The sequence below is a fragment of the Phocoena phocoena genome, chromosome 4 (genome assembly GCF_963924675.1).
Source record: "Phocoena phocoena chromosome 4, mPhoPho1.1, whole genome shotgun sequence".
In the NCBI taxonomy this organism is placed as follows: Eukaryota; Metazoa; Chordata; class Mammalia; order Artiodactyla; family Phocoenidae; genus Phocoena; species Phocoena phocoena.
This window is the reverse complement of record NC_089222.1, coordinates 100,325,575-100,575,315: the sequence shown is the minus strand read 5'-3', so window position 1 is coordinate 100,575,315 and position 249,741 is coordinate 100,325,575. Positions and strand designations below refer to the sequence as shown.

The following is a 249,741-nucleotide window of genomic DNA, read 5'->3' as shown; positions in this document are numbered from 1 at the left end:
AAATTTTGGCTCAAAGAGTGGGAAGGGAGTCTCCTAATGACCAGCAAATATTAAGAAAATACTCCATTCTCTTTTTCTATGTTTTCTTGCACACCAGCTCTCAAACAACCTGAGGGTGTCAGCAGCAACAACAGTGGCAGTGGCAAACCCACAGACACCTAAAATTCTGAGGAAAGGGAACCTTCGTGTACAATCAGAGGAGCTGTGGTCCCAGGAGGATTTGGTAAATCCCATTGCTTTTGTTCTCTCTGTCTTCCCACTGCTTGGCCCCAGACGGGCATATTCATAGAAAGTGTGTGGTAGAGCAGGGCACATAAAGCCTCAGCTTTCTAGCTGGGAGGTTAAAAAAAAAAAAAAAAAAAAAAGTAGAGGGAGCCCCTGAAACTAAAGTACAGAGGAGATTGGGAGAGGGAAGAGATCAGCAAAGTAACCCCATAAAGTTGCTTATGAAATCTCAGTCTTGCCCTCAGTGTGGGTCTGAGTCCAAACAGCATACACAGACTTGGAGAAGTAAACTATGACCCAAATCCAAGATTAGCCACTGGGTGGCTCACACATGGCCTAGATATGAATAAAACTCTGGAGGTTTTTGAAAACAGAAATAACATTGAAATATGACTCCCACAAGGCTGGTTGGAACTTTTGACCTGAATCTAACCAGAATGAAGGCCTGCTAAAGAAAAATTATCAATAATCTCCATAGAATTTAAAAAAGAGGGACTTCCCTGGTGGTGCAGTGGTTAAGAATCCCCCTGCCAATGCAGGGGACACTGGTTCGATCCCTCGTCTGGGAAGATCCCACATGCGGCAGAACAACTAAGCCCATGCGCAAGAACTACTGAGCCTGTACTCTAGAGCCCACAAGCCACAACTACTGAAGCCCACGAGCCACAACTACTGAGGCCTCTGTGCCTAGACCCCATGCTCCACAACAAGAGAAGCCACCGCAATGAGAAGCCCACGCACCACAACGAAGAGTAGCCCCCGCTCGCCACAACTAGAGAAAGCCCGCGTGCAGCAACAGACCCAATGTAGCCAAAAATAAATAAATTTATTAAAAAACTAAAACTAAAAATAAGTAAATAATTAAGACTTAGACTCTCACTACATAATACTCAAAATGCCCAGGACAATCCGAAATTACTAAGCTTACAAAACCCAGGGAAAATTCACATGGGAAAAGAAAAAGCTGATGCCAGTACCAGCATGACACAGATATTTGAGCTATCTAACAAAAACCTTAAAACAGCTACTGTAAAAATGCTCAAAGTAAGTTTGAACACAAATTTGGTGAAGGGCAGAGTGTACATATTTCAGAAGCTCAGCTTGAAAGCAGCCAGAGAAAATGACATATTACTTATAGGGAAACAGCAATTTAAATGACTACTGATTTCTCATCAGAAATCATTGAGGCCATAAGGAAGTGGCACACCATTTTCAAATTGCTTAAAAAAAGAGAAGGAAGGGAAGGAGGGAGGGAGAAAGAAAGGAAGGGAGGGAAGGACTCTCAACCTAGAATATCTAGCAAAAATATCTTTTAAGGATGAAGGTGAAATAAAAACACTCAGAATAAGAAAAGCAAGAGCATTTATTGCCATCAAAACTGCTCTAAAAGAAATGCTAAAGGAAGTTCTTCAAACAGATGGGAAATCTTACCAGAAGGAAACTTAAACAACATCTTATGTTCTTTAAAACATGTTTGACAGTTGAAAACATTGTGTTATGTTTCAATGTATATAGTTGTAACATATACTACAACCACAAAATAAAGGAAAATAAAGGGTCAAATGTGGTGCTTTTCTACTCTTGAAGCACAAAAATATTTTTCTAAGTAGACTGTGAAAAATATGTTTATTGTAATACCTAAAGAAGCCACAAAAAACTATACAAAAAAATTAAAATCATAAGTAAGTTAAAGTGAAATACTGAAATATATTCACATGATCCAAAAGAAGGCACAAAAGGGGAAGCAGAGAAACAAAATATGGAGGGAACAAACAAAACATAATTGTAGACCTAAATCTAAAAATATTAAAAGTAAGTGGCCTAAGCATACCAATTAAAAGAAAGAAATTGAATGGATAAAAGCATTACAGAACTATATTTATTTGCTTACTAACTTACTGTCTATAACCTCTCCCTCAATTAAAATGCAAGCTACAAGAGAGCACAAATTTTGTTTTATTCACTGCTGTGTGTGTAGTGCCTATAAAAGTATCTAGCATGTGGCAGTTACTCAATAAATGAATGCACAGAGAGATGAATGAATGAACTGCAAGTAATTCAATTCAAATATAATGATATAGGAAAGTAAAAAGGTAAGAAAAGGTTTACTATGCAAACACTAATCAAAAGAAAGCTGGAGTGCCTATATTAATATCAGACGAAGTAGATTTCAGAGCAAAGAAATTTATCAAGAATTAAGATGGGCGTTACATACTGATAAAAGGGTCAAGTTACCAGGAAGACAATATTGTTTTGTTTGAATTTTATTTTATTTATTTTTTTATAAAGCAGGTTCTTATTAGTCATCCATTTTATACACATCAGTGTACACATGACAATCCCTATCTCCCAATTCATCACACCACCACCACCAGCCCCCGCCGCTTTCCCCCCTTGGTGTCCATACGTTTGTTCTCTACATCTGTGTCTCAGTTTCTGCCCTGCAAACCAGTTCATCTGTACCATTTTTCTAGGTTCCACATATATGCATTAATATGCGATATTTGTTTTTCTCTTTCTGACTTACTTCACTCTGTATCAGTCTCTAGATTCATCCATATCTCTACAAACGACCCAATTTCTTTCCTTTTTATGGCTGAGTAATACCCCATTGTATATATGTACGACATCTTCTTTATCCATTTGTCTGTCGATGGGCATTTAGGTTGCTTCCATGTCCTGGCTATTGTAAGTAGTGCTGCGATGAATATTGGGGTGCATGTGTCTTTTTGAATTACGGTCTTCTCTGGGTATATGCCCAATAGTGGGATTGCTGGGTCATATGGTAATACTATTTTTAGTTTTTTAAGCAACCTCCATACTGTTCTCCGTAGTGGCTGTATCAATTTACATTCCCACCAAAAGTGCAAGAGGGTTCCCTTTTCTTCACACCCTCTCCAGCATTTGTTGTTTGTAGATTTTCTGATGATACCCATTCTAACTGGTGTGAGATGATACCTCATTGTAGTTTTGATTTGCATTCCTCTAATAATTAGTGATGTTGAGCAGCTTTTCATGTGCTTCTTGGCCATCTGTATGTCCTCTTTGGAGAAATGTCTATTTAGGTCTTCTGCCCTTTTTTGGATTGGGTTGTTTGTTTTTTTAATATTGAGCTGTTTATATATTTTGGAGATTAATCCTTTGCTGATTCGTTTGCAAATATTTTCTCCCATTCTGAGGGTTGTCTTTTCGTCTTGTTTCTACTTTCCTTTGCTTTGCAAAAGTTTTAAGTTTCATTAGGTCCCATTTGTTTATTTTTGTTTTTATTTCCATTACTCTAGGAGGTGGCTCAAAAAAGAGCTTGCTGTGATTTGTGTCAAAGAGTGTTCTTCCTATGTTTTCCTCTAAGAGTTTTATACTGTCCGGTCTTACATTTAGGTCTCTAATCCATTTTGAGTTTATATTTGTCTGTGGTGGTAGGGAGTGTTCTAATTTCATACTTTTACGTGTAGCTGTCCAGTTTTTCCAGCACCACTTATTGAAGAGACTGTCTTTTCTCCATTGTATATCCTTGTCTCCTTTGTTATAGATTAGTTGACCATAGGTGCATGGGTTTATCTCTGGGCTTTCTATCCTGTTCCATTGATCTATATTTCTGTTTTTGTGCCAGTACCATATTGTCTTGATTACTGTAGCTTTGTAGTATAGTCTGAAGTCAGGGAGTCTGATTCCTCCAGGTCGGTTTTTTTCCCTCAGGACTGCTTTGGCTATTCAGGGTGTTTTGTGTCTCCATACAAATTTTAAGATTTTTTTGTTCTAGTTCCAAAAAAACTGCCATTGGTAATTTGATAGGGATTACATTGAATCTGTAGTTTGCTTTGGGTACTATAGTCATTTTCACAATATTGATTCTTCCAATCCAAGAACATGGTATATCTCTCCATCTGTTGGTATCATCTTTAATTTCTTTCATCAGTGTCTTATAGTTATCTGCATACAGGTCTTTTGTCTCCTTAGGTAGGTTTATTCCTAGGTATTTTATTCTTTTTGTTGCAATGGTAAATGGGAGTGTTTCCTTAATTTCTCTTTCAGATTTTTCATCCTTAGTGTATAGGAATGCAAGAGATTTCTATGCATTAATTTTGTATCCTGCTACTTTACCAAATTCACTAATTAGCTCTAGTAGTTTTCTGGTGGCATCTTTAGGATTCTGTATGTATAGTATCATGTCATCTGCAAACAGTGACAGTTTTACTTCTTCTTTTCCGATTTGGATTCCTTTTATTTCTTTCTATTCTCTGATTGCCGTGGCTAGGACTTCCAAAACTATGTTGAATTATAGTGGCAAGAGTGAACATCCTTGTCTTGTTCCTGATCTTAGAGGAAATGCTTTCAGGTTTTCACCATTGAGAATGATGTTTGCTGTGGGTTTGTCGTATATGGCCTTTATTATTTTGAGATAGTTTCCCTCTATGTCCACTTTCTGGACAGTTTTTATCATAAATGGGTGTTGAAGTTTGTCAAAAGCTTTTTCTGCATCTATTGAGATGATCATATGGTTTTTATTCTTCAATTTGTTCATATGGTGTATCACATTGATTTGCATAGATTGAAGAATCCTTGCATCCCTGAGATAAAGCCCACTTGATCATGGTGTATGATCCTTTTAATGTGTTGTTGGATTCTGTTTGCTAGTATTTTGTTGGGGATTTTGTTGTTGTTGTTGTTGTTGTTGTTTGAGGTATGCAGGCCTCTGACTGCTGTGGCCCCTCCTGCTGCGGAGCACAGGCTCTGGACATGCAGGCCCAGCGGCCATGGCTCACGGGCCCAGCCGCTCCGTGGCACGTGGGATCCTCCTGGACCGGGGCACAAACCCGCGTCCCCTGCATCGGCAGGCGGACTCTCAACCACTGCGCCACCAGGGAAGCCCTGTTGGGGATTTTTGCATCTATATTCATCAGTGATATTGGTCTGTAATTTTCTTACAATTGGTCTGTCCATTGGTGAGGTGTTAAAGTCCCCCACTATTATTGTGTTACTGTCGATTTCCTCTTTTATGGCTGTTAGCACCTGCCTTATATATTGAGGTGCTCCTGTGTTGGGTGCATATATATTTATAATTGTCATATCTTCTTCTTGGATTGATCCCTTGATCATTATGTAGTGTCCTTCGTTGTCTCTTGTAACATTCTTTATTTAAAAGTCTATTTTATATGATATGGGTATTGCTACTCCAGCTTTCTTTTGATTTCCATTTGCATGGAATATCTTCTTCCATCCCCTCACTTTCAGTCTGAATGTGTCCCTAGGTCTGAAGTGGGTCTCCTGTAGACAGCATATATATGGGTCTTGTTTTTGTATCCATTCAGCAAGGCTGTGTCTTTTGGTTGGAGCATTTAATCCATTCACGTTTGAGGTAATTATCGACATGTATGTTCCTATTACCATTTTCTTAATTGTTTTGGGTTTGTCTTTGTAGGTCATTTTCTTCTCTTGTGTTTCCCCCTTAGAGAAGTTCCTTTAGCATTTGTTTTATAGCTGGTTTGGTGGTGCTGAATTCTCTTACATTTTGCTTGTCTGTAAAGCTTTTGATTTCTCCATCAAATCTGAATGAGATCCTTGCCGGGTAGAGTAATGTTGATTGTAGGTTCTTCCCTTTCATCATTTTAAGCATATCATGCCACTCCCTTCTGGCTTGTAGAGTTTCTGCTGAGAAATCAGCTCTTAACCTTATGGGAGTTCGCTTGTATGTTATTTGTCGATTTTCCCTTGCTGCTTTCAATAACTTTTCTTTGTCTTTAAGTTTTGCCAGTTTTATTACTATGTTTCTCGGCGTGTTTCTTCTTGGGTTTATCCTGTATGGGAATCTCTGCACTTCCTGGACTTGGGTGGCTATTTCCTTTCCCATGTTAGGGAAGTTTTCAACTATAATCTTTTCAAATATTTTCTCGGGTCCTTTCTCTCTCTCTTCTCCTTCTGGGACCCCTATAATGCAAATATTTTTGCGTTTATTGTTGTCCCACAGGTCTCTTAGGCTGTCTTCATTTCTTTTCATTCTTTTTTCTTTATTCTGTTCCACAGCAGTGAATTCCACCATTCTGTCTTAGAGGTCACTTATCCGTTCTTCTGCCTCAGTTATTCTGCTATTGATTCCTTCTAGTGTATTTTTCATTTCAGTTATTGTGCTGTTCATCTCTGTTTGTTTGTTCTTTAATTCTTCTACATTTTTGTTAAATATTTCTTACATCTTCTCGATCTTTGCCTCCATTCTTTTTCCGAGGTCCTGGATCATCTTCAGTATCATTATTCTGAATTCTTTTTCTGGAAGGTTGCCTATCTCCACTTCAGTTAGTTGTTTTTCTGGGGTTTTATCTTGTTCCTTCATTTGGGACATAGCCCTCTGCCTTTTCATCTTGTCTATCTTTCTGTGAATGTGGTTTTTGTTCCACAGGCTGCAGGACTGTAGTTCTTCTTGCTTCTGCTGTCTGCCCTCTCGTGGATGAGGCTATCTAAGAGGCTTGTGCAAGTTTCCTGATGGGAGGGACTGGTGGTGGGTAGAGCTGGCTGTTGCTTTGGTGGGCAGAGCTCAGTAAAACTTTAATCCACTTGTCTGCTGATGAGTGGGGCTTGGTTCCCTCCCTGTTGCTTGTTTGGCCTGAGGCGACCCAACACTGGAGCCTACCCGGGCTCTTTGGTGGGGCTAATGGGCAGACTCTGGGAGGATTCACGCCAAGGAGTACTTCCCAGAACTTCTGCTGCCAGTGCCCTTGTCCTCATGGTGAGACACAGCCACCCCCGGCCTCTGCAGGAGAGCCTCCAACACTAGCAGGTAGGTCTGGTTCAGTCTCCTATGGGGTCACTGCTCCTTCCCCTGGGTCCCAATGTGAACACTACTTTGTGTGTGCCCTCCAAGAGTGGAGTCTGTGTTTCCCCCAGTCCTGTCGAAGTCCTGCAGTCAAATCCCGCTAGCCTTCAAAGTCTTGATTCTCTAGGAATTCCTCCTCCCATTACTGGACCCCCAGATTGGGAAGCCTGACATGGGGCTCAGAACCTTCACTCCAGGGGCTGGACTTCTGTGGTATAAGTGCTCTCCAGTTTGTGAGTCACCCACGCAGCAGTTATGGGATTTGATTTTATTGTGTTTGCATCCCTCCTACCATCTCACTGTGGCTTCTCCTTTGTCTTTGGGTGTGGGGTATCTTTGTTGGTGAGTTCCAGTGTCTTCCTGTCGTTGATTCTTCAGCAGTTAGTTGTGATTCTGGTGTTCTTGCAAGAGGGAGTGAGAGCATGTCCTTCTACACCGCCATCTTGAAACAATCCTCTTTTTGTACTCATTCTTCAATCCAGCTCAAGTTCTCAAATCAATAATGAGTCCTACAAAATTTGAGACATCCCTTTTTCATTTTCCTATGAGTCATACTTCTTTCTTCCTGGCAGTTTGTTGGGCTTGGGGGTACGAGGAGGAACTCTCCAAAATCCAGAGCTCCACACCAAGAAGACAACAATTTTAAATGTGCATTCACCTAGAAAACATCTTCAAAATACTTGAAGGAAAATTGACAGAGCTGAAAGAAATAGATCCACGATAATAGTTGGTACTTCAACACATCTCTGTTAATAAGTGATAGAACCTGTAAACAGATGATCAGCAAGGTTATAAGTGTCGTCAAACTGCTATATTGAAATGACATTTATAGAACAACACTCAATCCAACAGCATCAGAATAGTACTTTTTTTGAGTGTATAGGGAATGAATCATCAAGATAGACCATATCCTAGGTCATAAAACAAACGTTAATAGACTTAAGACAATTGAAACCATGCAAAGTATGTTCTCTGACCATGAAGGAATTAAATTATAAATCAATGACACATTTAAAAATCTCTAAACACTTAGGAATTAAACAACACATTTCTCAACAATCCATAGTTCAAAGAGGATAATTCAAGGGAAATCAGAAAATGTTTGTAACCAAACAAAATGAAAATGCACCATATCAAAATTTCTGGGATGCAACTAACAGCACTCGAAGGGAAATATATAGCATTAAATATATAGCATTAAATTAGAAAGAAATTATTTCAAGTCAATAATCTATGCTTCTATGTTAAGAAAATTGAAAAAGACAAGAAAATTAAACCTAAAGCAAACAGATCAAAAGACATAATAAAGATTAGAGCAGAAATCAATGATATTGAAAAACAATAGAGAAAAATCAATGAAACCAAAAGCTAGTTCTTTGGAAGAAATAAACTACCATAGCTTTGAAAGGGGTTCTAGGCCTTGGATGGACCTTGCTTTGATTCACATATTCTCTTGTTTTCTGATCCTGATTTAGTTATTAGGTAAATCTCACTACTAGAAATAGAAAACACTTTATATGATAAAATCAGATTTTTGATGCAACCATGGGAGATTGAGGGATATTTTTCAAGGCCTTGACCAGCCATGTAAATCGAACTGTTCAGAAGATTGACTTAAGAACTGGAGACAGATAGTAAACAGCAGCATTGAACTATTTCTTATTCTGTGTTTTTGACAACTTGTTGTGTATAAATATCTATGTAAATACACATGTATGTATGTATGTTTTTTTTTGTTTTTTTTTTTTTTTTTTGTGTATGTATGTTTGAATCAGGACAGATTTAGGACTCTGAGAAGCTAGATAATTTTTCACAAAATTAATTTAAAAGAAGATTCTTTGTATTTCTACTTAGAAATTATAACTTATTAATACAAGTGATACCCTAAAGTTTCATAAAGCATTCATTCTCTGAAAAATACCAATACGTTTTAAGCTGTTAATGAGGTCTCCAAAATGTTTAAAATTTCATGCTTTTTGTTTCACATATGCACATTTTGGAAATCCTGGATGGTTATATTACAACAGTACTGATAATAAGTTTCATTTTCTGCTGTTAAATAAAGACCAAATGACATCATTTTGTACCCTATCCTAATATTTTACAGTAGGGTATGTAAAGAAAAGTGGGAGAATTGAGTAATCACAGTATTCACAATTATATAAACATGGCAAAATCAAAAGAACTTATCCATTCTAATCAATATTCCATTCACTTTGCAAATAAGTATAGTAAGAAGATCCTATCTTTCTATGTACCAACTTGCATGAGTTCATTTAGCCAATCAAAATAAGATATCAGGAATTAAAAATGGGTTCATTGATGGGACTTCCCTGGAGGTCTAGTGGTTAAGACTCTGTGCTCCCAATACAGGGGGCCCAGGTTCAATCCCTGGTCAGGGAACTAGATCCTGCATCCCACATGCCACAACTAAGAGCCCCCATGCTGCAACTAAAAGATCCCACGTGCTGCAACTAATACCCAACACAGCCAAATAAATAAATAATTTTTAAATGGGTTCATTGATAGCAAAGTAAAATAATGAAAATGATACTGAATGCAAATTATGATTCATTATGCCAATAATCAAATTGATAACAATTAAAATATGAAGAAGAGATATAATTTCTTCTCTCATGTCCCTCTTACAATCCATCAGCAAATCCTGTTTCAAAAACAAAATCCAGAATCTGACCTCACACCCCCTTCACTAGAATTTCTCTAGTCCATACCACCATAGCCTCCTGTCTGGACCTCTATATTCACTTCCTAGTCACTCCGCTTCCCTTCTACCTCAACAACAATGTTCTCCCTTTGCAGAAACCAGTGTCATTTTTCTTTTTAAAAAGTAAAACATATCACTCTCCTATTCTGAACCTTCCAGTAACTCCCCATCACATGTAAAATAAAATCCAAAACTTTACCAGGGCTTACAAGGGTCCCTACCTCATGTGTGCCAGCTACATCTTTAGTCTCCTTCCCAATAATTTGCTGCACTTCAGCTTATTAGTCCTCAAATGAGCCAAGCCCATTCTCTTCTCAAGACCTTTGCATTTGCTCTTCCCTCTACCCAGAATACCTTTCCCTGGATCTTTGCATGTCTCACTCCATTTCATTCAAATCACTTCCTCAGAGGTTTCATCTCTAACTATCATATTCAAGCCAGCAAATTCACCCTCCTCTATTCTCTTCTCCTGCTATATTTTCCTTAAAGCACTTTATCATGACCTGATATTATTATATATATTTATGTACTCATTGTTGGTCTTTTACACTAGAACATAAATTTCACAAGTGCAGGGAATTTATTCACACCTTACATTCCAAGTGCCTAGGACACTGCATGGTATATATTGTGCCCATATTTGTTAAATGAATGAATATGTAAGCCAATATTATATGTAATTTTTGCCTGGTCCACAGATTTTGGGGGCATATTAAATAAATTTGGAATGTTAGAGAAGGGTTTTTTTTTTAATTTTATTGAAGTAGTCTTTATTTTTTTGAAACAGAAAAGAATAAAGAATAAAACAAGCAAAAACACCAATTATCCCTGTACCCAGAGAGTGTTTGTTAACATAGAGAAAAATTATACATACATAAGATTTTCCAAAAATTAACAGTACAGGAATGTAAATATTAAACAATGTCTCTCTTACCCACCTCCATGGTTTCCCCCCACCATCTCTCTCCCAAGAGATGTACCTATCACATATTTCTTATGTCCTTACAAAGAAAAGAAATTAAATTTTATGGCATATATAGATCCTTTGAAAATGTATACACCATATTGTTACTCTTTATCTTCCTTTAAAAATAAAATTAATAGTTAACTAAACTTACTGGCATTTTCCATATCATCTTATTCTTTTTAATGGCTGCATAGTTCTTTGTTCATATGTACCATTATTTGTCTAATTTGTCCCCTTAAACATCTCCATTTTTTCTACCACTTTTTGTATCATAAGCACTGTGGCAATGAATTTTTTTTCTTTGCTTAGTACTTGTAGATTTTTTTAAGTTTATTTTTTATACAGCAGGTTCTTATTAGTTATCTATTTTATACATATTACTGTATACATGTCAATCCCAATCTCCCAATTCATCCCACCACCAACACCCCCACTTTTACCCCCTTGGTGTCCATACATTTGTTCTCTACATGTGTGTCTCTATTTCTGCCTTGCAAACCGGTTCATCTGTACCATTTTTCTAGATTCCACATATATGCGTTAATATACAATATTTGTTTTTCTCTTTCTGACTTACTTCACTCTGTATCACTGTCTCTAGTTCCATCCACATCTCTGCAAATGACCCAATTTCGGTCCTTTTTATGGCTGAGTAATACCCCATTGTATATATGTACTACATCTTTATCCATTCGTCTGTCGATGGGCGTTTAGGTTGCTTCCATGACCTGGCTATTGTAAATACTGCTGCAATGAACATTAGGGTGCATGTGTCTTTTTGAAATTATGGTTTTCTCTGGATATATGCCCAGTAGTGGGATTGCTGGGTCATGTGGTAATTCTATTTTTAGTTTTTTAAGCAACCTCCATACTGTTCTCCATAGTGGCTGTATCAGTTTACATGGAATGTTAGTGAAGGTTAATATTTGATTATGTTAGTCTAAATAAAATATTAAATTATTCAGTGATTAGCTATTTTTTTTTTTTTTTTTTGCAGTATGCGGGCCTCTCACTGTTGTGGCCTCTCCCGTTGCGGAGCACAGGCTCCGGACGCGCATGGCCCATGGGCCCAGCCACTCCGCGGCATGTGGGATCCTCGCAGACCGGGGCATGAACCTGTGTCCCCTGCATTGGCAGGCGGACTCTCAACCACTGCGCCACCAGGGAAGCCCAGGACATCATTTTGAAAACATACTTTCAAATGATTCAGGGAATAAAAAAGTTCTTTGTACTATTCTTGTAGTTTTTCAATAAGTATGAAATAATTTCAAAATAAAAATTATCTTTAGATAAAAATAATTTTATACAAAACAGTAATATAGAATAAGTGGCATTTTACATAAGAAGAACCAGAATAGAATATAGTAGATTTGAGTAATTAATTTTCAATAAAGAAAGTCTAAAATTGTATAACATAAAAATCAACGGCCTGAATATGTTGACAACTGCAAACAGTATGGGAAATGTGAATATATTTATTATATGAGTTACAGATCTCTTGAAATTTGTAGATATACTATTAGACAATACAGCACTGCTGCCAATTTTTAGAGGAAAAAACCCACTTTAACCACTAATCATAAACATGGACCAGGTGACTTCCTGGATTTCACAACAGAAATAATAACAACCTGACAAGTTAGAGTGAATTCAGTGTAATAGCTGTGAGAAAGGTAATTTATACAAGAATGCCAAACAAATGTCAAACTGTTTGGTTCTTGTGTACACTTGATTTTGGTCCTAAATTAGATATTTGGTTAGTAGTAAGACTTCTCCATCCTGATTTACTGGTCTAACCTGTCTCAGTCAGTAATTGGCAGATATAAACTCAGATTATGTAAATCGAGTTAGGATCAGTGCAGCAGTTTCTCTACTTGCATATTTCTCATTCTTTATTATTGTCGTCTACTTTTTAATTATGCAATTATTTTAAAGAATGAAGCAAGTAGTTCACTTAAAGGTAGTTTCATATTAACATACCAAAGCCCTTGAATATCCTTATGTTACACATAGTATTTGATGATCCACAATATAGTAGCACCCACTGACTGTAATGTCTCCTCACCAAATCAGATAGCAGATATTAATTATATGTCTATTGTTGGCCCAGTGTTGTATGCACTCCTGTTGGACTTTGATACTGCTTTCTGACAAGTATGACATTTATAATATAAATGTTTCAACAGGTGTTTTAACTGGTTGTGGTTGCAGGACTTTCTGATCCATGTTTCTGGAGCCTGATTTGTGAAATCTATCCCTGACCTCAAGTACAGCCTGCCCAAGTGATACAGTTAGACCCTTTCTTCTCCCCTTTTCCCATGTACGTATTTCTCACTTCTCAAATTTATCACACTGTCCTGTGGTTTGTAACTGTCACTTAGTTCTGTTCTCCTTTTTTGAGACAATGTCTTGAGGTGGATCACATTCGTATTCCAATCACCAAACGCAGGGCCTGGAACAGGTAGAATGTTTATTGAACAGGCAGAAGGCCATAAAATAACTTTGTAGATGGGATATTGTTTTTTGGTTTTTGGTTTTTCTTAATATATATTCCTCCCACCAACTTTCCTAATCGAGTTTGAGGCAGCTAACACTAGAAGAATGACTACTAGGTCAGTGATCTTGATTTAGACTCTATCTAGATCTTTATTTCAGAATTTTCCATTTTCTTATTTTTTGTTTTGTTTTGTCTTTCTGAAATGTAGACTGATTAATAAACTTTTCAGTAAATACTTAATTTTAAAAAATTTCTCTGTCTACCTTCCTTACCTACTAAGGAAGAGTTTTCCAGTAGCTACTTTTTAAATTTTATTAAAAGATGCTTTTTATTTCTAACCTAGATTGTGTTTTATTTAAACTGCAGAGACTACATATACCTACAGAATGTCTTTAAGTGGTAGGAAAAGCTAGAATGAAAGTGGCAGAATTTAAGATGAATAAGTTAATTTCCATTCCCCTCAGACTGCGTATGGTTTATAAAGTTGTGGTGTGGTCAGCTCTTTCATTTGATGATGTACATGACTGATCATTTGAAGTGGAGTTCCTGTTGAACCAGATAGAAATGGAATCATCATTTCTGGAGTTACTTAAATTAAGACCAACTGTGAAATTGATAAAAACAATTTGTTCATTTGATTGTCTTCCAGACTTGATAATTCAAAGTCATATGTCAATATATTCACCTGTAGGAGAAATAAACCAAATGACTTATGATGGAAACTGACTACCCAAAAGTACTTATTTGGAGAGTTGAAAGAAAGAAAAGTAAAGTAGAAGATAGGATGCAGAAATGAATGAAACTTAAGAATGGTTGTTAATATGAAATCAATTATAAGAATTACCTTTTTACTTTGATTCTGGAGTCAAAATATTCCTATTGTAACTTCTTCTGTTTTACCTTTTTCTCATAGGTAACTCCTTTTACTATTTACCGATGAAAAGTTGATTGGAAGAGGTGAGGAAGGAATTCAGTTGCTAACACAGACTGATGGAAATATTTGATGTAGGCTGCTTTTGTTCATTATTTGCAAAACCAATTAAGTTACAGTTTGATAAATTTTTAGAAATTTTTCATAATGAAAGTGGAGGCATTGAGAATGTACTTACTTCATTTCTAAAAAATCAAAATTGTATCCTCTACAGTAACACTTGATTTTATAAGCTCCATATGGATTTTTAACTACATTTAGCAATATTTCTAAGTGAAATTTCATGAAAATTTTTTAATGATATTATTATTTCATAACGGACTATGTAAGATTTCCATAGGTAAGTATCAGTACTTCATCACTCCAGATTATAAACAAAGTGAATAGACATCTAGTCCATTCTATACAAAGAAAATTCATGTAAAGGAAATAATGCTAATCTCAATTTTAGATTAGGTAAAGTCCCCATTTGAAAACTGTGGCTTATCTTATGTGACAGCATGTATCATTTCCAGCTGCTTTCTCTCTCTAATCAAAACATTTGCTCACAATAACAGCTGCCTCTATGCCTTGCTTTTAAACCATTTGCAGCAAATCAAACTGGGAACATGTCCATAGTAAGAAAACTCAGGATTCTGGGATATGTCTGTTCTCCAACTTCAAAATAAAAAAAACAAGAAAGCTAATTCACAAACCAATTATCTTTTTCCTCTGAAGCTTTGTTTCATGAGCCCTAATAAACAAAATTTACAATAAACACTAAAATAGTACAGTCCAGAAATTTATAAACAATTGTTCTTTTCAAAATAAATCCATTTAAAATTGTATATCAGATATGTACAATACAGTGCATAACTTCTGTACTCATCAGTTATTTTGGGAAAACAATATAGGAACTGAGTTTTGCAAATAATAGTAAATTATTATTCTGAGCCATTATCTGTGTCATCTGTATGAAGCTGCATTACTAAAAGTTAATAGTCTACATATGACTTTATATTATAGATAGCTTTTGACTCAAACAAAAGATAAATCAAACTGAATTGGTATGAATAACTATTTTGGAATAGATTTTATAATCTATGTTTGCCAAAGAATTCCTTCTTCTATTTATATACCCTTTAGAATACAATGGCTTGGTATTAGCAAATTTTGCACTGTTTTAGAAGAAAATATTTGATTGTTAATGTTATAATTTTTTAAAGCATTCATTTCTCTTCATAAGTATCATCATCAATTTCAAGGGAAGAAAAGAGTAAATGTAATTTAGGTCAGACTAACACATCCTAATTTAAGCATTAGAAGATGTGTGTTTGAAAGACGTCAATCTCCACATGTTCTGGAAATAAAAACCAGACAAACAATACAACAGAACTTCATGCATCCCATAGAAATCTGAATAACCAATTACTTAAAATTTTACCATCTGCTCTCATTGAAGCAGCAAGACTGAGGCATTTTCCCGTGTTACAAACCATGATAATCAGAATGTAACAGAATGAGAAATGCTAACATCATTTCCCCCCCTTCCTTATTTGCTGTTGTGTTTCTTAATGAAAACCTGGGCTATACAAAGGAAAGGGGAGGACGTTCCCCCGCCCCATCTCCTAACTGAGGGCTTATACCAAGTAATAGCTTTCTACTGCCCTGGGCAGCGTGACATTGCCTCATTTGGCCAGCTATTATTCTAGGAGGCAGCTAGTGAAGTGCCCCGATCCATCTGCTTGCTTTTCATGGGCTGGTGCTTTCCTTGATGTTGACAGCTGTCTTAGTATTCCTGGGCCACCTGCCACATAGTAAATACTGTGCTCCAACATATATACAGAAGCTTATCCCTCTGGTGGACTGTTTAGAACAAAAAGCTTAACATTTCTAAACTACACTTGCATCTTTGTTGAAATGCTTCAGAGTCAGCACTTTGTCTTTTCTCATACTTTTGAGGGACACAGTGCTTATGCATTGGGAATGGTAGTTCAGTTACAGTGTGATGAACTTCAGCTTTTCTCAAACACCAAATAAGTATTGAATTGCAGACCTTTTGTGGAAGTCATGGTGGTCACAGGAGGCAGAGGGGAAAAAAGTTATCTCCTCTAGTGAGCCCTCCTGGAACCTTGTAGACTAAGTTGGGGTCCATCCTATTTATACCCATAGAAAGATTTTCCCTGTCCTACCTGCTTTGCTCCTCCGTTTACCCCATCAAACTTGCTCCTTGAGGGAAAACACTGGTTTTTATTCATCACTGTATCTCTAAGAATGAGTGTGTATCTGACACATGGTTGGCACTCAAGGACAGATCAAGGTTTTAAGGTATGTGAAGATTTTTGCAATTTCTCTTTAAAGAGAAAGATTTAAAATTAAAAATAAAAATTAGATATAAAAGTGAAAGAGGCCGCAACTACTGAAGCCCACGTGCCTAGAGCCCGTGCTCCGCAACAAGAGACGCCACCGCAATGAGAAGCCCATGCACCGCAACAAAGAGTAGCCCATGCTCGCCACAACTAGAGAAAGCCCGTGAGCAGCAACGAAGACCCAATGCAGCCAAAAATAAATAAGTAAAAATGTTTTAAAGTGAATGAAAAAATAGATCATACAAATTACCAATTTTAAAAGGTTGACTAATACTACAAATATCACGAAGTCTAGAAAAACAGTATTTTTTCCAGTAACTGCCTGGTATACCTCTATAATATTTTTTTCTTATACTTTTGTTGGTATACTCTTTGATAGTATTTCATGTGACAATGATTTTCTAGTGTCATTTTCTGTACATATAATGGAAAGAGAATTCAGTCTTTCCTCAAATTTGATTGAGTGTATTTATTATTGATAGAAGGGCCAGGTAAACATACAACACTATACACTCACATACTCATTGTTTGTGGTATTGCTACAGGTTTTTGCCCTACAAACAAAAATTCTGAAAAATTCTATTTTACATGATTTTCATTAAAAAAAAGTTTGCTGAATTTACAATTATAAAAATTATATACACTCCATTATTGAACATATTACTGTTATGAGAGAAATTACATCAATTAGAAGTGATTCTTTCTGTTTTGGTTTTGTCTTCTGATGCCTGAAATAATTTTCTACAACTCACCTTTTGCTGTTGTACATTTTGAATCTTGTTTCACCTCCACCACCCACACATATTTTCAGTGTTAGGGGAATTAGGATGTGTTTATGTAGTGATAATGTATCCTGGGTGTAATGCTTGGTGAGTTGCACAATGGACAAATTGGAATTTAAGCAGTAACAACTATTCTTTGGAGAAGCTGACAACCAAAAAACTATATCCTACTAAATCCAAACTAAATGTATCCCCAGCGCAAATTTCCCAGCAGATCCCAAAGTGCCCCCAATAACTCCAATACCAGCTGACTCTAGGCATAAGGTGATGGAGGGAAAATCCAAGTGGAAAGAGATTGTGGTCTTAATTGCAGTTTAAATATTTGCTTTTGTAAATTTCATAAACCCACACGACCAAGTGATCACATTCCTGAGTTCACACTGGAAGAGACCGTACCAGTGGGATGCCCTGAAGCTTCAGCTTCATCAGCTTCACAGTAAATGTGCTTCTACTGCAGATACGCATTAAATGTCTTCAGAAAAACCGAATGAACAAATGAAGGCAACTGTGCTAAATTAGCATCTCTAAGATCCTTACAACTCTAAAATTCAACTTTTTTACAGACTTCCTAACGTAATCTTAGAACTTAGTATTCAGAAATTTGTTATCATGAGTTTAGAATATAAGAATGGAGGACATCTAGGAACTGATAAGTACTTGAAAAGTAAATAAATTAAAATTCAGGAATCATTAATTTATGGTTTTAAGCTAATTTTTCATAGACGAAGTTTGCCTTAATGGAGGCAGGACACCATGTATACTTACCTTACAATTCATTTAAATGCTTTGTTCTACCACAGGCTGGAGATTAGAATATCATTAGACATTGTTTCCTTCGTGAAGTAGTTGCTTTTGAGGAAAAAAAAATATATATAAATATTTATAAAATATAAATATAAATATTTATATATATATATCATGGGTCTGTATTGGACCAACTGTTCATTTTAGGGGCCTCTAATAACACTTATATTATCTTATACCTTTGCAAGCTGTTTATTAATAGAAGGGATTCTAGCTGGATGAACATTAGCATTATTTCTACTACATATACTATCACCACCAATACTATAAAAAGTTTCTATGTGAATGAAGGACTTTACCCATCATGATTCTCTGCCTTCTCATTTACCAAGGATAGTGGTTATTGAAAGAATATGACTATCACAGCATTTTCCTTGACAACTATTTTTTAGAGAAATTCCTTTCTTTAAAAAAAAGCATTATTAGATAAAACCATAACTCAGTAATAAATCTTACTGTGCCCAGTAAGTTTTTATCCCCAGAAAGACTTCCTGAAAATCTATCCTCTGGGTAGGTATTAGGGTGTAGGGCTTGCTTTGGTCAGTACAGTACAGTACAAGAGGTGGACACATCTGGTCGTTATTTAACATTCCTTTGGGGAGATTAATTCTCTAGCCCTTCTAGCTGGAGGGAATGGTTTGCTTCATACTCTCTTTGCTTTCATATTCTCTGGGCTTTCTGGTAAGCTGGCCTTTAATGGAGATTCTTCCCTAAAATAATAAGGCTCGAATTGGGAATTTTACTTGTCTTATTCTAGTGTATTAATCTAGCTTTTCCCTTTTTTCTCAGACTCACAGAGAGGGAAGAAAGATTTGCAAAAGAGAAGGTGCTGACTAGCACTTTTGATCCCAGACGATTCCAATCTTGAGGGACCGTCTGGGATGAACCCAGCAGAAGGAAACTAGACTGATTTGACTTTGGTAGGTTAAATTGAGCCAGAACAAATTAGGGTGAGTGGCTTTAGGCTCTGCTGCAGTTAGTAGGGGCTGGAGTGCTTCTGCGAGGCAGCTGTGGTGTGGCAGGGAGGCTCAACAGCCATCAGCTGGTGTTGAAATGACCTGGGGTGTATAGCCATCCAATCGGCTCATCAGCAACCTTCTCCTCCTCCAGGACTCCAAAGCAAGAGCGGGGGTGACCCCAGGGTACCTTCCTGCCCCTCCCCCAAGTCAAAACTGCCTTGGACATTTCATTTTTATCTCATTTACTTGTATAACATTTTCAGTGAACAGGTATAGGATGTTCACTTTTCTGATTTCTACACCCTCACAGGGGCAGCTTAGCTTTAAAACAAAACACCTGTGGTGTATGGGCCCCTTGATATTCTCTCTACTAGCCACTAGGGTATAAAAAACTAAAAAAAAATATCGTGCTACTATATTAGTGAAATAAGTCAGACATAGAAAGACAAATACTACACTATATGGATTCACTTATATTGATGCATCTAAAAACGTCAAATCCATAGAAGCAGAGAGTGGAAAGGAGGTTGCCGGGGGCTGGAGATGAGGAAACAGGGCGGTATTATTCCAAGGGTACAAAGTTGATGTTACGTAAGATGAGTAAGTCCTAGAGTTCTACTTACAGCACAGTGCCTATAGTTCACAATACTGCATTGTATGCTTAAAACTTTGCTAAGAGGGCAGATCTTACATCATAAGTGTTTATAATAATAATAAATAAGAGGGTGGGAGGGAACTTCTGGAGGTGATGGATGGTTTTATGGCATAGATTGCCATGATGGTTGCATGGTGTATATTTATTTTCAAACTCATCAAGTTGCATACATTAATTATTACAGCTTTTTGTATGTAACTTTAAAAAAAACTAAGAAAATCCAAACCAGTGTATTTAGACATATTTAAAAGCAAATCTTAAGGACCTTTTTTGGTCTCCAGATTTCAGTGACGTCTGTGTAATAACTACAAAATATTTGTTCCAGCATTTACAAGTTTGAATTACACACTTGTTTTTGATCAGTGACGTTTTGCAAGAGGGTTCGCCGGGGAGTAGTATGTAACACGGAGTGTGAGAAATACCAAAACACATCTGGGTTAGGGTAAGTTACTCCACACAGTAGTAAGCCAGCCGAACAAGAAACGAGTTGTTGACAGATCTAGACCAGGCACCTACGGAGCCCTCCACCTCTAAGACTCGGCCACGGGGTAACCTCATCTTCTGCAGCCCCGGGTAGCTGTTTTAGGAACAGCTGTTCGTTAGCTGAAAGGCAGCCCAGGCCATTCTGGTACCGCAGTTTACCAGGTGTGTTCACAAACTTTAGTTCATGAACTTCTTTCAAAAGTCTGAAAACTGTTCCGTCCATTGGCTGGAAGATAGAAAAACAAATCAGTAATAGGAAGGAAAATTTGAGCGAAAAGACAAACGGGCTGGAGCTCGTTTGGGCGGGAATCCCGGAGCCGGGCGTAGCGGGGTTCCCCGTCCCCACGGGTCTCAGGCCAGCGCCGGCAGCGAGGACCCAGCCGGCGGTGGCGGACGGCCGCGGGGCCCGGGCTCGGGGCGGTGCCGCGGCCTCTGGCTCCTCCCGGGGGCGGGCGGGCTGGGGGCAGGAGGAGGAGCCGCCGCACAGCGCAAGAAGTAGCCGCGCTGGGAGCGCATCGTGCCCGCGCTTCTCCTACCGGAGATGGACTGAGCCGCACCGCCCGCCTGCCCGCGCCGAGTCAGTCCTGCCCTCGCCGGGTCCCGCGGCGCCGGTCTCAGGGCGCAGGACACCGTCTCACGCGTTCCCCGGGGACGGCCGCGGACCGGCTGCCGCGCCGGGGAGATGTCCGGCGGCCGGAGGAGGGGCGGAGCCCCCTGGCACAGCTTCTCCCGGTTCTTCGCTCCCCGAAGCCCTTCCCGGGACAAGGAAGAGGAAGAGGAGGAGAGGCCAGGGACAAGCCAGCCGCCCGTGCCGGGCCGGGGCGCAGCCAGGTGGGAGCTGCGGGGGGGACGTCTGGGGGCCCTGCGCCGACTCGCGGGACGGGGGGCTCCTGGCCCCGGTGTCCGCAGCCAGCCGCTCTCGGCCAGGCTGCGCTCGCCACTTTCTGTTCCTCCATTGCTCAACTTTCGTCCTTCTCGCCCAGTTCTCGTGCCGCATCGCTTGGTTTGTTAAATCCGGGTGAAGTTCTTGACCCGAGGCCGCGCCAGCCCGCGGGGCGCTCTGCCTCCCCACCTCCCCTCCCCGGATGTGATTCGGTTCCCGTCCCACAGTCGCGTCTGCTCTCCAAGTTCTGCGGCAAAAGCGAGTTACCCGGCGTCCTGCCGACAGTAATGGGAAACAGTTGTGAGCCCAGCCATCCGCCCGGGCAAAGAGGGCGCGATCCGAAAACCACTTCTGTGGGAAAGGTGACGCTTTGGAGCGCCACCCCCTTGGCTGGGATTTTACCATTTTATTCATAGTTTCTCAAAATGATTTTTTTTTTAAAAAAGAATGGTGATGCTGATTTCCCAAGACTCCATCAAAATATAAAACCCTCGCTAGGCTTATTTAACATTGCCTGACATTTAGATGATGCCGTCCTTCTTCCTCATGTCTCTTCGGAAACATCTGCCTCAAGTTCCCAGGCAGATTCCAGAAACCAGGACTCGAGCTGTCTTGGTTTCAGTAATGAAAACTTGCCCCTTCTCTGCAGTCCTTTTTCCTTCTCCACCTGCTGCTGTAAAATCGAAATTAAAAAAAAAAAACTCATGTCTAATAAAACTACCTATTCCTGAGTCCTTTCATCTGAGTCCCGAGGGAGGAAGAGGGGTTAAGTGATATACAACTCGCTGTTTTAAACTTTTGATGGCAAGAGAGGGTTACTGCTCCGTCTTCCCCCAAATTGCACTAGAAGATCACTCATGTGATTGGAAGGACGCTCTCCAGAAAGCTGTGTTTACTTCAGATGTTAAAGCCTTCGTGGACGGCTTCAAAGAAAAATGGATAGGAAACAGAACTGTAACTGTGACTGAGCTGATTACATCAATATTCATTCAGGTCTTGTGATTTGATTCTAGTTGTTTATGTTCCTCAGTTTCCCTATTTGTGAAACATTTCCATTTTGACCATCTGTTAATAAAATGCCACATCTTTCCAAGAAAGCTCCTATATAATATTTGGAAAACTTCTCCTGGGAAACTTTAGCTATTATTGCCCTGTTAAGAGAAAATTTTAAATTCAGAGTTACACAGTAGTTAAAAATAGTTTTGAAGTCTGACAGGGCTCAACCAGAATGTCTGAATGCTGGTGTGGGCAGACAGCCTGTGGTGCCTGCCATCACTGTAACAGCACTAACAGTCTTGGATAATATGGAGGCACTGTTTAAAAGAAATCCCAAGTAGACTCAGCAAAAGTTGGAAACTTGTGTCAGTGTTAGCAGGGAATAGGCAGGCCAATTTCAGGTTTATATCAGAATTGTCCTGAAACCCTGCCTGCTGCCCTGCCCTCTTTGGGCTTTTTAGGCACTTCTCAAATCTCTTTTCTCTCTGAAGCTAACCGCTACAGCAACTTGTCTCTTGTCTTCTTACCACTCCTCCATTCTCATCTCCAGAGAGGCACACACTGTGGCTTTTTGACAATGAGAAATTTAATTGTGCTTATATGAACACTAATTGTGTCCTTATCTTTTTTAAAACTTGCCAGATGTTAAGGGGATAGCAGATAATCCTTTGTGTGGGTGTTTTACCTTTTAAATGAGTTTAAATCTTTCTTTTCAAGGATATAAACGGACACAAAGGTTTATTGAAAGTTTAATGAAACTAACGGAAACAATGTCCTAGTAACACAGCACCTGGTGTTAACAAGATTGGAAACAGAATTGCGATTTGTCACTGTGATCTTATTTCAAAATGAAGGGGGTTTTGGTTGTTTATTTTTAGAGGCAGTAAAAGCTTTTGGTTTTATTGGGAGCCTAGTTTACCTTTTGTACTGGTGATTTTAGATGCAGGGGAGTCCGTTCGGACACGAGGGGCTTGGTGTGGGAGGGGATGTAAAGATGACGGAGAAAAAGGTCCTTTCTCTCAAGGAACTGGGAGAAGGGAAGAAGACCACTTGAAAACAGTCATCCTACCATCTATGGTGTGTCTGGCCCATTACAATTGACAGAGTACTTTTAATAATATTACACTTTGAGGTTGGACAGATCTGTACGATCAGTATTTTCATTTTACTATAAGAAACAGTTAAACTTCCCCAAAGTCACACAGCTGCTTTTCAGTTAGTGAACAAGTATTAAGTCCTATGCAGTGCCTGCAACTCTGAGCTCCCTTAACATACATTAAGGATTAATCCCTGCATTCTGACTTTTCCATGTACTCAAAACAAAATGCATTCTCTCAAACTTGGGTTGTATAGTCTCTGTTTCTGCACTTCCAGTGTTGGCCTACGTGAATTTTGTGATGTAACTGTGTGTGTACAAACACAAATGGGACATAAATTCCTTAAGAATTCCTTAACAATTTCTTAAGAACAGAATTAAAAATTAAACACAAACGTAACCTCAAGACCAATAAAAGTAAAATTTACAGCATTATCCTAACAGCTGTTTTTTGGCTACTCACAAAATGCATATGGTACCAACTGGGACAAACACAAGTTTTTTGGGGGTTGCTAGGACTCTAGCACTGTGTACCATGCCATGACTCAGGTGGTCCAATATTTCCCTATTTGAACCATAGGAAAACTTTTGCTTTTATGGTGTGCTGTTAAGTTATGTGGGCATCATTTGCTGTGAACACATCCTTTATATATTGTGTTCACTGCTGTTCTCATTAACCTTCAGCAGTTAAAGAAGGCCTGTTTGCATCAACACTGTTGTATATGGGAATTCAGGTGTTGGCAATGGAATTACATTTCAGTACTTATGTCTTAGGTGGTTGACCAGATCCAGGAAGTGTTTATATTAATTTGTTTTAGGAGTTATAGAGATGAAAACTGCAACTGAATTCAATTCACTGCTATAATGTTTAGCCCAGTTTATAAGCATGCAGTGAATGGACTCATTAGAAGTGATAGGGGAGAGCAGGGAGGGCTTCATGGTGGAGGTGGTTTTACCTGGGCCTTCAAGGCACTGGTGTTTTCCACAGGTAGAGAATTTAGCCACGAAGAGAGAAATAGGGAGTGGGTCTTCTAGGCTGAGCAAAAGCCTTCAGAGGTTATGATCTCTTGGGGGCTGTATACATTAGTGGGGCAGAGTGAAAGAGGCGTTAAGAAAGCTAGATTTAGTGCTGGGTCATAAAGAGCGTTTGGCTCTCAATTTAAAGCTTAGAGAATTTTTGTGAAGGTCTTTCAAACAGATACTGCTAAACTGAAATTTGGAGGATACCTGCCTTCTAATTTTCCCCACTTTGAGCAGATGATTGCTCAGTTTTGTTTCTTTGCTATATCACACATGATGGACGTGTTTAAAATGAGCTCCGTACAGTGTTCGTAAACTCGGGAGGGGGATAGTAAGGCGAGAACAGCATTTATTCAAGGGCCCACTGTGCACTTCCTCCCGGGCTGGGTACTTTTACTTGCATTGTCTCATTTAAACGTCACCCTCAGCCTGGAAGGTTGGTATGCTTATCACTATTCTGACAGTTGAGCACACTGAAGATGATAGGGTTCTTAGGCGTGGACACTGTTGGCATCTTGGGTGGGACAATTCTTTGTTGAACTGGGCTGTCCTGTGCTTCGCAGGACATTTGGCATCTGTAGCCCCACCCGCTAATTGCCAGCTGCATCCTCCGGTCATTGGGAGAACTCGAAACACCTCCACCCGGGTGGGTGGTAGGGAGAGTGATAGCACTCCCAGTGGAAAACGATTTACTCCAAATCATGACAGGAGTAAGTTTCAGGGGTGAGATTTGAAATTGGGTCTCTCTGACTCAGAAGCTCTGATTCTTTTTCCACACCGTTCTGCCCGCCACCCTGCTGAACTGTGCTCCTTCAAAATACATCTGAGTATGTAAGTCAGTTGGACCTTTCCTTCCTTTATTCCGGAATGGGTAACGCTGTGGCCCATTTCACATACACTCTTTTTGGCTGTTCCTTTGAGCCTCCCCATATAGTGCTATTGATAGAAGGTAAGACAGGATCACTAGACCCAAGGCAGGGCTGTGTCCCATCTTGGTGTCCCCTTTACCTAGCTCAGGTGAGGGAGTGAATCTCTGTTGATTGAGCATTAAAGCACTTACTACTGGCTTTAAGCGAGGGTTAGTACACTCCTACCCTTAAAGTGGGCATTTTGAAACATGGGGGGACCATAAAGCTCTCTAGACAGAGTGTTTGGCTATTGATTTAAAGTTTAGAGAATATTTGCTTTTCACCATGGCTGAGTGTGATTGATAAATGGGTAGAGCCAGGATGCTAATGGGTTGTAGTGCAGGAGATAGTCTCATAAAAAATGTCAATAATGCCCCTGATACCAGCATGAGAACTGTTGGCCTTCAAGTTAAATGTGGACCACAGCATCAGTTATGTAAGGAAAAGGAGCTTTGTTCTCCGAATTTTTATAATGATTGCATTTTCATTGATTTGAAAGCACTATAGAGAATAATTGATAACTAGTTTAGTGGAATAAGAGATACCTATGTGGTGTTGAAGGACCACATCTGTAGTTCATGCCTGCAGCCATAAAGATGACTGGGGGCTTCCCTGGTGGCGCAGTGGTTGAGAGTCCACCTGCCGATGCAGAGGACATGGGTTCGTGCCCTGGTCCGGGAGGATCCCATATGCCGCGGAGCGGCTGGGCCCCTGAGCCATGGGTGCTGAGCCTGTGTGTCCGGAGCCTGTGCTCCGCAACGGGAGAGGCCACAACAGTGAGAGGCCCGCGTACCGCAAAAACAACAACAAAAAAGTCAGCATGCCAAGTAAGCGGAAATCCTTATACAAAATGGCTTGGTGTTGATAGAGAAATAAGTTGAAGTTTTGTGACCAGAAATAAATAATTCTTAATGTTTATTTGTCATTTGTGAAGGCCAAGTACTGGTACAACTCCAGCAGGATTACCTCTCAGTGTTTAACCGCTGGGGGTATGTAATTGGAAATATCCCAAAGCAGCGAAACAACTGTTTGCTTAGTCAAGTGTTTCTTTTTGCCTGACAGCTTAATGATGACAAAACTAAACTATCCTTAACCGGGAGATTGGGATTGAAACACATATACAGTAATATGTATGAAATAGATAACTAATAACCTGCTGTATAAAAAATAAATAAAATTCAAAAATTCAAAAAATACAAAAACCTAAACCATCCTTAATTGAGGCCCTAATAAGATCCAAGCCCTATGGTTGGGGCTTTAAACATATACATTCACTTAATCCTCAAAGCAACCTTATGAGAGAGGAGTCTTTACTCCATTTTACAGATAACATAATTTAAGGCTTGGAAAGGTCCAATAACTAATCAAAAGTGTCAACATCTTGTGGTAGAGTAAAGAGTCGAATTCTCCTTCCTGAATTCAAAGCCTACAGCATTATGTGACTACATCCCCTGCTTAACTTGGGAAGACCCAAACAGAAGGCAGGCCTTCGAAAATGGTACTGAATGGCAATAAAAGACAATGGCATGCAGCTGGATGTCTGTCCAGATGGCCTGGATCAGTGCTCTGTACAATGAAGAATTTATGGTCCTGGAAGTTGAGAGAGGAAAATATATACACTTATACAACTTATAAATTTATATTTGAACACGTAAAAAGAGTCAATCTCCTTCGGAAAAGATACAAATTAAGACTAGCAAGATACCATACTCCACCTGTTTGATAATCAAAACTTGAGTTTGTTGGGAGGAACTCTCATACACTACTAGCGGGAGTGTAAATTGATACGCCACTTTGGAGGGCAATTTGATAAGTTCTATCAGTATTACACATTCACATATTCTGATTTAACAGTTCCCTTCTAGGGATTCCATTGGCTGTATACAGTTTGCAAACAGGCCAAAAGTTGCCTCTACAAGTTTAGTCATTGCAGTGTTGTTTTAATTAGCAAGAGATGAAAACTAAAGTGTAATCCCATCAATAGTGGACTAATTGGTAAATCATGGTATATCCATGTAGTGGAATATTACACAGCTGTCAAAAAGAATGATATAGCTTTTTATATACTGATAAGAAAATGTCTCTTAGATACATTAAGTAAAAAATAAAAAAAGCAAGATACAAACCACTGTGTGTAGTATGCTCCTGTTTGCATATGAAAATGGGGGGGTATGAAAAAAGTCTGTTACTAGTGTTGTGTGGTTCTAACATTTTCTAACATCTCTGTGGTTCTGACATTTTCATCAGTTGATTTGAAAACCTCACCAATGTTTTAACAAGAATTCATTTGGTACCACTTGTGCCAGGCCCTGTACTAGCCTCTGGGAATCCAGTGCAACATGGTCTTTGGTTCAAAACACTCCTGCAGTTTTGTGGGGAAGGCAGACATAGCACAAATCTTTCTTTCCCTCTTAAAATAAGTACCAAGGTGTCTCACAGGGCTGTGGAGGATTTAACAGGTGTAGGCCCATTCTTGAGACTCTCTTCTTAGAGGAAACGGTTTTAGTCTCATTTAAGCTGTTTCTTCTGGCCTTTCTGTGCATGTGTCTATTTACTATTCTTTCTTGATTTGTAAACTTTAGACCGTTTATATTGATTTCTGATGATGGTAGATGAGGACTTAGCTATTTTACACCTCTTCCCACTTCCCTTTATTCATTCAGTCAAAATAAGTGTTATAATTTTGGAACTAAATCAGAAGTCAACCTTTCCATGTATATAAAATACAGTTTTGTTTAGAGTAGTACAACATGCTTTTGAAGGAGCACACCTTTTATATTTTCTTTATGACAAGTAGCGCAAATGGTAGTGACAGAAATGACATGAAAATAGTATTTGAATGCTCTCACAAATACTAATTTTGTGTGATTTCTACATGATGTGTTAGAAATTTCTCCTTTACTCTTTGTACTAAAATTTATACAAAACATGGATGCTACCTTAGTGGCAGATCATAATTTTTTATAACTGCCATGCTTCTTATGACAAGGAATGAAATACTTTGAATTTTAAAGTTTGATAACTGGGAACAGGTTGGGTGAGATGTAAACTCTCAGCTTTTTATTGTCTTTGTTGTCAAAGCACAAAGGATCATACCCTGGCTGGAGGGGTGGCATTGTGCTGTATTAGTCAAAGCTGAAAATATGTATGGTAATTTTTTTTTTTTTTTTTTTTTTGTGGTACGCAGGCCTCTCACTGTTGTGGCCTCTCCCGTTGCGGAGCATAGGCTCCAGACACGCAGGCTCAGCGGCCATGGCTCACGGGCCCAGCCATTCCGCGGCATGTGGGATCTTCCCGGACCGGGGCACGAACCTGTGTCCCCTGCAGCGGCAGGCGGACTCTCAACCACCGCGCCACCAGGGAAGCCCAAATATTTTTGATTGTTCCATTGTTCTAGGTAGGCAGATAAGGATATTATTTGGCAATGTTGTATTTATTATGATACAGAGAAATTGCCATTATGAAATATTTGTACTGTTAGTATTTAGTTATTTGTCTACTTTAAATTTGCTAGCATTTTTCACTAACTTGTTTTTGTGTTTTAAAATCAACTACAATACTTGTTTTTTCTTCCTTTTGATAGTAATATATGCTTTTCTAAAACAGCTATGAAATTATAAGAAAATGAAAAAGAAAAAAAGCACAGCTCATCCATAACCCTATCCACCCGGAGACGAGTACTGTTCTTCTAGATCATTTCCTATGTGCATGTCTACATGTATACATATTTTTAGAAAAAGTAGAAGTTCTCTTCAGGATTTTGAAACCTGAATTTTTTCTTCACTTAGCAGTGGTGCTTTGTCATTTTCTACAATAGTACATATACGTTTACAAATTATAAAGATAATTTTAACCCTTTAAAAAATCTTAGATGGGTCATTACTTTTCAGAATCTAGTTTGAGTATCTAAATGTGTCTCTGCTTACAGAGGATTTGTATTCCGATGGGAAAGTTATATAGATTTATATATAATGTTAGCTTTGAAGTAAAATAAAGCCGGGTGAGGGAAGAGGACGTGATGGAAGTAGTGGGTCTGTAATAAGGTACAGAGAGGATGGTCATGAAAGACCTCTCTATTGGGTACCATTTGACCCAAGACCTGCATGACATTTGGAAGTAAGGACATGAGCAAATCAGAGGAAAGGTCTTTCCAGGAAGAGCGAAGAGCCAGTTTCAAGGTCCTGGGGCAGGACCATGTTGGCACAGATGCCAGGATAGGCAGAGACTACAGAATGGAAGGGAGCCAGGGGCCAGTTGAGGTAGGTCTTGGTAAGGAGTTGAGATGATGAGATTACTTTTTTTAAAAAAAAGGAATCACTGGGGCATGGGTTTATATGTACTTGTATGTTTGTATATTCTCACACAGTTTATCAGCTTATTGGTATCCAGAAGACTTGACAGAGGAGGAAGAGTTTGAGTTGGAGGTAAGGTCAGCCTTGGTCGGCTCTGGGAAGGCCCAGTCTCACCTGTCCTTGGATCTCCAGTGCCCCTCCCTCAGGGCAGTTTGTTGAATGGTACACGAATGGGTGTCCCATTTTAGACAGCAGCTAGAATACTGCTTTGAGTTCGTGTCGCAGCAAAAATTCAGGGTATTGATTCTTTTTTTTTTGTAATTATTATTTATTTATTTGGTTGCACCCGGTCTTAGTTGCGGAGGGGTATTGATTCTTGTGATTTGGGTCACAAATGTTCAGAATCTGAAGGGTATGAGGAAGAAGACTTTGGGAAAATAGAGCAGTTGCTGATGTCATGTGTAGATGGACAGCTCAGGTCACGTCAAACAGACTGAGCTTCTCTATAGCCTGTGATTAAACTGTAAGTATGGGTCTTGTTTTGGGAGCATGTGATGGGAACAGGAAGTAAATAAGCTTCAAGGTGGATACATAAATTATAGGAGAGGGTTGACATTATGGGGAAAGGACTGTCAGAAGCTCTAAGACTGCAAAGCCATGAAGCTTCATAATCATGTCTATTACCTCTCCTCCTTGCTCCCAGTTTCTCTCCAAAGAGTTCTGAAATTTAGACGCCAGATGTTTGGGCTAAAATACATGCTGTTTGTCTTAAAAGTGCAGCATTTTGTTACCTTTTAATTTGAAACCCAGAAATAGCCATAACCACCTCTTTTATATTCTGTTAATAGTCATTAAAAAAAAATACAAGTACTCTACTGCTGGCAGTCACTGTTTATGAATGGGGTTGTTTGGAAATTGTCGGTGTGGAACTGTCTTTATTCCCATAGAAGCAGGGTTGGAGATGCTGGGTGGGATTCCAGGGCAGTGCACAAAAGTCAGTCTAATCCATAATGTACCTGCAGTATAGCAGTGAACAAAGAGAACTCTAGAGCTTATCATGTGACGATGTGTTTCTAAGATCCCCAAGGTAGTGTAGATGCCCCAAGGAATGAGCAGACCCTTTGGAAGGTGTGAGGGTGCTATATTTAAGGACCCAAGTGAGGGATGAGAGGCAACAGTCCAAGGGAATAGAGGACAGACCCTGGCTTGGCCTCAGTCACTTTGAAATAAGGGACAGTAGAAGTTTCTGCCTCCTTTGTGATGCCCTGATATCAGTTTTGACTGAGTTGGTTTCTTGGTCACAGTCTTTTTCTTCCTTTACCACAGAAGCCTCAAGGTTAGTCTCCCTGTTCCTGTTTCCCCTAACTCTGCTTACTGAAGGATCATATGGGATTTTAGACATGGCAGAGTGCTGAGCTGACACTTCCAATGTACATATTTGAAAAAATCAGATCCAGAAAGAAGCATTTTGACTGAAGTGCCTTTTGTCCCTAAGGTGCCATCCCTGAAACAGACCTATGTCCGTTTTGTTTTATTTTACGTCTGGCATAAAGTAAGTGGTTGCTTAATGACTGTAAGTTGGATTCCTGGTTTTCAGACATGGTCTAAATATGTTTGCTTCAAAAATGAGGAGCTTCTGTGTCACTTTGACCTTGATATTTATCTGGACCATTTTGAAAGAGTAATTTCCAGAGTTCTGTTAGCTAAGTAAGATGAAGCTATTAAAATTCAAGGGAGTCTTATTTGTGCCTACGTGTGATTATGATTACTGCCCCTCACCCCCTGCCGTGAGCAGAATGTGTGCTTTCTAAAAATACTGCTGTTGAAATAATTCCTGGGTCCCAAAGGGGGTTAAATTGTGAAAGAACAATAGGAAAGGCTTGTCAGCTTTCTTAACGTTTGAGATCATCTGAATTGGAAATGTTTCTCTTTCTCTTGTATTTTTGAGAGGCTGAGAGTACCACTCCAAGTCTTTCGAGACTTTTCTGTTAATGTTTCTTCTTCTTCGTCCTCCTCCTAAGTTGACATCTAAGTATGCAGTATTTTGAGTGTCTTTATAGATTCTTTAATTTTTTTGTGTTTTGTTTGTAAATCAATTGGAAATACCCTTGTTGCTATTGAGTAACTTTCTTCTCACAGCCCTACTCCCCTCTTTATACCTTTAGAGAAAGATGATGCAGGATGAGAGTGGATGGTACATGCTCTCAAGAGACTTATACTAGTATTTCATTAAGGAAAAAAGACTAATGTGTATTATTCCGTTGTTCCCAAATGGAATAGTGTTTTCTGATTAAGCACACATAACTGGAGACTGTTTAATATCAGTTATTTTAAAAATTCATTTAAGAAACAATATTTGAGTGCCTTCACACTGTCAGGCACGATGCTAGGCTCTGGGATACAGCCATGAATGATATCGTTCCTGAGTTAAATGAGTTCAAGTTCTAGTTCGACAAATGGACAACCAGCCAGTCATTACCAGCAGAAATGTATGAGGGGTATCAATGAGCGCAGTGGGAGCACAAAAAATACAGGTTAGTGGACTTCCCTCGTGGTGCAGTGGTTAAGAATCTGCCTGCCAATGCAGGGGACACGGGTTCGAGCCCTGATCACACCACAACTACTGAGCCTGCGCTCTAGAGCCCACGAGCCACAACTACTGAGCCTGCATGCCACAACTACTGAAGCCCGCGTGCCTAGAGCCTGTTCTCTGCAAGAGGAGAAGCTACCGCAGTGAGAAGTCCGTGCACCACAACGAAGAGTAGCCTCCACTCTCTGCAACTGGAGAAAGCCCGCGCCCAGCAACGAAGACCCAACACAGCCAAAAATAAATAAATAAATGAATAAATTTATTTAAAAAAATACAGGTTAAGCTAGAACTAAATTGTAAAGGATTAAGAGTTGGACAGGATGGGGAAGGATGTTGCAGGCAGGAGAAGAAAGTGGTTTGCTGGCATGTGAATTTGGTGCATTCTGAGAATGGGAATTAGTTCTATGTGGCAGGTGTGTCTGCGACCAGGAAGTGAATAACTTTCTATATCTATATTAAGGACTCTTCATTTTATTCATCAGCTGATGGAGATTTATTGAAGGAGTTTTTGAACAGAAGAGTGTCATGGTCAGATTGAAAATCACTTTGACCAGGAAGAATGGATTGAAGCAGAGTGATCCTGAAGATGTCTGAAGATGTCAGAGACAAATGAAGAAGGGACTCTAGTAATCTAGGAAGGAAGTGGGGAAGGCTTATCTGAAGCAGTGATTTTTATACTTAACCCCAAATTTTAAAATATTTGTTTTAAAATTCACATTTTAAAATTTTGATTTAGCAGTAAGATTAGTGAAACAAACATAGAATATAAGTTTCAGAAAGTTTTACGAGTGTCAAGTATTACTTCTTTTGGTGATTTCAGCTTTAAATTCTTCAGTTGTTTGCGCAATGCAAAATACTTATGTGCTGACTTAACAACTGTTTTTCTGGTATTTTGTGTGTGTTTATAGTGTGGAAATGATTATAGCTGCTTGAAAATACTGAGTTCTGCCTTAAATCCCATGGACGCCGAGCTGCATTTTCTGCAGAGTTTTTGTATTGGAAAAGACACTTTTACCATTTTCATTTACAATTTCACTAAGGCAGTAAGTTTATAGAATACCCTGTAAACACTCTAAATAAGTATACTTTCAGAAATCTTGAAGCAAGAACTAGGATACTAAAATGCCTGTTGTATGTTTAGATAGTTTTTAGGTCATTCAAAATAGATTGTAGTTAGAGAATACACTTATAAAATCACCATAATCAGTAGTATTCATGATTATACTCCAAATTTTTATATCATGCTCTTTTTATGTGTATTTTACCAGTCTCTTCCTTGATTTGAGCTTAAATAGACAAGTATTGACATTTAATTTAAAAAAACCTGAATTGTAAATAACCTTGTGGCAAAAGATAAACCTAGTAAAATAGGAAAAAAGAGGTAAGAATCCACTCACATTTAAAATATTAACCATCTGAAACATTCTTATTTTATAGATATGTACATGTATATAGGTTACAATTCTGTGTTGTACATTATTTTTTCTACTTTTGTTCCTGTTTTTTCCTATGGAATTTCCATGTGTTAAACACATAGCTCACAGATTTATCTTATTTACATGCTTGCTTTTTCCTATTGGCATTTAAAAGGCTTAAGACAATGGCTGTTTCTTGTTGGTCCTTGTATTCCTGCATAGAGTCTGAGACTAAATGAAATTTTAATCTATTATATTTTCCAGGTGTTCATGATCTCTTTATTTGTTCCTTTTGTTTTTTGGGTTTTTTATCATTATCATTTGTTGCCTGGATAGTCTGCTCAAGTGCACTGGATTGTATGGATAGAAAATCTAAGTAGCACAAATGTGGCCTCTTTGCATCCTGATGTGAGCTATCGACCCCTCCTCCTTTCTATTCCCTCCCCACCCTGCCAGTCACCACAGTTCCATATGTTTTCCCCCACCCAGTCATTCTCCTGCCTGAAGGCTTCCCGGTGCTTCTCACATTCTGTAACTGGTCCTCTGGTCTCATTTTCATCTTTAGCAGGATTACCTCTGCCTGTCACAAGATCCTGTGCTCCAGTCTTTTTTTTTTTTTTTTTTTTTTTATAATTATTTTTGGCCGCCTTGGGTCTTCGTTGCTGCGCGGGCTTTCTCTAATTGCGGCGAGCAGAGGCTACTTCGTTGTGGTGTGTGGGCTTCTCATTGCGGTGGCTTCTCTTGTTGTGGAGCATGGGCTCTAGGCGCGCGGACTTCAATAGTTGTGGCACACGGGCTTAGTTGCTCCGCGGCATGTGGGACTTCCCAGACCAGGGCTCGAACCCGTGTCCCCTGCATTGGCAGGCGGATTCTTAACCACTGCGCCACCAGGGAAGTCCCCTGTGCTCCAGTCTTATATTAAAAACAAACAAACAGAACACGGTTTCCCCAAAATGCTGCATTCTCTATCACCTCCTGCCTTTGTACCTCCTCTGTGGGCACTTGACTAAGCAGGCAGAATCACTGCCTCTTGTTTCCTCTGTGCTCCATGGCACTTCTTTTATTCAGCAGTTGTAACTTGTATCAAGTTGTATTATTTGTTTGTTTGTGTATCAGTCTCCCCTACTAGACTTTTTACAAAGACCCTGACCTACTCCTTAAATCCTCAAGGCCTAGCACAATCCCCAGCACATGGTAGAGTGTCATGATAACCTTTAGAGTGGAGCTACTCAATTTGTCTAGGATTATCAAAGTATGAAAAGAAAATAATATGTAAACATAGAGACATAAATACTTAGATCTAAAATGTATGTGTGCCTAATAGGCAAAATAGGTTATTGTGACATCTGTGAAGGTATTCCAGACAGGACAATTAGAAGTGACTATCTGGAAAATCAGAATTTTAAGGGGCCATCTGGGACACATTTGGGGTTAGATAAACCTGCATCTATTTTGAGTATCCCCAGAATTCGCTAGATGACCCTATACATTTATAAAAATTTGCTGAGTAGAAATATATTCCAAATAACACTCAGCATAGGCATTAAAAAAAGATTAGACTGTGGAGAACCTTAATATAGATAAAATCAAAGAATGGTAACACTTTCCAAGATTATGATAGTTGTACACGGGTGCTCCTTTGTTCAGGTGCGTCATTAACGTGATGCTGGTTGTCAGCATAAGAAAATATAGCGCAGAACGGACTCACAAAAATGTCCGGAGCCTGGGGCTTCCCTGGTGGCGCAGTGGTTGAGAGTCCTCCTGCCGATTCAGGGGACACGGGTTCGTGCCCCGGTCCGGGAAGATCCCACATGCTGCGGAGCGGCTGGGCCCGTGAGCCGTGGCCGCTGAGCCTGCGCGTCCGGAGCCTGTGCTCCGCAACGGGAGAGGCCACAACAGTGAGAGGCCCGCGTACTGCAAAAAAAACAAAACAAAACAAAATCTGGACCCTGGATGAGCATTTTCAAATGTGTATTTCAAGTGTAGAGACTCCTATCAACATCTTTTTAGTATAACACTTTGTATATGAATCTTGAGTATTGCAGATATAAAGGACCTTTCCGTTTTTTCATTAAACCCAGAAACTGTATGATTTTAGTAATTCTCTTTTAATTTCAAAAGAAACTGTGGTTTTTATTTTTCAGTGTTGAAAATGAGCCCATGAGCACAAGTCAGAAAAAGGAAAAGGTACTTTCGTCAGAAGCAGTAAAGGTATAGTTTTAAATTAATATTATTTTATATCAAGCAAATATGTTTCTTAGTTTCTGCTGTTTCTTATTCTTTTAGATTCTGTCATCTCATTTTACGTTTCAAAAAGAGCATAAAGTCTTATCACTTTATGTGGAACTCCAGCCCAGCTCTACTGGACATTTGCATCTTGGGGTGTGGGTAGCGGGAGAGGACTGAGGAGAGACTTGAGGCAGTGGTACTCTCACCCCAGCCTAGCCACTAACCAACTGTGAGGCCTTCAGCTGAGGCATTTAACTTCTTTGTGCCTTGGTTTTCTAATCTGTAAATTGTATCATCTGACCTCCACAGTCTCTTTTCTCTAGGAACTTCTTTGATTTATGTTGTGTTTTCTCAAATGCTTCTGACAACTAAGAGTGCTTTTGAGGGCGGAAACCACACTGAAAAGTGTGGTTAAAAATCCTGGAAAACCACTAAACCTTATAACATTTCTTTTTAGTCATAAGTGATTTTATAGAAATTGGATGTTTGTGTTGTTTGGGGAAGTGAGGCCAGGTATGTGATCAAGTTTTGGTAGCTGTCTCCCATTCATGGAGTTTGGTCCCAGTTACTTTCTTTTTAAACGATTTGTGACAGTCAAGGAGAAAGCTTGTGCTTTCCAGGGATTTCTGGGTACATTAGCTTGGTCAGTGGAAGGACCAGAAAGTCATCTTAATTCTTCCTTACTGATAGGGGGACTCTTAAACATTATATGAGATCCAAAGACCTTAAATATGGTAAAGATAAAGCTGTGTTCCTTCTTTATTCCCTCCTTCTCCATCATAGTTAGCAATATAAATATTTTTTTGAAAGAAAAAAAAAATCAGAATCTGATTTTTTGTTTGTTTTGTATTGTTTTTTTGCCATACGCGAGCCTCTCACTGCTGTGGCCTCTCCTGTTGCAGAGCACAGGCTCCGGATGCGCAGGCTCAGCGGCCATGGCTCACGGGCCCAGCCGCTCCGCAGCATGTGGGATCTTCCCGGACCAGGGCACGAACCCGTGTCCCCTGCATCGGCAGGTGGACTCTCAACCACTGCGCCACCAGGGAAGCCCTGATTTTTTTTTTTAACTTTATAGAAGGAAAAAAATCAGGATCACCTTGCTTCTCTTCCCTTTCTTCTTCCTTTGTGAATTTGGCTACTAAATCCTGCTCCCAGGTTTGATAACACCTCCTACCTATTCTGTTTCAGCTAGTCGTTAGCCAGCTTGCTGGTTCACCACTGCATGGGCTCTGTAGCTTTCTCCCTCTTGCTCAGTTTTCACATGTCCTGAGATGCCTTACTTCAAGATTTTTGCTTGAATTCTATAGGTGCAACCTTGCTCTTGAGTTGCTTCACAGGAAGTACGTATGTTACTTCTGAGATCTCAGACTTCACAGTTACTTTGGCTGCCAGCTCCTGTCATTCTCTCTCTTAATCCCTCATTGCCTCTGCACCCACCCTTGAGCTTCAGAGAACCTTCATGTTTTCCCTGCTCTCTTCTCCTCTTGGTCTCTACTTGTTTGTCTACTTAGCCTGGAACTGATATGTAACACTTCAGCTATTAATCTCACTGAAAGCAACAGTCTTCAAACTTGGCCCTCAGACTTTAATTTCCAGTAGTCCTGCTTTTTCACCTGCAGAGTTCTGCTCTAGAAAGTTACATCTTTGTGGCTTCAGTGTCTATGTGGTGGCAGATATAGTGGCTGGGCCTCCATGATTATGATCTTTTCTATCCATTCTTAGTATCTTGGTTTGAGTGCCCAGGATAATTTCAGTTTGGGATTTGGGCCCCCAAGTAAACAGGGCTCGTGTTGTGAAACTGTTTCTCTTATGGTTTAAACGAGACCTATAGGATTACTTATACATGGGCAGTTTTGTTAGCCCATGATAGAAAGGGCACCGTGGCACTCTCACTGGGGTAGTGTAAGCATTTTGGACCATGTAACTGTATTTTTTTTTTTTTTACTTTCTGGAAATTATTGGTAGGATTTCCTCAACCTCGCTACACAGACCCAGTTGTCCTGGGACTTGCTGCTGCCAGGCATCAAAAACACATTTTGCAGATTATATTCCATTATAAGTTATGACCAGCTATTGGGTATAATTCTCTGTGCTGTACAGTAAATCCCTGTTGCTTCAATTAAAAAAAGGAAAGAAAAAAGTACATATTTTGATCATATCAATAGTCAGATGCATACCTAGGGGGAAAGAAAGGTTAGCAACAATATCTATGATCTTATTATTTTAAATAGTCTCATTTGAAAATTTTTATTTAGCAATTGGTATAAAACACGCATTTGCTTTCTTTGTAACAAATGGTTTTCTGAAACATAGCACTCCACTGTAATGTGACATTTCTTGCCATGCTTCCATCTTCTTAACCTGAATTTTATGATAATGCCTTCCATGATAAGGAAAACTGTGTACCATTTTTCCTCTCTAGTGTAAAATGTAACAGATTTATGCATAATGAATGTTTTTAGTGCATTGCTTTTTGTATTTGACCTTGAGATACCAAATCAAGATATTGAAGATTGTTTTGTTATAAATTTAAGCTACAAAAAATTAAGTATATTTTTCAAACAGCTAGAGACTGTAGAAGCTTTATATTATCTTTGGACATAATTAGATTCTTAGTTCTTAAAATATCACTTATACGCTATACAAATTTTGCTGTTTTGATAACATTGGAATCTGTTTCTCACATGTGCATCTACCGTTCCACTGAAATATATATTTCTTCTATATTAATCAGTTTTTGTATCTAACTGGCAAAATTCCAGATATTTAGTCCATATTCTATGTTTATTTCTCTATAGGGAATGTAGATTCTTGTCTTGCAGCCTTAGATTCCTGCTGTGCTCATGTCTACTGTTATTTAAAAGAGAGGGAAGGCATATTATAATGCCCTGCTCCCTTCTGCCTGTTTCAGAGGACTATTCATCCCTTCCTGCCTTCCAAGGCTAAACTCCCTAAATCCCCCTGCTAGTGGTACTGGTCTCTAATTTCCCACCTTCTTTTGGACTTCGCCTTGCACTGCATCCATCTCTCCATCTTCACTGGCTTCCTCTATTTCTCTCTAAATATATAAAATTTTTAAAAATATACTTTTTTCCTTTCAGGGGTCTGGATTCCTTTCAGGCTATCATTTCATTTTACTTGCTGCCTTTAACTCAAAGATTTCTTATGAAAGTTTGTCATAATCACTGTTTAATTCTTAATGCTTTCTAATCTGACTCCAGTTTCCCTCCTGGTTCCCTTAGACATGGGAAAACCAGTACTGTGCCTGCCATACATTGTCATAGTTGTTAAATGAGTGAGAGTCATTCCATGAAACCCTGACCTCTTGCTAACCATCAGTGGCCTTTTCTTAGTTCTTATTTAACCAGTTGAGACACTTGATTTTCCAAGTCTTGTCTCCTTTCCAGAAAGTCTCTTTTGTATATTTGCACTTATGATATTGTACATTCTTGTTTCAGTTCCTGCCTCTGGCCATTCCCTTCTGTTTCCTTCACTGATTCTCTTCTGGCTAAATTACTTTTCATGTAGATGTTTCTCAAAGTCCTCAACCCTCCTCAACATCAGTCTTTCAAAGCAGTATCTTCCAATCTTATTACTTCATCTTTTTTCTCTCAGATCTCTACCCGACATCCCTCTTGAGCTCTAGACTTGATTGTCAGAGTTCCAGACATTTCTACATTTCCACAAATTCAATCTGCCCAAAAGTCTCAATATTTTCAGCGATGTTCTCTCTATATAAATTTGTTTGGGAGATAGAGGTGTTGGGAGGTAGGGAGGATCGTTTAACTGCTTGGGATGGAGGAAGAGCCCTGGGGGTCAAGTACTCCATTTGGAGATTTTCAATCAAACTCTACTCTTAATCCCATGTCTCATATTGCCCTAAGTAGTACCTAGTATCTTCAAATCCTGAGCTTTTCCAGGTGGTCTGCTGACAATCTGTCTGTAGATTGTTTCCCCCTTATGATCAAAGTTCCCTGTTGCAGTCACTTGGGTGGAAGCGTCTTCTGGTCAATTAACATGCCTTCATCTGCTTTTGCCTTCTAAACTTTTTCTGAAATCTCTTATCTGCTAATATCTACTCTCTTCCTCTCCTTGTATTTATAACTTAAAAAAAAAACGCCTTTACTGTCATTTTGGAGTGTTTTGTACAAGAGAAGAAATCAGTGTGTGTCGTTTATCCCCAGTGTTAATCAGAATTTTTATCTCTTTTTCTTTCTATAAATTTATTTATTCATTTATTTAATTTTTGGCTGCATTGGGTCTTTGCTGCTGCATGCGGGCTTTCTCTAGCTGCTGAGAGCTGGGGCTACTCTTTGTTGCGGTGCGTGGGCTTCTCATTGTGGTGGCTTCTCTTGTTGCAGAGCACAGGCTCTCGGCGCATGGGCTTCGGTAGTTGTGGCACACGGGCTTCAGTAGTTGTGGCTCGCGGGCTCTAGAGCACAGGCTCAGTAGTTGTGGCGCACGGGCTTAGTTGCTCCAAGACATGTGGGATCTTCCCGGACCAGGGCTCGAGGCTGAGTCCCCTGCATTGGCAGGCGGATTCTTAACCACTGTGCCACCAGGCAAGTCCAGGATATTTATCTCTTAATAGTTGAGGAAAATGAATCTCAGAGAGATTGTCACTTGACAAACTCATATTATTATTGAGAGGAGGCGGGAGAATTCAGATGCAGTTCTGTACCATAGTACTTCCCATTTGTGAACTTAATTTGTAAGGTATACTTATAAACTTAATTTACCAAAAAGAAATCCTATTAAAAATTAAAAGAGCTGTGGCAGTAAGTCTGTTTTCAGAATGAGTCATGAGCTAAGTAAAATGAATTAAATCTGAACCATAGGTTATAGATTTTCCAAACCAGGCCTAAATAACTTGATGATTATTAGGCCTGGTCTCAGTAGCTTGGCATCTGCTTTATGTAAAGTTTAACTCTTGCCCCATTTTAGAATTGTTGCTCGTAACTGATCATACAGCTTTGGTTAAGGTTCTGGTATCTTTTAAGAGATGTCTGGTTGCTATATGCCTATGATGTTTCTAGGGACAACCGAGGAATATCAATCTAGTGCCTATTACTGTTAGTTGTTAATAATTCATAACCCTTATTTTTAATATTATCATAAATAGTTTACTAAAAAGAACCACGCTTGTTTTTATTGTTGCCACTGTTCCCTGATATGTAAAAATGTAAGAATTGTAGCTCAAGAGTAGCTTGTAGCTACTGAATTGTAGCTCACTGAATAAAAATAGTCACAAATTGTTCTTTCTATCAACGCCTATATTGAGGGTATGGTACTGTTTAGTAAGATGAATATATTAAACTATGCATTTGTTTATATTTTGATTCATGTAACTCTTCTTTCCTTATTGGTCTTTTTCAACTCTTTTTTGGCCAGAGGTGAAATGGTAGTCAAATTTAAATATATTAAATGTTTGCATGGTTAGGAGAAATTGAATTACTGAACTAATTTTTAAAAATAAATTATAGCCTTAATGCATGCTTGCTGTCCTTTTTTTCTCAGTGATACAAGTAGCAATATGACATCAATTTAAAATCAAGGTTAAAAAATTTTTCTTTTTCAAACACGGGAACTCTCCTTTTAAAAATTTCAACTATAGTTGGACTTGGAACCCCATATATAAACAGATTCAAGCAATGCTCCCCTGTTGGTGATGGGAATGAGTAGCCTAGAGCCTCAGAGTCAGCCACTGTTCCCTTCCTCTGCCAGCTATGGCACCTCTTGGAACAGTTTTAAAATTACATGTGCAGTGATGGAAAGAACACAGTCTTTGGAATCAGACATATCTGGGCTTAAATCCCAGGTTTCCATGTGGTAGCTTTCTAACCTTGGAAAATTTACTCAACCTCTCTGAACTTTGGTTTGCTGCTCTGTAGTGGGAGGTGTCAAACCTTATTTTTTTTTTTGCGGTACGCGGGCCTCTCACTGTTGTGGCCTCTCCCGTGGCGGAGCACAGGCTCCGGACGCGCAGGCTCAGCAGCCATGGCTCACAGGCCCAGCTGCTCCGCGGCATGTGGGACCCTCCCGGACCGGGGCACGAACCCGTGTCCCCTGCATCGGCAGGCGGACTCTCAACCACTTGCGCCACCAGGGAAGCCCCAATCCTTATTTTATAGAAGTGTTTTAGAATTAACTGAGATAACGTGTGCTGCACTGCACGATACCCAACACAATTTAGGTACTGAGGAAAAGAGCTGTCTTCTTGCCATATGCAGTCTGACGACAACTTAGAATCTAACTCTTTGCTTAAGAATGGTGCTGACTTTTTCTGGGTGAATAGTATGGAAATCAGCTATTAGAAACATTGATTCTCTGTAACATTTGAAAAGAAGGCATGCATGAACGTATGTATGCACATTGAACTATAGCCAGAACTCAAAAATTCTCACCCTTGATTGCTTCTATAAAGACTGGGTGCTGTCAGGGTGCCTGAAGTGGAGATTGCACTGCATGTTACTGCACCATTCACATGACCAAAGGGGCTGCCAGGGCTTAAGCCTGTTGATATGGCTGGTGCTGCTCTGGGGCCTTGATATCTCAGAGTTCTTGGGTGTTGAATGTATTGCATGGTATCTGGTTTGATTTGCAGCAGCTCCAACCTCTCATAGACCTGGAATAGTCCTACTTTGTGGTGTGGTGGCGTACCTTATGAAAATGGAAACTGGGGCTGAAGGGTCATGTACGTACTCTAGATTTTTTGTGAGTAAATTTGCCTCCACAGGTGCCAGATACTGATTTGAGAGCTCCAAAAGGCTCTCACAGAATTAAAAACATTTATTATTCTTGCCCAGTGTTTTCGTTGGAGAAGTGTTTATACCATAACAAGAAGGAATGGCTTTCCCCCTACGCTATGTCATCTTGTTCTTTTCTCTTCTCACCTTACACACCTGCCCTGGTTGATTTGATTTTGCCTACATCTTAGCCAATGACAAAAATCACATCTGTCCCTCCAGCCCAATGTGTTCTCCTGAGCTTCAGGGTGACGGAGCCAATTCTTTGATGGACCTTTCCTGTGAAGGTCACTGAGTATGAGATTTGACTTACTCCAAGTCGAATTCAGTGTATTTTATCCTAACTTCCTTCTGTTCCTGTATTCCCCGTCCTGCCGAAAGGCACCACCAGTTACCCAATCTTGGTATCAGGGAATGATTCTGCCAAGTAATATGTTGTGGCCGGATATCTTAGGAGAAAACTAACTAGAATTGTCTAGTAAGCAGCTGGGTTTAGTTTATGAATGCCAGATTTTGGTAACTGTAAGTAATCTAGGTAATAGTCCTACTCATGAAGCAAGCATGAAGTTGTTTGCCCTAACCTTGTGGTGACAAGGAAAAATAGGATGTTAGAGTTGTTTATTGGAAGAACACACACACACGCATGCACGCATATGTGTAGGCAGTTTCCATTCTGAAAAATTTTTGAGTTGTAGGAATTTCCCAGGCAAAGAGGGCAAGGGATAAATGGTCTCAGCAGTGGTAATAGCTTTGTGCAAAGACATACCTGTAGTAAGAGAAAGAGGAAGCAATAGGGGAGGGGGGAGAAAATAGGCTCCCATGAATGCCTGAGACCGCATGTGGTGACATTAGGCACTGTGAGCATTGCGAGTGACAAGAGATCGAATCAAAGAGGGGCTGGATACACCAAGACCTTAAATGCCATGCTAGGGAGTTTGGATTTTATCCTGACAAGGGTGCACGGCCAATGGAGGCCTTTAAGGATGATTAGATTTGAAATCTAAAAGATTGCTGTGGCTTTTGTCTGGAGAGCAGACTGGGAAACTTTAGGAATGGAAGCAAGGAAACAAGTCATTCATTGCTGGCAGTGTTCTAGGAGAGAGGTCATGGTGTCCTGATGTTTCATCTGACTTTTTAACAAGTGGGAATGTTAAAGTTTACAGAAAATGGAAGAATGGAGACACAGCGTGGTTAAGTTCAGTTTTGGATGTATTGAGTTTGAGGTGCCAGTGAAGCATCCAGGTGGGTATGGATGTTGGGTTGATCGTTGGATATACAGTCTGAGTTGAGAATACAAATCTGGCAATCATCTGATTAATCTGTGAGAAATGAGACCTCGTAAGAAAATCATGAAGGTAAAGTAGCCCCGGGCTGGAAGTTGGAGAAACATGATATGTAGGGAATGGCTAGAAGTATGTGAACTTGAAGGAGATGGAGAGAGAGGAAGAAGGGAAACCTCAGGGTGATGTCATGGAAGCCAAGGAAGACTGGTTTTCAGGATCAGATTCAGTCTCACTTCCTGTAGACGCATCATATGAGACCAGGGCAGAAAGAAAGTACATTGAATTAGCAAGTAGGACAGTGTCTCTGAGAGATCGTGGTCAGAGCACAACTGGGGCAGAAGCCAAATTGCAGGGGCTCAAGGAGTCATTGGGAGGAAAGGGAAAGAAGATGGTGAGGGTTGGTGACTCCTTTTAAGGAGGTTGGTAGTGAAGGCAGAGGAGAAGTCTGTCCCTGGACTTAGACTTTTGAATGGTGGACTCGCAGAAGGGGCAGACGAGGAAGTGGGGTTCCTTAGGAGATATCAGGCATTCTGAAGTGGTGCCCTGGTGGATCCTTAGAGGAGGAGTCCTTCATCCCTTTATGCTGAGGGTGAGTGAAGGAAGTGGGACAGATGTGCTGTGAGGCAGGTAGAGGAGGGGTGGAGGCAGGACCATAGGAGAGCATCTCCATGAAGTAGAAGGTAGGTGTCTCTGCTGGGTGACGGATGGGATGGTGGAGGGGGTGTGGCAAAGGTTTGAAATAGCTGCTGTGGAAAACGGGGACTGTCGCAGACTGATTTCCAGCAGAGGCTGTAAATCGTGAATTATTGGCAGCCTACATCTGCATAGTTGTGCATATCCCTGTGGATTTTTAAAGCAAGATGCATTCACTTATGAGGAAAAGATAAAACTGGAATCTTTCCGGGTGGGGATGACCAGAGAACAAGCAAAAGAGCCTCTGAGGGTGTTAGCCATATTTGATGGCTGGATAGAAAAGATACGAAAATTTGCGGGAGCTGAAAGGGACAGAGTGAGAGAGGCCAGAAGCTGTGATGAGGCAGGAGGACATTGTGTGGTGGGTGCACCTGGGACAGTGGGCTAAGAGAACTGGAAAGATGACAGGGTGTGAACACTTGGGAATGCCTGAGATTGAGATTCACAGGCTGGGTGATTATGGGTAAAGACAAGGGTCAGGGGTTGCTGAGCAGTGAGGTCCAGCAGAAGTGGGAGGTCATCGGAGTTGAGGACGCTAACACAGGTCAGGGTGTTGTAAGGATTATCCCTGCTGTGTACAGTGAAGGCAGAGCCTGAGGTGGGCGGATGACCAAGCCAGGTGCTTGGGACACTAAAGGAAGGGCCATCTGGCTCTTCACTATTTCTCATCAACAGACTCTTCGTTTGGTGACACTCTCTACCCCTTGGCCTTCTTGACCTTGTTCCCTGTGCCAGTCACCATGTTGGGACAGCACCAGCCACCTGTTACAGGCTGATGAAGGAGCTGACAAACTAATGCCAATTAGACCTGAACGTAAGTTCTCACATCCCTAGAATGTAGGCTCTGTGAAAGCAGGGCTCTTGGTATATTCTTTTTCACTGTTGGATCAACGCACATAGAGTAGTATCTCGCTGTTCATCATTTATATAAGAATGAATACCTTAACATTTGCATTGACCCCGACTGTTCCTTGGAACACCTGGTCTCAGCCTATTGTTGCATTCCCCCAAATGCTCTTCCAAGTCTTCTCTATTTTGGGAGCTCAGATCCCAGCTCCACCTCTGTGTCCCTTCTTCAGCTGAGCATCTCTCCTCTCGCTTTACTGAGGTCAGAGCCACTCGTTGGACCTTGCTCATAGTCTTCTCCCCCTTACAGAATTGCTCAGGCTTTAGCCACTTCCTTATCACTGTAGCTGGAAGAGGAAGTGCCCCTACTCAGCTCCAAAGCTCGTGCTTCCCCTTTATTAGAAGTATTAGAGACTGTACTGGTCTCTTCATCGCATCACCTTCTGCTTTTCTTCTTCATATCCGTCATCCTTCTGTTGTACAGCAGTTACTCCCTTCCCCCCAGGTGTAGAGCTGAGCCACAAAACAGGAACAAAAAGTCATTTCTGCTGTCTTGGACCTTAAACTGTCACCTTTTTACCTTTAGTTAAAAAAAAAACCTCTCAAAAGTGTTGCCTTCTATTGAATTATTTACCGAGTGTTCCTATTTCTTTGCTCTGTGTTCACTGTTTAACACCTTGCGTTTGGGGCTGTACTCACAAATTCCTGAGCTGTTATGACTATTTCTCCTGCATTCCTAGGGCTTTTCTATGGTCTTCATTCCTTCGTTTATTAGTGCAACAGGATTTAAGCACCCCTTATTTTCAGGCACGTTTCAAGGTGCTGGAGACAACAGCAATGACTAAAACAGACAAAAAACCCTGCACTTGTGGCTTTTACTTTCTAGAGGAAGAAACATATTAAATAATATGTGTGTGTGTGAGATGTGTGTATTTGATACTAACAAGTACAAAGGAGAAAAGGCAGAGAAGGAATATAGGCCGTTTCAGAGTGGAGGAGTTTACTATTTTAGATAGAGTGACTGGGGAAACTTCAAATGGAGATGACAGTTAATAAAGATTCAAAGGTGGTGAGCGGGTATGAGTCATATAGCTCTGTGGGGGAAGAACATTCTAGGCAGAGAGAAGGGTGAATGCGCAATTCCCGAGGGATGAGTGGGCCTCATGTTTTTTTGGTTTTTTGGTTTTTGGTTTTTTTTTTTTTGCTGTACGCGGGCCTCTCACTGTTGTGGCCTCTCCCGTTGCAGAGCACAGGCTCTGGACGCGCAGGCTCAGCGGCCATGGCTCACGGGCCCAGCCGCTCCGCGACATGTGGGATCCTCCCGGACCGGGGCACAAACCCGTGTCCCCTGCATCGGCAGGCGGACTCTCAACCACTGCGCCACCAGGGAAGCCCGGGCCTCATGTTTTGGAAGAACAGTGAGGAGGAAAGTCCTCATCTTTCTTGACCTTACAGTGGCGTTTCGCATTTGCTCCCCTTTGCTTTCGGAAATATCCTTCGTCGTTTGCCTTTGGAGACGAGCATGCTGGTGGGATGACTCTTCTGGTTTTGGCCTTCCCCATCTCTTTCACTGATTTTTTTCTTCTTTGTGCCTGCCTTTTAATCTTTTTTCCCCAAGGCTCTTTTGTTGGTCCCCCTTTCCCCTGAACACACTGTGTATCGCCAAATTGTGTTCTTAACCGTGCTCTGACTGCTTCACCAGGGGACCACGGATTCTGCACGTTTGACATCTAGTTTGTTGCCTCACCTCCCCCAAACCCCACAAAGGCTCTAATCTCACCTTTCCTTCTATTTCCCATATCCATTTTTGTCTTAACTACTTAGTTTCCCAATTTAGAAAACTTAATCATCTGTGACTTTGTTATCTCTCACCCTCCACTTCTAATTGGTCATCTTATCGAATTCATTCTCTATCCTCTGTGCCCCAGTCTTCTTCACCCACAGCCCTGCCGTAATAAACGTACTTCACACTTCTGTGTGCTTGACCCAGGCGCTACCTTATGTGTTGAATGCTCTTCTCACCCTTCAGGAGCAAGCTCAAACATCACCTCTGTGTAGGGGATTCTCCCCATCCCCAGCTAAATTAATTTTGTCTTCCATTGTGTACATATCTCTCCCATGCCCCACACAGTGATATAATGATGAGTATCTTGCTAGACTGTAAGTTCCTTGAAGCCACAGCTGAGTCTTATTAATCATTGTACTTAATGCTTTCCTGTGTTTCCCTGTATTGGGCACATAGCAAAGAGAATAGTTAGATAGATGGATGAATTTGGACCTAAGGACACTACATTACAACATATTGAGTATGAAGGGAAAAAAATTAAATTCCCAAGATACATATGCCTTCGTTAGTAGCCTTTATATGTTATATTCGGAATACCAACATCTTTGAGGGCAACTGGAACCGATGTTTTGTTAACGTTTGCTTGAATCCTGAGTGCTTTCATTTTAGTACTCGTTGGAACAGTGGCAGACAGTACTATTGGCAGGTGACATTGGCCCTAGCTTGTGGCAGGCTGAACTTCATTGTTGTCTAGGCTGAGGGCAAAGAGCAGCTATTTTATATGAAATTTTAAGATGTAGTTATATAAATACTGGGTTTGTTGTGTTAACTTTGAATAGCAGTGCTCTTTCGTGCTAACTTTTGTCTCTAAATTTAAATAGTCTTTTGGTGGTGTTGTTGAAGGTATTTTAATTACTGATACAAATTTCTCACAAGATTAGTAGGCAAAACTTAAGCAACTAAGACATTAAAATGCTCTTAAGATACAGGGATTCTGGAATAGCAAAGAAGTGATAATTGCGGGGAAAGAGAAACAAGTGATTTTTTAAAAATTTTATATATATCACTCTCAAAACGTTAAATGGGAAGGCTTTCACTAGTTTAGCAAAATGTATTTTCCTTGTTGAGACAGCAGTCCGTTATATTTTGAAAGGAATCATCAAGTAAAAATAATTGAGGCAGTGAGAGAAATAGTATTTTTGACAAATTATTTGTCTTGAGATTTTATGGATGTCAAAAAATGTAATTTCCATGTTCTCTAAGTTTTCCTTTTTCAAAAACCATTGCTCCAATTTTATAGAACTCCTTTGTGACTCTCTAAAGCATTTCAGGAATATTTGTGTTATTTTAGTGAGCAGCCTGTAGTTCCCGTTCCTCGGGTAGCCTCCCAGGAGGAGTGATGATACTCGTTGCAGGAAACAAATCACTGTTCTCTTCGTGCTGCAGTCTTGGTTCATTTTGAAGCAGGAAGAAATATTGTGGGTGGCCATTACAACAAATTAAATGGAGTAGTTAAAGGCAAAAAATATATGTCTTTCATACACACGATCACTTTCAAAATGTCAACTAGCATATTTCCTGCTGCTGTACCGAGAGGCCATCTATGCTGTCAACGCGAGGAGAGGGCGCAGTTAATTTATAGGGCGGACCCCATAAAGAGCAGGAGGCTGGGTGGATGAAGTGGAGGCGCGTGGGATTGAGATGCCGTTGAAACCAGTAAAAGGCGAGACTTTGAGTGCCTCTGGAAGGCTGGTGCTACTCTAAACGTAGAGACTCACAAGTTATATTAAGGACATAACACACAGAAAAATGCTATGCTGTGTGTTTACTCAGAAATATCCCTGACTTCTAAGGTGGGAACAAACAAAAAATATTGTTCGCTTGAAAATAATTTCCTGGGCTAATGGGTTCTAATCATTTTCTCAACCCTCCATATGCCAAATATTATTAGTGGTTAGTGGAACACTCCTTTAAACTGTTTTGAATTTGGATTAAAACAGGGAAGGGAGGTGAACAAATGACATTATACTTATGATGTTCTTGGCTTCTTGAAGATCAGCTTCGTACAAAACGTTTTCCTGTGAACCTGCAGTGGCCTAGGGTGGTCTCACCTTGGTGTCCTGATATTTTTCTGACTCACACTTGAGCTTTCCTTTTATAAGGACTAGTGAGTGTGACATCTGACACATACTATCAGACCGCATTCCTTTCACAAGTAGGTGAGTGAGCGTGTTGGGAAGGCAGGCTGAGCTGGTCCCTTGGCCTGAAGCTAACGCAGCTTTAGGGAGGAGTGTGCCCTGGAATGCCAGCACGCGCTCGGATGGAGCAGCTCCGTCTCCTCACACAGAGTACGCGTGAATGGGAGCTTGCTTCACTAGTAGGTTAATTATGAGCAGGTAAGATGCACCCCTGAAAGTGTTTATCGTCTGCAAGAATCCCCGGTGCTGCCCACCGTTTGCATTAGTGCACATATCAGGGCTTTGTGTTTTACCTTGAAGAGTTTGTAGCGGGCTTTTCCTCTAAATTGATATACCACGTTGCTGTCTTTCCTCATCTTCCTGAGGAACAGTTTTCCACCCTGTGGCAGCTTCAGAGGTTAACACAGTGCTGAAATGATGAAGTCTATTTAGGTGTTGTCTGATGTACCGAGTGTGTGAAAATACTGTCCATTAGCTCTGTAATAATAAAAGCTAAATTAAAACACCTCTGAGGTCTGCCATGATCTGTCCTTCTACTTATCTCTCCATACTTAACTTTTTGCTCTTCTAATTTTACACTCTTACCTCCAGTCCTTTTAAACTCCTTAGAAGGTGACACCTCTCTAAATGCAGAGAGACGGGGAGAAGAAGCAGGGAGTGGAGAACAGAGAGTGAAGGAGATGCACAAGCATCACATAGGCACTTTTTAGGTCTCCTTCAGAGGGCACTTCCTTTAGGAAGCATCCCCTGAGTTACCTCCTCTGCTCTCTCCACAACCAAATCTGGACTAGTTACTCCTGGGTCCCCATGTGGGCTGTCCTTCCCCCTTTGTGATATTTACTATATAGCTTTGTTAAAGTTGCACTGACGGTGCCCTTCAGTAGCTTGTAAACTACTAGGGAACAGAAGCCATCTGTCTTATTCACAGATGTATCCCTGGCATCGGGCACAGAGTGTGTCATGTAATAGGTTATCAGTTAGCCTATGTCATTTTTTAAATGATGTTGCTTAATATTCTCTATTTCGTTTTCAAAGAGTCCCCAAAGTGAGGACAAAAGGAACCATGCTGAGAAGCTAATCACTCTTCCAACACAGGAAGATTCCAAAAAGCCAAATGACCTTTCCGGTTCCACTTCAGATGCCAAAATGGGAGAAAGCGATAAACAGCCGAAAGAAAGCTTTTTTCAGTTTCTTGGTAACTTATTCAACATCTCAGGAAAATCATCTCTTGGTGAAGCCAAGCAGTCTTCTTTCAAAGATGAACATGACAAAACTGAGAAAGACTTACGAAATCCCAGTGACCATCCTGATGAAGGGGTCCAAAGGGAGAGGGCTGTTGTCAGTGGCTCCCTGGGAACCCTGGCACTTCCAGCAGAAGCACAAGAATCCAACTCAGCTGAACTCTCAGATGCCTTTTCTTTGGATACAACACAAGACAGTGAACAGGAAACCAGTGATTTGCTAAGAAAGTAAGTTTAAAATCTACTTATCTAAAAAAACTGAGCCTTTGGACCTAGCTTTTGAGCCTTATTTCTACTACTGTTAATTAAGGGGATTAGAAAAAGTATTCTGTAATGTCCCTGCTACTAGGTGAAAAATTATATGATCCTGTGTACCATACACATACCTAGGGCCCTTTGAGCTATTTTAGGGGGTGGTACTAATACCTTTTAGGTGCTAACTTTGTCATAGTAAACGATTTATTTCTGATTTAAGACTTCCTTAAATGGGAGTGTTTTCTGTTGTCTGAATTCTTTTGTAGTAGGACAGGCAGTGTGTTCAGTATCTGCATTTTGGGAACAAAAATAATCCTACTGTTTGTGTTCACATTCCATCAATATCTTTTCTTTGTGGAATCCAATTAAAGGGGTTAAGAAAAGAAATTAAATTGACTTTATTTATGGAATTAGCCTTTTGAACCTTTTCCACAGCTCCAAGAAACAAATCTTGAAGAAATTTAAGGAGCACTTCACCACCCCTTTTTTCTTTCTTTGATTTACAAGTGGGCACTAACTTGTTTTTCTTTGACTCAAATGAGCTAGAAGGAACATTTTCTATCCAGAAAATGTTTGTAACAATGTTGAGTCCATTAGACATTTTGTGTAACATAAAAGTATTCATTCGTAACTGATAAGGATCTGTTGGGGTTTTTTTTAATTAATTAATTAATTTATTTTTGGCTGCGTTGGGTCTTTGTTGCTGTGTGGGCTTTCTCTAGTGGCGCACAGGGGCTACTCTTTGTTGCAGTGCTCAGGCTCTAGGCGCGTGGGCTTCAGCAGTTGTGGCACAGAGCTCAGTAGTTGTGGCGCATAGGCTTAGTTTCTCTGCGGTCTGTGGGATCTTCCTGGACCAGGGCTCGAACCCGTGTCCCCTGCATTGGCAAGCAGATTCTTAACTACTGTGCCACCAGGGAAGTCCATGGATCTGTTTTACTGATTTTAATTTAAACTCTACTTGAGAATTATTTTTGTTCTTTGAAGAGTTCATTAATACTATAGTCAGATATAGATGACAACTTAGGACTATGTGATTCTTTATAGTTTCAAAGAGTCCTCATGCGTGTGATTTCAGTGAATTCCTCATAGTAAGCTTTTGAAGTAGGGGTAGGCACAGACCCATCTTACAGTTGTGAGAACTGAGACCCCAGATGGATTTGGGTTTGCCCATCAAGAGTGGTGGGGTGGGGCTTGCCCTACCAGTTGTTAAAGTGTACTGATAAAGCTACGTAAATAGAAATGATGTAATACTGGTGTAATATTTGCTAGACATTTATATGGAACAGAATAGACGGTCTAGAAATAGACCCTCGTGTATTTTGTGACTTGAGCCCTTGAATGTGATGGCATTATGTATTCTTGTAAAAAGGAAGACTTGGGGAAATGGGATAATAATTTGGAGAAGAAAATAAAAGCTAGATACTCATCTCATTTTTACATTAAAATTAAAGTGGAATAAAAATGTTTAAGAAACATACAAAACTAAAAGCAGCTAAATGTGAATTCTTCTGGTGAGAAACAATTTTCTAAGCATGATAGCAATGGAAAGTATCAGGAAGGAGAAGATCAGTAGATAGGATTGCTTCCAGTTTTCCAACTCTCTATGATAAAAACTGTGAAAAATGATACATTAAATTGGCAAATCAGAAAATTATATACAAAATTTGTATGTAAATAGTATATACAATTATATGCAAATATAATCATATAAATATACAAGTCAAAATTTAGACAAGTTTTACCTATAATTTGAAGTGTTAGAAAAAAATCCTTATCAAAAAGCATTGTAAATGATTTCATCGTCACTTAATTAAAAATAATAAACAGCTTTGTAATTGTTTTTATGTACCGTTGAGTATGCAAATTTCATTTTTAATACCAATAAAGCCTTTAAGTAAACCTGTTGTGCTAACACTTTTTAGATTACTTTCCATACATTAACTCATGCTTCTCGTGTAATTTATGTAGGAAGCTACTTCACTGTTGGGTTGAAATTCTTTAAAAAGTTCTGTAATTCTTACATTTTCAGCAAATTCATATCCACCATGAGAAACTCTTCTGTCAAAACTTTATTGTGATTTTTAAGTAAATGTCTGGTTTTGCAGCTTTTCTTTACATAAAATAGTTAAAAGCCTTCCCTATTGTGAGAGAAGATATTCTTTTTAAAAAATTATTTTTATTTTATTTATTTTGTTTTGGCTGCATTGGGTCTGTGTTGCTGTGTGCGGGCTTTCTCTAGTTGCGACTAGCGGGGGCTACTCTTCGTTGCGGTGCGCGGGCTTCTCATTGTGGTGGCTTCTCTTGTTGCGGAGCATGGGCTCTAGGTGTGTGGGCGGAGTTGTGGCATGTGGGCTGTAGAGCACAGGCTCAGTAGTTGTGGCACACGGGCTTAGTTGCTCCGTGGTATATGGGATCTTCCCAGACCAGGGCTCGAACCCATGTTCCCTGCATTGGCAGGCGGATTCTTAAGCACTGCACCACCAGGGAGGTCCCAGAGAGAAGATATTCTTTTTTTAAAAAAAAATTTATTTATTTATTTTTATTTTGACTGTGTTGGGTCTTCATTGCTGTGCATGGACTTTCTCTAGTTGCAGCGAGCAGGGGCTTCTCATTGCGGTGGGTTTTTTTGTTGCAGAGCACAGGCTCTAGGCGCGCGGGCTTCAGTAGTTGTGGTTTACGGGCTCTAGAGCGCAGGCTCAGTGGTTGTGGTGCACGGGCTTAGTTGCTCCGTGGCATGTGGGATCCTCCTGGACCAGGGATCAAACCCATGTCCCCTGCATTAGCAGGTGGATTCTTAACCACTGTGCCACCAGGGAAGCCTGAAGATATTCTTCACTATGTAATTTGAAAGGAAATAAATCTTAACGCTAAAAATGTGGCTTAATCATACTTACTAAAAGTGAATTAGATATACTGAATACTTTTGCTCTAATGCTATTATTTTCAGGCTGCCTTTATAGAATTTTCTTTGAAGAATGACACATGTCTTTGGTTGACCTTTGTAGTATCAGATGCATTAAGTTTATCCAGGATAGAGTACAGCTATATGTAGTACTTGGAGGCTTAATAAACTTTCACATGATAGGTAGTTAGGTTTGGGCTGAAATGCATAAAAACCTTTCCAGATTTTCAATATGTATGTCTATTCCCTTAAATATTTGAAATTTCTAGATATTTTACTTTTTTCTTAGTGTTGTTTGGATCACATACCTCTACTCATATTGGATAAGCTACAGATCCCATGCACAATTACATAATACATGAAATGAGTATGTTCTTTATTCAGTTTGTGAAAATAAACCTTTTTAATTTTCCATCTTCAGTTTATTTGTAAAGTTATGTATTTCTGACATTTCCATCTTCTTTCTATTTTCTGTATTAGGGAAAATCTTAATTAAAGGACAGTTTTATGTTCTTAATACTATTCAGTTATGAAGACTCAACTACAACCTGTGAGAGAATGTTGTAGAAAATAGAATATCTTCACATGACTAACCCTTTACAAAGTGTGAGTGTAGCTCATCGGTACCTGAAAGGACTAATTATAATACATGAAGCTAAGCTTGAAACTTTGATGTTCAGTGCTTTAAACGTGATAGTATAGTTGTTTAGTATAAAGGGTACATATTTTAGTCACAAGCGTATAACATTTCCACCTAGGGTGCTGAGGGAGATTATTTCATTAGAAATTTATACTGGTTCATATAAATCAGTTTAATCATTCTAGTTGACAGTAACCAGAAAGCTCCCAAGATGGGAATGGAAAACAATTATCCGCGCCCCACCCCCCAAAAAGGACTCCAAAACTACCAAAAGGCATTCTTACAGTGAACTGAAATTTTTTCTGGAGTGGATTTTTCTCTGTGCTTTATTTTAATAGAAGTTCTTTTAGAGCAAAAGTCACATTATTGGATTGATGTAGAATAAAACGCCTTGACATCTCGTTAGGATGGAGTTGGTAGTAAGAGAACCTGAGTTTACTATACTTGAAGAATAAACTTCTGATCCTTATCTCTAGAGTCTTATTTCTTCGGACATCATGTACATTTTGGTGATCTTTTAGGGAAAAAAAAATTTGCAGCCTTGAAAGTAGGTTTTAAGTATAAAATTTAAAAGCTTTGAAAGAAAAATCAAACAATAAAACTTCTTGTCATCTGTTCATACTTCTGGATCTTCGTGTATTGTTCTGAAGGGCTCTTGTATTTTCTGAATAATTTATGCGTTTTGATATAGGATTTTACCAATAACATTAATTTACCTATATGTATTTTTTCTTCTTGTATGTTTTCTTAGATAGGTTCCCTTATCCAACTTTTAACTTTGTTTCATAACTGTCTTTGATCTAGCCTGAAATTTGTGTAGTAGCTAAAATCACTTCTCCAAGGCAAAGCTTTTCTCTATACATCTCCTGTAGCTGTTTTAAAATAGATAGTAAAATGAATGTAAGTAATACAAACTTTTACAATAGTGGTGTGGTAGGATTTTAGAGGCCAGCAATTATATAGATTGAAATAAATTATTTCAGCTAAAATTCAAGAACTACGTTAAGGGGCACAGTTAATTGAGATTTTACATGTCAGAGGTTTACTTTGTGTTTTATCATGTGGACAAACCTAGCATTCTTCATGGTGTTGCTTTAAAGTTGGGGAGAGGGCTTCCCTGGTGGAGCAGTGGTTAAGAATCAGCCTGCCAATGCAGGGGACACGGGTTCGAGCCCTGGTCCAGGAAGATCCCACATGCTGTGGAGCAACTAAGCCCGAGTGCTACAACTACTGAGCCTGTGCTCTAGAGCCCGCAAGCCACAACTACTGAAGCCCACGTGCCTAGAGCCCATGCTCCACAACAAGAGAAGCCACCGCAGTGAGAAGCCCACACACAGCAACAAAGAGTAGCCCCTGCTCTCCGCAACTAGAGAAAGCCCATGCACAGCAATGAAGACCCAACGCCAAAAAAAAAATAAATTTATTAAAAAAGTAAAAAAATAAAGTCGGGGAGAAAATACCTCATTTTTAGATACTGGAATACTGATAACTGGATTTCTTAGTTATTCATATGGGTTCTATAATGTTTTGTTAATTATATGTTTAACCTGAAAAAGTTAGAGCATACATCAAGTTTTTCTACCATACATTTTTGTAGCTGGGACCCTAAAATGTAACTAGAGAGCAGAATTGAAAACACTTTTGTATCATCTATAAGGATTAAGACAGAAACAAATTACTTAGCATTTAGTATCATTGCTTTACTTAGCCATTCATTAATTCACACAAAGTTATTAAACATACATCATTTGCCAAATCTTAAAAATATGAAAATGGGGCTTCACTGGTGGCGCAGTGGTTGAGAGTCTGCCTGCCAGTGCAGGGGACACGGGTTCATGCCCCGCTCCGGGAAGATCCCACATGCCACAGAGAGGCTGGGCCCGTGAGCCATGGCCGCTGAGCCTGTGCATCCGGAGCCCGTGCTCCACAACGGGAGAGGCCACAACAGTGAGAGGCCTGCATACCACAAAAAAAAAAAAAAAAAAAATGAAAATGATGAAGATGTAGTGCCTGCCTTCAAATAGGCACTAGGTTAGTGGGGAAATAAATCAGTGCATATATCTTTATAATCTAATATGGCAAGTGATATGCTCAGGGCCCTTTGTCCCCACAGATCAGAGGCTAACTGCCCGTTCTAGCAGTAACGGGGTCCTGGGGTAGGTTTGCACTGGGGTTAACTTGGGAACTGAGTCTTAGAGGACAGAAGCTTCTGTCTGGGGCTGGAACCGAAGGGGAGAGAAAGGTGTGTGTTAAGGGCTGTAAGGCAGCATAGCATAGCATAGCATCAGAGCTCCCAGGGGTAGATTCTCCAAAAGAAGTTAGATGCTGAGGACATCAGGAGCTTTATGCTAGGGTTGAGAAAAAGTAGGGAACTCGTGCTAGAAACCTTTTTTGATTTCTGCATTCACCCAGCCAGTTTAATACTTACTCTGCTAATTGAAGAACTTAACAGGAGAGAGGATTTTTAAGGGAATTCTGTCATTTATTGACTTAAGTATATATTGAGTGCTTACTGCAGGCTAGACGTCTTGCCAGGTGTTTTCTTTACAACTTCTCTAACTGTGCTAAAAGTTGCTGTTCCAAATTCACATCTAAATAAAGGAAGAGAAACTCGCTATGATGCTCTGATATGGTGGAGAAATCAGTGATTAGCCATGAGGTACCAGTATGAGACACAAAGGCAATGTGGTTCCTTCTAGTCAAAAACTCCTTGGAGATCAGAGCTAGAACTCAAGCCTCAGGCTTGTCAGCCCACGTTCGCTCCATTAACCACCGTGAGAGAGACAGACGTAATCAGGTGAGAGGGACAGTTCTGAGGAGCTCAGACATTCATGCTGGTTGACATTTATGTGCTGCTGGTCACGTCTGTATTATGCTTAATAAAGATAGGTTGAACTAAAATATTCTAGGATTTCCTTCCCAAGTTTGGACATATGAAGAATAGGAGTGTTTGAAAGATATACTTCACCATGATTTCTGGAATTACCGTTAAGTGTTACTAATTATATTTCCTGATACTCTCATGCTATTTCTTTTTGCAGACAAATGGATGGTAAACCAGAGAGGCCTGTAGTAACATATGCCACGTACCGAGGCCCCAGACAAATTAGGAAGTATTTGAAGCAGCAGACGGCGCTGGAAACCTTGAATCCCTTAGACAGAGAAAATGAAAGTTCCGACTCTAGTACGAGTACACATATTGGCCTTGGAAGTGAGATAGAGGCTGGGATGGTGTCATTGTCATCAGCTAGCACAGACGTTTCTGTGAAAGGACAAGTGCTTAAAGGCCGGATAGAAGACTCTGATTATAATAAAATAAATATCAACCCAGAAAGCCATTCAACAAACAACCGAGAACTGTCTAGCACTGCTTCTTCTAGGGAGGTTTTAAATAAAAATGATCCTGGGGGACCTGAGAGAAGTCGGTCATCCCGTTCTGAGACTAACTCTAGCTCCACTGATGGAGAATTTGACTCACAGCACCATTTAAGCTGTATACCAGTTTCTCAGACTGACAGAAATTTGGTATGTTCAGCATTGTTTACAGAAAGTAACAGTAGCAAAATTCCTTGCAGTCCAGACTTGCAGAGGACAGCAACACCAGAAACTACGGTAATAGAAAACAGCTCGATGATGAGTGATGGGACACTGGTGCAAAGAGAGGAGTGTGTTGAGCCTGAGAACCCTGCTGTTGCCGACTTCTCTGGTAGTAAATCTGATGGGAGTGACACTACCAAACATGGAAATACAGATTTGCCAAGTCCAAATAAATCAATTAGGCGTCAAGCTCTGCAGTGGCCAGAGAGTAAGTGTTCTGACAAGCACACCGAAGGTAACTCGTCAAAGCATGCTGCCAATCACACCAGCAACATTGCTCTCCAGAGACATGCTGTAACAGACACAGAACTTGTAAGTGAGGAAAACAGATTGTCTGCCCTGGACACACAGGAAAATTTGGCTCCTACAGAAATCAAGCAAGAAACAGAAAGCACCTCAGTCGGTGAACCCACAACTTCAAGTCATGTAAAAGCTCCAGAAGGTAGAATCCAGTCATTACCCAAAGGTACTGACAAGTTGTTGGTAACAGAAGCCAAGAAGCTTGTTAGGCCACATAGCAAAATGCCTCCCATTGTTAGAATGAATGAAAAGGATGCTGCCTCTGTAAAACACACCAGTGAATTAGCCGTTGTAGCATGCTTAGAAAATAAAATATCACCTGAACGGAATAGAAATCACATTTCAGGATCTATTCTTGACTCTGAGAGTCGTCAGCAAGCCAAAGCATCACCTGATGCCAGGACATCTCTTAACCTTGACCATAAAAAATCAGATTTCAATACTTCATCTCCTACCTTTGTTTCCCGAGCTGGCATGCTGAGCAGGTTGGATATTCCTGTCTTAAAGAATGAAGGTTCCTCTGTGCTCATTGAAACTGGGGATGTCAGCATCATTGGTATTTCCCATCAGCCTCGTAAGTGTCAAGAAGAAAATGTGGCAAATCATGCCGAGGCCACAGACAGGAAGAGTCTCCCTGCTTGCTTTCATCCTGAGCGTGCATCTGCAATTCCTGAGTCCAAGGAAGTTCTTCCTGATAGTGAAAAATGCCAGTTTCCACTAGGTCTTGAAGCCAGTGACACCCACTTAACTGCAGTGGACTTGAGCTTTGAGTCCGAAAGCCTCTCTAAGGACCACAGTTCCACTTCATCTCAAGACCATGATAAAGCAGAGTTCATGCTGTCAAATGCCAAAGCAAGTCAGGGCACTATAGGCAAGTCTGATTCTCTTTTCTCCTTGGAAACCAAAACTGATAACCTTGCAGAAATGTTGTCAACGTCTGAAGTTGACGGTCAGAACAGTGTTCCTATTGGGTCATATTCTGGAAGAGGAAAAACTCTAGGTCTCTCCAAGATATCTGTTCCCCAAACAGAGCCCAGAGACATTTCTCAGGATACAATCTCTTCTCCACTTGAAATTACAGATGTGCCAGCAAGTCCTCTTTTATCAGAATTGACTTCCCTAGAAGTTGAACAGCACAGAAGTTTTCAGTTAGTGCGTCATAAAGAGATTCAAGAGAAATATTCAGATGCCAGCCTTAAAGAGAATTGCCAAACTGAGGTTTCTCCTCCTGCCTCCAAATATCAAGGTACACAGGAAGCAGAGTTGGAAGCCTCAGGTAATTCTGCTCTTCTTCAAAGTAAAATACTTGGGACTTTACCTGCTGTTCATGATGGAAAAGTCACTAGGCAAATGGCACAGAACTGTGAAGCCAACACTTCTGTGATTCATCAACCTTCAGTTATCTGTGGGACCAAAAAGATTTCTGGTTTTTCAGAAATGGCACAACTCAGTTTAACTAATACTTCCCCCAAATTCCAAGAAACTGACAGCACAGCAGTAAATGCACCTTTTCCGGGCTCTGGTGTGAGTTTGGAAAAAAATGCGTTTGCATCTGAGGATTCAAATTTTCGTACTCATCCTTCTGTGCTGAGATCAGAAAAGAGAGCCTCATCTCACAGAAAGAAAGAGGGTGCTCATCTCCTAAGTGGTGGTATTGATGGCATGGCTTCTTCCTCCAGTAACTCTGAAGAAGTTAGCATGGTTACAAGTTCACAGAATCCCCCAAATGATTTTAGTTCTGTAAAAGTTACCATAGATGTCCCACATGAAGGTACCTCCTTGACTAACCTGCTGTACCCTGATAGCTCTTATTTGGAATTTGAAACATCTGTCCCAACAGGGGCAGAAGTCACCCCACTTCAGGACCATTTTGGGGATCATACTGGGATGGTATCAGTTGATTTCCCAACTGCTGCCCAATTTGACAGTCCTATGGAAGCAGAGACTGGAGCAGTTGCTGGGGCCCCAGCGTCAGTTAACAGCTCAAGCCAGCAGTGTTCCAAAGCATCTGCTGAGCACATAGAAGCAAGGAGGAGAGCACGTGAGCAACTTCTGGACCTCGAAAGTGGTTTATGTAAAAAGGCTGATACATTGATTGGTGAGATCTTTAATTCTGTCAGGGAAGAGCTAAAGTCCAGACGCACAGTTGGTACCTGCCAGGAGTATATAGCCGTAGGTGGCATAATGAATCCAGGTACCCTAAAAGAAGACATCCTTGAGAAAAACCCATCAGAAGTGACACTGACAGGGATCCAGCTGACAGAGCATTTGGAAGAGCAGGCCGTGGAAAATATGTCTGAAGTCCAAGGGGAAGAAAAGGCTTGTGCTTCACCTGTGGTTGGTGAGAAGAGTCTCCTTTTTGATTCTGATAGAATGAATGTATCTTGGTTGTTAGAAGATCAAGCTAGGGAATTAGTCAATGAGATTATTTATTCAGCCCAAGAAACATTAGCAAATGATGCTCAGGATACCCGGGATTCTGAACTTCAGGCTAATACTTCAAAAATTCTGAACAGTGAGAGTGTTAAGCCGCTTGATATGGTAAGGGAGTTCTTAGTGTCAGAACAGGCAGTAAATCAAAGCACATGTGAAATTAGTGAAAAAGTATTAGGTAGATTCTTTGCTGTAAGTAACTTAGTTAGTGACGCGGAGTCAATTAAAGGAAGAGAAATTGTTCTCTACCAAAAATCCCCTTTTTCAGGAAATAGAGGTGGACAGTCTGATAGTATAAATTTGCAGGAGTCAGATACTGTTTTACTAGCTGAAGACACGCCCCATACAGGGTTAGATGATAAGTCAAAAACACATTCGTTGCTCAACAAGGACTGTAAAGAAAAAATGGAAATAAAGTGTGTTGATAATCACAAAACTGAGACAGAGGAAAGAAGAACTCTGGTATTAAATTTCACATGGCCTCCATTTGTGAATGATGACATCCATGTACCTGGGACATCTAAAAGCGGTTTGTCTGATACTCTTTTATGTATATCTGAAAAAAGCTTGCCAGGACATAGTAATAAAAGCGTACCCCTTGCAGTGTCAGAAGTAGGGAAAGTACACAAGAAGGATACTGAGGTAAATATAGGAAGAATTGAGCTTATACCTTCCATGGTAGAAATGGGAAAGCCAAATAAGAAGGATGCTGAATTGAATATTATGAAATATGAGGCAGTCCCCCCTATGTCAGAAGTGGGAAGAGCACATAAAGAGGATGCTGAATTGCATACCTCAAAACCTGAGCCAGCAACTGAAATTCTTAAAATGAGAGAAGCATACCAAATGGATGCTGAGAGCTATATTGAAAAAACTGAGGGATTACCTGCCATTTTAGGAATGGAAAAAGCTTATGAAATGAGGGATACTGAAGGGGATATTGGCAAAACTGACATAACACCTGATATGTCAGAACTGAAAAATGTCTGCCAAAAAGATGCAGAGGGAATCACTGGAAAGACTGAAGTGTTACCTGCTATGTTAGAAATGGAAAATGTTTACCAAAAGGATGCTGAAGGGGATGTTGGTAAGACCGGGATGACTTTGGTTATGTCAGAAATGGACAATTTCTACCACAAAGATGTTGAGGGCACTGCCGAAAAGGTTGAAATGATACCTGCTACACTAGAAATGGAAGATATTTACCAAAAAGATGCTGAAGGAAAGATGGACAAAACTGAGGTGATGCCCATTACATTAGAAGTGGTAAATATCTACCAAAAAGATGGTGAGGAGATCACTGGAAAGATTGAAAGACCTATGATGGACGTGGAAAACACTTACCAAAAGGATGCCAAAGGGGTTATTAGGAAAACTGAAATAGTACCTCCTTTTGTGTTAGAAGTGAAAGAAGCACACAAGAAGGCAGTACCTGCTTCCTTAGAAATGGAAAAAGCATGTAAGACAGATGCAAAAGAGACAATTGGAACGATTGTGTCCATGCCCTTTAAGATAGACATGGAAAGAACATCCCCAGAAAATTCTGATGGGACTGTCAGGAAACATAAAGTGTTGTCCACAGTGGTAAACCTTGAGAAAACATACGGAACAGATCTGGAATTGCCTGTTACACAAGAAGAGGCCACGCCTCCCATATCTGAAGCTGAAAAAGCACCCCAAGAGGTTGCTGAAGGGAGTGGTGGAGAAATGGAGAAGGAGCCTACTGAAATGAAGGCATGCTTGACAGCGTTTGACACTAGACTCACCTCTTTCAGGGGTTATGAATCACCTATGCTAAGTAAGGATTATGAAGGCTACCCAGCCTTAGCAATGCCAGATTTTCAACCCGAGGCTACCATAGGAAAGCTAGACAGAAGAACGTCTGTTACTGCAGTACATAAGAAAATAAGAGATCTAGATTACGGAGATGAAAAGGAAGAGCCTAACCTAGCCTTCATTGCTCAGGATGAACAAGAAAGTTCTTCCTTTACTATATTATATGAAGAGCCTCTTCAAGATGAGGACAAGTATGCTACTGCAGAAGTAAGAAGAACACAGTCCCTCCTGATTCCTGACACATCTACCAACAGCATGCCTGTTTCCACGTGTGAAAGGTCTGAAAGTAGAACTGACCTCGTCCATCATTTTGAAAAGGAAACTAAATTAGGTGAGACATTCGATGATGATAGTTCAGAAATGTTCTTATCAGTAGAGGCCAAAAGGTACAAGATTTATCCCTTAGCTTTGTCTCCCATTTATGAGGATGACAGCTCTCAGGAGGACATTCTATCCAGCGAAATCTCACCTGGCCATCATGGCTCCACGAAATCAAGAGAGAGTGCAAACCAGTCCTCTTCTGTTTTATCGCTTCTCCAGTCAGTATCGGAGCGTTTAAAGATGAATTTGGATGAAGATGACAGATGGAGGGGAGGGGAAGAGGAGAAAGAGGAGGAAGAGCCATTGCACAAAGGAAGTCTGAGAGCTAGAAGGCGGGAAAATGTTATCTTCAAGCTGCCAGATTCTTCTATCGCATTTTGCCCTGATGATAACCAGGAAAGTACTGGCGTTTCTAAGAGTTCTAATCTGCAAATTGGTCTGTGGCCAGAAAAGGCCTCATTTCTACAAAAATCTGACCTTACTTCCAAACTACATTCTTCTTTAAAGAGTGCTTATCATCAGTATTTGCAGACTTCCAAAATCCGTTCCTCAGAAAAAGGAGCCAGATTTGGTGGAATTTTTCAGGAACCGGTGTCAAAATATTTCTGTGCTCGAGACACCTCAGGCCGATTAAGCTCGTTCACAGAGGTAAGTTATTTTGATTATTAACTAGTGAAATAGTGCTTTGGATCATGAAATGATCTAAAATTTTATTAAGAAAATCAGTGTTGGGCTTCCCTGGTGGCACAGTGGTTGAGAGTCCGCCTACCGATGCAGGGGACACGGGTTCGTGCCCCTGTCCGGGAGGATCCCACATGCCGCAGGGCGGCTGGGCCCATGAGCCATGGCCGCTGGACCTGTGCGTCCGGAGCCTGTGCTCCGCAATGGGAGAGGCCACAACAGTGAGAGGCCTGCATACCGCAAAAAAAAAAAAAAAAAAAAAATCAGTGTTTTGAGGTTGTGAAAGATTTAAAAACAAAATACCAGAGGTTACTTTGTTCTTTGAAGTGTATCATAACTCATGAATTTTAGCTGGACTGGTATATTTGAGAAAACAAAATTGCTTCATCAGAATTTAAAAGGCATAAGAGAGAAGCAAGTTATATCCCAGTTCTTTGCTAATTTTTAGTTTTCAAACTAAATTAAGTGACAGCATTCTGAGTTTCTCAAGGTACTGTATGTAGAAAAATTGTCACTTGCTGTTGAGCTTATGTGTCTCAAGAAAATATTTCACAATACTTAAAAATATTTTAACTACTTAAAATATTTTAAGTCTTTGCTTGACAACAGTCTCTCACTGTAGTTGGTCTTGTTCTTGTTCATACATAGCAGGGCAATGAACAGACTAATTCAGAGAAAAGGAGATGAAAACATTATAGCTGGAAAATGTCATGAAATTCAATTACACTTTTCTTCAACTTAGAAATATTTAAATGTTTACTATAGACTATTCATTGAATATGGGACATTCCTTTTATTTTTTTAATATATTTATTTATTTACTTTTGGCTGCTTTGGGTCTTCATTGCCGCGCGCAGGCTTTCTCTAGTTGCAGCGAGCGGGGGCTACTCTTCGTTTCGGTGCACGGGCTTCTCATTGCGGCGGCTTCTCGTTGCGGAGCACAGGCTCTAGGCACGTGGGCTTCAGTAGTTGTGGCACGTGGGCTCAGTAGTTGTGGCTCGTGGGCTGTAGAGCGCAGGCTCAGTAGTTGTGGTGCACAGGCTTAGTTTCTCCGCGGCATGTGGGATCTTCCCAGACCAGGGATCGAACCCATGTCCCCTGCATTGGCAGGCAGATTCTTAACCACCGCACCACCAGGGAAGTCTCAGGACATTCCTTTCTGACATTCCAAGATCATGGAACTTTCTCTAGGATTCCCAAGGACTGTATCTGTAGTTTGAATACCCTTAGTAGCAAGTACTAATACTTGAATACCAACCAATAGCTTGCAAGGCAAGGTCCTTTTAAAAGAAAGCTTGGTATTTGAAGAAATGTTTCTTTAATGGTTCCTGATTTCCTACTAAGTCAAGTGCAACCTCTTCACTCTATGACGAGGTCCCCAAGTCTTGTTTGCTTAACGTTCTCTCTTTGTGCGCTGGTTCTGTGCCCTGTAAGATGTCTGCACTTTTTCTCAAGATGGTCTCTTCCTGGAATTTTTTTCTTTACTACCTCCACACCAACCTGCCACATTTCTTCACTTTCTGAAGTCCTGTTTTTCAAGGTCTGCTCCATACCACTACTTCACACAAGCCTCTTGGGAACCACCTTCTGCCATCACCTCACCTCCATGCTGGTGCCATTTCTCTTGACTTCCATAACTTGGCATTTTGATTGTATTTTACCTGAGGGTTTAACTCAATCCCCCACCTAGAAGAGACATGGGAATGTGATCACCTGTTTCCCCTTTCTAAGCTGTAAGCTTCTTGAGGGCAGAGACAAAGCTTTATTTTCCTTTGTATTTACCTTTAGATCCCTTACAGTACCTAGAGGTGCACCTTGTAATGACGCCCACTAAATAAATATGCGATGAATTGGATCTGTGACCGCTAAGAAAGTGAACTGTATATCTTTCTGTTTATGTTTCTTAAGGCTTACTTCTTCCACTTTTATTATTTCAGAATGTTGACAAACAAACTCTGAAGTGTAACCCAAGACCTGGGAAGGTAAGCACAAGTTTCTTAGGTAGACTAAAATAAAAGAAGTAAGGTTACTTTTACGATTGGGAGTTTAAAGTAAGTACTTCTAACTGACTTAGAACATGATTGTTTTACTCAAGGATTTAGCATCTAAAGTAATATTTTTATATATTTAGGATGTTTTATTTTCTACATTCTAGGACATTTTGGAATTTTAAATGCATTCTTAAAATTATTGTGCCTACTTACTGTGTGTTGCAGCTGGTTATCTATGATCTCCATGGAAGTAAATATAAACAAGAGATCTACTGTAATATTCCCGATGCTACATCTTGGTCCTTTCCGAATGGGGTACTGATAAAAGTTGTAAGGGGCTGGTAAGAGATCTCTTAAAATTTATAGCATTTTCCCCCTAAATTAAGTGTTTTCTTGCTGTTTATGCTTTATGTTTTTTGTATCGAGGTCACATTCCTTTTCCTCTAGAATAACTGTTTGAAATGTTATTTGTATTTTTAACTTAATTGTTCTCTTTATTTACTGTGACAGAAAATGTAGGTTGTTTTTAGTACTTACAGCCTGCAGTAAGTAGTAAGTCCTAATATATACAGTATATATAATCAGTACCATTTTGTAACTGCATTATTAGCAGGACAGATTTGGCAAGTTTAGTTGAAGGCTTCAATTGAACGAAGCATAGCTTTGAAAATGAGTTCAAAATTTGTGGGACACTAAGGAATGTGAAGGCCACATGCTTAAAGTCATTTGTATCAGGCTTCCATGGTGGCACAGTGGTTAAGAATCCGCCTGCCAGTGCAGGGGACATGGGCTCGAGTCCTGATCCAAGAAGATCCCACATGCTGTGGAGCAACTAAGCCCGTGCACCGCAACTACTGAGCCTGCGCTCCAGAGACTGTGAGCCATAACTACTGAGCATGCGTGCCACAACAACTGAAGCCTGTGCGCCTAGAGCCCGTGCTCCACAACAAGAGAAGCCACCACAATGAGAAGACCGTGCATTGCAATGAAGAGTAGCCCTCACTCTCCGCAATAAGAGAAAGCCTACATACAGCAACAAAGACCCAATGCAGCCAAAAATAAATTTTTAAAAAGTCATTTGTATCACTGATCTGCTCAAGAAGTGAAAGATTCTTTGTATGGTGTAAAAATGATGGAAAACCTCATTTGTTATTATGGACCATGTCCCCTGGACATGTGGGGGCCAGAGTTCCTTTGTCCAGTGTTTGCGTTACCCACTGGTCAGTCACGTTAAAGCAGTGTTGTGTAGTATATCTTCATGTTATAAAATGAGACACACGTGCTCTATTGTCCAATGACAGGAAAATTAGGGTAGAAGTGGAATTTGGAATTGTTAAGCTGTTGTTTGTTTGTTTTTTGGGTTTTTTTTTTGCGGTACGCGGGCCTCTCACTGTTGTGGCCTCTCCCGTTGTGGAGCACAGGCTCCGGACGCGCAGGCTCAGCAGCCATGGCTCACGGGCCCAGCCGGTCTGCGGCGTGTGGGATCTTCCCAGACTGGGGCACGAACCCGTGTCCCCAGTATTGGCAGGCGGACTCTCAACCACTGTGCCACCAGGGAAGCCCCAGCTATTGTTTTTCATGTAAATGTGTATACAGCATCTGTAAAGTGTATGTATACATAAATACAGGCACAGGCATAGACTGTGGTGCTGTGTTCAGGAAGTATTACTTCCGAGTTCTGTGCACTTTTATTCTTCACTCTTTGCTTATCCTTACATTAGCATATTTATCATTGTTTCAAAATAGGATTATATGCTAGTAGTGGAAAATAGCCCAGATATTAAAATTTAAGTAGAGAAGATGGTCTGTGAATTATAAATATCATTTGTTTTATGCCTCGTTTCTTAGAAAATTAATTATAACTGATCATGCTTTCATATTTGTTCAGCTGGATTTTATATGAGAAACCACATTTCCAAGGTCAGAAATGTATACTAGAAGAAGGGGAAAAGGTGTTAAATCATGACTGGATCCTTCAGAACAGAAAGCATCCACAAAGAAACTTTGTATTGGGATCTATCAAACGTGTCTTAAAGGTAATGGAACAGTTGATTTTATCCCTATTTTTTATTTTGTTTGTCATGTAGTAAAGCTGTACTTTGTTCCAGCAATGCTAGGAAATGGTTGCTAATATTTGTGCTAATTTTATTAATCTTCATATCATATTGATAATTTTTTGACCAGATATGCATAAAGTGTTAAGTGAATGAAAATTTAAAATATTACATGTAATCTGGCACATAAAATGTTACATGTTATGTATATGTATTTTTAATAGTAGTAGGAGTATACCATCCAGACATCTTTAGGATAAGATATTTACAAATATATCTTTTTCTAGTGTAGATTTCTATTCCTCATTGTAGCTCTGTGTGTGTGTGTGTGTGTGTGTGTGTGGTATTTATGAGAAAGGGGGAGAGAGACGAGTGTTAGAAGAAATTAGAGAAGGAAGGATGGGGAGAGGAAGCGAAAAAGTGTTGCTTTTTTATTTTCTGTTTAGAAAATATTTAATACTAAGATGAGGAAGGTCTTGCCACATAATGAAACATTTTGTGGGAAGTGCCTTGGTGCTTTAGAGGAGGGGTGACTTAGTGATAATGACAGAATTCTCCCATGTATTCTTAAGAGTTCCTTCAGCAGTAATGTAGTACATGATTTAGCACAGTGACTCCTGTGACAGTCGTGGACATATATATTTTTCACATTATGGAGATTCCATTTATATGCTAAAAATGTCTAAATTGGAGTGGACCCTATCATGATGACTTGAATCAACATTATTTAACCTTGATAGTTGCAGATAGCATATAGAAAAATAAGAGGACATACAGGAAAACTCATATTATCATAAAGGAGTGTCTGCATGAATTAATACCTTCTGCAAAACTGTTAACAAACCTTTGTCTAACAAATGTTTGTGTCTTCTTTTGGACCCAATACTGTGATAGGCACTGGGAATAGAAATACAAGTGATGTACGGTCTTGTACTTCAGATTGCTCAAAGTCTAGGTAAGAGACAGCTGAATCACATGACCATATGATGTGAGAAGTACTCTGCAGGGCCCTACAGGTGCTCGAAGAAGAGGTACCTCACCCGGAGGAGGTGGTACCTGATTGGCATCTTGACTGAGTGAACAGGAGTTAGGCAGCACGGGAGATGTGAGGGAGTCCCTAACAGAGCCACATGTGTCAGATACTGAGGTGAATGTTGGTGGCTTGCTGGTACTTCAGGGAGGTTGATGGCTACAACATAGAGGGCAGTGTTCGTTTTCATTGAAAAATTTAATCGCAAGCAGTTCAGCTCAGCAAGCAGCATTTGAGCGCTCACATAATTAGCTAACTCACGAGAAATTCCTTGAAACAGATAATTAGTTTGTAGGTGGAATCTTCTAAGATTTAAATAATGTGTGGTTTTGTGCCTGCCTTGTGAATGTCAGGCACTGTGCCAGGCCTAGTGGGGGGAAAAAAAAAAAGATGAATAAAGTATTGTAAGCAGCAACCTCCACCCAGAATCAAGCAACAATAAAATCAAACAAAAATTCAATCTGTTGAGCCTGGGTATATAAATGGGTATTTGCACTTCCGCCATTTGCTTCGAATATATTATAAGAAAGAATAAGTCATACTTGCATTTTTTTCTTCTTCCACTGTTTGTTTGTGGAGTCATTTTTTAAATTGCAGTGTTAGTGCCCGCTTGTCTTGGACATGCTCACAACTATTAGTGAGGAAGGAAAATAAAACTATTGAGCATTGAATGGAAAAAGCATTAGCATTGTTCTAAATATTTTACAAAGCAAGAATCAGGCATCAAACTGCTTCCTTTCTCCCACCTTGTCAAAATTCTGCCTATCGATAGCTTCATTTTCCTGGCAGCCATTCCAGATTCACCTAGGCCTACGCCAGCTTTATCTTGTTTCAGCATCTTTTAGTGGCTCTAATCTGAGTAGTCAAACTTCTAATGTTCTTTAAAGAAAATACTTTCATGATGTCTTTGTTTTGCCGTGAATAGATAGAGCAAGTAACAGAAGATGCCATCAGTCATCAGCAGTTGTAGATTCTGCTCAAGGGTCATCTTTGCCCCCAGTGGAAATAACTGGAGGTGGGGTAGCAGTGCAGCGAGTCTTGAGTCAAGTGCTTTCTTTTCTCAAACAGAAAAAAGGAATATTGCGCATTACTCTGTTTATTACGCATTTAATATTTATTTTCAAAGAATGACATTTCCTTCTTTCAGAAGTTACTTAGGTTGTGCCCTCATTAATGAGCTGAGAAGAGAGAGATCTGTTGTTCGATCAGGGACTGGAGGTATTTCATGTAAGGTGGAGGCAAGTTTTTCTTACTGTTTTTGTAATTCATTCCCACCCTGTTTCTCTCCTATAGCTTTGTCTCCATTCCTACTAGTTGCTTTAATAGTCTAAGCTTGTAGATTTCACCAAGATATTATAAAGTATATCATGACTAGAAAAGTCTGGGAGGAAGCCATATAAATTCTACCAGGAGTAAACTGCTTCTTGTTGCTAGGTTACTATAAGGTGCCCTTCAGTTACTAGTGTTTACTGCCTTTGTCAAGAATTATGCAAATCTTGCAAAAGACATTACTTCCGTGAATAGCCACCATGGAGAAAATAGAACTCATCAGTGAAATCTTTTTCAGTCAACTAGAGAAAAAAATTTGTCCTCTAGTAAAGATAGTTGAGAGCATAAGCATTTTTATTTTCAATTTTTAGCCATCATTATGCTTTTTTCCATTATCTGTTTCCTTCTGTGTTGTGGTAGACTCACGCCTCTTAGCTTTTTCCCTTTTAAAATACACCACCCAAACATTGTTTGTATAACACAATGCAGAGGAAACTTATTTGTGTGAGACACTTGGTTATGTATTCTGTTACTGTACCTCAGATCCCTGGGGGAACATTAGTATGGCAGCATTTTAAATAATGTTACTAGAGCTCTATTTTTAATAGCAAACAAAAGAGTCTTGAAGATTGACAGGTGACTTCTGGAGATTTCTGGCTGTTTTTTAAATGAAACTTTAGAAGGAAATATACCTTTTATACTTTAAAGGATATTTTAGGTTATACCTTTTTACCATACTGCATTTTAGAACTAACTTTCTGAAAACAAGATGTATCAACTTGCTTGCTTTTACAGATTAATAAGAATGATTAAGAATGATTAATAAGAGAGCTCAGTTTGAAGAAAGATTAAAAAATCAGAAAATTGCAGTTTTAAAATTGCAAAGCAGATTATAATAAAAATATAATTGTTTAATAACTGTCACCTCTAATTGTTATTGCATTTACCTATTTTATTAAAGCACAATCCTTTGAATGTCACAATGTCTTGGATAAGAACTATGCTACTGAAACTTGAGTTGTGTAATTAAACATTCATGATTACTGAGATAGATTGTGTGTTCAGACAGAAGCACATCTGTAGTTTTAGAGAAGAGAAAAATAATTGTGGTTTTGATTCTTTAAGAAATGATAAGGTATTTTTTTAATTAATTTATTTTTGGGGGGTCTCTCCCATTATTCTTTTTTTTAATTATTTTTTAACATCTTTATTGGAGTATAATTGCTTTCCAATGGTGTGTTTCTGCTGTATAGCAAAGTGAATCAGCTATACATATACATACATCCCCATATCTCCTCCCTCTTGCGTCTCCCTCCCTCCCACCCTCCCTATCCCACTTAGAGGTGGTCACAAAGCACCTAGCTGATCTCCCTGTGCTCTGCAGCTCCTTCCCACTAGCTATCTATTTTACATTTCGTAGTATATATAAGTCCATGCCACTCTCTCACTTCATCCCAGCTCTTTTTTGAGTTAGAACTTGACTACTGAAAACAAACTTATGGTTTGCAAAGGGGAAACGTGGCTGGGAGGGATCAAGTAGGAGCTTGGGATTATCATACATACTACTGTATATAAAATAGATAACCAACAGGGACCTACTGTGTAGCACAAGGAACTCCACTCAGTGTTCTGTAATAACCTATATGGGAAAAGAATCTGAAAAAGAATGAATATATATATATATATATATATATATATATATATATATATATATATAAAACAATCACTATGCTGTATACCTTAAACTAACACAAGATTGTAAATCAACTATATTCCGATAAAATTTAAGAAAAGATTTTCGTAAGTAATAATACAGAAAATTTTGTCTTTAGTTACAATAAGGGAAACATTTACCAAGGTTAGAGAGGCCAGAAGCAGAGGTAGTATGGATACCAGTATGACTGAAGAGTTTTGGGGAGTTAGTATAGCTCACTGGGTTGTTGCCATATTATAGAAAGGAAAACAGAAATATAAATTTGAAATGCTTGGGTCTTGAGCCAAGGAGTATGATGAGGGAAGTGGTGTTCTCACAGGCCCAGCTCTATAAAGAGTAAGCTTACTCGACTGGTGGTCTAGGCCCATAATCAAAGTCTTGGCCTTGATGAAGAACCTTGACAGTGGAAATTTTAAAGGAAAGTTTGACAGGACATGGTGACTGTGGACATGTGACGGAGTATAGGTTCAAATTTCATAATGCCTTTCTTCTTCAAACCAACTTGTACTAAAGAAAATAAATACCACAAGTAGGAAAACATTTCCTTTGCCCTCACCTCTAATTCCTATTTCTTTTGTCAATGTAAATTGGATAACATGCTGAGGGAGCAGTGCCTCTCTGTTATTTATTTTTTATGTTCCCCATGAGATCAGCTTTTATTTAACTCCCTTCCTCCCTATGGCTTTGTTATGCTTCTAAGAAGGAAGGCTTACAGACTCTTGGCACTCAGATAGTTTGGTAAATCTGAACCTTGGTTAATGGAGCAAGACTTTTAAAAACAAAGCAGAGAGAATTGGAGTAATATTTTTTCAATCAATAATATTTATAATTTTCATGTTATCAACGTAACTCCTTAGAAAAATTTATTTTAACAGACTGGTAAGGAGAAACAGTACTTCCTTTAGGCTGTTTTTGGATAGAAATTCAACTGAACAATGAGAATAATTGTAACTGCATGTCCAGGGTGTTGAGAATACTGGAGTGTGTGTCTCTAGATATTTCAAAGCCAATTTTTTTTTCAGGATTGCAGCATTCCAGAGATAGAACTTTGCCCACAGTCTGACCCAGCATGTTGTCCTATCTACCTACAGCAAGCAGTCCCCAATTTGGAAGAGCTGAATATCCCCAAATCTGTGTCTTTTACTGTGAAGTCAGGAGTGTACGTATCCGTTTCTCTTTATTACAGTGATTGCTGGTTACCAAAGTTAACTTTTTGTTTAATGTTTCAATCGGTGACATACACATTTCTGAAGTTTTAGTTAATTTTACTGTTTATACTTCTGGATACCCAAGGAAGACTTTTGCAGGGATTAAAACAGATTCTGTCTTTTTTCGGATCCAATTAAGTCTTTGATATATGACTCACAGGAGCAGATACAGATTCTCAGACGTAGTTCTTGATAGATGCATCCATTGTCTTTTCATCCACCAGACTGTGGGACTGAGAAATAAATACATGTCCCTGGCCTAAAATTCTGGAGCCTGAGCTATTTGTAGAGTGTCTCAGTGCTGATAGTTATTGAGGGCCTCGTAGGACCAGGGACATGGCACCTTTTTATTACGCCTCTATTCCTGGAAGACAGGTAGAGCTGCTCTCATGTCATAAATGAGGAAATTAAGTGGCTTGTCCCAGGCTACCAGTTGGTAAGCATTAGATTTGATACTAGGCCTTTCTGATTCCAAAGGTATCTTCAGGACTGTGGATCTAAACTCAATCTTAATTCAGTCCCAGATTGGCTTAAATCATAAGTTTTGTGATGTCTGGTTCAACATGGATCCTTCTCTCTTTCAGCATTTTCATCTGCTCTGGAGATGGTTAGTGTCGAACTTGGGGGTCACTGTTGGACATCTTTCTTCATCTCCCCCAAGTGTAGATTAGAACTGTTGGGCAGACCCAGTAATTGACATGATCCTGAGAAATGTCTGTAATTATCAAGTTTAGCTGGTTGCTAAATGGGTTTTTTAGGAATCTTATTTCAAATGCTGTTCCTGAGGCAGCCCAAGAACTGATATTGATTCTAAAACTGTGGATCAAAGGTATAAAATGCTTAGTGGAATCCCTACCTCTTATTGTCCTAGTTTAAAAAAGAATGGAATATAGTGGAATGGTTTTTATTTTTCAGTTACGTCCTAATTGTAATTGTTTCACACTTTTTAAATATTGGAAAATTCTAAAGAAAGCAATGCCAGTGCTTGGAAAACGTATAATAAACTTAGGATAGTATCTGAATGTAAGTACTTAACAACTTGTTCACTCATTGTTATATGCTGTCTGGCAATGTCACTTTGAGTGTGTTTTACTAGTGTAATTCTGTGACAGAGGTTTCTTTTACTTTTTGTAGCTTTTTTTTTTTTTTTAACTTTCAACTCTTACAGAACCAGATTAAGGTATTCCTATTATACTTTAACCAACCATTCATTTCTTACTTAGTTGGCTTGCCTACCCGGATATTAATTTCAAGGGGCAAGCCACAGTTTTGGAGGAAGACCATGGACTCTCCGAGATTTCTGCAGCAGAAATGAAATCATTGTATCCACTTCAAATGGTAAGCATATTTAAAAAGAAGCATTTTCCCAAGTATCCATGAATTCAAAATTAAGATAGCTCTGATGATTGGTCATGCATCTCGGTCTTGAGAAATGTATACGTATACTACTGAATGGGCAAACTATTCATACACTGTTCTTCTGTTTCTTTCAGTGTGTGCGAAAATATTTTAATGTTTTCTAGAAGACAGATGTCTGAATTTACTTTGTGCTAAATTTATCACAGTACAAGCAGTTTCTTTATAGTAGTCTTCTGTGAAAATTTTGCAAAGTTCTGAATTTGTTTTTTTGATGCTTATTAGAAAATTGCTTGTTGGAAATTATACTCTTCCATTGCAGTAATGAATGATAAGTTCAGCATTAATAATGGGCAGTTCTGTCAATAGTTGCCTTCTTAAAAGTAATAAGTGCCTGCATTAATGATTTATTTTGTTGCAAACATTTTTACTTGAGGGGCAAACTTCAATTAAATGGTACTATGTGATAAACCATTATGGTTGTGCTGTGCCTTTAAAAAAAAACAACAGGAAAAACTGAGAAATTTTAAGGAATATCGCAGTGTGGAGTACCATTGGAAACAAGGAAATTATAAACTAGAGCTTTTGTGAGGAGTGGGTTACCTTTTATGCTCTACACCCATGTGGTCACAAAGATAGTAAGTGTGATACGAAGTGTTGATAGAACTTGGAAGAGGAAGTGCTCTCTCTAATGTAGAAAGCCCAAGCAATTGTAGAGAAGAAATTTAGAATTATGTGGTTTAGACATGTACTCTGCCAGATGAAAGTTTTAAATCTACTAACAGCTCCACTGTTTTGAGACACTCTGCCGTGGGGTTAAATCTTTAATTGGTCACATGTACTTAAGCACCAAAGTTTGGTTTCCTTCCTTGTAGTGGTTATACTCTAGAAAGTATCTTTTAAGATTTCTTACCCCATCTACACTGACGTAGAGTAGTCTGACTTGATTTTGACCACTGTAGAGTTCTCTACTTAAATTTCTAAATTTTAAAATACACAACTTAAATTTGACTAGTATGTAATCTTCACTAATCAGATTTTTATATAACCTACATACATCACTTAGTTACTTTTGAGTACTTTAAATATGTATATGTCTAATATTAAAATTTCTTGTCATCTTAAGGGTGGACTGAAAGTGGAAATGCCTATGAACTTAAAGGTGAGTCTTAAACACACTTTGGTAGCAGGCTAAAAAGTTTGAGTATTAATCTTTAAGTATTTTGGACTATTAAAATTAAAAAAATGATTACCTGAATGTATGCTAATAATAGCCAGCTAATGCATATTGGGGTGGTGGGAAGTGACTGCACACAGTGGTTGCTGAGAGCCCAGGCTTGAATGAGGAGAGGGCTCAGTATGCAAAGCTGGAGGTCTGTTCTGACAACCTAGTCAGACCCAATAAGAACCTCCTAACAGGGTGGAAAGATGATAGGTTTGATACTTGTTTTGTGGAGTGGTTGAGGTGACAGCTAGACATTCAAGTGGAAATACCTGGCAGGCATTTGGGCGTGATGCTGAGGATGGAGATCAAGGATGATGGAAGGAGGTGTAGGCAGCTCCTATTAGGTGATGTCAGTTTGAAAGTATGAGTATCTGAAGGGGACGGTAGAGGCAATGAAACCTGGGGTAGTAGTAATGCCAGGATTAAGTACGTTTTGGGAAAGGAAAAGAAATGGAATTATAAAATTATGGTAAAGAGAGATAGGAAGAAAACCTCTGTTTAATTAAGTTACAGCATTTCCAGAGACAGGCAGGGAGACAGGGATTCATCCTCCTCTCCTCCAAAACAAGGCACAACTCCTCCAGCTTTCCCATTCCTGGGCTTCCTAATTTGTGGAATTGACTACCGTTCTCTCAATCACATAGATGGAGTTTTTTAAAACTTAGTATCTGACTGTCTCTAATACACCTTGGCTGTATGTTGGAATCATACATATGTGAGTTTTAAAAACATACTTATGCCTGGGTTCCACTGGAAGAGATACTTTTTTTGGTCTGGGGTGTGGTTAAAATTTTTCAAAGCTTCTTAGGTGATTCTAACATACAACCAAGGTTTCGAACCAGTGACCTAATAGATTCAGAATTAGTTGTGACACTCCCTGAGTGATGTCTCAATCTCCTTGTCTGCTGAATGAGAATTTCAGGTGCGACAGGCTGGGAGTCTGACAAGTTGTAGAGGTGTGTGAAAGGAATGGATAGTCACAATTTTCACGTTGTTAGGTGTTGGCTTATGACTTACTCATCAAAAAATTATTGCTTCTTACTTAGTTTGAATGTGTTCAGCATATGTAGCATGTATTAAACCCAAATAATACTTCATCACTTCCAATAAACACTGAAAATTTAATACGTAGAAAACAGCAGGAACAGTACTACATATTTTTTTCAGTCTGTATAATGTTCTCAGTTTGTTTTTTGTTTTCTTAATAAAGAAGCTATAACTTGCTGGTTCAGTGTGTCTAAGCATGGGTCTTATTTGCCAATTGTACACAAATTATGTCATTAGCCGTAAATAGGACCAAGTGATAAGAGTGTGAATAGATGAGCGCTGTTATCACTCTTATCACATTCCTGTACTAAGGGCAGCTTGTGTTTGGGAAGTAAAGAGCATCAGAATGGTAGAAGAGAAGAACTTGTACCAATCCAAGTTTGAAGTAAATGAAATACTAGAAATCTGTTTCCTACTGCATTCCCTCCTCCCCCATTTGAACCAAATATCCAATAAAAATACCAAAATTCTTTCAATCATTTCAAACTTTTAGGAAGTTTTGTATTTAAATTCAGGAATTTGCATATCTAATTCTTCTCAGTGATTAGTAGTGACCATACAAGCAGTGCTACAAGAAACAGCATGTTTTCTCAAACCAGTAGATAATTTGTCATTATGCCCTGGAACCCCTAGAGAGTTTTTATTTCTTATAGAGGAAATTAAATAACTGTAAGGCAGGTCTGTATCAAATTTTGAACAGAGAGAAAAACATAGAAAGATAATTCAAGAACCAGTTATAAGACAGTTTACTCCATGAGATGGTCCTAGGATTTGGGTAACTAGAACAATGTAATCATACTTGAGTATAGTGATACGAGAGAAACCTATTATCAAGATGTTTTAGCTTTATGATGATAAAGACTCACATATTCCTTGTGAATGTCAGACAGTGTGCTATATTTTGAGTATGTATTAATGAAGAAAATGGACAGTGGCCCTTAATTCAGGTTGTGGCCTTTAGTGTCACTTAAGTAAATCAGTATGTATCTATTCTAAAATATGAGGCTGCTAAGTAATTTTCTTTCATATTTTTCAGGTTATTATTTATGAAAAACCTCACTTCCATGGACAGGCCAAAGAGTTTAGTGAACATGTAGACTCTGTCCCTAATTTTTTAAAAAATGATGTAGACTTTCATGGAATTGGATCAATTCGTGTCATCGGTGGAGTGTGAGTGTTATATTTTCAATATGTGATCCAGTTGTCGATTTTTGAAGATCGGCACGAAACATGCTAAGCAGAGCAAAAACAACCTACCTTAGTCTAAAACTATACATCCCTTCTGAAATGTGGGAAATAAAAAATATGAGTTATTGACAGCTTCCTGTGAACTCTTGTTAGTATTAGAGATTTTGAGATAGATTAAATGAAGAAAACAGTTTCTAAAACTTAAACACTTAGTATTTCTAAACACAATATAGAAGATAAGAATTGCAAGATAAAATTATTTTTTGACAGATCGTGCACATGAATGAGAGCCCCAATTTTTACCCCCTATTCTACCTTAGTTGACTTTCTGTGCTGAGGATCTTGGCAGTGAGTCCTCCCTCATTAAAGAAGTAGCCTGGATTGTGTGTTTACAAAGTCGAGGATTCTTGACACTAGTCATCCTCTGGCCCTGCATTGTTTTAAGAAAGCTCCCTAAGAACTTCTAAGTACAAACCCAAGTGTAACCATCATGCTGCCATCCCAGTCTCAATCGGCAGTTACTGGGGCAAGAACCCCAGAAAATCTATGACTGCACCTGTGATGTGCCTTTGTATCCTGGCAGGTAAAACCATAGAGAAGAAGCCTTCCTCATAGCTTATTTGCCATTGTCAACTCAGTGCTAGAATTCCTTCAGACACATTGTGTTAGTCTCTCTGTTGATAGGTTGGACTGTTTGGAATGATGGTTTATTTTAATTTAAACATCCATATCTCTTACTGTTTGCAGTAATAACATCATATAACTTGTTCATGCTATTCTAGCAAAAGATGCTGCTCAAATATTTTATTCATAGAAGTTAAATAACTTGTTTAAGATCAGTCAAGGGTCTACATTTAGAGACTTAACCTTTGCAATTTCTGACAATAAATCAAGCAATGGCCACACTAGCCAAAATGGAAATATAAGAGAGTATGCGATGCATTAGATATGTAGGTCATGTCCATAATTAGTCTTGTTACTTACCAGGGTTCTTGGCCTCTTTAATCAATAGGAGGCTGACAAGAAATTCAGGCAAGGCTTCATTGGGGCCCCTGCTGTAGCGGGGTGGGGGGAGAGAGAACAAACAACAAATTCCCTTTCTTACTCACTCCCTGAGCGGGTGGTGAGCTTGTTCCTTATATGGGGTGAGGGTAAGGGTGTGTCCAGGGGTTGAGCCCGAGGGGTAGCTTAGGTAGTTTGCCCACCCCTTAGGTGGTGTTGTGTGCAGGGGGCATGGGCAGTGCCCTGCCTTTTCTCCCCAGCCCCCTGCCTTTGCTCCAGGCACTTCAAAAGTGGCAGTTGTGTTTTCTGGTCTCTTTGTATCTTTTGTTCAGAATTTGCCCCAACTGCACATGTACTCAGTTATTTTTAGTCCCATATAGTTTCTTTGTATTTTGTTGCTCCAGGAGAGGTTTGTTCAGGTGCAAGCATTGCAGCACTGCAGCGAAGGGTCCCAGGTTCCAGCCTGTCTGAGTCTGACATATTAGTAATCAGCTAATTCCTTATCTTTGAATTTAAAAATTTTATTAGAGGCTTGAAAAACACAGCTCTTATAGATAAACAAATTTTTATTGTGTTGTATTTAGTTACAGTGTTCTCTGATCTGTGGACACACATGCTTCTTGTTAATCCTGATATAAAATATTTTTTGCCTTTTCTTTCCTTTAGGATCTGAATGGTTTTATCATTAACTATATAGTGATTTGCATTGTTATTTTCTAAGTGTATTTGCAGTTATTTTATAAAAATCTCAAAATATTATGGCTGGTAAAACAGTATACACACTTTCATTTTTTATATGACACCTGCAGGAGAAAAAATGTGATGTCCTAATTTAAAGATGAACAGCTGACTTCGTTATTTTTTCACAATTTCTACTATTTTTTTGTTTTGTTTTACTGCTTCTCTATTTCATTATTTTCACTTTTAACTTTTGAACTTTATCTGTAAGTAATAGGAACTCTTCCTCACCTCTGTCTTGTCTCGAGGGGTCTAGGGAAAGTGAGGTTGATGTGTCTTAATTTTTCTCAGGTAACATCTATTCTTAAATATCCCAGATATATAAATTGAATACTAATCAAAACTTTCTCTATTGAGAAAAGCTGGGCAGAAGATTTTTGAACTGTCATTATGTAATAATTGCTGATCTGTCCTTTAATATTAGATCTTCTATATCTTATATTATTTTTCCCATTCAGGTGTATTAAAAGCATGTTTCGAATAGCCACATTTATGTAAACTTAGAATTTGAAAGTTTTCGTGTGAAATTTATTTTCACATGTTTAAGAATAAAATAGTGTTAGTTTCTGTATATATTACAAATTAATGAAGATGTATAAAATGTTTTTTCCAACTCACGTGGACCCTTACCCTGCCATATGCACTAAGGAAATTGGAGACAGGTTCATGATTACTGAGTGGCTACTGTTGTTTTTGTACCCTATGAAAATGGTTCTTTGGAATATTTTTTGTATCTTCCCAAAATAATTGTAGTCAGCCCTACCTGGCTTCATTTTATCAAGCTCCAGAATTCAGAGGTCCCCAACCCAGGAGCCCAAAACAGTCACCCTTGAACTCTGCCCCATTGGAGGGGGGGTCCCACTCTAGTTACACAGTGCCAGCTGAAGGTAGATTTAATCAGGTCAACGTGTGTTTTGAACCATCTATGCCCACGTTGCGTTAGCTACTGTGGATTGCTCCAAATAAAGGTAAGTTTCCTGGAGGACTAATGACTAACGGTGTTTATCAGTGTTCTGTACTGATAATTTTAGAAGTCAAGAAACCTGTGTCCCTGGAAAGACTGCCACAGTGCTTCCAGTTTCCATCATCACCACTGATAAACTAGTGGGAGCAACATTTCCTACCCATACGTATTTACAGGAGTCTTTGTATATATTTAGGCCACGAGGGCTAATACCAGCCCAGTCGCATTTCCCAGTTCTTGCTTGCTAAACCCACCTGTAATGTGTTTCAGATCTGAAGCTGGTGACGGGTTCCTTTGATTTAAACCCTAAATAAATATTTAATATAGTAATCATTCTGGGGTTCCAGCAGGGCTTAATCAGAAAAATAAGACTGATTATCTTTGAATCTCAGTGTGGGCTTGCACTATTTCTCATTGGCTATTTGTGCTTTCCATTATTTTTTACTCGGCAAACTATTCTCCGACCACGTTGAGATGTAGTATCGGGTCATGCTGCAAACATTTAATGAGAGTTCCTCTGTTGCAGTTCTACAACAGTTAACCTTTTGTTGGGAAAAGCCTCCAAACTATAAAAACTGTTGATCCATGAGGCATACACCATTTGTTTGTCTCTGTAAATGGTAGCAAAATAAATGTGTTGCTTTTTAAAATATGGTGATGTGCAACTCGGTGCTTTATGATGATTTTCTCTCTCGCTTTCTTGCCTGCAGTTTTATTAATGACTCAGTTGGATGTCCTCTGTGTTTCTAGGTGGGTTGCCTATGAAAAAGAACATTTTAAAGGCCAGCAGTTCTTGCTTGAAGAAGGAGATTTTGAAGACAGTAGTACCTGTGGGGCGTTAAGTGGTTCCATCTTGTCTTTCCGGTACTTACAAGCTGTGAGTTAGCCTCCTTGTTCTTAATTTTCTATTTTTTTTTTTAGCTTTCCATGAAAACTGGATATGACCTCTGGTAGAACATAAGATTATAAAATGTTTCTAATACCTGAGAGCATTAAACTGAACGGCTTTTGTGACTTGCTTGCCTTTCTTAACTGCCATGATTAATATAGAATATTTATGTTTAGTTTTCATCCATTGATTCCATAATCATGGAAGGTAGATTTAATCAGGTCAACGTGTGTTTTGTTAGATGTATTGTGTCAGGTGCTGGAGATATGGTGGCCAGAGACTCAGTCCCTGCCTTCGCAGAGCAGGCAGTGATAGGGTAGATAGCACCTATATAAATGTTTGATATTGTTTGACTATGCCTGGATTAAGCACAAAGTACTCAGGATACCCAGAGAAAGGTCAAGGACTTCCCCTTGGAAGTAGAGAGGAAAAGAGGGCAGCTGAGTTGAAATTTCAAGTTGGAGAGTTAGCCAAGTGAAGAAATTTGGGGACAGGGTGAGGAGGAAAGACAGGTGTTTCAGCAAGAGGTTAGCATATAAAAAGGCAAGGATGTAAGCCAGTGGTTCTCAGCTGGGGGTGATCTTACCTAGGGGGCACTTGGCAGTGTCTGGAGACATTTTGGACTCTTATGACTTTGGGGCGGGGGGCGGGGGGTGGTATGGCATGCTACTGACATCTAGCGGGTAGAGGCCAGGGAGGCTGCTAAACCCCTGCGATTCACGGAACAGCCCCCCACCACGAAGAATCATCAGCCTAAAATGCTAATAGTGCTGCGGTTGAGAAACCCTCATGTCAGTGAAGCTGGTGTGTTTTGGAAATGCAGCAAAGTCGGGATATTAGGCAAAACTTTGGGAAGATGAGTCCAGAGCCAGGTAACAAAGGGCCTTATATGCCATGTTGAGGAGCCCACACTTTTCTTCCTGACCTTCTTGGCATGAGATGAAGAAGGTAAGTGAGCCTGGAGGCAGGAGGTCTAGAATGTTCCAGGACTCCAGGCGGAAGCTGATGTTAGAGAGTTCTGCAGGATATCAGGGCTTCTCAAATGTTGCTCATTTTTCTGACCAGCTCTGGAGACTTTTTTGGTGTGTTCAGAGGAGCATGTTTTCTCATAATTCAGGAGTTATACCACCGCAGTGTATTTCCAAAATAATCTTTACCCATATAGACTCTAAACTATCTGGCATAACCTCCAAAGCCTCCTTTAGAAGGAATTGATAATGAAGTGAAGGGTGATTATTGGGTCCACGTGGGCTTTGCATGAGCACAGGGGTTATGTGCTCTGTTCCTTAAGTTTCTGTCTGCCGGGGGCCACCAACACCACTGGTGCAAACCCTCACCTGTTCAGGCATGAGGAGCCCGAATGGGAGAGAAGAAGCACAGGGAACAGGAGAGCTTTTTTTTTTTCCCATGAGTGATCATTGTTGGTAAGAAAGTGAGTTGGAAACCGGTTCTACCAAAAAGAAATGTAGCACAGTCCACTGAAGATTGGGCACTGAGTTTGCATGAGCAATGGATAGATAGCTTTTGAGGTATTTAGTTCACAATTCTAATGTACAAGGGCCACGGGTTTTCTCTACATAGCTACTCCTTACTTGAGCACTAAAAGGCGAGCCAGACAAAACACGATACAGCCATTTGTTTCTTTTAGGTCATTGTGACCACACGCGTCGAGGAAGCTAAGGGTTGTGATTCAAAGCATCTTCCACCTAGTATTGAGTAATTTTTAAAATTTTCCCTCCTGATTTAAAAACAAGAGTTGGGTGGAAGTGTTGCTCCTAGAAATGTTCAGCAGTGAATATGATGGTATCTTCCAAAGATGACTATGACTAAAACAAGCAAAACACAAACCAAAACCCCAAGATTTCACTAGTTGAACTCTCCCAATAGTAGAAGATGTAAAAATTAAAAATACTGTATAACTATGTAGCTAAAATTTTAGGAGATATTTGATATAGACAGTCTATGATAAAATATGTTGGAAAAATGAGCAGAGATTGGCATGTCAATTACCTCTGCAAACAAAAGTTTTGGGTATTTACAAAAATGATGACACAGTTTTTGTACAAATAAGTAAGACTTTCCTTCAAAGAAAATCTTTTTAAATTAGATTTTTAAAAAATTAGGACTATGGAGCTTCCCTGGTGGCACAGTGGTTAAGAATCCGCCTGCCAATGCAGGGGACATGGGTTCAAGCCCTGGTCGGGGAAGATCCCACAGACCGCGGAGCAACTAAGCCCATGCGCCACAACTATTGAAGCCCGCGCCCCTAGAGCCCGTGCTCCTCAACAAGAGAAGCCACTGCAGTGAGAAGCCCATGCACCGCGACGAAGAGTAGCCCCCGCTCGCGGCAACTAGAGAAAGCCCACGCACAGCAATGAAGACCCAACACAGCCAAAAAAAAAAAACAATTAGGACTAGTTTACCTTGTAAAGATGTTAGCATAATCCTCATTATAATAATCCTAACATTTTCAGGTACTTATTAATGGCTTTACATGCATACTTGCACTTAATCTTCACAAAGATGAAGAGATAGAGACTCATGATTCCCATATTATAGATACAGAAGCTGAGGATCTAAGGTGTTCAGGACTGTGCCCGAGTGTAGAGCTGTGATCTGAGGGGCAGTCTGTCTTACTCTAGAGCCCATGTCATATTACCCATTTTTCTTTGTTACAGAATGATTAGAGTAAAAAATTTAAGCACTTCAAGAGTGGAAAGCTGGAATTTCATTCAGCCAAAGGATTATTAGCATTTCATTTGTAGCTATAAATGTATAGTTACTCTGCAGACTAATACACATGTATAATAAATATTTACATAATTTTCAGATTATTTATAATTTAAATGTATGTTCACGAAAATGTTTTCAGATGAAATATTTTATACTCTCCAGGTATAGCATATAATTGGGGAGGAGTTCTTTTTTTAAAACCACTTTATTGAGGTATGAGTGACATGTAAAAACCTGTACATATTTTTTTGTATACAACTGAGGAGTTTGGGAATAAGTATACACCCATGAAACCATCACCACCATCAAGGCCATAGACATATCCATCTCCTCTCAGAGTTTCCTCGTGCCCTGTTTATAATTATTATTAATGTTTTTGTGCTGTAAGACACAACATAAGATCTACCCTCTGAAAATTTTAAATATATGATACAGTATTGTTAGAAATAGGATTTAAAGCTCTTGGGGTTGTCACCTGTGTCAACCTATGTGATTAGCAGGCAGAGTTGATGTGAGACATCTTTTCCCCATGTAGACTCTCAGAGGTCTCTAACCTGGGAAGAGTGAAGCACTGCATTTAAGATCTAAGCTGAAATAATAGAAAATAGAGGACAGAAAATTTGCATAACACAATGCAATCTTCTAACATCCTGGCTGTAGTGCGTGGAACACTCTGGATCTGCGAAGGTCAGATCCTGGATATGTTCCTTAGGGATAACGTGATCTGTGTCATGGATTGCTTTGGAGAGGACAACCAGAAATGTGTTTCTAATTCCAAATGAGTCAGGCAGATATGTTGACTTGGAGTTGATTACTTTCTAAAGCGAAAAGGACCAGAAGGGATATAGCAGTATTTAGACTCCAGGGATTAAAGAAGGAATTTTTATTCCTTGGCTTCCTCTATAAAACTTTCTTGGGATGCTTGTTTTCCCTCAGTTTCTTACTAGCCTAACTTCTGGATTTGCTTTTGTTATGATTTTCAGACTTGGGGCCTCTTTTCAGATCTCTGAAACCAGGTGGTGTACAGCAGACACTGTTATGTCTCCTAAATTAACGGATACACCAGATCTCAGCTGGCGTCTCGTATTACGCTGCCCACCCCGGGGGGTTGTAGCGTAAGAGTTCCAGGGCCCAATGAACTGAGGGATTTTATGGAATTTAAGAATAATCAAGTTACTGATCCTTAAGACTTATTTTTGGTCCTGAAGCAATGGCTCATTAGCTTGCTCTAACAGTGGGGAGTACTGTACCTGAAACCATATTAGACTACCCAGATTTTTCATTGGATTTAAGTTCTTTAAAAATACAAAATGGAGTACAGATTTGAGGTTGTTACATCATTATTCATCCTTCTGGAGCAACAGAGGTCCACTTAAATCTGTGTGACTTTCAAAGTTATTTGATAAATTTAAGTATTATGTAATTGTGCTTATAGTCAGAATGATAATAACCTAGAATAACCTAGTAACCTCACAGGACTTGTGTCCTGTGGCAGTCACCTCCTGAGCAAGGCAGTTAGAAGTTTTGGTTTTTTGTTTTTGTGTTTTCTGGCATATTTTATCCCATACTTTATACATGTGACCCTTGAGATTTAGCCCCAGATGACTGGATCTGGCTTGGAGTTAAGAGCTCTGACCAGCAGGGACACCATATCGATGGCAACTAGTCAACTGGATCAGATACTGTATATTTGGTAGGTTTGAGTGAAAAATGCAGAGGGGGTCAAAGACCGAAGCCTGGCTCAGAAACATACTTAGAAAAAGATGGAAGGCAGAAGCTACAAGGCATGAATAAACAAAAGCAGGAGATTAAAAAAGAGAACGATGTCACTTAGGAGTCTCCTGTGGCCTTTGGCCACATCTCTGGGAATGGTAGCCAGAGTAGGAAGGACACAAACTCAAGCCACACGAGTAAATTTATTTGTGAACCCATGTGCTGCCAGCACTTGTACTCGGCACTGCGTCCTGTGGCAGTGGGTCCCTCCTCCTCTGCTCAGCTCCCGGCTGCATCATTGCCAAGTGGCCTGCACCTTCAGCCTGCTTCCCAGCTCACCCTCCTCACTGCCGCCACTCTCCCACGACCCACACAGTAGGCTTTGTGCAAATCAGTGCTCAAGTAGAGTCCATGACACCGTAACACAAGTGATTTCTCAATGAAAAGGCACAGTCCCAGCACATGTGCACATATCTGTGCTTGTCTTTGTCCCGTTTCACTCCAGCGTGACGCAGTGACCCATGGTTTATGTCAGCTTATCCCCACTCAATTCCTACAACCCTAACAGGGAGTAGAGAACAGTTGTAGGGGCAGAGGAGATAAAAGCAGAGATGGAGCGTTCCAGAATCACCAGAGTATGGGAGGAGGGGTCCACGTGTGAGAGCTGCTGAAGACCTGCCCATTGTCATGGGGCCTGACTTGGTCAGCGGCTGTTGATACCAGTTCCTGACCAGGACTCAGATGGGCGCCTTCAGTTGTCATTACCGCATTGTATTCTCACAGCCGCCTGGAGCTATTTACACACTTTCAGGTTGCAAGAAACGGAGGCATGTTTGTGTTCCTTGGATGATGGAAGTTTATGTTGTCAATATAACCAGGTTTGTTGATGTGGCGTCCAGGCTGTAAAATGTCATTGGGGAGGCTTGTCCTGGACACCTTAAGGAAAATCTCTTCTAGGATGTTGAAGCCTTGATTTAATATATGTATATTCTAGATTTGTATCTGGAAAATGGCAGATCTATATCTGTAACAAGATAGATATAGACATCTATGTGTACATGTGCACGTATATGTATACATATGTGTATATATACGCATATATATGTAAAATAAGGTTTTAAGGGAGCTCAAAAGAGATAACAAGTGCAAGTGTTTTGAAAAGTGTTCTATTAATAAAATGAGGGATGGTGGGAGTCATGAAGAATAAATCCACCCTGCTCCCGTTTTCTTAAGAACCATGAGAAAGTAATGAAGGTGACAGGTGTTCTCAGTTTGCACATGTTTACTCTCAAGGAGGAATTGAGAACACGAATATGGGTTAGAAATTATAATAAAAATTTCTGGTAAAAAGCCTTTATCTTTTAAAATTTCAAATGAAATTTGACCCAGCTGTGTTAGCAGTTTTTAAATCCTTCAAACTTGACAAGTTGTAAGTGCAAGAGAATTTTTTTTAAAATGTATTTTCTTTCTCTCCTCATAGATGCTTTGTTTTTATTGGACACTGTTTTGCTTGTTCATATAAAATGAATGGTTATACTAGAAATCTTAGATAATATTTATAATAATAATCATAATGAGAAATTTGATAGTGTTTGAGATGTATAGAAGCTGATAACTTTTTTCCATAGGTCTAAGACTTGAGTTACAAACAATGAAATATAGTAGGCAGAAAGGAAGAGTCTTTGTTTTTTGTTTTTTTTAAAAAAATATTTATTTATTTACTTGGCTGTGTCAGGTCTTTAGGTACAGCACGCGGGATCTTTAGCTGCAGCATGTGGGAATCTTTTAGTTGGGGCATGCAGGATCTAGTTCCCTGACCAGGGATTGAACCGCGGCCCCCTGCATTGGGAGTGCAGTTTTAGCCACTGGACCACCAAGGAAGTCCCTCTTGTTTTGTTTTTTTAATGCATTCTGTATTTTCCATTTAAAAATATACCTATTATAAGGTTTTGAAAAAAATACAGGGTAAAATTGTTCAACATCTGTACCCAAAGATAACCAGTCTTGGTATTTTCTTTTTTTTCTTCTAGTCTTTTTTTGATGAAAGTTGTGGTTTTTTTGAGAACTTGTAATCTTACCAAGTTTTTAAGTTTTAGTTTTTGTCCTACTGTTTCATCCTTACATTTACATCTGGCAGTGATTAAGAGTTTAGAGTAGACAAATAGACAGATTTGGACTCAAATTCAATCTCTGCCACTCAGTAGCTGTGTTATATCAGGCAAGTTACTCAATTTTGTTAGCTGTAAAATGGGAGTGACAGTAATATAATCACATTGGAAATAAGGCATGTAAAGCTCCTGGCCACTAGTAAGTGTATGATATAATTTTTAACTGTTAGCTTGTTAAAAACTCTGCTTAATTGTATTTATTCCATCAAGCAGTGGATGCATAAAGGTTTATGTTTGTAAATCTTTTGGGCACTTACACTTTTTACAGCTTTTCGCTATGATAAATAATTCATCTTTGCATATAAATTGGCTATCATTTAGTTTTAGGAAACTTAAGAAAAAAGGAATTTCAGACTCAAAGAATGTAAACCATTTCAGTCTTTGAAATATATATCTAAATTATTTTCTAAAGTAGCTGTAAAATTTATATTTCCACCAGGAACGTTCCCTGGTAAAACTGGGTTTTTAGACCTTTCTTAACTTAAAAAGTGAAATTGTATCTGTTTTAATTTGAATTTCTTCATTTTTATGAGTGAAATTGTACATCTGTTTGTTTTTAACATTAATCTTTTTGTGAATTATGTGTGCCTTTTGCTGATTGTCAAGTTGGGTCTTAGAATCTTTCTGTTATTTTTGTTGTAAATATGCCGTCTGACTATACGGAGATGTCCTCTGATTTTAATTTTTAAAGAACAATTATTTTGTCAGGCGGATTTTATTTTTTCTGTTACATTTAAGCTCATAAAATCCTCTCCCACAATGCCCACAGTACATCATGTGTTTACTTCTGGGTTCATATGGCTTTTGCTTTTTAAGCACAAGTGAGACTTTAGTTTCCTTTACAATTAGTGTTATATGTGACAGTCTGTAAGTCCTGGCAATTTACTAACTGTTGACTAATTTCCAATTTCATAAAAATGTGTTTTCCTGATTAAAGTAAATTCAGACTTATTTTTTTTCTTTAAAGTATATAGGAGTAATGACTATTAAAATTGTTTTCCGTGCCATTTAAAATTCTTCCTGGATTTATTTGTGTAAAAATTATCCCACAAGTATGTGAAAATTTGCTAAAATACAGCAATCTGTAAAACAAAATACCATTGTTCTCCTAAACTTTCCTCTTCTTCCTTTTAGAATTTCATAGAATCTTCTATCACACTGTTTGAATCTGATCTAGAAAGTGGGAAGTTTATTGACATTACAAATCAGGAAATTTCTGACTTAGAAGAAATGGGTTTTGGCAGTGAAACAAGATCCATTCACGTTAAAAGTGGCGTGTAAGTTGTCTCCTATTCTGAGAACCTAGAGCTTCTTTGGTGTTTAAAATTATTGGTTGCTCGATTCTGTGTCACCTCAGTTCTTTTTACTTTTTATCCTGCTAGATGGGTTGCCTACCAGCAGAAGTTCTTCTGTGGAGAACAATACATTTTAGAGAAAGGGAAATACAAATGCTTTTTTGACTGGGGAGGATCAAATAATATAATCATGTCAATACGACCTGTCCAACTGGTGAGTTAAATGTGAACATAACCAATGCCAGTGACATGTAATGGCATACAATTGAACACATGGAACAGGCTTTTATAAAGTGGAGCTGTTGGATTATTTTGTATGTATCTGTAGAGAAAATGAAACAGCATATGGATTTCTGCAGATTCCATAGAGAGCTAGTAGATGGCATTAGCACCTCGATGATTAGGTACTCTGTAATTTGATCAGTTCATTCAGTAGCATTTATTTAGTGCCTTTGCTGTGTCAGACAGGACTGATCACTGGAGATGAAAGATGAATAAGACTGCCCTGTCTCAGTCTCTTAGAGAAGACAGGCATATGCACAATTGCTTATGGTATGACTAGTGAGGAAGTGTGTAGGCAGTGCTGAGGGACCAGAGGAAGGGAGAATGGAGAGCCTGGGGAGCTGGGTACCATGCCTCTCCTCAAGAAGAGGATGCATTGAGTCATGTCTTAGAGGATGAAAGCAATTTTTCCAGGAAGGGAAGTGGGGCAGAAAAGGCAGTTCACCAAGAGGGAATCATCTCCTCATGTGCAAAATTACAAAGTTATGAAAGAGTGTGGCCAGTGTGGTTAATAAGAAACGCTGCAGAACAATAGGGTGCCCAGGAGATAGTGACGGGAAAGAGAATGTTGGCAAGTTCAGACTCTATCTTTCTAATGGACTATTGGGGCACATTTTTCTTCTAGCTATAATATTACTCAAAATGAATTAGTAATAAACATTAAAATTATTATAAGCTAATTTAGTAGGTTATTTGAGGGTCCTAACCAGTTCAAGGAATCTAGTAAATTGGTCAGACCATATATTTTTTCATTTTTCAAAGGAGATTTTCAGCACTTTCAAAGACAACTGTGATTATACAATTATAATTTTTTAAATGTTTTAATATATGTTTCAGGAACCACTTGGGATAAATGAGCCTCCACATTTGGTATGTGTAAAAATATTCTTAACTTATAATTGTTATATTGTGTACTAAAAATGTATGCCCTTTCTCTCAAGTCTTTCCCTTTCCCTCAGATAACTTTTATGGATCTGTATGGCAGGGCAGTTTCTGTTGTCCTAGGAACCTGTGAGCACAAGAGTGCCCATCTTTGTTACTGATCATATTGGCCTGGATTTGTCACGGTTCCTTTCTTTTTCTCCTACTAGAGCTTCAGCACTGACCACTTTGGGTTCGTCTTGAACCTCTGCCACTCCTTCCTTCCTGTTGCCCATCCCTTCTTCAGTGTCACATTCGTATTCAGCACAGTACGTTACGCTGACTGGAGGAGCAGACTTACCAGGGAGAAATGGCTTGCTTATTATGTAAATGCGATTCTAATACCTAAATCACGTATGCCTTAAAAGCACAGATAAAACTGCAGCCCCGCTCCTTTATTTCTAGTGTGTTAATGGTTTGAAGGATTGGGTAACACTCTGGAGCCTAAAGTTTGTTTATTATCCATTGAGGGCTAGAAATTGTGCTTATTTAATGCTTCTGATAACTCTGTAAGGTCAGGATTTGTTCCCATTTATTAATGAGAAAGCAAAGATTTAGAATTTAAGTAAGCGCAAAAAGAGGCATTGTTTTCAGTATCTAATTCCGAGATTTTACGTCAAAGAAAGACATACCATGATATGAGCGGTACAACCATAAAAGAAAGGGGATGAGTTACAGTGCTTCCTGTCTCATTTTAAATAACCAATTTAGAAACATTTCTTCAGAAAACCAAATACATGATTAATTTTTAATATTTGACGTTTGCTAGTTTTACATAAGGCTGAATCTGTTTCTCTGAGTGTGTATGTTTTTCGTGTTCATGTCAGTGTTTATATATTTCAAATCAGCGTAGTTTAACTGTGATTCTGTTCACAATGCTTCCAGGTTTTATTATTTTCCGATTAGCTCAGGCCTATTGGGAACATTTCCTGTCTGAATATAACTCAGTTGCTGTTCTGGAGACACTTCCTGCCAGATCTTTACTTTGAATCTTAGAAAACTCCCGACTGTGGACTTTCAAAGCACTTTTTCACATGCATCAACACAACCTGAGTAGATTAAGAGGTAAACCAGGATAATTCCAAACTGTACATTCTCTGAGTTTTAAGTGCAGATAAAAAAATCACATTCTTTTAAGCTCTGTTTCTCCCCCTCCTACATCCCTGTTCTTTCTTATGAACTTCCTTGTTTGGGGCAGATTGCTCAGAGGATTTACAGCCCAACTTGAAGAGAAAGTAAGCAGCAGCAAACACCCAGTGAAATTGGCCCTGTTTATTTTTCTCAGCATAGCTCAGCCATTGCCTTGTGAAATAAAGGTCTCTGACTAGTGTATGACAGCTGGATATTTGGTAACATGCAGACAAAGCCTCCTTAGTTTACCCAGTATCGAAGCCCTTGTTATTTCCATTGGACCAAATATTCAGAAAGTTTTGCTTGTTTTCATTTACCCAAATAAAAACAAACAGATCTTGGCTGATAGTCTGGTTCCATTCAGTAACTAGAAGGTATTTTCTCCTTCGCAAGTAGTTGTGATAGGTTGACAGTGCAGAAGCTGTGTTCATTTGGGGTAGTTAATTTCCCTATCTAAGGTATAAGGAGGAAGTTACATCTCAAGTTCAAGTCAGAGAGGGAATTCTTGTCTGCTGGTGATTTGAAAGGAAACCTCAAGCCACTTAAGGGAAAAGCCAGAAGATATATGTGTGTAGAAATTAATATATAGCATGAGAGTTATGCTAATAAAAATATTATTGCTGATGTGTAAGCATATTATGACGATATATGTCTTTTTTGGGACACAGAACACCACCTTTTACTGAGAAGATTATTTTTTCCCGTGGCTGAAGATCGATCACCAAGTCTGATTGCCAACTCACAATATTTGATACAATGACAGGACCATTATAGAGTTCTTCATAGCAGCTGGCATTTTATTTTTGTTTTTATTTTTTCCCAAACAAAACAAAAAACAAGCAGAATGTGGATTATGTTCAGAATGTCCTCATCTCTCTCTTTTAGCAAGTCCTGAGTATCCGAAATCTCACTAGATTAAATCTTCTAAAAGTGAGTTTCGTTTCCAGAGAGGCTGTAGTCAGGCATCCATTCTCTAGAAATTCTAACCAGTTCCCCACTTTGACCCAACCAAGGACCTTTCTTTCCTGGAATCTTTTAAAAGTCCATTTGCAAATATAATTAGAAGTTTGGATTTCTTTAAGTACTGAGCCCTCTGTTCCCGTTTATACATGATTCTAGCTGAGAAAAAGCAACTGAATATTTTCTTCTATTGGATAATTTGGCCAAATTGAATTTTAGAGCGATCACAGGATCTTTAACAGTGGTGGTTACTGTTATCATGTATGGAGGAGAAGTACACAATAGTTTTAGTCAAATATCGGTAAGATTCAAGAGCAGTAGAGGAAAACATTTTTTTGGTACTACGACCAGATCATTTTTATAGAATCCAGAGACCAGAAATACTCAGGAAGTAGTACTTATCTAAGTAAAGAAAGCCTTCTATGAGTAAACAGGGAAGTAAGATTATTACTGAATATGTAATGAATGTGAAAACTACATAGCACTGCATTATGAGACAATGTGATGTAATGGAAGAGTGGAAACAAAACTGTTCTTTGTTTAACAATCAGTACATTTATTTGAAGGAAGTCCAAACGGCTGCAGAAAGTCTTGTTTAGACAGGATAGATTGTTTCTCAGAGAAATTATTTTAGCATTGGAATAAATAAAATTACGTTCAAAAATTACGTTCTGATATTGTGGAATAAATTGAGAAAGCACAACTGTTGTTCAGTAATTAAGTTCTTGAGGTTTTAGTTTGTCATATTGAAGAACTATTACATCTATTTCTATATATCATAAATGAAAAGTACATAGTAAACAAAGGATCTCTACAAAATTTTCATCATAAAGAGGTGATAATATCTGCTTCAAAGGGTAGTTCTAAAGAAGATAAAAGATAGATATGTGAAAAGGCACCTTGGAAACCAGTGATACACTGTTGTTGTTTTTTTTTCTTCTTCCATACAGTTCCATTTGGTGCTGGTAGGGATTAAGCCATGCTCACATGGCACGGAGGAATGGGCATAGTTTGAAATAAGCTCATTTCTTGTTCAACTGACTATTCATCTGTGTTCTAAGCCACCTATCCAAGTTGTTAATTTATCCTCCATTAACCTGGAAAGGAAACCAAAGTAGTGAGTCATCCAGCTAGCTTTTCACAGGACTTATTCTCACCAAGGCACTGCCACTTAATTTCACCAAGGGTAGAAACCACAGATTAATTATTATAATTAGAAAGTGCAGAGTTGGTTTCAGGTGGTCCATCCTCAGAACATTATTATGAGAATTATTCTGTTCTGAGGCATTTATTTGTAAGGTACTCAGAATGAGGGGTTACTTTTCTGGGGTTGGACAAATCCTGAGTGAACTGTGTATCAATACCATATCTCATTTGGGGGGTAAAAATAAACTCAGGTCAGTATTAAGTCCTTTTTTTAAAATTTGGATAAAGAGTATTTTAAATCATCAAATCAAAACAGTACTTCATGGCAGAGTGAGTGTGTGTATGTGTGTGAATTTTAATGCTTCTGGGTGTGACAACTGAGACTAAAAAGTAGAGGTGGCTGTTACATACATCAACTGCAATGTGATTAGCTTGCATCGTCAGTTGTCCAGGATTTGACATTTCACGACTTCATGGTGAAATACTGAAGTGTAAATCTTAGGCTCAGCAATATGAATATGATTAATTCAACAAACTGGGAATACACGTAGTGAATCAGACAACCGTGATCTCTGTTCTCATGTGCCTTTTCTGATTCTTACTGTGAATAAAGATAATATTTGCCTGTAGGAGAAATTACTCCACATTTTTGGGAGTTAAATGTGATTTACTTTTTAGCCTCATGTTTTATAAACCTTTAAGTTAAAAAAAAACATAGTCAGAAAAACCACTAACTAAAATATATGCTCTTATCAAGGAATCCAGGGCAGTTTGCCTTGACATGTAGAATTGTTCTTATACAGGGAATCAGTCGTTCCAGAGGTTTGTATCGCTTTGGACTTGCGTTTTCTTTCTATCCCCTGTATCCACCAAAGGACCATGGTGCAGGAACTTGATGGATCACGCTTCCTTAAGGCAGGGATTCCCTTGGTGTTTTAATGCTCCGAATACAGCCTCGTTTCACATTAGGAAATCGTATTGTGCAAGCCCCGGTTGGTCGGGGGGGATGGGTTCTCTCGGCTTTCTGGTTTTGGCTTCGCTTTGATATCAGACCTAGCAAGGTCAGAGCAGAATGAGATAGCTAAGAAACAATTCCTCAGAACTCAGAGACCACCCGTCTCTAAGAGGACCCTTGGGACAATGAAGCTGAACATCAGCTGCTCAGAGAAGCCTTGTTCTCCACGACAGCCGAGGCAGGAGAGAGGGCGGTGCTGTAGATGGTCATGATGCACTCTTAGGTACGACGCAGGCCTCTTGGTGCCGGGTGGATCTGTGGGCCGTGTTATTTCAGGGCTCCACTGTATTATGAAATATTTGTAGGCCTCATTCATTTTTTCTTACTTATTGGAGATCCAAGGCCACTAGTGTTGCAGATGATTATATCTCTGGTCTAAAGGGAATTATAGTTGAGACTTCATGAATTTTCCTTGACAAAAAGGACTAAAGCAGAAATGTAGTTATATAAAGCTGTAAGCTGTGCATTTAAGGTACACTTCAGTAAACTGGAACCTGTAAGCTGAAATATATGGCACAGACATCTTTCTTCACCATAAATCTTCCACTAATCCCATCATTATTGTCTTCTCTGCCATCAGCTCCTATGGTCTCACAGTCACCCTCATGCTCTCTTATGGGCATGCGCTTGTGCTTTCTCCGTCTCCCTTTTATTAACTGTGGATCAAGAAGGCTTGGGGAGAGAAAAGGCATAGCCACCACACCTCATACCACTCCAAACCGCCTTCGTGTTTAGCACAAATTGCTTCTTATTTTACACATGTAGTCTCACCACAGGGGATAATAATTGCTTGATACAATGGGCAAGGACCACATTTTAGTAGAGGAGGGACTCTGATTTACTCTTATAGGTAGAATTATTTTCCAGGCCTCTGTGCCCAGCATCTGATGCAAGAGATGGATGGAATGATAAATAAATCTTGACACTTCTGGCAAATACGTAAGGGGAAAAAACTGAGTTTAAGGAGAACGTCATCCTTAACATGGATTCCTTGTTAATAAATAAAACACGAGTCTAGTATTTTGCTGAATTTTTATAAGTACATGAAATGAAAGGTTTTCATTTGCTTTGTGATGATGTCAAGCAACTGTTTTCTGTTTAATTGTTGTTGCTCTTATAGCTCAAAGCATTCAGTAAACCAGGGTTCCAAGGTGAATGTATAGATTTTACCAAAGAAATTTCGGATTTGACTTCACCATTCACGCCATGTTCTTTTAAAGTTCTTCGGGGTTGGTAAGTATGCTTATGGAATGATTTCTGCTGTTGTTTACATAACTAAATTTCTTTTAAATTTACAGAGATTTAGCTTTATTTTTTGCGTATACAGTGAAATAAACATATTTAATCATTAGTCAACTGCTAATTTGCCTATATGATCTCTGCCCAGCTTGTATTACAAGCTACTGTGAAATAGAATGCTGACTAGCCAACATTGGGAGCATTTTTGGTGGGTTTTTTTTTCTCATCGTTATCTTAGATTATTTCCTAAATGTTTTGAATGTTTATATTGTGTGTTTACTGTGTAGTATAATAGAATGCTATAAAAATTAGCATTTTTGTCCAGATAAGACATATTACTCCTAAATTTAAAAAAAAAAATTACAAACTTCTTGTTTGTTTAAAGTATTCATTGTCCCCATTTCACAGATGAGGATCCCTGATTCAGAGTTAGTTTCCCAAGGTCACACACCAAATGTCAGACCCAGGATTGTTGGGCCGTTTTTGTTTTTTTCTGTATTCTTCCAACTGTGGCAACGTACTGGACCTTTCTCACATGTATATGAGACTGTATGTGATTCTCAACTTATATTCTAACATATATTCCTTTTTTTTAACATCTTTATTGGAGTATAATTGCTTTACAATGGTGTGCTAGTTTCCGCTTTATAACAAAGTGAATCAGTTATACATATACACATGTTCCCGTATCTCCTCCCTCTTGCGTCTCCCTCCCTCCCACCCTCCCTATTCCACCCCTCTAGGACATATATTCTATGTATCATTTTTTATTGTGGTACAATATGTATAACATGAAATTTATCATTTTAGCCACTTTTAAGTGTATGTATCTTTACAGTGGCATCTCTGTATGTCAAGTATCTCTACCTAATAACTCATCAAAGTCTCTCTTCTCCCTTCAAAATATCTTGGATTCATCCGTTCTCCTCCGTTTCTCTTGAACTGGTAGAGGGGTCCTATCTTCCACTTGAGGGATTTCAGTCCCCTAATGAGCCACACTCCAATGTCATCTTTTTGTTTTTTAATTAATTAATTTTTTGGCTGCATTGGGTCTTCGTTGCTGTGTGCGGGCTTTCTCTAGTTGTGGCAAGCGGGGGCTACTCTTCGTTGTGGTGCGCGGGCTTCTCATTGGAGTGGCTTCTCCTGTTGCGGAGCACAGGCTCTAGGCACGCAGCCTTCAGTAGTTGTGGCACACGGACTTCAGTAGTTGTGCTCATGGGCTCTAGAGCACAGGCTCAGTAGCTGTGGCACACGGACTTAGTTGCTCCGCGGCACGTGGGATCTTCCTGGACCAGGGCTCGAACGCTTGTCCCCTGAATTGGCAGGCAGATTCTTAACCACTGCGCCTCCAGGGAAGTCCCCCAGTGTCATCTTATTTCCAGTGTTTACCACAAACCAATCATAGCCCAGTTATTTGTCCCAAAGTCCAGCTTAATATTTTACTACTCTTCTTTAAATCCCACTCATTCTCTAATACCAGTCAGATCAAGTTCAAACTGTTCCTTTTCCAGGATTTACCATCAATGAATCTCATTTTCTATATCCATACTCCATTTTACCCTTGTACTATCCTCCTTTCCTCCTGTCTTTGGGCATTTCCTCAGCTGTGTGTTTTCCTCCTTACCATCTGTACCAGGGGTCAGCAGACATTTTCTGCAAAGGGCCAGGTAGTAGATATTTTCAGTTTTGTGGGCCATACAGGCTTTGTCCCAGCTACTCAGCACTGCCACTGTAGCACCAAAGCAGCCGTAGGCAGTACATAAACGAATGAGCATCGCTGTGTTCCAGTGAAACTCTGTTCATGAATGTTGAGATTTGAATTGTATATAATATTTGCATATCACAAAATCTTCTTTTAATTTTTTAAAACCATTTAAAAATGCAAAAATCAGTCTTAGCTTGTGAGCTGTTGGAAAACTGGCTATGAGGTGGATTTGGCCTACATGCTGTAGTTTGCTAACCCCCGCTCCGTATCAAATGTGGTAGGTTTCAGGTAAATCTAGCAGATGTTACTTGGTTGGCCTACACACTGTGTAAAAAGTTTTTTGGGGGCTTCCCTGGTGGCGCAGTGGTTGACAGTCTGCCTGCCGATGCAGGGGACGCAGGTTCGTGACCCGGTCCGGGAAGATCCCACGTGCCGCGGAGCGGCGGGGCCCGTGAGCCATGGCCGCTGAGCCTGCACGTCTGGAGCCTGTGCTCCGCAACGGGAGAGGCCACAACAGTGAGAGGCCCGCGTACCGCAAAAAAAAAAAAAAAAAAAGAAGTTTTTTGTATCAATACTTAAGTTTAGAATATTTTTCAGAAGAACCTGTTTTTCACCTTCCCTTTAAAAATCAGAAGATTTGGAAACTCTGGGGAAACATTCACCTTTGGTGATAATTAGCTGGTGTTGAGTAGAGGCATATGTGCTCCCCAGTGTACCATAGGATATATTGCCAATTTTTTTTTTGCGGTACTCGGGCCTCTCACTGTCGTGGCCTCTCCCGTTACAGAGCACAGGCTCCCGATGCGCAGGCCCAGCGGCCACGGCCCACGGGCCCAGCTGCGGAGCGGCATGTGGGATCTTCCCGGACCGGGACACAAACCCGCGTCCCCCACATCGACAGGCGGACTCTCAACCACTGCGCCACCAGAGAAGCCCTGCCCATTTTTTTTCATCTGGTACACTACTCATTTATATTACGTGCCTGACCTCCTGCTGGTACGTAAGTTCGTGAACCCTGCTTAATACTAACCTGCATATATGTTTTTAAGATTCAGTCCGTCCTCATTCCCTCTGTTAACCTTCTTAATTAACCCTAAATAAAACAGTCTTTTCCTTTTCTGATTTCCTATAACTCTTACTACTTTGAACCTCTCTGTATCTGTTACTGTTCTTATACTTACTTCCAAGAAGGATATGAAAGTTTTACAATGTGAAAACACATAAAGTAGGACACGGTTAGTTAAATAGATCATCTGCAACTTAGTGAGAAATATGTATATCAAGGGCCTGAAATAGTCTTGTTCCTAGTATTTGAGTTTTCTTCTCTAAGAAAAAAGAAAGTATTTTGCAAGATATAGTTTAAATTTTCTGATAAAAGGAAGCACTGAAGTTTTTTTTGGAGGGGAATGTTTTTGTCCTAGACACTGAAGTCTAGGACAAATTAGTCATATGTGTTGCTTCATGTAGGAAATGTATATGTTATTTATTTATAAATAAATATATATATAATTTATACATATTTTTCAGTATAATGTGTGTGTGTATATATATATATATATATATATAATTTATATACACAGTTGTCCCTTGATATCTGTGAGGGATTGTTTCCAGGAGTCCCCACATATACCAAAATCCGTGGATGCTCAAGTCCCTTATATAAAGTGGCTGACGACAGTCGGGCCTCTGTATCTGCAGGTAGGAAACCTGTAGATACAGAGGGCCAAATACATACAAAATGTACATTTTATTTACATATTTTATTTAGATTTATGTGTAATTTATTAAGCTGTAGTTTTAATAAAAGAATACAGGAACCATGGTGATCGTTTAAGTACCAGGGATGCTTCAGAGATGAGGATTTGAGCCCAGTTCACCACTATGTAATCTCAAGCAAATTGGACCATCACTCTGAACCTCAGTTTCCTCCTGTGTAAATGTGGGCTAATAACAGTACTTACCTCAAAGGATTCTTATAAGGACTAAATAAATAATGCACATAAGAGCTTAGCTGCATGCCCACCACATTGAAAAACCTTTCGGAAATATTGGCTATAATATGCTTATTACGTAGGAGACATGGCAGTAAATTTTGTCACAGAGCATTTCTGTGGTTATCTAAAGTTAACCTCGTATAGCTAGAGCACGGTTCTGGTGATCTTAAAATATAGAGCTAGAACTTAAACACACCAAAGCTAAAGTAGTAACAGTCAATTAATTTCTCCCTTGTGCCCCTTCTTTCCAAAATGGCATGTCTTAGCCAAGCTTTTGATGAGTGCTATATTGAAGATAATTTGCTATGGAAGATTCTAAAGGGTTCATTTCTTTTTAAAAATCTCCGCTTGCTATCAGCTATGCAAGTGACAGGTTTTAAATACTGTTGTGTGATTTTTGGAGTCTAGCTTCTAACTCAACCTAGACTGAAAGCAAACTCATCATTAAGGATACAAATTTTTGTTTTTCTCAAAAAGAATTTCTAATCTATTAAAGTACTTAATAATTACTATAATTTGATCCCAGGTTTTTATACTTGAACGCACTGAATGAAGTTAATGTCTTTAGCTTACAGCAGATGCTTTATTTCAAATTTATTTAATAGTTGGGGGAATCTTGGGCAAATCACCTAACTTTTCTACCTCACTTGTTTCTACCTTATAAAATAATGAGTACATGGTGAAATAATGCATGCAGGGTACCTAGTCTGGCACATGGTAAGCTGTCAATAGGTGATAGTAGTAGCTTTTTTTTTTTTTCCCAAACCGACTCTGGGTATTCGCTGCTGACCAGCACCAGGAGTTTTATGTCCTACTCCTACCCTGGCTCCCACTGCCTGATGATGAGTCAAACTGCCAACTGATGCACTTTGACTGAATGTTTCACTGCTTGTTTGTTCAGCTGGCTCCTGTATTACCAAGAGGACATTTCTAATCATCAGTGTGTGTTAGAAGAAGGGCTGTATGCTGACCTTACTTCCTGTGGCTGCCCAACATCTAGAGTCAAATCCCTCAAGCCCATTGACTATGTAAGTACTTCACTGATGCATATTTATAAGACTTTTTCTTGTCCAGTTTAATTACTGTGAATGATAACATGAAGTTGGAAGAAATAATACAGGGAAAATATAAAAATTTAAGTAAAGCTTGTGGGATCTTAGTTCCCTGACCAGGGATTGAACCCTGGCCCTCGGCAGTGAAAGCATTGAGTCATAACCACTGGACCACCAGGGAATTCCCAAGATTGATATTTTTCTTCTTTCTTTGTTTTTTTATCAGAATGCAAAATTTAGGAAGTAGAGTAATATAGCCCTGAGCTTAAATGAATACTTTAACAACTTTGGGTGACATTGACTAAGTTACTTAGTTTCCTCATCTATAAAAGATAGTAGTACTTTGTAAGGCCACTGGGATATTAAATGCGATGGTGCTTGTAAAATGCCTAGCACGTGGTGAGCGCTCAATAAGTATTAGCTGTTAGTATCGTGACTGTAATTGGTAGAGCTGCTTAATAAAAATAATAACCTGATCATTTTATTATTCTGCTAGATAAGTCACATGACAGCTTGTCTGCTACTTAGGTCTGCAATGTTACTTTAAGTCACGGAACACCATTGGTATTGATTTCAAACCTTGTTTTGGGGGAACTAGGGCTTTCCTGCCTAGATTGTGCAGAGTTATCTGGGTCACCTTGGAGGCTTACATTTATAGAGTAAGTAATTTCTCCTTTCTATCATATTTACTCAGAATTTTAAGTGTGAGAAAAACAGGATAGCTATTCTGGGACATTCATTCCGGGTCCCTAGTTAGTAGTGTCTTTGCAGAGGAAGTAGTAAGGATCTGGAATATTTTTAAGATGTCTAGTTATAATGATTCCCTAGGAGCATTTGGTCAAAGCTGAGATTTACACAATGATGACTAGAAGCCCTACATGGTGACAGAGTGACTCAGTCAGATCTTTCAACCAGAGCTGACTCCAGGAGTGATGATCATACCTAGGATCTTCGATCCCAACCTCAGCAATGTAGTCTTTTTTTTTTTTTTTTAAGATTTATTATTTATTTATTTATTTTTAAATTTTTGGCTGCATCAGGTCTTAGTTGCGGCAGGCGGGCTCTTTGTTGCGGCACACGGGCTTCTTTCTAGTTGTGGCAAGCAGGCTCCAGAGCTCATGGGCTCTGTAGTTTGCGGCACATGGGCTCTCTAGTTGAGGTGCGTGAGCTCAGTAGTTGTGGCTCATGGGCTTAGTTGCCCCGCGGCATGTGGGATCTTAGTTCCCTGACTAGGGATCGAACCCGTGTCCCCTGCATTGTAAGGAGCATTCTTTACCACTGGACCACCAGCAAAGTCCCAGCATTGTAGTCTTATTTCAAGGCATTCCTGGAGAGAGTATTCTTGGTATCAGGGTAAAAATAGAGTCTTGGCTGAGGAACAAGAATAAAAATAGAGCCTCGGTCTCTCTTAGTGGCCTGTAGACACCAACTTGGAAAGACTAAGTGGCTACGATGCTTCCTGTCTATTGGAGGAAAACTGGATTTAAAAAAAAAAAAAAGAATGTGGTTTGGTCAGTCTCTCCAAGTATTGATAAGGCTGAAAAAGGCATGGGAAAGTAGTCTGCATTTACTGGGAAGGGAACTTTTTAGCAATTTTTAGGGGTCAAACTAGCAGACCGATACTTAGGTGCTCCAAATGAATGGTATTACTATTTTTGTTTGAGGAGTTACATTTCTTCCACATTCATGAAGTCAAAAATAAATAGTTAAAATTAGGAGAAAAAATACAGACAGAGAAAAGAAACATCTCTACATAAGTTGAACTATGTAGTTGCATGTCCCTGGTTTGGTCCTGTGGAATCCAGGCAGTGTAGATGAAGGTGCCTCTTGGAAAGGATTTGAGAGCTATAGCCTTTTCACTTCAAGAACTGATTAAAGAGTGTATTCAGTTTAGGTAAGGAGAGCACATAAGTTTTCTTAATGCCTTTACCAGGTATGTTTGAATCTCTGAGAGGTCTTTGTTGAAGCCATGTTTAGGCAGTAGGTTTGGTGGTGAAATGGAGGGAATATGAGGTGACGTTGGGCATCCCAGTAAAGATCTGCAAGCTGACCAGGAGGCAGCCTCAACAGGTAACATTTCCTTGGTGAAGTCAACCATGCTTCACCCTTGGTGGCCCTGAAACCCTGAGTTGATCAGACCTAGGAGATTGATAGGTGAACCAGAAGGCCAACCTGGTAATTTTGTAGGAGGTGGATTCTAGTAACTAGAATACTTGAGAATTCTGTCCTGGGCATTTTTCTGCCTCTCTGGAAGAACCCAGGAAATGGAATTAGTCATCAGACATTTTCCTATTTGGATAAAATTAGGTAGATGTCTTGAGTAGTTTACCTAGGCTAATATTCCCCACAAAAGAGACTCCACCACCCCACCTCCCCAGTTGTTTGCATTCTCCAAATTCTGTGTCTCCTTTCCTTGGAAAATTCTAGACACACTGTATCTATCCTGCTTCGCTGATTACTTTCACAGCCCCTGTCCCCCTACTGTGTTCCCACTTAGGAACTGATATGCCCTTTTCTATAGATTGGTTAATACTACCGCCTATGCCACAATCCAGTGTGATTCTGGATTCATTGTGGGAAATGTTACATCCATTGAGTTAACTTTACATATATATGAGCTAAATTTTTTTATTTTTACTTTTATTAGTTAAAACTGCAGAATTATGAGGGTGTTGCTTGTAGTTGGCATTCCCAGACATGCTGTGACTTTTAGTGCTAAAGTGTCATAATGGTATAATATTGAGGAGTCCTAACACTTCATCTTCATACAAGATCAGTATGTCTTGCAAATGACAGTTTGCTCCAGGCTGATTTCTATCTGTGCAGACATATGTTACATTCTAGAGGTCCATGGATGCATAATTTGCAGTCATTTTACAGTGAAAGGAGCTGCGAGCATAGTTTACAGTTCTGCTTTTTACTAGTGTGGCCTTGTACAAATCACCTAATTTATTTTGACCTCAGTTAACTCATCTGTAAAGAAACTGTTAGAACAGGTATTTTTACATCTTTGACAGCCTCCACTTCAGCAGAATAAGTATCCTGGGCCTGTTTCTAATTGGACATGAAAAGCAATGTGTCCAGTCTTAGGCCTCACATGGTCTGAGGGAATAAGATGGTATGTTAGCTTTCAATAAAGTTTTGCCAAATAACAGTCCCCAGAACAGTTGGTGAGGGGCTAGAGGTGAGTTGGGAACATTAAGTAAAATGTTTTTTAAGCATTGGTCTAGTAGTGTGTGGGGTAACCTGCTTTTGTTGTACTTCCATGGGAGCAGCAGTCTTCTCATTACTTCTTTAGTGTCTCCATGGTAGCTTGGCATGGAAGTTGGCCTCCTTTGAAGTATAATCCAATCCTGGTAGCTATAAGCAGGCAAAGCAAAAGAAACATTGTAACAAGAGATTGTAGAAAAAGTTCAAATGAAATTTATGACTGTGATGACATAAATGATCTTAAAAGGTAGAATAAGAATTGGCAAGACAATAATTCATTCTGTGCAAGAGTAATGAATAAGGGAGGGGTACAGCTATAAATAGATGACTGTAAATCCAGCCACAGATGAAAGGAAGCAATGACTTTATAAAGTGTAGGGGAGTTTGGTTACTTTTAAATTTTCAGATGAACTCATATATAGTTAATAGCAGTAACCACTGTGTACATTTTGAACATGAAGGCCAACAAAAACCTACAGTAAACATCATACTTCCAAGTGAGATATCTGAAGCATTTCCTTTCAAATTCAGGCAGAAGACAATGGTTTCTACTATCACCACTTCTATTCAACATTATTTTGGAGTCCTAGGCACTTTAATAAGATTAAAACCACAAAAGGTATAAAGGAAGAAACAAAATTGTCAAGAATATCCACAGACAAGTTATTAGGATTAATATGAAATCTTAAAAAGTTGCCGATTACAAGATAAATAGCAATTAAAATATAGGATACTTAGAAATAAATCTAACATAATGCAAGTAAGTTCTTTATGAGGAAAATTGTTAAAACTTTCCTGAAGGACATAAAAGATGGAGAGAGATTTTATAGATGAAAAGACTCAATATTGTAAATATTTTGGTCTTCCCCAAATTAATAAAATTTCAGGCAGAATGCTTACAGAATCTTTTGTCTTTTGCAGGGGTGGTGGTAAAACATGATGAGCTCCTTCTAAAATTAATTTGGCAAAGATAGGGATTCAGAATAGCCAAGATTATTTTTAAGAACAATAGGCAGGATCACTTGTCCTACCAAATACAGATATTGCATTATTCATCAGTAATAATTAAGGTAGTCAGTATTGGTGCAAGGAGAGACCAGTAGAAGAGTGGGATAGGAGAGCATAGAAACTGACCTTCATGAATAATGGAATTTGGAAGGTGACAGAAATAGCATTTCAGTGGGGCTATTATGAAAGACAGTTGGCCCTTTACATGGAAAAAGATACCATTTGAATCTTGCTTTATTCCAAACACCAAAAATAAACTCCAGATGGATTAATGGCAACCTAAATGTGAAAAACAAACCTGAATGAAATGTACGGTGCCGGGCATATAGTTAGTAATTACGTAATATCTTTGTAAGGTGACAGATGACAACTCGACTTCACGGTGATTGTTTCGAAATGTATAGAAATATTGAACCACTGTATTGTGCACCAGGAACTAACATGGTGTTGTAGGTCAATTATACTTCAAAAACAAACAGACAAACAAACTCATAGAAAAAGAGGTCAAAAAAAAAAGGTTAGATTTGTGGTTAACGGGGTGAGGGGTGGCAGAGGGGGAATTGGATGGCAGTCAAAAGATGCAGGCTTCTAGTTATAAGATAAATAAATACTAAAGATGTAATTTGTAATATGATACATAGAATTAACACTGCTATAGTTATATATGAAAGTTGTTAAGAAAGTAAATCCTAAGAGTTCTCATCATAAGGAAACACAATTTTTTCCAATTTCATTTTGTATCTATATGAGATGACGAGTGCTCACTAAACTTACTGTGGTCCTCATTTCACAATGTATGTAGGTCAAATCATTGTGCCGTACACCTTAAACCTGTACAGTGCTGTGTGTCAATTATGTGTCAATAAAACTGGAAGAAAAAAACAGAAGAAAATATGGAAAACTATGCTAATGATATTGGAGTAGGATGGATTTAAATGCAAAACATACAAGTCAGTAGTAAAAGGCAAGCGTATCAGTTTCCTGTTGCTGCTGTAACAAGTTTCTACAAATTTAGTGCTGAGGGGGCTTCCCTGGTGGCGCAGTGGTTGAGAGTCCGCCTGCCGATGCAGGGGACACGGGTTCGTGCCCCGGTCCGGGAGGATCCCACATGCTGCGGAGCGGCTGGGCCCGTGGGCCATGGCCACTGAGCCTGCACGTCCGGAGCCTGTGCTCCGCAACCGGAGAGGCCACAACAGTGAGAGGCCCGTGTACCGCAAAAAAAAAAAAAAAAATTAGTGCTGAAAACAACAGAAATGATCTTACATTTCTGGAGGTCAGAAGTCTAAAATAGGTCTTACTGGGGTAAAATTACGGGGTCGGCAAGACTGCATACCTTCTGGGAGACACTAGGGGCGAATCTGATTCTTTAACTTTTCCAGCTTCTAGAGGTGCCCAGCATTCCTTGGCTCATGGCCCTCTTCCATCTTCAAAGTTTATCACTTCAATTTCTGTTCTTTGTCCTCTGTCTCTGACCCTCTTATAAGGACCTAAGTGATTATATTAGGTCTATCTGGATAATCCAGACAAATATCCCCATCTCTAGATTCTTAACTCTTTTTTTTTTGCGATACGCGGGCCTGTCACCGCTGCGGCCTCTCCCGTTGCGGAGCACAGGCTCCGGGCGCACAGGCCCAGCGGCCATGGCTCACGGGCCCAGCTGCTCCGCGGCACGTGGGATCTTCCCAGACCGGGGCACGAACCTGTGTCACCTGCATCAGCAGGCGGACTCCCAACCACTGCGCCACCAGGGAAGCCCTAGATTCTTAACTCTTAATCACATTTGCAAAGTCCCTTCCACTATATCAACTAACATATTCATAGGTTCCAGGATTAGGATGTAGACCTCTTTTTGGATGGTGGTGGGGGAACATTAATTATTGAGCCTACCACAGCAAGCCACAGACTAGAGAATATATTTTCAGCCTTTATAAGCTACAAAGGTTTAATGTATAGAATATAAAAAGAACTCTTTCAAATCAATTGAAAAAAAAAAAAAGAAAAACCTATTTTAAAAATCAGCAGAGACTATGAATAGCCAGTTTATAAATGTGAGAAAATGGCTAAGAACATACAAAGGATGTTAAACCTCACTAGTGATCCAGTAAATGCAAATTATCAATAAAATAGTAATTAGGTAGCATTACCTTACTTTAGATACAAACATTGGAAGATCTGACAACACCAAAGTTTAGTTTAGTGGCAGAGAAGTGGGATTATTCGTACAAAGCTAGTGGAAGGAGTATCAGTTGCTATGAGGGAAAAATAAGGATGTTTGTTGCAGCATTGATGGATGAAACAAACTATAGTACAGCACAATCATAAAAGGACATATAATACATTAAGTGAGGTTCATGTGTTACTAAGGATGTTACAGTAAGATATATTTCTGTGAGATGTAAAAACAAAGGATGTATAAAGATTCACAACTTCAGCATAGTGGTTACTTCTAGGGAGGGGGGAAAATTAAAAATCATCTGTACATGTTATGATTTTACTTGTTTATACAATTTGATATAAATATAGTAAAATTCAAATGTATTACTTCTGGGTGCTGGATACATGATTGTCTAGATATTATTTATTCTTTTTTGAAATGTATTATAACTTTTTTTTTTAAAGGAAGAAGACCAGTTAGAAAGGTGGGCCTGTGATGAAACTGATTTTCTAAGCCAAGTGAAAGAGGCTTTTATGAGGGGCATTATAGTTCACTGGAGAAGAGTTTGGTTTGAGAGTCTGACAGACCATTGCTTGTTAGCTGAGTGACCCTGGGCATGTTTCTGACCACTCTGTGCCTCAACTTTCTCATCGAATAAAATGAGGATTATATGAGCTAGTGCATATGAAGCCTTTAGCACATGAAAACACTCAATAATATTATAATAGCTCATAGACAAGAATTCATCTTTGTTGTGCAACATCAAGATTTGATGAGACTGAAAGTATTTATGTGATTTTGTTTTAAATGGGCCAAATTTAGAAGATTCCAGATTAAAGTCTCATTAGAGATTTATGAGCCTTCTATTAAATTTTCATCACTGCAGATACGTTTTTGCCAGCACACTGTTTGGTATTTCTCTGGATTGGAATGGTATTTGAGGTGCACATTATGGTTACTTTCCTTGAATTCAGTCTAGTTGTTCTTAGTTTTTTAGCCATGGTTCACTTGGCAAAGATTATGGTGAAGTGAAATTGTTGGGCTGTACAGATATGGCTGTTCTTAGTGGCTGTTTGCTAGATATTTTTAAAATAAAATAACATGTTATATTTAGAATCTAACCAACTAACATAATCCTAAGGTAATATCAACACCTTTTCCATACAGGCAGTGATTTGAAACTCAAAGAACTATACAATGCTAATGTACAGGTCTGTATGGTTTTTTTTTTTTTTTTGTATGTAAATAAATGAACATGTTTATTGCCCAAAGGGAAAGAGCCAGGAAAAAGTGGAAGGTGGAAATGTCAGAGACAGATGATATGGGACAAAAGAATTCCCCTGGACTTGGCAACTGGAAATACCTGGAAGAGTGAAGATCTGGTTAAGGCAGATAAGGATGTAAAGTGCTGAAAAGCAGTAGAGATGATGGTAACTTTGTTACTCTGACAGATGAGGCTGCAAAGCCCTTTGGAGATCAGAACGTGAAGGGCTTTGTATACCATGAAAGGAAGTTTTGGACACTTCCTGTTAGAGGTCAGAGCTCAAGAGCTTCCTTCCATCTCAGCGTTTGAACTTGTTTAAGTATCCCAGGCACTTGGCAAATTACCTGACGTGCAAGAAAAATTCAGAAATGTTTGCTAAATTGAATAATTTCTTCTTTCTTCTAAGCAATGAGAAGTAAGGCAAAATTTTATCAGATGCTTTGTTTTTAGTATTAATAGTCAATAAACTTTCCAAGTAGTTTTCACCTCTGTTCTCACTTCCAGAATGGCCTCTTTTTCTCCAATAAATGTGGTCTTTGAACGGGATGTTCCCTTTCATTATGTTTTTGTCAGAGGTCTCTCTTCCACCCCCACCAACTCCCCCCTTTTAGTCTAACACAGACTCTAACTAGAGATATTCTGTGTGATTACACAAACCATGCTTCTAGGACCCCAACATATTTCCATTTCAAAAATCTTTTGACTATGTGCTTTCAAGTTATAGTTTATGTACTCCCTGGAGTGAAAGACTGAAGTCTTGGTCTCGTGTTGACACTGAACTAAGCAATATAAGTCAATATTTGCTTCGTCTTTAAAGTTAGGAAAAGACCATTTGACAGACTTCATTCCACCTCAAAGACTTGCTATATGGATAAAAAAATAATGAAAAAAATGTATAAAGTACATATATTCTCTTTACCATCTTGCAAACTCATGCAGTTGATGATTAGGGAAACCGATTCACCCCCATTGTTAAATACTATTCAAGCTCGTATTCAAGTCTGTATAGTTTTAAGAAATGTCAAAAATCAGTAGTTAGATTTAAACATTTTATCCAATATATATTGAAGATGTGTTGATATAAATGTAATCCTTCCAGCAGAGTACCTGTACCCAGGTCTCAGAGCTTCAAATTTAGGTGGGGGACACACTTGCTAAGTTGATGGGATGGGTAAGAATGGGGTCATAGATATTACCCAGATGAGCAACATGAAGTCAACTGCTTCAGATAATGTCACACATGCCAATCAAAAATATTCTACATGATGAAATTACTTAGAACATTTTAGAACTATAGTGGAGGGGTTAAGAGCACAGCCTCTGAGGCCATTCTGTCTAGTTTCAAATGCCAGCTCTTTTATTTACTGTATGTGACCTGTGCCTTCATTCGTCATCTGTAAAGTGGGGATAATAATGGTACCCATGTCAAAGGAAAGTTGCATGGATTAAAGGAGTGAACACAGTTCTACAATTCCTAACATGAATGTATTTTGGGATTTGGGATTTTTCATATTTAAAATTTTCATATTTTAAATTAATTTAATATGGTTCATAGATAGCATATAAGACAATAACCCCAGAAAGGTTCTGGGCAACACCCCATAATTAAACACATTTCTGTTGCTGTAGCAAAATATAATCATGGCTACACAAGTTGGATAAATTTTATAAATAGTTTTCTACTTATTCAGATCAGATTTTGTTGCCAAATGAATTAGGTTAAAAAAATTGGGTTATATGTATATGTATATATACACACATGTATATATACATATATATCTCCATCCATTCACAATCCCTTCTATATAGTTTGTGTGTATGTATATATGATGCCCAGCACATATTAAGTGTCATGTATGTTAGTTCTTACTATTACTGTCATTTAAAATATTATTTTAGTTGATGGAGTGGTAAGTTTTCTTTTCATTTATACAGTTTAAGTATTCTTTTCCTTTCTTAACCACGGCCTCCTTTTAGAGGCTGTATCTTCTTTGCATGGCTTAGACTTCACCCAGCAGGAATGTCCTGTTGCTGCGGACACCTAAGAGCCTGTGGCCCCAAATGGTTGGCTGTCTTCTAAGTTAGCATGGACTGAGGCCAAGAGATTTGTAGAGCTCAAATTGTAATTAAATTCTGGTGGTTTCTGTTGTCCTTGGAAAGTTCAGATTACTCTGTCATCTTCAGTTTTAAAGACTGTTAATAGTGTATATATATACTCTTCCTACTTTCATATTTGGAAAATGTATCAGAAAAATAAGATTTTAACATAGTTCTTCAGTGCTCTTTATTTCTGAATGATTGTCTTCCTGATCTTCCTAAGCTTTAGGTACATTTATAAATCGAGTACATTTATGAATTTAAGTACAGTTGACCATTGAACAACACAGGGGTTTAGGGGTGCTAAGCCCCCCGCCTCCACCCCCTGTAGGCAGTGGAAAATCTACGTACTGCTATTTCTGCCTCAAGACAAAGGAATTGATAAATGTCTCACCCAAGGGCAGGAAGGTGAAACAATTTGGATAGAATCAGGACTCGAACCCAGTTCTTTTGATTCCATATATTGTGATCTCTAATGAACACAAACTTTCCCCAACACTTAGTTAATTTAAAGAACTGTAAAATGAAAATACAGATACTAAATTTATTGGGAAAAAATCCACGTTCAGGTGGATCTGCACAGTTCAAACCCATGTTCAAGGATCAACTGTGTATTTATAAATTAAGACCATTTAAGTAAAAATAATTTAAATAGAGAAAAGTCAAGTTAAATATATATCTCAAACCTCTAAAGAGGGAATGACTTTAAGCTTAGAAACAATAGATGTTTGCAAATGAAAAGTTTGATAGATGGGACCACGTGAAGATATCTCGTTGTTGTTAATGGAAAGGAGGGAGGTTTGTCCATCCCTGTTAGTCATATTTCCTCCTTGGTTAATGCTGTTGGTTTGTGTTCTTTGCCCATTTAGGTACTGGGTCTCTTAGAGGATCCTTACTGATTAATGTAAACTCGTAAAAATATCTGCAGTCATTTCCTGCAATTTTTTTCTCAATCTTCCTGCATGATCATTTTTTAAAACAATTTTTGAGATCCCCTCCATCAGATTTTGCATTGTTATCGTAAGATAAATTTCTAGGTCCAGAATTGCTAGATTGTCTTTGAAACGGGGAGTGAATTTGATGCAATCTGAGTGATAATGGTAGTCTTTTAAAAAATGCCTTTGAAAAAAACAAAATAAAATAAAAAACACCTTTGTGGACATTCTACAAAAGGAAGGTGAAAAATGTACACGGGACTTATTTTCTTAGAATATCACTTAGCATTTAAGTTATATCCTCACATAAGATTTTAATTTTTCCCTGTGGAATATAAAAGAGTTACCTCATGTCAGTGCTAAATGCCTGTAATGTAAGTGCCACTCTTACCACAGCAAACTCTTTACTGGGGAGAGTGTTGCTGATGGTTGATCATGCCCAGTCCAGGCTCCTTGCCTGTCTGCCCTTCCTTACTAATTAGCAACTCAACAAGTAGAGGTAAGCTGAAATGCTTCTTCATTAGCTTAAGGGTGAGAATGTTGGGAAAAGTAAATAGCAATAAAGTCAGGGGCTTATCTGTGGATTTTGACTGTCCACTAATTTTCGGTCACCAGTTTTAGTGGGTAATTTAGAGCCTGCTGTTGGCTGCATTTCTAAACTACTGCTGTTCTCGACCCTCCTATAAGGACATTTCTTCTATAAATTGTTGGCATGCTTCCAGTTTTTATTTTGCAGATAGCAGAAGAGAAGCCTTATCTGGTCTGCAGTCACTCAGGAACTCAGTGACTTGAGATGAATTTCCATTCCTGACCCAGTTTATGTTGTTTACTGAAGGAAAATCAGTGCTCCCGGGCAGTCTTTTTATGCTTAGCTTACTGTCTCACTGCACGCAGTGACGCTTACCTGCTTTTCCAGCATCCTCTAACCCCTCAATCTGCACTATCTGATACCATAGCACTAGCCACATGTAGTTTTTTTAATTAAAATTAAATAAAACACATTCACTTTGGTCACACGAGCCACATTTCAAATGCTCCATGGCCATGTATGGCTAGCAGCTACCATACTGAAGATACGGATATACAATATTGCTGTCGCTGCAGAAAGTTCCGTTGGACAGTGCTTCACACCTTCCGTGATCCACAGGCAACCTTTGCTACATAACATAAAGAGAAAATTACAACACGTTTTACCTATTTTAGAAACCTGGAAATTTCTCGGTATCCTTTCTCTATCTTTCCTTGTATTTCAGAGGTAGCATATTTCATCCTTTTCAAAGCGATCCTTTTCCTCATGGACTGATTCCAGTCAGGGGTTCTGCACTGATGGGACAGTGGATTGGACCTCCGCCTTCTTCCCTAGAACCACCCCTCTTGCCTTGCATCATTCAGATTCTTCCTGTTATGCTGCCACCTTCCACCGTGCCTGCCACGTGGACCAGCCGCCGATTTCCCTCCTCTTTACCAAACTTCTCTAAAAAAACAGCCTGTATGCCCTGTCTACAATCTCTTCCCGCTTATTCCTCAGCCCTTTCAGCCTAGATTCTGCCCCTCATCTCCTGCATGTGGCTCAGTGAGCTCTCTCATTGGTTACCAGCTGCCCCCTGGTCGCCAAACCCAAGCAGCCTCGTCGCAGTCACCCTCTTCCTCGACATCGCAAAAGTATTTGATACTGTGGCCAACTCTTCCTTATAATTTTCTTTCTCCTTTACTTCTGTGATATGTCCTCTTTTGTCTCCTCTCTCCTAGTTCAGTCACCTCCACAGGCCTGCCTTTCATCACCACCCCCTTCGTTTGTCAGCGCAGTTCTGCCCTCCTGTCATTTCCGTTTTCTTACCCATAACTGGCTCCAGTTATTACCCAGATTCTGAGGGTTCCCAGATTATCATCCCTACATTCGATCTTCTCCCTGAACTCCAGATCAGAAGGTCCAGTGTTCATTGGACATTTCTGTTAGGATTATTCTGCCTCTATCTCAACCTTCAAACCTCCAGTTCTCAATATAAGTTCTCAGCTGCGGGGCATATTTCCTCTCCAGATTTTCTTATAATTAGTGTTGACTCTTGAACAACATGGGGGTTAGGGGTGCCGACCCTCCGCACAGTTGAAAATCAGCGTGTGCCTTTACTGGTGGCCCTCCATTTCCGTGGTTCCACATGCAAGGATTCAACCAACCTCAGACTGTGTAGTACGTATTTATTGAAAAAAATCCCTGTACAGTTGGATCCGTGCAGTTCAAACCCTTGTTCACGGGTCGACTGTGTACCACCGTGCCCCCAGCCCCACTCTCGCACATGTTTTTTCTCACTTTCTCATTCCATCTGTTTGTCTCACTTGGTCTCTCTCATCACTCCGATAGTTTTTCTGGCCATCCCTTATTCGCCAATCCTAACCTTCCAACGCCCCCCACCACCACCACCACCTCCTGTTTTAGGTCTGACTCTTCTTCTTTGGCCTGGAGGATTCTTCCCCTGTACTGATACTTGCATTCTTTCTTTTCTTCACTCATGTTGTTGCCAGATAAGTTTTCTGAAGTCCATTTAAAGAAAAATATGTGCAAACACATTTACATGCAAACACAGGCATAATAATTACCAATTTAAATTTTTGAATAAATATTTCCATGGTTCAGAAATCCAAAAGGAACCAAAAGGCATGCAGTGAAAAACTTCGCTCCCACTTGGGCCTTTTATCTTCTCAGATCCTAGTTTCCTGACACATTCGCCATGGAGTAGTTTTATATTGATTTTTTAAGGAAAATTTTAATGTGTATAAGGCACATGTTATATGTGTGTGTGTACATAAATTTTCCCTTCTCTACACAAATGGCAGCATAAGAAATATGCTCTTCTGCACTACTCTTTGTCTTTGCCACTAAAGAACATATCTTAGAGATCTTTCATAACAATCTCATTCTTTTGTACAGCTGTATAGAATTCCTCCACAATTTACTTAACCCATGCCCACTTGATGGACATTTAAGTCATTCTCCATCCTTTGCTATTCCAAACACTGCTGCCAGGTATAACACTTTGATAAGTCATTTTGCTCTTATGCAAGTGTATCTGCAGGTCACTTGTGAGAGCCGGTCATTGGACTGTTTATTTACTGTTCTCTGAACGTCCACAGTCCCTGTCCCCAGTGCTCTGCTTCTCATGTACCAACGTACATATAGTTCAGCCCCTTCCTACTCCTCTGCCCAAAAGCCTTCAGGGACTCCCTGTTGGCAATAAATCTGTCTCTGCCCTGCCAGTGTAAAGGAGAAGCAGGCAACTCAATACACAATAGCAAACAGTGGGAGCGCTTGGCACTGTTTCTTGTTGGACTCTGTGTTCCAGCTACATAGGTCTACCTGCTGTTTCCCTAACATGGCCCATGCCTTTCTGTCTCCCTTCTTTGCACAGAGTGCCTTCCCTTTATTCTCCATAGGCCTCTCCAGATCCGTGGCATCTTTTGAGACTGAGCTCCTACACCACCATGTCTGTGAAGCTTCCTTGATTCCTGCACCCTTCTGCTAAAAAGAGTCTGGGCGGGCTTCCCTGGTGGCGCAGTGGTTGAGAGTCCGCCTGCCGATGCAGGGGACACGGGTTCGTGCCCCGGTCTGGGAGGATCCCACGTGCCGCGGAGCGGCTGGGCCCGTGAGCCATGGCCGCTGAGCCTGCGCGTCCGGAGCCTGTCCTCCGCAACGGGAGAGGCCACAACAGTGAGAGGTCCGCGTAACGCATAAAAAAAAAAAAAAAAAAAAAAAAGAGTCTGGGCTTCCCCTGGGTACTTTCATAGGGCATATCCTTCTCTGCCCTGGATTACATTCCGATATCCGTGCAATTCTTCTAGTTTAGCTTCTAGTTAGTAAAGCCCCAGACATAAGGATGGTGACTTGTTTTGATTTCTCATCCCCCAGAAGTTGCCTAACATGGTGTCATACCAATGAATGAGAAAGAGCAAAGTTGATTCTATTCTTGTCTGACGTGAGGGTTGGGGGAATACTTAAGAGCCTAGAGCCAAGAAGTCTTGTATTCTCAGTGACTGCTCCTGTGACCTCCTTGGAAATGCGAGTTCTGTTCCATTCTATGTTTATTCTATGGCCAGCTAAAAGCATTGGCAGGACCAAAAATGCGGTCTGTATTACAGCACAACCAGACCTTAATATGTGATTGGAACCAGGTCTCCATTTTTATTATGACAGCGAGACTCCTTTTTTAAAGCTTCAATTATTTACAAAAAAATTGAATAAAAATTATTTATGGAATCTAGTCTTACCACTGCAGCTTTGACTATAAGGCCATTAAGGGTAGAGCAGTAAACTGCATATGAAACAGTGGATCCAGGGTACCCTGCGTTCTAACTGGGATGTCACTGAGGTGTGGACACTGTGTATGGTGATGTTTTCTCTCTTCTGTGCTGTTAGGTTTTTGAAGAACCCTCCATTAGCCTTTTTGCTCTGGAACATTGTGAGGGGAGAGAGTTACATCTAGAAGAGGCTGTGAACTCTGTTCTGAACAAGGACCTGCACTTCTACACCCAGTCTGTGTGGGTAAAAAGTGGACTGTAAGTATGGGACAAGGGCTTGGCCTGCTTCAGTCACTCTTGTAGAACAGAGTTGCGCGGTTGCTTTTTATTTCCCCACAGCTGCTGTTACTTGGTCTGATGGTACTCTTACTCCTTCTTTTCTCTCTCCATGTAATAATAGTAGTTTCTCTCAAATAAGAGAAGACGGTGGACTGTGTCCAGTATGAAGTAGCAGGCAGTGGTCTGGGAGAAGAGCCTGCTGGGAGAGAAGGGCTGCCACGTGTTCAGAACATGTGTCCTGGAGAAGGTGGACCAGATGACCGTAACAATTTGAGCCCACTTTCCTTTCAGAAGAAAACTAATTAAACCAGCAACTTTGACTGGTTGAGACCATTGCCTGCTTATGACAAGTGACTAAAACTAATAGGGTTTTTTTGTATTTTGATTTGACATCTTGTTTATTCTAGAGCTGTTTGCTCCAAGGCAGTTATTTTCAGGCTGGATGTCCTGGCTGACCCAGCCCACCTACCAGCGTTGCTGTTCATTCAGGATGTCAGTCAGGGTGGATCCAGGTCTCGCGGGGCCTGCACTTTTACAATCTAGGGAGATGACTCTAAGAAATGAAGAATGATGGGTATGAACTTCATTAGGTATGAACTTGCAAATTTATTCAGAACAGAAATGGTAAGTGGCCTGCAAGGGAGGGGCCCTGAAGTTGAAGCTCTAATGCTTCCTAGAAAATCTACATCTCAGGCCATTTCTGAGAGTGGCTGTCAGCCTGCCCCTCCTCCTGTACCTTTGGTGTTTAGGTACCAAAAGTCATCTGAAAGAACACACATTGCTCTCAATGATTAATATAAAGATGCCTATTTTTATGTCTTATGACTTTGAAATTGTGTGATAATCAACTCTCCTTGTTAAACTATCTTGGGGGTAATGAAAGACAAAGCTGAGACTATAAGTTGATTTGAAAACTGAGTTATAACTATTATAATAAGTGGTTTCTGTATCATTCACGTGTACAGCAGTTTAAACTTTCTTCTGCAAAACATTTCACGTGGTTTGATGTTTATTAAACATAAATTGCTTTGCTCTCTCTAAGCATAATAATCCCTATATTATATTCCAGTATATCATTTACCACCTAACTAACTATGAACTGAATTCTACATCCCTGTGAAAGTTAGGACTTTCACAGCATGTTTTTTAATAATAAATTTATTTATTTTTGGCTGCGTTGGGTCTTCATTGTTGCATGCGGGCTTTTTCTAGTTGTGGCGAGCGGGGGCCACTCTTCCTTGCGGTGCACGTGCTTCTCATTGCAGTAGCTTCTCTTGTTGCGGAGCATGGGCTCTCGGCGTGCAGGCTCAGTAGTTGTGGGATCTTCCTGGACCCAGGGATCGAACCCGTGTCCCCTGCATTGGCAGGTAGATTCTTAACCACTGGACCACCAGGGAAGTCCCTTACAGCTTTTTTATACATTTCTTTTCTTTACAAGTGGAACTGATAGTTACTGACTCACTTCTGGAAATTTCTCACGAGCTTATTTCACTCTTTTGTAGAAAACTGGTGCCATTTTACCTTAACATTCTTATTGCTCCTCTTTAGTTTATTATGTACCTCCTCTCACTGTTCTGGATTCTCTGAAAGAGAATTGGTACATGGAGTAAGGACTAGTGAAGGCTGTCTGAAGGTTTTCCTAGGCCACAGATGGCTCCCAGAATGCCACTTAATGCACAGCCAGCTGCCCTCAGTGACAAGTTTCGTTTTGTTCTGTTTAATCCCTGTATTATGCCACATCTCTGATCTGTGGTGGTAATGGGGGCCAAGTTAATGCTTTTTAACTGTGAAATTCATTAGATTAATATATAATGAGGTATAGTTTATTGAAACCTTGCCTAGGTTTTATAACTGAGACATCCCTGCCTGTCTAGAAAGAATCTGCAAAGCTGGAGAGGTAGCTCAGCCTCTCCGTGGTCATGCTGTCCTGACTCTGCACCAATCTGATGGTTTAGATTGTGTTGGCAAGAAGGGGTAGAGGGAAGGTCATATGCCTTGTTCATCCATTCATAATTTGGCCAAGCCTGATCTTGGCTGTGGAGAGCAGGAGGCTTCGTCTGAACCAAGCAAGGCAGCCACCTCGTCTAAATGCCTACTTTCTGAAAGCACCATATGCCATGACCTGGAGTCCTGCTGAGAATTTCAGATGCTCTTGGCAGTCCCAGCTTATTCTCCTTAGCTTGATAACCACCTCAAGCAGGGCTCAGCAAACCTTTTCAGTAGGGGCCAGGTGGTCTTTTCAGTTTGTTGGCTATCCTGCCTCTGTCACAAGCATTCAACCTGCCATTGTGGGTGCTGAAGCAGCCGAGGCCAATCCGGAAAGGAATGGGCGTGACTGTGTGCCACTGAATGAGTCTCCAGGCTCCAGACACTCACCTTGAGGCGCTGCACACTTTGACACACTGTAACTTGGCCCGATTTGAAGGCCCCTGGGGTCCTGAGAAGTATTTGCAAAGGAGCTAGACCTTGAAGTAAGAGTTCAGACCAGATTTCTGTGGATAATTTTAAGTAGCCCTTGCTGGGAGTTGTTGTGGAAGGAGGTGTGTCTGCAGAGGTCACTGGAGCTGTCCAGAGAGGCTGTGAAGGACGTGGGACAGTGAGCCTAAGAGTGGAGAGGAAACAGGTGGTTTTTAACTGGGTGATTAGGGAGGAATTACGGTCTATCTCTGAACGTTAAAATGTTAGGAAAAAAACTTGGTATCATCAAAGGAACAAAGAATCCTAAAGCTGGAGGGAACCTTGTTTTGGACGTAAGAAAACCAGATTCCTGATGAATCTAAATCTTCTAAGCCACAGTCCAGTGGGCTTTCTCCTAGTCCTCCCTGCTTTTTCCGTTAAAATATACAATTACACAATGTTTTTTCTTAAAAACAGTCTACAAACCTGGAGGTTTTAAAGAAGGAACCCTACATGGTATAGTAAGAGGTATTTTTGTTAAAAGATTGCTTTCTATTTTAAGCATCCCATTTTTTTTCTTTCCTCTTCTCGTATAGGTGGATAGCTTATGAAGGATCCAATTTCTTAGGAAGACAAATCCTACTCAAGCCTAATGAGATCCCGAATTGGACAGCATTCAGTGGATGGAAAACAATTGGTTCCCTCCGTCCTATGAAGCAGGTAAGGAGAAGAGAACCATACGATCCAAAATAGCTCCATTTCTTAGTAGAAATGTCAAAACCCACAGCATCTGAACTATGGACCGTTTAATTTAGTTTGCCATTTATGTTATAGGAGGATCTGATTAGGATGGGGATTTGATAGATTTTAACTAATTCATAAAATTGTACCTAAGGTCAGCACTGGGTTTTAGCTTTGAGTCCAGAGTCCTATTGACCTTGTTGCCTTTTCATGGGAAAATAAGTATCATAAGCTCTGTGGCAAGCAGTGGAAAGAAGAATGAACTCTGAGAGTGCACTAGTTTTACTTCCTAAGTACTTGGCTTTTTCCCCCACTTATGTAATACTCAGGATGGATCCTGGCAATTTAATTAACATAGTATTTATTGCACACCTACTGCCTGTCAGTCTTCTATTCAAAAGCTTCCCACTGCACTTCGGATATAGTCTAATCTCTTCAACGTGTCCTATGTGATCTGGCTCCCCCTGGCTTCTCCAGCCTCATCTCTCATCATCTCCCACTCACACACATGGCTGTCACATGCACCAGCGCACAGAGTGTTTTCCCACGCTTAACACAGGCTCTGCCCTCTGTCTAGAAGTTTCTCCCCCCATTCTTTGCCAGGCTAGTTCTTACCTCTCCTTCTAAGTTCATCTGTAGTTTCAGGTCCTCCAGGAAGCCTGTCTCACTCTCTCTCTAAAACCAAACTACATCCTTAAAGACCTGGTTCTTTTTCTACAAGACACTGCCTGCAGTTTGTCATGACATAGTTGTTGTTGGACTGGGTGCTTTCTCACTCTGCTAGAAGCCCTGTGAAGGCAGGGGCTGTGCATACTCTACCTTGTCACAATGTCTGGCACATTGTAGGAACTCAGGGACTATCTGTTTAATGAAGGAATGAATGTATAAATGGATAAGTGAATGTTTGACATTATGCAGAAAAATTATGGAAGATGTATAAGGGTAGACATGATTTTGGCCTTCTTGGAGCTTACCTTTTTGTTGGGTAAAAAACATGTCCAACTCAAAGCAGTAATATAAACTGCAAAATGGGGAGGGGCCAAGATGGCAGACTAGAAAGACCCTGAGCTCACCTCCTCTCACAAGCATACCAAAATCACAACGATCTGCAGAACAGCCATCGATGAAAAAGACTGGAACCTACCAGAAAAGACATTCTGTAACTGAAGACATATAGAAGGAACCACAACGAGTAGGAGGGACAGACTTGCAATATAATCAGATCACATACCCCTGAGTGGGTGACCCAAAACCTGGAGAATAATTATATAGCAGAAGTTCTCCCAAAGGAGTGAGGGTTCTGAGCCCTACATTGGGCTCACCAGCCTGGGGGTCCTGCACCAGGAAGACGATCCCCCAGAGCATTTGGCTTTGAAGGCCAGTGGGGCTTAATTTCGGGAGCCCCACAGGACAGGGGAAGATAGAGATGTCACTCTTAAACGGTGCAAACAAAACCTCATACACAATGCCCAGGGCAAAAGCAGTAATTTGATAAGAACCTGGGCCAGACCTACCTGCTGGTCTTGGAGAGCCTCTCAAGGAGGTAGGTGGCAAACGGATCAGTGAGCTGGAAGACAGAGTAGTGGAAATCACTGACGCTAAACAAAAGAAGAAAAGAGGAAAAAGAAAGAGGACAGCATAAGAGCCCTCTGGTACAACATCAAGCACACAAATATTTACATTGTAGGGGTCCCAGAAGGATAAGAGCAGGAGAAAGGGCCTGAGAAAATATCTGAGACATAATAGCTGAAAACTTCCCTAACCTGGAGAAAGAAACAGTCACTCTAGTCCAGGAAGCGCAGAGAGTCCAATACAGGATTAACCCAAAGAGAACATACCAAGACACATTGTAATTAAAATGACAAAAATTAAGGATATAGAGAGAATATTAAAAGCAGTGAGGGAAAAGCAGCATATAACATACAAGGGAACTCCCATAAAGCTATCAGCTGATTTTTCAGCAGAAACTGCAGGCCAGAAGGGAGTGGCATGATATATTTAAAGTGATGAAAGGGAAAAACCTACAAGCAAGAATACTCCACCCATCAAGGTTCCTGTTCACATTTGATGGAGAAATCAAAATCTCTACAGACAAGCAAAAGCTAAAAAGAGTTCAGCACAACCAAACCAGCTTTACAACAAATGTTAGAGGAACTTCTCTAGGCAAAAAAGAAAAGGCCACAACAAGAAACAAGAAAATTATGAAATGAAAAAGCTCACCGGTAAAGGCAAACAAGCAGTAAAGGTAGGAAATCATCCACACACAAAGCTAGTCGGGAGGTTACAAAGCAAAAGTAAAACCATCTCTATCCACAATAAGCAGTTAAGGGATACACAAAACAATTAGGTGTAAAACATGACATCAAAAACAGTAATCATAAGGGGAGGAGATTACAAATAGAGACTAGTTAAAATGCATTTGAGATTAAGAGATCAGCAACTTAAAGCAGTCATTTATATATATAGACTGCTGTATAAATACCTAACGGTAACCATAAACCAAAAATCTACAACAGATATACACACAGAAAGGAATGCAAACATAACACTAAAGATAGTCATCAAATCACATTAGAAGAGAACAAAAGAAGAAAAAAGGGGAGAAAAGGGCCTATAAAAACAAATCCAAAACAGTTAACAAAATGGCAGTAAGAACGTACATATTGATAATTACCTTAAATGTAAACGGACTAAATGCTCCAACCTAAAGACACAGAGTGGCTGAATGGATACAAAAACAAGACCTGTATATATGCTGTCTACAAGAGACTCACTTTAGATCTTGAGACACATACAGACCAAAAGTGAGGGTTTGAAAAAAGGTATTCCATGCAAGTGGAAATCAAAAGAAAGCCAGAGTAGCAATACTTAACATTAGACAAAATAAGACTTTAAAATACTGTTACAAGAGACAAGGACACTATATAATGATCAAGGGATCAGTCCAAGAAGGTGACATAACAATTGTAAATATATATGCACCCAACATAGGAGCACCTCAATATATGAGGTAAATATTAACAAACATAAAACAAGAAATTGACAGTAACACAATAATAGTAGGGGACTTTAATATACCCCATTCACATCAATGGACAGATCAGACAGAAAATCAATAAGGAAACACTGACCTTAAGTGACACATTAGACCAAATAGATTTAATTTATATAGAGAGAGCATTCCATCCAAAAGCAGCAAAATACACGTTCTTTTCAAAGTATACCTGGAACATTCTCCAGGATATATCACACGCTAGGCCACAAAACAAGCCTCGGTAAATTTAAGAAAATTGAAATCAAGTATCTTTTCCAACCACCATGCTATGAGACTAGAAATCAGCTGCAAGAAAAAAACTGCAAAAAACACAAGCCTGTGAAGGCTAAACAACTAAACAACCAATGGATCACTGAAGAAATCAAAGAGGAAATCAAAAAATACCTATGGACAAATGAAAATGAAAACACAACAATCCAAAACCTATGGGACACAGCAAAAGCAGTTCTAAGAGGGAAGTTTAGTGATACAGGCTCACCTCAGGAAACAAGAAAAATCTCAAACAACCTAAACCTTACGCCTAAAGCAACTAAAGAAAGAAGAAACAGAACCCAAAGTTAGTAGAAGGAAAGAAAGCATAAAGATCAGAGCAGAAATAAATGAAATAGAGACTAAAAGCACAATAGAAAAGATCAATGAAACTAAAAGCTGTTTCTTCGATAAACCTTTAGCCAGACTCATCAGGAAAGAAAAAAGGGGAGAGGGCCCAAATCAATAAAATCAGAAGTGAGAAAGAAGTTACAGCCGACACCACAGAAATACAGAGGCTCATAGGAGACTACTACAAGCAACCATCTGCCAATAAAATGGACAACCTGGAAGAAATGGACAAATTTTTAGAAAGGTATAATCTCCCAAGACTGAAGCAGGAAGAAATAGAAAATATGAACAGACCAATTACAGGAATGAAATTGAATCAGTAATTCGAAAACTCCCAACAAACAAAAGTCCAGGACTAGACGGCTTCACAGGTGAATTCTACCAAATATTTAGAGAAGAGTTAACCCCTATCCTTCTGAAACTGTTCCAAAAAATTGCAGAGGAAGGAACAGTTCCAAACTCATTCTCTGAAGCCAGCATCACCCCGATACCAAAACCAGACAAAGATATCACACAAAAAAAGAAAATTACAGGCCAGTATCACTAATGAACATACATGCAAAAAGCCTCAACAAAATACTATCAAACCAAATCCAACAATACATTAAAAGGGATCATACACCATGATCAAGTGGGATTTATCCCAGGGATGGAAGGATTTTTCAGTATCTTCAAATCAATCAATGTGATATACCACACCAACAAATTAAAGAATAAAAAAAACATGTTCATCTCAACAGATATAGAAAAAGCTTTTGACAAAATTCAACATCCATTTACAATAGAAACTCTCCAGAAGGTGGGCACAGAGGGAACATAACTCAACATAATAAAGGCCATATATGACAGACCCACAGCTAACATTATACTCAAGGATGAAAAGCTAAAGAAATCTCTAAGATCAGGAACAAGATAAGGATGTCCACTCTTGCCGCTTTTATTCAACACAGTATTGAGAGTCCTAGCCACAGCAATCAGACAAAAAAAAGAAAGAAAATGAATCCAAATTGGAAAGAAGTAAAATTGTCACTGTTTGTAGATGACGTGATACTATACAAAGAAGACCCTAAAGATGCCACCAGAATACTAGCGCTCATCAATGAATTCAGTAAAGTTGCAGGATCCAAAATTAATATGCTGGAATTTGTTGCATGTCTATACACTAACAATGAACTTTCAGAAAGAGAAAGTAAAGAAACAATCCCACTTACCATTGCATCAAAAAGAAAAAAACACCTAGGAATAAACTTACCTAAGGAGGCAAAAGACCTGTATTTGGAAAACCTTAAGACACTGATGAAAGAAATTGAAGACAACACAAACAGATGGAGAGATTTACCGTGTTGTTGGATTGGATGAATCAGTATTGTTAAAATGACCATACTTCCTAAGGCAATCAACATATTCAATGCAATCCCTATCAAAATACCAATGGCATTTTTCAAGGAGCTAGAACAAATAATTTTAAAATGTATAATGGGAACAAAAGACCCCCGAATAGCCAAAGCAATTTTGAGAAAGAACTGAGCTGGAGGCATCACACTCCCTGACGTCGGACTATACTATTGTACAAAGCTACAGTAATCAAAGCATTATGGTACTGGCACACAAACAGACACATACATCAGTGGAATAGGATAGAGACCCCGGAAGTAAACCCATGCACCTACAGTCATTCTATGACAAAGGAGGCAAGAATATGTAATGGAGAAAAGATAGTCTCTTCAATAAGTGGTGCTGGGAAAACTGGAGAGCTACCCATAAAAAAATCAAATTAGAACATTCTCTAACACCATATACAAAAATAAACGCAAAATGGATTAAAGACCTAAATATAATACTGGATAGTATAAAACCCCTAGAGGAAAACATAGGCAGAACACTCTGACATAAATCACAGCAATATATTTTTGGATCCATCTCCTAAAATAAAGGAAATAAGAGCAAAAATAAATGGACCTAATTAAACGTAAAAGCTTTTGCAAAACAAAAGAAATCATCAGCAAAACGAAAAGGCAATCTACTGAATGGAAGAAAATGTTTGCAAATGATATGACTGATAAGAGATTAATATACAACACATAAAAACAGCTTGAATAGCACAACACAAAAAACGTACAACCTGATTTAAAAATGGGCAGAAGAACTGAACAGACATTTTTACAAAGAGGAAGTGCAGATGGCCAACAGGCACCTGAAAAGATGTTCAACATCACTAACCATCAGAGAAATGCAAATTAAAACCACAATGGGATATCACATCACACCTGTCAGAATGGCTATTATCAAAAAGAAGACAAAAAAGAAATGTTGACGAGGATGTGGAGAAAAGGGAACCCTTGTGCACTGTTGGTGGGAATGTAAATTGGTGCAGCCACCGTGGAACACAGTGTGGAGGTTTTTCAAAAAACTAAAAAGAGAACTACCATATGACCCAGCAATTCCACTCCTGGGTATATGTCCCAAAGAACCAAAAACAGTGATTCAAAAAGGTACGTGCACCCCAATGTTCATAGCAGCATTATTTACAATTGCCAAGATACGGAAGCAACCTAAGTGTCCATCAACAGATGAATGGATAAAGAAGACGTGGTGTGTGTGTGTGTGTGTGTGTGTGTGTACACACACACACACACGATGAAATACTACTCAGCCATACAAAAAAATGAAATTTTGCCATTTGCAGCAACATGGTTAGACTTGGAGGGCATTATGCTTGGTGAAATAAGTCAGAGAAAGACAAATACTGTATGATATCACATGTGGAATCTAAAAAATACAACAAACTAGTGAATATAACAAAAAAGAAGCAGATGCACAGATATAGAGAACAAACTAGTGGTTACCAGTGGGGAGGCTGGGGAGGGGTAACATATAGGGGAGGGGGAGTAGGAAGTAGAGACTATTGGCTGTAAGATAGGCCCAAGGATGTATGGTACAACACGGGGAATACAGCCAATATTTCGTAATAACTGTAAATGGAAAGTAACCTTTAAAAGTTGTACTAAAACTTTTTTAAAAAATTAAAAGATAGGGGCTTCCCTGGTGGCGTGGTGGTTGGGAGTCCGCCTGCCGATGCAGGGGACACGGGTTCGTGCCCTGGTCCGGGAAGATCCCACATGCCGCACGTGAGCCATGGCCACTGAGCCTGCGCGTCTGGAGCCTGTGCTCCGCAAGGGGAGAGGCCGCAGCAGTGAGAGGCCTGCGTACTGCAAAAAAAAAAAAAATTAAAAGCTAAGAAAAGTGCAAAACAGTGTGTAATCATCTAAAAGCCACAGGCAATGCCTGATTCAGAGGAAGGAAGCAATGAACATGTGTGGGAGTGGTGGGAGGTTTCACGGAGGGTAGGAACCCATGCTAGGCTTTAGGGGTACTGTGGCCAGCAGATATGCCATTGGTACTTCTCTGAACCCTTTAGAAACACTTTCACACTTGATTCCAACAACAGTCTTTTAGGGTAGGAGTTATTACAGTTGACTCTTGAACATGGGTTTGAAATACGTAGGTCCACTTATACTCCAATTTTTCCAATAAATACTACAGCATTACAGTACTACAGTGATCCAAGGTTGGTTGAATCCACAGATGTGGAACCGAGGATGCAGAGGGCCGACTATAAGTTATGCTCAGATTTTCAACTGCGCAGAGGGTTGGTGCCCTTCACCCCTGCGTTGTCTAAAGGTCAACTGTATTCCTGTTTTCTAGAAGGAAAAATAAGGCTGAGAGAGAGAAAACAAATTGGCAAAAGTCATCCAAGTGTCAGAACCAGGATTTGAACCCATACCTATTATGCTCTAACATCTGTGTTCTTAAAACAACCACACCCTACTTTCCTCCAATATAAGAGAAGCATTTACAGTGTGGTCCCATATACTTCAGGCACTGAGCGAGTGCAGGTAGCACAGTGGGTATAAATGCTGAGGCTCTGATTTTCAGATCTGACATGTAAGCGGTAAATAAATGGTAGCCGATAAAGTTACCCTAATTATTGGTCTTGCTGCCCCCTTCTCTCTCTCGCTCTGTCACACACACACACCCCATGCTCATCCCTACCACTCTGGTTCTGTTGGTTCAAATCCTAGCTCTGCCACTCAGAAGCATTATGACTTGGGGTGAGTCACTTTATTTCTTGGCACCTCAGATTCCTCACTGATGAAACAGTGATCACACTGCTTACCTCTCAGTATCACTGTGGGGTTAAATAAGAGTCTGACACAACACGTGGCTCATATGGCTGTGGTAACACATTTATTTGGAAAGGTTCTTTATTCATGATGTCCTTTGAGAGAACCAGAGATGCCCTACTGAGGGATACTAAACATCAGTGCACTTTCTTGGCAGAGTGTGTGGTACAGGATTTCCTGACCCTCACATCTTGCTTATTCCTCAGTCCTGTCACATGAGATGATGGGTAACCGCCCTGAAAAGCCGTGGGGAAAAAGCACGGCTGAAGTGGGATTTCGGTTTAGCTTTTACCGACTATATGATAACGCTTAATCCCATGTTGTTAGAAACTTTAGAAGCCAGGTTGGATGCTGAGAACATTTTCCTCACTTTTGAAAGGGGTTTCCTTGCTGGGGAAGGATGTCCCTGCCTATTGTTCAGGGCCCTGAGATAAAGAATAGCTAGAACAGTGTCCTCTGATTTTACGTAGTTTTTTGACAATTAACATTATATATTATTCTCCTTGCATTGTGCTTTGGGAAATTATTCCTGGTTAAACGTTTAATTTCAAAATAATATTTTAATAGATTATTTTCCTTTGCTTATTTAGGCCACAGCTTTGAAACGCAGCAAAGGAATTCTAGGTTTCTGAAACAGTATCATGGGTCCTATTTCCTTTTTGGTAAAGCTCTTGGCACTGCTTTAGTTTATATTCTTGTTTAGAAATTCAGGAATCATTAAAATGTGATCCTCTTTGAGCTTGGGAATTAGGAAGTCACTAAGGTAATTATCTGCATATCGGTGTTTAAATGTATAATTACAGAGGAGTCAGACTACAAGTGTGTAATAAGGGTAATTAGTACCTTGCTTGAGTTAATGGATTAAAACTGTGATGTTTGGTCCTAACATAATTGGAACTCTGTCATCTGTGAAGGTCACACCTGTTTTCTTATATATATAATGTAAGGAAACTGTAGCAAAGAATGTACTGAAGTGTCCAGAATTAATTGCAGTGGGAGATTTATATGATTTATAGACTTTTGAATTATAGGAATTTAAGTACCTACTGTTGCACTATGAATGTGGAAGTAGTGGTTTGAAACACTTAAAACATTTTGCCTAGTAGAGGTCTTTTTCACCTGCTTTAAATTACCAGATTAAAAAAAAAAAAATGTCTTTCTACTTGCTCATTTAAGTGTTCCGAATGTTTATTTCCTTAGGAAGGCAAACTTTAACTGGTCTCATGTTGACCCATCTTAAGTTTCAAAATAGAATATTCATTGGTGGGTTTACCATGATACCTTGTTGAATTTACCTAGCACTTACATGTCTCAGAGTGAAAGTGCTCTTTTGTTAAATAACAGATCATGTGTTACTGTTATTCGACAGGGTTGTAATTGGGATGCCAACACCTGACCCAAGGTGGGGATGTTGGGTGTCCTGTGTTATATTACATTAAGACTGGAGGCCTAGGTCCTGGGGCTGAAAGAATAGTTTCTGTGGAGCTTCAGTCATGTGCTGTGTCCTCTTGTCATCTTATTTCACTGCCACTTTTGGAATCGGTCTCATTCCCTGTGTCTGAGAGTAACTAGTGCATTTCTCACACACGCCTTAGAGCATCAAGGGTGAAGAGGGAGTGTTTTGGTGCAGACAAACCTGGCTCCTCCTTGTCTGCGTCACCCTTATTTACAAAAATGCGGGTCATAATTGTACTTTCTTGAGGGGTTGTTCTGGTCATTAATTCTGACTGTGGCCCAGAAACCATTTAGGACTAAGTCTCAATAAATAATAACTGTTACCCATAGAGGCAAGTCCCAGATTTAATATTTTATTTGCAAACTTCTTGTATATATGCCAGGCCCAGGAGATGAAGTCCTCTGTTACCCAGTTTTTGAATACCTACATAGTGATCACCTACATGCATGGTCTCTTTCCTTGACATATTAAGGTCAACAAAGTATAAACAAAGAAATTACCAGTGCTACTAGGGCCCTCAGCTACCTGGGTTTTTCAAGACCTCCCATAGCATTCATTGGGCACTTAATCATAGCTCAAGCCAGTATGTCTGATGATCGTACTGTCGCTGCTAAGTTGTTGTTACATCCATGTAGGTAGTACCCTGCCCTTATTCCTACTCCTCTGCCTTCCTCAGGCCAGCTGGGACATAGTAGTTAGTGAGTGAACCTCATTAAGTGCCTAATTCTGCACTGCCCCTTGCCATAATGGAGTGCGAGTGAATGAAACTACTACCTTTCACCCTTCCAAAAGAGTGTATTTCAGAAAAAGTATAATAGAGACTGTACAATTTAAGCTGTGTGCTCTGTGGTGTAAGGATTTGTTAATAGAAAATATTAATTTACACACATCTGCTAAAGTGAAACAGCTATAAATAAGCTAAATTCTGTTACCTCTCACATCCCCCTCAAGCTCTCCTTTGGAAAGATTGATTTCCAGATTCAAAAGGTATTTTCAAAATGTCTCTGTTCCTCCCGTCACAGCCTGCAGTGTACATTAGAATAAAGAACCGAGCCCAGGATGAGTATCTGACGGTCACCGGAAATGTAGCTGACACAAGGGCAACATCTGTGTGCATTTCTCCCTACAGTGGGAAGAATACTCAGATCTGGCACTACTGTCGAGGACTCTTTAAATCCAAGGTAACCAACCCCACTGATAGTATACCCTGCTTTCCGGTCTTTGGTCTTTTTCGTTTGGAAACCAGAATCTTGCCAAATCAAATGGCATGATAAAATAATGCAATTTCCTATCAACAGTTTTTTGCATAATTATAAGAACATTGACATATATATTACTGAAGCATCTAGGTGAAATGGGCTTAGAAACTAGATTTTCTACATCAAAAAATTCTCTATTTTAAGTAAAAAGTAAGATTAACACATACTATGGATATTCCTAAATGGTTTTTTTAAACCAGTGATAAGTCACTGTACCCAAATGGACAGTGTGCTTTTGTGAGACGTTCCTTACACTCTGTGGCCCAGATTAATTTAGCTGTCTTTGTGATTCCAAACATGTTGAAGCCTCCTCATCTTCAAAATATACAATGAAGGTAGAAGAAAGCTGCTGTTTTTTGGAGGAAGCTTAGAAAATAAAATTTAGGTTTCTTTGTTTTTCTGCAACCCTTCCATTATGTTTGATGCTGTGGGGAATAAGACACCAGTTTTATTATATCACCAGTGGATTATCGACCATTTTCTCATGCTTCAACAAAAATGAAAAGCACTTAAAAGTAATTATTGTCTGGGTATCTTTCACATCACCCAATGTTTTTTTGGGTTTTGTTCAGTTTTTTTGCGGTGTGTGGGCCTCTCACTGTTGTGGCCTCTCCCGTTGCGGAGCACAGGCTCCGGACGCGCAGGCTCAGCGGCCATGGCTCACGGGCTCAGCCGCTCCGCGGCACGTGGGATCCTCCCGGACCGGGGCACGAACCCGTGTCCCCTGCATCAGCAGGCGGACTCTCAACCACTGTGCCACCGGGGAAGCCCACCCAATGTTTTTGTAGGAAAAACAGGCTCGACCTTACACATTTATTAAGCTAACAGGGATTCAACATTTGATTGTAATTCAACAAACCTTTGACCATCTGTTGTCAGATCCAGACCATCCTTTTAAAAACAAGTACCTCTAGTTCAGTACGTTTATTTCCATACCATCTCCTTCCTTCAGCCATAAGGAAGACTTAAAAAGTTGACTGAATTTATAATTATGCTAGTTTTCTTTTGAGATTAGACAGTCATGTCTCTGATCTGTTCACATGAAAGAAAAGGGGCCCAATCCAATTGATTTTAGTAAACACAGTACTACCAATTTATTTCTTGACCCTTTTAGGCCAGTGACACATGTCTCGATGTGATTGGTGGTCGAGACATACCTGGAGCTAAAGTTGCCCTATGGACTGAACATGGGCAGTTCAGGCAGAAGTGGAGACTGAACAAAAATGGGACCATCAGCTCCTACCTCAGTGACCAGCTTGTCCTTGATGTTAAAGGTAGGCCTGTGATGAAACCCAGTGTTCTGTGTCCTTGGATATTCCTTTTAAATTCCAAGCCTCCTCCTCCTTATGGGTAAAAGAAGTCCTTATGCATAAGGGAAATATTAAATCATTTTAAATTATGCTTGAAAAAGTCGAGATATGCCATTTTAACAAAACAATTAGCTATATACGGCTCAAGAAAAAGCCTGAGGACCAAGCCTACAAAGGTTTTTGTTTATCAGTACAGCTGTAAAATTTTCATCTTCTACATGATCTTTGAGAACATTTCTAAATTTGAAGCATCATCAACCATAAGATGTCATCCATTTCCTAAAGAAATATTTCTCACTTTCTGTTGTGCATTGCTGTGGTCCTTAAAATGTCTGATCCTTTACATTTATCATTTAAACTTGTTTTTGAGTCCAGCCAAGGTCAGGGCCAATATTATTCAGTGCTGTCGCTTTAATTGAGTTCGTCATAGCCACTCTTGGTGTAGAAACTAAAACCCAGTACCTGCCGCTGAGCTAGAGCACTCTCAGAGCACTGTGTTAAGAATCCCATTGTCAGGGCACACCGCTTATGCAAACATCTATTATACCACTTAGCTTTTCAATCAGTCATAATGTCTGATTTGAGGTGAAGAATAGCCACGCCCGTTCAACCTCAGTTTCCCATTTCAGACCGCTTTACAAATGACATATTAATCTACCCCAACAGTGAGTGGGCTGAGCAAAAGCCTGTGAAAACTGTGAAATTGCTAGGCACCTGTGTGAACAAACAATCTTTCCTTTCGGGATTTCTGTTTTAGGAGGAAATTATTATGACAAAACTCATGTAATTGTAAATGAGCCCCTGGAGGGAGAAGAAACACAGAAATGGGACATTGAAATATTGTGAGAGAATCTGCAGCATCCCTGAGAGACAGCAAAGGGAGAAGGACCCTCATGCCCCGTGAAAAGGAAGCTACCTGTCCTCATGCTTCTGGGATCACTGAGCAGAATGAACTTCTTCCCCAACCTTGACGACTATTGTTGTTAACCACGGAGAAGCTCAAATTATTCTTGCCAGTCATCCAGTGTTCCTATGAAGAATGCGTTAACGATTTCTGGGAAAGGTTCTACTCCTGCTTGATCTCCAGCTTCGGTGAGCAAGCTTCTTGAAGTCTCTTCTCTCTCCTTTCCACCAAACATGAATCCTATCCCTGATAGCCATTATAGGACACTGGTGATGCTGTCATCCTGTGTTAATTAATCTCCTAGTAGATGTGTGTGTGAATGCAAGGCACAGAGAAGCAGAGTCCTGTAGGTCAAGTCATACTTTTGAAAGGATGAATAATATTTTTAGCAATATCTGAAAACATATTTAATAAACCTTACTATTAAGCTGCTGTATTAGATAAACATTAAAGGTTCCCTATTGAAGCTTTTATAACTGAAGCATCGTAAGTATTCACACTTGTAACTGACCCCAGGGAGGGGACCTCAGCTTTGTAAGGAAAAGGCTCAAGTACAGGAGTGTTTTCTGTGGCTGTTCTTTGCTCGGTCCTTCAAACTAAAAAAGCACAAGTAGCCTGCGGCTGTCCTTGCACTCGTAAGTATTAACAGAGACACCCTTCTGGGTGACAAGACTGTAAGTAACCAGGGCTTCCCTATCCTGGTTCTGAGACCTCACCTGATCTACCCTCAAGAAGTGTTTATAAAGACTCTGTCACCTACGTGTAAGAATAGTCAAATTTTTCTTTGCCTGAGGTAAGGGGAAATTCCAGACGTTCAAATTAAGACCAAGTAGTATTTGATCCTTGACTATACCACTTTACTTTACAAAATGTGACAGAAAACTCAGTTTTTCACTCCCATTTTAAATAACTTTCATTCAAGCAAAATCAGGTAGGATAATGTCTTTGACTTAGTTTCAAGTAATCATTACCACCATCACTATACAATTCTCAAGCATTTTTCCCTCCTGAGTTGGTTTTAAACTTACATTGAGACAACTGTTCTCTTCAGCCCCAACTTCTGCCAGAAAGCAGAAAAGGGTCTGCTCTATTTTTATATACAGAAAGATTAAATTCTCCAATGATATTTTAAAAAATATCAACCTGTATGCACTTTAGAATGTTAACAGTGAACTGTTTAAACTCAAAGACCCACTATTTTGAGTATTTTTTTATAGAGACTTGGTCTTTCCATGTAAATATTATTGTGTTTTTTTTTCCTTCCCTTCAATCTCAGGCTCTTTTGTCATCTTTCAAGCAACATCTGTAAAACTATTTTATGCCCACAGATGTGAGTGCCTGTTAGTGTGGCAGTATTATTTAATGAAATTGATGTTATAGGGTAACTTTATTTTAATGGGAGGCCTTGTGTGTACACAAAGGTAGGTATGTATATTTTCACTGTAAAAAACCAAGTTAAAAAATTCTTCATGTTAATTGTTTAAAATTTTTCTAGAGCCAGTGAGGCTCTTTAAAGAAGTTGTTTCTTCCAAAGAACAAAGACAAAGCCAGGTAACGACATGTAAATTTAAATGATACATTTATTGAGCTGTGCCTTTTCTACCACACTGGATTAAATAAACTTGTCAAGAAGTACGGTTTTTGTCACCTTCTGGGACATTTAGTAATTTGCTGTTCTTTCTTCTGTGTACCTCTGTTAGTACACATGGCCAACTGGTCACCTGTAACAGGTAGGTCTCATGTTATGTTATTAGATACACAGGTGAGGAAAGTTACATTCATTATGTCCTTGGTTCAAAGCAACAGGGGCTCCCTAGCATGTAAATCTTTGCAGAATCAAGTGTCTACTATTTTATATATACATATTTAAAAAGCAAAGGCACTAGACTACTTGGATTAAACATTCTGTCCAGAGGGATAATACCAGGCTTTGCTTTTCCTCGTCTGTAGTAAGTTTCAGGTCCTTGACAGAAATAGCTGAACTGTTCCAAATTTGCTTCAGTGCATCGATATGTGATAAAGGAAAGCGAAGTCCATGAGACTGAAAAAAGATAAACTATTTAGTCACTTGGGTGGCATTTTCCGTAATTTCTCAATACATCATTATTGATATCCTTCACAAGTATGAAACTTGTTTCAGATAAGCTACGTACAAAAACTATCATTAGATAACGTACGAAAGTTGCTAATTCCCATATGAAAACTCAGACTTCATGAAAGGTATTCTATTTTAGAGAGTAAGAAATATTAATCCTTTGAGAAGAAATGCTTCACATTTGTTACACCTTTCCCACAAGGCCACAGGTCCTAGTACTTTTAAAGTGGGTACATATATATCACAGAAATGTCTGACTTAATCATCCCTGTGCAAGGGCTGTCAACTTGTGAAATGTGAAGTCCACACTGCAGTCATAAAAAAGGTCATTATCCATAAATCAAAGGTAACAGATTCTTCCCAGCCACCCAAATCGCAGGAAAGACATGCATTTTAGATTGGAACAAACCTCTGTTTCCTCATTTCCCATCATGTGTGTGTCTCTCCTATTCTTTAAGGAATGATAGATGTAAACCATCTTTTCTCGAGTTTCATCCTTAAAAAAAAAAAACACAGCAAGTCGTCAACACCGAAATATTGAGCACTTCAATACTAGGAGGGTTTTCCATCCAATAACAAAGGTCAACACCAAGAAAAATCTTAATGCCGCAGTGCTTAAGTGAAATTTATTGAACACTAAAGAATCCTTCTGGCAAAAAAATTATGAGATACAGATAAATATAGATATATACACACGCAATGTAGAATGAACGTATTTCATTATAGTGCTCACAGATTACTACTTGTATGCAGCAAATTTTAAAAAGATAACAGCATCTTCAGAAACGACCTAATGAAAAAGCAACCATTTATATATCAACTTACCAATGAAACATTCAAGTTTTTCGTTTCATCATACCTGCACTATCTTTTTGCATCAGAAAAATTTGACATTCCTAGGTATACATAAATGGACAATGTATGAACACCAGAGTAAATATTAATTCCTAAGAAATACCAGCTATGTGATCTATAAAAACTTCTATTCCACGTATAGTAAAGTAGGCTCCCGAATGGTCTCGACTTCCCTTCCCTCTCCACCCGCCTAACACACTGCAGTTTATTATCACTTCCAGAACCCTTAGAAATTCCTTGTCACCTCTCAGATAAGGACCAAAAGCCTTAGCCTGAAATAGACTGCCTCAAACTGACTGATTGGTTATCAGTCAGAACAACTAGGATTTTCTTTTTTTAAATGGGGATGTGGGAGTATGTACTTTTTAGGTTTTATATATATGTTCTAAACCAGTCTTCTCCAGGTCTGGCCATGATGGCTGGAAAAATACGGTTATGGAGACATCTAGGTGCCCCCCCCCCCCGACTCTCATCCCCTCCAGACATTCAGTGGACACCTCCCAAGAAAGCTGATTAGGAGGAACAGGGTGAAGCCACAGGGCATGGGAGAGTTCCCAAGGGCTTTAGGGTTGTGTGGGGTGCTTTCAAAATAAATGCAGAGGCTCCACACCAGACGAAGCCCAGGAACTTATAAGTTCTAAAAATTTTCCAGTTGACTGTAATCAGCCAGTTTGGGGAACCACTGGGCTAGGTGGCAAGGGTATGGAATGTAGATTTTCCTCTCCATCATCTACAGAATAGAGATTTTTTGAGAAGAACCATCAACAAAACCATACGTAAAGGCAGGTCTGCGCCGTATACAGGATGGGAGAGGGACTGAGACAGGGAGACGCATGAACAGGGTCTGCGGCCGTCTAAGCAAAGGCAACCTGGCCTGAATTAGGAGACAGAGAACAGACATTTAATTACTAATTAGAGAAAAGAAGGAGGGGGTCTGTGGGGCCGAAGACAAGCCCTCAAATGCCCAACAGGCAGGAAACCTTGGAACCATAACAGTGAGATCTGGGCATGATCTGATCTAAAGAGATGGCGTTAAGCTGTGAGGAGGTGGATGCCCAAAGGAGGAGGGCAGGGCCATTTGTCAGTCTGATAACCTGGGGCCTTCCCCTCTGGATACTCACGGATGGGTCCTGATCGGGTCCTACAGTGAGGACAACGTGGTCTCTAAACTGCAGCCTCACAGTGCTGTCCAAGCCCGGTAACTGTCCACCTGGAAAACCCAGAGACAGGGAAAGCCATCTTTCAGAGAGGAAAGCAGCAGGCTCAAACTTGCTTGCAGGAGCAACTATTTAGGAAGTACACTTAGTAACAATTTGCAGGTGAATCCAAATGTGGGGCGCCCTCTCCAGCTCAAGTATTCGCTCTCCCCGACATTTACGGTGATCTGCAAAGTGTAGCTTCCATCTTGATGGAGCTCACCCTTATACTGAAGACACACGTACAGACTTCTGTTGTTATTTATCTAACCGTAAGTTCATTTAAATAGTTGTCACCAGTACCCGGGGAGCACATACCATCACAGTACAGACAGGGCCCACCGTGCCTTCTGCACAGAATGCTCTCACGTCTCCAGTTTCTATCCCCTGCTTGCTCCACATGTGGACTCTGAAAGGACTTCCAGAGCTCAAAGTGCACCACCCCCTCCAATTACTAGTTCCATGACCATGGCAAATTATTCAGCCTGTGTAGGTCAAGTGCAGTGTCATAAAAAAGCCACCTAATAAAGTCCACAGAAAGAACTACTCTTTCCTAGATTGGATTTAACTTAGTGAAAAAGCAGCCACTACAATCAGACCAGCCTTACAGGGTCTTCTGGCTGGAGGAAGAGTTGAGGGATCATAACTTTATTGACTACAAGGACTAAGGCAAGGAAAACTCTGGATAACGTATCCTGGGCCACAAGCTGATACTCAGAACACTTCTGCTAAAGATTAAAATATGTGCTGGGAAAACATGTGCTATTTTGAGTAGATGCTATCAAAAACAGATTTTAACCCCCCCCCCCCGAGACTATAATAAAAATGTACATAGAATCAGTGTTAGAAGGGACCTTGTAGAGTGTGTATCTCAGTGGTTCTCCACTGGTGATAAGGCTTTTATGAAAGTTAGTGAAAATGAAACTCTCCCTGTACCTGACTAAGAGAGAAGGAGCCTGAGAGCCAGCCTGGCACTCACGGCTGTGTCTCCATGTTCTCCAGCTGAACACAGGCCATTACACAGAACCCCGATATTAAGCAAGGCCACGCTGTGACTGAGAGGGATCGAGACAAAACCAAGACCACTTCATCATCAGGTCAGAACTCAGGCCAAAGCAAGGACACTGTCCACACCACAGAAGTGACCAAACGTGCCCTATCCTGGCTGACCTGAGTGACTGCTGCTGCTGCCCTACCAACTGTCATCTTGGCTTCATTTCACTCCTCCTGCTACTGGCTAAGATTTACAGGAGACCCAATCCGAGAATCCCTCCTTTTTCCCGACAGCATTCAATCCCGAGCAAAGCCCTGCTTCCTTGAACCCTCCTGAAAATCACCTAACTCAAACCCAAATCCTATAAATCCTTGCCAACATCCTTTTACCGAGGTGCCTACAGCCCCCAGTGGCGTGCTCTCTTCCCTGTTACAAGTCAATAAACCCAGCTTTGTCCGACTACAGGAGTGTGGTGTGGTCTCTGCTCCAGAACACCGGTATCACCATCCACCCAGAAGTCTATCGATGTCATCTGTACCTGACACCTGTCACAAAATAGCCACCTGGGACTTGGGAGAAGGTCTGATAATCTTGGGCATTCTGGTAGTTCCCCTGCTGATGGCAACATTTTACCCATCCCTGGGTTAATTCCAACAAGATTATTTCAATGTTCAAGTTCTTAAAACTTCCTGAAGATGATGAATTCCAGAGGGGCCCTAACCACACATACTCCTCACCCCAAATCACAGGGCTCTCATTCCCCATCAGGCTGCATGTCCTGTCCAACCTCACACTAAGGATAGGCCCACATTAATCCTCAAATGCTTCATACATTCCATCAGCTCAAAGAGGTGCCCACCCAGAAACGCTCAAAATATCCCACATTAGCCCCTGACCACCTAGAAGAAAAGAGCAAAGCTCTACCTGGTGTTGAAAGCTCTGCTCCATCTCCCACATAGTACGGTGGGAGTCTGTTCATAGCAAAATCCTTCTTCATGTCTGCTGAAAGCAGTTCTCTGGTGCCCTCCAGCCGGTCTGCAAGCATCCTCAGAAAGCCACTTAATTTTCTTGTTGCAACGGCTGTGGTTTCCACCTGCTAGAAACACAGAAGTGAGTCCGGGCCCAGACTCCAGTGACCTTACTGCCCAGGTCCCAGTCTCTAGAGTAGTCCACTGACCACCATCACCCAGGGTAGACGCAGATCCATGTCACTCCCTTAAGAACAGTATCCCTTTATTTCCTCATAACCACTGTTCATCTTAAGCTGCCTACCGTTTGCAAAAAAAGATCTATTTTCAGGATTTTGCCTGAAAAGAGGGATCCCTGGGAATATGGCACAGTCTCGGCTTTGCCTTTTGAAAAGCAAATCACTGTCTAAGGTGTCTGCTTCAGACCGCAAAAGCACCCTTTGCTCAACTCAGCACTAATGCACTCAACTTCTCAAAACTAGCCAACAGGGCCGCTGTTTCAAAGGTAAAACCAGGACGGACAGGAAAGCCAGGGAGCACACCAACGCCAGGCTCTCCAGTGGGTCTGTCCTAACTAGTGATCTCACGTGTGCTCAGGCTACAGTTCCCAAGCCAGGTTAGTTATTCATTCAACCACTGATTCAGCCAGAGCTCCCAGCGCCTGCCACTGCCGCCATGAAGTACAGGAAGCGGGCCGTCTGCACAACACTGTTGGTCCTTTGGGCGGCATGCAATGTGCAGCACTCCATGCGTTCTGCAAACCACCGTGCCCGGGAGAAGACAAGCTTGGCTCACACGGGGAGGATTCTGGGGTCCCGAGGAGGGAGCCACAGCTTCAGCTGGCCTGGGCGGTGGTTACCCCTCCTTTCCCACCTGCCTTTACTCCTTACCAGGAGCAGCTGCCGGGGTATGCCGGCCCGTAGCTCTACGTCTGCCTTTGCGGTATCAAACACGAGCCCTGAAATGGTGTCCAAAAGGAAATCTCCCCATGAACTGGAACGTGTACCAAGAAAAAAAAAAAAAAAAAGAGTGAACACATAAGAAATGTGCATAGAACACTGATTACTAAAAGCCTAAAGCTACAAACTGTCACACCAATTCCCCTGCCCTGACGTCTTGAGTTCCACTAATTTCACATTACTCAGCATAAAGGCTTACGGCCTTCATCAGTCAGTCTTCCCTTACTTCCCATCCCAGACACTCGGGTGCAAAATTAAAGGTGGGAAGCTAGGCTTCCTTCATGATTTGTCTTAAATGTAAAGATACCAGAGAATTAATTACAGACTGTCATAAAGTAGGAAGTTTAAGGGACCAATTTTTTTTTTTTTTTAATGTTTTCAACTATATAACACAGAGACTTGAGGAGAGCTTTGCAGGAAACTTTAACCCTCAATCATTATAGGACCTAAAAAGATTTTTATGTGTAAAAAATCCAAAAGCAACACATTTAGGGTAACAGCAAGATCCCCGGACTGTGTAATCATCTGAACAGTTAAACACTACATTTTCCTTTGTTCCTTGTAAAAATTCCTCAGCAAAATATCCAACATCAACAATTTCAAAACAGTTGATTTTGCAACTTGTTAAACCCTGGCAGTGGTTTTACTGGGGTAGGAGATAGAAGCCAGAGGCCAAAAATACCATCTCGGGACGAGCATCAGTGTTCAATTGCCTCTGCTTTCTCTGGGGCATTTAGAATCGCTCGCTCCTCAATGTGTGCCAGTGTGAGAAGCACACGCTGTGGGGCTGCTCTCTTTAAACACTTCTGAGCCGTTTAAAATTTTCCTCTGTGTCACCAGCAGATTTCAAATTGCTGGCTGCGTGCAAGATGGAAATTCACAGTATGACTTTTGCTTCTCACTCAGTAACAAAATTAACACTTTTATGCTTCCCTCCTGGAAAAGTGGCAAAAGAGGACAAAAGCCACATGACAGACACTTCCCCCAAGATGTCCACTCCTCCGTGGTAGCCTCACCACTTGTGACATAATGCTACACCCAACCTCACACCTTTGATTGAACTTCGACCATAGAGACCTTTCAGCAGCCTGAAATAATATCGTCCTTTGAAGGGTCCCAGGTACAAGTCACGCAGCAGTAGCTCACAGAGGAGTTTAAGTGCAGTTAAATCGAGCTCTGTGTTCTTCTAGGAAAACGGATCTTGGGCCTTTCCAAAGTTTGGAAATAACACCTCTGGAGGGGTTCACTTTGGTAAAGCAGCCAAATCGACAGGCCACTGTCTCATACAGCTGGCCCTCAATGTTCCAACAATGCTACCCTTGAGAGGGGTTAGGAAAAGGCCCAAGTCCTCACTCTGCCACAGGCCTTAAGGAGCACCAGGACCAAAGCATAGGGACACCTCCGGAGAGCGATGGTCCTCGAGTTACATCTGTCCCGTTCTAGCACCGGCCCCACTGACAAAGGCCCAGGTCGGCATCCAGCTTAGATGCAAGGGTCACGGTGCCTACCCACAGCCCCCAGCAGGCATCCTCTGTAACTCAGACCTCTCTTCCCCAGCCCTGCTGCCTGCAGAGGGGGTGGGTGGGACCAGGGAAGGCTACCAGTTCATCCTGGGGACTGGAAAACAGCGAGACGGGCACTCAGTGGAAGCAAAAGCAAATCGGTTCAACGAGATCGAGGGAGGTCAGAGAAGTAACTGAGGATGGCTTGTGATGAGCCAATGTTGTGAGTAAACAGAAACCGAGGAAGGAAAACAAGGCAGCGAAAACTGATTACTAGGAAACCAAGAGAAATGAAAAAGAGGGAGCATTAGAGAAGGAGGGAGCAGCTGAGTAACCTCAACGGCGGGACACCAGAAGAGGGACATTCATGGGGCCAAACTATCAATAAGTGGCTGCCAGGGCCCAGAGCTGCTTTAGTCCAGAACGAACTTCTGGTTCAGCCTCCCTGCAGCCTGCCCTTCCCCAGTTCCTACGACCCACCCCCTCAGTCACCTCTGTTCTTCTTGAGCTGCCCTCAGAGACCGTTTCTCGCTATGCAAGGCACCTAACCAGTCACGGTGACAAGGGCATTTTACATAAAGGAAGCCCCGAACAAGCTTTAGCTTCTACTTGTGGGCAAAGAGAGCCTAACTTCAGGCCAGACTCCAGCTAGCTCCTCCTGTCTCTTAAACACAGGGGGTTCACTTCTCGCTGAAAAGCCAGATGAGGAGGCGGAAGAATGCTTACTCACTCGTTCTGCAAGATACGGCTTTGAAGTTAGGAGGCGACTGGCTGTCCGGCTGTCCCTCAGGCCGGGAATATCCTCTCCTACTCTGACCTCCTGACCCACCTCTACTTACTCATCCTGTAAATCTCCCTCAGCTTGGGTGTCAAGTCATTTCCAAAGCCTTCCCTGAGGCCCCGGCTTAGCTAAGTGCGTTCCTCTGTGCTCCCAGAGTCTCCTCTGCAAACCTGTGGTGGGATGTGTCACACTGTTTGGTAACTACATGCCTATCTCCCCTCCTTCCACCACTTCCAGAGAGTAAGTTCTCTCAAAGCGCCTTCAGTCCAATGCCTACAATCTCAGCAACTAGCACAAGGTGTAGTCCTGCATGATGGATAAATTAGTGACTGGCGTTTTTAACGGGACCTGGGCTACTGAGCTCGCTGCTACCAGGAAATGACTCACTGGGCACCGCTGCCCTGGCCCTGTCATGTGACGAGGCACTTGCTGAACGGGAACATGGTTTTAATTGGACTTGTTTTTAGCACGTGTGCTTTCAGGACTCACTGTTCCAGACTTCCTTTCTGACTTTAATTTCATGAACTGTAATAAAATGGAAGCCTTAAAATAGACCCAGAGGTTTCAATGGATAGAGTTTCTGTTTGGGGTGATGAAAATGTCTTGGGAACAGGTAGTGGTGATGGTTGCACACAGTGTGAATATAATTAATGTCAGTGAATTGGACACTTAATGGTTAAAATGGCACGTTCTATGTTATAAATATTTTACCACAATCAAAAACAAATTTGAAGGGGGCGGGGAGAGGGGGAGAGAGAGAGAGAGAGAGAGAGAGAGAGGGAGGGAGGGAGGGAGGGAGGAAGGGAGGGAGGGAGGGAGGGAGGGAGGGAGGGAGAGAGGCGGGGGATAGGGGTGTGGGAGAGAGACTACAAGCCCAGCCTGGCAACACGAACACACTGCCACACCCACAGCTATGCTTCTATCTTCCCCAACCATGGGAGCCTTTATTTGGGCAACTCCCAGCGTTCTGTGGAGTCAGGGTCATGACAGGCCAGGAGGAAGCCCAGACGAGTGAGTCAATGGCACAGGTAGGACGCTGAAGGAATAGGAAGTCAGCCGGAAACCCCGGGGCCGGGTAAGTAGGAGAGAAGCAGCTAACTCCCTCATGTCTCCTGAACACGCCCCTGTGGCCACAGCTCGGAGCTGTCGGGGACGCGAGGCTGCAGGTGAGTGCTCACCTGCTCTGGTAGGTGCTGATGGTCACGTGCGTGGAGTGGGCCAGCCCTGAGGGAGTGTCCGCCTGATGAACGGTTCCTCTGGGAAAGTACAGCAAGTCTCCCGGCTAAAGGAAAAAAAAAAGGGGGGGAAGGAGTTAGTAGGAAGGATATCTTCTCGTTCTTCTAGAAAGGCTGTGAGTTTCAGTTCTGCATTCTAGAAACCTCTATGTGGTGATTCGAGCAGTGGTCTGCATGCCGTTCTCTGTGGTATCCACCCGTCTAGCTCTGCTGTGTCTGTGAACCTGTCACCATGAACCCCAATCCTGGAGAGGCTTCCAGAGCCTGAAGTCACTTTCTTTATTCATAAGCTGAGACCAGATACACCTGAAGCCACCCTGGGATCAAGGTGACAGCCTGTGCCTGGGAAGCCTGCTCCTGCCCTCCACACCCGTCAAAGGGGGCAGTGAGGATAGGAGCTTTAGAGCCATACACAGGCTACACTCACTGGCTGTTAGCCCCAGCAAATTACTTCACCTCCCGAGGCCTCAGTTCCTTTATGTGTAAAATGGAAGCAATCGCCCCAAATCTCACAGAGTTATTTTGAGGATTAAAGGAAAAAAGTTCTTGGAGCTGCCTTCCCTGGCGGTCCAGTGGTTAAGACTCTGCACTTCCAATGCAGGGGCCGTGGGTTTGATCCCTGGTTGGGGAATTAAGATCCCACATGAGAATGTGAATTGGTTCAGCCACTATGGAGAACAGTATGGAGGTTCCTTAAAAAACTACAAATAGAATTACCATATGACCCAGCAATCCCACTACTGGGCATATACCCTGAGAAAACCAAAATTCAAAAAGAGTCATGTACCAAAATGTTCATTGCAGCTCTATTTACAATAGCCCGGAGATGGAAACAACCTAAGTGCCCATCATCGGATGAATGGATAAAGAAGATGTGGCACATACATACAATGGAATATTACTCGGCCTTAAAAAGAAACGAAACTGAGCTATTTGTAATGAGATGGATAGACCTAGAGTCTGTCATACAGAGTGAAGTAAGTCAGAAAGAAAAAGACAAATACCGTATGCTAACACATATATATGGAATTTAAGGGAAAAAAATGTCATGAAGAACCTAGGGGTAAGACAGGAATAAAGACGCAGACCTACTGGAGAACGGACTTGAGGATATGGGGAGGGGGAAGGGTGAGCTGTGACAGGGCGAGAGAGAGTCATGGACATATACACACTAACAAACGTAGTAAGGTAGATAGCTGGGGGGAAGCAGCCGCAAGGCACAGGGATATTAGCTCGGTGCTTTGTGACCGCCTGGAGGGGTGGGATAGGGAGGGTGGGAGGGAGGGAGACGCAAGAGGGAAGAGATATGGGAACATATGTAGATGTATAACTGATTCACTTTGTTATACAGCAGAAACTAACACACCATTGTGAAGCAATTATACCCCAATAAAGATGTTAAAAAAAAAAAAAATCCCACATGACGCACGCGCGGCACGGCCAAAAACAGAAAGCTCTTGGAGCAATGCTGGGCAGGTGGCTGTGGCTGTATCATAATTCTTATTGTACCTGCCAGTCCCTGAGAGTCTGTGAGCTCTTCCAAGCAGGGTCCATATCCATCTTGTATCCCCAGGGCCTAAACCACCTAAGCATCCAGCACACACCAGAGGCTCAAAAGATGTCTGGAAGAATGGATGAAAAACCCTGTGACCCTTCATTTGAACCTAAACACTATATGTAACTAAAGATCAGTCACTTCTCGAGCAGGCGAGCCTCCTCCACCCTGTCCTATTTCTTTCCCAAGCCACGGAACAGAAATATTTTCCCCAAATCACTACTGCCCTGGAGCTTCCTCCTCCCTAATCGCAACCAGAAAAAGAACATTCTGTATATAGCAGTTGCCCGAGCAGAGGAGAGGGAATCTTGGGAGTCGCTTATCTGCTCTCTGCAGCCCTGCGAAGCCTTCTGTCTCACTGGTTAAGAGCATGGGCCCTGGAGAAAGAGCTCAAGAAATATCAGATTAAAAAAACTTCTTTTTTTAATGTTAAGTACATACATAAGTAATTATATATGTACTCATAAGAGCTATCTTGCCCTGGATAACACCAATCTGACAGGGAAACTAGTACTTCAAGTAAACAAATGCATTACTCATAATTACAGGTATCATTTGTGAGAGTCTGTGGGCCAGCCCTGTGACTGAGGCCCTCACGTACATATTTCATCCATCCATTCATCTATCCATCCCACAAACACCTGATTAACCCTTCCCTGCCCACCACCCACGCCAGGGACCTGTGCTAGGCACCGGGGGAGAGAGCACTGAACAAAACAAAGACCTGCCCTGATGAAGCACATTCCAGAAGAGAAAAACATTTGAGAAGGGAGAAGGTACACTAGACAATGAAGACATTCTAATGGGGCAAGAAGGATAAAATAAAGCAGCAAATAAGTAATGTCAAGTGATGGCAAATGCAAAGAAGACAAAAAAAAGCAGGAGGAGGAGGAGGGGAATGATGTTGATGGAAGTGGGGGGTGGCGGGGGGTGTCTGGGATTAGAGGTGCTATTTGACCCAGGATGGTCCATTAAACCTCACTCTGCTAAGGTGACATTTCAGTAGAGACTTCAGGAAACGAGCAAGCCAGCCATGCAACGACCCGGGGAGAAAGGATTCCAGGCGGAGGGAAGAGCAAGTGCAAAGGCCCTGAGGTCAGAACGTGCCTGGCAGGTTGAGGGGCATCGGTTAGGCCAGTGTGTCAGGAAGGTAGTGAGTGAAGGTGGGAGTGATGGGAGGGGAGGTGAGCAGGCAGCAGAGGGGCCAGGTTACAGGGCCTTCTAGACCATTTTAAGGACTTCGGCTTTTTTATAATGATAAGACAATTAGCCATTTGACATACCACTGTCCTGTTTCTGTTTATTCTGAAAGAACTAGAAAAGCTACTTTTTTTAACCAAGGAAAAAAATATTTCCGGCTTCAATCCAAAGGCTACATAAACCAGCAGCATAAAGCCTTGAGAAAAGGAGAATTGGGTATAAATGAGTTCCATTTTCATTGCCTTTAATTATTCCATTGATATTAATGCCTTTGAAAATATACACAATGGTAATGAATATGGTGGTACACTAGGATGTTGAAAAAAATTTTAAAGAAATTTTATTATAATTTTCCATTAATTAGATCATTAAAACTTACTGTGCTATCAATTTTCCATTTAAGTAATAAAGCATTGATTATTTTTAAAAAAAGGACTTTGGCTTTTATTCTGGGTTTAACAGAAAGACAGTAGAGGTCTGGGCAAAGGGTTCACGGGATCACAAAAGGATCATCATGGTTGTTATGTCAGAAAAGTCTGCAAAGGGGACACTAGGTAGGAGGCTTTTGTATAAATCTATGTCCAAGGATTTTGCCCCAAACAAGTAGAAGAAGGGTGACACATTTGCAGGGAGAAGGAGGTTGGGGACAGGGTAGGACATGAGATTTTGGTTTGGGGAATATTAAATTTGCAGTATCTTTCACATTTCCAGGGAAGACATTAAGTGGGCAGCTGGATTATGAGTCTAGAGTTTAGAGACGTGGGCTAGAGATCTAAAACAGCGTTTAAAATACATCAGTGTAGAGGGTATTTGAAACCTTGGGAGGGGATGCTGATTGATCAAAGAAGTCCAGGAAATGAGCCCTGTACCCCAAATTAGAGAAGTAGGAAGACTGAGGACAAAACAGCAAAGGAGAATGAACAGGACAGTCAGGAAGGTGGAGAGAGAACCAAGAGGTTGCATCCCGGAAGCCAGTGGACAGGGTGGAAGTGACCCACTGTGTCAAATGCTGACGACAGGCAGAACTAAGAGGGGACTAGGTTGTCAAGTACAACCGCTGTACTTGACAATGTGGAGGTACCCTTGAGAATATTTCTAGAGGAACAATGGGGAAGAAACCCTGCTAGAAAGGGTGCCCAACAGTGGGAGAGTCGAGGAAATGAAGACAGGTCATTATGGCAGGGTCTCCAAAAATGTCTACATCCTAATACCTGGCATCTGTGAATACTTAGGTTACACGGACAAGGGGAATTAAGGCTGCTGACAGGGGGATTATTCTGGATTATCCAGGCAGGCCCAATGTAATCACAAGGATCCTTAAAAGTGGAAGAAGGTAGGGCTTCCCTGGTGGTGCAGTGGTTGAGAGTCCGCCTGCCGATGCAGGGGACACGGGTTTGTGCCCCAGTCCGGGAAGATCCCACATGCCGCGGAGCGGCTGGGCCCGTGAGCCATGGCCGCTGAGCCTGTGCGTCCGGAGCCTGTGCTCCGCAACGGGAGAGTCCGCAGCAGTGAGAGGCCCACGTACTGCCAACAAAAAAAAAAAAAGGGGAACAGGGTATCGGAAGAGAGAACCGGAGAGAGGGCAGCATGAGAAAGACCAAGCTCCATGTTGCTGGCTTTGATGTCGGAGGGAGGGGCCATGAGCCAAGGGATGTGAGCAGCCTCCAGAAGCTGGAAAAGGCAAGGACACAAATTTTCCCCTAGAGCCTCCGGAATGAACACAGTCCTGCTGACACCTTGATTTCAGCCAAGTGAAACCCCTTTTGGACCTCTGAACTGCAGAACTACAAGACAATAAATTTGTGTTGTTTCAAGCCACAGAGTTTGTACTAATTTGACAGGCAGCAATACATTGACATATAGCCATCACTTCCATGGAATTTCACTGTAAAGGCAGCATCAAAGTAATATTTTTAAATCTTTACAACCTACAAGATAAACATTATGATCTCCATTTTAATAAAGAAGAAACTGAGACAGAGATCAACAACTTGCCCAAGGACATGCAGCTCGTAAGTGACAGCAGCTGAATTCAAACCCAGGTTTGTCAGATCCCCAAGCCACAGAGATGTCTTTCCATTATAGGGGTGGTCTTCACCCCAAGACCTCAGGTTTGGCAGACGTACAAGTCAGGCTGCCACTTGGGTAGGAAGGAAGAAGGGTGAGGAGGGCTCCAGACCGCTCATCGTAGCCCCCAAGTCCACCCCCACCCAGAGCGACTCAGATCTTCGATTTCATACACTGGGCATTTATGCAAGATTTCACTTGAAGAATTCCACTGATTAAAAACTCAATAGACATACAACTTGAAAATCCCCACAGGACACAACGCTGTCTTTCTCCTTCCAGGAGACTCAGGGCTTCTCGTAGTGAGCTGGGACCAGGATGGGTATAAGCAGCGTGCAATGCCCCGTCTCCTGCAAGTCCCATGCCCTCTATGACCACCATGAAGCCCGACCTACTCGGGCAGGGCAAGTAGCCAGATGTCAGTCTGGGTAACTCAGCCCTGGCCTCAGAGACCATGGACAGCTTAGTCTTTGGCTTAAAAATAATCAGCCAAGAGCGGGGTTGGCAAACTCTCTCTGTAAAGGGCCGGACAGTAAATATCTGTGGTTTATGAGCCACATAAACTAACTGTGGCAACTAGCTGACTCTGCCCTAGACAGTACATAAGGAATGAGCGTGGCTGTGTTTCCATAAACTTTATATACGAAAATGGGCAACAGGCCAGATTTCTGGCCTATGGGCCATAGTTTGCTGATTGCTGACCAAGAGCATAAAAAAAAAAAAAAAGGAGAACGGTACCTTTATTGTTGTATTTATTCAAGTCCCCTATAACACAGGCACCCATCCTAAAAAGGGAGATTGTTTCTCCCAGTTATGGCAGGCAGGCAAAGATCTTAAAATCAAGAAAGAGCTATGAGGCCCTGAGTAGGAATTAGATACTAAGTATAACGTCAAGACACAAGAAATACAAAAGCGATAACCATATGCAAGTTTGGTTAGAATCTTCGGTATGGTTTAAATTACCTATTTTCTTATTACCACTGAAGGAAATTAAATTTTAAGTTTTGTAGGAAAAGGTATAAAATTGAATTATGCAGCTATTCTTATCCAAGATTTTTTCCTCAACAACCCCACCTGCTGAGGATTGGCTATGATCCCATCCAGCTAACTGCTCAAAGACACACTTTCTCAGCAGCAAGATGCCAGCGGCCCAGCACGTGCTCGAGCCACCTGGCTTCCTGGGGAAAGCCTCCGCAAGGGCTTTCGTGATGACTATTCTTCTGGGTACTATATGCAGGGGGAAGGGAGCGCAGAGAGTCTACTGCACAGTCAGGAGGAAAAGGGGTCAGACTGGAATTTTACCAACAAAAAAAACTACTGGGTCCCTGGCCGTGCTCTGCTCAAGCAGCCTACGACCCAGCGGTGACCACTGGCCATGCCTTCCACTTTTGCTCTAGAGAAGTCAGTGGTTACTGAATTCATAATTCATTCCTGTTGCACTTGGATTATATTTGGAGACAGGTGATTTGGAAAATGAACTTAACATTTCCTCAGCTCACTTCCGCAGCTAAAAACTACCAAATGTCCTTTAAGAAGCGCCCCCCACCCCCACCCCGTGCTGGCTAGCTGGAATGAGAGCCACTTGCCCCCAGCCTCTTGGGTACGTTTGCCGGGGACCATTACACAAACCTCAAACCAAACCTGTCTCAGGAAAGGCACCCACAAAAGCAGGCCCGTACCTTCAATGTGAACTCGTGTGCTGGCCTCCCAATCCTGTCCTCAGCCTCCAAGCTGTACTCCCGCGCTAGGGGCACCGTCGGGTGGTACAGGCGCCAGTGTTTCTCTCCCTCCAGCTGCAGGATGAAAACCTACAGGAAGCACAGGACCCCGGAGTGTCAGAGAGCCTCCAGACAACTCATGAGGCTAGAGTGTTAGCCCTCTCAGGGCTTAGATGAATCACAAATTTCAGATAAAAAAATAAAAATAAAAGATCACAGATACATTTCACTATACACTTAAAGTTGCCACTACTGGTATTCACTTTTAAAAACAGGTAATCGTGAAGTCTGACACTGGAGGGCTAGTCATTCTTTTCACTTTCATGAAAGCCTCGCTGAGTTCTTTATATCCCAATATCTATCCCACTATCTCATTCTTTTAAATCTTCCATCAGGCAGCTGAAAGCCCATAATCTCTGATGGAAAAGCCAAGCTTCAGATATTACTGAGTGTCTAAAATCCTGAATACAATCCTTGGCACATAGGAAAATGTCAAGTTCTTTTATTCTTCATTCAACCAAAGATATTTTAAAGTTCCGTTAGAAATATATATTTCTAAATTTATTTATTTTATTTATTTATTTTTGGCTGTGTTGGGTCTTCACTGCTGCACGCGAGCTTTCTCTAGTTGCAGCAAGCTGGGGCCACTCTTCGTTGTGGTGCGCAGGCTTATTGTGGTGGCTTCTCTTGTTGCGGAGCGCAGGCACTAGGTGTGTGGGGTTCAGTAGTTGCGGCACGTGGGCTCAGTAGTTGTGGCTCGCGGGCTTAGCTGCTCCGTGGCATGCGGGATCTTCCCAGACCAGGGCTCAAACCCTTGTCCCCTACATTGGCAGGTGGATTCTTAACCACTGTGCCACCGGGGAAGCCCTATTAGAAATATTTTAAAAAAAAATTTTTTTGGAAACTGTATTGATATCAAATTGCTCTCAAAGGAGGGGGGAAAAAAGAGGTTTTTTACTAATAATTCTGTGTTCACACACTGTCTTGGTACAAAAGTAAAACTATGAAATACCTAAGCCAAAGAGTTAACTCTTTTTGGCAGCCACATGAGAATGAAATCAACACTTGTCAAGGCGCCAGTGCTTAAGTGAAACCATGACCTTCATTCAAGCTGCCCCAAGATCTTCACAAATGGAAAAAATATATACTTTTGGTAGCTACAGAAAAAGGACAAAAGAAAGCAGATGTAAGAATTACTTAAGACCTCACCTTATTAAAGACCATACATTACAAAATTAAAGAAAAAGCCAATCACACTTTTCTGTAGAAAATTCAAAAAACACCTATTTCGGAGGAATGTGTGGCTCTTTATATTAGTAAATAAACAATCTCCCCTTTCTGAAGGAGCAGGAAACCAGTTTGATGGGATTAATTTTGGCCCAACATCCCAGTGACTGAGGTCAAGCTCTGCAGAGCCCGCACAGGAAGAGTTGGCAGAGACCCGGCCCGAGAGCTGAACTGAACCCTGACAACCCACTAACCCGGGCTGGCAGCACCTCGTCCTCCCGGAGCCGAGCAGTTTCCTCCCCCCTCACCTCTACGTCATCATAATGGGGCGGCAGGCCCTGAGAACCCGCAGGGGTTATGTACACATTCGAGCCAACCAACGAGCCAAAGTAGCACTCCAGCTTCTCCTGGATCCTCCAAAGCTCATCCTTTAAAAAAAAAAAAAAAAAGATGGAGGGGAAAGAGGTAAAAAATACATTAGAAACAAGGAATATGTTCTTATGTGCTCAGCAAGTCTTTATCGCACAGCTATTATGTTCCAGACACCTGGAATTCAACGGTGCCCAAGCCAGCACCTCTGTCCTCAGGACCCTTCCGTCCTCGTGCAGAACAGCACAGAGAAGAGGCAGCAGCAGACGAGACTGGAGAGGCAGGCAACAGGGAGTCATAGGATCTTAAGCAGGACAAGGACAGGATCCAATGCACACTTATAAAAGCTCACTCAGGCTGCAGTGTGGGGAATTGATTGTAGAAAAGCAAGAGAGAGGCGTGGGGAAGCTACGAAGGCAGCAGCGTAGGCTGGGAGAGACCAGGGTGGTGGGCGAGGGAGAGAGAAGTAGAAAAGTCGAGATGCGCTCAGAAAGCAGCACTGACAGGACATGCTGATGGCAGGGGTATGGGAGTGGGGAGAATAAATCAGAGAAACATTCTTGCGTTTTTGACTGAGGCAGTTAGTCAGCTCCCAGTTCCACTGAAATGGGAAAGATCTGCTAAAGAACAAGCTTTCAGGGGGGAGAAAAGAAAAGCCGTACATTAGAAGTGTTAAGTGTGAGCTGCTAAGACCCCCGTGTGCTGGCTGGCTAAGTCTGAAGTTCTGGCAAGACGAAGAGCTAGGGGTTACATCTGGGAACTGCCTGCACAAAAGGGTACTCAGAGCAATGGAAGCAGAAATGACTACCTAGGAAGGGGGTACAGACAGCGAAGGGGTAAACAGGGTCGAGGAATGCTCCCTTTCTCCAGTCGCTAATCAGCTCTTCAGGGCCTAAGTCGAACTGAGGGGCCTAGAGAGGAGCCACGCATCCCTGCAAGGCAGAAATTTGACTGTCCCAAGGCAGGTGAGAAAGGAGAGGCAGCAGTTAGGCCACGTAGGTATCGGCACTTCCTATGTGCCAGGCACTGTTTCCAAGTGCTTTTACCTACTTCAGTTGTACAACCCTCCCCGCCACCCCGTCTCATAGGGTGGGTCCTATCAATGAGGAAATGCCGATGAGGAAACGGGCACGAGAACACACAGCCAATGAATGATGGAGCCAGGATTCAAATCCATGCAGCCTGGCTCCGGAGCCCACACCTTTGACCATGACTCTATATTGCCCCTCTAAGGAACTACCTTAAAGAAGTCACCTACAAAGAACACTGCAGAGCCCCTTCAAGCACATGCATGTACAGTGCCTGCCACACACAAGACACTGAAACATCGAAAGTATTTGCTGAGTAAACCAGTGACCACAGCTTGGGAGTCAATCCTACCACTGGACTGAAAAAAACAAAAAAAAACAAAAAAAACTACAGTATTAAAAATGCCAAGTGGGAAAGAATTGGGTCAGCATGAAAAAAGCTTTGGGAGACATCTTCAGTATAGACCACTGAGCTTCTCTACTTACACATCTCAGGCAACACAGGAAGAATGATTTTATGGCATCTGAATAGCTCCCGAGAGTTAAGAGATCTCCCAAGCTGCCTAATTTATACCTGGGAGGGGCCAGCAGGACCTGGCCCTGTAATTACATTTATACAGTAACTAGAACCAGTTTCTCTCTCGCTCTTTCTCTCTGTCTCTGATGGCCTGAGAGGTGTCTCAGGACCATATGGGTGACTTTATGGCCCCCAACTCAAGCTTCTGGGTCTGTAATTAAGGAGTACATGTCTCTTTTCTTTTTTTTTTTTTTTTCTTTTCTTCTTAAAAGTTACTGAAGGGTTTCCCTCGTGGCGCAGTGGTTAAGAATCCACCTGCCAATGCAGGGGACACGGGTTCGAGCCCTGGTCCGGGAAGACCCACATGCCGCGGAGCAACGAAGCACGTGCGCCACAACTACTGAGCCTGCGCTCTACAGCCCGCGAGCCACAACTACTGAAGCCCATGCGCCTACAGCCCGTGCTCCACAATAAGAGAAGCCACCATGATGAAAAGCCTGCGCACCACAATGAAGAGTAGCCCCTACTCGCCGCAACTAGAGAAAGCCCGCGCGCAGCAACAAAGACCCAACACAGCCAAAAATAAAATTAAATAAATAAATTTTTTTTAAAAAGTTACTGGAAACCCCATCATTTGTACAATTTTTCTACCTCTCCTGGAAATAGAACCTTTAGCTTCTCAATCTGCCCAGTGTGGCCCACTAGAAAGGGATCTGGAGTCAAATCACCACCGACCAAGTTGTAGGTACAAGTCGGCTTCTTTATTTGCAAAGGAAGACTCCCACCCTAAGACTGTGGGAAACAGCATATTTATTTCAAAGCCTATTTACATTGCAAAGCAGTGTACAACTGTTACGGCTTCACCAGTGCTGACTTTGGCACAAACAAGGCTCCTGAAATCTGTCTCCTTTGACTCATGACTCCCAACTATGTCTGGAGATGCCAAGGAGGACCCCAGAACAATGGGAAAGGGAAAGGGAAAGGGGAGGCTCCTCCTCTCTCCACTGACCTATCTGCAGGCTCAGCTGAACACAACAGCTAAGACCAGAAGCCCACACTCACACCTAAAGGTGAGAGCAAACACGCCCAAAGCCCTACTACATTTCAATTAATATCTTTAGATATATGGTTAGGAAAATGCTTTAATTCTGGAATCAGAAGTCCTTACTTAGTAGCTATGGAAAAGTCACATCTGTGAACTCGTTTTTTCCACGTAAAATGGAGACCACAGTGATTGCCCCAATTATTTCAAATGTCTGTTGGAGGGTTCAAAAGTGAACACATGTAAATATCTGGTAAACTCATCTGGACTCCTGATACACGGATTACCCAAAGCAGATGGGAAACAACCCACCACTCTCTGGTTACCTCCTTACTCATTTCCAGACAAACTAGAATAATAAACTGTGCACACGGTGTGACCTGATAAAGAAAGGGCTGACTGTTCACTCTGATAGTCTCTCAATCTGGCCAATGAGGAACTGCCTCTATACTTTCTCTATCCTGATACCGACATATCCATTAGTAAACACACACACAACACTAAATCTGGTCACAATATAATACTTGGAACCCAGCTTCCAGCGTAAGAGGGTGAGCTCCTGAGGCCTAACAGATTTCTCAAGTCCTGGTGGTGGAAAAAACCAAGCAAAACAGGATGCATCCTAGTCTAGCCCGGGGACTGCGTTGAGATGGGAAAGCTTATCCTTCCTGCTTTAATAAACATGGTTAGAGAGCTGAGTCAACAGGGCAAAGGAAACACAGTCTTGGCCACTTGAAATTGGGGAAGAGGAACATGTAGCACTTAAGCAGACGAGCAGAGAAGAGCCCAAGATGATTCTACAGCACAAAAGTGACAGCCACAGAGGACACCACACATATGCCAAACAATAACTTTCTGCTGGTCTGTGAACAAATTACATAATCAGCATCAGTGATCTTTCCTATTCATACTTCTTAGGTGTCTAAAAACCACTCTTTTAAAAAAAGGTGCTACTTCTAGCTAAGTAAAGAGCCAAGCACAAGCTCAGAGGGAAGTACCTCGGTGTCCGTATTTTCTGAATACACATCATGACTTGGTCTGCAAGTGATTTATAAATTCCTTTTGGATGCTAGGGACAAAAGGCTGGCATTCGAAGGACATTTCAACTGCTCATGATTGCCTCACTCCTTTGGAATGAGTGCTTGTACTGAAAAGTCTAAGAGTACTTGTACTTTATCCACAGTACAAATAGGTTCAGGATCCTGCAGACAAGAAAGGGAAAGGCATTCAACAGGTGAGGGAGGTCTAATGGATCTAACAGGGCAACTCGAGCTCCGTCGTGAGAAGCATTACTGGTAATTGATGACAAAGTCCTAGGAGCCACCACACAGCCAGAAGCCACCCGGTCAGCGTGGAACTTCACGCGCTGCTCTCCTCCTCCCAAGCTGACATTTTGATTCAGCCATGGGTCACAGAAGGGCATTTCTGAATGGGGATAAACTTTATCTAAAACTCAGAATGGGCTCTCAATTGTTCTGGGCCACCTGTCACATAAAGATCTCATGCCTCTAAGAGCAGATTAGCTCATCCTAAGTCTACATTTTATAAACACAGAAACTGAGCACAGAGGAGGCAAATTATTTCTCAAATGTCAACCACTGACGCAGAATAAATAAAAGATTAGGCAGTCTTCCCGACTTGCAAATCCAACCTACCCTCCACTTGCGAATGCCCCCCCAACGGCAGTTCCAGGATCCTGCCCCTTCAGTGCCAGGCGGGCTACTGTTAATAAGGGTGAAGTCTCTTTCTTAAACGTGCCTCTGGTGCCTCTGTGGTCTGGTCACTGCTCAGAAGCCTCTGCTTAGGTAGATGTAGGCAGTAGAGGGAGGCAACTTTAAGGAAAAAATGATCACCTTGACACTATCGTGCCTTAAGTCACAGTGGAGGGACAAGCCAAACAGAAATGTCTACCACGTGTCGAAACATAAACCAGCCCACGGAAACGCTCCTGGAGGTGTAACGTCACTTTAACAAACTTTCTAAACCTGAAGTATAATTTAGTTTTTGCACCTCACCACGTCCGGCCTGAGTTGTTGCAGATTCTAACAGTTTAGCCAAAAGGGAACATAAAGTCACTGAAGTTGTAATGCATTTGAAGACCAAACAGGTGCTACCTCTTCTCAAACTGGCAGCAGCTTAATCATCATCAAAAAAACAGATTTACCCCTGAGCTGATCGGTGGCCAAATGGTAGCACTTTAATACACACCAGGGTTCTGCACTGGGGAGAACCTGTTACCTTAAATCTCTGAGGTTGGTGAAACTGAATTGTTGCCCTTTTCTGATCAAAATCTTTTCTCAGCTGAAGAAAGTGCACTTTGCCATCTTTATTTAAAACCTTCTTCTTCCCATTGACACACCGGCAGACATTTACGTCTCTTCCATAGTACATACCCCGGCTGCACAGACTCTTCAGATCTGAGAGCCTGAACAGGGACCGGTAATATGTGGCCAGCACAGGGTCATCTCTCTGGATAAGAAGGGGCTTCTGCTCCCAGAATTCCTTGAAAAAAGTCTCTGTCTTGACGGGCGAGATTAAACTTTCAAAGAGGCCACTGGGACTGTCAAGGTTCAAAGGGGAAGGCCCACCAGCTGCCTCCAGCTTCACCTGCTTACAGGGAACAGGCCCCTCTTCCTTCCCATCCCCTGCAGGCTTCACTTTCTTTGGCATCGTTGTCTTCAAGACAAGGCAGTGAGGAAACGCAAACCTGCCAAAAAGAAGAAAACACTCGTGATTAGGCGTCCCAGTTTCGGTGTCAGAGGATCTCATACACACAACTTGCATGACTATTAGGCCTTTGTGCGAACTCTTCCTAAGCCAAGGCCATTTCTACCAGAATAAGATACAGCCTGAAGCCAACACCATTTCTTCCAAGATATGATTCAGCCTCAAACACTATGCAGATCACATATTCACAGAAAGGAAGGCGTGTTTTTCTTGTACACAAGCACTAAGTCGTGGGATTCATCACTTATCGGAAGGTATAATTATCCCAAATTAAATGATTCAACTATCTCAGCCGTTCCTAGTCACAGTTTTTAGCCTGTGGCCATTGACACAGCAAAGTTGAAATCTTAAAGTTGGCTTTAATCAGCACCAGATCCCAAATCTAATTAGATGCACTCTGAGTTATAAATACTTGACTCAAGAACCACCAAGAGCTGCCCATGGCCAGGTGCTCCTCACCAAAGCACTACCCCCAGCTGCTGTCCTGGAGGCCACCTGGGCCAGAGGTGCCACCTGACGGCTGGGGCAAGAAGATGCCTGCTCCCAGGTCCTTAACCACCTGAATTGCCTCACTTCCAAACCTCAGCTTATTCCTAAAAATTGCCACTTTATCAGAAAAATTAAAATAAAGCAGAAAACTAATTGGGGGCTGAAAGTGAAGGGTAAAGATAGTTATATCTCAAGGCTTTTAAAAGCTCTACCTTTTTAACTAAAATAAGACATAATAAAATGGCAACGTCATTAACTTCTAACAAAGCTCTCCTCCCTCCAGCCTTCACGTGCACACACATCCCCTGGGCGCCTAGGGCTCGGGTGGGACTTGAGATTCTGCATGTCTAACAAGCCCACAGGTAGTGACGCTACTGCTGGGCCACAGACCACACTTGAGTAGCAAGAGAATCGACTCCCCTAAGTATTGCCAAAGGTCTCTCAGAACTGCCTCAAACCACAACTGTCGTCACGTTTACAATGCAGGTGTCCTGCATCTGGAGTTCAAGAACGTATGAATTTAAATTGTATGAATTTCCTGAAACTGCAAAATGCTATTTTAAAATCAATTTTTTTTCTGGGAAAGGGGGTAGGTCCATTGCTTTTACCAGATTTTTGAAAGAGTCCCCATCCCCCAAAAAGGTTAAGAACCACTGTGCTTATAAAAACCAATTCTTCCCAGAGACCAGTAACTTATTTATAAATGTCATGCTTTTCTATTTTGTTGGGCTATCAGAATTGCAAGCACACTGTTTTCTGCTCTTTTGTCATTATAACTAAGCTGTATTTCAGCTACACTATAGACTGAGTAGAATTAATGGTCTGGCCTGGGAAGTAGGCACCCAAACAATGTGTTACACATTGCAACAACTAACTTACAAATTTATAATTGATAAATTCAGAATAAACCTAGAAAATAAATTTAGAATTAATCCCTCTGTCTAGTGTACCCAGACCATTAGTCACTTAGTGGCCGTCTTGGTGATCAGATTGACTGTCCTAGTATCACAAAGCTTGTCTTCCGGTGACCCTTATTTTACTTGATAATGATGGCCCCAAAGTCCAAGAGTAATGATGCGGGCAATTCGGATATTCTCTTACTGTGCCTAATTTATAAATTAAACTTGGTTATAGCTATCTGTGAATAGGGAAAAAGCACAGTATATACAGACTTCCGTACCATCCACGATTTCAGGCATCCACTGGGTGTCTTGGGACGTTGTCAGCCGTGGATAAGGGGGCGCTACTGTTTAAAGCTCTCTAGTGGCCTCATTTTAGCTTCTAAATATTGTACCCACAAATAGCTCAGTTCCTTCAAAAGGTCCAGTGCTTTGGGCAGGAAACACAGGACCATAGTATAAAACTAATACAAACTGATACTAAAAGCTTGCATTGAAGGGGTAAGGGCTTAAGCTTTTTTCTTAAACTTTGGGGAAAAAAACTTTTAATGTCTTAGGATATATCATCAATGAGACACATTTTCTGAAAAAGTTTCTTATTCCTTTTAATGTAAACAGACCAGTGTGCTTTCTCAACTGAAGAATCAAAGCTTCAGTGAGACAAAGTACTGCTGGTACTTGGAGCCCAGAAGTGATGTAGAAATACAAGAGATACGAAAACAGATTCAGAAGACTGCATTGCTTGTGCAGAAAAGAGCCACCTGCTATCCTTTGAAAGGTTAGCATGTGGTGGATGTCAAGTCTGGGAACTTAGATTTCAGATGTGTTCCCACCACCATTAACTGAAAGGAGGGACTCACTGCGTCTAAGCTGTTTGGACAAACAATGCAGGTTATACTGAACACCCGCATTCCTTCTGGGTGTCTGGAATTTTGATACATGCCAGCCAGAAGGTCCTACATGATGAGCCCCCAGTAAAAACCCTGGGCACTGAGTGTCTAATGAGCTTCCCTGGTTGGCAGCATTTCACACATGTTGTCACAACTAGCGGCTGCAGCAATGAAGCACTTGGTCTCCATCTGCTGTAATAAATCAGCTGTGAGTCCTAGCAAATCACTAACCCCGGGGATGGTGTTGGGGACCCGGGATACAATGCTCACATTTAATTGTTAAAAACTGTTAGGTTGCCTCAGAAGGTCTGCATAATTAAAGGTGTTTACTGATGGAAAAGTAATTTCATATTCAGCTACACATTTCTTATCCCTTCCAATTGGTCAGTTTAAAATTTATTTAAGGGATGGGAGCAGCAGGAAGATGCAAACAAAAGGCTTGTTTTCCTTAAGCACAGTATATGAATACAGTATAAGCATATTCACCAGGAAGTGTGGTGAAACAATGTGTGCAAAATACTTAAGCCAAAAATAAAATCACTCGAAGCATATTTCCCATCTACAATCAGTAACAAAATAAATCCCAACAGTGCGTAACGAATGCTTTTGTTAGACTATGAATTTCACTACTTTTACTGCCAAAAGTTACATCATTTATTGTTTCTATGTGTTCATTTTGAAATGATTTGAGGCTCAGTTAATTGGAACCTAGCTTAGCGGTTATTAGGCAAACATACTATTTCTCTGATTCTCACACTGCCCATACTGTAAGACAACCATTCTCTTTAACAGCTTTTGGGAGGTTGAGAGGAGAACAGATGACATACTCCACCACATTAAACTTACAAAATAGTAAGCTGCATCACAATTTCATAAACATTAAAAATTAAAAAAGCAAAAAGTGTGTTTTGTAATGTTAAGAAATATAGGAACTAAACAAGAGAATGCTTTTTCTGGAAAAGTACAGCCAACACTAGCTAGCCTGCCTCTGGATCTCACAGACCACCCAAACAGAAGTTAAGAGTAAATATTTTCATAAGCTACAGGGGGAAATAAAAGCAAGCATTTAAAAAGCAATTGTTTCCAACTTAAGTTGACCACAGCATTCAAATGTAAAAAGATTAAGTTAAAAGATTCAAGGTTCATATTTTACTAACTGCCCACAGATGAAAACCAGCAACTAATCTAAACAACTTTGAAGGATTAAACTCCACAAGAAAATCAATAGTGATACCCATTCTACAGGCAACAAATACAAACAAAGCCTTTATATTTTTAAGTGTCCTAACTTCCTTTTCTATGGTAATATTCACTAACCAGAAGTCTTAACACAGGGCAACTATCTGCACATTTTCAGAGCCTAGCACAGACCAGGGCACATAGGAGGTCCTCAATAAACATTTGCTGAATTTTTTCCCCCTTTTCATCTTTTGTATACAATTTTAGAGGAAAAAAATCTCAAAAGCCTTACACTGAACAGAGTTAGGGGAAAACAGATGGTTTGTTCAATGGGGATTATTCTTCTGATGGCAGCTGTAGCTTGAGTATTCAACAGTACGGTCAGAGCTGAAAGGCACCTTAGCCATCAGAGGTCATTACCAACCAGGAGAGGGAGGTGTGTCTTTATAAGCTCCAGAGCTGTGTTTTACAAAGTGTAGTCAAATCACCAGGAAAGCTTGTTAGTATGCAAATTTATGGGCCCCATATCAAACCTACTGGGCCAACACTTCTGGTAGCTGAGCCCAGAAATCTGCAGTAACACAGTTTAAAATAAGTTAAAAAAGAAAATTAACAGTTCTCAGCAGGAGAATTTTAGATGCACTAACACAGAGGAGGATCATAGGCAAACTCAGCTCAGTTAAACGCACACAAACTGACAGAAACGATATATTGCCTGTAACAAGGTTGCCTAGTTTGACTTAAAATATTTCCTTTGGGCCCTCATTGATGTTTACCAGTTCAGAGAGGGAAAAGTGGTTCTCCTGTTGACCTAAAGCTGTGATTGCCACTTATCTTTTTAATTCTATTTTAGAAATAAGGTATTGAACCTCATTAAAGTATTTTAGTAACCCTGAGGTTACAAAGGATGAGGGCAGAGAGGCAAAACTATCCAAGCGATGGTGTTAGAGGCTGGATAAATCAGGCTTTTCCACTTAAAGATGAGCCCAGTGAAATCAAAGGCCCGGCGCCGAATTTACAGCTGATTATTCGAGTAATCAGAGCCTGCGACTCCCAGGCCAATACTTCCTGAAAACAGTGAACAACCTGGTCTCATTAACCTGATGGACGACCCAACAGTCGAGCAGACGTTCTAGAAATATTCGGTGACTAAATGAAAGAAAGGGAGGGTAGGCTGTCATTTTAAAGTTACGGCGGGGAGAGAAAGACGCAGCTCTCCCGCCCGCACTTCAGGTTTTGCTGCTGTAAAGCCGGTCTCCTAGGCCCGCCGGGCCGCCCGGGAGGCCAGCCCACGTGGCGCTCCCATACAGCCCGCCGAGCGGGCCAAGGCCTGCATCACCCTCCCTGCAAACCTCCAAACTTTCCGTGCGCTCGTCCCGTCTCAAGACCACCGGCCGAGCACGTGGTCACTCTTGGTGCCCAGGCCATCCGCAATCCTGGGCGGCACCACACTCAGCGTGTCCACTATTCCAGTGCCCGGGATCGTCGAGCGCGTCGGCGTGCGTCCCCCGTCCCGAAACCAACAGAGCCCTTTGGCCGTGGCCCGGCCGTACCGAAGCTCTCGGCCCGAGCCCTGCGGTCCCCCCCCAACCCCGACCTTGCTCCATCCACACTCGCGCCTGGACGCCCGGAAGTTGAGCACCACCCCACATAGCAGTGGCGGGGACGGAGACGCGAGACCGCTCCACTCACCGGGCTCTGCGTGGGGCGCGCGGCCGCGAGCCAAGCGGGCAGCGGCGTGGGTTGGGGGCGGGGCGGCGCAGAGCGGCGCGACGTGAGCACGCTCCGGCGGCCCCTCCTGCTGAGCGCCCTTCTCCACGCCCGCCGCCGGCCCGCAGCGGGTGGGAGGGGGCTTGCTTCTAGCTCCTGGATGCAGGGGTATGTTGGGAGTTCAAGCCCGCACATTTTTTTCCTCTGGTGCAAAAGGAAATAAATGAGGGTTTTTCTTGAAATGGGGCGGGATGAGGCTCAGGATTTGGGGACGTGCTCTAGTACCGCCCTGTTCCTTTAATGAATGGAGAAACTGAAGCCCGGAGGGAGTAAGTGAGCTGCCCAGGTTTAGGGAGCTAGCGGTCCAGGTTCTCCATCGCTGTCCTTTGGGGCTCTCTGCTACACTGTGCTGCTTTGTACTAAGTCAACTATAATTACTATCGTGTTGCTCCCGGAAAGAGAATTAATCCTGATTTTAAAGGATGCTGGAAATTCTTGCTACTGTGCCTGTAGAAGAAAAGAGCAAAAGTAATTATTGGAGTAATTTCGGCCTAACACTCTCTCCTTTTGACTCATTATCAGGACTTTTGGGTGGGGAGGCTGGCTGAAAGGAGTTGTCAGGGGATCAACTGCTCACCTCTGCTCTGGCCTGTGCGTTTCATAGCTCTGTACACAGGCAGAGGGGTCACAAAGAAAGTCCTTATTTCATTCTGTTAATATGATTGAAACCAGAAAGCTCTTTCTGATGATCAAGGGACACATGAGCAAATGGGAACAAAGTTTACCCTTATCCAACACTTGTCCAAACTAACAATAATCGCAGCCAGTAACGAATATTTCTAAAAACGAATGCATAAACTGATGAAATAATTTGTATAGGGGTATACCTAATGGGATTTTCATTTGAACTTTCACTTAATGCCCCAAAACAGGAGACAATCATAATACTTTTTGTTGAGCACCTACCGTTTTCCAGGCACTTTAAAAAATTTGTACTCAAACTTACTAATCCATACAAAAATCTATGAGAAGGATGCTACAGTTATCCTCATTTTGCATGTGAGGAAAATGAGGCACCAAGAGACTAAGTTATTAGTCAAAGGTCACAGAGTACGCCGGTCAGAATGGCCATCATCAAAATATCTACAAACAATAAATGCAGGAGAGGGTGTGGAGAAAAGGGAACCCTCTTGCACTGTTAGTGGGAATGTAAATTGATACAGCCACTATGGAGAATAGTATGGAGGTTCCTTAAAAAACTAAAAATAGCACTACCATATGACCCAGCAATCCCACTACTGGGCATATACCCTGAGAAAACCATAATCAAAAAGAGTCATGTACCACAATATTCATTGCAGCTCTATTTACAATAGCCAGGACATGGAAGCAACCTAAGTGTCCATAGACAGATGAATGGATAAAGAAGATGTGGCACATATATACAATGGAATATTACTCAGCCATAAAAAGGAACAAACTTGAATTATTTTTAGTGAGGTGGATGGACCTAGAGTCTGTCAGAGTGAAGTAAGTCAGAGAGAGAAAAACAAATACTGTATGCTAACACATATATATGGAATCTAAAAAAAAAAAGGTTCTGATGAACCTAGGGACAGAACAGGAATAAAGACACAGATGTAGAGAATGGACTTGAGGACATGGGGAGGGGGAAGGGTAAGCTGGGATGAAGTGAGAGAGTAGCATGGACTTACATACACTACCAAATGTAAAATAGATAGCTAGTGGGAAGCAGCTGCATGGCACAGGGAGATCAGCTCCGTGCTTTGCAACCACCTAGATGGGTGGGATAGGGAGGGTGGGAGGCAGACGCAAGAGGGAGGAGATATGGGGATATATGTATACATATAGCTGATTCACTTTGTTATGCAGCAGAAACTAACAACACTGTAAAGCAATTATACTCCAATAAAGATGTTTTAAAAAAAAAGGGTCTCAGAGTAATAAGAGGTAGAACCAAGATTTTAATCTAGTCAGTCTGGCTTTAGAGCAGGCTTTCTTAATCTGGGCATTACTGACATTTGGGGCCAATAATTCTTTCTCGTATGGGGCTGACCTATGCATTGTAGCAGCACCCCCAGCCTCTACCCATTAGATGCCAGTAGTGCCCGCACCCAATTTGTGACAGCCTAAAATGTCTCTAGACCCTCCATAGTTTCTCTGTGGGGAACTACTGCGTTACTAGGAACCCCTACCCAGCTGTTAACCTCACACTATGCCGCAGTTACATTCCGCACTTCTCAAGAGGAGGTGCTCAATGTTGCCCCATAGGACTCACTAAAATAGGTTCCATGACCATCACCCACATTCAGAGTATGTAAAGAGAAGACTGGAAATTGAAGGGCAATCTGCGGCAGTAGGGAATATATGGGAACAGAAGATCATCAGACTAGTGGAGATGGCTGTAGCATTTCTCCTCCTCCCCCAAGCCAAGTGACAGGGACTGCAGAGCCCATCAGAGAGAATGGGGGCATCCGCAGAGGAGTACCTGACCTGCTGCTTGCTGAGCTGTGAACCTGCTGGTCTGTGCTGGGGCTGCTATCAAAGAGGAGCCCGGTGTAGTTACAAAGTTCTTGGATCCCTGAGACATGGCTGTGGGAGCTGGGGGATGGTTTGTGGACAGAGACAAGTAGCTGCTTCTTGCTGGGAGGATCCTGAAGGAGGTGGCACTCTGAGGCCAAAAGGCAACAAGAGGCAACTGCTCTAACACCCTTTGTCTTGTCAAGGACCCTTGAGTATCCTCTGGGTGGAGGGGGTGCTGTGGAAAGTATCAATACTTGGGCTTGGTCCATCGGGAGGTACCCTGCCAAAGAGAGTGACATAGCAGCTGATGAAGGCCAAGCATTAGGAGGCAGTGGGGTCCACTGGCATGGACAGGAAAGGAGGTATGGGGCCACAGGAGGTCAGTCAGAGATCTCAAGTTTAATTTTAATGCAGCCCAGTGTGTAGACCTCCAAAAGAACCTTCACCTGCATCCCTTGAAAACTTCAACATTTGAACATCCATTATCAAGGCCAGCTACATAATTGGTGGGGCTCAGTGTGAAATGAAAACGTGGAGCTCCTTGTTCCAAAGGTAGGGGAAAAGTGTCATTAAAGGTTCTAAGGGGGCTTCCCTGGTGGCGCAGTGGTTGAGAGTCCGCCTGCCGATGCAGGGGACGCGGGTTCGTGCCCCGGTCCGGGAGGATCCCACATGCCGCGAAGCGGCTGGGCCCGTGAGCCATGGCCGCTGAGCCTGCGCGTCCGGAGCCTGTGCTCCGCAACGGGAGAGGCCACAGCAGTGAGAGGCCCGCGTACCGCAAAAAAAAAAAAAATGTTCTAAGGTATAAAATGGTTCCTTTCCTTTGCAGCCTCTCTCTTCACTACGATGGTGGTGTTTTCAACTTGCTATTTAGTGTCATGCTCTAGGGAGCACAGGAATACTTGAAAGGTGAGTGCAGACATTCAGGAGCACTGGAGGGCCCTTCCGTGCCACCTGGACCCGTGTGCACAGGAGCACCTGTCCCACAGCCTGTCGAGGTCTCCCACCTGCTGAACACTGGTCCAGCACTGCTGTGCCCTGGCCAGGGGTGGAGAGACCAATCCCTGATGCACTGGTCATGGCCCCAGTCCACAGCAAACCAGCAAACCTCAGGAGATTGCAACTTTCCGCCCAGGGAACACTCCTTACCTGGGTTGGGGTAGTGAGAGCCTGGCTCTAGTCCAGTCACCTTCCAAACACACCAAGGTGCTACCTGCCCAGGGCGGTTACAGGGTGTGGGATGTGCGCCCCGACCCAACCCACCCTGCATCTGTGAGGCTTCAGACAGGGGCAGAGGGCAGCTGTGGGCTTCGGGCGGGGCAGGGAGAGGGGGCCAGGAAAGCGAGGTCCAGAACCCATCTCACAGGGAGGGAGGCAGAGCTGCACAAAAGACTTCACTTAAAGATCAAATTCAGATTACATTATTAACAACTATAAGATAGCAACTGCAGAGCATTAAACTCCAAGGGTGAGGCCCTGTGTGAGGGCACTGACTGCATGCCCAGGAAGCAGACCCTACCTGCCAACCAGAGGACATCAACAGACTCAGCTAAAATACATGTCATTTCAGTAAAAGATTTGCCAACTCTTTCCCTAATCCTCCCCGTCCATTCCTTGCCCCTAAACCTGGTGGAATGGAGGAGGGTGAGAGAGAGGTGTGTATTAAAGAGCAGATTCTACGTTCTTCCTTGGACCACTTCTTCAGTTCAGGGTGCAGGCCTGAGCTGGGAGAAGGGAAAACAGACTTGAATCAGTCTAGGCATTATAACTGAAAATTATTATCATTGTTATCAAAGTGAGTATTTTGTATGTATGTATGTGCTTGTTGATTGATGGATAATTCAAAGTATCCAAAAAGCAATGGGATTCACCTGAGAAGTCAGCAAGGGGCAGAGAAGGAATAGCTGATAAAGCATGTTGGACAATAATTGATGAAAAATACAGCCATTTTCCACCTGTACCTCCAACAAGTTCCAATTGTTTCACATAAAACTATGGTTCAGGGATACGGTAAATGGGTAACAAAGTAGAACTCACCGGAAATTCTCCACCAGTACATTCACTGCATAAAAGAGGTAAGTGATAAAGTCATGAGAGAGTAATTTGAAATGGGTTATTTGTGTCAAGATGGCATATTGATTACTTAGTGACCAACATGCAATTTAATTGCTTTGATTGCCCGAAGACACGCCATCTTTTGTACAAATGAGCAATAGTCATCTGATGGCATTAATCTAGACCAGGATATTATCCAAAATAATCAAAGGAATTAATTCTACATTCAAATCCAAATCTTTCTCCAAGATATATGGGACTTTAAGGAGTTTGTTTTCTGGATCAATCACATTTTTAGCTTCCACCTTGGTCTTTCCTTTGCCTTATTTTTCTCTCCTACTTTAAATTCATATTATCTTTATAAGTCGTATTAAATTATTTGAGCTCATTTTCACAAAGCTTTCTCTTTCTTTTCTGTCTACCTGAATTGCATATTTATTTAAAAGCTGTTTATCAGGTCCTGAGTGAGCCTCCCTTTACCTTGATTCGCCATTTGATTTAAATATGACCTCATCCAAGATACAATCTAATTAACAAAAGATATTTTAAGCTATTTTGGGGTGGTGTGATGGCTCTAAAAATGTATTTGATGAGTGGGTTTATGTTTATAACACTTCTTTAAAGTGCAAAATGCTTGAAACACCTGCATTAATGTTCTCTGAAGAAGTAAGAGAAGAAACGAATATGGGTGCAACACATCCATCCTTCGGGTGCCTTGTTCAGATAGTCTGCTTGGAAATATTAGAACTTATATGTCACTTTTAAAAGACAGTCTTGTATATCAAACCTCAGAAAGTCTTATTACTTCACACTAGCTTTAAAAATAGTTGGTAATGACACTGTAACTTCATCTATTGATACTTTTGATTGCCTAAGGCAAGAAATGATCAACTAGCAGCACAATTTTGTAGAAAGCCTTTGAAGCACTCTTGTATGAATACGTTTCTATAATGAATTGTATTGATCCTAGGTTTAAAAGTAATAGTTCATCCTTCATATGACCTAACTGATAATAAAACATAGTTCAGTTTTTCCTACAACAAATTAAGTGTCTATATATTGAAGAGAAAACTATGGTAATTTTTCCCAATGACCGTGAAATCTGTCATCACTTGGCCCCATCATTGACCAAAAAGCATTATGATTCAGCAGTGGATTAAAATGGAAGAACAACTGACAATGTTGAACTTTTTCTGAAGCCCCAGTGTTCATGGAAAGCACAGCAAAGGTTGAAAAATCCCCCCACCATTTTGTTTTCTGAGAAATGGTCATTTTGCTCTCATATATTCTGAGATAAGACCCACCGCTACCCTTCCCCAGTGGATCTGACTCCCATGTTTAATATACCTCTTTGGGTTTCTCAGTCCCCTTCCTTTACTTTGAGATGTTCCTAATTATGAACATCCTTCCTGTTGCAATAGCCTGAAAAAATCATCTCCTTAATTATCCCATGCATTTTGTCTTGCATAACTTCTTTTTTTAATTTAATTTTATTTATTTTTGTTTGTGTTGGGTCTTCGTTGCTGCACGTGGGCTTTCTCTAGTTGCAGCGAGCGGGGGCTACTCTCCCTTGCGGTGCGTGGACTTCTCATTGCGGTGGCTTCTCGTGTTGCGGAGCACCAGGCTCTAGGCTCGTGGGCTCCAGAGCGCAGGCTCAGTAGTTGTGGTGCACAGGCTTCGTGTCTGTGGGGTATGTGGGATCTTCCCGGACCAGGGGTCGAACCCATGTCCCCTGCAATGGTAGGCAGATTCTTAACCACTGTGCCTCCAGGGAAGACCCATAACTTCCTTACAAGAGGAAAAAAAAAGTGTTCAAGCTCTTCATTAAATCCTGGGAAGTCAAATTGCAGTTGGAAAGTGATATGACTTTGAAATTAGGCAGGACTTTAAGTTTGATCGAGTGTTTTAAAACAATGTTTACAAGGGAAGAGTGGATGCCTCCATTCACAAATGAGGTAGTTGGAGTGTAACACTGACTGCTTTGCCTAAGGCCCCGCCAGGAAATAACAGTAGCACCAGGTATAGAATTGTAGTTGAAATAGCAATTTCCTTACCACCGCTTTCTTTTGCTTCTTTAAGGATGTCACTTAATTTCATTGGAATTTTGACCTTCAGTATGGTAATAGAATTAGATATAATTATTTTCCTCATTAATCTTCATGTTAAAAAATTATATGTATATATATGTGCGTGTATGTGTGTGATTTGAACAGGCTTATGAGTCGTACAAAACAAAATGAGACCTTACACGTTAAAACTAACCCGCCTGCAAGGATTAAGACAATGTAACCATAAATTATGATTTTGTAGAAACTCATATACAACTATTTACAATCTCAGTTATTCTTCTACTTACAAAGATGGTTTGTTGTGGGAATAGCAGTCCTGCAAGGAAGCAGGATTTCAACAAACAGGACTGCTTTAATATAAGCATTTTATACAATGCTGAAACATCTTTTATATAAAAGGAATGCCAGTGGATATATATTCATATATATACATGTATGAAGGCTCTGCTTTGGGGGGGAAAGTGAACTAAAAAAAGTTCCTTTAGTTACAGTAATCTATACTCCAGAGCTTCTGGACAAATAGACGAGTCTGACATGGCAGATTCTAGTAGCAAATAGGGATTCTTATAAAGAGAATAAATGCTGAAATTTGGATAGGGCTAGAAATTTCATTTGTTTCTAAAATAATTTCACTTCTAAATATTCTTTATGTCGCTAACTGCAACCCATTATAATGGCACACAATGGGAAATAAAGCAGATGTCCCACAGGAGGAGATGGGCTAAGTAAACCACGGTGCACTCATTCAGTGGGCTGCTCTGCAAGTGTAAAAATTAGTTTGCAGGAAAAAATGGCATAGTTGTCTATGGAAAAAAATTAAACAAATTGAAAAATATATTGTTTACGATCTAAGGTAGAAAATCTGGCTACAAATGGCACAGTTTAGACACATTTTCAAGTAGAATGTATGTTCAATAAGTCAGGGGGGTGTTCATCTTCAGTTACTGTATCCCCAGCAGTGTTTAGTACGACATAAGGGTTTACATTAATAAATGAAGATCTATACAAAATGATTTCGTTAGAAAAATATATGTTATGCATAGAAAAACTCTAAGAATATTCATTAAAATATGAACTATTTGAGTGGATTTTTTTTTGGCCAACTGGTATTTTTAATTTTTATAATGAAATTGTATTTCTTTTGTAATCAGAACAAAAACAATAAACTTAAGTTAAAATATATCTTTTCATAGGTTTTTCAGAGCGGTCCTTATAAAATAGTCCTGATAAAATAGCCCATTTCTATATTTAGGCAGTTTATAGAGTTGGCTGGCTCTTTCTTAATCTTGGAAAGCAACTTATTTTCTGAAATCTTCACATTTTATCCAAGCTTATCCCTCAGTGAACAATCACACACAGTCTGTTCCAGATTGTAATCAGTAAATGAAGTGAAAATCACAATGAGATAACTATTATATGCTGTCTGTCACTCACAGATTGATTTCCCAGGTAGCTGTGATTTCATTCTTCATGAAATAAGAACAAAACCAGGAACGTTGTTGCTCCCCAGCAGAAGCAAAGCTCACATGAACAGTTCTGTCCTCACCATCTTCAACAAGCCACCGATTTGAGAAGAGAGTGAGCTAAAATCCTAGGAGCTTATTGTGAACGCTCTAATTAATGCTCTTGAGCAGTAAATATATTTTAGACATTTATTACTGAAGAATGCAATGACTGTGTTTCTAGACATTAACAAAAGTTACGTTTGCTTGGCCAACAATTGTGCATTAATGCCCCTCAAGAGGAATGCCGAGTGTATGTGTCCTGTGATAGAGACCCATTTTTCTGGGCTAGATTGCCAAATGTATACAATGATGCATTTAAAATTGTGCAATGAATACGCCCAAGGGACGTGTTAGCTGTCCTGAACGTTATAGATCAAATGGAAGAAAGAAAGCAATGTCTGAAAAACTGGAGACTCAGAAGAAGGGAATTGTGCAGATTTATTCTGTTCATTTACAGATTTGTCTTTTTTTTTTTGCATCGATTATATACAGAGTATATCATATATCAGAAGTAGAAATGTTAATCCAACTGTAGTATTTTGCTTAAATAATAGCTACAAATTCCCAAAGAACCACCTAGGATATTAATCTGTTCTAGATTTTGAAAATATAATCCTAGAAAATTTTACCCCCTTTAAGTCAAGCTTAAAAACTATTAAATGAATACTTATAAATTGTATTTATGGTTTATCCAATTAAACAGAGAAAGTTTCAAAATAAATTATATTAGCTCAATTTTGGACAGTTTCCTAGAAAAATATAATCCTTGGAAAGTTTTGAAAGAACTGAAAACGTTGTATTAAGAAAATAGAATGAAGTATCCCAGAATTAGCCTGCCCATGAGGGAAGTCATAATAGAGAAAGAATTTGCCTTTAAATCTTTTGCACCCAAGAGGAAAATAAGTTTCTAGAACAGTATGTTATTCACAATAGAGAACCAAAACCAATGTTATTGGTAAACAAGCAGGACGTTATTTGTCTCTTCACCTGCCATGAAATAATTCAAATCATTTTAGTTCACTTTATGGTAAAATAAATGGCAAGACACTGAAAGTAATACACCATTTAATTTATTTCCCTTAATTCAATCCCAGAAATCAAAATAGGATGGGAAATATTTCATACTTCCTATCAAGAACTTATCTCTAAATGGAATCTTTTTCACAAATACTCAACACAAAAGCATGCAAACTGTCAATCTACAAAATGAATGCTGATCATTGGAGGGTTTTCTACTTACCAAACATTTATTTAATACCCACTTGACCTAATTTACTTGGTTCAACCAAAGTTACTACAGATTGCTACGGGATACATAAATTTCATTCAATTTTTTCACTCAATACCAAGTCTGTAAGCATCTTCAGTTGTTTTTAAATTGAGAGCCCTCATCCCTTCATGGATGTTTTTTCCCTTCTTTTGATATCCTCTTTTCAGAACCCAGGTAGCGTAGTGTATATACCTCTAATTTAACATCCATTACATTTATTATTTATTGTAGCTGTCATTTCACTGTTCCTACTATGCTGTGCACTCACTGATGGCAGGAATGTCATTTTGTATTTATTTTTTAGTACGTAACACCAAATAAAATACCTAGTACATGTAGGAGGTCAATAAACATTTGGTGAACAAAGGTAACTAATTAAATACCTCCAAAAAGCTATGAAAGCTATAACTACAAGATGCTACTATTGAAGATTAATGTATTAATCTAACATTAGGATGGGAAAACTGAGTGATGTTTAGATTTTTTGTCCCCCCTTGGTGTCAATAACATATATGAAACTTAATAGTAAAATAGGATGAAAGACTTGATTGGAGATGGAAGAATGAGGCTCTTCATGGGAATCTCAGCTGTGTGAGTGACCATGGTGCCACCTTGATGCTGATATTCTACCTCAGAGGGATTCACCACTGTTAGGTAATCTAGCACTAAGGAACAGACTCTCCTGGAATTATTGTGATAGTCCAGCTTTATTCCTCAATTAAATGCAGACAATTTACATTTATAAAGCAAGGAGAATCTAAATGAAGCATTTACAAAGCCCTTCCCTATGGAAACTGTATTTCCATACTCTGCGTGCCTATGACTATTATTTTTCTTTAAATCTTTGAGTATAATTGCTTTACAATACTGTGCTAATTTCTGCTGTATAACAAAGTGAATCAGCTATACGTATACATATATCCCCATATCCCCTCCCTCTTGCGTCTCCCTCCCACCCTCCCTATCCCACCCCTCTAGGTGGTCACAAAGCACTGAGCGGATCTCCCTGTGCTATGTAGCTGCTTCCCACTAGCTATTTATTTTACATTTGGTAGTGAATAAATGTCAATGCTACTCTCTCACTTCCTCCCAGCTTAAACTTCCCGCTTCCCGTGTCCTCAAGTCCATTCTCTAGTAGGTCTGTGTCTTTATTCCCGTCCTGACCCTATGTTCTTCGTGACCATATTTTCTTTTTTTTTTTTTAGATTCCATATATATGTGTTAGCATATGGTATTTGCTTTTCTCTTTCTGACTTACTTCACTCTGTATGGCAGACTCTAGGTCCATCCACCTCACTACAAATAACCCAATCTTGTTTCTATTTATGGCTGAGTAATATTCTGTTGTATATAAGTGCCACATATTCCTTATCCATTCATCTGTTGAAGGACACCTAGGTTGCTTCCATGTCCTGGCTATTGTAAATAGAGCTGCAATGAACATTGTGGTACATGACTCTTTTAGAATTATGGTTTTCTCAGGGTATAGGCCCAGTAGTGGGACTGCTGGGTCATATGGTAGTTCTATTTTCAGTTTTTTAAGGAACCTCCATACTGTTCTCCATAGTGGCTGTATCAATTTACATTCCCACCAACAGTGCAAGAGGGTTCCCTTTTCCCAACACCCTCTCCAGCATTTATTGTTTGTAGATTTTTTGATGATGGCCATTCTGACTGGTGTGAGGTGACACCATATTGTAGTTTTGATTTGCACTTCTCTAATGATTAGTGATGTTGAGCATCCTTTCATGTGTTTGTTGGCAATCTGTATATCTTCTTTGGAGAAATGTCTATTTAGGTCTTCTGCCCATTTTTGGATTGGATTGTTCGTTTTTTTGATGTTGAGCTGCATGAGTTGCTTGTATATTTTGGACATAAATCCTTTGCCAGTTGCTTCGTTTGCAAATATTTTCTCCCATTCTGAGGGGTGTCTTTTCGTCTTGTTTATGGTTTCCTTTGCTGTGCAAAAGCTTTTAAGTTTCATTAGGTCCCATTGGTTGTGTTTCCATTTCTCTAGGAGATGGGTCAAAGAGGATATTGCTGTGATTTATGTCATAAAGTGTTCTTCCTATGTTTTCCTCTAAGAGTTTGATAGTTTCTGGCCTTACATTTAGCTGTTTAATCCATTTTGAGTTTATTTTTGTGTATGGTGTTACGGAGTGTTCTAATTTCATTCTTTTACATGTAGCTCTCCAGTTTTCCCAGCACCACTTATTGAAGAGGCTGTATTTTCTCCATTGCACATTCTTGCCTCCTTTATCAAAGATAAGGTGACCATATGTGTGCGGGTTTATCTCTGGGCTTTCTATCCTGTTCAATTGATCTATATTTCTGCTTTTGTGCCAGTACCATACTGTCTTGATTACTGTAGCTTTGTAGTATAGTCTGTGGTCCGGGAGCTGATTCCTCCAGCTCCTTTTTTCTTTCTCAAGATTGCTTTGGCTATTCTGGGTCTTTTGTGTTTCCATACAAATTGTGAAATTTTTTGTTCTAGTTCTGTGAAAAATGCCATTGGTAATTTGATAGGGATTGCATTGAATCTGTAGATTGCTTTGGGTAGTAGAATCATTTTCACAATGTTGATTCTTCCAATCCAAGATTCTTCCAATCTCTCCATCTGTTTATATCATCTTTAATTTCTTTCATCAGTGTCTTATAGTTTTCTACATACAGGTCTTTTTTCTCCTTAAGTAGATTTATTCCTAGGTATTTTATTCTTTTCGTTGCACTGGTAAATGGGAGTGTTTCCTTAATTTCTCTTTCAGATTTTTCATCATTAGTGTATAGGAATGCAAGAGATTTCTGTGCATTAATTTTGTATCCTACGACTTTACCAAATTCATTGATTAGCTCTAGTAGTTTTCTGGAAACATCTTTAGGATTCTCTATGTATAGTATCATGTCATCTGCAAACAGTGACAGTTTTACTTCTTCTCTTCCAATTTGGCTTCCTTTTATTTCTTTTTCTTCTCTGATTGTGGTGGCTTCAACTTCCAAAACTATGTTGAATAATAGTGGTGAGAGTGGACACCCTTGTCTTGTTCCTGATTTTAGAAGAAATGGTTCCAGTTTTTCACCATGAAGAACGATGTTGGCTGTGTGTTTGTCATATATGGCCTTTATTATGTTGAGGTAAGTTCCCTCTATGATTACTTTCTGGAGGGTTTTTATCATAAATGGTGTTGAATTTTGTCGAAAGCATTTTCTGCATTTATTGAGAGGATCAAATGGTTTTTATCCTTCAGTTTGTTAATATGTTGTATCACATTGATTGATTTGTGTATATTGAGAATCCTTGCATTCCTGGGATAAACCCCACTTGATCATGGTATATGATCCTTTTAATGTGCTGTTGGATTCTGTTTGCTAGTATTTTGTAGAGGACTTTTGCATCTATGTTCATCAGTGATATTGGTTTGTAGTTTTCTTTTTTTGTGACATCTTTGTCTGGTTTTGGTATCAGGGTGATGGTGGCCTCATAGAATGAGTTTGGGAGTGTTCCTCCCTCTGCTATATTTTGGAAGAGTTTGAGAAGGTTAGGTGTTAGCTCTTCTCTAAATGTTTGATAGAATTCGCCTGTGAAGCCATCTGGTCCTGGGCTTTTGTTTGTTGGAAGATTTTTATTCTTTTTTTTTTTTTGGCGGTACACGGGCCTCCCACTGCTGCGGCCTCTCCCGTTGCGGAGCACAGGCTCCAGATGCGCAGGCTCTGCGTCCACGGCTCATGAGCCCAGCCACTCCACAACATGTGGGATCCTCCTGGACCGGGGCACGAACCCACGTCCCATGCATCGGCAGGCAGACCCTCAACCACTGCACCACCAGGGAAGCCCTGTTGGAAGACTTTTAATCACAGTTTCAATTTCAGTGCTTGTGATTAGTTGTTCTATTTTCTATTTCTTCCTGGTTCAGTCTCGGAAGTTTATGCTTTTCTAAGAATTTGTCCAATTTTTCCAGGTTGTCCATTTTATTGGCATAGAGTTGCTTGCAGTAGTCCCTCATGTTTCTTTGTATTTCTGCAGGATCAGTTGTTGCTTCTCCTTTTTAATTTCTAATTCTTTGATTTGAGTCTTCTGCTTTTTTTCTAGATGAGTCTGGCTAGTGGTTTATCAATTTTGTTTATCTTCTCAAAGAAACAGCTTTTAGTTTTATTGATCTTTGCTATCATTTCCTTTGTTTCTTTTTCGTTTATTTCTGATCTGATCTTTATGATTTCTTTCTTTTTGCTAACTTTGGGGGTTTTTTTGTTCTTCTTTCTCTAATTGCTTTAGATGTAAGGTTAGATTGTTTATTAGAGATTTTTATTGTTTCTTTAGATAGGATTGTATTCCTATAAACTTCCCTCTTAGAAACGCTTTTGCTGCATCCAATAGGTTTTGGGTCGTCGTGTCTTCATTGTCATTTGTTTCTAGGTATCTTTTGATTTCCTCTTTGATTTCTTCAGTGATCTCTTGGTTATTTAGTAGCGTATCATTTAGCCTCCATGTGTTTGTATTTTTCACAGATTTTTTTCCTGTAATTGATATCTAGTCTCAGCGTTGTAGTTGGGAAAGATACTGGATATGATTTCAATTTTCTTAAATTTACCGTGGCTTAAGTTGTGACCCAGGATATGATCTATCCTGGAGAATGTTCAATGAGCACTTGAGAAGAAAGTGTATTCTGTTGTTTTTGGATGGAATATCCTATAAATATCAATTAAGTCAATCTTTTTAATGTATCGTTTAAAGCTTGTGTTTCCTTATTTATTTTCATTTTGGATGATCTGTGCATTGGTGAAAGTGGGGTGTTAAAGTCCCTTAGTATTATTGTGTTACTGTCGATTTCTCCTTTTATGGCTGTTAGCATTTGCCTTATGTATTGAGGTGCTCCTATGCTGGATGCATAAATATTTACAATTGTTATATCTTCTTCTTGGATTGATCCCTTGATCATTATGTAGTATCCTTCTTTGTCTCTTATAACAGTCTTTATTTTACAGTCTATTTCGTCCATATGAGAATTGCTACTCCAGCTTTCTTTTGATTTGCATTTACATGGAATATCTTTTTCCATCCCCTCACTTTCAGTCTCTATGTGTCCCTAGGTCTGAAGTGGTTCTCTTGTAGACAGTATATATACGGGTTTTGTTTTTGTATTCATTCAGCCAGTCTGTGTCTTTTGGTTAGAGCATTTAATCCATTTACATTTAAGGTAATTATCGATATATATGTTCCTATTACCATTTTCTTAATTGTTTTGTGTTTGTTTTTGTAGGTCTTTTCCTTCTCTTGTGTTTCCTGCCTAGAGAAGTTCCTTTAGCATTTGTTGTTAAGCTGGTTTGGTGGTGCCGAGTTCTCTTAACTTTTGCTTGTCTGTAAAGGTTTTAATTTTCCTTCAAATCAGAATGAGATCCTTGCTGGGTAGAGTAATCTTTTTTGTAGGTTTTTCCCTTTCATCACTTTAAATATTTCCTGCCACTCCCTTCTGGCTTGTAGAGTTTCTGCTGAAAGATCAGTTGTTAACTTTATGGGGATTCCCTTGTATATTATTTGTCGCTTTTCCCTTGCTGCTTTTAATATTTTTTCTTTATGTTTAATTTTTGATAATTTGATTAATATGTGTCTTGGTGTGTTTCTCCTTGGATTTATCCTATATGGGACTCTCTGCATTTCCTGGACTCGATCCACTATTTCCTTTCCCATGTTAGGGGAGTTTTCAACTAAAATCTCTTCAAATATTTTCTCAGACCATTTCTTTTTCTCTTCGTCTTCTGGGACCCCTATGTTTCGAATGTTGGTGTGATTAATGTTGTCCCAGAGGTCCCTGAGACTGTCCTCAATTCTTTTCATTCTTTTTTCTTTATTCTGCTCTGCAGTAGTTATTTCCACTATTTTATCTTCCAGGTCACTTATCTGTTCTTCTGCCTCAGTTATTCTGTTTTTGATTCCTTCTAGAGAATTTTAAATTGCATTTATTATGTTGTTCATTATTGTTTGTTTGCTCTTTATTTCTTCTAGGTCTTTTTAAATACTTTCTTGTATTTTCTCCATTCTATTTCCAAGATTTGGGATCATCTTTACTATCATTACTTTGACTTCTTTTTCAGATAGACTGCCTGTTTCCTCTTCATTTGTTTGGTCTGGTGGGTTTTTACCTTTCTTCTTTATCTGCTGCATATTTCTCTGTCTTCCCATTTTGCTTACTTTCTGTGTTTGGGGTCTCCTTTTCACAGGGTGCAGTTTCATAGTTTCCATTGTTTTTGGTGTCTGCCTCCAGTGGGTAAAGTTGGTTCAGGGGCTTGTGTAGGCTTCCTGGTGGAGGGGACTGGTGCCTGTGTTCTGGTGGGTGGGGCTGGATCTTGTCTTTCTGATGGGCAGGGCTGCATCAAGTGCTGTGGTTTGGGGTGTCTGTGAACTTAGTATGATTTTAGGCAGCCTCTCTGCTAATGGGTGGCATTGTGTTCCTGTCTTGCTAGTTGTTTGGCATGGGCCATCCAACACTGGAGCTTGCTGGCCGTTGGGTGGAGCTGGGTCTTAGCGTTGAGACGGAGATCTCTGGGAGAGCTCCCGCCGGTTGATATTACATGGGGCCAGGAGGTCTCTGGTGGTCCAATGTCCTGAACTCGGCTCTCCCACCTCAGAGGCTCAGGCCTGATACCAGGCCGGAGCACCAGGACCCTGTCAGCCACACGGCTTCTGAAATGTAGTCACGTTCTCCATTTAATTTGCAACTCCCTGTAGAAAAATGATTAGCCAACAATAAAGACTGCAGCCGGGCAGCGCTCTCTGTCTCTGTCTGTCTCTCTGACTCGCTTTCTCTCTCTCTGTATACGGTCTAGATGTCTCAGTAACCCCTTACTATCACAAGGCTGTGTCCTTAAGGCAGCTTCTGGCATGGGGGAGGCAAGCAGAATGTCGACTCTCATTGATGGAGCCAAATTCTCCTAAGACCTTAAACTCTTTCCTAGATGTGAATCAGTTAACTTTCAAATCTTCTTTGGGCCAAGAGAAGTGACTGGCTGACTCCAGTGTAATCTAGTACCATCCAATTTATAGTTAAGAGTTGGTAGTTTTTATTGTTGTTTTTAACATAATCTGACTCCAAAACAAATTTTATCAACTGGGCTTTCCTCTTCACACATAAATACTCCAGTAAAACAAATTAAATGTAATGTACACAATGGGAAATAAAATCCTTGAATAGGTGTCAATGACATGGTTGTTCTCCAAAATGATTCTACCAACCTGCCCTCCGAGCAATTTTCTTCTCTTTATCGGAGGTGAATCTGTGCTGAGGTTGCCTGTGCATCTTTCTTGCATGGAGTCCTCTTCTGAGTGTAGAGAAAAGGATGTCTGGTCCGTGTCAGTTGTACTGTCATGGTAACAACCATCGAAGGCCATGGCTTGAGCTGCATCAATACTGTACATTCCAGAAATCTGACAAAAAGACTTTTGTTATGGTTTTAGGAGTTGGAATTACAGTAAAACTCTAAACAATCAGATTTTTAAAATAGTTTCAATAAATACTAAGAATGTTTGCTTATTTTAAAGAATAGAATTCTGGTTTTGCTTCTGGTGTCTGATGAAAAGTCATTTTCATAATAAATGGAAAATATCATCTTAGACATCCATTTTTAATAGGGATTTAGAGAGAGAGAGATTTGAGCATTATACAAGTAAATGTATCACAACTATAATTGTCAATGTTTTCTAATTTAGTCCAGGCCTGACAGACTGTTACACTCAATGTTTTTTTCCACAAAAGGGAACATTGTTTCAAGTTTTCCTCTTTGTTTCTGAGTAGTATGAATCGTTTGCCCTAAGTTTGTGTGTTGAAATTGAATATGATTTATCAGAAGAGCAATATAAGCAATTGGACTTATTTTTCAATGTATTTTTCCTCTTTAGAGAAAACACACCAGTATGCCTAATCAGTGTGGGGTTTTTGTCCCAAAACAGAACAATATCATCTGGTGATCCATTTTTGCTTGAATTTGGGGTGGAGATAGGGAATGATTTTAGCTGCTCCTTTAAAATGCAAATTGACCAAGCCTTCCCACTTTTGCTGAAAAGTACCTTTAAATGATACTAACATAGCTCAATTAAACAACTTGAAATTGGTGTATTTTTTTGAAGGAGTGAGTTATCAATGCTTTCCGGCTCCATTGCTTGACTGAATCTAAACCACTGTTTTTCTTTAAGGTTTTACTCTGTGGGAGATAGTGGTTCTCCCTGATACAGAGCTGTGTCTAGGAAGCAGCTGTTACTAATTGCTTTCTGAGAAAACAAAATTTCTTTTTTATCTCTAGGGAAACTAAAAAATGAACAAATATGGACAGGCTACTACTGGATGAAAGTATTCATAATTCAAATTGGAGGCTGCAGAGTAAATTCTGCCAAAATGTGTATTTGGTTCAATACTGACTCAAAAACCTAATATTTTACTGAATTCAAGAGACATAAGGACTATTTTGTGCAGTCAGTAAACTAACCAGGGACCCATACTCGAATTATGTTTTCCCTTTTTGTTTTAGTTGTAGAAACTTCTCATAGTAAAATGAAAATGGGTAAAATAAACATGAAACGACATTGAGACTGAATTACTAACCAATAGCCAATAATAACACTTATATCCAACTCTGGATCTGAGGATAGAATAACTATATACTGTCTCCTTGGTTTTCTTTCTCCATTATGATAATTTAGATCTATAAAATTGGTTAAACCTTGCAGTGCACAATTTACCAGTAGGCTGCTAATGTCCACAAGTTTGTAAGTTGGTTGTTCCAGTAGAAACAACTGGTCTTTAATTTTTCACTCCAGCTTACAAATAAGCACAAAGCCAAGGCATATTATATCTAAAGTACAGATGTGATGGTTTTAGGCTAAGCTCTAAGTCCTAGAATTAGGAAAACATTTGGATGAAGAATAAGAAAGAAAATAGCTTCCTTTTTCCTTTCTGGGCAATGGTCAATGCTAGGGACAAATTTTCCATGGACCTTACTGTTCTCCCATCTCTTGGTATCTGGGGGTGGTTGGGACAGGTGTGTGATGGTGGTGATCGTGGTGTTGGAAGGAAATGAGCTTTGCTTAACTTCATGATTTCATAGGGAGGAACTCCATAGCCTAACATTCCTGGTCTTTCTCATCATCCCTCAATCACTCTACCCTAGGGGTTTGGAAGAAGGAACTGGCATGTGTGGTTTTAGTCCTTTTGGAGTCACTTTAGGATCTGCATTGGTGTCCAGGTTTGTTTTCTGAAATGAGGTAAAGGAGACTGTCCTCACAGGGAAATCCTGAATTGTCTAGCTTCGCCAGTGACCAAGAGAGTAAGTACACTGAATACAGCAATGAAATATTAGTAGGACCCCCTGCTCACAGATCTAAGGCAATTTCTCTAAACTGCTTTACCAATAACAAAGGTAACATTATCACATCCATCTGTCTGGCTCCTACATCTCTCTCTCTCTCTCAGACTGGTTTCCCAACTCACATACAGAGGGGAGAGGTATCATTGATTAGCCCTCAATCCTACAGACATATCTTTTTTCCCTGCATCTCACCAGAGCATCCCACCCCTTTAAAGATCTCTCATCTCAAACAGCGTGTTCCCACTATCCCTTTCAAAACTGCTACTCCTTCAGAGAATATGCTCTGGGCACTAATCACAATAAGAACATAACATTTGTGTAGCATTATATGGTATGCAAAAATGTTAAATGCATTTATTATATCATTTGATCTTCACAACAGCTCTGTGAGGTAATAGGGAAGAAATTCCACCATTTTGCAAATGCAGAATGAGGTTTAGGAGATAGCCTGGCACACGGAGCTAGGATATTAGGTTTGGCATCACTTCTGACTCCAAATCTGTGCTCTTTCATTTGTACCACAAACATATGAAGGGCAAGTAGGACATTTCTTTGAGATAATTGCACCTTTGAAGGAGAATGCATAGAATGGTGGTTTCCAGAGGTTGGGAGGAGGGGGAAATGGGAAGTTGTTTAATGGGTACAGAGTTTCAATTTTGCAAGGTGAACACTTTCTGGAGATTGGTTGTATGGCAATGTGTATACTCTTAATACTATGAAACTGTACACTTAAAAACAATTAAGGGCTTCCCTGGTGGCACAGTGGTTGAGAGTCCGCCTGCCGATACAGGGGACACGGGTTCGTGCCCCGGTCAGGGAAGATCCCACATGCCGCGGAGCGGCTGGGCCCGTGAGCCATGGCCACTGAGCCTGTGCGTCCAGAGCCTGTGCTCCGCAACGGGAGAGGCCACAACAGTGAGAGGCCCGCATACCGAAAACAAAAAAAGAAAACAAAAACAATTAAGATGGCAAGTTCTATGTTATGTATATTTTACTACAATTGAAAATAAAAAATAATTTTTAAAGTGAACAATGCTTATTAATTCAAAAGAATATCTTCTGGGGTACACAGAAGACTGTGAACAACCCGATCAAGTGAAAAGAACATGCAGGTAGTGTGAGCACATGTGCTTTGTGGTGGGGTGGGTGGAGGTGGGGAGTCAGAGGACTAGCTAGAGGTGGCCGAAATTACTACAGTGCCTCTGTCGTGGGTTCACCACTCCCCACATGAAAACAAAACAAAACAAAATAAAACAAGAACAAAATTCTTCTCCTCATCACACATTTATCTCTTTCACTTCACAGCTTATCTAATCATGGCTCTTCACAGTGTGGCTATGGATTGGCAGCAGCCAGGGCTTAGAAATGCAGACCCTCAGCTCCCACCCCAGACCTACTGAACGAAAATCTTAACAAATCCCAGGTGATGCGTACATGCCGATTGCTGCATACTCGTCTAAAAGCTCCTGATTTTCTCACGCCTGCATAGCGGTCACTGTGGGTATGTATGTGACAGAGACTCATACTTCCATGCTGTCAACAAAAGAAACTAAAGCATCTGCAATGAAGCAAAATCAGTTTCTGTTACAGCTTTGACTCAAAGGATATGAAATAAAAGACTGAAGTAGCATTACAGGAGATCTGAGCTGCGACTGCAGCTCTGTTGGTTGTGGATCTTTTGGCAAATCACCAGAGATAATCATCTCCGCAAGGCCTACATCATGGAGTTGATATGAGGGCTCAGTTCCAGAAGAGGATATACAAATACTCTGGAAAGTATGAAATACCCTCACTAGAAATATAAAAAAATATTAAATAATGTTTTGGGTGTGTATAGTCATTGTAAGAATTTCTTAAACTGGTGTGAATATATCACATTAAAATTGCACATATATATATACACACACACATATATATAGCAAACAAATTGATTTGATCAGTTAGGTTTCTGAAGTAAAACATCATGTGTCAGTTCTCGTAATAACAGGAAGTTGGTGCCCCACCCCTTTGTGAAATGAAGCAGGGAGAGAGCAATCTATCCAGATTGATAATGTCCCAAGGAACAGGTGATAACATTCAGGCCCAGAAGGTACCTTATTCCCAGTACACTGTGAAGAGAAGAACCTTCCCTCGTGCTCTACCACTCTCCCGAGTGACTAGAAAAGAAAAATAAATCCTAGCTCTTGGTGGAGATCGATCATTGATTGGTTGAGAGCACAGCCTTTGGAGTCAGGGTGCTCCAGAAACAAATCCTGATTCCTCTTAAGCTGTGTGACCTTGGTCAAGTTACTCCCCCATCTGCTCCTATTTCACCTCCGTAAAATGAAGGTGATAAAGTACCAACCTCTTGGAGTTACTCTGAGAATTAAAAGACATAATATGTTGGATGGTTAGCACAATGCCAATATATAAGAAACACTCATTAAATGTTAGCTATTATTATTATCATCATCATCATCTACTTGAAAGGATGTGATTTGTACATCAACCCCTTCTTTTCAAGGGTTAGAGTCAGTGGAGGGGAGCATACTGAGAGAAATTCCTCACACAGAAAATCTCTCGGCAAAGGTGAATGAGGATGCTGAGGAAACCAACCAGCACAGAGCAGAAGAATAAAGTTCAATATCAAATTGTCATCACCCCATAAACTTGCATCTTGCCAAGGCACATGGACTTCACACAAGGGTTGCAATGCTGTCAGGAGAGGGCATAGATGAGGGTAGTCTTCACATTCCGGAAAGGATACAACAGTCAAAAGAAGGCAGTACCTTCCCTGTCTTCACTGTGGTGAGGTAGTTCACGGTTGCGTACTCAAGGACTGACAGGAAGACAAAGAGGGAGCTAACCCATAGGTACACGTCCACGGCCTTGACGTAGGACACCTGGGGCGTGGAGGCGCACACCCCAGAGAGGATCGTGGACATGGTCAACACCATGGTGATTCCTGCCATTTGAGAACAGTGATGAGTTCGGTGACATAACCATTCAGCTCCAGGTGGTGGCGCTGGATGACACCAGGGGATACATTTCCAGACTGATACCTGGTGATCAAAGGCGTGTGTGTGTGGACGGAATCCCAGCATGTTAACCTAGTACACGGCTTGCGCCTAAGCAGGAAACTCTGCTTGGATTTCTCTTTCCATCTCATTTTCTCACCCTCACCCCCATTGTCTGTGACGTCTCCTTCCCTCCAGCTAAAGTCTCCACGGAGTCAGACTTGTCTTTAAGGATCCATTGCTTCCCACCCTCAGTCGGGCCTCTTCTAACCATCTCAGGAAGGTAATAATGTATTCAAGTTTTAAAAATTCTTCTGAGAAAGAAATTCTAAAACCATTTCCACTACCCTTCCCCATCATTTCACAACTTCTACTGTTCAGAAAGCGTCTTCATGTCAATCTTTAATCTTTCATTTGTCAGGGAGTGATCTTTAGCAGCATTAAAGATTGCTTTCTCTGTATTTTTCTTTCATATAGAATACTGACAAGCCATCGTTATTGGTATCACTTTGCCCCTGGTTACTGAAACTACAATTCAGTTGAGATTCAGAACGGAAGTGTGTTAGTGGAGGCTGGGTTCAGTGTAAATATTTACTAAGCAACTGCTAAATGCCACTTACTTTTTGCGCCTCCCTTCCCTTTCCCTTGTTGTCCAGTACTCCTACCACTTTCCTTCTCTTCCCTTCCTCTCCCTGACCACTGCCTTCCCCTTCCCTTTCCTTTTCTTCTCTTCCTTTCCCTTCTTTAATCCCTGCCATGGGCGTCAGAGGTAACGAGATCAATGTTCTGGGGGACAATGGAGAAAGAAGTGACTCTGAGACTTCCTTAATAAAATGCCAGCCTTGGGGAGGGCTACTCTGTGTCTACACTAATTTCTCAGAGGCATACTGCAAGAGTACTGCCTGGAGAGAAAGTAAAGTATTGTAAATATTTGAAATGTACACTGGCTGGCATGGTTTTATTTATTAACTTCCCACCAGGGACGTGCAGATGGAATCCTTAATGATTTTTATAAGTTGTGAGGACATTTTAATGTTAACAGACAGAGTCCCGAACAGCAGGAGGAGCGCTGCGATTTACTCCTAAATGTACAGACACAGCACGTGGACAGCTTTCACCCGCACATTTCTACCTTTTCAACAAATTCTATAATTCTGCAAGGTTCTCATCTGAGGGAGGCCCATATCAAAGACAATGACAGTGCTACAGAGCTATTCAATTTCAAATTAAGTTTTTCCTTTGGATGACCCAAACCAATGCAATTTGGCAATTTGATAGTCACCATAGGAGGGCCTGGAATCTCACCTTCACACTGATTTGAACTCCAGAGTAAGAAACCTAAAAGCTTCTCTAGCACTTACCATGAAATGCAGGCCACTGACCCACTGAGTCTCAGGTTTCCCCAACAGTGGTAGTATCAATAATCTGCGTCTCGGTGGAGGCTGCTTGCATTCCTTGCTACATAAACATGGAGATGTGAACTTTTTATTAATGGATCAGGTGTATGTATAGCTGAAGCTGAGATTAATAAATAAAACTTGCTTGCCTTTATTGAATGTTTACCCGCCACAAACCTAGGTAAATATTAACCACATGTTGCAGAGGAGAGCGTCTAATGAGTCTGAGTCTGGTCAGGAGCAGGACTGAAACCTTTCTCTCTGAGTGTAGAACCATGCTCTTTTCATGCAAACCTGTGGCCTCTCATTCTGAACCTGTAGAGGAAATTTCCTTTTGTTTTGTTTTGGTTTGTTTTTGCGGTACGCGGGCCTCTCTCTGTTGCGGCCTCTCCCGTTGTGGAGCACAGGCTCCAGACACACAGGCTCAGCGGCCATGGCTCACGGGCCCAGCCGCTCCGCGGCATGCGGGGTCGTCCCGAACCGGGGCACGAACCCACGTCCCCTGCATCGGCAGGTGGACCCTCAACCACTGCGCCACCAGGGAAGCCCTCCTTTTGTTTTTAAGATTATAAACCAATTTCTATATATGGAGTATCTCTGAGACAAGATGCTGTAAAATTGAGTGTAGAATTATGTCAGGAAGCATGAAGGTACTTTGTGCTTTACAAGAGGCCAAAAGTCTTACTCCTGTCAGGATTTCCCTGGTAAAACCGTGAAAACTGTGAAAATCCTAAATGAACATTCCTATTTAGGAATGTTTACCTCATTTGTTCAAAAATGTTGAAATGTTTTCTCTTACTGGTTTTCTAAGACATGGAAGATAGAACTTGAATTTTTTTCAGTGAACAGTAACATGAAGCTTAATGGACAAAATAAGGGTTTAGAAAAACACACAGATACATGCTCTTGTCATGTATTTTAAATTGATGACTGTTGGGTCAATAAAAGGGAATTGCATTATCTCTATTTGCCAGACAGCAATAAACTAGCAGTCATTTTCTTTAGAAAGGTGCTTAGTCCAACTAATTTTTGGTAGCTTTATTTATTTTTAAACCAGCATTCTAGACTTTCCTCTTTAAAAGGAGCAAACAGAGAGAGGGAGAGACAGGGAGACTGGGGAGAAGGGAATGCTGAGTACAGGGAGTAAGGGGTGAGAAAACTGATATATAAATTCCTAAAGCAATAGGACTTGGAGTGAGGAGTATTACAGCTACATTAACCACACTTTGTCTTGAGCCACCCCTCAGAAATACATTAACCTTGACAAACTGTATTCATTCCAAGCCCATTAAAGTTAACATCCCAATAAAGGAGTTTTGAATTATAGGAAGTGACCATTTAGTCAAAGAAAGGTCCTGTGTTGGGATTAGAGAATTATTTTCCCACCTACTGAAATTGCTATGCATAGTTAGGAAAGTGTTATGAGGCAATAGTTAGTCTGGCTTCTGGGACTCAACTTCCCTGAGCCTCGCAGTTTCACTCACCATATTAATTCTTAAGGACACATATGAGATCCAAAGAGTCCTGCAGTTAGGGGAGAATTATTCATCTATCTTTGTGTTTCATTGGCTATTTTTTGCCATATATGATGGAGAGGTTCATTGACCTGTGTGAAAGCAGTAGGGCCTGCAGATGTCACTTAGAACTACTGAGTCAGTTCACCCCTTCAGTGGCTGTGTGGTAGGGAGCTCTTTTGAAGGAATAGGTGTCTACATTCATCTTTAAATGAGCAAAAACATTTTCCCTGTAGGCCTAGGCAGAAGAAAAATATTAAGCGATGTGAGGGAGAGAAACATAGGCTGGATATCCAAATACCACTCTATGGCCAGAAAGTAACAACCATTATTCCACAAAGGTGGTGCCAGAGTCCGTGGCACAGAAGTTCTGGTTACTTCTATAATGGTAAAATGAATAGCTCCTAAGTATTTACTTTTCCAGGTATACGGGATATCCTCTGTTAGACATTTTGCTTTATGAATGACTACATGCCTGAAAGTTTTAGTTGCCTTTCTCTGCCATGTTTATTTCCTGATAAATGACCCCATTACTTCATACATTGTACATGAATGGCATACCCCAGCAGAGGGGTCAAAACAGGAACGATGGATACAAGGAAAGAAGGAGGGAGATAGAAAGGAGAGGAGAACCCTCCATGAGGGTTAAAACATCCTTGAACAGCTTGTAATAGTCTCACACCAGATTGAATAGAAACATAGAATGGTATTTTAACCCATTACACATTCCAAGTTATGATAGCTATTGTCTCTTATGAGAAGTGCCTAATCACAATTGATACTTTTGTGCTGTTCAGCTTCCATTGTTCTTTATCTGAAACGTGACAAATGTGGAAGGGTCTTAACCAGCAAATGATTCATCCTCAATCAGCAAATGAACCCAAATGTGGAAGAGTCTTAATGAATCATCATTGTTTTCTGTTAGTAGCTAAAATACAGTTATTAAAAACATGGTGGGCTAAATACTGGTAGTTTAACAACTATGTATTGAGCACAAAATATGTGCAGGACACTGTGCCAGTCACGTAGGGACAGAAAAGAGGATAATAATGATCCTTTTCCTTAAGAAACTCATATTCTAATAGAGGAGACAAGATGAGCTACCAACCCATCCCATAGCCGAACATGAAATAGAGGAAGTAGGGGTCTCAGGAGAGATACAAAGTGCTATGTGGTCCAAAGATGGGAGAGACCATATCTGCCTGGAACCATCAGTAAAGGTTTCTGGCTGTATAGAAATGGCTGAATTTGACAGAGAAAGACAGGTAGGGAGGGCATTCTAGGCAGAGTGAGAGCCAGAACAAATATATAGAGGTGAGATACGCAGATAGGCATGAGGGCCTGTTTGAGAACATTGAACATTCAAATTGGTTGAAGCTTATTAGGGCTAGTATGTTGAGGCAGGAGTATGATTGAAAATTTAGCAAATAAAAATACAGAACACTCAGTTATATTTCAATTTCAGACGAACAATGAGCAGTGTTTTAGTATCAGTATGTCCCATACAATATTTGGGATATACTTAAATGAAAACATTATTTGGTGCTTATCCAAAATATAGATTTAACCAAGTGTCTTGTATTTTATCTGGCAACCCTCAAGGGACACCTTGGATTCCAAGTTGAGTGTATTTACTCCAATGGCATTTGAGATGAGAGTATTGTGATCACATTTGCGTTTTAGAGATATCACTCTGGTCATAGGGGCAAAAAGAGAAGGAGGTGAAATAAGCTATTACAAGGCCTCTGCAAGCCCAAACTACACCTTTGTACAAATTAGTAAGAGGTGCCCCTTCCTCTGGAGGACGTCACCCCAAACCATGTCCCATGGAACTCGGGCTGGATTTCTGCTCCCTACTCCTCACTGGGTGCACTGAAAAATTAGGAGTTTTGGATTAACAGATACACGCTACTATATATAAAATAGATAAACAGCAAGGACTTACTATATAGAACAGGTTACTATACATAATACCTTGCAATAACCTGTAACGGGAAGGAATCTGAATCACTTTGCTGTACACCTGAAACTAACACATCATTGTAAATCAACTATACGTCAATAAAAAAAAAATTTTAAAACAGAGGGCAAAGTATCTTTGAAAGAACTTGAAGGTGGTAGGAAGGAAAAGCCTGAGAGGATAGCAGTGTTCTAGGAATACTACAGTTCTATTAAAAAGGAGAGGGACACTTCTTATTTGTATATTATTTTACATAAATCTGCATAGCAATTTCCTAACCCTGAGGAATCAGATGTAGACACAAGAAGCACAGAATTTCAGGGGCGACTTAAATGGATTTCAGTGTTCTCCATTCACCCCACCCTGCCCTGGAACGAGCGTTTACTGCTGTCATTTTCAAAGTATAAGAGTTGAGCAGTCAGCTTCAGGGATCCCATTGAAAATCATATCCATAAACCTTTAGAGACTGAATGCCCTTCTCATTCTGTCTCGAGGGCTGGAAATAGGCCTTTAGTCTCCTCTTTTGGGTCTACACTGCCCTACTGCCCTACTGAGGTCAGGGCCAGGCTGCTCTGATGTGAAGGAACAGCCACAATAATTTAATTACTCATTCAGATAGTATGTTTCCTCTTGAAGACATTCAAGCCTCAAATGCTTGTAGATTGAAGCTTTTAATAGGGGAAAGAGGTGAACAAATTACTAATATTAATGACGATTTATGTCTTTCAAATGATCTTTTGAAGCATGCATATAATTTGTGAACATTAACTTAGAAATCACCCTTTCTGGAATGAATTGCGTGATAGTTACAATGATTATGAACCACTTATGACAATCTTCTCTCTAGTTAGAGCATTACAGGTGAAAGAACAAAATCAACCAAAATGATAGAGTTCTGCCCCAAACCAGCTAAGAAGGCAGGTGGGATTGACTCTTGGGTTCCCACTAAGTAACATGTTATCTAAGTGCTTAGCTTGGCAACTCTACTTTGTAAGGACTCAATAACTGCTAAGTGGGTCATTCCCATAAATCTGTATGTGTGACCGTGGCAATATAACATATGTAGATAGAGGAGATAATATACCTGTTAATGAGGCTGGAAATGTTTCTCCATCTGAAATCTCTTGCCCACTAACGTGTCATCATACCTAAAATTCCACTGCAGCTGATTCTGATTTTAGCGTTTAGATTACGCCCTAATTTCTAACTAGTGCTCATGTTTCCAAATTCAAACATCCCCCTCTCCAAGAGGTAATTTATTAAGGTACCAGTATAGTGTGAATTGGTTTGAACTGAAATCTTCTGTGATGTACGGGTTTGTCAGGGAAAGTGAAATGAACTTGGGCAAGGGATAGGGAGGTTTTCCTGGAAGGGAGAAGAGAGACATTTATAAAGTGAGGCTGTTTATGCTTCATAATTTCACCCTCTCTCCTTACTATCATCCAGCTTTGGTCAGTTGGTGCAGCCTTCATACCTAATGTCTGGATTCCCGAGGAAAGAGTCCAACTACAATTTGCCCTTGAGGCTGTCAAGCCAAGTACTGTAACCTGAGCCCACATCAGTAACTATCCCTACTAAACCATCAGTCTCTTTCCCTCTCCACTTATCACCCTTTTTATTTACCTTCCTCGACATTTCTCCCATATTAACATTTCACAAAGGTGTGGAAAGACTTACCCAAGGAAACTCTTGCAGGAACAGCTCTCTGGTCAACCCAAAATGAAACCCAGGAAAGCATTACCATCAACACAGTTGGGAAATAGGTTGGCAGCACGAAGAAGAAAATATGCCTCCTTAGCACAAAGTTGATGAAAAGCCTGTGGTACCAACCTATGAGAAAAAGCCAAAGTTTTCATCAGAACAGGCTTCTTCGTGGAAACCCCACACTTAGTGAAACAACCTGCTTCTTTAGACTCCAAGCTCTTAGGGAACACGGAACTTAACACACTCACCCTTGTTTACCCAGCATTGGCATAGGACCTGGGCCTGGCACTCCATCGAATGTTTGTTGAACTAACTGAACTGCAGTCTGTTTAATTATGACTCAAAGATCCTCCTTTAAATTTCATACCTGCTGTTCAGGGATGAATGGTAATTACATTTTATGGGATGGCCTTTAAAGACCTTTCTCCAAAATATACTGTGTTTGCAGTGTTTCTGCAGGTGAGAAAGTCTTCAGTACATGGCTAATGACTGATGCAATAGCCAATACACTATTTATTAGCTCTGAGAAATGAAATGAAATATATTATTTCATTTGTGAAGGATGTGAAGGAAAAGATTCACAGTAGCTACTAGGTCACTGGATTCCAAGTTAGGATCCAGACAGCTAGGGATTCAAAGAAGAGCTAGGGGGAGGGAGTATCCGTAAACTATTTTTTATTATTTCAAAGTTTCACGGGTACCATTAATTTATCTATGATAAGTCTGCCAAAAAGTAGCCAAATGATGTTCTTTTGCTTGTTGTTGGAATTATATAAACTCACGTTGGTAATATTGATTAATTTGTGCTGATCAAAAGTACAAATTGTAGTCACATCCACACACATTTTGTTCAGGTTTCCCTTTTCACATTGGCTGCAAGGAAGTTTAAAGCCATATTTTTGGACCATCTATAGGACTTCTCTGAGTGTCGTTCTCTAATAACCACATATATTCTCTAACATAACTTACCCTTGTTTTACATTTTTCTTTCTCACACATTTCTAATTCATATCATGCTTTATTTCACAATAGTTGTGATGTCAATCTTATTAAACCTTTTCTAAAATAAGGCAGTAAATAATGAAATGATAAAAATGAAAGTATATCTTTTATAAATTAGTGGTAAGATTAATTTTTCTATGATAAATGCAGTTTACTTTGAGGCAAAATCATTCAAATCACAGAGACTATAGGTCAAAATAATAAATAAAACTAAATCATAGATGTTGCAAAGTTGGAGAACTCTTCTACTTCCTCAGTAGTAATTTCTTAGGTAACTCAAGATGGCAAACCTATTTAGACAGATTAGGTAAATATTTAGGCACTTAGTCTAAGATATACTCCTAGTCAATCCACACCGAATTGGCAGACTGCTTGCCTAATATTCTACTTTTTTTTTTTTTTTTTTCCGGTACGCGGGCCTCTCACTGTTGGGGCCTCTCCCGTTGAGGAGCACAGGCTCCGGACGCGCAGGCTCAGCGGCCATGGCTCATGGGTCCAGCTGCTCCGTGGCACGTGGGATCTTCACGGACCGGGGCACAGAACCCGTGTCCCCTGAATCGGCAGGCAGACTCTCAACCACTGCACCACCAGGGAAGCCCAATATTCTACTCTTAATTAACTGCTGGTTACCCTTCTCTTTCCTACTTGTTCTGAGTTTCTCTCACCACCAGTTGATATGTTTCAGGAACACCAAACAATTTTGTTACCAAGGCTAATAAAAGATACACTACATAGTGCATTCTAAAGTCAAAATATACATTTTTTAAGCTACTCATTGTCTTGTATTACCCATGTCACAGCCCACTTCATTATGGTTTGCAATTGAGAATTTTGATTATAGTTGTAGAGTGGAATAATAGCATCTCTGACGTTATAGCTTCATATGATTATTATGAGATTAAAAGAGATAAGGAAAAGCTGTGAAAGTACTTCATAAAGAAAGACATTAATGCATACGGTTTTAAGTCTTGAAAGATATTTAGGTAACGAGGTCCTTTCTTTACTCATAATTCTCTGAATTTTTTTTTTTTTTTTTTGCAACCCAGCAGGAGAAATGTTGCTCTGTCTTGTTGTTCTTCTGGGAAGGGGAGACTAGGGATGGTTTTGTTGTTGAACCTGTAGCCAGGAAGAGCTCCCTTTACCAACCAGGAAAGGTAGTGCTGCTTTGAAAAGTTGTGGAGCCCTCATTTTGGGTACTGCAATAAATAGAGTGAGTCCATTTTTCATATTTGACTTCTGATAACTTTCTAGCCCCACTTCCCCTTCTGTTCCACACCTGGGCAAGCTAGGAGGAAAGCCAGATGTTCCCTCTTTGGCACTGGTGGGAAGATCAAACCATGCAAACACTGCACCATTTAAGGGAATCCTCACCCTAGCCCCACTTTCTAACCACCATAGAACCCCAAGTCAGGCACCCTTTTCTGTTCTCTCAGACATTTTCAGACCTTCTCAGGAGCCTGCCCTGCTCTCCAGAAAACCTCATTATGTGAGTAATAAATCTCTTTATACCCTTTTGGCATGTGTGTGGCGTCACAGTGACGTACTTGATTGATTGATTGATTGATTGATTCAGCTGCTATTTATTGAGCACCTATCATGCGCCAGGCACATTCGAGGTGAACAAGAGAATGGGGAAGAGATGGTGAACACGGCAGACAGATCCCTGCACTCTTTCTAGTCAGGCACTCAGACAATAAGGCAGTCAAATAGAGATGTATTTCAGGACATGGTTAGTGATGTGAAGACAAGTACACATTGGGAATGGTGAGGAGGGAAGTCTATTCTAGATAGGATGGCTAGGAAAGCTTTTTTTTTTTTTTTGCGGTACGCAGGCCTCTCACTGTTGTGGCCTCTTCCGTTGTGGAGCACAGGCTCCGGACACGCAGGCCCAGCGGCCATGGCTCACGGGCCCAGCCGCTCCGCGGCACGTGGGATCTTCCCGGACCGGGACACGAACCCGTGTCCCCTGCATCGGCAGGCGGACTCTCAACCACTGCGCCACCAGGGAAGCCCTAGGAAAGCATTCTTTGAGGAGATGATATTTGAACAAAGCTCTGAGCAAAATGAGGAAGCTGGTCATCAAAAAATCAGGGGAAAACATTCCAGGCAGAGAGAGAAAAGGCCAAAGCAGAAACCCTGCAGATGGAATAAGATGGGTGTGTTTGAAGACACACAAGAAGTAGGGAGAGGGGGCAGGGGTAGTTGTTAAGGTCAGAGCCTTAGGCAGAGAAAGATCATGTAGGGCCTTGCAGGCCATGGTGAGAAGCTTAAAGTCTGCTGTAAGTTTGGTGGAAAAACACCAGAGGGCTTTGAACAGAGAAGAATTGTGCTGTTTATGTTTTCAAAAGAACACTCTGTCTGCTGTATTAAGAGTAGACTGCAGGGGCGGAGAGGAAGCAAGGCATCTAGTTAGAGGTGGTTATATGACGAAGACAGAAATCTGCACAGACGGTCCCTGACTTAAGACGATTTGACTTACAATTTTTTGACTTTATGATGGTATGAAAGCCATACACATTCAGTAGAAACTGTACTTCCAATTTTGAATTTTGATCTTTTTCCCGGGCTGGCCATATGCTCTTGTGTGATGCTGGGCAGCCGCAGCGAACCAGCCACCAGTCAGCCCCAGATCACGAGGGCAAGCAACCGATACACTTACAACGATTCTGCACCCAGACAACCATCCTGTTTTTCACTTTCAATACAGTATTCAATTAAATTACAGAAGATATTCAACACTTTATTATAAAATAGGATTTGAGTTAGATGAATAAGTTTCTGAGCACATTAAAGGTAAGCTAGGCTACTTATGATATTTGGGAGGTTAGGTATATTAAATGCACTTCAACTTATGATGGATTTATTGGGAGGTAACCCCATCGTAAGTTGAGGAACACCTGTATTGGAAAGGTAGAGGTGGCTGCCTATAAAAGAATGATGATGTTATTGGCCAAATGGGATGCTTGTTTGGACTTGGGTCTTTCCACTCATACTTTGCCGACAGTAGATGCTCAATAAATGCTGATGAATGGTCCACATAAAATACGGTACCTGTGCTGCTATAGAAAACAAATCCACTGGATGCACCGAATTCCTCGATGAAGAACTGAGAAAGCGAAATATGCTGGTCAGTATTCAGGGACTTGTTTCCATGTTTCCAGTACAGCATTAGATCTTCCTCATTGTAGGCATCTAAGACAAGAAAATAACATTCTTTTTATTGGAGTAAGCTCTTGTAAGTTCCATGAGGTCTATGACCATGTTTTATGCAGTTCTGTATCCCTGGGGTCTGGTCCAATGTCATGGCTCTGAAATATACGTTTGCCAATAGACTGATAATATCCACATCTTCAAAAAGAAAAAAAAAAACCTCCAAAAATTAGACCCTGATTACTGGCATAGTGTGGCAGCATTTTCTGTGCCCACGTGACACATTAAAACTCTCCTAATAGCTGTTTCCATGTCTGTGTGTACTGTGATGTCACAGCACTGCCTTTCACTCAGAGGTCGGATGCCAAGTCTTTAGGGCCCTTTAGTTTTGTAGCTCTATTGGATGAAATTCCAGAGTGAGCTGGGCTTGTACAGAATTTTCTTCTATAATCAAATACTATTATAGACAGTTTCTAATGGATTTGGGGAGGAGCATCTATGTAGGAGACATCCATTGAGATTCCCAGCATTTACCCACATTATGGAAAACTGCAGTCAGCTTTTAAGATATCATGTCAAAAAGAGCTGGTGGGTCAAATTGACAGGGAGCTGGCTCAGATGCCCTCTGACAGGGCTTTGATTAGGAGGTTTAAGTCTAGAGCTGGGTTTTTCCAGGGAAACAAAGCATACTTAATGGAAGACTGGGATTTATACAGGAACATAAATGGCAGAGCTTTCTAAATCTGCCAGTCTCTGTTAATAGCATTAGCAAGAATACAACTTTTTAGGGAGCTATTCCTTTAAAATCATTGTGGAAACTGCAGAATATGTAGTTATCAAAGCATTTTTTTCCTTGAATCTTCTATCTTCTCATTTGAGAGAAAATTTGCCATCATGATTCTTACTAAAAGACCAACCAACCAACCGACCAACAAGCTGTTTTGGACAAATATATTTATCAAGATGTTTACATGCTTGTTAAGAGTACGCTTATTTATATGCAAGTATGTGATGGTGTGTTCAGACCACACATACTCCATAGGGAAGTAAGACTTACAGCTTTCCAGTTCAAGGGAACAGTTTTGAGTGTCAAGTGGAAACCTGCTGAAATCCATAAAGCACATTGCTGTAACAGTTATCCTATAGCAAGAATGAGAAAAAGAAAACTGCAGATCATTTAACCACATGGTCAAATAAGCAATGCAGCATTGAAGCTCTCTGACACTTCTGAGTGCCTTTCAAGACTAATGCAAAACAGGTGTTACCATCTTCTTTCCAAGTAACCCATAAGGAAGCAAACCCAGGAAGGTAGGTGATTTGCTTAAGACACAGTTAATGAGTGAATTCCTGCCCTAATAATTGCTTCTGATCTCACCATTTCCTGCGCAGCTTCCTCTATATTTTCTGGGTGTTTGCAGAAAAACACACTTCAAAGTGAGAAGGCTTTTAAATAGATTTAAATATTTTCTGCTTTCTGGAAGATGCAAACTTAAATAGTTTCCAGTAATAAAGAGCTGGAATGGTGGTAATAAAAACCTATGAGTAAAGGTTTCTTTCACAAAGCAAGTTTACCTGAGGAAATTATCTTTCCAGGAGTGAGGGGAAAGCCTGGAGCATTTTCAGTTATAGATCTACGTGCTATTATGCATGTAATTCAGGTGCTATTAAGTTGAAAGGCTTGCATACTGATGAGGACTGTTTTTTCAAATTTTATGTCCTTTTAGCTTTTCCTGGCTTCAGGCAGAGGCTGTTGAACTTTGGTACCCGCAATAGCAGATCAGAGGTTCCTTAAAAGGCCCCTGAACAAGTCTGCAAAAAACAAAGGCAACAGCTGGTCCAACCCATGGTGTATCTGAGTTAATCAGAGGAGTAGAACCATTTTATCTGCCGGGGGTTGAATTCTACTGTCAATAGTCATGCAGCAAAATGCCAAGCCAGGGAGATGTCTGGATAACTTTGTGTCACAAAACATATTCATTCTGGCATCTTCCTTGTACTTTAAAGCTGGAAAGGACTTCTGAAATCTTTGAGTCTACTTCCTTCAGAGTACATATGAATAAATTAACAACCAAGGAGATTAGGCAGGCACTATTAAAGAGAAAACTATGCATAATACTTGTTAAAGAATGGTAAGGCAGACTCTGTTTAGGAGGGCTACTATAATTTTTTTTTAATGGGTAACAAAGATTGGGCTCAACTCCAAATATAATGAGTGGGAATTTATAGTGAAGGAAGAGGGAGTGGGGTGGAGGTGCGGAGGTCAGTGGATGAACAATTACCAAGAGGAAACATCAGGGCTTGGGGGATTCTGGCTAAATGGACCTAACAGGATTCTTGCTGAAGGGGGGCCAGGGTGATCAGATATCAGCTGGGGGTTAGGGGGTGGATGAGGAACCTCATCAGATATGGAGGGTGATCAGATATTGAGAATGGGGGAGCAGGGCCTAGGTGAGAAGAGAGTTCAGAGGAGACTGAGTAGAATTTGGTCAAAGAGAGAATCTTTGTCAGTAGACGGTGTCAGAACCAAGCCTGAAACCAGGTAACTGGCTGGGCTTCAGCTGGCTCTGCTGTCAGCTGAAATAGCTGTGCAGACAACAGTTTTGAGTCCTTCTGTGTTGGGGGATCTCTAAGACCAAGCTCAGGTTCAATGTTTCACTAGAAGGATTCACAGAACTCATCAAAGCTGTTATACTAACAGTTAATGGTTCATTGCAATGAAAGGATACCAGTTAAAATCAGCAATGAAATAAGATGCATAGGGTGGGTTCCAGGAGAGACCAGGAGCAAGTTTCCAGCTGTCCCGTTCTAGTGGAGGTATATGGACAGCGCTTACTTCTCCTAGCAATGATGTGTGACAACATGCATGGACAATTGCCAACCAGGGAAGCTACATAAGCTCTGGAGTCCAAAGTATATATTAACTGAAGGTTGGTCACATAGTTATGGCTGACCTTAGTCTTTAGCTCCTCCAGACATCAAGTTGATACCGTGTGGCTCAAGGCCTCCGGGTAAACAAAGACATACTTATCAGGCAGGATATTCCAAGGGCTTGTAGGTTATTTCCCAGGAACCAGGCAAGAGCTAAATCTTTCTTTGGAATGTGCAGGGTAAGGATAATCCACTGAGTTAATTCTCCAGTGGATATCGCCTCATCAAAATAATTACTTTAAATCAGTTGATTCCTTGGCCAGATGCTGCCAATCGGCTTCTGATTCCTCGGAATGCTTGATTCCAGTACTTATTAGAGTCCTATGTTACTTCTGATTTAAAAGTCCTATGGAAAGTAGTATTTTCCTTTAATTTCATTTTTTTTTAAAAAAAGCATATGAAACATCTGGTAATAGCACCTTTGTACTAAAGTGAGCAAGGTGTTTTTAATGAACAAAAAGAATCTGTATTGGTTTCCTATTTCCATTGTAACAAATTACCATAAACTTGGTGGCTTAAAACAACAGAAATGTATTCTCTCACAGTTCTGGAGGCCAGAAGTCTGAAGTTAGTATCACTGGACTGAAATCAAGGTGTTAGAAAGGCCCTGCGCCCTCCAGAGGCTCTAGGGGGCACATTCATTCCTTGCTTCTCACAGCTCCTGGTAGCTGCCAGCATTCTGGGGCTGGTGGCTGCATCACTCCAATCTCTGTCTTCATGGTCACACTGCTTTCTTCTCTTCCATGTATGTCAAATCCTTCCTCTGCCTTTCTCTTACAAGGATACGGATGATTGCATTTAGGATCCATCCAGATAATCCAGAATAATTCCCCTATCTCAACACCCTTTATTTAATCACATCTGCATAGATCCTTTTTTTTTTTTCCATATAAAATAACCTTCACAGGTTCCGGGGATTAGGGCATGGATAACTTTTGGGAAGCTAATTTTTTTGTTTTTTTTCAGTTTACTACTGAATCCTTCTGGGATTTCTAAGACATTAAAAAAAATGAATTGCTTGGATTTACCAAACATTTTTAGGATTACCTATGGTAAGCCACTCAGTAAGCACAGGACTCAGGCTTAAAAACATATGGTATATTAAAGATGGAGGGATATTATAGCATAGTGTCAGAACAAATGTTTTAAATTAAAATTTTTTTTTCATTTTCAAAATTTTTTAAATGAAGAAACTAGGGGTAACTTGGATGATGACTATATATTCCTGTGAAAAATGCAGGAGATAGTTAACAAAATTATTTAGTTGATCCAGGATTCCAAGACTGCTTGTTGGGGTGCAGGGTGGGGTGGAGTTGGTGAGGAGGAAAAGTAGTTTTGTATACTTAAAAAATTGTGGGCCAGATTCTTAAGGATTTCCATAATTCAGCTCCACTCTGTCCAACCTTATTTCCTATCATTCTCCAATACATGCTCAGAGTGGGTACAGTTAGACTAGGAAACCATTCTTTAAAACCTGGAAGTTAGAACCAGGAAAAATCACATCTTCTGCTTGTGTCCCAAGCTCCAGCATTACTAAATACAGCAATATTGGGAGTTTAGCCTGAAGTGAGGCCCATCAGCTTTGGTGTAGATGGTGTGGTATAAGGAAGCCAAAGGCAGTCGACAGCCCTCCTTACCTGACGCTGAAGAGGACATTTCCATCAGGGTGTACACACAGCATAATGTTCTCCACAGTTGTATCATGGATGAAGGATCTCTTCGAATGGACAAAAAAGATATCAGGCACCCAAATCTTTTTGATTAATCTGTGATCAAAAGTCATGCTTTTGTTGGTTTTGCTGGGAAAGGCAAGTCTTTCATCTTTCCAGTAATGCCTGAGATAAAAAGTCATTGTAAAGTCCTAGGTAGAGAGAAACAGAGACAAGTCAAGGTCAGTAGGAATATAGTTCAGGATGACCAATCAATACTATTAGTCTCGATTGGTTTCCATGGGTGTTAGTGACCTGTCCGTGAATATCTTATATTTTCAAGTAGATTTAGAATGAAGCTACTGAGCTTCAGTCACAGAGCCTCTCCCTCACCTGGACTCTGGTGAATGTTGAGAGTTTCTGAAAACCATCAAGTATTCAAGTTGGTGAAGGGAAACAGGTTATAACCAGGAAGCATTTCTACCTAAGCACTCTGGTAAATCACCTAAAGAGATCTCAGAAGAAAGGAACCTGAAACTCCATGGTCTGGTATTTTATTTTGATTTTTTTCTCATTATAAATAAATATTCACTTTTGTGATTGATTTTGTATCCATACATTTATATTGTTTTTGTTTTAAAGAAGCCCTCCCCAAGTTGAAAAAACTACAGTCCCACAAAAACCTGGACACAGCCTTTATTGGAGCTGTTAGTGGAAAGCATGTTTTCAGAGGTTCTGAAAAAGCGACAATGATCTCCCTCTTCTTGAGAGACAGAAAGAAGGCCAGGAAATGGTGGTGCTGGAATTTTAGTGTGCAAAAGAATCACCTGTGAATTCGTTAAAATGGCACATTCCCCAGAAGCTAGTTCCCAGAGATTCTGATCCAGTATGGCTCAGGTATTTGAATTGTTAATGTGTATTCCAGTTGTAAGGAGGTAAGGATGAGGGGGAAAAGCTATATTAACATTATGTTAGCAGAAAAAAAAATGGTTAGTCAATAATTTGAGTTTTATTTGGCTCTCAGATACGACATTAAATATTTTGTTTGAACAGAAATTCTCCTATCTTCGTCCAAGTCATTGGGTGTGGGCAACGACAACGTGTTTTACATTTCCCAAATGCTTTCTTCATACTATCATTTATTTCCTAACAACACTCCTATTTTTCTTGAAATAACACGTATAATAGAACTTTGACATTTATTACACAAGCAAAGAACAAATCTCAGTAAACCACAAATAAGTCATCAAGCAATGATGAGCTCATTTGTTTTTCTTAGGATCAGAATAGAGGTACATTGTATTATTGCTCTGCATTAATCTGGGAGCATCAGCCCTGTGTAATTTTGGATTACAGTGAGGGTGAATAAATAGAATGGTTCATTCATTACTGTAACACTACTCCACAGGGAATCCTATGGGTTACTGCATGGATTGCTTTAATGAGCATATATTTGGTTTTAGATGCTCAATCTGATCAGAAGGGCACTGGGCAAATACTGAGCCTATGAAGTCAAATGGCAGACATTGGTATATACATGTCAGTGGTACATCAGCGTCACCACTAGTTGGCACTATCATGAGAAGCGGGCTGAACAGCATGTTCTGAGGAGAGCAGGACAAAACTAAAAGGGATCGAAAGTGAATTCAGGGTGGGACAAGGGAGCATGGGAAAATGATAAATGAGAAGCAAAAGAAGCCAACACTGGAGGTCACTGATGATTTTTTCAAATTAGGCATGGAGAATGCAGACCAGTTTTTGCTTATACTGAGTACTAAGGCTGAACTTATTCAGGAGAAAAGGATGAGGTCCAGTTTTGGGGGCTGTGGGGTAGACACAATGAGATTTTTAGATGCAGACTGGGTCATTCAGGTATCACTTAGAGATCATGCCAGGAGAGGCGAAATGAGAGCCTGCTTCTGGAGCACAACAGGCTCAAGAAAATGTCACTAAAAGCCACTTTTGGTAAGGGAAAAGCCAACGCTTTCTAATCAAGGCATTTTTGAATAGTGGGTACTAGTGGTGCTATTCCCTCTGGGAGTAGGGTGCTTAAAATGAAGGAAGTTTCATTTAAGGTTTGATATTGAACTGAAATAAATATTAAATTAGATAATGACAAGGACTAGAAGGACATTAACTGAAGACTGAAACCAGATGTTGGGCCATAGAAGATCTTGTTTAGACTTTTCTGGAATTTTTATGTGTCCTGTAATTTTCATTTAGTTAGCATTTGGATGGCAATGACTAGTTGAAGGAATCACTATAAATAAAAATATTAATTAAGTTTACATATGAAAAGATTATTTGCTCTTTCAATTTTAAGTGATTTATATTTTCTAGGTCCTGCTTCCTTAAGAGATCCCTACTTTATTCTCTCTCTTTCATTCTCTTCTTTTGTAAAAAAAATTATCTTTGTGGTAACTGCATACTAAAAATAATATGTAGAATCTAAATTTCAATACTTAATTCTATGAAAAACACTATATATAAGCCACAGTTCATATATCAAAAATACTTTTATTCCAAAAAATATCTCAAAGCAACTTTTGAAAATTTCACAAGAACACACATGTAAAAGATTCCAGAAAAGGGAATAAAATGCAAGGATTAACATACATGAAATGACCAGATTAGATAAACGACAAACTAAATCTTTCCAGATGGAAAACGGAGTTTGAAACTAATTCATATCTTCTCTATTCATGGAGGGGGTATTCCCTGGTTTTATTTTTATCACCCTCTAGCCCCCTGCAAAAACCAAGCTTCCCTATTCAAAGTAGAAAATGAAAGACAATAAGCGTTTGGCTAAGAGTTGCAACTTCAGATGTCTCCCTGGATCAGGACCTGGCGGGAAACACCAATGAACGAAGCAGAATGAACCTAAGAGGAAAGCCAGGCATGGGTTCCAGGGCAAACTGGAGGGCACAGGACCTATCTAACGGCATTCACAAACTGTCTAAAACTTGGGGGGAGGTAGGAACAAATCCAAAATTGAAACCACAACCAAAACCAAAACATGTTCAAAGCTGCATCCTACCAGTGAGTACCTGTTAGGGCCCTTGTCATTAACAGTTGCACATAGTGTAACGTTGATAGGAAACAAAAGAAAGACAACTACAGGAGATGATGGAAAAGACAACACAACTGAAGAGAACAAAATTAGATGGAAAGAGTGATTCAAATATAAGAATATACATCACTTAGGTGAGAACAAGGAAATGGACGTTGAAAATTTGAAACTATAACACACTTTTTATTTGGCATAGAAAAATATACTAAAATGGGCTACACAAAGCTCTGAGACACTAATAAATTAACAGAATAGTAGTAGGTAAAAAGGAATTACATCAATAATGTATATGTTTGTGCAAGTAAATATTATTCTTAAAGTACCTGAAAAAAGCTTAAAATTACTTAAATGAAACACAATTCTGGTAATTATGTAGACTCGGTAGTTCTAAAGTGGGAGTAGAGAATATGAAATGGAAAAATTATGGTAGGGGATATTAAAACATAAATATAGCTAAAATGGTAAAACCAGGTTGGGGGAATGGGGAAGAGGAAACAAAAAAGCAAAGTATATAAAATGGCAAAGGAAACAGGAAAAGGCTAAAAGGAAAATGATAATAATCAGTTTAAAGTTTTAAGTGATGGTGGTTTGCAAGTACTACTCCATAAAAATGGCAAATATTTCAGTGCAAAAATAAAATAAGGGCAGTCTCTTCTGGATTTCTAGAAACTCTAAGGGAATGGACAAACTTTTCTTAATTTAAATTTTTAGTGCTATGAGTTTAAAAAATCCTTTGTTCTCTGCTATTGTTTGTCTACAGATAAGCAAAGTTAGTATTAACTGAAAAATCTGGAAGCATTCTATCAACCCAGATTCAGGTGTTTATCATTTTGTGGGTAAGGACTCATGGTTGTGACTTCATATTTCACATATATTATGACCACCCTTTCTTCTTGTGCAGTTGTTTCTGGTTCATGTCACATAGCTAAATATATCATGTCCTTCAGTGCTCCACCACTGTAAAGCCATTAGAAGGAAAAGAGAAGAGGAGGAAAGGAATGAGAATTTTAATCAGAGGTAGAAAGAAGTGGATAGAAGAGAGTAAAGCAACTTCAACTTTAGTAAGCAAAGTAGGAAAAATAAGTAACATACATAATTAAGATGATTTATTAAAACACCAGTGAGTTTGACACTATTGAGACTCTATCCTTTCATAAAAAGTATCTCATGGAGAAACTTACCATGTTAACCTCTGAAATGCTGTCAATGCTTTCAACCTGGACATCTATACCCACTGGAGATCCTTCAGAAAGAAGAATGGGGAATATAACAAGGAATCAGGATTATTCTGGAAACATTTAAAGTGGAGAGAGATCAATGTTGCAAATGAATTATTTTTCAAGTTTTAGCAATAAATCTCTCCATTGTCTATTGATATATTATTACACATTCAGGGAGTGGATGTAGTCATGGAGTTCATGACTTTGGTAAATATGGGAGCTTTTCCTCCCTTGCCAAAAATTCAGCCTTTTTCACTTGGGCAACGCATGGCAGGCTAGAGGAACACACTGCTAGTACAGAGCTACACAGGGATGCTGCACATTCAGAAATGTCCCTTCCCAGATCATCAGTACCCACAACCTGCATTTGGGATAAAGCAAACATCCTTTGAAATGTGTGGCTGAGAGTATTCTGAAAGTCAGAATTGGAGCAACTTCAGACAGACAAGTGCTGAGATTGGTGTGCAGTTGGGTCTCACAGAATCAGGCTCACGCACCCAGAGAACAGACTGAGACCAAGACATTTCCTTGGTACACCTTACAAAGGGTTTCATCTGTTCCCGTGTGAGGGGATGCTGATGTTAATAACTTTATTATTTAGTATTGTGTATGAAATTTGATGTATATATATGTTCAAATAGTTTGTATATTTATACATATAGTCTTCGTATGTTTTCCTTCCATGGTGACCAATTCTCAAACTTTATAGTCCCGAGTTAAAAAATGCTTTCAATTATTGTTGAAAAAACAGAAATCTTCCCTAGATGGATCCCAGGTGGCTGTTTCAGTCAAGATTCTGGGATTTAGAAGGGACAGGCCAGAAAAACTTCCTTCCTTATTGTCTGGATGTGCTACATGTGACATATATGTGCGTATAATTTAATAAGGCACCTAATTATTGTGTTTTAAATGCACATTATAAAACTAGATATGCCTCGCCAGTCCCTGTGCACCATCTATGACCCCCCTGCCCCATTAATTGGCTGACGTTACCTTCACTTTATCGACCCAGATTCCCTCTTCTACTCCATAAGTCTAAACCCTCAATATCATTCTTTACTTACTAGGGTATCAGCTGGCCAGGCACTGGGCCTGTCACTAGAATATATTTCCGTTTCAGGCTTTAGGAATACCTTACTTGCATCTTAACCACCAACTACTTCCTGCCATATTGGACCAATTACTTCCTGTAATGTTAATAATGACAATTCTATTAAAATTTTGTTTAATGATAATTATGATTAAGCATTAACTTGGGAACAGCTCAGTATTATTCCTTTATCAGCTTTAACTCTGGTGCTTTTGTTTGGTTGTCTTTTTTCTTTAATTGGTAGAGCTATCAAAATAAAAAAAATCATGGAAAGATTTCATCCCTGCCCCTATCTGGCCTTTCAGGATGAGTAAATATTCCCATTAACTCCAATACTCCAAGGGACTGAAGGGACTGGACAGGTCTTGGACAGGGAGCAGAATGTCCTGGAGGAAATTCTGGCATTAGAGTCCAGACCAGAGTTTGAATCCAGCTCCATGACTCACGTGTGATCTCGGGTCAGTAACATCTCTAAGGTTAGTGTCCTCAGCTATAAGATCACCTTGGAGACTTACTGAAAGACTAGAAATAATATACAGTAAACTTAATTGATACTCAGTAAATAGCACAGAATAAATGTTACTCTTACTGCAATTCAGGAAAAATGTGAAACTGTTCCCAAGACTGCAAACCACAATTCCTAATCTTACACTCAAACATTTAGACCATCAGTCCACTCTTCACTAAAAAATGATCCAGTGTTTCTTACAGAGAGCTTATTTTAGGACAAAACCTGAACACAACTTGGATTCAAGATCTCATGACTTATAAGTAGGACCTATTTACTGATGACTATCTCTGCAATCCAGGAACAGTCTTATAAAGCCACCATACAAGGACATTCATGCCACCACTGGACACGCACTGGGCCCTCGGGGTTGTTTGAAGGCTGGACTGACAGTGGGGTAATAGTATGGCTTGTCTCTTAGGAATGGGTTCCTGGAAACTAGGAACCCATTTCTTTCCTGGAAGAAATTAGATTTCTTCTTTCTTCTCTCTCATTTTTTCTATTCTTGTGGGGATCTTCCATCTCAAAGGAAAGTGTTTGTCTTCAGATGCTGTCTGACCTCATTTTTGTCTCCTTTGTATTTGATGCCCAAGTGTACTTTCTCCTGGGTCTAGGCCTCTGTACTCTGGTTTGACATTCTGAGGACAGAGTGGAGGGTGAAGGCGTGTAAAGGCAAGATGCAGAATCATAGAATTTTGGAGCTGGATAAAAGCTCCAAAGATCATTCTTTTTTTTTTTTTTTCAAAGATCATTCTTTTTGTAAAACAGGAGCTGAGTCCCAGAGAAAAAATGGCAATAAAGCAAAACCAAACCAAAACAAAACAAAAAACCATGAAATTTGTAGCCACATAAACCCGAGTTAAAATTAAACGTCTGGGGCTTCCCTGGTGGCGCAGTGGTTGAGAGTCCGCCTGCCAATGCAGGGGACACGGGTTCGTGCCCTGGTCAGGGAAGATCCCACATGCCGTGGAGCGGCTGGACCCGTGAGCCATGGCCACTGAGCCTGCGCGCCCGGAGCCTGTGCTCCGCAACAGGAGAGGCCACAACAGTGAGAGGCCCATGTACCACAAAAAAAAAAAAAAAAGAAAATTAAATTTCTGTAAATCCTTAACTCCTCTAAGCCTCAGTTTGCTCATCTGTAAAATAGGGGAAATACGTATATGGTATGTGCCTAATTGGGTTGCTGTGAAACAAAATGAAAAAATGCATGTTAAGTCCTTAGCCTAACCTAACATTCAAATGTCTTAACCAACTTATTCAGTATCTATTCGATGTGTAATACATAGAACACGAAATATAACACTTTCATAAATACACTTATTAATTCTCTATGTAAAGCATTTGGAATATAGTAAAAATTAAATGACTATTAACTATTACAGTTAGGTGTTGATTTCCCAGGATCACTAACTAGATAGTGGCATAGATGTTTATACTGCTTTATATATATATATATATATATATATATATATATATATATATATATATATAAAGCTAGATCATCAATCTGGTTTTATGCATGCTGGAATAAGGAGAGCTAAATGAAAGTTATTCATCTTATTTGTGAGGTGCATTTAAAATACTTTATATATTATCTAATGTTATTATTATAGCCACTTCATTAGTTAGCTGGGTAGAATCAATTTTAACTCCATTTGATATGAGGGAACTCATGCTCAGCAAGGTTGAAGAGCTTGCCTGCAACCTAGAGCTGTTTAATGCGGGAATATAGCCAGGTCCCTCTGGCGCCCAATCTGGTCCTCCTGTGTGAAAGCAAAGACTACACAAGCAGCTTTTAGAGCTTTAGCGTTTGTTTTGACTCAGTAGTCAGTATCTAGATGCTGAATTGTTTTCACTTTAAAGAAACAAAGAAATCATCAACTATAAAACTAAAACCAAAAAACCCCTTAGTTATGGGAGATGTAAAGGGTAGGGAAAGTGTAAATAAAGAAAATGAGCTGCAATTTATAACCCAAGTTAAACAAAAAGCTCCCTTAAATATGTATCCTCCTCTTTCCACATAATGAGTCAATTAATCTTCTGATGCTTTATAAAAGACACTGCAGTAGCAGCTGGTTTTAATGTCAAGGCTAATTAGGAAAACATTAAGGCAAGAGAAGTGCTGAACTTACATTTAGCTCAAGAGGAAAGAAGTATGTGTGTGTGTTTGTGTTATGGACAAGTATAAAGAAAGAGAAGATAAATTTAAGCCTGTCTTTTATATCCTGCAGGCTGATTTTCCCAGGAAGGCAGGCTTGAGAGAACAGAGAAGGGGTCACCTGTATAAAAAGCGGTTCTGACCAAGACAAGAGAAGGTTAAGGACTATATTTCACAGGGCTACCAGACTGACACTTCTGACTGAATTTATGGATTTTTCTGCCTGAACTGACTGAACACACAAGCCATTTGGATACCATTTAGCCCCGGTTCATGATTGTCAGAAAAATTTCTTAATCGTGGGATGATTTGCCACCTGCCACTAAGTAGTACATTTCCATTGCATTTTTAATGACCCCACAAAGTAGCCTCAGGAAAAAAACTGTTTTAAAACTTCTTAACATGTATCCCTAACAGATCAAGAGAAGCGGAATTTTAAGATCGGTTTTATGTTATTCTGAGGGATGAGGATGATATATAGGAGGGAGAATGGAGGCATAAATGCTTTAGGATAAAAGTAGAGGGTGGGCTCTTGGTAATCTATGACAGTGCTTGTCAAATCGTAAAGTGTATTCAAATCACCTGGAGATCTTGTTAAAATGCAGATTTTGGTTCAGAAAGTCTGGGGTGGGGCCTGATCTTCTGCATTTCTAACTAACTCCCAGGTGATTCTGCAGCTGGTCCTTGGACCACTTTGAGCTACAAAGTGTAGCGTGCTTGTTTCAAGGTCCAAATTCAAGGACGGTAATTTTTCTCTTAATCTTTCTGGCTTTCAGTGGTCTAAAATAGGCCCATAAAACCCTTTCCTCGAGGATAGGAGTTCATTTAATTGAGGAACCTAAATTGACAGGAATTAGGGCAGCTTTTTGAATTGGTATTGAAGAAAGTACATCATTTTGAGCTGCTAACCGCTACTCGGGAGAGGCCCATTCCAAGCCATTCCTGTGCGTCTGGAGCCCCCTAATGGCTCAAAGGACCCATAGCCCGGCAAGTTTAACTTCGTAAGATTTTCCCCAACTGAACCATGGGAGGGAAAAGATTTTAGAAACTCTTTATAGAATCATAGAGACCAAGGTTCAGAATACCTGAGTAAGAGTTGTAGAGTATATTCTCCAAACTTTGGGCAAAAATTTGGGGGAAATAAACGGTCTGTTGGGAATGGTAGTAAGATTTCGGGCATCTTTTGGAGAATTGTCATCCTTAATGACACATCTGAGAAGTAGTGATGTAAGACAACAACAACAACAAACCAAAAAAAAACAAACAAACAAAAGAAGATTAAAAAAATAGACCTATAAGTAAAAAAAAAACAAAAACAGAAACGCACACATCTTTAAACCTGATTGATTTTGAGGCTTCTAAAAATCTTAAATTAGGTTCAATATGTGTGAGAAATGCTCTGGAAAACAAACAAATTCTACTCACCATGATTTAATCTGACGCTGATAATCTAATTCAGTAGTTATCAAATGTGATCTCAGATCAGCATCATCAAGGAATTTATAAGACGTGACAATTGGTGACCCCACTCAAATCTACTGAATCGAAACGTCTGTGGGTGAGGCCCAGTAGTAACCTGGCTGTTAAGGAGCCCCCAGGTGACTCTGATGCTTCCTAAAGTTTGCATCATTAACCTAATGAAATCAAAACCATACCCTTAGAACTGCAACCCAATGGATTCCAGGAAATGAAAGAACAAAAACCAAACAACCCTCAACATAACAGCTACCTGATGTACTTTTAAATTTTACTTGTTAACAAATGAGTTTTCTAGGGTACCTACACGCCTGTTGTGCTTCCCTTTGTCATAACCACAGTATGATGAGTATCAAGTTCTCCTCACTCCATGCTGAGTACTTGAAGCATTGGTTATTTATCGAAAAGCGGTACCTGTTCTACTGCTGGGGGATCCTGCCTCCTCACCACCATGCTCACTTCTCTCACCTCCATATCTCTAGCATGAAAAGTTGTCAGTTCAGGAGTTGTGGGTGTGGGAGACCCTAGGTCAATGACAGGAGAGTCAGGATGGATTTAGCAGTAAGACGGAGAGTTCAGTTTACCTTGTGGATTTTACCACATCCTGTGCATCTCTGGGAAACTTGGTACCCTCAGTGATGCAACTACATGCACAGTAAACAATCTGACCGGAGGAAAGGCTTTCTTACAAGTGTATCCTTCTAATGTGGGTTGCTTCTGTTCTCATCAGCCATTGCATCTTGGTTCCACCACTTACTGCTTTTTTCATGGCCTTGAGAAAATTTCTTGACTTCTCTAAGCCCCAGTTTCCACATTGGAATAATTTAGGGATCATGATAACGCCTACTTCATAGGGTCACTGTGAGCGTGGAACGAGACAGTGCATTAAAGGGCATTCCAACATTTTGATCACTTTTTGTTGCTAGGAGTAAATAAAGGAAAAATCCTCAGCAGAGGTGGTTCGAGGGAAGCCATGGCGTTTGGCAGGCTAGTTCTTCAACAAAAGCCAGGCATTGCAGCTCATAAGAATGTTCAACAAGGTTTTATGAATATTATCATATAACCCAACTTAACAAATTTTAATTAAAACAATATGTTGCTGTATGGGCAAGATATATACATTCACTATTTTTTTTTTTTTTTTTTTTTTTGCGGTACGCGGGCCTCTCACTGTTGTGGCCTCTCCCGTTGCGGAGCACAGGCTCCGGACGTGCAGGCTCAGCGGCCGTGGCTCACGGGTCCAGCCACTCGGCGGCATGTGGGATCTTCCCGGACCGGGGCACGAACCCGTGTCCCCTGCATTGGCAGGCGGACTCTCAACCACTGCGCCACCAGGGAAGCCCCACATTCACTATTTTTGAACACACACTATTTATTGAACACACTATTTATCATCATGTACATAGAAAAAAATGAGTCTTTTTGGTTAATTTAAATTGCATAAATTATCAACTGTTCTTAAAGAGATCATTGTAAAAGCCTTTTTGTTTTTTTTTTAAATTGGTGGTCTTGTGTTTTGGTCTTAATTCCTTCAAATTTTCAACTCAATTTTTTGACAGTGCAATGGATTGTGACACAAGAGTTTTGTAAAGATAGTACTCACCTCCAAATCCAGGTCTCACTGCAGAATTCTGGTCCTCTACATGGAGAAGTTGCTTATACTTCAGAGGCCACACTTTGGCACTGTCATCTTTCCTCATTCTAGTTTCTTGTTTGCTGTACCTCCAAGGGAGAAAAATGCTTCTGAGATACATATGCTTCTGGATATTTTGATTTAGCTTAGCTTTCTGTGTTCAACATGATATGCTCTAAAATAGACACATAAAAGCTCATTTTCTCAGTTCATATTACATATAGCCAAAGATCTGCCAGCATTTACTGTTTAGTATACAAGGGTGGGGCAGGTAAGCAAATCTTGGAGCACCTTAGGTGATAAACTGAGTTTGGATGTGATCCTGAGAGGCAATGTTTCTCAGAATGTGGGTTATAGTAGGAAAACCTGGTCACTAGCACCTGCGTGGAGGTGATCAAGATTCAGATCCACGGACCCCAACCCAGATCAATGAAACCAGAACCAGAGGAAACAGGGCCTAGGCATCTGCATTCAGTGTGCTACCTAAGTGATTCTTAGAGTCACTGAAGTTAAACTACCTCTTGCACTAAGACAGTAAAAAAAAAAAAAACATGAAAAATTGTAGACTGATGAAAATAGTGTTTTACAAAGACAGAATGTGCAAAAATTATGGGTGCTGGTTGAGATTAGAGGAAGTACCCCTATGGCAGATTCTGGAACCTGAGAGAAGGTGATGGGCATGGATGGAGAGGAATCCCAGGGAAAAATGGATGATCTGACAGCTGATTGGACCTAAGGTCAGGTCCAGCTGTGAAGCAGGTACAGCCTATTTTCACCTGCAGTTTTCTAGGGCAAAGGCAAAGTGTGTGGCCTCTCCCGTGTGTGTGGAGTCCTGATCTGGGAGTGAAGCCCGTTCCTCCCTGGGTCTTTGAACTCTGGCAAGTCACTGGGCCTCCCTGACTCATTTCCTGTGCTGTGACACATACCTCCCAGACGTATTCTAAGTGTGGCGGCAGAATATCTGTGGAAGCGCACACAGCTCCTCTGTATGTGACATGCTGCTGTCTCCTCATCCCCGGTGCCCGAGACCTAGTTCACTGCCTCTTCCAGAAGAACGTTCCTGTCACCATCACCGTCATCATTGTCAGCAGCAGCAATAACACAAGACACTGAGGGGTCTTCTAGGTGAATTCTGGTTACTCTGAATTCCTGACTGACTTTTGCATTGATACATGTCTTCTTCAGGAAACGCACGTAAAATTTTAACATAAGACTCGTGAACGCAATTTCCTAACTCAATAAAGTGACTTTGATTGTGGGAATTTCACATCCTGAAGTGGCTGGTTTAAGAAATATGTCCAGGCTTATGGGCACCTCAGATCACCTAGTATGGTCTTTAAATAGAGAAGTTTCTGGCTGAAACCCTCAGAGATTTATGTATGTATTTTTGCCTTTAATAGAAATGGTGAAGTTGGAGGAACAAATCTGTTTTGAGTAGAAGACAAATGAGTTTGATTTTAAACATAAGTCATTTTATCCTATGAATAATTGAACACATAGAACTATTTCTTCCAAGGATCTCTTAACTAGAAAACTTCTTTCAGGGAGCTAGGATGAACCATTTATTGAAAAAGTAATAGCAGCTAGCTTTTATTAAATGCCTACTGTGTTCAAGGCCCCCTACCAGATGTTTTGTAAATACTATCTTTGGGGTGCATCTGAATCACCAGGTTTGCTGGGGCCCATGCCCAGAGTTTCTGATTCCACAGTTTTAGGGTATGAGAATTTGCATTTATAACAATTTCTCTGGAGAACTACTGGTCTGGAAAATAGCAGACATTTTATAAAAGCTAGCTAGTTGTTATTATTTTATGAAAACTGGAATGTAACCTTGGGTGGAAATTCATGAACTTCTTCAGTAATATACACAACAAAACGGCAATCTCTAATACTCTTTTCAAAAGCATACCCCTCCATGAGATTGGTAGGGATAAATCTTAATTAAGAATCCCCAGAACAATGAACATGCAGCCTGCTATGAAAGGCACTCTTGGCAGTACCTGAAATCACACACACCTTTTTTTACCTGAGGGCTCTTCTGATGTACAGCGAGATGTCCCATCTTTATTTATTTTTGACTTTATTTATACATCTACTTCTCAAAATATTTATACATCTACTTCTCAAAGAGGTTTATGTGGCTTAGATACCCTCTAAAAGAATTTTGAAAACCTCACACATATGTAAGTAGACACCTACAATTTTTTCATCATAAAAGTTAAAATTACTTAAATATTGATAATAATTTAAAATAAAACATATTCCTCCTTTTAATGTATAGAATGAACCTAAAATACCCACTTTATGCATTTTAAAATACATGAATAAACTCCTCTTTAAAAACCAGAAGTTTTATCTCATTCCTTGGAATTTGTATTTTATTTTATTTCCATTTTATTTGAAAGTTCATTCGAGTTTTTCCGTAAGATGTTATGGAAAAACCCGAATGAACTTTTTGGCCAATCCAATATTTCCTTCATTGAATTTTATCACCCCATCATACTTCTTTGCAAGAATATATGTATACATATTGAAATCATCTTTTTTAGCCTCTGTGACTATTGCAAATGGAGCAAAACATAATGCATATAAATGTTGATAAATACTTATTAAAATTATGAATTAAATTTTATAGGAAAAGTATTTCTTAATAAAGTGATGGTACATTTTCCCTATTTTGTGTATCTGTATATGGATATTACTTATTGCACTTGTTATTTCTTGTCTTTTTGATAAAACCCTTCTAATAGGTATGAGGTGATATCTCATTGTAGTTTTGATTTACATTTCCTGATCCTACTTTTCACTTCTATAGATGAAAATATTGAAAAACTTTGTTGATATATATGTAAGTACATGGAATTGCAAGAAATCTTGTTTCAGGAATGTAACTTAATTATTTAAATTCCTTCTTATTTTCCAAAATTCACGTTGTGGTCTATCATCAATTATTTCTAATGATTTGTAACCTGACAAATTAATCAGGTTATTACTTCAATATTGATGAACACACACAAAAAAAGAAAAGAAAATCACGCAGTTTGGAAAAGGATGTGTTTTTTTTTTGTTTTTTTTTTTTTGCGGTACACAGGCCTCTCACTGTTGTGGCCTCTCCCACTTACGGAGCACAGGGTCCGGACGCGCAGGCTCAGCGGCCATGGCTCACGGGCCCAGCCGCTCCGCGGCACGTGGGATCCTCCCAGACCGGGGCACGAACCCGAGTCCCCTGCATCGGCAGGCGGACTCTCAACCACTGCGCCACCAGGGAAGCCCAGGATGTGTTATTTAAACTAAAGTCATCCATTACCTCAACAACAGTATCTGTAAAGGCTTCTTTGTACCTGGGAGGATTTTATACACTGGTGTAATACACATAGTTAAGATTCAGGAAGAGGGAGAGGCATGCCTTTATTTTGCCAAATGGGGCAGAGCAATCATTAAAGGGAGGCTACAGAGGAGATTGCAGGCAAGTTTTCAGGAGGATCAGTTTTAGGAAAGAGGTCAGAGGAAGTCAGAGATCCAGAAATAATTATTTTAAAACTATCCATGCCCACGTGCCCCTCTGATAGCTTGCATGTACCCTAAGGGGAACATTATACTCTAGGAGTATAAGTGCCCTATTTGAAGACCTCTGGCTTATTAAAAAAAAAAGACATATATAGAAAGGTTAATAAAATGAAGACTGAAATAGAACAAAGGCAAGAAAAGTAAATATGCTTAATAAGGGGATTAATTTATGACAGAGAATCAGATTTAGCTCAGAGCTTTCTGGCCTGATTCCATATATGTATAATTTTAAGCCCCTTTGTCTTCTGCCCTCTTCCCTTTCCTAGAAAAAATGATTTTGTTTTTAGTAGTTACTGAAAGAAATCTTTTGGATGACTTCTGTCTGAGGAGAGGGTCTTCTAGAAGGCTAGGTGTCAATGGGATAGAACAAAGAAATCTCAGCTCATGGAAGAGTCTGGCATCATTACAGCATTCTTAATCTTTATAGCATTCTTAATCATTACAGCATTCTTATTCTTTCCCCACAAAGAAAGATTATGAACATTGTTTGAGAAACAACAGGTAAGGCTCGGTAATAGTTATCATTTTTCTTTTTGAGTTAGAACCTTTTTCTTTCTGGATGAAACAAAGGAATCGTATTTTTATGTTCCCCTCTCTTGTCAGTATCAGAAACTTTTCTATAATTTTGTCACTAAGAAAGTGTGGGTTCAGGGGGAAGGAAAGGCTGGATTTTGAGTGGTTTCAGGGGAATAAAGGGGTCTTTGAGGAGGATATACTAGGCAGAGAATTAAAAAGTACCAGAACTGCTTGAGGAAAAGTAAATACATCCAACTCATTCTGATACATTGGTGTTTAGTCAGTGGAAAGACAAAAACTCATTTTAACTGAGTCATACTCAGCTGGTTGCTTTACCAAACTGCTTTCCCAAGGGCCTATATAGTTGATTAGTTTACTAGGATCAGGACTTGAAAACGACTAGGCCTGACTAAATAGACTATTTACCCAAGAGAGGCTATAATTAAGAAACATATTAAAAAATATTTAATCTAGAGAGTTAACAGTGAGATAGCAATTAAAAGTATGAATGCCATTTTATACCTATTAAATGAGCAGAAAACAAAAAATTTTAGTACCCAATGCTGCTAAGAATAGGATGAAATAGAAATGTTTATACTTTGTGGGTAGCAATATACTTGTAAAACCCGTTTAGAAGTTGATTTTGAGAGCTACGAAAATAATTCACATCCTTTGATGCCAATCCAAGGAATGCAGTAAAGTAGTCGGAAGGAAAATCAGTTGATCCAATTTTTGGTCACAAAGAAAACCTTGATAATTCTGGATCCAATGTTTATTTTTAGGTCCCTAATGCTTTTGAGACTTCTTAGAGAGGACATGGTGCATTATACGGAGTGAATCTTGTGGCTTCGACTGAACTGCCCTTGAACTCACGAGGCTGGGAATACACACTTGACTTTAGTCAACAGCCCGTTTCTTACAAAGGAAAAATCTACACGGACGAGCATTTCTGTGGAAGAGCCAGCCAGAGAGAGTGCCCCACTAGAGACACAACAGTTTCCATGACTTAACTTGTGCCTCTATCAGATCATGAGCTCAGTGAGGTCTCAGTTTCCTCATCTGTGAAATGAAGAAATTGGACCAGATTGGGAGCTGGTTTGCAGACATTTTTTGGATAGCCCATATGGTGTATTAAAGTAGAAAATTTCACAGGAAAATCTGAATTCTTCTCTTGAAAAATCAGAAAATCTGGCAATACCAGGCTCAAGTTGTCTTATAAGAAGTCTTGACCTGACCAGCCTCTGCCCCCAGAGGAGCATATAGCCTGTAGTTGCCACAGTCTCTGCCACTCCCTTTGTTATTTGCAGTAGCAGTTGAATTGGCAATCTCTAGGACCCTCTTGGCTTCTACATTAGGTTCCTGGATATGCTGGTAAATGTTTAAGTGGCTCCCCTGGAAAAAAAAAGCCCTATTTGTAGTATTTGTTGATTTCCATGATGTAAATACTGCCACCATAGCTGATTTCAAGCTACAGATATGACAGAGATGTGTGTAGCCCATAGTGTAGTATAGTATAGTAAAGTATAGTTTTGTGTATTATAGTACACTACAGTTTATAGGATAGTATAGTACAGTATAGTGTAGTATTTCTACCAGACATAAATAGATATAAATAATGGAGAACAATAGACAATAGCGACGTGTAGTAAAGTAGTTAGGAAGTGGTGAGTTTTAAGTATTTATTACCTTCGTTTTAAAAATAATTTATTTAATTGTATATTTATATAATTTAATTTTTAATAATGCTTATGTTTAACAGCCTTAAAACTTAACAATTGGCTCTTGCAAGCCATTTTGCACAGACACGGGCACTCTGCTGATTATTCTTAAAGCCAGAGACAGTGTGTTGTTCTTAACTCTCAACCCAGTACTTGTCATACAAAAAGCACTCAGTACCATTGTTGAAAGAATGAATAAATATTCAGTGAGTCTAGATGCCTAATCCCCTTTGCAGCCCTTGAGAGCCAAATCTCTCCCCTAGGCCAAACCCCCCCACCCCCCCACCCCCCCGCCATACTTAATTTATTCACCCACTCCTCCTCCCCCCCATTTTGTCTTTAAGAAATAAAGGGAATGTTTGGATGAAAGATTTTTAAAATACTTCGATAAAAAAGGGAATCTTTGGGCAAAAAGTAAGATTATATTCTGAATGAAAAAGGTTAATAGCAAAGGATTTAAGGGCCTGATTGTAGGAAAACTGGCTCAAAATCATGTACATAAATGTAAGCTAATATATAAAGATACACTTCCTAATTTTCAAAGAAACATCAGGCCTTTCTTCCATGTTCATTCTGTTAGTTCTCTTGCGTCATGACAGAGTGAATTGTTCATTCATTACTTATTTAATTACCGATAATCAGATTGTGTGTAGGGCAAAGGACCTCACAGCATTTATTCATATACTAAGGTCTAAAGTATCCTGGGCTCTCTACTCTAGAAACTACCCTATACAGTAATTTCAGTATTTTTGTCAAAATGCCTTAAAATCTTCATGAGAGAATGCTGAGCGACAGCTCAGAAACAGGCTGGCTGAATTATTCTGTTCACTGGGGAAAGTGCCTGACTTTCATCCTAAGTGGCTGCTTCTGAACTAGGGTCAATGTTGTACGCAATCCCTAGTGTCCTAGAGGATTTTTCTTTGAAGAACAAAAGAAGCAGATATAAATTTTAATGAATCATGTTGTAGCTTATCGCTGAAAGGGGTACCTCACTTAGGTTATAGAGAAGTGAAAACAAACATGCTTGGCCCCATGGAGTAGGAAGCCCGGGATTACCTCTTCATTTAAATAGATTCTAAAAATGAGACACCTAACATAAGAGAGAAATTCCCACCCCACCACAAAGAACAGATGTTCTCCTCTTGTCCCTTAAATGACACCTAAAAAATACACATGGTAGGTTTTTCTGCAGCAACTCTTCCACCGAGAGTGTGCTGGTGAGATTGATGAGTTCCTATGACGATCTCCCTTCTTATCTGCACATCCACCAAACAAACTGGACAAACTTCCTATTGTTTGAGTTGTAGATGATATTTTAAGCAGTCTCTTTGTTTCAAAATTCGATAAAATATACTACTAAAATATACTAGAGGTTATAAGCAATCTGAAAAAACATACAGTTTGGTTGTATAGCCCCACATTTCCCAAATATTGCTTGCCCAATTGCCTTGAAGGAGACTCAAAGTGTTTAAACTGGGCAAGATTTCATAGCATCTCAGATCTGCGTGTGGGAGCAGAAGCCTGGAAGGGAAGTGTGGGAGGTGGTCCTTGATTTTTAAGAGCAGAGCAGGAATTAGGAATCTAGTGACCTCTCCTCCCCTCCCCCCATACCTCTTTTGTTTTTGGTCATTAAACCTGAGGCTTCAGAAGGATTTATTAAATTTTTATGTTCTTTCCTGATGCTATAGTGAGTGCTTCATAAATATCCAAGATGTGAGGGCAATCTGGCTGAAACAAAAGTTACCTCACTGATTGCTAAGGTTGGCTGGGTGATATCACTCACCTTTATTCCTCAATTTCTCCTACTGAGTCTTTTTGGGAGTCTTGTGCTTGGTGAAAAGGAAAGACTTTCCCTACAACAGGAGGTCATTTCTTGGTTATTAAAGGGTGGTAGGGTGACTAATCGTTCTAGTTTGTCTGCGACTGAGGGGGTTCCTGGGACTTCTAGTGCTAAAGACCATGGAACCCCAGGCAAATCAGGATGAACTGGTCATTCTAGTAGAGAGCTATGCCGCTTCACTAGCAGGTCCAAACATACTCTGATTATTGATAAGATAATAATGATGATGTATTGACATTCAGGATGATATTTCAAAATGGAAAATGAATTTTAAAAAACAACAAATGGCTTTAATGTCTTTCAGTACTGTCTCATCGATATACAGAACTATACACTCTGCAAGTACTTGACATTAGAAATTTGTGCTTAGACCGATTTCTACTCAAAAAATTTTGAAGGCACATTAAACTCATGTTGTTATTTATAATAAATGCATTACTCATTGGAGAAATACAATCCTTGAAAGAAGATTCATACATGAGCCCTTTAACTGTTTTCTCCAAAAATAAGCAAGCAAATGCCAGCAGAAACCCCAGATTCTGCTCTTTCTATGCTCATTAGAGGTGATTTATTTTGATGGGTGAATGCCATCTCTAGAGACAATCACTGCCACAAATACGTGCTACCATTAAAGATACAGTTCTGAGGCAGGTGGTGAGAGAAACTGGGACTACACTATGGATATCTTACCGGGTGGGCTTCACTGAAGAGAAGCAGCGCCGGTGGGGCTTCTTGATTTCACCAGCAGCACAAGCATTTGACATCAGTGTGATCCAGATGCAGGTGAAGAAGACCAACTGGGAAGCCGGGATCACCTCTGCCGAAAGAAAGGAATGTAGATGGATGCAACCAACGCTGTTACCAATATTGCGTCTTCACGTGTCTTTTAAAAAGTAATTAGAGGGGCTTCCCTGGTGGCGCAGGGGTTGAGGGTCTGCCTGCCGATGCAGGGGACACGGGTTCGAGCCCTGGTCTGGAGGATCCCACATGCCGCGGGGCAACTAGGCCCGTGAGCCACAACTACTGAGCCTGCGCGTCTGGAGGCTGTGCTCTGCAACAAGAGAGGCCGCGATAGTGAGAGGCCCGCGCACCGCAATGAAGGGGTCACAACTACTGAGCCTGCGCGTCTGGAGCCTGTGCTCTGCAACAAGAGAGGCCGCGATAGTGAGAGGCCCGCGCACCACAATGAAGAGTGGCCCCCGCTTGCCACAACTAGAGAAAGCCCTCGCACAGAAACAAAGACCCAACACAGCAAAAATAAATTAATTAATTAATAAACTTCTACCCCCAACATCTTCTAAAAAAAAAAAAGAATTGAGATCATGTAAATCAGACATCAGCAATCAAATTCTAGTCAGAAAAGGGTGGGAAGAGCAAATGTGAGATGAGGTGGCAGGAGTGAGTCACTGAAAAAAAAAAAAAAAAAAGTAATTAGAGTGCCAGGTAAAAAGGTATCAAGGACAAAAGAGAGACATTGTTTTCAATGCTGTGTCTTTTGTTTTAGTAGGTTAAATGGATTGACATCATTTACAGGCAAACATCTGTCTCGATCACCAGCAATTTAAGAAAAACAAAGCAGATTTTTTCATTTTGTTTCCATCCTTTAGTCCCTCTTTCCAGGGAAGGTTCTTAGTGGGATGCTTGATCCCCTACTCAATAAACTCCCAGCTGCAGTCCTCCGCAGACAAAGAAGTGAGATTAGGCATTAAGTCCCCTTAATCCAACACAATATTATTTGAATATATTTAATGACTCAGCAAAATAATATGCTTAATGAGAATAAAGGTGATTAGTTTAATTTTAGTTATAGTTTTAAAGATCCTTTCCTTTATCTCATGACTGTTTTTTTTAATCCAGAAAGGAATCTTTCCCTCTCAAATGCATACAGATTGCCAGAATACAAACAAACTTAAATTATTATTTTATCAAATAAATAATCATATTTTAAGATGATGGTTTATTCCATTGATATAAAAAGTAGTTCAATTTAAGGTTTAATGTGGTGAGCAGCCAGATAAATAAACAACGAGATTAGTCTTGGGCAGTGGGTAAGGAATTAAATTATGGCCACATCGGCTCCTAAAGCTACTTTGCACACATCGAGTAGAAATGTTCCCTCCATGTATGCAAAGTACCAGTGAATGGGCAGGTTAGGGAAATTCAGTTTCTCCAACTGAAAAAGCACAGGGTGAGCAATCCAGCGACAACTGACCTGTTTACTAGGACTTAAGAAGAATGCTGTTTTCTTCCCAGGGATATACTGTGAAGGAATTCTTCAATTTCCTCGAATTGATTTGTCTCCTTGACATCTCATATCCTGTGTTATTGCTTGATGGTGTTAATTTATTTGGATTTGGGTTATCTCTTCTCTTGGCCCATGCATCTCCTATGTTTCTTTGGCATGTCTTTCCTCTTTAAAATATGTGTCTAATATAAAATATTACAAATATACAGAATGATGTAATAAATACTTACCTCTCTCTTGATCCCCTAGTTAGTGTTTATCATTGTATACAGTTATACTATTATGTATATTATGTACAGATTTTTTTGCATATTTCAGAAAGCTTAATAAAAATGGTGTTAAATTATACTTTTACCTCTGCAACATACTTTTCTTCTCCACATTATGCTTAGATTTACTGTGTTGATAGTTGCAGTCCTAGTTAATTTTTGAGTGCCATATAGTATCTCACCGTGTAGATAACTAACATTTTATTTATTCTTTTGCTGATGGGCATTATTTCTTATTTTTCAAGGATAAACAATCTATTATAAGCAAACCTGCAGTGAATTTTTGTCAATATTTTCTTGTTCTCATACATAACAGTTTCTCTAGGGTAAGTACCTAGGAGTAAAACTTCTAGGCTGAACAATTTTCACATCTTCAAATTTATAGGAGACTACCATAACGCTCCTAAACATGACTGTACCAATTTACAGCCCCATTAGAAGCGAATGAGAGCCCTCATTTCTTAAAATCTTTTTTTTAACATTAATATTATCAGGCTTTTCAATGTTACCCAATCCAATCAATGTTGTAGTTTTAAGTTTAATGTCCCTAATGGCTAGAGAAATTTGAGCATTTTTTTTTTCATGTCTTTCTGGGCCAGTAAGCTTTCCTCTTCTGCAAAGAACCAGTCAATAGAAGAAATGTAAGGAAAGTTGCTGGTCTTAAGCTACTTCTGGAGGATGCCACCATGGTCAAAGTTTGTCTTCTACCCTAGTGATCTCATGAGATCCAGGGCCCTGACACTTGACCCGAGCGCTCTCTGCTACCTGGGCCTGTTCTCTTCATTAAGTACCAGGATCTACACCAACATTTCCCAAAGTAGTTCTTGGCTACACTGGAGATGTTTTGTGAAAAAACGTTCTGTGCCAAGTGAGTCTGGGAAACACTATACAAAAAAAATTTTTTTGTGTGTCTGTTTACCAATAAAATGTGTTTGTTGACACTTGAATTTCATAGAGTTTTCATGTATCATGAAATCTTCTTCTCTTTTCTCCCCCAATTAAACACTGTAAAAACCATTTGGTGGGATGGATACAGCCCACGGGGCATAATTTGCCAACTGTGAGTCCCCAGTCTAGGTTGTGGATTCACAGTTCACATCACACGATTCAGTGAAAATGCTCTCCTCCTTCAGCAATGGGGAGGTTGTGAGTTCAATGGTCTAGCTTCAGTGCTTATCTTACTAGATCTGCCGGAAACAGCGACACACCTGAGCTCTCCCTACTTGAAATATTTTCTTCACCTGCCCTCTGGGATACTGGACTTACTTGTTTTCCTCTTACATCTTCCTCATCCCTGCTCGGTTCTATTATCTTATCTCCCTTCCTCTAACAGATTTCACAGTACTCGAATGGCCCTATGCTCAGCGCTTCAGTACTTTAGTACTCGTCTTTCCTACCAACGCACTCATTTTGTGATCTCAGCCAGTCTCAAGGCTTTAAGAACTGTACATACACTCCCAAATTATATAATCCGTCCAGGCTTTTCTCGCAGAATTCCATCTCATATTCCTATGGTCTCAATATTTGTGTCCCCCAAATACAAATGCTGAAATCTTAACCTTCAAAGGTGATGGTTTTAGTAGGTGGAGGCTTTGGGAGGTGATTAGGATGAAGCCCTCAAAAATGGGATGAATGGTCTCATAAAAGAGGCTCCAGAAAGATCTCTCACCCCTTCCACCATGTGAGGATAAAACAAGAAGTCTGCAACCTGGAACACAGCCCTCATCTGACCAAACTGGCACCCTGATCTTGGACATGAACTGTGAGAAATAAATTTCTGTTGTTTATAAACTGCCCAGTGTGTGGTATAGTGTGATAGCAGCCCAAACAGACTAAGACACATATCCAACTGCCTGCTTACTTGGATGTCTGATAAGTATCTCAAGCTCAACATGTCAAAAAGTAAGTTTGTTAATATCACTCCCCCCAGCCCACCAATAGCCTTCTCTATCTCAACTGATAACAACACTGTCCGTTCCTGACTCCTGTCTCTGACATTCCTTGTCCAGTCCACCTTAAAAATACATCCAGGATCCAAGTGCTTCTCACCAGCATCTCAGCTACTACCCTGGCCTTTTAGTCATCATCATCTGTTGCTTGAATTATTGCAGTGGTGGCCTGTCTCCTTGCTTCTTCCCTTGCCTTGTTTCAGTTAATGCTCAACACAGCCACCAGCGATCCTTTAAAAATATGTCAGGTCAAGTAACTCCTCTCTTCAAAACTCTGCAATGGCTTCTCCTTTTCTTCAATTTGAAAAGTCTTTACAAAGGCTAGGAAAGCCTTACCTAATCTACAGTTCCCTCCTCTTCCTTGCCTTCTCCACTGTTCCCTTCCCCACCACTGGCTGTAGAAACACTGGCCTCTGTGGTTCCTGTAACACACCAAACACACTCCCACAGCAGGGTCTTTGCACAGATTGTCACACTTGCCTGACCCACCCATCATATAGATTCTGACCCACCCAAGGATCTATATGACTAACTCCTTTAACAAATTTAAATCTTTGCTCAAATATCGTTTATTCCATGAAGCATACCCTAACCCCCCTTTAAAAAATGCAGTATGCACCCTTTCCTTCAAACACCTGTTATCAATCTACCATACACTCCACTTAGCATGTTTTATACAATTTACTTATTATAGTTATTATTCATTCTCTGTCTAATCATGCTAGAATGTAAGCTTTACAGGAAGCATTCTTTGTCTGTTTTGTTCCCTGGGGTATCCTAAACACTTGTAACCATTTTTGACATTTAATCAGTGTTTAATAAATATTTGTTACATTAAAAGCATCAGAAAAAATCCTGTTTAGTTCTGCTGAATTGTGTTTCCCAAACTAGGTTGACCTCAGATCTCCATTAAAAAAAAAATCCACCAGACTTACTAATATTCCTCAAAAAAAGTGCGCCTCCAGAGCACCCAGTTTGGGAAATTCTGATTTATCAGTTAATCTGTGCTTGACAAATCTTCTGTATCAAAATTCTATGTCCTAGCATCTCATAAGACTTTTTTCTTTTTAACGTCTTTATTGGAGTATAATTGCTTTACAATGGTGTGTTAGTTTCTGCTTTATACCAAAGTGAACCAGCTATACATATACATATATCCCTATATCTCTTCCCTCTTGCATCTCCCTCCCACTCTCTCTATCCCACCCCTCTAGTGGTCACAAAGCACCGAGCTGATCCCCCTGTGCTATGCAGCTGCTTCCCACTAGATATCGGTTTTACATTTGGTAGCGTATATATGTCCATGCCGCTCTCTCACTTTGTCCCAGCTTACTCTTCCCTCTCCCCATGTCCTCAAGTCCATTCTCTAGAAGGTCTGTGTCTTTATTCCTGTCCTGCACCTAGGCTCTTCATGACTTTTTTTTTTTAGATTCCATATATGTCTGTTAACATAAGGTATTTGTTTTTCTCTTTCTGACTTACTTCATTCCATATGACAGACTCTAGGTCCATCCACCTCACTATCAATAACTCAACTTCGTTTCTTTTTATGGCTGAGTAATATTCCATTGCATATATGTGCCACACCTTCTTGATCCATTCATCTGTTGATGGACACTTAGGTTGCTTCCATGTCCTGGCTATTATGAATAGAGCTGCAATGAACATTGTGGTACATGACTCTTTTTGAATTATGGTTTTCTCAGGGTATATGCCCAGTAGTGGGATTGCTGGGTCATATGGTAGTTCTATTTGTAGTTTTTTAAGGAACCTCCATCCCGTTCTCCATAGTGGCTGTGTCAATTTACATTCCCACTAACAGTGCAAGAGGGTTCCCTTCTCTCCACACCCTCTCCAGCATTTATTGTTTCTAGATTTTTTGATGATGGCCATTCTGACTGGTGTGAGATGATACCTCATTGTAGCTTTGATCTGCATTTCTCTAATGATTAATGATGTTGAGCATCCTTTCATGTGTTTGTTGCAATCTGTATATCTTCTTTGGAGAAATGTCTATTTAGGTCTTCTGCCCATTTTTGGATGGGGTTGTTTGTTTTTTTGTTATTGAGCTGCATGAGCTGCTTGTAAATTTTGGAGATTAATCCTTTGTCAGTTGCTTCATTTGCAAATATTTTCTCCCATTCTGAGGGGTGTCTTTTCGTCTTGTTTATGGTTTCCTCTACTATGCAAAACCTTTGAAGTTTCATTAGGTCCTATTTGTTTATTTTTGTTTTTATTTCCATTACTCCAGGAGGTGGGTCAAGAAGGATCTTACTGTGATTTATGTCATAGAGTGTTCTGCCTATGTTTTCTCCTAAGAGTTTTATAGTGGCGGGCCTTACATTTAGGTTTTTAATCCATTTTGGGTTTATTTTTGTGTATGGTGTTAGGGAGTGTTCTAATTTCATTGTTTTACATGTAGCTGTCCAGTTTTCCTAGCACCACTTATTGAAGAGGCTGTCTTTTCTCCATTGTATTTTCTTGCCTCCTTAATCAAAAATAAGGTGACCATATGTGTGTGGGTTTATCTCTGGGCTTTCTATCTTGTTCCATTGATCTATATCTCTGTTTTTGTGCCAGTACCATACTGTCTTGATTACTGTAGCTTTGTAGTATAGTCTGAAGTCCAGAAGCTGATTCCTCCAGCTCCGTTTTTCTTTCCCAAGATTGCTTTGGCTATTCGGGGTTTTTTGAGTTTCCATACAAATTGTGAAATTTTTTGTTCTAGTTCTGTGAAAAATGCCAGTGGTGGTTTGAAAGGGATTGCACTGAATTTGTAGATTGCTTTGGGTAGTAGAGTCATTTTCACAATGTTGATTCTTCCAATCCAAGAACGTGGTATATCTCTCCATCTGTTTCTATCATCTTTAATTTCTTTCATCAGTGTCTTATAGTTTTCTGGATACAGGTCTTTTGTCTCCTTAGGTAGGTTTATTCCTACATCTTTTATTCTTTTTGTTGCAATGGTAAATGGGAGTGTTTCCTTAATTTCTCTTTCAGATTTTTCATCATTAGTGTATAGGAATGCAAGAGATTTCTGTGCATTAATTTTGTATCCTGCTACTTTACCAAATTCATTGATTAGCTCTAGTAGTTTTCTGGTAGCATCTTTAGGATTCTCTATGTATAGTATCATGTCATCTACAAACAGTGACAGCTTTACTTCTTATTTTCCAATTTGGTTTCCTTTTATTTCCTTTACTTCTCTGATTGCTGTGGCTAAAACTTCCAAAACTATGTTGAATAAGAATGGTGAGAGTGGACAACCTTGTCTTGTTCCTGATCTTAGTGGAAATGCTTTCAGTTTTTCACCACTGAGGACGATGTTGGCTGTGGATATGTCTTATATTATGTTGAGGTGAGTTCCCTCAATGCCTACTTTCTGGAGGGTTTTTATCATAAATGGGTGTTGAATTTGGTTGAAAGTTTTTCTGCATGTATTGAGATGATCATATGGTTTTTAATCTGCAATTTGTTAATATGGTATATCATATTGATTGATTTGCATATATTGAAGAATCCTTGCATTCCTGGGATAAACCCCATTTGATCATGGTGTATGATCCATTTAATGTGGTGTTCAATTCTGTTTGCTAGTATTTTGTTGAGGATTTTTGTATCTATGTTCATCAGTGATATTGGCCTGTAGTTTTCTTTCTTTGTGACATCTTTGTCTGGCTTTGGTATCTGGCTTTGGTGGCCTCGTAGAATGCATTTGGGAGTGTTCCTCCTTCTGCTATATTTTGCAAGAGTTTGCGAAGGATAGGTGTTAGCTCTTCTGTAAATGTTTGATAGAATTTGCTTGTGAAGCCATCTGGTCCTGGGCTTTTGTTTGTTGGAAGATTTTTCATCACAGTTTCAATTTCAGTGCTTGTGACTGGTCTGTTCATATTTTCTATTTCTTCCTGGTTGAGTCTCAGAAGGTTGTGCTTTTCTAAGAATTTGTCCATTTCTTCCAGGTTGTCCATTTTATTGGCATACAGTTGCTTGTAGTAATCTCTCATGATCCTTTGTATTTCTGCAGTGTTAGTTGTTACTTCTCCTTTTTCATTTCTAATTCTACTGATTTGAATCTTCTCCTTTTTTTTCTTGATGATTCTGGCTAATGGTTTATCAATTTTGTTTATCTTCTCAAAGAACCAGCTTTGTTTTATTGATCTTTGCTATAGTTTCCTTCATTTCTTTTTCATTTATTTCTGATCTGATCTTTATGAGTTCTTTCCTTCTGCCAACTTTGGGGGTTTTTTTGTTCTTCTTTCTCTAATTGCTTTAGTTGTAAGGTTAGGTAGTTTATTTGAGATGTTACTTGTTTCTTAAGGTAGGATTGTATTGCTAAAAACTTTCCTCTTAGAACTACTTTTGCTTCATCCCATAGGTTTTGGGTCATTGTGTTTTCATTGTCATTTATTTCTAGGTATTTTTTGATTTCTTCAGTGATCTCTTGGTTCTTAAGTAGTGTATTGTTTAGCCTCCATGTGTTTGTATTTTTTCCAGTAATTGATATCTAGTCTCATAGCATTGTGGTCAGAAAAGATATTTGATATGACTTCAATTTTCTTAAATTTACCAAGGCTTGATTTGTGATCCAAGATATGATCTATCCTGGAAAATGTTCCATGAGCACTTGAGAAGAAAATGTATCCTGTTGTTTTTGGATGGAATATCCTATAAATATTAATTAAGTCCATCTTGTTTAATGTATCATTTAAAGCTTGTGTTTCCTTATCAATTTTCATTTTGGTTGACCTGTCCATTGGTGAAAGTGGAGTGTTAACATCCCCTACTATGATTGTGTTACTGTCGATTTCCCATTTTATGGCTGTTAGTATTTGCCTTATGTATTGAGGTGCTCCTGTGTTGGGTGCATAAATATTTACAATTATTGTATCTTCTTCTTGGATTTATCCCTTGATCATTATGTAGTGTCCTTCTTTGTTTCTTGTAATAGTCTTTGTTTTAAAGTCTGTTTTGTCTGATATGAGAATTGCTACTCCAACTTTCTTTTGGTTTCCATTTGCATGGAATATCTTTTTCCATCCCCTCACTTTCAGTCTGTATGTGTCCTTAGGTCTGAAGTGGTTATCTTGTAGACAGCATATATATGGGTCTTGTTTTTGTATCCATTCAGCCAGTCTATGTCATTTGGTTGGAGCATTTAATCCATTTACTTTTAAGGTAATTATCGATATGTATGTTTCTATTACCATTTTCTTAATTGTTCTGTGTTTGTTTTTGTAGGTCTTTTCCTTCTCTTGTGTTTCCTGCCTGGAGAAGTTCCTTTAGCATTTGTTGTAAAGCTGGTTTGGTGGTGCTGAATTCTCTTAGCTTTTGCTTGTCTGTAAAGGTTTTAATTTCTCCATCAAATCTGAATGAGATCCTTGCTGTGTAAAGTAATCTTGGTTGTAGTATTTTCCCTTTCATCACTTTAAATATGTCCTGCCACTCCCTTCTGGCTTGCAGATTTTCTGCTGAAAGATCAGCTGTTAACCTTATGGGGATTCCCTTGTATGTTATTTGTTGCTTTTCCCTTGTTGCTTTTAATATTTTTTCTTTGTATCTAATTTTTGATAGTTTGATTAATATGTGTCTTGTTGTGTTTCTCCTTGGATTTATCCTGTATGGGACTCTCTGCATTTCCTGGACTTGATTAACTATTTCCCTTCCCATATTAGGGAAGTTTTCTACTATTATCTCTTCAAATATTTTCTTAGTCCCTTTGTTTTTCTCTTCCTCTTCTGAGAGCCCTACAATTCAAAGGTTGGTATGTTTAATGTTGTCCCAGAGGAATCTGAGACTGTCCTCAATTCTTTTCATTCTTTTTTCTTTATTCTGCTCTGTAGTAGCTGTTTACACTATTTTATCTTCCAGATTACTTCTCTGTTCTTCTGCCTCTCTTATTCTGCTATTAATTCCTTCTAGAGAATTTTAAATTTCATTTATTGTGTTGTTCATCATTGTTTGTTTTCTGTTTAGCTATTCTAAGTCCTTGTAAAACATTTCTTGTATTTTCTCCATTGTATTTCCAAGATTTTGGATCATCTTGACTATCATTACTCTGAGTTCTTTTTCAGGTAGACTGCCTATTTCCTCTTCATTTGTTAGGTCTGGTGGGTTTTTATCTTGCTCCTTCATCTGCTGTGTTTTTTTCTGTCTTCTCATTTTGCTTAACTTACTTTGTTTGGGGTCTCCTTTTCTCAGGTTGCAGGCTCATAGGGCCTGTTGTTTTTGGTGTCTGCCCCCAGTGGCTAAGGTTGGTTCAGTGTGTTGTGTAGGCTTCCTGGTGGAGGGGACTAGTGCCTGTGTTCTGGTGGATGAGGCTGTATCTTTTCTGGTGGGCAGGTCCACATCTGGTGGTGTGTTCTGGGGTGTCTGTGGCCTTATTGTGATTTTAGGCAGCCTCTCTGCTAATGGGTGGCATTGTGTTCCTGTCTTGCTAGTTGTTTGGCATAGGGTGTCCAGCACTGTAGCTTGCTGGTCGTTGAATGGAGCTGGGTCTTGGCGTTGAGATGGAGATCTCTGGGAGAGCTTTCGCTGTTTGATATTACATGGAGCTGGGAGGTCTCTTGTGGGCCAGTGTCCTGAACTTGGCTCTCCCACCTCAGAGGCACAGGCCTGATGCCTGGCTAGAACACCAAGACCCTGACATCCACACGGCTCAGAATAAAAGGGAGAAAAAAAGAAAGAAAGAAATAAAAAAATAAAATAAAATTATTAAAATAAAAAAATAATTATTGAAAATTAAAAAACATTTTAAGTAATAAAAAAAAATAGAAAGAAAGAAAGAAGGGAGCAAACACACCAAAAAACAAATGCACCAATGATAACAAGCGCTAAAATCTATACTAAAACAAACAAACAAACAAAAAACGGACAGACAGGACCCTAGGGCAAATGGTAAAAGCAAAGCTATACAGACAAAATCACACACAGAAGCATACACATAGACACTCAGTAAAAGAGAAAAAAGGAAAAAATATGTATATATTGTTGTTCCCAAAGTCCACCGCCTCATTTTGGGATGACTCGTTGTCTATTCATGTGTTCCACAGATGCAGGGTACATCAAGTTGATTGTGGAGCTTTAATCCGCTTCTCCTGAGGCTGCTGGGAGAGATTTCCCTTTCTCTTCTTTGTTTGCACAGCTCCCGGGGTGCAGCTTTGGATTTGGCCCCACCTGTGGGTGTAGTTTCCCGAGGGCATCTTTTCTTCGCTCAGACAGGACGGGGTTAAAGGAGCAGCTGATTCGGGGGCTCTGGCTCACTCAGGCCGGGGGGAGGGAGGGGCACGGAGTGCAGGGCGAGCCTGTGGCAGCAGAGGCCGGCATGACGTTGCAGCAGCCTGAGGCGTGCCGTGTGTTCTCCCGGGGAAGTTGTCCCTGGATCGCGGGACCCTGGCAGTGGCGGGCTGCACAGGCTCACAGGAGAGGAGGCGTGGATAGTGACCTGTGCTCGCACACAGGCTTCGTGGTGGCGGCAGCAGCAGCAGCCATGGCATCTCATGCCCGTCTCTGGGGTCCGCGCTGATAGCCGCGGCTCACGCCCATCTCTGGAGCCCGTTTAGGTGGCGCTCTTAATCCCCTCTCCTCGGGCACCAAGAGACTAGAAGTCTCTTGCCTCTTAGGCAATTCCAGATGTTTTCCCGGACTCCCTCGCGGCTAGCTGTGGCGCACTAACCCCTTCAGGCTGTGTTCACGCCGCCAACCCCAGTCCTCTCCCTGCGATCCGACCTCCGAAGCCCGAGCTTGCGGGAAACTCTCCGCTTTGCCCTCCACACCCCTGTTGCTGCGGTCTCCTCCGCGGCTCTGAAGCTTTACCCCCTGCCGCCCCCCCCCACCCCTGCCACCAACTGTCTCCACCCGCGAAGGGACTTCCTAGTGTGTGGAAACTTTTCCTCCTTCACAGCTCCCTCCCACTGGTGCAGGTCCCGTCCCTATTCTTTTGTCTGTTTTTTCTTTGGCCCTACTCAGGTACATGGGGGGTTTCTTGCCTTTTGGGAGGTCTGAGGTCTTCTGCCAGCGTTCAGTAGGTGTTCTGTAGGAGTTGTTCCACGTGTAGATGTGTTTCTGATGTATTTGTGGGGAGGAAGGTGATCTCTGCGTCTTACTCTTCCACCGTCTTGAAGCTCCTCTCATGACTACTTTTGATGACTACTAAACTTTTAAGCTCATAATGAAATATTGATAGCTGATGAAGGGTAGGCAAGAGTAAGAGGGGATTTCTTGTAACAATACTTTGAGCTGAAGGAATGAAGCACTAAAGTAGAATTTCATCCACCTGTCAGGCAGGCAGTGGAGCTATTCTGGGGGACACATGTTTTTCACGAATGTCTGGCAGGTCACATGCGTCCTCACCATCACGTAATCATATCAGGGTGCCCTGTAGAAATGACACACTGTAGAAACACTGTAGAAAATGACAAATCCATCTGACCTCTTCATTGAATCTTCTTTGCTAGAACAACTATCCATATCAACATTGAGAGGAGTAAACGCAGTTTAAAATTTGTTAGTTATGAATTTTAAGTCTGCATAAAAATTAAAATAAGGCAATGGCCTAGGATACAAAGAGTTGGCTCACAGAAGGTCTTGGGGTTTCAATTCTATCACAGTAAGACATCTGTCTCTGTTGCTGAATCTGCTCCTTATCCCTTTAGTGCTTTCTTTGCAAACCCAGTAAGCTTCTTAAGAAAAGAGCAGAAAACCACATCTGTCAAAATTAGAAAGTGGTAACTACCAGGATACAAAATAATCACAGGGTCACTGGAGGCTTTGTAAAGGTTGAAGCTCTCCCTCACGTAAATTGCCTCCTGTTCACTCTCCTTCCATTCTGATGACATCAGCCAGTTTCTATTCCTTTGGCAGGGAGCCAAAGGGAACACTTGGATAGCAGGGCTGTGTCCTCAATATTCATCTTGGGATATGCAGCTATTTTGCTTACAAAGAGAAAACACAAGGTAAGTGGAGGTCTTAATTATATTGGATCAAGAACATCTGACAACAACAATAACGAATTCCAAGCCTCCACAGATTTCCCACTGTGTCCGCCTGATGCCAAGTAGGCAAAATATCCTGAGTGGGAAATTGTAGAGTCATAGAATGTTGATATGCAAAGATCTTGGAGATCATTTAGATTACCTACATCCTTCTCTCTTTTGTATATGAGGAAACTAAGACTGGAGAGATTAAGCACACAATTCATTTGCTTTTTTTTTTTTAACATCTTTATTGAAGTATAATTTCTTCACATTGTTGTGTTAGTTGCTGCTGTATAACAAAGTGAATCAGCTATACGTATACATATAATCCCTTATGCCCTCCCTCTTGCGTCTCCCTGCCACCCTCCCTATCCCACCCCTCCAGGTGGTCACAAAGCAGCAAGCTGCTCTCCCTGTGCTATGTGGCTGCTTCCCACTAGCTATCCTTTGGTACATTGGAAATGCAATATAACATGGCCATGTCAAGAGCAGCCACTAGGAGGCATTTGCTATCCCTCCAAAAAACCTTGCTCTCACTCATAAATGGTGTTTTCTCTTCCGTTTCCCAGAATTACCAGAGCCCCGATAGAGCATCTTTCCAACCCACTGCCCTCTTTCATTCCCCTCCCACTTCATTCCTGAGTTACAGAATCAACAGTGATGGGAGCGGGGACTCCACGTTAGTGGAAAGTGGGTGACAGGAATGCAATCTTCGTCATAGTGTAATAATACAATATAACCACGAGATGGCAGCACAGACTACACAATATTGTTTAAGCATTCTCTTATGAAATGAAAACCACAAACTAAATGATTAGCACTTATGATACTGCAGAATTAAATGAAAAGATTAATAATATAATACCAAGATTCAGGCAAAAAGAAACTCCCTTTTATTCAGGAAAACGCAATTATTTACCTTGCGTGAAGATTGAACACAGCATATTTTAAAGCATCTTTTATAGATATAAGATTAGCATTTCGTTTTATCTCTGGGAACGCTAGGCTATAGAGGTGAACACTGGAAAAAGAAACTTTCCAGAGAAAGACAAATATCATATGATATCACTTATATGTGGAATCTAAAAAGGTGATACAAATGAACTTATTTACAAAACAGAAACAGACTCACAGACATAGAAAACAGACCAAAGGGAAAGGCGGGGGGGTGGGGGTGGGGGCGGCGCGTAACTTAGGAGTTTGGGATTAGCAGGTACAAACTACTATATATAAAATAGATAAACAACAAGGTCCTACCATATAGTAAAGGGAACTATCTTCAATATTTTGTAATAAACTATAATGGAAAAGAATATGAAAAAAAAAGCCTATATATAGGCTGAATCACTTTGCTGTACACCAGAAACTAACACAACATTGTAAATCAACTATACTTCAATAAAAATGAGACTTTCCATCAAAATAAAGTGCGTGTCATGAGTAATGTATTGAAAGGACATGGGATAAGGAACTAGGAGACAGCTCTGGGATGGGATGTGGCACTTAACTGTATGATATCTAGAAAGCTTCTTAACCTCTCTGGGCTTCCGTTTCCTCTTCTGTATTCATTAAGCAGATGGATTTAGATGATTTTTGAAATCCCTGAGGAGGCAATCAAATATAGTGGTTAAGAATGTGATCTTTGGCAACAGATTTCCTAGGTGCAAATCCTAATTCTTGCGCTTACTAGATGTGTGAACATTGGCAATGGCTGGATATTTTTCTCTGAGTCAGCTACTTCATATGTCAATTCGGGATGACATCACTAGGACCTATCTCTTAGGATTATAGTCAGAATTGATGGGATAATACCATGTGTTTAACACAATGTCTAGTACATTGAAAATACAAAATTCACATAATTGTTAACTGCCAATCTTATTCATCTTTATTAATGTAGTCTTTGCATTTCCAACATCATGACTTTTATCAAAACTACCAGCATTCTCCTACTCTTCCAGTCTTGAAATTTTGAAGTCATCTTTGACCCCCTACCTTTTCAAGGCTTGAATGTTTTTGGTTTATTTGTTTTTTTGCTTCAGAACTTCTTTTTTTTTTTTTCTTTTTAGTTCCCTTGTCTTCCCAATGCCACTAGACTGTTTTGCCTCTAACATAAATAAATACCTCAATCAGCCTCCTTGCTGCAGGCTTTCTATTTTACTCTCTTCCGTATGCTTTTGCCAGATTTCTATTAGTGATACTTCTTTTTTCTAACTTTTCTCTGGTTAAAATGTTTTCATATTGCCTATAGGAGAAAGCCTATTCTGTTACATTGGCCTATGTTACTACACCTTTGCAAATACTGTCATCACTGTAGCTTTATTGTAAATAAATCTTAAAATCCTCCAACTTCATTCTTCTTATTCAAAGCTGTTTTAGTTATTCTAGTTCTTTTGTTCTTCTGTATAAGTCTTACAGTCAGTTTTCTACATCTACAAAATTCTGCTAGGATTTTGATTGGTATTGCATTAAATATGTAGGTCAATTTGGTGAGAATAGACATCTTACGTTGAATCTTCCAATCACAGAGCATGGTATGTCTCTACTTAGGTCTTTTATGACTTCTTTCAATAGTGTTTTATAGTTTTCAGCATCTAGATCTTGTACATATTTTATTAGATTTAGTGCCTAAGTATTTATATTTTTGGAGTTATTATAAATGGCACTGGTTTTTAAATTTTTGGCTTCCAATTATACATTGCTAGTATATAGAAATATAATTAATTTTTTCCTCAATTAAGAAATTGTGGGAAAATACATAAAATTAATCATTTTTCAGTGAACAGTTAGGTATGTATTAAGTACATTCAAATTATTGTGCAACCATCAATACCATTCATCTCCAGAACTCTCTCCTCTTTTGTTTTTAAGGCAATTTTTTTTTTTTTTTTTTTTTTTTTTTGCGGTACGTGGGCCTCTCACTGTTGTGGTCTCTCCCGTTGCGGAGCACAGGCTCCGGACGCGCAGGCTCAGCGACCATGGCTCACTGGCCCAGCCACTCCGCGGCATGTGGGATCTTCCCGGACCGGGGCACGAACCCACGTCCCCTGCATCGGCAGGCGGACTCTCAACCACTGCGCCACCAGGGAAGCCCTTTAAGGCAATTTTTAAAGAGCTGTTAACGGTTCACAGCATTTAAGTTTCCTCCGTATCTTTTCATGGCTTGATAGCTCATTTCCTTTTAGCACTGAATAATATTCCATTGTCTGGATGTACCACAGTTTATTTACCTACTGTAAAAGACATCTTGGTTGCTTCCCAGTTTTGGCAGTTATGAATAAAGCTGCTGTAAACATCTGTGTGTAGGTTTTTTTGTGGGCGCATAAGTTTTCAACTACACTGGGTAAATACCAAGGAGTGTAATTGCTGGATCATATGGTAAGAATCTGTTTAGTTTTGTAAGAGAACACCAAACTGTCTTCAAACGTGGCTGTACCATTTCATATTCCCACCAGCAATGAATGAGAGTTTCTGTTGCTCCACATCCTTGTCAGCATTTGGTATTGTCACTGTTCCAGATTTTGGCAATTCTAGTAGATGTGTAGTGGTGTCTCATTTTAATTTGCATTTCCCTGAAGACATGATGTGGAGCATCTTTATATATGCTTATTTGCCATCTGTATAACTTCTTTGGTGAGGTGTCTGTTAAGGTCTTTGTCCCATTTTAAAATTTGTTTGTTTTCTTTTTTTATTTGTTTGTTTGTTTTCTTATTGTTGAGTTTTAAGAGTTCTTTGTATATTTTGGACAATAGTCTTACCAGATGTGTCTAGCAAATATTTTTTCCCATATTGTAGTTTGTATTATCATTCTCTTGACATTTTTTTTTCAATATTCAAATTTTTATTATGTGATTGATGAAAAATTAAAGAACACATTGCTTAGTGTTACCCATAATTTTTTTCACACACACTGTATTTTATTTTTACAAGAGATAAATAAACTGACACTAAGCATTGTAAATGGATGACCACAACAATAGCAACAATGATAACAACTACCAAACACGAAACACACTCATACTATTGACATTGTCTTTTGCAGAGCAGAACTTTTTAATTTTAATGAAGTCTAGCTTGTTCTGTTTTTTGTTTTTTTCCCATGGATTATGCCTTTGGTGTGGTATCTAAAATGGCATCTCCATAGCCAAGTCATCTAGGTTTTCTCCTTTGTTATTTCCTATGAGATTTATAGTTTTGCATTTTATATTTAGGTGTGTGATCCTTTTTGAGCTAATTTTTGTGAAGGGCGGAAGGTCTGCATTCTGCTCGTTTTGGATGGCATGTCCTATAAATATCTGTTAAGTCCATCTGGTCTAATGTGTCATTTAAGGCTGCTGTTTCTTTACTCACTTTCTGTCTGCATGATCAATCCATTGATGTAAGTGGGGTATTAAAGTCCTCTACCATTATTGTGTTACTGTCAATTTCTCTGTTAATATTTGCTTTTTATATTTAAGTGCCCTTATATTAAGTGCATATATGTTTATTTATGTTATATCTTCTGCTTGGATCAACCCCTTTATCATTATATAAAGCAGTTCTTTCTCTTTTATTACAGACTTTGTTTTAAAGTCTATTTTGACTGATATGGGTATAGCTACCCCAGATTTTTTTGTTTGTTTTTTTCCATTTGCACGGGTTGCCTTTTTCCATTCCTTCACTTTCAGTCTATCTGTGTCTTTAGCTCTGAAGTGACTCTTCTGTAGGCAACATATAGATAGGTCTTGATTTTTTTTTAATCCAATTGGCTACTCTGTGTTTTTTGATTAGAGAATTTACTCCATTGACATTTAAAGTAATTATTGATCAGTATGTACTTATATCCATTTTGTTATTCATTTTCTGGTTGTTTTTATGGTTCTTCTCTATTCTTTTCTTCTTCTTCTAGTCCACTCCCTTGTGGCTTGATGATTTTCTTTAATGTTATGCTTAGGTTCCTTTCTTTTTATTTTTTGTGTATCTATTGTAGATTTTTAATTTATGGTTACCTTGATGTTCATATATACATATTGACCTATAACTATATCAACTTGTTTAAAATGATAGTCATTTAAGTTCAAACACATACAGGGATTCAGGGTCTTCCTACTCCACCATCTTGACTCTGTCTCTCAAGCCTGCTTTTTATTGTTATTTGTTAGCAGTTCTAAATGATACCAGTAATAGTATGGTCCTTCGTGAAAAAAATATTTTGTTAGTCTGTTTGAAACAACTGCTGCCATTACTGTTAAGTATTACTCATATGTATATAAATTTAAATTAGCATGTGTTATTAAAGAAGCATTAATAAAGAGTACATTCTGTTTAGAAGTTTATTCAGAGAACTTCCATTTAACAGTTGCTCTAGATGCATGGGAATTCAGCTATTTGTACTCATTTTAAGAATAAGCTTATATAGAGATACACCATGTTCTTAGATTGGAAGAATCAACATTGTGAAAATGACTCTACTACCCAAAGCAGTCTACAGGTTCAATGCAATCCCTATCAAACTACCACTGGCATTTCTCACAGAACTAGAACCAAAAATTTCACAATTTGTATGGAAACACAAAAGACCCTGAATAGCCAAAGCAATCTTGAGAAAGATAAACGTAGCTGGAGGAATCATGCTCCCTGACTTTAGACTATACTACAAAGCTACAGTAAACAAGACAGTATGGTACTGGCACAAAAACAGAAATATACATCAATGGAACAGGACAGAAAGCCCAGAGATAAACCCATACACATATGGTCACCTTATCTTTGATAAAGGAGGCAGGAAGGTACAGTGGAGAAAAGACAGCCTCTTCAATAAGTGGTGCTAGGAAAACTGGACAGGTACATGTAAAAGTATGAGATTAGAACACTCCCTAACACCATACACAAAAATAAGCTCAAAATGGATTAAAGACCTAAATGTAAGGCCAGACACTATAAAACTCTTAGAAGACAACATAGGCAGAACATTCTATGACATAAATCACAGCAAGATCCTTTTTGACCCACCTCCTAGAGAAATGGAAGTAAAAACAAAAATAAACAAATGGGATCTAATGAAACTTCAAAGCTTTTGCACAGCAAAGGAAACCATAAAGAAGACCAAAAGACAACCCTCAGAATGGGAGAAAATATTTGCAAATGAAGCAACTGACAAAAGATTAATCTCCAAAATTTACAAGCAGCTCATGCAGCTCAATAACAAAAAAACAAACAACCCAATCCAAAAATGGGCAGAAGACCCAAATAGACATTTCTCCAAAGAAGATATACAGATTGGCAACAAACACATGAAAGAATGCTCAACATCATTAATCATTAGAGAAATGCAAATCAAAACTACAATGTGATATCATCTCACACCAGTCAGAATGGCCATCATCAAAACATCTAGAAACAATAAATGCTGGAGAGGGTGTGGAGAAAAGAGAAAACTCTTGCACTGTTGGTGGGAATATAAATTGATACAGCCACTATGGAGAACAGTATGGAGTTTCCTTAAAAAACTACAAATAGAACTAGCATACGACCCATTAATCCCACTACTGGGCATATACCCTGAGAAAACCATAATTCAAAAAGAGTCATGTACCACAATGTTCATTGCAGCTCTATTCATAATAGCCAGGACATGGAAGCAACCTAAGTGTCCATCAACAGATGAATGGATAGAGAAGATGTGGCACATATATACAATGGAATATTACTCAGCCATAAAAAGAAACGAAATTGAGTTATTGGTAGTGAGGTGGATGGACCTAGAGTCTGTCATACAGAGTGAAGTAAGTCATAAAGAGAAAAACAAGTACTGTATGCTAACACATATATATGGAATCTAAGAAAAAAAAAGGTCACTAGGGGTAAGATGGGAATAAAGACACAGACCTACTAGAGAATGTACTTGAGTATATGGAGAGGGGGAAGGTTAAGCTGGGACAAAGTGAGAGAGCGGCATGGACATATATACACTACCAAATGTAAAATAGATAGCTAGTGGGAAGCAGCCGCATGGCACAGGGAGATCAGCTCGTTGGTTTGTGACCACCTAGAGGGGTGGGATAGGGAGGGTGGGAGGGAGAGAGACGCAAGAGGGAAGAGATATGGGAACATACGTATATGTATAACTGACTCACTTTGTTATAAAGCAGAAACTAACACACCATTGTAAAGCAATTATACTCCAATAAAGATGTTAAAAAAATAGAATAAGCTTCTAAAAGTTTGAAATTACTCAGATTGAAGTTTTGTCTCCAATCCTATTGGCATTACATATTCTTATATTTAAATGTTAGATTAAAAATTAATAATGAGAACACATTGACTAAAAAGACAGGGAGAATTTAAGTTACTTTAATTATATCATTGTATGGGAATCACTTGAAAATTCTATCTGTGTTTAAAATTTACAAAAATGAAATAGCATGCTAATTGCAAGGTAGGATATTTTTGTTTGCAAAGTGTATGTTTTAGTTCTTCCATCAGCTATAGCAAAGATGTTGATGACTCTGATTATAGGTCTATTGAATATAAGTGTAAAAAAAAGATAAAAATTTGGAAGAGCATTGGCATATTTGTAGAAGTTGAGTCATAAGAACAGAAACTAATATTAATTATTTATTATGGTGAAAGAAATGTAAATGTATATTCTTTTAAACATATAAAAATGTGGTTAAAAACATTAATCTGTTGCTTTTTCATTTTTATGCTATAATATTTTATTTTTTACTGACATAATGTGAAATTAAAGAAAATTTTTATTGCTTGTATTCTTTTCTTACCATTGTTATTATTATTTTATTTTGTGATTATTACTGAGAGTACTTCTATCATATAGAGGAGGCATTGTTAAGAAATTTTCAACTCCATCTGTCAAATAAGCTTGTTATGCCACTGACCCTGACTACCTTACAAAACGGCAATTCTAATCTATTTCTAGGTGAAAACCTAGGAATAGAAAATGATTGCACATGTCCACTGAAAGACAAATTCATAGCTAGCTTACTTACAACCAAACCCTGGAAACAACTCAAAAGGCTATCAACAGGAGAATGGATAAACTGCGGTGTTTAAGAAAACAGTGGACTTCTATACAACAGAAAGTTGATTAAACTAATGGTACACAATGACATGGATGAATATAAAATATTATGTTGAGTAAAATAAGCCAGATACAAGAGTACTTCCCATATTATTTCATTTATAAAAACAGGTAACAATGCTGTGATAAAAAAATCTACATTAATAAAACATTAATGTAGTATAAAAATAATAGCTTAATTTTGTTCTTGATAAACACTATTTTCTCCTGACTGTGTTTAGTTCATACTCTTGTTTTCTTTCAGGTGTAGCTAAAGAAAAAGTGAAAGACTGAATCTGTTTTCCATTAGCCTCTGCTTGGACAAATGGCTATAGGAATCCTTTTACAGAGCATCCTGTATCCATCTGCCTGCCTCCTGAGACATGTTCCTTAAAATTTCCTTATGATCATACTTTGTATACATTATTGTTTTAAATGATGAGCCAGTGAATGAGTTTATGACAGTTTAGCAAGGCTGCTACTATTCCTAATAACCACCAGTGACTGTGAGTTGAATATGTATGAAGTGACAGAGCATAGGGCTTGGCATATGGTAAGTGCTTAAATAAATAAATTCTTGATAAAGGAAAAATATAGTCCTAGTTGTTTTAAATACACTGATGTAAGATTTATACACAGTATTACCGTTTTCCTCATATAGATATTCATTTATTATTTTTGGAGGTCTGACACAACTCTCTCTATGGTAGCAAATATGAACTTGGTGTTTGCTCTCTAAAAACAAATGCATTAATGAAGAAATTGTACATGACACCAATTTTTTCAAATTTCCAAAAGATAATTAGTTTGAGGAAACTGGCTACACACATCCATTCAGTTTATAAAAAGCTAACTGCAATTCTTTCCTAACAAATATTTCTCTTGCCTTCCTAGAGTCCTGTATTTCAGCAGGTGTTTTATTTATATTGGCAAGTTCTCCATTTTTGTCTATATTAGAGTATAGTATAATCAATCCATTAAATATCATTAAGCTATTACAAAATGTCTGCTAGGTACATAATTTATATAATTGGAGTAAATGGCCTCTATGCAACATTTATAACAGGTCACTAAAGCAGAAGAGGAGCCAATGTTACAGAGATTTTTTCACGTGAGATTGTCATTCTCAAACCTCAGTGAGCATGAGGCCACAGGTATTGGCAGACAATAGCCAATATTTAATAATAAATTAAATGGAGTATAATCTATAAAAATATTGAATTACCAGTTTACCCCTGAAACGAATATAATAATGTAACAACTATACTTCAATAAAATAAATAAATATAATCCCTATAGGTTTTTCCCTTTCAGGTGATGTGTCTCATTTACTCCACAAAAATCACTATTTTCTGGTCTCTGTGCCAACCTGCAGATGGCATGAGCTAGATGTAAAAGTTGTTTTATGTACAAAGTTAAACTGTCATTGTCACAAATTAACAATATCTCAATTTTGCTCACCCCAAATACCATTCCCTAACAAAAGAGCTTAGCTGCTTTATTTATAAACAACTAGAATAACTAACACAAATAGTTAAACTTAATATTTAAGGAGCCCTTTCTACCTGTGAAGTACAGCACTAAGGCTTGTTGTTTGTCCTCATTTGATTCTTGTAACAGTCTTATAAGTGCACATTATTTACTTTCTTTCAAAATGAGGAAATCAAGGCTTAGGTAATTTAAGTTATTGATCATAGTTTTAGAGGCAAAGCCAGTTTTGATCCCAAGTCTGTCTTTCCAAAGTCTATGCTCTTAATCAACTTCATCACTCTTTCTTTCCATGTCTAGAAGTAGACTATCACATTTTAGTGAATTCGTACCCATTGTGAACCTTGATGACATAAACATAGTTTCAATTGTTACAGCTAACTTTATGATATAGTGCAATATTAGGCATGGAACATCTCCCATCTTTATTCTTTTTGTAAAATTCTTTTGACATAAAAAAATCAATTTGATTCCTGATGAATCAGAATTTACTAATCAAACTACCTCCCAATTATTTTGTTTGAGATTCCATCTAATTTATATATTAATTTGGTAAAATTAACAACTTTACTAGATTTCAAGTCTTCCTAAGACTTGAAATGATTAATTTTCATACATTAAACAAATTTTTATGCCTTTCAGTAGATCTACATTTCTGACAAATACATTAGATCGGACATATTTCTTACTAAGTTTAATCATAAATATAGATAAATACAATTATGTGAATGTGTGTGTGTGTGTATATATATATATACACACACACATATATATTTATACACAGTTGAACCCTGAACAATGTTGGGGTTAGGAGTGATGACCCTCCACTCAGTTGAAAACCCAGTATAACATATAGTTGGCCCTCTGAATACATGGTTCCTCAGTAACAATGGTTCTGCATCCATGGATCTGATCTGTAGTACTGTAGAAGTTAATGCTGAAAAAAATCTGAGTATAAGTGGACCTGTGCAGTCAAACCTGTGTTGTTCAAGGGTCAATGGTATTATAAATTTCTTTTTGGTAGTATAAAGTTTGGTAAATTAGTAATTTCAAAATTTGTATTGTAAAACAGTACAATTTTCCAAGAGGCCCACTGATTTGTTGAAAGAAAATCCTTAATATCATGCACATACTTGGACAAATTATCTTTAACTCTATAATTTTATAATTATAGATTTTTACAAAATTGATGTAGCCAGAGAGACAACCCCAATGTTCTTCAAACTAAGAACATAGGAGAGGAGAGGAGCTTCAAGATGGCGGAAGAGTAAGATGCAGAGATCAACTTCCTCCCCACAAATAAATCAGAAATACATCTACATGTGGAACGACTCCTACAGAACACCTACTGAATGCTGGCAGAAGACCTCAGTCCTCCCAAAAGGCAAGAAACTTCCCACGTACCTGGGTAGGGCAAAAGAAGAAATAAAAAACAGAGACAAAAGAATAGGGACAGGACCTGCATCAGTGGGAGGGAGCCGTGAAGGAGTAAAGGTTTGTACACACTAGGAAGCCCCTTCAAGGGCGGAGACTGAGGGTGGCGGAGGGGGGAGCTTCGGAGTCACGGAGGAGAGCGCAGCAACAGGGGTGGGGAGGGCAAAGCGGAGACGTTCCCGCACAGAGGATCCATGCCTACCAGCAGCACTCACCAGCCCGAGAGGCTTGTCTACTCACCTGCCGGGATGGGCGGGGCTGGGAGCTGAGGCTCGGGCTTCGGTCAGATCCCAGGGAGAGGACTGGGGTTGGCTGCGTGAACACAGGCTGAGGGGGGCTAGTGAGCCACAGCTAGCCGGAAGGGAGTCCGGGAAAAAGTCTGGAGCTGCCGAAGAGGTAAGAGACTTTTTCTTGCCTCTCTGTTTCCTGGTGCACGAGGAGAGGGGATTAAGAGCGCTACTTAAAGGAGCTCCAGAGATGGGCACAAGCTGCGGCTATCAGCGCGGACCCCAGAGATGGGTATGAGACGCTAAGGCTGCTGCTGCTGCCACCAAGAAGCCTGTGAGCAAGCACAGGTCACTATCCACATCTCCCCTCCTGGGAGCCTGTGCAGCCCGCCACTGCCAGGGTCCTGTGATACAGGGACAACTTCCCTGGGAGAACGCACAGTGTGCCTCAGGCTGTTGCAACGTCCTGCCGGCCTCTGCCCCTGCAGGCTCGCCCCACATCTGTACCCCTCCCTCCCCCCAGCCTGAGTGAGCCAGAGCCCCCGAATCAGCTGCTCCTTTAACCCCGTCCTGTCTGAGCGAAGAACAGATGCCCTCAGTTGACCTACACACAGAGGCGGGTTCAAATCCAAAGCTGAACCCGGGAGCTGTGCGAACAAAGAAGAGAAAGGGAAATCTCTCCCAGCAGCCTCAGGAGCAGTGGATTAAATCTCCACAATCAACTTTATGTACCCCGCATCTGTGGAATACCTGAATAGACAACGAATCATCCCAAATTTAGGCGGTGGACTTTGGGAGCAACGATATATATTTTTTTTCCTTTTTCTCTTTTTGTGAGTGTGTATGTGTATGCTTCTGTGTGTGATTTGGTCTGTATAGCTTTATTTTTACCATTTGTCCTATAGCTTTATTTTTACCATTTGTCTGTCCCTCTTTTTATGGTTTGCTTGTTTGTTTTAGTATAGTTTTTAGCGCTTGTTATCATTGGTGGATTTGATTTTTGGTTTGATTGCTCTCTTCCTTCTTTTTTTTATTACTTAAAGATATTTTTAATAATTAATTTTATTTTAATAACTTTATTTTATTTTATTTTATTCCCTCTTTCTTTCTTTCTTTCCCCTCCCCTTTATTCTGAGCCGTGTGGAAGACAGGCTTTTGGTGCTCCAGCCAGGCATCAGGGCTGTGCCTCTGAGGTGGGATAGCCAAGTTCAGGACATTGGTCCACAAGAGACCTCCTAGCTCCACATAATATCAAATGGCAAAAATCTCCAAGAGGTCTCCATCTCAACGCCAAGACCCAGCTGCACTCATCAACCAGCCAGCTACAGTGCTGGAAACCCTATGCCAAACAACTAGCAAGACAGGAACACAACCCCACCCATTAGCAGAGAGGCTGCCTAAAATCACAATAAGGCCACAGACACGCCAAAACACCCCATCAGACATGGACCTGCCCACCAGAAAGACAAGATCCAGCCTCATCCACCAGAATCAGAACACAGGCACTAGTCCCCTCCACCAGGAAGCCTACACAACACACTGAACCAACCTTAGCCACTGGGGGCAGACACCAACAACAGGAACTACGAACCTGCAACCTGCGAAATGGACATCCCAAACACAGTAAGTTAAGCAAAATGAGAGGACAGAGCAAGACACAGCAGATGAAGGAGCAAGGTAAAAACCCACCAGACCAAACAAATGAAGAGGAAATAGGCAATCTACCTGAAAAAGAATTCAGAATGATGATAGTAAAGATATCCAAAATCTTGGAAATACAATGGAGAAAATACAAGAAACGTTTTACAAGGACTTAGAAGAACTAAACAGCAAACAATGATGAACAACACAATAAGTGAAATTAAAAATTCTCTAGAAGGGATTAACAGCAAAATAACTTGGGCAGAAGAACGGATAAGTGACCTGGAAGATAAAATAATGGAAACAGCTAATGCAGAGAAGAATAAATTTTAAAAAAAGAAAAGAATTGAGGACAGTCTCAGAGAACTCTGGGACAACATTAAACACACCAACATTCAAATTATAGGGGACCCAGCAGAGGAGAAAAAGAAAGTGACTGAGAGAATATTTGAAGAGATTATAGTGGAAAACATTCCTAATATAGGAAAAGAAAAAGTTAATCAAGTCCAGGAAGCACAGAGAGTTATATACAGGATAAATCCAAGGAGAAAAATGCTAAAACACATATTGATCAAACTATCAAAAATTAAAAACAAAGAAAAAATATTAAAAGCAGCAAGGGAAAAATAACATACAAGGGAATCCCCATAAGATTAACAGCTGATCTCTCAGCAGAAACTCTGCAAGCCAGAAGGGAGTAGCAGGACATATTTAAAGTGATGAAAGGGAAAATACTACAACCAAGATTACTTTACACAGCAAGGATCTCATTCAGATTTGATGGAGAAATTAAAACCCTTACAGACAAGAAAAAGCTAAGAGAATTCAGCACCACCAAACCAGCTTTACAACAAATGCTAAAGGAACTTCTCTAGGCAGGAAACACAAAAGAAAGAAAAGACCTACAATAAGAAACCCCAAACAATTAAGAAAATGATAATAGGAGCACACACATTGATAATTACCTTAAATGTTAATGGATTGCATGCTCCAACCAAAAGACATAGACTGGCTGAATGGATACAAAAACAAGACCTGTATATGTGCTGTCTACAGAGACCCTCTTCAGACCTAGGGACACATACAGACTGAAAGTGAGGGGATGGAAAAAGATATTCCATGTAAATGCAAATCAAAGAAAGCTGGAGTATCAATTCTCATATCAGACAAACCAGACTTTAAAACAAAGACTATTACAAGAGACAAAAAAGGACACTACATAATGATCAATGGATCAATCCAAGAAGAAGATATAAAAATTGTAAATATTTATGCACCCAACATAGGAGCAGCTCAATTCATAAGGCAAATGCTAACATCCATAAAAGGGGAAATCGACAGTAACACAATCAGAGTAGGGGACTTTAATACTCCACTTTCACCAATGGACAGATCATCCAAAATGAAAATTGATAAGGAAAAACAAGCTTTAAATGATACATTAAACAAGATGGACTTAATTGATATTTATAGGACATTCCGTCCAAAAACAACAGAATACACTTTCTTCTCAAGTGCTTATGGAACATTCTCCAGGATAGATCATATCTTGGGTCACAAATCAAGACTTGCTAAATTTAAGATAATTCAAATTGTATCAAATATCTTTTCTGACCACAATGCTATGAGACTAGATATCAATTACAGGAAAAAATCTGTAAGAAATACAAACACATGGAGGCTAAACAACACACTACTTAATAACCAAGAGATGACTGAAGAAATCAAAGAGGAAATCAAAAAATACCTATAAACAAATGACAATGAAAACACAATGACCCAAAACCTATGGGATGCAGCAAAAGCAGTTCTAAGAGGGAAGTTTATAGCAATACAATGCTACCTTAAGAAACAAGAAACATCTCAAATAAACAACCTAAGCTTACACGTAAAGCAATTAGAGAAAGAAGAATAAAAAACCCCAGAGGTAGCCAAAGGAAAGAAATCATAAAGATCAGATCAGAAATAAATGAGAAAGAAATGAAGGAAACTATAGCAAAGATCAATAAAACTAAAAACTCGTTCTTTGAGAAGATAAACAAAATTGATAAACCATTAGCCAGACCCATCAAGAAAAAAAGGACAGGCTTCCCTGGTGGTGCAGTGGTTGAGAGTCCGCCCGCCGATGCAGGGGACATGGGTTCGTGCCCCGGTCCGGGAAGATCCCACATGCTGCAGAGTGGCTGGACCCATGAGCCATGGCCGCTGAGCCTGCGCGTCCAGAGCCTGTGCTCTGCAATGGGAGGGGCCACAACAGTGAGAGGCCCACGTACCACAAAAAGAAAAAAAAGGAGAAGATTCAAATCAATAGAATTAGAAATGAAAAAGGAGAAGTAACAACTGACACTGCAGAAGTACAAAGGATCATGAGAGATTACTACAAGCAACTATATGCCAATAAAATGGACAACCTGGAAGAAATGGACAAATTCTTAGAAATGCACAAGCTGCCAAGACTGAAGCAGGAAGAAATAGAAAATATGAACAGACCAATCACAAGCACTGAAATTGAAACTGTGATGAAAAATCTTCCAACAAACAAAAGCCCAGGACCAGATGGCTTCACAGGCGAATTCTATCAAACATTTAGAGAAGAGCTAACACCTATCCTTCTCAAGCTCTTCCAAAATATAGCAGAGGGAGGAACACTCCCAAACTCATTCTACAAGGCCACCATCACCCTGATACCAAAACCAGACAAGGATGTCACAAAGAAAGAAAACTACAGGCCAATATCACTGATGAACATAGATGCAAAAATCCTTAACAAAATACTGGCAAACAGAATCCAACAGCACGTTAAAAGGATCATACACCATGATCAAGAGGGGTTTAATCCCAAAATTCAAGGATTCTCCAATATATGTAAATCAATCAATGTGATAGACCATATTAACAAGTTGAAGGAGAAAAAGCATCTGATCATCTCAATAGATGCAGAGAAAGCTTTCTACACAATTCAACACCCATTTATGATAAAAACCCTCCAGAAGGTAGGCGTAGAGGGAACTTACCTCAACATAATACAGGCCATATATGACAAACACAGAGCCAACATCATCCTCAATGGTGAAAAACTGAAACCATAACCACTAAGATGAGGAATAAGACAAGGTTGCCCACTTTCACCACTACTATTCAACATAGTTTTGGAAGTTTTAGCAACAACAATCAGAGAAGAAAAAGAAGTAAAAGGAATCCAAATCAGAAAAGAAGTAAAGCTGTCACTGTTTGCAGATGACATGATACTATACATAGAGGATCCTAAAGATGCTACTAGAAAACTACTAGAGCTAATCAATGCATTGGTAAAGTAGCAGGATACAAAATTAATGCACAGAAATCTCTTGCATTCCTATAAATTAGTGAAGGAAAATCTGAAAGTGAAATTAAGAGAACACTCCCATTTACCACTGCAACAAAAAGAATAAAATATCTAGGAATAAACCTACCTAAGGAGACAAAAGACCTGTATGCAGAAAATTATAAGACACTGAAAGAAATTAAAGATGATACAAATAGATGGAGAGATATACCATGTCCTTTTCTTGGAAGAATCAAAATTGTGAAAATGACTACTACCCAAAGCAATCTACAGATTCAATGTAATCCCTATCAAACTACCAGTGGCATTTTTCACAGAACTAGAAGAAAAAAATCTCACAATTTGTATGGAAACACAAAAGACCCCGAGTAGCCAAAGCAATCTTGAGAAAGATAAACGGAGCTGGAGGAATCAGGCTCCCTGACTTCAGACTATACTACAAAGCTACAGTAATCAAGACAGTATGATAGTGGCACAAAAACAGAAAGATAGATCGATGGAACAGGATAGAAAGCCCAGAGATAAATCCATGCACATATGGTCACCTTATCTTTTATAAAGGAAGCAAGAATATACAAAGGAGAAAATACAGCCTCTTAAATAAGTGGTGTTGGGAAAACTGGACAGCTACATGTAAAAGAATGAAATTAGAACACTCCCTAACACAATACACAAAAATAAACTCAAAATGGATTAAAGACCTAAATGTAAGGCTAGATATTATAAAACTCTTAGAGGGAAACATAGGCAGAACACCTCATGACATAAATCACAGCAAGATCCTTTTTGACCGACCTCCTAGAGAAATGGAAATAAAAACAAAAATAAACAAATGGGACCTAATGAAACTTAAATGCTTTTGCACAGCAAAGGAAGCCATAAGCAAGACGAAAAGACAACGCTCAGAATGGGAGAAAATATTTGCAAATGAAGCAACTGACAAAGATTAATCTCCAAAATTTACATGTAGCTCATGCAGCTCAATATGAAAAAAAAACTCTGCCCAATCCAAAAATGGGCAGAAGGCCTAAATAGATATTTCTCCAAAGAAGATATACAGATTGCCAACAAACACATGAAAGAATGCTCAACATCATTAAAGAAATGCAAATCAAAACTACAATGAGACATCATCTCACGGTCCAAATGGCCATCATCAAAAATCTACAAACAATAAATGCTGGAGAGGGTGTGGAGAAAAGCAAACCCTCTTGCACTGTTGGTGGGAATGTAAATTGATACAGCCACTATGGAGAACAGTATGGAGTTTCCTTATAAAACTAAAAATAGAACTACCATATGATCCAGCAATCCCACTACTGGGCATATACCCTGAGAAAACCATAATTGAAAAAGCGTCATGTACCACAATGTTCATTGCAGCTCTATTTATAATAGCCTGGACATGGAAGCAACCTAAGTGTCCATCAACAGATGAATGGATAAAGAAGATGTGGTACATATATACAATGGAATATTACTCAGCCATAAAAAGAAACGAAATTAAGTTATTTGTAGTGAGGTGGATGGACCTAGAGTCTGTCATACAGAATGAAGTAAGTCAGAAAGAGGAAAACAAATACCATATGCTAACACATATATATGGAATCTAATAAATTAAAAAATGGTCATGAAAAACCTAGGGGCAAGATAGGAATGAAGACAGAGACCTACTAGAGAATGGACTTGAAGTTATGGGGAGGGGGAAGGGTAAGCTGGGACAAAGTGAGAGAGTGGTATGGACATATATACACTACCAAATGTAAAATAGATAGCTAGTGGGAAGCAGCCGCATAGTACAGGGAGATCAGTTCAGTGGTTTATGACCACCTAGAGGGGTGGGATAGGGAGGGTGGGAGGGAGGGAGTCGCAAGAGGGAAGGGATATGGGGATATATGTATATATATAATGTATAAGTGATTCACTTTGTTATAAAGCAGAAAGTAACACATCATTGTAAAGCAGTTATACTCCAATAAAGATGTTAAAAAAAAGAAAGAAGAACATAAGAGAATATGAATGATATATTATTCAATTACAAATAATTTGTGAAAAATATGTGTAGCAGTAGCATAATCACACACATAAAACTTTCAATAAATTATATATTAAAATGTATGTAAAACAAATATATACGTAAATACACCAAGAGAGGTACATGCATTGGTTAAAGGAGAAAGAAAAAATACCCCAAAAGTTAACTGTATTTTCCAGTGATTAGTGAGATTACAGCAATTCATTTTCTTTTTGCTTTTCTACATTTTCAATTTTTTTCTATAATTAAGCTGTAATTTTTCTACTATTAAATTGAAATTGCTTTTAGAAGAAGAAAGAAGCTATGAAAATAATAGTTGCAAATGAGTATGTTCAAAATGATAATGTTGATTAACCTATAATACCCAGTAGATTGACTTTATTCTACAGGGAATCTTTTGGTAGCATTGAGGGAGATTCAATATTATCTCCACAAACAGATTTGAAGATGGGAGGATATAAATACCTTTCCTTCTAAACTACATTTCTCAAAGAAGATTAATGAGATGAATAATTGTTTTTGACATTTTTCTTCTTGTACTTTAAGAGCTCTTCTTGAAAATTTATATTTTATGGCATCTCTGCATCTTCTTATTGGGATTGGGTGAGAATTCAATGATTTTATTGTCATTATCCTTTCTATGAAAAGTGATAGAACATATCATTTTAGTACCAAGAGTTTCTCTGGAGCTGTCAAAATATCTGAAAAAAAATTGAAATGATTTAACTACCAAATGGAATAGGCAGCAATCCTGAACTGAATAGTTAAATAAACATCATGTTCAATCCTCTGAACCCTTATGGATACAAGCTATATATTTGTAGAATGAAGATTTGAATTGGTGATATTACATATAGAGTCTGTGTGCTTAACTGTTATACTCTACTAGTTAACTAAATAGCAAAGAGGAGTCATAGACTCATAGACTGTGGGCAGATATGCCTTAGAAAATCCAGTGCACTACAGATGAGAATCTTAGAACAAGGTCATAAAGTGGTTTAGGCATTGTCATTTAGTAATTTAGAGGTGGAATTGAGACTCAAAGCTTCAGAAATTTTGTTACATTTTCTTTGCCAGGATAATGAGTTTTGGAACCAATGTATTTAATAGTTTGTGTCTGTAAAGGTGGAATTTATTCTAGCCTTTACTGTACTGTCACAGAATCCAGAAGATTTTCCAACACTGAAGAATCATAGGGTTATGGAGCTTTTAAAGGCAGTCTATGCCTTTGTCTTCAACCTGGTTGTTGTTTAGATTGTTACTTCTCTGGAGATAGGCAGAAAGAAGGAGTTCACCACATCTGCCCCTAGCCATACCTCATTATTGTATTCTAGGCAGAATGTAAAATGTAGATAATATGCTACTTTCAGTGATATGACAGCAGTGTGCTTACTCAATGACTACTGCCAATGTTACCAGCCTCTCTTTTTGTACTTTTTAAGTCTAATATTAATCTCAAACAAATTT

At 40.0% G+C, this 249,741-nt stretch overlaps 3 protein-coding genes across 4 annotated transcripts; 1 reads left to right on the top strand and 2 right to left on the bottom strand.

Annotated features, from left to right (window-relative positions):
• Positions 1-20,863: 20,863 nt before the first annotated feature.
• CRYBG3 (crystallin beta-gamma domain containing 3) lies at positions 20,864-131,483 on the top strand. The gene is made up of 22 exons (XM_065876753.1): positions 20,864-21,012; positions 35,526-35,592; positions 50,198-50,631; positions 57,242-63,335; positions 65,306-65,350; positions 65,585-65,700; positions 67,248-67,395; positions 72,449-72,585; positions 73,858-73,972; positions 75,117-75,152; positions 77,299-77,432; positions 80,905-81,031; positions 88,792-88,934; positions 89,040-89,166; positions 90,072-90,104; positions 95,528-95,640; positions 100,247-100,373; positions 115,475-115,614; positions 118,629-118,752; positions 129,091-129,249; positions 130,442-130,601; positions 131,395-131,483. The coding sequence occupies exons 1-22, from the start codon at positions 20,864-20,866 to the stop codon at positions 131,481-131,483; spliced, it is 8,817 nt and encodes a 2,938-aa protein (XP_065732825.1).
• A 1,614-nt stretch (positions 131,484-133,097) lies between these two features.
• Positions 133,098-155,550, bottom strand: RIOX2 (ribosomal oxygenase 2). 2 transcript variants are annotated; one of them, XM_065876265.1, is made up of 9 exons: positions 155,088-155,550; positions 150,202-150,321; positions 148,628-148,756; positions 142,070-142,173; positions 138,540-138,642; positions 137,606-137,777; positions 135,613-135,701; positions 134,046-134,132; positions 133,098-133,582 (listed from the first exon to the last, which is right to left on the bottom strand). In XM_065876265.1, the coding sequence occupies exons 1-9, from the start codon at positions 155,517-155,519 to the stop codon at positions 133,424-133,426; spliced, it is 1,395 nt and encodes a 464-aa protein (XP_065732337.1). In that variant the 5' UTR covers positions 155,520-155,550; the 3' UTR covers positions 133,098-133,423. The 2 variants fall into 2 exon arrangements, with proteins under 2 accessions (XP_065732337.1, XP_065732338.1); XM_065876266.1 differs by having other exon boundaries at positions 137,606-137,774.
• A 21,747-nt stretch (positions 155,551-177,297) lies between these two features.
• Positions 177,298-217,438, bottom strand: GABRR3 (gamma-aminobutyric acid type A receptor subunit rho3). The gene is made up of 9 exons (XM_065875885.1): positions 217,321-217,438; positions 208,960-209,072; positions 202,086-202,147; positions 197,823-198,046; positions 194,315-194,397; positions 193,159-193,299; positions 189,079-189,231; positions 182,303-182,478; positions 177,298-177,600 (listed from the first exon to the last, which is right to left on the bottom strand). Exons 1-9 carry the CDS (start codon positions 217,392-217,394, stop codon positions 177,298-177,300), a joined length of 1,329 nt encoding a protein of 442 aa, XP_065731957.1. The 5' UTR covers positions 217,395-217,438.
• Between the last annotated feature and the right edge of the window lie 32,303 nt (positions 217,439-249,741).

Excerpts from the sequence above, each read along its gene's own strand:
- CRYBG3 (XM_065876753.1), top strand. The coding sequence starts at position 20,864 with ATGTCCGGCGGCCGGAGGAGGGGCGGAGCCCCCTGGCACAGCTTCTCC. Across the intron at positions 89,167-90,071 it reads CAATACGACCTGTCCAACTG|GAACCACTTGGGATAAATGA; the intron begins GTGAGTTAAATG and ends TATATGTTTCAG. Across the intron at positions 95,641-100,246 it reads TTTAAAGTTCTTCGGGGTTG|CTGGCTCCTGTATTACCAAG; the intron begins GTAAGTATGCTT and ends TTGTTTGTTCAG.
- GABRR3 (XM_065875885.1), bottom strand. The coding sequence starts at position 217,394 with ATGTCAAATGCTTGTGCTGCTGGTGAAATCAAGAAGCCCCACCGGCGC. Across the intron at positions 193,300-194,314 it reads TTCCCTTGAACTGGAAAGCT|ATGCCTACAATGAGGAAGAT; the intron begins GTAAGTCTTACT and ends TTCTTGTCTTAG. Across the intron at positions 189,232-193,158 it reads TGTTTTCTATAGCAGCACAG|GTTGGTACCACAGGCTTTTC; the intron begins GTACCGTATTTT and ends TTTTTCTCATAG.
- RIOX2 (XM_065876265.1), bottom strand. The coding sequence starts at position 155,519 with ATGCCAAAGAAAGTGAAGCCTGCAGGGGATGGGAAGGAAGAGGGGCCT. Across the intron at positions 138,643-142,069 it reads ATCAGCACCTACCAGAGCAG|TTCATGGGGAGATTTCCTTT; the intron begins GTGAGCACTCAC and ends TACACGTTCCAG. Across the intron at positions 135,702-137,605 it reads AGCAGAGCTTTCAACACCAG|GTGGACAGTTACCGGGCTTG; the intron begins GTAGAGCTTTGC and ends TGGGTTTTCCAG.